Here is a 238896-nt window from a genome sequence, read left to right as displayed (position 1 = left end):
GACTAAACTCTCCCCTCAGAGTAGTACTGAAAACTGACCCTGAAGTCCATAAGACTTTTTCTGTCTCTCTGAGGTGCCCTGCCTGATGTCTTTTAACTGCAGCTACAACCGAGATAAATGTCTCACTGAGCCTGGTAACATAATCATGAACAGAAGAAAATGGTTCCTCAGACTCCAGGTTCAGCATGATGTCAATAGAAAGCACAATCTCCCGCCCAAACAAAAACTTTGTAAGGGGTAAACTCAGTGCTAGCATGAACACTACTCCGTATGCCAGCATCACATAAGGCAGCAAAGTGTCCCAGTTTAAACTGATTATCCTCTACAAATAATGAAAGCATGGACAACAGCGTGCGGTTTAAAAGCGCTCTATGAGACCATCAGACTGAGCATGGTAAGGGATGTACGCGTCTTGTGAATTTTCAAAAAAAAGCCTGCACAACTCCCTAAATAAGGTGGATTCAAAATTACGACCTTGATCTGAATGAATGCTGCGGGGAACTCCAAAACGGCACACCCACATCCTCTTTAGCACTTTAGCAATGCTGCTAGCTTCCTGGTTAGGAGGGGAAAGGCTTCAGTCCATTTTGAGAAATAGTCTCCTACCACCAGATATACTTATTCTTAACCGGGGGTTTCTGGGAGGGGGCCCAATATATCCAATGCCACCCCGTTCAAAGGGTCCCCTGGATGTAACAGAAGGTTGCAAAGGGGCACAGGGGGGTTTACCATGGGTCTTACGGGAGGAGCAATCTACACAGTCTTTCACCCACTGCTTTACATCTCCAAACCACCCTGGCCAGTAAAAACGGTCTTTAACTTTCCCCTGTAACTTCTGCACTCCTAAATGACCTCCTGTAGTGTCCACCGTGTAGCTGTGTCAAAACCTTTTGATACGAGGGAGTAAGGGAGAACTACCTGTACCTGAGACGCAGCGTCAGAATGTGCTGGGGGAACCCTCACTAACCTAGAGCCCCTCACATGTAGCTGATCCCAAACAGGGGGCGTACTTCTGTAAGTTGGGGTCATCTGGTACATGACGGTGCTCTCCCTGTTTTTTACAGTCAATTATTTGTCGCAAATCACTGTCATCCATTTGTGCTTGGGCTAGCTCATCTATTTTCAATGCTTTCACACCAGGGGGAACATGGGATTTCCTGCACAGCACACACTCTTGAAATACCCTTTAACACTGTGTTATCTAGGGTCTCGGGACCCAGCCCCTCCCCATTACTTAAGGCTGGCAACCTCGAAAGAGCATCAGCATTTTTATGAAGCTTTCCTGGCCGATGCACAATTTTGTATTGAAAATTAGCAAGCTGTTCAACCCAGCGAGCCAACTGCCCTTCGAGCCCCTGAAATTGTGGAGCCACCGTAAGGAGTTGTGGTCGGTGCGCAGAACAAATTCCTTACCTAGCAGATAATGTTGAAATGTTTAGTAAATGCGACCATGCTCAAAAGTTCCTTCTTTGTGGTAGCATATTTACGCTCCTGTTTGGTAAGTGCCCTGCTGGCATATGCAAACCACTCGTTCGTAACCCCCATCTTCCTGCGACAGGACCGCCCCAATCCCCCACGTCACTGGCGTCAGTATCTAAAATGAATGCTTTGCTGGGGTCTGGATATGACAACACAGGGGCAGTAATAAGACTGGCTTTAAGTTGTTCAAATGATGCCCGCTGACAATCTTCAGTCCACTGAAAACGCTTCCCCTTTTTCCCCCGAGCTGGTGTAAAGGCCGGGCAATATCTGCAAAACCCTTCACAAAACGCCTGTAATAGGAGGCGAACCCTACAAAACTCTGAACTTCAGTTTGGTTCCTTGGGACAGGCCACTCCCTTACTGCAGCAACCTTGGCAGGATCTGCCATCACCCCCCTCAGCAGAAATGACGTGTCCCAAGGAGTGAACCTGAGTGGAGAACAGATTGCATTTAGAAGGTTTAATTTTCAGATTAGCCTGCTTAAGTTTCACCAGCACCTCATCCAAACGAGCTAGATGTTCCTGAAATGTGCGCCCAAACACAAATAATGTCGTCCAAATACACCAAACACGTTGTCACTGTCCACTGTAGTCTGCTAGGATTAAATCCATAAGCCTTTGAAATGTGCTAGGTGCATTACAGAGGCCGAAACTCAAAACATTAAACTCAAACAACCCCTGCCGTGTTATGAAGGGCGGTTTTGTGTGACGATCCTTGGGGTCAACCTCTACCTGCCAGTATCCACTAGCTAATCGAGGGTGGAAAACCAGCAGGCATGGCTTAAACTGTCTAGGCATCATCTATTCTTGGGAGGGGATATGCATCCTTACAAGTGACATCATAAGCTTCCCTATAGTCGACACAAAATCGGAGCCCACCCCCCTTCTTCCGCACCAGGACTACAGGTGCTGCCCAAGGGCTGCATGAAGGTCTAATGATGCCACTGTCAAGCATTTGTTTTCAGGTTATCACTACCTCCTGTTGCAAATGGAGAGGGACTCTTCGTGGGGGTAGTTTAAGGGGCCTAGCATCACCTGTATCAATTTCATGCATAGTCAAATGAGTCCTGCCCAGGGTCAGTCTCACCCTGGCTAAAAACAGGAAGATGCCTGTGCAACAACTGTTTTGCTGCCTGAATTTGTTCAGGTGAGAGACCCTTACTTTTCCACCCCAAACTGACTCATGAGGCTATCCACTGTCCATGGCTGCACAATGTCTTCCCCCTCCCCCATACACTCTCCCACACCATCTATTTCTATGTCAGTGAAAAGCGTACCCACTTTCCATGCCCTTTTTATTAATGTCAAAAGCGTCATTAGTCACATTAATAACCCGGATCGGTAATGTCCCCCGTTCTCTATTTTACAGACCACCCGGGCTACAAGTAAATCACAGTGTTTTCGACAGAGCTGAAGAGGGCTCCAACATCCCCTGTGCGTAGTCCCCCCAAGCACTTCGAACCATACCTGAAATTATAACTTCACTCCGTGGTGGTACAACTGTATCTGAATGGACAACAACAGTCTGGGGTTCTGATGTTGGATTGGGATCTACAAGGGAAAATGTTTTTCCCATTATCCGGCAAGTCTTATTACCAAGATCAACCACCAGCACCATACCTGGACAAGAAATCAAAACCTAGCAGAAATCTCTTCTGATGGTATGTCTGACACCAAAAATTCGGCAACCAAGGCTAAAGACTCGAATTGACACACTGCCTGCCAACTCCCAAGGATCTGCATTGCCCCCCCATTTGCTGCTCTTGCATCCCCAGCATACTCCTGTAAATCAGACCCTCCCTTCGTGAAAGACAGCCATGTTTGTTTTAGGTATAATAGAGCTGTGGCTCCAGTGTCAACCAACACATGCAACTTGACCACCTATCTTGGCTGCAAGGTAGCCAGAGCCGGTCTTAGCCTTCTCGGGGGCCCAGGGTGGACATTGACGAAAGGGGGCGGGCATTGGGCCCTCTGTGCACAGCGCCCCTCTAGTTTCCCTGTAGGTATGGGCAGTTGCGTCGTATGTGCCGGTTACAGCCACACTCCCAAACATCCTCCCCCCCGCTGCATAACCTCCTGTTTAGCGACTGTACTGCTGTGCATTAGCTGGCTGGGAGAAAAGAGCTGACGCAGCCAGCGGGGTAGAAGCGGGTGTGTTGGATTTATTTTGAGCACTGTACAGCAGCCTGCAGGGTTTTAACCTCCTGTCTCAACCCTTCCACCACCCCAAGCAAAGTTTCTACCTGTTCATTGTCTTAGTTTTTCTGTTCTGAGACCCCCCGGACTTTAGCATCTTGGGCTAAGTGGCTATTTTCCAGCCCCCTAATGAGCTCAAGTTCTGGAAGCCAAATTAATTGCAGCCTCTAAAGTTGCAGGTTTAGCACTGCGAAGGCTAATGCGCAGATCGCCACTGCCCACAATGACTGATAAAATGGTCTTTTGCCAATAAATCCTGTGTGTTAGGGTCTGCAGATGGGTAAGCCCTAGCAACCAATCGGCGCAGGGCAATACCAAAATCACGGACACTTTCATTGTGGAGCCTCTTTCGTGAGGAAAAGTTAACTCGGTTCCCAATCGTCACTATCATCACTGGGTATCTAGACACCTCCCCATAGCATTTTTCAGTGAAGTGTAATTAGTTTTATCTGCTGCTGGATAGCCCACTGTAAACCTCACGGGCTCGACCTGATTAGCAAAAGACCCATGAATTTTAATCTCCAATGGTTCATCCCAGTTAATTTACATCAGCAGCCATTTCAAATTGCTCAGACCCAATCTTCCCAATCCCGCCCATGCTAGTAAACGTCTCAGGCATAAAAGATTGGGCGAGACATTGCCCTATTAGTAGTTTGATAGGTGTGGGGGCATTTTGATTCATGACTAGTTTCAGGGTGAGCTGCGTCGTTTCTCAGGTTCTGACATTTTTTATATCCCACCGCTGCCACCAGTGTAATATAAGTGGGTTTTACCTTTGGCAACAAATGCCAGGAATGTCAGAACCCTCGAACAAACAGACAGTGGAGAGAGTGGCGTACAAAAGGACAATCTTTATTAACAGCAATTCATAAAAAGGAGTGGAGAGTTACGGCAAGGTAAGGATGACAGTCGGGGGGCAACACTAGGCTCCCTTTAAGTTGAATGTCAGCACACAAATTGAAGAACCACTACACACAGAGCTAGTCTGCTTTAAAGGCACACCTGGGAACACGGCACCTAAGTTTGAAGAATCACTACACACGGCTAAACTTTTAGCATAAGGCACAAGGCATGCTACACCCTCTTAAGGCACTGCAATAACACAAAACACCAAGGAGAACCATAAGATGTCCCACCCACGCTTGCCACTCCCCCCCAAGCACTACTCCCCCCCCACACACTATTAAAATCATACAATAATAATTACGCACAATATAAAATGGACATGTGTGGTGTAAAGTGTAATGTTACTTAACTCGCCCTCTAGGCGAGACCCTCCCCCGGGGTCTGAGTTTGTGTCGCCGTCCAACTCCCCGGGGCAACGGCTTCGCTGGACGGCGAAGACAGGACTGGATTCAGCGTTGCAAGCACAGCGGGCAGCAGAGTCAGTGCTGCAGCAGAAGCAGCGAGCAGCAGCAAGCACAGCGGGCAGCAGAGTCAGTGCTGCAGCAGAAGCAGCAAGCAGCAGCAAGCAGCAGCAAGCACAGCGGGCAGCAGAGTCAGTGCTGCAGCAGAAGCAGCAAGCAGCAGAGTCAGTGTTACACAGGGAGCTGTGGCAGCCCAGCACTCTCTAAGGTGGACCCTAAGTCTGGCTACAGGAGGCACTCAGCCTCCCCTCCTAGTCTATGGGGCTAACTCCCCTGGCTACCTGTCTTCATCGCCGGCAGCTCTAAATCACTGCGAACGACACCCTCCCCCAGACCCTCCTGACAGAGTGCGTGCTGCCGTGACTGTTGCTCCAAACCCCACCTGCTGCATCTGTGAGTCTCTTCACTGCTCCTCTCTGTCCCCCCTCCGCCACACCTGCATGAGATCAGTAATTAAGGAGCCCTTGCTCCGCCTCCCACCAAGTCTCACCACAGTACCAATAGCTGAAAAAGAGTCATCATTATGAGTAACCCGAAAATGTTTCATCATAACGTACTCACAATTACCGGTTTTACTTTTGACAGCATGTTTATGTTCGGCCAAACAAGGCTGCATGAGTCAAATGGAAAAAGCCATGGGTGCAGATCCCGGGGGGACATGTCCCCCCCAATTTGTGAAAAACATGAATTGTCCCCCCCAATAAAAAATACCCCAAATTATTCAAAGTTGAATAAATGTATTTTCAGACTTCACATTCTTTACATTGCAGGTTCACATCTAAAAAGAAATGATTGAAATGGTGGAACATAATGTTTGACAATATTTCTGACTCCACATCCCATCTCTGGTCTCCTCCACTACAATGCAAATGAATGGATAGTTTCTTACACAGGCGCTGATGACATTAGCAGGCTTTAAAAAACGAACCCCTCAATCTTAGGGTTTCATATTTTGATATATCCATATAAATTAATCATGCATAAAGTAGTCCTATACACTGGGAGAAAAGGAAGATGGTGAGAATAATTGGGGATGGAAAGGTCTGAGGGAGGCGACATGAGTAGACATTAGCTACATACCTGAGACCCTTAGAATTATGATTTACAGTTAAGTAAGCAGTGATTCGTGCTGTCGGCTGTTTGGGACAAATAAACAAGACAGGTAAGCACAATAAATGATTCCCTGTGTAGTACTTTTTGAATGATATGGCAAGCCTCTGTAGAGTTGTGATTTATGGTGGCATGGTATGAGTTGCATACGGGTACAAAAAAACAAAAAAAACAAAAAAAAACATCACTTTTGTGCCCCCCCAATTCTGACATCGGATCTACACCCCTGGAAAAAGCATTTTAGAAATCAAAGTTATATAAAGAAAGCCTGACTCGCTGATAAACATGTGTATCTTTTGTGATTTTTGATTGTGGAAAAAATAGCATTTTCTCATTTAGTGGGGGGTTTGGTGTTGTAGTGTGATTGTCTGTCCACTAGAGGACCCAGAGCTAAAGCCATGAGCCAGCCAGTCCAACCTGCTGAGGTGTCCTCCAGCAGGACACCCAGTGTTTCCCAGTTGCAGGAGTTAAGTGTTGTCTTAACTCCCTGTGAAAGTGACAGCAGAGATGTATTTCTCCATTGCACCAGACATGGTGCAATGTAAAGGGGTTTTCTCAGCTGTCTTGCAGGGTTGTGGACTGACTGACCAGAATTTAAAAAAAAATAAAAATAAAAAACACCTACAGAGAGTGTGGGAACACCATGGAGGAGTTATTGCCTCATTACTAGAGGGTGGCATAAGTATTTGATCAGGGAAAATGTTGTCAGATTTCTAGAAATATTCTTTACCAAAGTTTGAAACATCAAGCACAATATCGAATGCAGTATTTTAAATATCACGTCCTTCTTTGTTAGGGACCGACAGAACATGACGTACAGTCCGTTTCAAATAAATATGTAATGCAGGGGTGGTTTTCCTTGTTGCTGTTCCAATAAACACTCCTGTGGAGTTTCTCTCTTATTTACACACATGACCAGTGGAAGTATTGTATGTACAAATATGGACGTGAGTATGAATAAATTCTTTGTGTTGTCACAGTGGGACGTTTCTCAGGCTCAGATAAAACACAGCGTCCAAGAACAAGTGGACATTCAGAAATTAACAACCTGTGTTTCCTGTCATTTCCAATGCATATTTGCAATTTGTCTCAGTTTGCACTTAGAGTCCAAAACGCCCTTTGTGATCATCCGCTGAAGGTCATTAACTTGAGCACATATGAGCCAATCTTTAAACAGTGTATATACCAGTACATAAAGGCTATAGCCGGGGTGTGTAAATTATAAACAGATATTGTTCCTTCATACAAAGAAGTGGTCGGTTTACGTGTCTCCGTGCTGGCGCTCCTTATGTAAACAGTGTGTTACACAATGAAACATAATACACTACATCCCTTGGGTTTGTTTCATGGGGTTCAGGGTTCCCCGGCCTTTGATTTTTCCACCTCTTGGGGAGAAATGTTCTGAACCTCACATCCACCTCTGTTACATAAATATACTGTAGTGATACGTCTTGACTCCCGTGGTCTTAGAAGAAATCGCTGCTGTTATACTCCCATCTTGCATTCTTGGAAAAAAACACAAAAATCAGACATCAATCCGCAGTGCGAGAAAGACAAGCCGTATCCCTCTCTCTATGAATGGCCTTACGTAATTCTTTTGGATAAATAAACTGTAAATTAATAAAGAGCTGTGGCATGATCGGGTTCTGCTCATTGCTTGGTCAGATTTTAGCTGCAGGTGTGGATCGAGGTGTTGTGTAAGGCTGGAGTTCAGGGCAACATTTTGGAGTTTGATTCCACTCAATGTGATTTAAATGATTATGGAAACAATGGACCTCAAATATCAGTCAGGATTCCCAGCAGACAGGAGAGTTTGTTTTTTTAAGGATCCTTAAACCCAAAGGCAGAGTAGAGTTTAGTTTCATGTTCATTCTTTGTTCTGTGAACGCTGTTATCTGTTCTTTGTAGTCAACATACCGTCAAACACCACACCTCAAAACCCTGCTGAGCGGTAGAAAAAGAAACAGTGTCCAGTATGTTAGCGATTGTCTTCGAGTCCTAGAGCTGGACATCCATTTCTTTCTGAAGGTATTGTCCAAATCCTAAAAGGCTCTTTTAACATCTGAATAAAAATATTTCTCAAGTTGCAACTAAATCCCCTGTCCTGCTGCTGGAAATCTGCTTGTTCTATTTTCTACAACACATCAAGCAGAAACTATTTTAGACGGAAGTTCAAAATATCAGAAGAAGTTAAGACAAACAGAAGATTTGTACATTTTGCTATGGCCAGTGAAAATGTACAGTATTGTTTCAGTTTATCTCTTGTACACACTGAGCACAATGGCGGAGAGATTTTCAGGTGCGCCTGTGGGTTTGTGAAATGCATGATCCATATCATCAGCAGGTATGGGGTGAAACCTGGTTTTACCTGGTTGCTTCCTTATAACTTAGCCAGGGAAGGGACAGACAGCTGAACTAATGAGTTACATTATGTAAAGATGCAGTGGGAAGTTTTTATCAAATCACAATCCCTTTCCTTTAAATATGTTTATTATTGTTTTAGGATGTCTTTTAGGACTCATTAGTTTATTCAGCCATAGTAATTGTCACAAAATGTAGCTGTAGCTTATAACTGTAACATAAAACATATGGTATTAACTGGTTTACTTATACTCTATGCTCTATTCCAAGCTGTTTCCAGTCATACAGTCTACAGCACCATGTGAAATGTTTAGAAGTTAATATGTAGTAAAGTATGTCTTTATTATCATTTATCTATATTTATCTTTATCTTTATTTATCAACAGTGCTTTGACAGGTGACACCTGATGTACATTTAAAGCCATTATAAGCAATGTGCACCTTCTTAAAGGGATATTTGGCACATTCACCTATTGCCATAATCCTTAAAGTCTTAGCAGTAGGTTCATTATAATTGTCAGTGCAAGCTGTTTTTAGATCGGCGGGGCAGAGCTGCACAGTATTTCCACGTTTCCCTCATCAAACTAAATACACAATCCAACAACTCCAAAACACTCTGGTGGTCAAGTTGTGACCCGCACATTCACCATGCTATGAAATAATGACGTATAATAATGTAACAAATACTCAGAACTTGTGCTTTTGAAGTCAGCAGTTGTGTCTGGGATGTAGTTTCGGTTACGCATTTGCCTCAAAACAACTCAGTTTCATAACGTTCCATTATTATTTCATAGCGTGGTGAATGTGCAGGTCACAACTTGTCCACCAGAGCGTTTTGGAGTTGTTGGATTGTGTATTTGATGAGTTTGATGAGCGAAAAACGAAAAATACCACCCGCCTGTGCAGAGCTCATGTCTCTGCCCCGCCGATCTATAAAGAGCTTGCACCGACAATCAAAGACTATAGGGATTATGGCAATAGGCAGAATTTGGCAAAATGTTGAAATATCCCTTTAAGAGAGATCTAATGAATATTCAAAACGATTTCTTATTCTATTGTTCTATGTACTATACTATAAAGGAGCATGTACAGTCAAATGTTTCACTCCGGTGGAGACCAGACAGTCATGAGTCCAGATGAAAGCTAAGATAATGTTGCTCCAGCATTCTTAGATGTGTAGATTGGCCACTTTTTGTCACACAACGTCAGTGACAGTGTTGCATTCCCTACAGTTTAAGGAATAACCATAACTGGCAACCCTGAAATCAGAAACACACACCTCCCACAGGATCAGCTGTGTTTATAGGCTATTAATAATTATTGACATGGTGTTCAGTAGATTAATGCCCAAACCCAAACAACAATATGACAGAAAGAAAGAAAGAAAGAAAGAAAGAAAGAAAGAAAGAAAGAACCAGCTTTCTGTTGAACTGCGCGATTGACATCAGTTATGATTCCCTGCAGTATTTTCTTTGCATCAGGTGTTGGATCACCCTCTGTCAGCCTCGTGCGTCACCACACTGTGTAGTGCCATTTATGCGCAGCTGGTCGGTGCCAAAGACAAGAGCAGCTTGACTCCGACTACATCTGCTTCTCCCAACACCTACTACTACGACCGAGTGCTGAAACGTGTGGCTGCGAGCATGAGGAGGAGGAGGAGGAGGAGGAGGAGGGGGGGGGGGGGGGCTGTGGGTGCGAAGGAGGCGGGTCTAGTGCGACCCCCACAGTTGAGCTCTGGAGGCTTTTACAATGCCCTACCATTTCTCAAAGCGCGTGTTATAGCTGCTGGACTGAAGAGCGACGGTCCGAACGCGCGTGTAGATAGACAGAGGCAGAGTGGATCAGTGAGGAGAGAAAGAGACACAGAGACATCAAGCATCACATTGCTGCCACTCAGCAGAGGAATTAACGCTGAAGCTTCGTGGGCAGAGGCTTTGGTAAGACTGAACAAACCTCATCTATTTCTCTTCACCAGGAAAAAAAGAAAAACCTGCTTTTGTTGCAGACACGACGCAGCTGTGATTGACTTGACGTTTATAGCTTATTGAAGTGGTTTATGTGAAAGACTGAGGCTCGGGAAGAATAATTGAAAACAATGGAACTAGTAGTAGGCTATGATTGCTTTTTTCCCCTCCACCAACCACACAAGGAGCCCAGAGGGGACAGAATGAAAACACACAGCCGACAGTGGATATAGAAGATCCCATGGCACACTATAGTCAGGGATATTATGGCTTTGTTTCCTATGAGTGGGTGATCGATACAGACAGAGCAGCGCTGTGTGGTCTCCCTGCAGTGAGCGCTAAGTCCAGATGTCACGACCATGTGGCTGGAGGAGAAGGAGTCGGTGACAGATCGTTGTTCATCTGCCGTGTGCTGTGCGTGGGCTATGACTCGTTGCGCGTTTTCGGTCTTTCTCATTACTACACGTGTGAGTGTGAGAGTTTCGAGTGAAAGTCGTCCTGCAACAGGTCCAACATAAATCTGGCTACTAGACCTTTGTGATCAGAGTGTAGCACTACCTGATTTTTTTTTTTTTTTTGGTCTCAGTTTGGTCCAAGTGTCGATTAATTGATGTGTAGCCTGTGTGCCATTTCCCAAAAAACAAAAACAAACAATCCTTGGTTGTGATTGTGAGAGTTGATTTCCAATCTATAGACTGCACCTCACCTCACTGTGTCCATGCCACATGACACCGACTAAAGACAGCTTCCTGCCTCCGGTGGGGTTTCCCAGTCAGAGTGGTCTTTTCTCTGAACAGCACAGTTATAACACATTAACTCTGTGTTAAGACAGTTTGTTGTGGCAGTTGTGGCCTTTTAAAGCACTCTGCCTCTGTTATTGTATTCTAAATATACCCATGTGGAGGAAGAGAGCCCTGTGTGGGAATCTGCTGCCTGTTATCACCCGGCACTGACTGAGCCTGGTTCATGTGCTGCAGCCTTATTGTTGTGAGTCTGACAACTGGGGCTTGAACTGACTTTAGTGTTTTGTGGTTTTACAGTTTTCTTTGGCAGAGAGTGTAAGGTTTGTATTGTAGGTTCCTGAATTGTGTTGCTTCTTTTGACTTAGATGGCAGTAAATTGAACATATTTGGATTCTGAACCACTGGTCAGACAGAATAAGAGATTTGGAGATTTATATTTCATGCACTAAATGACAAGCGAACCAACTGAGAGGATAATCACTTGTTAAAATCATTAGTTGTAACCTTTATTTACTTCAAAATCTATGTTAGATTGTTCATTTACTGTATATCCTGCAGTAACCCCAGGTTTCCACTGTTATAATCATAAGTGTTCTTCAAATTTTGTGTCTGACATCTAACTGATGTTTTCCGGGAATAGGGTTCATCATACAGAAGAGTTTTTGGAACCATCGTGGTGGTTTTTCAGTTTGTGTTAAAGGTTGAAACAGTTTCCGAGCATGTTGCAGGTTACTGGTCTCAATCTCAAATGTGATCACTGCTGCGCCTCAACCGCTCAGATGACGTTGAACTTCTCTCCGAGGGTTCAAGTTGGCGTGGGTGAGGCAGCACGTTTTTGACTTTGGCCTCTATCTAAACACCAACACCCTACATGGATTTTCATGCTGGGGTTCAGCGGAGACTGAGCAGATAAGAACTGACCGCGGTCATGTGCTGGGAGTTTGAGCCGGACAGGTGCGGCGTGTGTGAGGGAGCTGGGGGGTAGGGGTGGGGGGGCTGTGTGTGTGTTTTATCTATGTGGGAAGCAGCCAGCTGTGTTCCTCTGTCACTCTGTAGAGACCTGTGAATTTCTGCATTTGAGTCAGCCCATAGTGTTAAGTATCAGCCACTCCAGAGGTTATTATTATCGTCGTCATTGGGCTCATAATCTGTAAGGGGGGGGGGGTGAACCTGACCCCATCATGTGCTGCTGTCTATTTATATTGAAGTCACTGGAAAGACATTGTCCTTTGTTGACATGTATGGAGGTATAAACTCTGAGTGAACCGAGTGAAAATATTCTTCCTGCGGTCCTTTCATCTTAAAGATTTTTTTCTTTTTTTCTTCTTTCTTTTTTTTTGGGGGGGGGGGGTGAGGAAAATTGTCCTGACAATTTATGCTTTGTTCCCTCTGGTGCAATCACTGCCAAAACATATGATGTTAAGCTGATGTATTCCGCTTTAAAGAATTCCACACAGAGCCACTTGTCATTGTGTTTGAACACTCATAAAACATGAATCATCATAAACTTGGCTGAATTAGACCCAAGGGGGGGGGGGGGGGGGCAAAACAGTGGCTGGCCGGAGAGGAGAGGAGGGAATGTTGTTGTACTTCCTTATCATGACCATTGCCCCCACTCGCTTGTACACACAGGAATCTGTAAAACAACAAAAACATCACCGGCCCATGATCTCAAGCCCAGTTCTACACACTGAGTCATCACTTTCTGTGTGTTTGGCATCCTCATATACCTGTATTGATTAAATGTTGTTCCAGCAAATGTTTACCACCACACCTGACACCATGGTGCAGCCGGTGGGGGCGGGGGGTTGGGGGCTGTGGGGAGGTTTGTTGTTGCTCTGCAAATCATCTTTGAAATGAGAGTGGAGCTTAATATTCTCAGTGAAACTCCTGTGTAAACAAAGATTGCGCTGGCTGCTTGTAAAAACAGCATGCAAAATGATGTCTTGGCTCTTTGTGCGCTCCACAAGTGCGGCTTCGCTTTACGATCCCTTTAACGACGCAGTCGGTCAACGGTCCAGCGGCCGGTGTGTGTGTGTGTGTGTGAGGAGGCAGAGGAGATGGTCTGTGTGTAAAGCCAAACACCCTGCAGCAGTCTCAGTGGGTTGAAATGATGGTTTATTAATCATTCTGTTAACTTTTATTATACTGGATATCACCTGTTTGTGATGTGTCCTCTTCTATTGAATAAAACATCTAGTCAAGGCTGCCTAGAAGCTGCTTCAGTGGAGATTTTTAATATTGCTTTTAAATCTGGTGTAACCTGTTGAAAGCTGCTGTATACAACACCAGAATGAGCTCAGATATGAGACACCAACACACAGACTTTATATTTTTATTCACTGGATATTAGAATTGGTGGATACTTTTGGCTTTATTTGTTTCTGATGTATGTTTGTATTTAACATTCAGAGGACACTTCACAACAAAAGCATCCAGTAAAATAAGTGTAAGTGTAAGATCAGGAACCTTTTACTGTCCAAGGTTATAGATCAACAAATTTTGCAAATGGATTTTCTCATCCTGTTCCTAATTGTTACTTGTGCATTGTCTAAGACTATTTGAGACTGCAGCAGATGTTGTATGTGCAGACACACAGTAGCACCATATACACAAATTTGCCAAGATTTCAAACTGCTTTGCGGTCATTCTGTAGATTAAACATGAAACTTCTTCCTTTGTTGAAAAAAGCTTGTTTTGCCTGTGGCTCAGGAGCTGCCTTGTGATGTAGTTAAATCATTAGTGTGTGTGTGCGCTTGGTCACGGGTGGAGATGCAGAGGGTGAAAGGCTAATGCATGAATGTCACAGATAATGTCTTGTTGTGGGTATTTGAACATGGATGATAGCAGATTATGATGATGGCTGAGGGCCAGAGGAATATGTCTGATTTGCCATATCAATTCATTTAAAGGGTCAGTTTGTTATAGGTATAGTTCTGATATATTTTTTAAGCTGTTGTCATAGTGAATGTTTTGATTATTGAGTGAAAAAGTCCATATTAGAATATTTATACTGCAGGCAGTAGATGGTATATTTTATATATTTTCTTTACTGTACTTGAAAACATAATAATTAATCTAGCTCAATAGCATGGAAAGAGAAGTAGTTTATTGTGAATTAAAGGTTTATTCTTTACCTTTCTCTCACGATAACGGGTTGGTCATCAGTTGCATCATGTAGATTCAATTTATAGCAATTAAAAAACGTTCAGTTTTAGCCGTTAAAAGTTACTTTAGGGTTTAAAAGGAGATAGAAATCCTAAGAGATTTATCATAATAAAAGCCCACATTGCCACAAAGTGGTGCTTTCAGGTGGTGGCCGATACGGCAGGACATGAGCATGTGTTCCTCTGTCCCCAGCAGAGCACGTGTCTGTGGATGAGCTGGTGCTGCCAGGCGCTCTTGGCTGAACCTCGTGCCTGTTCCTGATGCACCACCACATGGGCATCTCCTCATCTACATGTGCTCACCCATCCACTGTCCCCCACTTGTCCCCAGCCTCTGTCTGTTTCATGCCCAGCTGGCCGAACAAGACATGGGAAATAATTGCAGCATTTACAGTTCTTTTTTTGCTTTAGAAATATTTGCTGTCTTAATGGAAAAAGAAAGCTCAAGCAGCTAGTGGTAATTCACCCGCCCATCTGTTCGAACATTTCAAATGTCACACAAGTCCAGTCACTCAGAATGGGACTTTACTTTTCACTCTCATGGCTCTTTGTGGCCTGATTTGTTACGTAACAGGACTCACTGGGGCCTCCAGTAGACGTCTCAGTGTAAGGTGACCCACCCGCCCCGTGGGGCTCGGGGCAAAATCATATAAAGAGTTCATTTGCAAAAGCAGATAAACACCATTTTGAAAAAAAATGAGCTGATGCTATGCTTTGCATAGTGTTGTTTTCAATAAAGCTTTTTTTTTTTTTCGAGATTTGTTTTGTTATGCCTCATCTCCTTGGTCAAAGCCACTCAACTTTGGTTTGACTGATATCACCTGATGTAAATAACAGAGGTATCTGCTTTTGAAAATGAACTCTTCATATGCTCATAGGACTTTTTCTCATATTGACAGAGATAAGTGTTAATTAACACAGTAAGTAGGTATTAATAGGTTTAGAGAATGAATAATTTGAGGGTTTGCACATGCTCGTTTTTCATTGGCTTGGATACAGAGGCCGACCAGGACATGACCCAGGTCAGTCAGAAAGAGCGATATCAAGTTTTATCTCATCCATAACCTTTGCATCTCTTGACACAAACAATAAATTCATGTGCTTTCCTTTGCACCGGAGTTTGCACGACTGCTACAACATGGAGCTGCAACAATGTCAACTTTGTGCAGCACGCTCATCACCAGTCTCTGAAATATTGGTTTTTTCCTTTTTTTCATTTGGATTAATTTATACAAATTATCTAATCATATAAATAATAAAATACAGTGACACTAAATACAGTGACACTAAAGCTTGTTTGAAGAAATTTATTTTTTCAATGAAAGAAGGAGACTGTAGCAGTAAAATTAAACTACATCTGTCAAGTCCCTAACAAGCTGCCCCGTGTCACCTTGACAGACACGTTAATGGGCGCACATATGGTTAAAGTGTTTGGTCTGCCATCCACCCAGCACCAGATAACGTTACGCAGCAGAAATACAAGCAGAAGTAGCCATGCCTGATCTCAGATCTGTTCTGTCCTTGGTCAGTACACATCATGCTGTACAAACGCATGTGCAGTGTCTCAGATCCGTTTTCAATGGTGCTGACTGATAGCAGGTGTTGTTGGTGAGATCAGTGTGGTCACGGTGTGGTTGGTCTGGGTTTACCGGTGGTTGTTGTACCTTGATACTTTTACACAGAACTGGGGCGGGTTGAAACGGCCACACAGCCTTTATTGGTACTTCCTGGAAGCCAAACACCTGGCTGGAACATCAAAATAAAATAAAACAGCTGAAAGTTTCCCTGAAAGAACATTTATTATGTGGTTGTTATATTTAGGAAACCAGGGACATCCTGGGAAAAAGGTAGAATTTTAACCCAAGTAAATGAACATTCATTATAAATTGTAGGGGTCTCTACTGCCCACACATTTTGAATTGTATTATTGCTGTGCTCTGAATATAAGATTTATTAGCACAGTGGCTCTCAAGGTAAAGTACATAATGGATGGCTATTTTGCTCATGGGTTTCAAAAAACTCTCAAAAAATTGTCTTAAATGGGCACTGAATGGGAGTCTAGTTTGTGTCACTTAGATTAAAATGTAAGAACATTAAATTGGAGTCAATTAGCAGGAAGTCCACCAGCGGAACACTGTCACGACCAAGGAGTGGTTTGGTTTCTTTGTGTAGAATCATATTCAATAGAGCTGCATTTTTCTTTTTTCTCAATATCACTGTCCCAAGCCAAGACCATATTTGTGTGATCTGTGACTTCTGTAATGGCTTTATATCACAATATCTACCTTACTGCCTCCTACTGACTTTGCTTTGACAAAAAAGTTGGTAAAAGTACAGTACCTGCTTTTATCTGAATTATCCTGAAAATGTTCCAGGATCTTTTGATAGCCAACACCAAGCATGGGCTCAAACTCATCAAATATCACCTGCTCTCTTCATTGCTAATGTCATTAATGAAATCTAGTTTTCAAATGTCATGAGACACACAGTATGTTTGCAAACACGTATCGCATTGACGTACTGTTAATGATGTATAACATGACGCTAACTTACTGGGGTGTATTGTGAGGATACAACAGCAGGGTGAACATATGGGTGGAAAAATATGGCCATTGTCAGTAATGGGCCTCCTGCTGTATTTACTGTAAATGCAGTGGCTCCCATTATGTTGCTGCTGAAGCCCTGATCCTCTGTTTTCTGGTTGCTCGTGAACAAAAACAGCGAGCCGACCCTGCATGGGCTGTGGTGACACAATATTCTATTCTATAACTTCTGCAAAAGTGTGTCACTCTCCCTGTTTCTGATGTATAAAAGTGAAGTCTCGACCCGACCTCTCTATTCAAGTTGTGTGTTGCAACAGGAAGCACTGACATCAGGGTTTTTCCAGATAGTGACGTTAGGGACGTGGTTACCCCGAGGTAAATAGAACAGCTCTGTAGATGAAGCAATGTGAGGTTAAAGGGATAGTTTACCCAAAATTCAAATTTCACTCATTATCTACTCACCCTCATGTCGACTAAGAGCTGTGAGAATTTTCAGAGTCCTCCGTCCCTTCTCTGAGTTACGGGGGGGTCCGTGCAGCAGTATTTGTCCATACAATGGTTGTCAACATTCTTCGTCCAAAAAGACACACCAAAAACCATCCAAATACCTTCATAGTGCTCGTCTGTAATGTCCCTCTGGTATTGAAGCCCCGACATGAGAAATTGTTCCACCGGTCAGTGCGACACAGGAAGAGCAGTGAACCGAGACACTGGGAGCTTCCGCTACAAACAAGCTTAAAATATAGACTTATTTAATTTTTTTCGGAACAATTTCTCATGTCGGGGCTTCAATACAAGAGGGACATTACAGACGAGCAGTATGGAGGTATTTGGATGTTTTTTGGTGTGTCTTTTTGGACGAAGAAAGTTGGTATCCATTGACAACCATTATATGGACAAATACTGCTGCGCGGACCCCCCCCGTAACTCAGAGAAGGCACGGAGGACTCTGAAAATTCTCACAGCTCTTAGTCGACATGAGGGTGAGTAATGAGTGAAATTGAAATGAGTAGGTTTAGACAAGATGCAGATTTCAACAATAATTTAAACATTCAATCCTTTTTAAGCTGATTACTGTGTGGAGTATCGTGCTGCGTGACTTGATGCTACTCCTGTCAGGTTCCCTTTGTAGCCGCAGCGGCTCGTGTCAATGACCCTCTTCAGCGGTACAGTATGAATAGCAGTATCAGTGATAGTTGGACACTGTGAACACTATTGAGCTGCTCACTGGTCACAGCGGAAGCTTCAAACAACACACTATTGTCTCTTTAATAGTGAAGAGGATTCATCGGGGTCATGGTGACAACTTTTGAGGTTTTACTCAGTAACAATAGTTGTTGGTTAACAAACCTAGCTGTACCGCTACAGAAATGCTTTAAACTCTGCAATTATGGGATGACAGTAATAACTGTTTAGCATACTGCTTCCTCAGTAATTTAGGCAACTCTTGTTGTTAGTGATTTGATTATTTTGTTTATCACACTGAGCTGATTCATTGTGTGGGATCTAGGACTTAGTACACAAAATTTAAAAAAACTCAAAAAGACCTTGATCTTTGACCTGGTGCTTTGAACTTATTTGTCTTTGCTCAACGCTGAAGTTCTGGAAAAGCATGAGAGAAACTTTGTCATGGTTTCCTGCCTCTTTTTAAAAAAATCTCAACCTGCCAGGTCTGGGGTATTGGAAGTTACCGTGTCAACAGCAGAAGTTAGTCATCGCTGTACATTTGTCACATGGACAAATATTGAATAAAAGAAGTTGTGACGTCTGTCGCTGATTGCAGGATTTCAGAAAGCTGACATGTCCGTAGATAAATGCTAAACTCTGTAGGACACTATCAAGTCCTTTTACAATACAGTTAGAAAAAGATTATCTAAATATGGTCCTACAAAATTGTGCAATTGGAGAGTGATAGATACATTCACAATGTGGGCTGAGGTTTGGAGTCACACTCATAGAAAACTAAAATGATTAAATCCTTGCCACAATTAATGTGAAACTAGCTTTATCTGATCATAATGTTACCTATGGAGGTGGGCTGTGCTGAAATGACAGCTGGATAGCAACACAGAGAGAGCACTTTTAAATTTGACAGCTGACGACTGAACAACTGAACTTTCACTAAGCTTCATTAAATATTTAATGGTTGGAAATGGAAAACATCGTTAGCTGTTATTTGCCCAGAGTTTCCGACTCAGAGTGAGTGGGTGTTATTTAATCAGATTTGATCGATGGCCTTACTCTACATATTATCGCCAGGCGCTGATGAGTTCATGGAAAATCTTTTTTATCGGCTTTTTCCAACCCAGTGGCAGCCACTTCAGACCAGTGACTAGAGGAAAGAAAAAAAAAAAGCAGAAATCTTTCATGTGAAAAAACAAAAGTGTTGTTCTTGGGCAGAAAACTTCAATAGGACGCCATCTTTAATAGGAAGTCATGTTTTCAGGGCCTTTCAAAGTGTGCTACACAATGAAACAAACTAAAAGTTAAACAAACGTGTGTCTTTTCTGTCTCTGCTCTATAGATATTCAAGACACTGCGTGACTTTAAAGGATCACCTTCATTGAGCACATTTACAAAACAAAAAACAAAAAGAACGTTGGATCATGGAGCCTTCTCAGTCAGAGATGAACATCCTATCCAACGGGAAAAGTCACGACCTCGGGGACGACATGGGTGTCCCAATGAAGACGTTGATGGAGGACGATCAGTGAGTATCCTCCCATTGTTCCACGTGCAGATAAATGGCTGCTCTGTGGTGCTTATTTACCTGTAATGGCATTTAACACAGCATGTGTTAAAGTCCCTTTGACTTGAATTGGAATATTCATAATTCTAAAAAAGTGAGATTTTGAATTATACACTATTTACCATTCCGATAAATTTTAACCAGGAGGTGGATGTGGTGAGCAACATACAGTATGACTTACTTCTTGCATAATCTTGCTTTTTTTAAATGCATGTTTACCTTGTTTTTGTGTTTGCATCAACGGACGGATCCTTATACAGAAATGGCACTCAAACAGTCAGGTATGTGCATGCTCATTTGTATGAGGGGATTTTCCCTATGCACATGTGTTTTCATGCATATTGTGATGCAAAAAAATGAAAAATATGATGTGATATTTTGACTAACTGCACCACATCTGTGTGAAGTGTTTGGAGGTAGATAGAGAGACAGTCATGTAACAGGCACAAATTCCTCCTCTAGATTTGATGATCCTGATGGAGGACTGGAGAATGAGGAATTCTTGCCCAGTTCAGATGGAAAGAAACCTTTGCGCTTCACAGATGTGAGTGTAAAAGCCTAAATTGACGCAATTGAGACCAAGAAAGCTTTACGAATTATAATTTTTTTGTTTGTTTGTTTTGTAAAACATGTTTAAGATTTTGTATTCTCTTTTTCGTTTTTTCCAAACAGTTTGAAGGAAAGACCTCCTTTGGCATGTCTGTCTTCAACCTGGGTAATGCTATTATGGGCAGTGGAATCCTGGGCTTGGCCTATGCCATGGCCAACACTGGCATCCTCCTCTTCTTGTAAGTAAATAAATAAATAAATATGTTTTGCTTCTCAAACAGAGATGTAAATGGTTGGGCCACTAATTCCCTGACATTTCCATGGACCTACAGTGGTGCACTCCATCACTGTAGCAGAGTGTGCCCAAAGCAAGTGCCAAGTCTTGAGTATCAAGTGTGAGGGACGTGCAGGTTTACATTGAGTGATTTGTCATCTGGAAACACGTCATGTACCACGATCTGATCACGTCTACACGTGACGTTTTGCTCAGCACCCCCCCCTTCTGTTCCACAAGGAGACCCCAGAAAGGCCAGAGCCCAGAATAACTGATCCTCCACACCCTGTCTAGAGGCATCTGGATTGCTCATTTAGTTCCTATGACCCGGTGGTCTCTGCTGCAAGGAAGCCAGTAGCAGGACTGGAATAGGTTGTGGCTTCAACTGTGTAAAAAGGAAGTCAGATCTTTGCAAGAGCTTGTGGAGAAAAGCTCCTCTTATGAAATATCTGTAAGGAATGAGGTCGTGTTGTGACCTCTGTAACTGAATCATGGCTGTTTAGTGTAGGTAGTGAGAGAAGTTTCAGTTACATCTTAAGGCTTTCAAAGCAAACTGTAGGTTAACACATGATGGCACATGTTGTGAATAGGCAGCATTTATACTGTATACAGGGCCGTTGCTAGGAATTCTGGGCCCCCTGAAAGAATACTAAAGTGGGCCCCTGCCCCCTGACTTTTCCCATTCTTTCTTAGACTACGTATGTATTGTCATTTTTTATTTACTTTGTTTGTATGCAGTTAATGCAGTATTACTGAGTATTAATCAGGGTCATATGCAGAATAGGGGTGCACCAAATGGCATTTTTTGGCCAAAGCCGAATACCGAATAAAATCAAAACGCTTGGCCGAATAACCGAATACCGAAAGTGGTTATAAAGTTTTTAAATAAAATATTTTTTTAAACTTAATTTTCAAGGAAAGTAAATGTTTATTGACTATTCTGACAGTTTTTGAATATTCCAGTTGCCGTTGCTCATCAAAAAAGCACAAGTTATATAAAGTTTTTCATTTAGGCCTATATCGGCCCATTGTGAGTGCTGAAAGATCTATGCAAGTACATTCCAAAAAAAACCAAGTGTCTTTTAAAACAGTGGTTCCTAACCTTTCTTGGTCAGATTTTTTTTAATTCATCAATTAGGCTACTAGACATTTCAGGCGGCCTCATTTGAATTTCAGGTGACCCCATGTGGGGTCCCGACCCCAAGGTTGGGAAACACTGTTTTAAAAGCTGTCGGCCACGGACGGAGTGGGCGAAATACTGGGACGAGGAACTTTCGTTTTAACTGCTGCAGCTGTCTCTCCCTTCCGTAGCCTACTCAGCATGCTGTTCAGGGTGTTTGGTTTTTAAATGATTCATTAAAAGGCGCGTTCCTACAGGAACGGTCCCCTCACTCAGTCCTCTCAGCAATAGTATGTCTCTGCAGACCCGGAGACCGCAGATTCAGACCCGCACGTTTGGACCCGCACGTTCAGACCCCTTGTAGAGACCCCTACTGGTTGACTGTAAAACTGCAACTCCACAGTCTGGACCGTTCAGACCATAGATAGTTTATATATCTATGGTTCAGACCCCTTCTTATGGATTTTCAACAGGGCAAAGTCGAAATAAAACACCAAGAATCTAATTGTTTGTGAAGTTTGGATTACTTTTAAACTTTTTAAAAATATTTTGGACTAAATAAATAAATAAAACACGAAGATCTAATTGTTTGTGAAGCTTGGATTACTTTTAAACTTTTAAAAAATATTTTGGACTAAATAAATAAAATCCAAATAAAACACCAAGATCTAATTGTTTGTGAAGCTTGGATTACTTTTAAACTTTTTAAAAAAAAATCTTTTGGACTAAATAAATTATTAACCTCCAATGAAATTACATGCTTTTAAATGTTCTATTGCATGGGGTTATAATGACAAAACAGTCTTAAAATAGCCTACAATTAATTGAATGGAATGAAATGGTTTCAAATGTTTTATTGCACAGACTTTCACAAATAGTCTTTATATCATGGCAGTGCTCCTTCTTTCCTCATCTGCCTTTTCAGCCTCCTGCAGAACTCGTCCACTTCACTGAAAACAGACAAAATGATAAATACTGGAATAGAAGAACCATCAATTTACTTTACTTTACTTTATTGTTTTATTGTACGTGGACAGTCCCAATTAATCAACTGCATTAAATACAGTAAAAAGGGCAGCTTTAGCCAGCATGGCTAATATCCTGCTGTAGTCCCCGGCCAGATGACAATGGGCATCCTAAAAAAACAACAACAACAATATATTACAACACAATGATTAAAAAGAATCAATAGGGAAAGGATAGAGCAGGTAGGCATCAGTACAATCATGCAAAGACAGCACATAGAAACATACAAGAGCAGCACATGCAATATACCAGTAATCACACACAATAGGCTACATCAGCACATACTGTATACACATTTACATTGTTGACTGATGCCTGCAGTGCGTATACTTTCACAAGAAACCTTACCATGAGAAAAAAAAATCCCACAGTCGTTCCCACATGTCTGGCAAGGCAAGCCCTAAAATGAATAAAAAATAAGTGGACATTACAGGCAATAGTCAATTTTTTTCCCACACAAATCATGTATTTATACTTACTGGAATTTCATGTCCTGTCCTCTCTGTCCAGGATCAATTTGCTGAGCAATTTGTCTCTAGAGAAAAAAATACAAACGTCAATAAAAACAATGTTGTAGCATAAAGTTGCACTTACACTATGTGAGTCTACAGTGGCAGTACCAACGACCTACACATAGGCTGTTTTATTTTTGTTTAATTTAAAGCAGAAGTAAGTGATATATTTGTGTTAATATAAGTCTTAAATAGTTATATCTTCCGACAGCAATCACTTACATAGAGTGTTTGGACCGAAACACGGGTCTGTCAGTCACTCTGCTCTGCTCTGAGCCGAGGAGAAAACATTTATCGTATCCTACAGTTTTTATCCAATGAGGAGAGAGAACGGCATGCAGGGCTGTGTGTGCAGCCAAGGGACGCCGTGAATGTGGCGACGTAGGGACGAGGACTGTTATGGTGCGTTCAAGGAAACTCGTATTTTTCCGACCGTGAAGTCGTACCAGTTCGATCTGGTACGAGTTCACGGGTCAGAAGTTACGAGTGGCCGTTATAGTGACTTTCACAGGTAAAACAGGTCGGAAAAACACGAGTGGGTTGCCTGGAACGCTACAAAGTCGTAAGTTGTGACTTGAAGCTGTAATTTACGATTTCAAAAGCCTGCCTGGAACGCAGCATTAGCGAAAACGACCGGACCACTTACTTCTGCTTTAATGCACACGGTATTAACAGTTTCAGTTTCATTAAAAACAATATGCCAAGAGAGCTTCTAGCTGAAAAATGCTAAGCTTGGTTAGCTTTGACGTGCATAAGGCTAATTGTAAACGTATTAAAAGTCAAACGTTCGTTAAAAACTTTTATGACATGAAACAAACTAAGTGATTAACGTTCGATACCCTTTTCCGTGGTCTGCGCGTCCATGTTCCGAGCAGGTAACATTAGCATAACACAAACCAGGGGGCAATGTAGCAGAAAACCAAGGGGTCTGAATGTGCGGGTCCAAACGTGCGGGTCTGAATGTGCGGTCTCCGGGTCTGCAGACACATTACTCCCTCTCAGTAGCCGACCGTGTCTCCGCTGACAGGACGCACCGGGCTCTTGGAGCGACGTGCAACGGTGCGCACCGTTGCTGTGCAGCTTTCCCCCAACTGCTCTTGTTTTTGTTGTTTTTCCAGCAGTAGTAGTACTTACTAATACATTTTTTTATATATTTGGCCTTGCTTTTCGCTCATTCCACCGAAGGCCGAATGTTGCTTTTTTTTGCAATATTTGGCCGAATATATTCGGTTACCGAATATTCAGTGCATCCCCAATGCAGAATAATTAATTCATACAAAGATTAGACTACTGGGTTTTTTGTGGCCCCTACTGGGCGCTGGGCCCCTAGAATTATCATCACCTTTCTCCCCTATACAACGGCCCTGACTGTATATCAGAGTTTACCAATGGGCGTCACCTCCCGCTGTATGCCAGATTATGTAATCCTCCTACATGTTTAGATGGGCTACATGAAATGAAATGTACCCTTTTATTATAATTCTTCAGCATATACATCATACATTAAATATTCTTACTGAAACATACAAAGACAATGGATTATTTGGAGAGACGACCAGTTTAATTTTATTTCAATATGAAGATTTGAGATTTCAATTCTAACAGTTTCAGCAATTTACATATTTAGCGTCTATTTTTTGTATTCACAATGAACCTATTGTCATACCTCACTGTAAACTGGTCTATGCACGAAACGGAACCTTTTGCAAAAACCTTCCATAAAACACAATCTGCTTTTTAAAAATCTGTGTAATCCCTGATGTGTATGGAATGAAAGCCATGTGACTCTTGTATAAGGAACAGGATGTTTGAATTTAAAAAGCTTAATTCTTAGAAAGAAAACAAAAGAGCTTACTATGCACAGGAGCTTAATTATTTGGGTGGGTGAAAAACCTTGTGGGGTGAATATTGCTATTGGAGCACCTAATCAGAGGAGCATTGATAAAAGCTTTCAGGGAGAGACTGAATAATTATGTTGACTCTTTCATCAGAGCAGATCTGTTAAGAACACGTCCACTACAGTAATTACTCACATGTTCTTTCTTTCTATCTGGATTTGCTCTTGTCCCTCGTTGCCTCAGCGACATCGTCATTCGCCGGCTGCGATGCAAATAGACATTCTGAGTCCTCGTCAGCATATTTCCAGCGGCACACAGAAATAGAGCAGTTATGAAAAGCCAGGCGCCTTGCTCAATATTTGACCAGGGTGTGAGGAGGATACTTCTTCATTTAGACAAGGCATCAAATGTGGCTTTTCTGACAGACACAAATAAACACTAGTTTGTGAGTTGAGGGGGTTTGGGACAGTTCACACAGCCTTTGTAACAGTGGGATATCAGGGCTTGATCTCTCATACCTTAGAGTCCCACTTTGTGGCTACAAGTAATGGTGGGAAAAAAGTCTGAGAAGGTGATGGATCTGAGATCAGCCTCTGACTCTTCAGGAATGCTGGCCTGAGAGCCCCTGCCCAGGGCTCAGTTCCTCTGTAGGAGGACCACCATAACTATGGGGTTATGGGAAATAGCATTTTCATCATTGTGGAAGACTACTGACCTTCCTGAAAGGAGCACAATCCCATTCTTTTACCTAGAAAGACTTGCTGTTTTCAAGAACACAATGTCTCCTCCTCATTATTTGTTTCAGCTGCTGATATTATAAAAGGTACTTTATTGGTCACATATACAGCTAGTACAGTGAAATTCTTTCTCTGCATTTAACCCATCCCTGAGGAGCAGTGGGCAGCCACGGTGCAGCGCCCGGGGACCAACTCCAGATTATGAGTCAGTGCCTTTGGTCAGGGACACTGACTGGAGGATTAACCTAGCCGACATGTTTTTAGTGGTGGGGGAAACCGGAGCACCCGGAGGAAACCCACGCAGACACGGGGAGAACATGCAAACTCCACACAGAAAGGACCTGGGCGGCCTGGGATTCGAACCCAGGACCTTCTTGCTGTGAGGCAACAGTGCTAACCACTGTGCCACCGTGCCGCTTATGTTACATGTGATACAATTAACATTTTGCAGCAATGACAGTATATGTTTTTTTTTTACGGCAGGTTTCTTCTGACTGCAGTAGCAGCCCTGTCGTGTTACTCCATCCACCTGCTGCTCAAATCCTCTGGCATTGTGGGTAAGCATTGTGCCATGTGCATGTTGTAGTGAAATTGTGCAACTACTGTACGGTACATGTTCTAAGGTTTTGTTACCAAAATGCCAGTGAATCAATGAACCAATGAATGATGCTGATCCATAGTCATTCCAAAAAAGGGCAAGGTTAACAGTCATATAGTTCACTGTTTAAGCAAATTAATTGAGTAATGAAATGATTATTAAAGGGACAATGAGGAGTTTGTATTTGGTTATAAAAAAGTCTCATATTAATGTGGACCCACACTTGTTAATGGGCCCATTTCGTTTTGTCTTTATCATTACTTTGTTATTATTATTAGTGGTGGAAATGCTGGGCGAGCCGACCAGCGTTTCCTACTTTCGGTTTCACGGACGCTGCCCGGCGGGTCATGTGAATAACGGCACAGAATCTCCGTTTATGGTGGGAACTACGACGGTATCTGATCGTCTTCAAACCTCTGACTTTCATTCTTGATGAATGAAAACATACTTGGCATGATTTCCGTCTTGCGCCGGTCCAAGAATTTCACCGTTTTCACTGTGAAAACTCCTTGTTGTCCCTTTAACATTTCAGTTCCATATAGTTTCTTAAATTGTATTCAGACTGTTTAATCAAGTTAGTTAATCCTATAATCTGGTGTGTTGTAAGTTTTACAGTGTCTAGACTAATATTAAAAATGTGATAATGACGGGTTCTTGGCCCACCAAACACACATTGGTCTGTTTTGACAGTGTTTCATTGGGAAAGGTATTGTTTTCTAATCTCTTTACAGGTATTCGTGCTTATGAGCAGCTGGGGTACAGAGCCTTTGGCACTCCTGGAAAAATGGCTGCTGGAATAGCAATTACCCTGCAGAATATTGGAGGTGAGGAGACACTGTGTGGTTAATATGTGACCTGTCTGTAAACTGCCTATAGCAGAAAACATGAATTACACACCATTAAATGGATTAAAGTTTATAACCCCTTGTTACCCAGACCATCACACATCGATATTGATTCATACCACTAGCATTACGTTGGCTTGTTATTGTTGGCTTGTTCTGTGAAATCCGGGTTTGTATAAAGGGCAAAGACCAGTAGAAACAGCTGTGTTCTCTGAGACTCACTGAGCAGCATCTGCTGTTGAGTTTTCTCTGAACAAAGATTTGTTGATCAGACTGTCATCTGCTAATTCAGTGGCACGACAGGTTAGATTCGCGGAGTTCAATGAAACGCTTTTCATTTTAATTTGCTTTTTTTCAGTCTGAAAGTCAGTCTGGGTACAAATGATACCAGGTGCTTCACATTTCCCAGAAGTATGCCATTAAATAGCCTGACAGTGCCGTCAGTGGAGTTTCACATCAGACAGAAAAACAAGTCCTCAAACTGGATAAACTTAAACTTAAGTTGATACCACTTGATATTTTTGCTTGAAATATGACTTTGCTGCTTTTGCAAGTGTATCAAATCAGTTAAACTCTGACGGAGGATATGTGTCTTCTCTGTGTAGTTCAAATGATTTATTTTTTGTCAAATAATAAGCATGGTAAACAAAAATGCCCTTATTCCCAGAACAAAATATCCCAGAGGGCACGACCTCGGTGTCCTCAGTCGTATCCTCTGCCACGTCACTTACACACACACGGCGTGATGCATGTTGTTGTGACACGGTGGTGTTTCCGACATTTGTTTGCCTGCGTGTCAGTCACCCTGGCCCTGGTCGTTCACGCCCCCCCGTCTGTCTCGTCTCGTTGCAGCCATGTCCAGCTACCTGTACATTGTTAAATCTGAGTTACCACTGGTCATCCAGGCTTTCCTGAAGGCAGATCCCAACTCTGAGTGAGTATTATCAATATTATTATTATGGTTGCTCTTCTTTTTTTTAAGTATATTTTTTGGGCATTTTTGCCTTTATTGGATAGTAGTATAGAGTGCCGAAGCGGAAGCAGGAAGTAACGGTCGCTATGGGACCTCAACTCGGAAAAAGTCTCCATGTAAATGAACGGGAGTCAAAGTTTTATTTCGTGATCCGACAATTGTGCCATGAGAAAAAAATATGTCCTCTACCTGTTTAAAACATCACGTTTCATGCACAGAAATCAGCAGTTTATTGTAAACCTATTGTAGAATAAAATTCTGAAGAATCCGTAACCAGAAAGACTACAGGTTGCGTAGGTGACGTCACACACCAAATGCCGCCCTTTCCCGTGTCAGTTGGTGACGTATTTTTTGTGGGACACCAGATCTGTAGTCCTAGAGCGGTCGTCACACAAAATACATTCTTCCGTTGCTGTTTTACGATAAACTGCTGATTTCTCGGCATGAAACGTGATGTTTTAAACAGGTAGAGGTCACAATTCAATCGGATCAAGAAATAAAACTTTGACTCTTGAGGACCCATGGGGCCGTTACTTCCTGCTTCCGCTTCGGCTCTCTATAGTAGCGAGACAGGAAATGGGGCGGGAGAGAGGGGGGAATGACATGCAGTAAAGGGCCGCCCCATGTGGCATCTGAACCGGTGGCGCCTGCTCTGCCAACTGTGCCACATGTGCCCCATTATTATGGGTTGCTCTTCCTGATACCATCATCCCTGCCCTACTCGTTCAAGGCACATGGCTCCTGTCTGCCGTTGGCCCAGAGCTCAGAGGTCACGGGGGCCTGGCGGACTCTGTGGGCAGTGAATATGTCAGTTTGCACCATTCATTGATTCAGTCGGCGTGGGGGTGTGATGAGAATGGCAACCTGTAATTGGCTGAACACTGGAGGTTTGTGGAGGGAGGGGGGTTATAGTTGGGCATCTGTCAGTTATGCATACACACAAGGTAAACCCTCAGCGCTGTCAGGCACCGCATACGTCGCAGTCATGCCACTCTGGCAGACACTCTGCATAAGGCCATGGAGGACTCGAGTGGATTCCAGCTGCCCGATGATTTCTATAAACAAACCTTGTGCTCTGGAGGCATCGCAGCGACTGCAGCCACTTCCCCTTTTCAAAACATCTCGCAGGCCTGAAAGATAAACTTTGCAGAACAGACGGAACCAGACTAACTAAAGACTTAGACTTTCTAAAGAAACCTCACACACAATAAGCTAAGATACAAGGTTGTGGCCTGACCTGTCCCCTAATTGTGTAACTGCTGTTGTTATCCTGACAGGACATGTCATCACTCTATCATTGATCGGTTTTGAATCGGGATAAACTGATACCCTTCTATCTGTCTGTCTGTGTATTCCTGTCAGGGTCAGAGGCTTAGCTACAATCAAAATGGTATTATGACTCCTGCTCTTTCTTTCTGTCTTTCACTCACTCTCTCTCACACACACACACACACACACACACACACACACACACTAATGACAGCAGCAGGTGGTGTAACATTGGTTGCCAAATTCCGAGGGCTGTGCATAAGGACAGGTCAGCTTAGGGCCGACTCTCAACAACCGATAAACACACACACACACACATTCTGTTGGTTTCCACTTGACGCACCCCCTGCTGTTCAGACTGTGGCGTCAGGAGGGCACAGTGGAATGAGGGGCAGCGGGTGGCGGGGCTGTGGCTTTATTTATGACCCGTGGCTCTCTAAATATAGACAGCAAGGATGAGCAGCAGACAGACAGACAAGTATCTTTCACTTAAGATCGCCTGAGAGATGATAAAAATATATTTCCAAACTCAAATTTCCAAACATCAGGCTTTGACACTGCTGTGACTTGTGATATCTGATGACATATGTTATATAACAATACCGATATTCAACATTTTTCATAAAAAATAAGAAGGATGTATTGACTTTTGCTTTGTTTTGGTTGTTAAAGTCATGTCAAGCTTTATTTATATAGCACCTTTAGCCAAGGCGTTTTACAATTAAAAACAAATACAATTACAGTTAAATACATCAGATAAAAGCACAATAAAATAAACGTAAAATATAAGAAGCAATAAGAACTGTCATGATAAAACAATCAGTCAGTTAGGAGTGTTAAAAGACAGGGAAAAGAGGTGGGGTTTGAGCAGGGATTTCAAATTTTCTAAATTTGGAGCTGTTCTAATGCAGAATGGCAAGAGAGCTGAGATCAAGAGAGGTGCAAATGTTTCTCAGACATCATTGATTTTGTAAAAGTTTACCCCAAAAAGAAATGAAAGATCTTCAATATTCATCATAATAAGACCAGTGTTTTGCAAAGTCATCCTCAACTATTCTTAAACACAATCTCACAGAAGAATGTTCATATGCAAGACTTGCAATGTTCTTATGCGATCTTGGTAAACTGAAACGGGACTTGGATCTGAATCAACCTGTTCTGGGATGTGACTTTCCCTAAAGGGTTTTAGATCCACAGAAGGCACAAGGGAAAGGTGATCATCAGATGTGACCTACTGACAAGAAGTCCAACGAGGACGTGACCTGTGACTCGTGTGACTTTTACTTCCCGTGCTTTCAAGGAAGAGACGCTGCCAGTCTGGTAGATCACTGGCTGTTACAGGCCCGTTGGCAGTGCTACATCCCACATCTCCACGTTTTAGACATTGTAGGATATATTTTATTATATATTTCTGTCTTATTCTTAGCCATTTCTTCTCTTTGTATTTTATTTCCTATGCACATTTCCTTTTGGAGCAACCTGGCATAAGAATTTCCTTCAGGATGAGTAAAGCTCTATCTAATCTAAAGTAAAAACGTCAGTTTGAATAGCTTGTAATGATTATCATGCAGTTGACAGACATTGTTGATACTGGCATGGTATCAGGTTTATAAACGGCAGTGGCATGGCCCCCTCTTTACTCTATCGGTGTATTATTTGAATATCTTAGTAATTAATGCACAATAACAAGGTAGGTGTATACATGGCACTAGACCCAGTTTAATATAAACAACAGTTTTATACAGTAGGGGTCCCTGCTCCATCTCTCCATCAGTTCCTTGGTCTGATTTAGAATTATAGGACTAACAGCTTGAAAAAAGAAGCTGTAGGCCACAAAGACCTTTCTATCAGAGGATTTAGGAGATAGTGGTCTTTAAAGGGATAGTTCACCCAAAATTCAAATTTCACTCATTATCTACTCACCCTCATGTCGACTAAGAGCTGTGAGAATTTTCAGAGTCCTCCATTACTTCTCTGAGTTACGGGGGGGTCCGCGAAGCAGTATTTTGTTCCGCCGGTCAGTGCAAATCTCGCGTGATTTGCACTGACACAGGAAGAGCAGTGAACCGAGACACTGGGAGCTTCCGTTACAAACAAGCTTGAAATATAGACTTATTTAATTTTTTTCGGAACAATTTCTCATGTCGGGGCTTCAATACAAGATGGACATTACAGACGAGCAGTATGGAGGTATTTGGTGATGTTTTTTGGTGTGTCTTTTTGGACAAAGAAAGTTGGTATCCATTGACAACCATTATATGGACAAATACTGCTGCGCGGACCCCCCCGTAACTCAGAGAAGGAACGGAGGACTCTGAAAATTCTCACAGCTCTTAGTCCACATGAGGGTGAGTAGATAATGAGTGAAATTTGAATTTTGGGTGAACTATCCCTTTAAAGGTTTATGTGATGTGTAAGATTTAGGGTCGATATGTTCTCCTGAGCGAGACATGTGAGGGAAAACTAAACGTAGAGCGGATTGATGGATGACTTGGACAAGTCTTCTATTTACATGACAATAAAAAAAAACGGATTACTGTTTACTATAAACACTGATGGTCCTGTCTCACAGGAGTAGGTCACTGTGACAGATCAACACAGAACACAATGACACCAAGCTGCCGACATGTCCCCATGTGCTGTCGGCTATTTAGGTTATACGAGGGTGTTTTACAGCGGGCATTCACAGGATGTCTGTGGCATGGGAGGAAATGTTTGGTGCCCACATATAGCGCATGATAATGCAGTGGCAAGGTCTCCTATTGGATTGTAGGAGAAGCTAAGGCTTAGGGCTAACATTGGATGTGTAGTTCCATCCACATATGTTTCTCAGCCTTGATCCGAAAGCCTTTTTTTTTTTTTTACAAGGGAACTGTTTTCAGATGTTAATAGAGCTGAGAAACAAAACCTGAAGGACAGAGATAGCAGGGTTGTGAGGCTGACAAAGGCAACACACACTGACTTCTTCGGTGCTTTGTGTTGTGTTGGTTTCCACTGTGTCCTCCTCCTCCTGTCACATACACCATCCGTTATGTAAGGCTCTATTCCAGTGCTACTGTGGAGAGCAACGCAAGCACACATGCGTTTTTTCCACAATCTTGAGACCAGAGATGTTCCCAGCAGCGACTTTTCACAACCTGCTGACATTCAAACAGGTGCTCTCAGGTTATTTTCGGATGACTTAGAAAAAAGTAGTGCCGCCAGTTCTTTACCAAACGAATAAACCGAGTTCTCACCATCCAGATCCTCAGTCTATTTTTGTCTGTGTGTCTCTCTGTGTGTGCTGTGTCTCTGTGCCAGTGTTTGAAATATTGAGCTCACCAAAGTAAACTGGACTTTTTTTTTTCTCCAAACAGTCTGTGGTACTTGAATGGAAACTACCTGGTCATCATGGTGTCTGCCAGCGTCATCCTGCCCCTGGCTTTAATGAAGCAGCTCGGTGAGTATAGCAGTACTCTCAGGTATTCCTTCCCGTGCTCGTCTCCCTGATGTTTTCTTTTGAAACATCCACATCTAACACAACAGATGCTGGTGTAGCAGATGTGAATGAGACATTTAATGTGTATTTTCCCTCTCCATGGTCTCAAGCTGTGAGCAGCAGTGGAAAACCTTTTCAGCCATGAGAAGCTTTATTAAATTCTTTATTCTGTTATCATATTCCTTTTTAGCCCCTATCCCCCTCTCCCTTTTGCAAGAGTGCCATTGTAAATGAGAATTTGTTCGTAATGACTTACCTGGTTAAATTAAAGCAGAAGTAAGCTGAATATTTATGTTAATATAAGTCTTAGATAGTTCTATCTTCCGACAGCAATCACTTATATAGAGTGTTTGGTCTGAAACACGGGTCTGTCAGTCACTCTGCTCTGCTGTAAGCCGAGGAGAAAACTTTCCTTGTATCCTACAACCTTTATCCAATGAGGAGAGAGAACGGCATAAGGGGGCGGTCCTCTCTGTGTGTGCAGCCAAGGGATGCGCGTGAATGTGGTGACGTAGGGACGAGGGCGGGGACTGCTGCACTGCAAAAACTCAAAATCTTTCCAAGAATATTTGTCTTATTTCCTGTCAAAATGTCTAATTTCTAGTCAAAACTAATCTCTTTCTATTTCAAATGAGACTCATCACCTAAAAAATAACTTGTTTTTAGATCATTTTCACCTGTTTTAAACTAATTTTTACTTAAAATAAGTAGAAAAATGTGTGCTTGTAATAAGAAAGAAAAACTTGCCCCACTCTCAGATTTTTCTACTTATTTCAAGTGAAAATATGCTTGAAAGAAGTTAAAAATTGTCTAAAAACAAGCTACTTTTAATGATGAGTCTTATTTTAAGTATAATGAGATTTGTTTTGACTAGAAATAAGACAAATATTCTTGGTAAGATTTTGAGTTTTTGCAGTGTAACTCCATCGGCTGACAAGAAGTTAGCCAAAACGACCGGATCGCTTACTTCTGCTTTAAATGAAATAGATACATTTATTGTCATCATATAAACACAGTGCATCAACATGATGGAATTCAAGGTGCATCTCCAGGTCAGTGTGATAAAAACACTCAGCTACAAAAGTAAATTCACTCAGGGTCACTTCATCAAAAGTGTAATTCCAAGTTGATAATGGTGATGACTTACTAAATAAAAGTGGCTTTTAGGTCATGACCAAACTGGGAGTAGGCCTGGAATCAAAAAAGATCCCTGTGCCCTGTTTTCTGCTGGGCCGACTTCAGACTTGTGACTCTCAGAAGTCTGAAATCCAGATTTATTGGCTCACATCAGGAGCTGAGAGGCTGAACATGACCAGCAGGATCCTCAGCTCCAGTCTGTCTGGGAACCTTTGTTTCATTGACGTCTTTCAAAAGTCTCCCATCATGTCTATATAAAGGCTTAAAATGGCTATAGGCCCTTTTTACTATTATCATTGAAATTGCTAGATATTTAATAATAATTAAAATATCATAAATGTCATAATTCAGATGTATTCATAAATCATGCTCCATCTACTGGAAACTGGCTTCCATAAGTTTCTCTGGGAGTCTCTGGCACAGCTCCTGTTTCCCAAACGTCAAGTGACCATTAATCAATGATGTCCCTGCACTTCACTGCTTCTGTGGAACATTTTCTGTTTTTGCTCAAGCTTTGTTGTGCAGCTTGTATCTTGGCTCTACCGTCCAGACCCTTTAAGCTTTAGTTAGCTCTCTCTCTCTCTGTGTTTTGGCTCTTGGTCTTTACGTTTCAGAACGGCACGCTTATCTGTCTTACGCATGTACTTGTTTTGTTTTTTTCCCGGTGAAACATTTTTCTCTCTTTAATTAAGATGTGTTTTCCTCTGACCTCAGACCATCTTACATAAATAATGACGTTCTGACTGGGACTTTTACCTCAAAGTCAAGTCATTAGTGTGTTTTCATCCCACCGCTGGCTGTGGAAACAGCAGGAGCCCCAATTAGACTCTCTTTTTTTTGTTCTGAAATGATCACACTCTCTGAGCCACTCACAGCAACATGTAATAAACCTGCCCTTTCTGATCTCGTTGTGTTGTCAGGTCAAAATGGCAAATTTTAGGGATGTTTCATCATAAGACAAATCCTCCTCCTCCGCTCTGTGTGTGACTAATGAGGCCTGTAAAGTCCTGAAGAACACATAAAGAGCTCCGTTCATTTAAAGAAGCCGTCTCCTTCACTGTCTTGTTCTCCTTCTTTTCAGGTTACCTGGGTTACACTAGTGGATTTTCTCTCAGCTGCATGGTGTTCTTTCTCAGCGCAGTAAGTTGGCCCCCGCTCACATAGCGGCACATCATCGCTGTGACTCTTCACAAGGAGCCTCATTTGTTCTGGCATGTCATCTTGGCACATACGTTACTTGCTTTCCCACCCTCGCCCCTTTTCCCACACTCGTCTCTATTTTCAGTGGTATGTGGCTATGTTTGATAAGGCAAATTTAAGAGCTACTTACAGACATCAAAGGATGAGAGTAAAACGCTAAGCACTTTAGAGGCTGAGTCAGACTAATCTGATCCTTTCTTTGATTAATACCCCTGCTTTTCTTCCCTCCTTCTGCGTCTCTCTGCAGGTTACCTATAAGAAGTTTCAGATCCCGTGCCCGTTCGAGGAGTTCTCGGCCAACAGCACCGCCGCCCACCTCGGCGTCAACGTCTCCAGCCACGGCCACGAGTACAACAACGGTCTGGTCCACGCAGCCGAGGACGACTCTCACTGCTACCCGCGCATGATCACCATCAACTCACAGGTATTGATAGGAGGCCGCCGTAAAGATTCAGTCGCTTTGAGCGCCGAGTTCTGCAGGTGTTCCCACATTTGGTGTTGAGAGGCGGCGGTTAGAAGTCATGAGTTGACGTGTTTCATCTTCACAGACGGCGTACACCATCCCCATCTTGGCTTTCGCCTTCGTGTGCCACCCTGAGGTTCTGCCCATTTACACCGAGCTCCGCAAGTAAGACAGCCACCCCCACTGTGGCCTGCGGTATTTCATAGCGCGTCTGTGCAGAATGTGGCGCTCACATAACCATAAAACTGTCTCTGATTTCAGTCCAACACAGAAGAAGATGCAGAAGGTGTCCAACCTCTCCATCCTTGTCATGTACACCATGTACTTTCTGGCGGCCCTCTTCGGCTACCTGACGTTTTACGGTGAGAACAGCTGTCTGTGCCGCTTCTTAGTTATACTGTACACCAGTAAAAAGTTTAGACACAGTGGGTTTTCTTTATTTTTTACCACTTTCTACATTGTAGATTGTAAACTGAAGACATCAAAACTGTGAAGGGACACATATGGAGTATTGTAGTAAACAAAAAGTGTTAATAAGTTGTATATTTTAGATTTTTTGAAGTATCCACCTTTTGCTTTGATGCCAGCTTTAACAACTGTTGACCTTCTGTCATCAGCTTCATCTGGAACGGGTTTAAACAGTCTTAAATGAGTTCCAGAGGAGCTGAGAACTTGTTGACTGCTTTGCCTTCAGCATCTCAGTTAGGTTTAGGTCAGGTGACAGATAACACTTTGGTTTCAATTAACACTTTTGTGTTTACAATGTAACTCTATACAGTATGTGTTCCTTCATAGTTTCAATGTCTCCAGTAGCTATTCTATCTACTATGTAAAAAGTGATTAAAAAATAGGGTTGGGGGGGGCAAGCCATTGAATGAGTTCAAGTTCAAGTTCAAGTTTAACTTTATTATCCTCAAAGAGGAAATTCATGTGGTCATTGCACGGCCCATGTCAGATAGATAAAAAAGAAATAGTTAAAATAAATACAAACATACATACAGGCGTTTAAAACAAAACAAAACAAAACAAAACAAAACATTGAATGAGATGATGTGTCCAAACTTTTGACTTGTATTGTAGATGAATGCAGCTGTGTAAACCCAAATCAGTTACGGTTACACTTTACTTGAAGGTATCGTCATAACAGGGACATGACACAGTCATGAACGTGTCATAAACATTATTATGTCAATGTCATAACAGTGTCATTCTGGTTTGGTAGGGTTAGGGTTAACTGATTGATACCTGCAAAGGGTGAAGAACCTTCTATGTGTGTTTGTTTGTATATTTATTTAGTATATTTTTTTTCCCCTTAGTTGTAATTTATCGTATTTTGTTATGTATATGTTTATGTCGGTATATGTGTGTATGTATGTGTACGCACATGCATAGATGTGCGTTATATGTATATTGTTATACTGTTTTCTTCTTTTTTGTTTTACTTTTTATCTTTGTTTTCTTTTTGTTTTTTTGTCTTCCCTTTTATAACCCTGTAGAGTGTGGAGGGAATGTCTGTCATTGTTTGTTAATTGTTTGTTTATTGGAAAATTTAAAAAAAACTCTCAGGGACCTAAATAAACACCGGAACAGTCCGTAAGTACACATGATAAAACAAAAACAAAGGGTGAAGAACCATATGTAGACTTTACTGACTTTAATTTACAAAAGAGATAGAGAAAAAAAAACTCTAATACTCTCTAATAATGCCCTGTAAAGGGTTAAAAAGGGAAACGTCAACATGGTTGATGAGAAATCTTTGACTGAGCCTGGAACAGAGTTGACTTATCTACTTTTCCATATGCGGTGTTGAAGCTCCCTCCTGTGGTAATGATGCATAATGACGTTGTGTGACATTCACATTGTATTAATCAAAACGATGTTCTCTTCATGTTCCTGCAGACAAAGTGGAGCCTGAGCTGCTGCACACTTACAGCAGGATTGATCCTTATGACACTCTGATCCTGTGTGTGCGAGTGGCCGTCCTCACCGCTGTCACACTGACCGTCCCCATCGTGCTGTTCCCTGTAAGTCTGTAGTCCATCTGTCCGCTGCAGTCAATCTTACACTTACTGTACATTCTTTTTTACTCATTAAATGCTGTGTTGTTTGTGCGTCCACAGGTGCGCAGAGCCATCCAGCAGATGCTGTTCCCCACCAAGGCTTTCAGCTGGTTGAATCACATCGCCATTGCTCTCATTCTGCTCACCATCATCAACATGCTGGTGATATTTGCTCCAAACATTCTGGGCATCTTCGGCATCATTGGTCAGTTGCTACATATCTAACATCTGCATTAACTGCTGTTTGGAGTTGGTGTTCAAGCATCAAACTTCAGACCTTTACTCAACCAGAGCGAGCAGCAACATTGACTGTTGTCTCTAACACGTCTTTTCCTCTACTGAAGTTACAGGAGCAGGTTGACTAACTAGCCTTGGCCTGTTTTCCCAGTTTCTGAAAGCAATTAGTTAACAATGGCTGGAAGTCTTGTCAGAGAAAACTGAACTTGACATTTCTAGCAGCACAAATCTGAAAAGTACTGGTCTAGTCCCATTCAAGGGCTGTAACATTTAAAACTGTAGGAAGCACAGACCTCTTATGTCATTAGCTACTCCTGTTTAGGGTTGTTGTTTTTTTTTTCCAAATGGGACAGAACATATTAATGAAGATTCAGGATGTAAATATGTGAGATTGTAGCCACGTGGCTAATATCCATCTATTGTCCCATTGGCAGGCAGGTGTTAGATAAAACAATGAGAAAACAAACAAATTCAAAGGAAGAAGAAGAAAATTACAACAGACCATCAGAAATAAAATAAAAAAAACCTAATATAGACTATGAGTTAATGTGAAAATACATATTTTTACTATTAAAACTAATATATTATGTGAAAACTAGATTAAAACTAGATGAGAATAGAAAAATCCCTGACATTCTTAGAAAGAGGAAGTCTCATCTTATCCATATGCCTGGGTGTGTTTGAGCATAGGTTACATTCTACATACAGTGTGATGGTTGGTTACTTATTCTGTCTCTGTTGGCAGACTGAACCTCCTGTTTGGCATGGCAGCGTCGGCATGTTTCAGGCCCTCACAAGCAAAACTGAAAAACATGACTAGTGCGTGTTTGCTCAGGGATAAACTGACGGCCTGTGTCAATATTATTGTCGTGTTCTGTCGTCAGATCGGAGGCAACGATTCATAGGTCAGAGGTGAAAGTTGAAAAGATTTAAGTTAAAGCGCCACCAAGGACATCTTCAAAGCAGCGGCTCCTGCTTTGGCAAACATGTGGATGCATTTAGGTACACATGGTACATGCGGAGCGGACATCATGTTACGGAAGCATGCAAACACAGCTCACACTGTCAGGTGATGCAACGGACCAGGTTGGAACAACCCAGAGCTGGAAAGCAGAAGCAAACAAAAAGATAAAAATAATCTTGGCAGTGCTTGTTACTATTTCTCTTAATTATTATTATTATTATTATTATTATTATTATTAAATCTCAGTCTATGGTAGTATAGTAGTTAGTATCAGTTAGATTGGAACTATATGTACATTCTTCTGTCACTACCCAGCAAATGTTCATTAACAGTTTAGTAGAGAGGTTAAGCGACTTTTGACTTCAAGTCATGATGCAAAGGTCCTCTTTGGCATGGAAGTACTTTAGGGTCATACAAATAAATCTATCCTAAGACACAAGTGAGATCACACTTTGTATCCGGAATAAACACGTTTTTTTAAAATTGGCTGCCGACCATACTTGAGAGGCCCATATCTTTGCTTCTGTTGTAGCTATAATAACAAATTTGGTGTCAAACTGTACATTTTCAGAGTCAAGGAATCCAATAAAATAGGTTCCAAGACTAAAAAAACAATGATGTTCTCCTTACCATGACAATTCGAGCCAAGATATACTTCTTTTTTTTAAATTAAGAAAACACATGCCAAAAACACATTCCATTTAGAATGTCCAATAGTTGTTTAGTCTTTAAAAAAAAAGGGAGCTCAGTGTCAGACTTCATTCCTATACCTACTAAGTGCTATTTCCAATGTTAACTCCAGTCTCCGTTACATATACTGTATCTTCTAGCCCATCCTCTCACTTGATGATAATAATTCATTGCGGCCTTCAGTCCTCCCTGTGGCTCAGTATTCCTCCTGGCAAGAGAACACTGGAAAGAGAAAAAAATGTACATTCTCCGAGAAAACCCCCAAATAAAGCATTTATTCCCTAATGACCCCTCCCTCTAATGTAAACATAGTTTAGATTAATTATTCTCCATAATTGATTGAATCGGATTTATCATCATGGAAACCAGGACGGACTAATATATATTTTCAGTGTTTGCATGTAGTCATAAAATATTGATTTGAAACATTCTGTATTTATACTTTTAATGAATGTCATAGATTTTGTGCAGCTCAGTTAAACACACTATATGATGCACAAGGATCCAAAGTCTGGTGGAGAATATGCTGAAAGCAGATCTGAACCTCATGAAAGAAAACTGTTTTAATCACTGCGTGCTTTGTTTCTCATTAGTCCTCTCTCTATTTCCCTTCCAGGTGCCACGTCGGCTCCGTGTCTCATTTTCATCTTCCCCGCTGTTTTCTACATCCGCATCGTCCCCAAAGAGGAAGAACCCATGAGCTCTGTTCCTAAGATTGTGGTGAGCTATTAGAAACATCATAGATTGTGCTGATTGGGTGATCAACAGATCCTTTTGTCGCTATGAGTTCTTGATAATGAAGCATCTGTTCCACTGGTGTGTTGTCCACTTTTTCTCAGGCTGTCTGTTTTGCTGTCATGGGCGTCTCCTTCATGGTGATGAGCCTGAGCTTCATATTCTCTGACTGGATATCGGGGACCAGCCGTGCCGCCGGAGGCCACTAGAGGCCGCTCCAGCTAGTGTGGGGGTTAGGAAACGGGGAAAAAGAACTGGTTAGTGTTAAGGGAGCACTTCCACCTCAGTGGACACACAACTGTTCAGCACACAGCCTGGGGTTTGTAACGGTGATATCCATTAATACACAGTATCTTACGTGGGTTGGAATCACACCTCGTCTAATCCACGTCAAATTCACTTTTTGACTGTAACTTAACACATATCAGAACTAAACCCTTTCACAACACTTATAATTTAACGTAACATATTGCCATGATAATGTAATTTATATAAACGGAACAGGGTCTTTTATTTATCACCATATGTTTGTGTGTCTACATCCATGATAGTGAAATGGTCCTTTCCTGTTGCTTCCTCTTTATTTACACACAAAACAGCTGCAGCTGGTACTGTAAAGAAGCTTGGTCTGATTGTCTTACAGCCTGGGGACAGGAAGACATGAAGATTGCTAAATCACACAGAAGCTATTTTCACAAAAAAAATGTTAATTAATTGCCAGGAGACGCACAAAACAGGACTCATCCTGAACCAGCAGCACTTGCAACATTGTGTAACATAAGACAGAAAGTGCTTCAAAGCCTTAAAGTGCGGGTGAAATTTTGTTTTCAGTTGTTATGTAGTGTTAGTATCATGCAGTCTGAGCTTTCGTTCCATATGCACAAATCAGCATTTTCATCACAAACCCTGGTGCCTTTCTGCATTTGGAACAGCACACAAACATACAGTATAAACAGGAGTGTATATTTATTTAGCTACTGTAACTTACTATAACTGTGTTTTTAATTTTAAATGGACTCTATTTAACTACTGTATATGATGACTTTAATCATCCAAAAAAACACTATGTATGATTTCTAGCTTTTTGTTTCGCTTTCAGTATGTAGTTAATGAAGTGTTACAGACAGACTATACTTTGGATGTTTGATGAAAAGCTCAATTTAAGGATCTGATACCTCCCTTTTTGTAAAACGTGAAGCACATACATGCCAAACTGTGACCTTGAATATAAACAAGCAGAAATCCTGACAGTCCACCTTTGAGTCTATCTCCATAACCTCTTCTATTCTTGATTATTTCCCACCTTTTAAATTCCCCATCAATTCAGAATGAATTCAATTCATTTGTACCATAATGATGTAGTAATAACACAGGCTCTGTTCACAATGTCCCAACTCATGCAGTTTTCCTCACTTATGTGAGGAAAATATGATAAAATTGTTCTTTATGCGTCCCACAGGAATTCCCAGTGTTATAAAATTAAACACTTACAATCAATTACATTACATTACTTACAAACGATAAATAGTTAATAATACTATGATAAGTATTCTGCAATGTACAGATCACAAAACAAACCCCAAATAATCATGGTTAGATATGACGAACTCACAAAGGTGAGATAGAAAACATGATTTTTTTTTTTTTTTTTAGTAATTTGTAATTTGGGTGAGCCCACTCTTTAAATCAGATTTTGAGGGTATGATCAACACCCAGCCAAGCGGCATGAACCCGTATAGATACACCCACTGGTGGGTCTGACAGAATTGTCCTCGTTGGAGGATGTTTTAATGTGTTGTGGTTGGTGCTGTCCTGCTGGAGGGGTCTGATCTACTCTTACTCTTGTATTTAGACTTGAGGTTAATGTTGTGCATGTTGTTCTGTCCTGTCCGTCCTGTAGTTGGTATAGTGAACTGCACACACTGTCATACATGGATGTTATTGTAATACTGTACAATTTGCATCTTGTAGTGATGTGTATTGAAGCTATAGTTCTTATAGTGTTATATTACTATTATGAAGCCCTTCTTAAACATTGAGATGTTTCACATATTGCTGCTTCGATGTTTAGTCAGTGATGTCACATTCAATTATGAGATTAATTTTATGGATGTGGGTGATTTCTTCACATGTTTGTCGTCCCATAATAGCACTGACAAACTGAGGTTTTTTTTACAGAGTACAGGTACATTTCTTCTAATAGAAAAATATATATATATATATATATATATATATATATCACAAGTTAAGTTAAGACTAAAAAGAATGCAAAGTATTGAATTTACAACTCAGAGAAATGTTATGACAAATACATTGTAACCAAAGAAGGTTTTATATTATATCACAACTCTCAGGCTTCAGAGAAGTCCAGTGTAAATCCTCACTTCTCTCAATTTATTTATGTTTTCCTCTATTGTGTGTTTCATTGAGTAGTTGAGGAGTTTTCCACGTATTCACAGTGACTGTTGTGGTGCAGATGAAGGGTTAGTATTGCCATGTTTAGTGAACAGAGTTTGTATTCATTTTGCCTAAATAACTACCTACCCACTGCTTTGAGATGAATTTAACTTTTAAACAGGTACCACAGTTTAAATACCAGATACATTATATTCAATATACATTTTCATGTACCTAAACAAATAAATGTGATATTTTATTATAGCTGTTATTCAAGATGTGAGTCTATGAAATGTCACAACTATAAGTAAGTAACAAGGTATATGAATTTTGGTTAATAAGATGTGGCTTTATATAAATAATGTATATAAATGTAAACCTTTTATATTTGTGATGCATATTTACAGTAGCTTATAAAGTGTAAATAGCTGGGACAGTTTTAGTTTGGCAATAAAATAATTGTAGATGTTTTTACATCGTCTGTGTGGTCGTCATTTCTTCTTCACTGAAACGAATCCTGATTTAAGCAGCACATACACGCCTGTGAATATTCTCATTCATCCAGGTCATAGTTTTCAATTTCCTTGAGGCAGCACATACAAGTGTTAAATGAAATAAATGGACTATTTTTGGTGGTTGCTGTTTAGATTTGTGACTTTAATACACATGTACACATTTGACTATTGCATTATAGTAACCCCCTGAAAGATACACACACACAAACATAGGTGGTCAGTGTCCTTCTCATCTCTGGCATGGCTAAGCTGTGTTTACCAAAACAGTCAGGGTCAGTGTGATCCCTGCCTGCTGACCTTGTTGTGTCAACACTGCAGTAGTTTACTGTTACACAGCTTAACAAATTGTCTTAGATTTGTTTGCTGTCAAAACTCCAAATGAGACATAGGCTTGTTTATTTCTGACACTCCGATAGGAATTTCTTGTTACTACATAACTCCATTAACCACAAATAAACAGAAGCATCAACATTAACAGTAAAATGACACATTGCAGCTGAATTAGAAATCATTTTCTGGCCTATAGTGAAGTGTGCACTAGAGTCTTAATATATGAAGCTTTTATCAGCATCTTATCAGCAACTCTGTTGTACAAATGGAAACAAATACTAAAACATATGACCTCAGTGTCGGACCACAGAGTGCTGCTGCTGTGACTGAAGTTTAAAAACAGTGGATGAAATCATGTTTTCATAGTTTAACAATGGAAGAAACCGTTTTAAAAGGCAAATAACAAAAATCAATTTCCTCCTTCATGAAATCAACAATTTGTGCTCTCAGAGCATCACATTGGCTATTTTCATGGTGATTTCATTGGTAACTGCTTTAACTCATTTCTCATTGTTTCCTCAATATTTATCATGTACTTCCCTCTGTTTAGGGTGTATTTGCATATTCAAAATGATTGTTTGGTGTAAAACTTTACTTTTATATAAATGAAGGATATTGTAATTTACTGTATCACGCATCACGTCCTCATGTCTTCAAATAGAATGCAGAGGGAACAGAGGCGGCGCTGTCCACCAACTCTTAAATCGGCCTCATTAACAGCAGTGCCAATGGTATTTTTTATAAACATGGCACAAAGCAAAGACTGAGATGTATGGCCATTTTAACAGGCCACTCTGTAGCTGTTGGCTGCTCCTGTGCAGCTCGTCCAGACGCCGACGACAGCTCCGTCCACCCCGATGCTGCTGTGTTTACGGTCTGAGAGCTGCAGAGGAATGAGGCTGGCATAGCGCCCACTGCAGTCCTACACACACACACACACGCACGCACGCACGCACGCACGCGCGCGCGCGCACACACACACACACACACACACACACACACACACACACACACACACACACACACGGCTGGCTTTCCTCTCTCTTAATTGGTGCCCAGCCGCGCACGAGCCACGGCGGAGGGCTCACCTGTTTTAATTGAACTATCGCGACAAGTTGTCCAAGTGACGTCGACAGGACTGATCGGCTGCTTCCAATGTGTCAGGGACAACTGAGGAGTTGATAATTGAACACAGGTCGGAGGTGGTAAAAACAACACACTCACACACACTGCAGCTCCACCAGGCCGACGGACAGAGCCAGTAGCAGCGGCAGCGGCGGTGTGGTGCAGCGGAGCAGCGGTGCAGCGGAGCAGCCAGCACAGGCATCCGAGCCCCGGTGCGTGCACGGAGGACTGAGAGGCTGAGGGGCTGTGGACGCTTTCGACATGGACCACCGGTAACAGCCTGAGAGTCGGTGAATAAAATTAAATTAAAAAAAAAAATCATCAACAACACATGATTCCGATGCAGCTGCTTCATCTGTGAGCTTCATCTTTTTTCGGACGGGGAGCGCAGGGATATTGACTTTAGACTGGGTGAGAACTCCACACTGTGCTTTCCCTCATTTGAAGCAAGAATCTGCTCTGTCGTTTTCATTCCTGGCATCAGAGACGATCTTTTCTTTTTTTAAATTATATATATACACTATATACATATTTCTATTTTTTATTTTTTTGCACAAGTGGTCGGTGCGCCCCCGCGTTTGGAGCCATGGGTTGTACGGTGAGCGCCGAGGATAAGGCTGCAGCTGAGAGGTCAAAGATGATCGACAAAAACCTCCGAGAAGACGGAGAGAAGGCGGCCAGAGAAGTCAAACTGCTCTTATTAGGTAGGTGCCAGCGGGAGACACGCTCCTCTACACACTTGAAGCATGACTATTAAAAGTGTTTGTCTCTGGAGAGATGTCTGCACCGTTATGGAGTGAAACCCCCTAAGAAACCACCTGATTGATGATTAGGAGCTGGTCTGATCAGTGTCACAGCAATGTGAGGCAAATATGGAAAGCACTAAAGTTTGAAATCGCATGACAAACTACCAGTTGGGAAACCACACTTCATGTGATGATGACAGGGCCCTGTGGGAATCATATAATCTGGAGGACAGAAAAAGACAATTTCACTGCTTATGCATGGTATCCAGAAGTGAAAGTGTCTGTAATGCTGTCAGTAATTACCCAGCACAAGTGTCTTCTACTCAGAGCTGAGTCAGATATCATCATGTCAACATGTCTGTGTTGGCTTCCTGCCCAGAAAGCTTTAATCCACTATATCAAAAGCTGAGGACCAGGACTAAACATTAACAGGGTTTCACTTCGGCACTACCGCTCATAAACCCACATCAGTGTGTCTTCCTACAGCACAACAATTCCTGTTTGTCTGCTGACAACAGTGGAAAAAATGGGCAGGTTTTTTTATTGAATAGACTCTGATGCAGGAAAGAACACTGTCTTCCTTCTTCTTTTGCCTTTCACTCTCACACACTCACACACTTGCACGCACACACACACACACACACACACACACACACACACACACACACACACACACACACACACACACTCTAACAACAAACACAGCCTCCCACTCACTACACCAATGTCTCACTTCCCCTCTCATGCACTTGCGCTGTTTTTATTTGCCGTCGTCGTCTTCCTCTTGATTTGTCGTCCTCCTCCTCATCATTTCAACGTGCACTGAGCTCTCAGTGTGTGTGTGTCTTGCGGGATGTAGTGCAGTGTGTGATGGAGATGGGTGTCTGGGTGGGGTTGGATGGGTGTCATCTCACTGAGAGGAGCTATTAATAGAGGACAGGATCAGGCTAAGTGCTGGGGAGCTTGCTGGTTTTTAAGTTTCGATAACCTGAAGTCAGGCCTTCTTAATCATCAGCCTTGAAAGGATTCTGAGTGTTATGTCCTTAATTTCATCCTTCAACGAAACAGCTATTTTATTGGGAGGGAGAGGAGAAAATCTTCAAAAGAGCTGGAGGGGGAATCAAGCAGTGTTTGCGATATAAAAGCTCCTGATGTCACGTTCAGCTCTAATGCTACATGACCCATTAAATACAAACTTGTCTTTTATGTGACTATTTTATGCAGCAAAAAGAAAAACCCATCTGTCTGGTAAATTCTGAATCATTTTAATGGCTGATCACGTCCTCCTCTTCTGCTCTTTATCACACAACAACCCCACGCTTTTTATTTTATTTTATTCTACATAGGGCGTGTATCTATGAAACTTTGTGTGTCAGGTCAACACAGTACAGCTGCTGTTGCGGAGGAACAATGAGAGACAATGACAGTTGACTGACATCACTGTGAGCCAGCAGAGCACAAGTGACAGCAGCTCATTCAGCCCCGGAAAAAAAACATCATTAAAGGAGATATAGGAAAGAGAAACAGGAAGTGGAGACACGGTGTTGGAGGAGTGTTTGTGAGAACATCTGAACAGGTCACAGTTGGAAAGGCAGAGGTGTGAATTAAAAAAAGGGAAGGATGGCTGGATTCACTTGAGCTGCTGTAGATTTGAGACTTCTGGTAAAGTGCACTCTGGCTCACTGTTCATTTTGGCAAATTGGCCCATTGCCATAATCCCTATAGTCTGGGCAGTAGGCAATAGGTTTGTTACCTTTAACTGTGGGTGCAAGCTGTTTTTAGAACGGCGGAGCAGAGCCGCGAGCTGCTCAGAGCTACGCTACGGAGGCTAATGGGATTTCTGGTTTTCCCTCATCAAACTCATCAAATACACAATTAAACAACTCCAAAACGCTCTCATGGACAAGTTGTGAACCTGCACATTCACCAGGCTATGAGATAATAACAGAATGTTATGAGACAGAGTCGTTTTCGAGTTCAATTCATGCAACGCTGTTGATGCGCGTTCACGTTGGGGGCAGTTTTTCACCCAGCAGTCTCTGCATTTACCTCAAAAACAACTCTGCCTCCTAACGTTCCGTTATTATCTCACAGCATGGTGAATGTGCAGGTCACAACTTGTCCACGAGAGCGTTTTGGAGTTGTTGGATTGTGTATTTGATGAGTTTGATGAGGGAAACCAAGAAAGAAGAAATGTTGAACTATCCCTTTTAATGTGATCATGTAAACTGATGCTTTTCTGATTGAACAGAGGTTATCACTAATCTCTTCACAGTTGTTGTCCAGAACAATGAGATCTCTAAGAAATAGACATAGTTCAGTATAGTGTTGTCACGATACCAACATTTTGGTACCGGTATCAGTACCAACATGTTTTTCGATACTTTTCGGTACTTTTCCAAATAAAAAGAGAACACAACAAATGTCATTATTGGCTTTATTTTAATAGAAAATCTTAGAACTATAACATATGCATCAGTAAATAATCAGTAAATCAGTAAACAGTTACTGCTGCTGCAGGATTAAATGTCCATCTATATTAATCTGAACTCTTCCTAAATTAAAACATTAGTGGTCTGTTTAAAAATGAATATCAACTTGTTTTCTTTGCATTATTTGAGGTCTGAAAACACTGCACCTTTTTTGTTATTTTGACCAGTTATTATTTTTGGGAGAAATTGTTATCAGTAGTTTATAGAATGAAACACAAACGTTCATGTTACTCAAACACACACACTTATTGTTTCCCATACATTGATTCTGCCCCCCCCCCTCCGCGTCGCGCTCCTTCGCTGTGCTCACTCACTCACAGAAAGAGAGAGAGACAGAGAGAGAGAGAGAGAGACTATGCATGCCAGTGGTGATCCGCGGTACAAACGAAACGTAGCAGTGTTTGCATTAATTAACGAGTCTGTGGCAGCAGTCTCTCTCGCGCGCGGCGCACACACACACATAAACACAGGCACGTGGACAGGTGGCGCTGTAACGGTAATAAAAACAACGCCTTGCTTCGTTTGTGACTGGCTCACTCGCTCGCCGCGGCTCAAATTACAATGCGGCGACCTCACGCGGCGACGTCACCGCTGCCGGCGGCGCAAAATGAAAGTACCGGTCCCATCTAAGCGCAGTATGGTACCGTTTTAAATGCGTCAGTACCCCGGTACCACTCTAGTACCGGTATACCGAACAACCCTAGTTCAGTATAGTATTCATTTCTTTACATTGTAATTGTCATGTGACATTTTATTTTTATTAGAGAGTTGATTTGGAGCAATAATATTGATTTTTGAAGGGACATAACTGTTTTTTGTTTTGTTGTGATTACAATTGTGATGTTGGTTATATTATTTTGTTAAGTCATGATAGAGGCAGAGCTATAATGTAAAATTCATCTTAGCCTTTCTTCACCTCGGGTGTGAATATATAAACTATTAAAAATGAGATCGGTTATCCGTAGCAACATTGGTGAGAATGAGAAGCAGGAAGTTATCGGTTATTGGTATCAGTGGGAAAAAAAGGGTCATCATGCATCTCTATTTTTTATAAAGATCAATGTATTGATTATTTGGATTGTAAAAAATGTCCCAATACCCCAATCCCCAAGGGCCCAAGGTGACTGGTTTCAGCTTACCACCATAGAAGAAAACTACCACCAAAGAAAATTAGAAAATTTGCACATGACATGTAATTAACTCTTTGACTGCCAGCCATTCTCACAGCAGCTTCCTCCAGCTTGCCAGGCATTTTCCAGCTTTTTGACTGATTTCCGTAGACCCACCATATATTATGTACTGTTACTACATACACATTCAACCCATCAAAGGAAAGATGAGGGTCTCTAGTTTCCAGCAAAAAAAACTGTTTGTTTCTATCTTGTTCCAGTCTTGTGAAATTGGCGGTTGAATATAGGTTAGTTTAGCCCAAAATGCCATTTTGGCACCAAAATCTTGAGAAAAAGAGGTTTTTGTGTCGGCTGTCATTTTCAGGTGAACCAGTACAATTGGCTCCTTTATATTTTGCTTTAGTGATGCCTCAATATCTGTACAGTTGTTCTCTTGTAAACAACAACTAAATCAACACTGACAAATGACTTTTGATGACAATAGACAAAATATTTAGCTACTGACACACACTACTGCAGCCTTTTTCCTTCTTTTCTTTGAGTTACAACTTTTTATTTTCTTTTTTTTTAGTGTGTGTGCGTACGTGACGTGTGTGTGTGTGTGTGCGCGCGCGCGCGCGCGCGCGCGGATCAGTTCGACAGGTTTTTGTAGCCGAAACACGGCACTTTAGATCAGATCCAGCTTCCTCTGGTCAGCAGGCAGCGGTCTCACTCACTCTCTGTCTCTCACACACATCTACACACACACACACACAGCCGACAGCTCTGGCTGACGTCACGTGCCCCCTGAACTCAGCCACAGACAGTCTCTGTAGCTCACAACAGACAGACACCATAGCTCTCCTCGTCACGTTCGCCGGCGCCGTCCGTTCCTCATCCACACTAGATCGGGGATTTTCAAGCTGCTATCTGAGTGATTTCTCGCAAAATCTGGCGACTTTCCAAACGCTCTTGATGACTAACGACGAGCGATCAACGGGGTTGTTGTTACTAACGTTTGTGCTTTGTATCACGGAGCTGCACGGAGCTTCAACGAGCTGCCGAGCCGCCATGAGCCCCGCCGCCGCCCCCGAAGCTCTCACCGGCGGCCACAGTGGCGGCCAGAGTGTCACGGAGCGGCGGCGCTGCAGTCAGACACCCGCTCCGCTCCGTGAGGGGGGAAAAACACGCTATAGTTTTTATATCTCTCAATCCAAATGTGTTTTTCTGCAGTTTATTTTGATGATACAAGTCTGATCTTCACAGAGGAGTAGGGCAAGACATTCAGCATGGCGTTGCCATTAAAAAAACGCTAAGACGAGTTATCTCGTCTTTGGCAGACTACGCTTGGATTCGCTAAGACGAGATAACTCGTCTTTGGCAGTCAAAGAGTTAAAAATGATGAATTATTATCAATCATCAAAATCGTTGCTTGTTGTTGGGGTTAGGGTTAGGGGTTAACCCTGACTGTATCAAGTTACCACTGTGGTGAGTGAGGTTTGATTTACTAGTCGATCTTCTGAGTTTGGTCTCATATAATCCATAACAACATCAGCTTTGATATTATATGAATACCATGGCCATTTGAACATACGTAACTGTGCACCAATATTGAAAATGTCTTTATTAAATTTCAAAACAAGAACCAGGATGATCAGGATATATTGTTATATCCAACAAGACCGATGCGTTGCGAACTGATGAAGCGGCGAAACGTCTTCCTCGACAAATGCAAAGTCAAGTTGCCTTCGATTCAATTTGTTGCCCACAGATCCAACAAAATGACTAATAATCAAGGATGCTCTGATCATCAATATCAATGGTCAGTGAGTGAGATCAGCTGATACTGATTGTGTTGTTATGTTGTGGTGGACTGTTACATGTCACACAAGGTGGGAGGTGGGCAGCACCTAGTGTTTCTTTTAGCGTGTTAACCCACAGATAATCAATTTTAAGTTGATCGGTTACTAGAAGCATTAATGATGATCTATTCAGTTTAGATGAAAGTCAGTGAATTGTGATCAACTAGAGCATCCTCATATAAACAATATAGCTGTTTATTTGTTTGTTTATTTGTTAGGATCCCCATTAGCTGCGCTCTAGAACGCCGCTAGTCTTCCTGGGGTCCACAGTTAAAACCAATACATTTAAACATAAATCTGCAATCACAACATAAAGACAAGTCAACAAAATCTTACATTAATTCTGTACCATCAGATTATCATCCACATCAAAGAACCTGTGTAAGACAACTCCGATGTACAGCAGTTATAAAATAAAATAAAATAAAAAGAATAAAATAAGAGGGTAAAACAAATGAAGATGACAACAAGAGATTCTATTACGCTACATAAGACCCTTTATGTGTATGTGTGTGTGCATGTGTATGTGTGCGTATGTTATTTTACAGATATGAAATTCCAAGATATTTTTTTATTTGCTTTTTGAATGTTAGTTTGTGTGTGAGTTTAGTTATTGGCAGTGGTAAGGAGTTCCATGATTTCATTGATCTGTATTCTATTGTGTGCTTCAGAAAGTTGGTGTTTGGTTTAGGAAGCGTGAAGCGGCCTTGTGTTGCCTGTCTGGTGGCGTATGTATATGAATCATGATTGTGTTTTAACTGATTGTATTGATATAAAGGTGTTTTAAACTGTAATGTTTTCCATATTGAGAGAAGTAATGCAGCATTGACTCTGTCCTCTACTTTTAACCATTGTAGACAGGAATGCATGTTGTTGATACTGTTACTGTATGGGCATTGCAGAGCAAGGCGTGCTGCCTTGTTCTGCACCAGCTGTAACTTATTCAAATCTTTTTGTGTAGCTTTTGCCCATACTATCTGACAATAGTCCAGATGTGAGAGTACAATGTTATTTAAAACAATCTTTGCCGTATTTGCTGTGAGGTATTTCCTACATCGCCTTACCACTGCCAGTGACTTACCCATTTTATGTACAACAGTGTCAATGTGTTTTGACCAAGAGAGCTTGTTATCAAGGAAGATGCCCAGGAGCTTAGTTTCCTCAACTTGCTGTATAGATGTTTTATTCATAGTAAGGTTTAGTTCTGGCTGTCTCCTGAGAGAGTGATTTGATCCAAATATAATGCATTTTGTTTTAGCTGTATTAAGTATCAATTTGTTTTGACAAATCCATTTCTCAACTGTATCCAGCTCTCTATTCAAGATGACATTTAGATCATTGGCTGTTATTGCTGATGCATACACTGTAGTGTCGTCAGCAAACATTGTTAATTTTGCATCTTTCAGTACTAGAGGTAAATCATTTGTATAGATGGAGTACATAAGCGGACCCAGGCAGCTTCCTTGAGAAATTCCACATTCTAAGGACATGCTATCAGAATAATCTCCGTTAAAGAAGACTTTCTGTGATCTATGCTTCAAATAACTTTCCATCCAAGCAACTGCAGATTTTGTAAATCCATAGGTCTCCAACTTTTCAAGGAGGAGCCTGTGGTCAATTACATCAAATGCTGCTGTAAAATCTAACAGGACCGCACCACATATCAGAATTGGAGCAATGTTTATGTTTTGTTTCCATGCTTCACTTCAGTTATTGATTATCAGTACAATCATATGTGATTGAATCTGTGTTAGCAGCACTGCGACTGAATCCCCTCTGGTGACGGCCGAGCATCTGGTCCTAATGTTCTAACAAACAAAAACCATGGCGACCAATGAGTCAGGAGTCACACTGATAGATTTCAGAGAACCGAGAGCTCGCATGGTGTTATGCTTTCATAGTTGGCCTCAGTCCTTTACAAAATGACCAGAAGAATGGTATGACATCATTCTGACCATGGGTGGCTCCATACGTGACTGTTTGTTGGCCAGGTGCTGCAGAGTCGCCTCACTCCGGGAAATCACTGCCTGACAGCAACGGTTCTTCTGACACAAGAGGACATGATGATGCAGATGACATAATGAGAAGACACAGAGTCGTTTTGGCAAAGAGAAGATGAGTCACTTGATGGTAGCCAGTGAAGCATGAAAGGGCTGCATTGGAAAAAAAAAATAATAATAATAGCTTTGCAGCATTTTGAAAATGTTTTTATTTTCTTCACTACAAGTTCTCAAGCCTGTTCTCTCTCTTTGTCTTGCAGAATGTAGAAGTTGTACCTTTGCCAGCAGCACAGTGCATAGTAAACCAGATTACTCCTTACTGTAGCTGATTTTGCATTTGATGGTACATTTTCGTAAGAAACCAATAACATGGGAGGGAATGAAGCTGGTGAGCATTTTCCTATGTCCTTTAAGCGGCTGTGCTGTCATATTTCAGCACAAGACACAGAGAAAACTTGACAGGTCTGTAGGAAATGCTTCTCTTGCTGCTCTCAGTGTTGTAAGGAAACACTGATTTCACCATGTTGCACCATACTGGAGAGCACTCTGTACAAGTGAGTGACTGGATGGCACGTCTTTATCACTGCTGGAGCCTCATACAAAAAAAAACAAAAACAACCATGTTGCATAAATCTGTGATGCAACATCCCAGGAAGTGAGGACCATCAGTGCTGGACATGTCTGTACTGATGAGTCATTTCCAGATGTTTACTTCCGATAATTAGATTTTGTGAAGTGGAACTTGTAAATGTTTTTTTTTTTTTTAAGGAGCTTTGCTTTGTACCTTGAGAAGTGAAACCCAGGACAGAGAGACGGTGATGCTGTCTGTGCTTGCGGAGGCTGGACAGGAAGGAGACTATTAGTCCAGTCATTTTATGAGAAAAGGTTGAACAAATTGCAACAGAAGCAAACTCATCTGATTTTGTATCCTCAGCATGTCCTGAGTGAGGGAAAAAAAGCCCCAAAGAATCCCATTAGGGGAAAGTTTCGAAAAACACCCAAACATATCACATTTATACACATATAAAACATTTTTTTCACATGAATAGGGTAACATTTTTAACCTTTAGATATCTCCATGAAAATTACTGAATTGATTACTTACATTAAGACAAACAAAAAATGTATTACAAGTTTTTTGAAATTCTTTGTTAACATGAGCAAATTTGCATACATTTGCATAGATGTGCATAAATTCCACCATTTTGACGGCACATGTAGTTGCTGTGGTGGTACTGGCATGAAAATTGGAAAGAGTTGACTCCATCAGTCAACCGACAAGTTGACCACTTTAAATTTCAAGATGACTGCAATTTTTCAAGACAGCCACATCCTTAGCAGGTATGACATGAGTCAACAGTGCATAATCCAATTACGTATGGCTAATTTGCATACATACAGCACCTGATCTAAACATTGGGTAGAGCAGTTAACTTGTCGGTTGAACGATGGAGTCAACTCATTCCAATTTTCATGCAAATTTGCTCATGTTAACAAAGAATTTCAAAAAACTTGTAATTCCATTTTTCTCAACCCAGTAATTTTCATGGAGATATCTAAAGGTTAAAAATTTTACCCTATTCACGTGAAAAATATTTTTTATATGCGTAAATGGGATATGTTTGGGTGTTTTTCGAAACCTTCCCCTAACGGGATTCTTCGGGGCTTTTTTTCCCTCACTCAGAACATGCTGAGGATACAAAATCAGTTGAGTTTGCTTCTGTTGCAATTTGTTTAACGTTGACCCCTTTTTTGGCCTAAAATTACTGGACTATATGCTTACAGAGGTTTCATTGGGTCAATCAGATGGACGCCGACAAAACAAAAGCAGTGGAGACACGCCATTACCTGTGGAAATTACACCCAGCTTATTGGAACGTTTAAAGAAGTTGTAATTGTGGTGGCGATCGATAACAACCTACTGAGGCGCATCCCGTTATAACCGCCGAGTCTATAGCAACTGTTGTGCGGGCCCCCCGGGAGGTATGGAGCCTCGGAGGAGGAAGACAGCTTGTCTAGCTGGATTATTTTCAGATCCTGACTGTGAAGCAGTGGTAACACTGCTCTGCAGCCAAAAGTAGAGTGCACTCATGGATTGAGATGCAGACAGAAGTTTAAGCCATCAGAGAAATGAAATTTGTCAGCGCATGTGGAAATGCTGCAGTCGGATACAGGATTGTCACAGAGGCAATATCTGATCTGACGACAAATCTGCTTCTTAAGATGAGGTGTCAAAGATGATGATTCATATTTCTAATAATTATTCCAGCACATTTAGAGCCGTACTGTAGATATGATCTGTTATTACAGTTAGTCAGGTGGGAGTTTTACATTTAAAAGGCCACTGCTCTATCTAAGGGAGGGTTTCAGCTTCCCTTTTGCCCCAAAATGTCAAGTTATACTGTACATCTATCTATATATATCTATATATCCAACTTATTTCTTTTGTGCTCCTCTTAAAATCAGCCTCCACTGCAGCTTATCTCTAATTCCTGCCCTGGGCAGAAGATAATAATAGTGCTTCACAGACATGACTCACTTCTCATGACAGAGAGAGGGGCTCAGGGTGAGGCTGTCTATCCAGAGATGACAACTTCACAACTACCCACTAACTGAAAGAATATACTTATGTACTGTTAGTCACGTCTCTGGTGAACGCCGCTAAGTCCTCGGTAAATCCATTTGTATCTGCGTGCTGAATCAGCAAGAAATGGCTCCTCGCTGGCTGCAGTCATCCAGGACGCCCTGTTTCTGATGGAGATTCTTTGCACCTATGGGTGGTGCAGTAAGAGCAGAGAGGTAGCAATGAGCTTCTCCCCATGAAGAAAGTAAAATGGCTGAGCCCCTGCTCAGAGACCATCAGGAGCGATTTAAGGATTCCTCCTAATGAGGCGGCTTGGCTCAGTGTCACAGTGGACTAATGAGCAGGGGGCGGCACATCTTTCAGGCCGTGTGTGTGTGTGTCTGATTCTGGACATGGGTGAGATAATCCTTGTCTATACGAGACAGTGTGTAAACAAGTCTGCTTTGGTTGAGGTGAGACCTGAATGTTTCCTGAGGCAGGATGGTGGATGGAGATCTGCAAGAATTCTGACTTTTTTTTACTATCTGGACCTTATTTCTAGCATAAAATACGATCATTTACTCACCCAGGTAACTTTGGTTCATTACAAGTCGTTCCACGAAATTAGATCCAGCCGAGAGCCGCGTATATCCGTTTAATCTATCGGGCAGCAGAATGCAGCCCCTAAATAACACATTACCTGCCGCGAAACTCGTTCATTTCACCAATATTTAGTTATGATAGGCTAGTGCTATTCCCCTCTGAGTCCGGGGTTAGCTGTTATCAACATCCGTGCTCTGTAGGTTGACCTACTAACCTCTGACCTGGATGATGTCATCTCTGAGCGCCACGCGGCCCGGCGTGTTGCTACCGCTAATGCTACGGTTCGTTTCTGCGTGTTTCCAACTTGTCAGAACAAAATGAGCAGCTGGATGAAGTTCAGCTTCCACAGGCTTCCTCTCCGCAGCCCAGACTCACTAAAGCTCTGGCTAGTTGAGATAAAAATGGACCCGAATGCCAAAGCGGAATGATTATTATCAGAATGAGCCGGGCAGCGGTCGGAGATGACATCATCCAGGTCAGAGGTCAGTAGGTCAACCTACAGACCACGGATGTTGATAACAGGTCAGTCCCAAGGGGGCAGTTGTCGGTCTGAGAAGTGAAGCTCACTTCCGCGTTCAAAAAACTGCAATCCCCTCGGATTCCTCTGGGGGCTGGTGTCAGAAGGGAGCATTCCCCATAGACCCCCATGTTAAAATCGCCGACTTTACATCCTCAGTAAACATGTTAAAAGCCTGGTGTCAGAACGTTTTTTGTCTCAATCGATAGTTTCTACCCCCGCACACACTCTGAGGGGGGTGAATTTTTTTTTAACTCTATAGTTTTACTGTTATTAGGTTAAAATTCTGGCCAATCAGGGCGCGGAAACGTTGAGTGACAGGTCCGAGCAGCTCCGTGGACAGGCTGCTTCGAGGCCAGTGGGCGGGTTCTCGGCCGGTAAATCCAACATGGCGCTGTTCAGGCCGCCATATTTGAGTCACAAAAACGACTCCCCAAAACCAATGGGTGACGTCACGGACGCTACGTCCATTCTTTTTACAGTCTATGGTCAGTCCTCATAACAATATGACCCCCCCACCCCGAAAAAAATAAAATAAAAATCAGTATTCTGAGAAAAAAGTCGGAATTCACAGTGGCCCTTACATCTCTAACAAAGTATGTAATTTAGCATACAGAATACCTGCTGTATAACCTTTACCTTTTCGTTGTCCAATGTAATGAGAAACTATTTCTACTGATAATACACTCTAAATCTGTCTGCCCATTCATCATCCCACAGTTTATTATCCTCAAAGCACTGCATATGGAAGCAGGTGAATTAAGATAGTGTCCCCAGTCCTTTTGTGTGATTTTTGAATCTATTTATATAAAGTTCAGCATTTTCCATCCCTGCAAAAGGAGGAAATGTGCCTTTCGACTGACTCGACTCTGTGATACCTGCAGTTCGTTATCCTGCAGCTTCTGCATTCCCTGAAGTTACAGTTGAAGTTCTAGCAGCAGAGGCATGTTTAATTAAATGCTATGTTTGCCACAGCGAGAGGGAATATGCAAAATAACGCTCCGCTCCCTGGGTCTATTCTCGGCCCTCGTCTTATGTTGGGTGCAGATGATACTTCCCAATCTTTCATTTTCCAATCACATTTCCGTTATGAGCCCCATTCATAATTAAAGCAGCTTCTCTAATCGCTCTCCCCCCTCTTCTTTTCACATGGACTCAGCCTCTTTCATACAGTAGGTGAAGAGTGCACAAGGAACTCAGATAAGACCGAGGTTTGTTACCTGAGTCAACAGTGGCCCGTCACATTAGTCACTCTTGTCTGGGAAGCCAGCTGACGTTGGAGGTGCCGAGTGTTGACCTCATAATTGGTTTTTCAAAAAGAACAATGTCAGTTGGATGCAGGGTGGAGAGCATTAGTGTGATGGAGGAGGACAGACAGTGGTAATAGGGAGAATAAACAGAGCGAGGGAGAGAGGCATTAACCTCACTGCCTGATTAAATTGAGATATTTATGATTCTCTTAATAATTTAGACTAAGAAATGACCTTCTGACAATGCTGATAAAGAAATTAACAATATCAAATAACTATGACTGTTAAACCTAAGCTGTATTCACACAGATAGCTGAGGCTAAAAGCACAATAATCTCATACCTAGATAAAGCTTATTTATGATGTTAATGTTACTTCTCTACTCAATTAATTTGCTGATAGTACAAGTTGTCTGATCATCACTTCATAAAGTCAAAATATGTGGGAAAAAAAAAAAAAAAAACAAGTTTAAAGGGATAGTAGCATTTTTTTTAAAGTGGGGTTGTATGATCTACAAATAGCCCCTAAGTACTTTAATTGCAGTAGAAGACTCTCTGCACTCCTCCCGTTAGCAACGCCAGCCCATAGCCCTGCCCAGAGATTTACAACATACAGTGTTGTGAACAGACCCAAAGAAACGGCCTATTTTCGCGGCCTAAAAAAGGTTTTACCTGAAAAAAAATACACAGTTCCATTGTTCGCTATAATATTTTTTTTTCCAGGCCTTCAAAGTGCAGGAAAAACACGGGTTTTATTTGGACCAACCAACTCACGTATTCCTCCGCCCATGGTTAGCGCCCGCCGATCAGCAGTTGGTTAGGTCCAAATAAAAACAGCGTTTTTCCTGCACTTTGAGGGGCTGGAAAAAATTATATTATAGCGAACAATGGAACTGTGTTTTTTTTTTTTTTTTCAGGTAAAACCTCTTTTAGGCCACGAAAATAGGCTGTTTCTTTAGGTCTGTTCACAACACTGTATGTTGTAAATCTCTGGGCAGGGCTATGGGCTGGCGTTGCTAACAGGAGGAGTGCAGAGAGTCTTCAACTGCAATTAAAGTACTTAGGGGCTATTTGTAGATCATACAACCCCACTTAAAAAAAATGCTACTATCCCTTAAGTGGTACAGCAGCAAATCCTCCTTGAACATCCTTGAACTACAGGATGTTTGGCACCTTTGCTTGATAATAGATTATTGCATTATCTGAAATTTTCCTTGATGTTTCAAATGACTGATCATTTAAAGCAGATATCAGTGGAATGTTTTTGTTAATATAAGTCCTAAATAGTCCTATTTTCCGTCAGCAATCACTTACATGAAGTATTTCAGCCTAAACACGAGTCTCTCCGTCACTCTGCTCTGCTGTAACCCGAGGAGAAAATTTTCCTTGTGGGATACAAGTGTTATCCAATGAGGGGAGAGAACGGCATGAAGGGCTGTGTGTGCAGCCAAGGGATGCGCGTGAATGTGGTGACGTAGCACGAGGACCAATTGATGCCTGACAAGGGCGGGGGCTGCTAACTCATGGTGCGTTCACGGAAACTCGTACTTTGTGTTTTTCCTTCCTGTGAAGTCATACCAGTTCGATCTGCTACGAGTTCACGGGTCGGAAGTAACGAGTGGCCGTTATAGGGAACTTTCACAGACAACAGGACGGTAAAAACACGAGCTACGGGTTACCTGGAACGCTACCAAATCGTAGTTGTGACTTGAAGCTGTAACTTACGGTTTCAAAAGCCTGCCTTGAACGCAGCATTAGCCGAAACGGCCCTGCCACTGATATCTGCTTTAAGCTGCAGGTCCTGGACTGTAAACAAAATGGTGAACCAGGAGTTTCCCAGTTGGGGAAAAAAAAGTATCAGAATACTTTAAAGGGCAGAGGCCACGTGAAATGTCAGTGGGATCGGATTTGATTTATGAACCTCTCCACCAACATTCCTGTATTCATCATTTGTTCACTGGTACAGTGAAACCTCCTGGAGGCGAGAACAAATGCTCTCTCTCTCGCTCCCTCTCTCTCTCCTCTTCAATGTGTGCTGTGCTCACACTTTTCTACCAAACACAATGGCCCAGAGGGAAACAGGTGACTGTGCTGGTATATTTCACTTACATATAATCACCTATTTGTCACACACTATTAATTCCCATATTCTTCCGAAGTACTGCTGATTAAAAGAACTGCAGGCATTGGAGGTTTAGCTTCAGATTCAGCCCTCAGACCTGTTCACCGCCTGATAAAAGCCTGTGCCATTTGAAATCTTTCGAATGTAGAAGCAGGAGTGGATACTTTTAAAAATAAAAGTTGCCATAGCAGCCATTAGAAGTTGCTGCATGAACACACCTCAGCCACAGCAAGTGGAAATCAAAGCTCTGGATCTCTGCAGTGGTGAGTGAGATGTTCAGTGTTGCACTGAGCATCCCAAATGAATGATTTATTTGTAGCTGTTTCTGGCTAAAAGTGTGCTGTGGGTCAGACCAGACCATCCAGATAAAGTATTTAGCCTGAGGACGTCTGCATGCTGAAGTTTTCACATGAAAACTCTTCCATGGATTTCCCGACACACAAATCTATTGTGTGCAAATTCAAATTAATACAATATTGTAGCATCTTGCACATCAACCACTTGCACCCTAGGCTATTTTTGAGAATTTCTGCCTGATATGACATGCCCAAAGTAGATAGAGTAGTTGCTCAACAACTGTAGGGTTTATCAATCAATGTCTATAGAAAGGTAACAGATTTTCTTTAAAGACCGGTTTTATTTGATAGGGAAGAATGTCCTCATGTGTTTTGAAGTATAAGATGCAGTATAAAGTTACAGGACCACTTTTCTAGCTCCCTTTTGTTGTTGTGGCCACTCATGCCGGAGGTGCTAATAAATAATACACAAAATGTTTTTTATTCTTGAAATCAGACAAAACCTTTGGTGGAATATTCAGTCACAGATGTTTAGACACAGTCCAGCCCCCTCTAGCAGAATTATTATCAGTTTGAGAAGAGAGGGAAACTCTATGAAACATGGAACTGAATCAAGCTTTTAGATCAACAACTAATTGTGAAAATAATGTAAATCTAATGTCATACAATATTTTTAGTTGCTCAGAACTAGGGAATGATAGGAGTGTTACCACTTATCCTACAAAGACCTCTGTAGACTCTCAAAATAGTGCAATAAATAACCAGGGACGGGCGTGCAAAGGTCTTCCCAGTGCTCTACCTTCCTGTCAACATTTTTGGGGCAGTAATTAGTTCACATTACCGACATCACCTGTGGCTCCTGCTGCTGCTGCATTAAAGGTCACTCATCGATCTAGCTGGGAGTTCATTCCTGGCATGGCCATCAGCTCCTCCCCTACACACCCACACCCATACATTCATAAAATATAGAGCAGGGATCACTTTGGTATTACCACATTGACTGAATAACACAATCTAAGTTTCTGTAGTGTTATTCAGCAGTTTTATCCAAACTTTTGAAGTTGTTAGGGAAGCTAATGAAAACAAGGAGCTGTCAAAAACAGCCCAGGGTGCACTTTTAAATCCAGGTTAAAAACATTTCTCTTTTCATGTGCTTATGTACTCTTTTAAATAATTTTTTATCATAATCAAAAAAGAATAATATATACACACACACACACACACACACACACACACACACACACACACACACACACACACACACACACACACACACACACACAATATTCTTTTTTTTCTTCTTTGTTCTGTGTTTTAATTTTTTTAATGCTGTTCTTTTTAAATGTTTTGTCTTTATGTGAAGCACATTGAGTTGCCTCTTTGTATGAAATGCACTGTATAAATTAAGATGCCTTGCCTTGCCTTTTGAGTCTGAGTTTTAATGGTTGGAGTCAATGAAAAAGGCAAAGTATAGCGTTTCTGTTTAGAGCACCTATTGTTCAGAGAAGCAAACTGAAAAGTGAAGACAGAAGTCTCAGTAGATTCTGTGATACAGCCTCTACATTAGTTTCCAGGATGGCAACACTATAATGAGACACAAGCCAATAGATGATGTGATTTGCGCCTACGTAGAGGCAGGAGTTACATTGCCAGGAGGAGCACTGTGTTGGCGAGATGGTGTCATCTGCAGAAACACAGGCACAGCACCTGCATTGCAGAGCCACTGTGTCTGTGTGTTTTTTTTTTTTTGTGGTTAAAGGCACAAAAAGTTAGCTAAATGTGTATTAAGGCAGTGCAGAATCCTTCCTTTTGCCATGTGTGAGCCCTTATCTTGTTTTCTATGAGATTTAAAAATGTGTGCATTTGTATCCAAAAGAGCAGAGCCAGAGAAAGTGTCATTATGGATCTACTCAGTGTGTGAAATCATTTGGTGAATGATATAATAGTTAGCTCAGTTCTTGCAGTTGACAAAAACGAACCAACCTTGCCTCCAGTGCTCTCTCTCTGGTTGCTATGGTTATATCCGTACTGAATGATGCTTTTAATATATGTTTTTTAATCCTGTTCCACTCTGCAGGAGCAGCAGCCACAAAAATGCTTTCACTTGTTTTGTTTTTTACCCTACTACCTGAATGTAAAACCAGTCCACACTTACTGCTTTTTGAAACAGACTTGTTCAGTTAACAGGAGGAACAGATATGCAGGGTTTCCCCCAGTGTATTATAAGCCTGGCGGCCCGCCAGGCTTTACTTGCCCCCCCGCCAGGCTAAGCATCGTTTATTAAATTTTAATACGTTTTTTATACTCAATAAACAAGTGATCAGGTGTCTTTTTCATCACCTGACAGCATTACAACTTCGTCGCACATAACGGGACACGTCACGGACATCATGCTCATCAGACAACAGACAGCATCAGACCGCTGCTTCACCAGCTGACCGAGAGGACCGCACCGAGTCCATGTTAACGTGAGCCGAGCAGCGGCTCCAAGAGGCTCAATCAGCTGCTGTAGCAGCTGTTAGCTGTTAGCTGTTAGCTGTTAGCACGTCGTCCCCTGCAGCGTCAGAGCTCCAGACTCCTGTGAGCCGCGGGGCGGGGCTTTCACCTGATGTGAAAATGATCCATTGTTTAATTTTTCAGCTCGTACAGTTCGCGATCACACACGTTTGTTCTAGTAGATCCGTGAGTGTCACGTTTCCATGACGACTGACCGGAAAAAGAGCGTGGTACGTCATGTGCACGTGACTCCAGATGTAAAAAATCTTGGAGCAAAATAAATAAAACAAAACAAAACATGGATGATGGATCTATAATACATCCATGGAAATAAGGCTAGACTTTAACAATGACACCAGGCAGTTGTTTTTTAGTTTTTAATGCAAACAGTTGATGTTATTTATTTAAATATCTTTTTATAATTATAAGGCTTACTTTTTTTTTGGTTGATTGAACAGCATTTCAAGAGTGCCTTTCTGTAAGACTCTGCTATAGCTGGTGTTTAAATATGTTACATAAAGTCTTATAATAACAGATGTTTATGATAATATTTTCAAATTTCTAGTCAACTTTTAACATTGATCTTAAGGCCTTATGGAATCACACCCGCTAAATGCTACTGCTCCATTAATGAATCTGTTACCTACAGGGCCCTGCCATCAGTCAATGGTCAGGGTCAGGTCCCTGTCACAAAAAAACACGCTTGGGCACCGGTGGCCCGCCGATGGGCCGCCGGTGCCACCCTACCACCGGGCTTAACAAGTTTTCTGGGGGAAACCCTGGATATGATATATTCTGGTCATGAGGGTTTTGGTAAATTGACTTTTTTATTATCCTATGAGAAAAGTTTAATTATCATTCTGTCAGAAATAAATTCTAAAAATACTTCTCCTGCAGAACATTCATGCATTCAGCTGGTGAATATTCAGCTGTTTTACAGAGTTTTCCAAAGTATTAAAAGTCCAATCTTACCACTGAGAGAACCTCCAGCTCCTCTCCTTTCAAGCGTATGATGATGAATATCAGGAGGCACCTCCTGATGGTGACCTCAATATTTCTTGCCACCACGGGGCATCAGCCATTTCTTTTGAGCCTATCACAGATTCAAGTCTTTTCAGAGATTTCAGAAGTTGTTTTAAAGGGGACATATTATGGAATTATCACTTTTCGAAGGCTCTTTAACATATATTTGGTGTTTGTCTTGCCTTCCGGCCCCAAAAATGTGAGAATTGACAAATCTGTAATTTTCAGGCTCCCTAGGTTGAAATCCACATGGTTTTACAAGCTGTTCCCTCAGTTGACCTCCAGTGATGTAACTAGGATTTGAATTTGCATACTACCACCCCTACCTGGGACCAGTAGAAGGGGCGGGGCAAACTGTGGTTCATTTGTGGACAGGGGGCAGAATATGTCTCCTTTAACTATTATTTCTATGCTATGTCATTTAGCTGGGCATGTGCTCTCAGCTCAAACAGCAACTTCAGTAATATTTACATGAGTGATTTTTGTGTTTAATTGATAGCATATCGGTTACATGACCAAGAGTCATAAATCATCATTATGCGTCATTAATGTATTCTACCTTAGATGATGTGCATGGACCATAGACACATCATTTTGCTTTAACAGGCAGGTTTCTGTTGCAGCTGGGCAGATTCTGATTTCCCCTCTGTTATTTTTTAGAGTCACTTTAAAGTCTACAGTAGCAGCCAGGGAGAAGCCTGGAGAGTTTCCATAAACTAATTTGACAAAGTTTTACTCCCACAGAGAGGAAGCTGAAATGTGAAGCAATAAAATGGAACCTTATTAAATTCATATCCACAGACTTTGGAGTTTTTTGCTACCAATCTCGTTGGTCAGGTCTTAACAGTAGTTACATTTTGCTAATGGCAAATCATTAGATTAATGTAACTATTTGGTGTTATTATTTTCTGTCACAGACTTTATGATTCTTGTCTGCTTCTCAGTTTACTGTGCAGGAGAATAATAATATGTAATGCAAAACTTAATATATTCATATAAAATGCAACACAATAAGACCTACAAAGTCAGTATGGGAAATGGTATCAGAATGTCTCTACATTAAAGTAAGATGGACAGTCTGCCTGTAAGTGCCACTTGTGGCCACTTTTCAGTCAAATTTGCATAGTTTTTATTGAACGTCCTTACAGTATCAATCATCTTGACATATATATATGCCAGATATGGAAATTCTGCAGCCAACAATGGGAAATCTGAAGGTTTTAGGAATTAATGAAAATAAAATAAAAAAAGGAAACAGAAGCCACTAAAATATGACAGAAATTCTTCAGTAACATTAACTCAGATGGCAAAAGCAAATTAGCTAATCGTGATTAAAAGAGATGACAAGATACAGTTTCTCAAAGGCAGAGTGATCTCATTACCCTGTGAGTTTTCCTCTGTGAAATATAACTTAAAGGGACAACAAGGAGTTTCTATTTGGTTATAAAAAAGTCTCACGTTAATGTGGATGAATCTCCGCTACCCACACTTGTTAATGGCTCCATTTTCGATAAATATATAGTTTTGTCTCTATCGTTATTTTGTTATTTTAATTAATGGTGGAAATGCTGGGTGAGCGGACCAGTGTTTCTTTACTTTCGGTTTCGCGGACGCTCATGAGAATAACGCCGCCGTATTGCCGTTTATGGTCGGGACTACGACGGTAACTGAACCTCTTTGAACCTCTGACTTTAATTATTGATGAATGAAAACATGAGTCTGTCTTGCGCCGGTCGAAGAATTCTACAGTGCGCGCGGAGGCTCATAAATGTAGTGTGAAAACACTTCGCTTTTCCAAAACTCCTCGTTGTCCCTTTTTAAATGTATAACCTACACTGGAAAATGATAGGGGGTACAATTTTAAACATAGTTAAACATATTTTATAGTTTTACTTCTGTCAGATTAATTATGATATAAAAAAGTGTCCATTCACATTAGCATTGTCAGCATTTGCAGCTCAGAACAGGAGGGAGAGCAACAGTCTGTTTGAACTGCATTTAGTTTTACAGTCAACTATTCTAACTATGCTGGATCTGCCCTACCCCCCTCTCCGTGTCCTCTCTCTGGATAGCATAAAAATAAAGTGGCCATGCACATTTTCTAATTGCTCTACTTTGTTTGAAAGTTCATGTGGGACCTACTTTGGTTGGATCCACTCTGAATGAAGGTACCATTAATTTGACAGTAAGAGTTCTTTTCCAAAACGCTATAAATCCATTTTAATAGTTTTCCAGAAAATGACATTTTTTACCTAGACCCACCCATTTTGTTAATATTCAATTTATCCTGTTAAAATGATTGTTGGCTCAGTCTGGACATGTTGAACAATCATTATTAAATCAAACAACAATATTGTTGATTAAAAACTCAAAGTTTATTTTATTTTTTCTCAAAACGCTATAAATCCACATTTAAAAAAACAAAAATTGATGGTTTCTGTCTTGAAAAACCAACCAACATGACATGAGAACATCACTGAGGTGCTGCGTGTGTGTCTCTCTCTCTCTCTCTCTGTGTGTGTGTGTGTGTGTGTGTGTGTGTGTGCGCGCGCGCACGTCGGGGGGAGGGAGGGGGGCGGTAATGATGTCTGTCTCTTTACATGTTAAACAAAGAGAACAATGGACTATGGAAGTTTTAATAGTCAAAATACAGACGCAATCATGATGTGAGCACATGTTGCTGTAAACAAAACTACGTCTTTGCTGTAAAAAAAAAAAAAAAAAAAAAAAAATCGATCGTTGGTACGGAGGACACGCGGCGTTACAGGCGGGGGCGGGGCTCGTACGGTATGCGGGGGCTGTGGGGGTATACTTAACGGCACAGTGTCCACCACATAAACAGATACAGTAATTAACACAGAACCCAGAAACTACTGAATGAATGACTGAAAACAAACCTGGGTTCAGGGCACCGCCATGTTGGACTGCATGGAGCTGCTCATAGAACTCTGAGGAGAGGGAGGAGATGTCGCGTTTTGGCTAAAAATAGACTTGGCGCTTATCGCGGTTTGGAAGAGAACTGCATCTTGCGGTGCCTTTTAAACAGGGAAATGTAGCGATTTGACGTGATACGTTGATGGAGCAGTGTAATAGGCTCAGTACACAGCAAAATGGCGTGACAAACTCATTTTTTTTAAATTTGGCGTTTATCGCGTTTTGGAAAAGAGCTCTTCAGTTACTCATGATGGCCAAATGCAAGAGTCAGGCTGCAAAAGATCTGACTGTCATTAACAAGAAGTTACACCTAGATAATGGAATGCACATTAGCTTGACGTTGATGTAGAAATAGAATTTTTTTGGCAAAGAACAAGGAAATTCACTGATTTTTTTCATTATCCTATTTCATCGCCTCTCTGTCCCCTGTTTAGGGACACTGATTTCTGTTCACTGAGCTTGAGAAGATACTATGCAGCATGGTTGTATTAGTGCCATGGGGCTAGCGCTGCCAGGCACTGACCTCTGCAACTAGCTTTTATAGTTTTTGATCAATCACTGATAATTTTTGGAGAAATGTTGAGATTATAATGGGTGTGCAGTAGGGGTGTGACGATACACTCATCTCACGAGACGAGACGAGACACGAGATTGGGTTCACGAGATCGAGACGAGACGAGATTTTAAGAAAACTACAATGACAAAATATATGACTGGACCAACAGACTTTTATTTAACTAAGTTGCAAATGTTTTATTGTAACTATTTACATGCGTGATGTAAGCATGAGCTTTAAATACATTTCTTCTTCCACAAATTGAAACTAAAACTAAAATTTATAAAAGTTAAAATAAATGAAATAAAATTTTATATTTATTTCTTTTTTTCAAGTGCAAACAATATTATGTGCAGTGTTTCCTCTAGGATTTTTTAAAGTAGTGGCTTGAATACTCGGACCCCCCCGCCCGCCCCCCTTCCTCCCTCCCACGTCGGACGGTCTAGCGCATATGTTTATTACCATCACAACTCGACCTGTCCGTGTGTGTGTGTGTGAGTGAGTGAGTGAGAGAGAGAGAGAGTCGCGGCCGCCACAGAGTCGTTAATTAGCGCTGGATGCGCTGGTTGATAAGTTTCGTTTTTACTGAGGAGGAATGAAGAACTCAGCTGTGACTGAAAAGCACCTAAACCAAGTCGACTAGAGTTATAACTGTGTAGTGGAAAGGGGTGCATGGTAACTGGTAGTGGAAACCCTGCTTTACATTTTTTAACAAAAAAAAAAAAACAATCTCGCGAGACAGATTTTTAAAGCGACGAGAAATATCGTTGAGTTTAATCTCGTCACACCCCTAGTAGTGTTTCCTAATTCACTATATATATATATATATATATATATATATATATATATATTAGGGCTGTCAGAGTTAACGCGTTAATCGCGATTAGATTAATTTAAAAAATTAACGCGATTAAATTTTTTAATCGCGGTTAATCGCGGCCCATTTTGTCCTCTGTCTGCTGGACTGGAGGACTGGAGTGTGGGACCTCCAGTCCAGTAGGTGGCGGTAAGGCACCTTCAAGTTGGTTGCTACACAAATATACACAGTCTAACATATATACACAGCTCTATCCATTGATTTTTTGACGGCTTTGTTGTCAACAAATGCACATGGCCAGGCAGAGGCGTAGCAAAGTAAAGGGCAATTTCCACTGGATGCAATTCGTTTCAATTCTGTGTGAGTTTCATGCATCATGTGTTATGATTAGGTACTAGGCCTGCTAGGTCTGGTCTAAAAGTTGTTTGTCTAGAGATTATAACACTTTGCAGGGTTGAAAGTCCAAAGCGCCATATATAATATTTTTAATAGAGATTAATCGCGAGTTAACTATGGAAAAAATGCGATTAATCGCGATTAAAAAAATTAATCGTTTGACAGCCCTAATATATATATATATATATATATATATATTTTTTTTTTTTAACAGCTTTTCACCAAAGCACTCTCCCTCGCGCGCTGGCGCACACACACAAACACGGGTGCATGGACAGGTGGCGCTAAAACGGTTATAAACACTAAATGCGCTAAATTGCACTATGTTCAAATTACACCACGATCGTGATGACCAACAGGTTGACAGCTCCTCAGTGTCAGTGTTCAGAGAAAAATGATCATGTGTCTGTCTGATTAGCTTTTTCATGATTTTAATATTGTGTGTGTGTGTGTGTGTGTGTGTGTGTGTGTGTGTGTGTATGTATGTATGTGTATATATATATATATATATATATACATATATATATTAGGGGTGTGACGAGATCTCTTGATATTTCTCGTCGCGTTAAAAATCTGTCTCGCGAGATTTTTTATTTTATTTTTTATTTTTTAATGTTCAAAAATGTGAAGCGGGGTTTGCACTACCAGTTACCATTACTTTGCACCCCTTTCCACTACACAGTTATAACTCTAGTCGACTTGGTTTAGGTGCTTTTCAGTCACAGCTGAGTTCTTCATTCCTCCTCAGTAAAAACGAAACTTATCAACCAGCGCATCCAGCGCTAATTAACGACTCTGTGGCGGCCGCGACTCTCTCTCTTTCTGGCGTGCACACACACACACTCACTTACACACACACACACACACACACGGGCACATGGACAGGTCGCGCTGTGACGGTAATAAACATATGCGCTAGACCGTCCGACGTGGGAGGGAGGGAGGGAGGGGGGCGGGGGGATCCGAGTATCCAAGTAGTGAAATGGCACTGGGGGGGGGGGGTTGTTGCCACTACTTAAAAAAATCCTAGAGGAAACACTGCACATAATATTGTTTGCACTTGAAAAAAAGAAATAAATATTTAATTTAATTTAATTTATATTAACTTTTATGAATTTTAGTTGGTTTCAATTTGTGGAAGAAGAAATGTATTTAAAACTCATGCTTACATCATGCATGGAAATAGTTACAATAAAACATTTCAAAATGCAAGTGCAACTCGGTTAAATAAAAGTGAGATGAGTGTATCGTCACACCCCTAATACACACATTTTGACTATAGCCATTTGAATATAGGGTAACACTTAGGGGTGTAACGGTATATGTATTCGTCCCGTGCCGTCACGGTACGGGGGTCACGGTTCGGTGCACACAGTCACATGACGAATACGACTGAATGAATATTTAAAAAAAAAAAAAAAAAAGTCGAGTCCTCACTCCAATCTAGGTGGCGGTAATGAGCCCCAAAGCTGCTACAACCATCATAACAGACGAAGAAGAGAAGTGATGAGAGTGTGAAGTGAGGAGCTGCCTGCCTCATTTATGCAGATTTATGTCACCGTGGCTTCTCAGTGAAACACAACAGCGGCGGCTCGCGACCATAGAAAGCAGCTCGCAACTGGTCCACCGGACAAAGTCCGTCGGCGATGTTTCACGGATGCGCCCCCCCCCCACACTTTATAATAAGCACACACTATTAAGAATTAGTTTAGCATTAAATACTGAATTCATCATTTATAACGCATGAATACTCATTAGTATGTCAACACAACACAGTTATAAATGTTAAACTACATACTAATGAGTATTCACGTTACCGAATATAGACGCATGAACAGATGAGATTATCACGTCAACTTGTCTCAGCTCTGACTTGTCATTGACTCTCGTTTTGCTGAGAGTGGAGTGAGACTTGGGACTAATCAGTGATATACATCCTTCACTGCTCCTCACTAAACAACTCACAAATCCAGTTAAGAGTTTATTGATCTCCAGCTCTCTCTGCAATTCACATGAGATTTAAGGGGGCCCTATTCCTCAGATTAATGAACAAGCTAGGTGTTTAAGTCAAAGCTGCCAGTACAGCATGCACACTGTCTGAATGTTGGTTTCTCGAAATAGATCAAGTTGTGTTTATTAGCATGTCAGTGCCCTTAAGCGGTCATGTTAAGGTGTGTTTCTCCATTTTTCATGGCATGAGAAACATGAAAATTCAGTTTCACAATAAGGTGACGACATGATATGCTGAGCAGTGGATCTTGTAAAACATGCTAAACAACTTTGCTCAGTGGGAAATCGATGAGCGTGATGGAATGATGGCGTCAATTTCTGTTTTATATCGTCTCTAAAGGAATCGTCCCTTTGTTGCAAAGAATAAGATGAACCGATCAATACCACTGTTACGGCTCCAGTTGGAGACAGTAACTCAACAAACAAATGATGAGAGAGAGACAGAACTTGAGGACAAAAATAATAAGGGTTTATTCACATAAATGAGGAGCAAATAAATTAACAGGATTTTACAGGTGGATGAGGGAAGGAGGGCCATGTGGGTTGTGCCAAAGAAATGAAATAAAATAGAACAAAACTGGGCCTAACTACTGCTTGCTAGGTGAAGAAAAGAAAAGAAAAGAACACAAGGCCTGACTAACTGAGCTAACAAATGGCTGCAGCAAAACTATACACAGGTGGCACCAACCCCTAACCTAATGTCTCAAACATAAACAACCTACGTGAGTGGTGATGTATAGGGTACCCCAGTCTTACCTTGGCCCACCTCCCTTCCACAAACCCTTAACAAAAAAGAAAACAAGAGCCTGCTGATCACCAGCTACCAGCTCTGGAGGCAAGCATGGAGCAAGCAGAGTGAGAGAGCTGTGTTCCCCACAGCAGGCCTTTTAAGCACAGTCCTGGCACAGGATTGGTCCACCAATTAGTGCGGGCGGAGCTGAAGTAGGGCGGAGCAGCAAGGTAGGGAGTCCCAGTGGCAGGCTCTTCCACCTGGATAGGTGAATAAAAAAGAGAGAGGGAGAGCACCACCAAGCCCTGCTCCTACTGAAGGAGAGGAATGTAACACCCCCACCCATACAAGGCCAAACATGATCAAGGTTTGGACCCTATAGCGACTCACACAGCTACAGAGCACGGGACAAGGTATCAGCAAGAACATTCTCAGATCCCTTTTTATGGATAATCTCTAAATTGTAGTTCTGAACTATCAGGGACCAACGCATTAACCGCTGGTTGTGGTTATACATCCGGCGGAGGAACACAAGAGGGTTATGGTCGGTATAGACCTGAATAGGCTGACCACCTGAAGTGAGATAAACCTCAAAATGCTGTAGAGCATATAACAGGGCCAAAGCCTCTTTTTCAATGGTGGAATAGTTTAGCTGATGTGTGTTGAACTTTCGCGAAAAGTAACTTACAGGATGGTCGATGCCATGGACATCCTCCTGCAGGAGTACTGCTCCAGTTCCAACGGCACTCGCATCAACCTCGAGCTTAAAGGGCACAGAAAAGTTTGGAGCAGACAAGACAGGGTTACAACAAAGCATACCTTTAAGGTTCTCGAATGACTTTTGGCACTCAGCAGACCAGACGAAAGGCTTTGAGGGACTAGTCATGGCAGTCAGCGGCGCCGCTACTGAGGAGAAGTTTCGGCAGAACCGGCGGTAGAACCCGGCCATCCCAAGGAATCGACGGAGCTCTCGTCTTGTCGTTGGCACAGGGATAGCAGCAATGGCAGCAATCTTCGCATCTGCAGGGCACACCTGCCCCCGCCCAACCTGCTGGCCGAGATAGAGAATGGTACCCTTGCCAAACTCACATTTGGCCAGGTTGAGAGTTAGTGAAGCCGCAGACAGACGTTGGAAAACCTCCCTCAAGGTAGCGATATGACTAGTCCAATCATCAGTGAAAACAACAATATCATCCAAGTAGGCCTTGCAGTTGGAAACATCACCCAATACTTTATTCACAAGCCGTTGAAAAGTAGCCGGGGCATTACACAGGCCAAAAGGCATAACTGTATATTGGTGGAAACTGTCAGGAGTGACAAAAGCTGAAATTTCAGAGGCACGGGGGGTCAAAGGAACCTGCCAGTATCCTTTGAGCATGTCAAGCTTGCTAACATAAGTAGCTGGGCCGATCTCATCGATACAATCATCGAGGAGAGGCAGTGGATGTGCATCAGGGACAGTTACAGAGTTCACCTTTCTGAAGTCAGTGCAGAATCTTGGAGTTCCGTCCGACTTTATATCCAGTAGGCAAGGAGAACTCCATGGACTGGAACTCGGCACAGCGAATCCATTTTTCATGAGGTAGTCCACCTCTTTCTGCATGACCTCCCTCTTGGCAGGACTAACCCGATAGGCATGCTGCTTGATTGGTGTAGGGTTAGTCAGAACAATATCATGAGCAATGACAGAGGTTTGAGAGGGGACATCGTTAAATAGACAGGGAAAGTCCCTGATGAGGTTTTCAATATCCTCACGTTGATCATCAGGAAGATGGGACAAGCACTGGGGTAAGTTGCACAACATCTCACTATTGATCAATCTTGCCCCTTGGGGCGTGGCAGTACGCATCACCAACCCATCATCATCAGCTGAGTTCACCCCCGAAAAAAGGGCCACAGGAGATGTAACCTCCTGGACGTCAGGAGCCTTGCCCACGTCATCTCCTTCTCCCCTGGGGTGGTACCGCTTCATCATGTTCACATGACACACCCTGGTCCGTCGTCTGCGGTCAGGAGTTTGAATAAGGTAGTTCGTCTCGCTGAGTTTCTTTTCTACGACATAGGGACCAGAAAACTTAGCAGACAGAGAAGATCCAGACACAGGGTTAAGAATCAAAACTTTTTCACCTGGCTGGAACGTATGAGTGACAGCTTTCCGGTCATGGCGGAGCTTCATCTTCACCTGAGACGAGGTCAATGCATCCTTGGCCATAGTGCAGGCACGCTGGAGACGAGCCCGGAGCTTAGCGACATATTCAGGAATACCTTGAGCTGTCTTTCCTGGGGAAATTAGGTGTTCTTTAAGAAGTTTCAGGGGGCCCCGAACCTCATGTCCAAACACTAGTTCAGCTGGACTGAACCCTAAGGACTCCTGCACCACTTCTCGAGAGGCAAACAGGACAAAGGGCACCCCATCATCCCAGTCCCTTTGGGAGTTGAAACAGTGTTTCCTCAGCATGGCCTTCAGGGTTTGGTGAAACCTCTCTAGCGCCCCCTGGCTCTCAGGATGGTACGGGCTAGAGGTTATGTGCCTAATGCCAAGGGCTGTTAGTACCTGGTTGAACACTCGGGACTGGAAATTGGTACCCTGATCAGTTTGTACTACTTTAGGGAGGCCGAACACTGTAAAAAATTTCACCAGGGCCTTACTAACAACTGGAGCTGTAATTTTCCGTAGTGGGATGGCTTCAGGAAACCTAGTGGAAGCACACATCATAGTTAATAGAAACTGGTTACCAGCTTTCGTTTTGGGCAATGGGCCCACACAATCAACAATCACTCTCTCAAATGGCTCCCCCATCACTGGGATGGGGCAGAGAGGTGCCGGGGGAACCACCTGGTTCGGCTTGCCAGTGACTTGACACACATGACAAGAGCGACAATACTGAATGACATCAGACTTGAGACCAGGCCAGAAGAAATGTCTGAGGACTCTATCATATGTTTTTGTAACCCCCATGTGTCCTGACCACTGATGGTCATGTGCTAAAGCCAGTACCTGAGGGCGGTAGGGAGTAGGGACGACAACTTGGTAAGTGGCCCCCCAGTCTCCGTCCTTGGAGGTGCCGCTCGTCCAGCACCGCATGAGTAGACCGTCGTCAAGGTAGTAGGCCATTTTGTCTCTCCTCGCTTCGTCCTGGCTTACAACAGAAGAAAGACAGGTTGAGAGTGTCACATCACCTTGTTGGGCTGCGACGAACTCCTTTCGGGTGGCAGGTAACTTCACCGCTTCTGGAGCTGAGGGGGGGAGCATGGTGTTAACCGGGTGCACCTCAGGCCCACTTTCAGGTTGGGTATCAACTTCAGGAGACTGGTCTGTAACCAAAAAAGTATCGGACAAGTCAAGACCATACTTCCTCGACTGGGCCCGGGTGACTACACAAGCCGGAAAGAGCTCTGGCTGCTCCGCTGGGTCAGCAGGAAGGCTTAAATCAGGACGGTCAACAACCTCAGGGACTGGCATAACTGCTCCCTTGGCCAGGTCGTTACCTAGAATGAAGTCAACACCTTTAATAGGCAGGGCAGGAAGAACAGCAACTTTGAACAAACCACTGATCAGAGCAGACTCAATATAAACCTTATGCAATGGAGCCGATATGAAACTCATCCCAACCCCCTGTATCACCGCACTGGACTGGCAGGAGGAGTCGGGAGACAATGGTAATATACCAGCACACAGAATTGATTGAGAACCCCCTGTATCTCTCAGTACTGTTATGGGGCGTTTGTCTTGTGGATGACCACTTAATGACACAGAGCCCTTGAAAATGAAAGGGTTGAAACAAGGATCCACTCCCTCCAGTTGTGACCTGCCAGTTTTTGTATCTGTTGTCTCGGCTGCAGGAAGTAACACACTTTTGACTAAACCCATACCTTTTGGTGGCACTGAGCTAGTTTGGCGCTGCCTACGCTTCAGGGAGAAGCAGTCTGCAATCACATGCCCCTTTTTATGGCAGTAGGTGCACTCACGAGACTCTCGTGGTGGGGACGGCGGTCTCCTGGCCCGGTCATAGAATGGATGGCCGGGATCAGGCCTCCCAGAACGCGGAGGAAAAGGCCTTTCTGAACGGGAGGAAGTCACAAACACATTCTTATGGGTCAGAACAAATTCATCGGCTAATTTTGCAGCCTTAGACAATGTAGTCACTTTCTGCTCATTCAGAAACATCACCATTTTCTCTGGCAGTGAGTCTTTAAAATCCTCTAATAACATTAACTGACGAAGTGACTCAAAGCTGTCTTTGACATCATTAGCAATGCACCATTTGTCAAAGAGGACCCCCTTCTCACGTGCAAATTCAACAAAAGTTTGGCCTCCAGTCTTTTTGTGATTTCGAAACTTTTGTCGATAGGCCTCAGGCACGAGCTCATATGCACGCAGGATGGCCTCTTTAAGTACCTGATACTGCAAACTGTCCTCCAACGTAAGGGAAGACACGACCTCCTGGGCCTTCCCCACCAGCTTACAGTGTAGGAGGATCGGCCACATGTCGCGAGGCCAATTGAGAGCCATAGCGATACGCTCAAAGGCACAAAAGTAGGAGTCAACCTCGGACTCCCGAAATGTAGGCACTAGGGAAATATTCTTGCTCACATCAAACCCCTGCTTGTGACTAACGGGAGGATGAGGCTGGGCTGACACTTCAGACTCTCTGGCTAATGAGAGGCCAGAGGAGATTTTCAGAGCTTCGACTTCAAGCTCCCTCAGCCTCACCTCCTTGTCAGCCTCAATTTCCATTTTACGCACCTGTAATCTGAGGTCAAAGTCAGCCTGTCGAACTGACTCCTTCTCTTGAGCCTCCAACTGTAACCGGGTCAAGCGGACTCTTAACTTGGCATCCGCACTGGACCCACTAGACCCAGGTGAGAACGGGTCGAAGCGTGGCAGCGTGGCAGGAGGGCCTTGGCTCCTAGGCTGGGCCCCCAGAGGCGTAGCTGGAGCGGCCCCTTCCCCTGTACCCTCCTGGAAAGAGGAAACCCCTGCTGCTGTAGAAGGGACATTGTTAGCCGCAGGCCCAGCCATGGACTGGCTGGGAACACTCATGACCTTTAAATCCATTAGGCCTTCCAAAAGTTTATTTTTAATCACCTCCTTACTACCGCTCTTGCGGACACAAATCTTGAAATGAGCAGCAATAACCAACAAGTCTTCTCTACGACACTCATTAACTTTGTCAAAGGAGGGACTCTTAACAAAGTCCTGCAAGTTGAAGCTCATTTCTCAAGCTCATTGAAAATTTACAACGTCAGAAAAAAGTGACCTCACCATTGTTTGTCGTTTCAGGAAAGATCCCGGACGAGCCCCCACTTGTTACGGCTCCAGTTGGAGACAGTAACTCAACAAACAAATGATGAGAGAGAGACAGAACTTGAGGACAAAAATAACAAGGGTTTATTCACATAAATGAGGAGCAAATAAATTAACAGGATTTTACAGGTGGATGAGGGAAGGAGGGCCATGTGGGTTGTGCCAAAGAAATGAAATAAAATAGAACAAAACTGGGCCTAACTACTGCTTGCTAGGTGAAGAAAAGAAAAGAACACAAGGCCTGACTAACTGAGCTAACAAATGGCTGCAGCAAAACTATACACAGGTGGCACCAACCCCTAACCTAATGTCTCAAACATAAACAACCTACGTGAGTGGTGATGTATAGGGTACCCCAGTCTTACCTTGGCCCACCTCCCTTCCACAAACCCTTAACAAAAAAGAAAACAAGAGCCTGCTGATCACCAGCTACCAGCTCTGGAGGCAAGCATGGAGCAAGCAGAGTGAGAGAGCTGTGTTCCCCACAGCAGGCCTTTTAAGCACAGTCCTGGCACAGGATTGGTCCACCAATTAGTGCGGGCGGAGCTGAAGTAGGGCGGAGCAGCAAGGTAGGGAGTCCCAGTGGCAGGCTCTTCAACCTGGATAGGTGAATAAAAAAGAGAGAGGGAGAGCACCACCAAGCCCTGCTCCTACTGAAGGAGAGGAATGTAACAACCACTCTTGAATAAGAAGCTACCACCAGCAGCTAGTTATTAGTTATCTTGGTGCAATGACTGGAAATTGAAAGAAGAAAAACTTAGCAAGCAAAGCTTTGTATTACAAAACAAGAAATAACTTGTGATTTAATGAGCTTTTCCTACCTTACAGACTCACATTAGCTCCATTTTCATTTCCCCCACGGCTCCATAGCTAGCTGGCTGCTGGTAGAAACGATATTGAAGTAGTATCGATCTTACCAAAGTGAATAAGCTTATTTCCCAAAAACAGTTGACTCCCTTCAGAGAAGAATCCATTAGTTGGTTAATCCTTAATTGATAAGTATTATAAGCACTAAATAATGAAAAACTGAAAATTGTTTCATCATCAAACATTTACTGGTATAGCCTACTGCTCATTGTGTGTTAATTTCCGGCCATCATAACTTCAGTGTTGCCAACGCCAAAGATGCTGCCCAAGAATACTAATACAATACTGTGGCTTGCAACCATTAATGGCAAAACACCATATTGAATAGTAATGGAGATACCGGTAGTCAAAACAGCCTTGTTGATAGTAAGGGTTTGGTATATTCCATTGTTCCTTGCTTTCACTGGACACAATTTACTTAGACCTGTCTTCAACTGTCGGTCTTCATAGCTATAACATTACTATTATTATTTATTACTATCAGGGTTTCCCCCAGAAAACTTGTTAAGCCCGGTGGTAGGGTGGCACCGGCGGCCCATCGACGGGCGACCGGTGCCCAAGCGTGTGGGCCTGACCCTGACCATTGACTGATGGCAGGGCCCTGTAGGTAACAGATTCATTAATGGAGCAGTAGCATTTATAAGGTGTGATTCCATAAGGCCTTATGATCAATGTTAAAAGTTGACTGGAAATTTTAAAATATTATCATAAACATCTGTTATTATAAGACATTTATGTAGGCTAACATATTAAACACCAGCTATAGCAGAGTCTTACAGAAAGGCACTCTTGAAATGCTGTTCAATAACCACAAAAAATAAATAAATAATAATAATTATAATTATAAAATAATATTTAAATAAATAGCATCAACTGTTTGCATTAAAAACTAACTCTGGTGTCTCCTTTAGCGTTATTTCTCAGATTTTATTGTTTTTATTCTCCGAGATTTTTTACATCTGGAGCATAGACTGTTAAAGATTTGGAGTCACGTAATGACGTACCACGCTCTTTTTCCAGTCAGTCGTCATGGAAACGTGACACTCGCGGATTTACTGTTTGGACCAGAGAAAACAAACGTGTGTGATCACAAACTTTACGAGCTGAAAAATGAAACAATGGATCATTTTCACACCAGGTCAAAGCCCCGCGGCTCACGGGAGTCCGGAGCTCTGACGCTGCAGGGGATATCTATGGCAGGGGACGACGTGCTAACAGCTAACAGCTAACAGCTACCAGCTAACAGCTGCAGCAGCTGGCTGACTGACTCTTGGAGCCGCGGCTCGGCTCACGTTAATGTGGACTCGGTGCGTTCCTCTCGGTCAGCTGGTGAAGCAGCGGGCTGATCATAGATGCGGTCTGAGGAGCATGATGTCCGTGATGTGTCCCGTTATGCGCGACGAAGTTGTGACGTTCTCAGGTGATGAAAAAGACACCTGATCACGTGTTTATGGAGTATAAAAACTGATTTTAAAAAATTAATAAACGATGCTTAGCCTGGCGGGGGGGGGCAAGTAAGGCCTGGCGGCCCGCCAGGCTTATAATACACTGGGGGAAACCCTGGACTATTACTAATAATTATTACTATTATATGACAAAACAAGCAGTGGATAAATACTGCTGGTGCCCTTTTATATCACTGTTCAACCAAAACACAACAAACTGACTTTAAAATATGGCACAAAAAATCTGTTACTTAATGAGTTTTTGCTTTGAGAGTGTTGTAGTTTTCTACAGTTGACCCTCACAAATGTGTGACTGAGTTGATGTTTTTTTGGTGTGGCTGTGATGCTGTAACCATGGCAACAAATCCAGTGCATGCAGGCCTCCCCTGGTTTCATTGGCTCCTCTGCCAGGTCCAACCCGAATGCTAACATTTAGACATGTTTTTTTTTCAATTGGAAGCAGCACAGTGTCTCACTTCTCTCCCAGAATATGCCACCCATCAGGTCAGCTGAAAGGAAACAGCATGCACCCCATGGCCATGTGGAAGTTAAATTGTTTGAAGTGTAACAGATGCAGTGTCATCCCAGACAAACACACAGCATATGCAAAGGTGAGTTCAATAAATTGTCCTGCATATACTTTAAAAGTTTGATGTACTCTCCTCCTTTTCTGTACTTCATCTTTAAATTTGACTTCCTGGTTCTTTGAAAGATAATTTAGCCGTTAAACCAAAATTGTAAAATTATCCCCATAAGATGTTGTCAAGAGTTGAGAACTCCGATTAAGACACCCAGATAATGCGATTGGAATTCGATTTTCTCCGTCATGTATCCACCTTAGTCGGAGTATAACTGGACAATGCATGTGCGCATGCTCCACAACAGTAGAGACGGCACAAAGTGGAGCAGAGAAGCCGCCTGAACCCGGCAAAGTAAAGAAAAAAAACCCAACATCAGCGCAGATTCAATGCATTTCACACAGCGCAACCAGCAAGAGTGTTTTATTTTTTTTTTTAAAAAGAGAGAGAGAGAGAGGAAAAAGGAAGCCCGTATCCTATTCTCAGGGCGCATCCAGCCCAGACTGGCGCGTCTGGTCGGGAACTGCAGTTGAGAATTTATTATTAAGCTTATAAGTTGTTTATATTCAGTTTTTTTACCAGGTGACAGAAAAGTCAACAGGACAGGGGGCGTATTAACCCGCTGAAGCAACGGCTGACGCCGCATGAGGGGGCGGACCCATCAGTTATTCGGTTTTTTCAGTTGCATGTATATTGAGACAAGGACAGAAGTCCGACTTGACGCAAAAATCGAATTTTGAGCATAGCTCGATTAAGCTCTGCATGTAAACGTAGTGAGTGTCTCATCTGTTTGCTGACCATAAAGTAAAAGCTTACCAGCCAGTAAGCATCATCATGAGGAGTGGGAGAGTAGTAGAGTGATTGGCAGGGAAACACCAGCTGTGATGGGTTGGAATATATGAAACTGTATGTCATAGTGTCACACGTATGCGCCATCATAGGAGATGGGATATTTTTCAGAGAGAATTTACTTGTGATGCAGAACAAGAGAGATGAGAAAGAAAGAAAGAGAACATTTTACTTTGAATATGAGCAGAGGGAAACTGTCTGGCTGTTAGTGTAATGTGTTGGCTCAGTCCAGACTTGTTTTGATGATACTTTCTGTCATTGAACAAATGGAATCTTTGTTTTAGCTCTGTTTGATGTGTGTCCATGTTGGCTTGATAGCAAATTGCTGGCACATCTGCTCAGTATTACGTATGTTAAAATTTGAATATTATCCTGTGATTAAATAGTAATATTGCCATATACACCCACAGTGCTAGATAATAGTCTTTCACTGAGCACTTCCTGGACTGGAAGTATATCGCACTGACTTTTAGCTTAGCCAGTCCATCTGTGGTCCAAGTATCTAAATAGTGGTATAACATCTAGCTAAGTAAGGGATAATGTATAGTTCGAAGGTTGTTATGGAGAAATAAACCCCTTCAGGTTGTATGGTTTCATACAACCTGCCGACCAACTGTACATTATCCCGCTTATTACACCGCCGTTTACAAGTGAAATAATTAATTTGAAACATAAAGTTGATCAAAATACGACTTTCATCGATTTAAAATTGCATCATTTAGTGAATCTGCAAGACTGGTCACATCCGCTGTTTTGCCGAGCCTCCTCCCAGTTGTGCATTTGAAGCCTTTGATAATCAATCAGTGGATCGATGGATTACCATACGATGTGTTTATTTTGTGTAGTTTTTTCTGTTGTAAACAAGAGATAAACTGCCTTTATGGTTTACGGGGTGCGTTTGTGTCGCTGAATCGCGGTGCCACCAAGACGAGAGGAGCTGTGACACCAGGTCAGAGGCTCTGATCAGCAGGTTTCCAGCCACGATGTGGAAGGAGCCTCCACTCTCCCTCATTTAGTTTACCTAACATCACTATTAGTCCGAAGCTGTTTAATGACGGTAAAAATGAAAATATCTTGCATAGTTTCTCTTTTCTGCGCTCCTCTGATCTGAGCGGCATCCCTAGCAACGGTCTGTTATACTTGACGACGGTCATTATACAGAAATAACGGACCGCAGAACGCAGCGATAGACCAATCAGAGAGCAGCATTCAGCATTAGAGCCGTGTAATAAATGCCAATATTAAATGCCATATAAGTTCATTAAATAAACAGATAAGAAGTTATGTATGCTGCCATTCCATTCCAACTGGGAAAACTCCACCTGCTGATGAACACTGTTTTTAGAAAAACTCAACGCTGTTAAATGATCTAAAATAAAATAATATTGTTTTTGCCTGAAAACCATTGGACAGCAGGTGCATGAAGGAGTTGCTCCAATCGTTTTGCTATGCTACACAACATCGCTCTCTGCAATCATCCTTTAACTCCTGAACAAGGAAGGGGTGTTAGGTTAAAGAGCTTCTACATTTCAAGTTGTCATTGCTAATCAATACACATTCACTTGATTGTTGTAATTAATATGGACTCCAGCAGGGCTGAGGACATATCGATCTGGTTATATAAGACCCAGCTGATTGGCATCTACCAATGTGCAATCAGCTCTCCTGACAGATTCTTTGTGCACTTAACATATATTAACATATATATTTATAGACCTAGGAAGGGGAAATAGGTGATCATCTTTCAACATACTAATTCTGTTGAATAGTCCATGCCATCAAAATGGCAAACAAACAGTAAAATGTAACAGCCAATAGGTCTTGAGACATCTTAAAATTTCAAGGTCAAGTTCCAATTATACCAGGTCTTAAATTTATTTTTAGATGATGCTTATATAGACCTATTTGAAATGTAGACCCACAGTTGTTGAAATAGGGCTTTAAATTCTCTTTATCGAGGTCTTAAAGTGCAGCGACCCTGAATTACTGCTACATTTTCAGCACTGCATCCTCTAATGGTTATAAGTCTCTCTGTCTGCACTATTAAAACAAATGTAATGAAGCGTAGTAGTAGTGATGTAGTAAAAGTCCATAAAAACATAGTTCACTTAGAATGTGTGGGTGTCAAATATGTTATAATTATAAATCAGTCTGTACAATGAGAATTTGGTATATCCATTTGCTAAATTAGCTCCTTATCCATGAATTTCTCATTCTTTTCCTTTAAAGCAATACTTACCTTTCTGGAACTTTTGCACATTTCTTTGTCTAAGTTAAAATGCTATTAATAATCTGATGATACATTAAAATGTAAGAGAAACCCAACAGGGTTAAAAACTCATCATTTTTTCATTCTCATATAATTCTGAGAAAAGTCTGACCAATAATATTATTCGGTCCGATTAATAAGATTTGACGAGCGACCGAACCTACTTAACTCTTTCACTGCCAAAGACGAGTTATCTCGTCTTAGCGAATCCAAGCGTAGTCTGCCAAAGACGAGATAACTCGTCTTAGCGTTTTTTTAATGGCAACGCCATGCTGAATGTCTTGCCCTACTCCTCTGTGAAGATCAGACTTGTATCATCAAAATAAAGTGCAGAAAAACACATTTGGATTGACATAAAAAAAATATAGCGTGGTTTTCCCCCCTCACGGAGCGGAGCGGGTGTCTGACTGCAGCGCCGCCGCTCCGTGACACTCTGGCCGCCGGTGAGAGCTTAGGGGGCGGCGGCGGGGCTCATGGCGGCTCGGCAGCTCGTCGAAGCTCCGTGATACAAAGCACACACGTTAGTAACAACAACCCCGTTGATCGCTCGTCGTTAGTCGTCAAGAGCGTTTGGAAAGTCGCCAGATTTTGCGAGAAATCACTCGGATAGCAGCTTGAGAATCCCGCGATCTAGTGTGGATGAGGAGCGCCGGCGAACGTGACGAGGAGAGCTAAAGATGGTGGGAGTGTCTGTTGTGAGCGTAGACTGTCTGTGGCTGAGTTCAGGGGGCACGTCAGCCAGAGCTGTAGGCTGTGTGTGTGTAGATGTGTGTGTGAGACAGAGAGTAGGTGCGTTTCCATTACCCCTTGAAATGCGCAAAACCTAAATATCGAAATTAAAAACTGGTAATGGAAACACCTACATTTCGAAAAAACTCTCAAATATCGCAAAAAAGTTTTTGCGCTCTCATGAGGTGGTTTTTGAGACGTATCGATACAAACGTGTATCGCAAAAGTGTAATGGAAACACTTTTTTCGCTTTTCTACACGTCACCGGCGTCACCGGAGTTGTGTGTGTCCACGCTGTGTAGGTTTATGTAACTTGAGGGGACAAATGAACCACATGTTTATTGTCATGCATTGCTGACCTGGGCATCGTTTCTCATTAAATTAGAAAAACCTTTCCTATCATTCTCCTTTTCCGTGCATGGTTGAAGGAGATTGGCTCGCATCCACGTTCCCACTCCCTCCTGCGCCGACATGTCACCTTAAGTCACATAAACCAGTACGGGTGTGTGGACACACACACAACCATCAGCGCCTCATCACCGCTGGTGTTTAAAAAGCCGTTCTTTCTGCAGTAAAGCGCACATCCGCCGTGTTGGTAAACAAATAGTCCCTCTACATCAACGGAGGCGACCGTGCTTGAGCAGCTTGGGTTGGAGGTGGTGTGAGTGCGGGCCAGCGGGGGACAGAGGAGGGGGCATTAGAGCTTCAGCACGGTACAACTGGCCCGTGTGAGTGCGTCCTTATTTGTGGCCGCTGCAGCGCCACACGGGCTTTGCCTTTCAGTAATCAAGCGCTGTTTTTGTCTTTGTTAAAAACAATAACAGCAACAGCTGTAGGCAGCTGAGATCGCTGTGCCGTCACCATAGAAACGCAAGACGCATCACGGCTCATTCGCAAAATACCTTTCAATGGAAACACCCGCAAATAGCAATTGCACTTTTTCGAAGTTTCAGAAATATCGCTTTTATTTTGCGAAAATCTGTAATGGAAACGCAGCTAGTGAGTGAGACCGCTGCCTGCTGACCAGAGGAAGCTGGATCTGATCTAAAGCGCCGTGTTTCGGCTACAAAAACCTGTCGAACTGATCCGAACATACACACACAGACACACGCACACACACACACGCACGCACACATACATGCACACGCACACGTCACGCACCCACACACACTAAAAAAAAGGAAAGAAAAAGTTGTAACTCAAAAAAAAGAAAGAAAAAAGGCTGCAGTAGTGTGTGTCAGTAGCTAAATGTTTTGTCTGTTGTCATCAAAAGTCATTTTTCAGTGTTGATTTTGTTGTTGTTTACAAGAGAACAACTGTAGATGTTGAGGCGTCACTAAAGCAAAATATAAAGGAGCAAATTGTACTGTTACACCTGAAAATGACAGCCGGCACAAAAACCTCTTTTTCTCAAGATTTTGGTGCCAAAATGGCATTTTCGGCTAAACTAACCTATATTCAACCGCCAATTTCACAAGACTGGAACAAGATAGAAACAAACAGTTTTTTTTGCTGGAAAGTAGAGACCCTCATCTTTCCTTTGATGGGTTGAATGTGTATGTAGTAAAAGTACATAAGATATGGTGGGTCTACGAAAAAACAGTCAGAAAGCTGGAAAATGCCTGGCAAGCTGGAGGAAGCTGCTGTGAGAATGGCTGGCAGTCAAAGAGTTAATATGTGATCACTTTGTGCACTCCTCTCCTCCTCTCCCCCCTGCCGACCAGGAAGAACGCTTATTGACAGAGCAGTAGCAGGACATGAGCAGAGGAGACTAGAGTCACAACACACACTAGAAAGAAGGTTTTTGGAAATAAATAGTTTTTTAAAAGACCAATAACTGCAGCCGCAGCTGGTCGCGGAGTTTCATGTCTGATATTGTAACGTTGATAGTGAGCAGCCCTGAGTGATACGTAAACACAGGAAGTCACATGTGTCTATAAAGCATCCAGTGCTAACGGCTAGGCTACTGTTAGCTCTGTGCTAACGGCTAGGCTACTGTTAGCTCTGTGAGTTCTCAGCGGTCCGGACCCGGTTGAACTCCAGACCGGCGCGGCTCGACTCGCCTCGGTCTGGATTTATTTTGGCCCTGAACCAGCGCATCAGGTGGCGCTGGTCTGGCCGCCAGCCCGGCTCGTTGAGAACTGTAATCTGTAACAATCACTTCCCCTGCGTCTCCAGTAGCAGTAGGCTAACAACAGTTTATTATAAAACTCATCAGTCATCATCACTGACTCCGTTTATACGGTTTAAAACTCCGGTGTTGTGTTTGTTTGTGTTGTTCCCATTTCACTCGCGTTCCTGTTCTGTTTACCGTTGCCATGCCAACGCATGCAGCAGGGAGGGAGGGGGCTCGTGGAGGTGCAGCAGGAGGGAGAGGTGGGTGGGACTTGTGAGGGAGGTGGAGCTGTTGATTTTCAAATGTTTGTGCTGTGCTGAGTGAAATGCCAGATCGGTAAGTATTGCTTTAAAGCAGATATCATCGGCACGGCCGTTTCGGCTAATGCTGTGTTCAAGGCAGGCTTTTGAAACCGTAAGTTACAGCTTCAAGTCACAACTACGACTTGGTAGCGTTCCAGGTAACCCGTAGCTCGTGTTTTTACCGTCCTGTTGTCTGTGAAAGTTCCCTATAACGGCCACTCGTAACTTCCGACCCGTGAACTCGTACCAGATCGAACTGGTATGACTTCACAGGAAGGAAAAACACAAAGTACGAGTTTCCTTGAACGCACCATGAGTTAGCAGCCCCCGCCCTTGTCAGGCATCAATTGGTCCTCGTGCTACGTCACCACATTCACGCGCATCCCTTGGCTGCACACACAGCCCTTCATGCCGTTCTCTCCCCTCATTGGATAACACTTGTATCCCACAAGGAAAATTTTCTCCTCGGGTTACAGCAGAGCAGAGTGACGGAGAGACTCGTGTTTAGGCTGAAATACTTCATGTAAGTGATTGCTGACGGAAAATAGGACTATTTAGGACTTATATTAACAAAAACATTCCACTGATATCTGCTTTAATTCAATGAAAAAAATGTATGTAGGCAAAAAATGACATGTCATTTGAATAGTTTCTGAGGGAATATGAGTCTTAGATTTTCTCCTTGCCAATGTGTTTGAGCCAAGGATTAACATCATGACGAGACCAGAAAGCAAGTCAAGTAGAAACCCGTCCAACTGTCTGAATATGACATTATCAATGTGGCAAGCTCACTATAATCAGGGAATTTCAAAATTGACCATTGGTCAAACCTCTGCAAATTAAATGAGTCATCACTTGCAAAACAAAAAATGTCAAATGTTAATGAGTGAGTTATGAAAAATAAATTAAAAGAACCCCTGCAGTTGTCGTAAAGGGAATTTTTGGGGGGAGGGATGTTGACCTTTGGTTAAAACTCAAACACTAGGTCTATAACATTGTTAATATTGATACTATTTATTTTTTAACCAGTGGCAGCTTTAACCAGTGCAGCCAAATGCAAATTTGAGTCTGAGTTCAGGTTTTCTTGTGCAGCACTGAACAGTAAAACATGAAATAATTCATATTCCAAAGTTAGCTGAGGAAAAAAAAGAGCAATTTATGGTATATTACCAAATGTGAGAAGCAGGGCAGTGCCATACAGATAAATCTAATTAAAACATGACATCACTGAGAAGAATTACCCACAAATGTGCTAATGTTGGCAGATAGAGTTATTTGTTGGAAATGGCAAAGTATTACATCAGACTCCTTATCTCTTGGTGTCATACATTTTGAGATCTATCACTTGACATTTTCGGAAAGTGACTTCATGATGTCAAGAGTGGATGGATCATTGGCTTTTTAGGAGGAGACGCAGTCGGGAGTCAGTGGTGGAGCAATGAAATTATGCATTTCAACTGTGTGTTACACCGCCATGGGGGAGCATTTAGAAAGAAATGGATTAGACCGACAATGGCGCCTTGTGGCATGGCACGTGTGATGTTTGCTGAGGAGGAGGAGGAGGAGGAGGAGGAGGAGGAGCATTTGTCAGAGGAGGCTAATAAGGTTGCATTGATAGGTATGAACCAGTGAACAGCAGCGGCAACTGCCCACTATTTATTGGCATTCATTTCAAACGTGGTGATCAATGGACCTGAAGGCAGCACTGAGGTCTAAAAGGATTAAAAGAAGAAGCGCCTCTGTTATTAGCAGATGGTAATGAAGTGTGTCTGCTGTATTCCTCTCATGAGTTCAGTGCTCTTCCTCAGGCAGCAGGGATTGATCATGTAGCATCCACTCAGTATCTGTATGTTGTGTAACAGCCACTCTTATGACTTGTGCTCGGAGCATAGTCTCAGTCTTTGATTTGTGTGCAGCAGCATGAGCTTCTAGTTGTCTTTCAGTTGTTCCTCCTTGATCCTTTCTTTCCCCAGACTGTTTTTGACACGAGTCTTGACAAGCTGCGCCTGTTTATTTTTCACCTGCTTTGCTTTCATTGATACAAGCTGCAGCTGCAGAGGTGGATCACGTGACTGCACCACACATAGAAACCAGAAAATACAGCCTCACAGCCGTGTTCCTCTGCCAAAACACATCTTGTGTTCTCGAGACACACTCCGTTCTCGAGGCCAGAATTGTGTTTTGTGATGTCACCGGGACTTTCGCCCCTTGTCCACCAAAATCTGATTACTGCATCCTTGAGTCCAAGGGAATGTTTGTGCCAAATTTGAAGGGATTGCCTCGAGGCCAAAATCATGTTTTGTGAGGTCACTCTGACCTTGACCATTGACCTTTGACTAGCAAAATTAAATCAGTTTGTCTGTGTGTCAAGATGAAGATTTGTTCTAAATTTGAAGAAATTCCCTAGAAGCATAGATAGATCCCAAACCCATCACATCACACATCACAAACCCAAAATGATTTGTGAGTTCACTCTCAGCTCATCCAATTGAATGTTTGTGCCAAATGAAGAAGTTCTGTCAAGACGCCACTGAGACATTCCGTCCATGAGGACGAGACGGGCAGACGGACGGGAGACATGAAAACAATCCGCCTCTGGCTCCGGCTGTCACAGGAGTGGAGACATGAAAAGGTGTTTCCTTCCAGTCTGAGGAACCGCTGTCACTTTCTTTGTGTCTTCGCTGTCTGACACACAATGCTCTACTCTGTCATTTTATATAAACTGGCATTTTATCATGTTCAAATGCAGAATTGTGGTCTTTACAATAAACATCCAGGTCACATGAATGTGTCGATGCTGCTTGTGTACTGTTCACACATAAAAAGGGATTAAACACTGTTAACACTGGCTGTACAGTCTGAGTGCAGCGAGCATCCGACTCTGCAGAGCAGTGAAGCTCCGCTGCTCGCTACCAGGCTGATGACCTACTTTTCCACTCCAGGCGATAACATACTGTAATGTATCTAGCCATGCAAAATTCCTCAGTTGCTCTCCCCTCTGCATGTGGAATGGGTTGGGGTGGTGGCAGTGGTGATGGTGGGGGGTGGGGGTGGGTGGTGGGGGGGGGCTGCCTGCCTGCCTGCCTGCCTGCCTGCCTGCCTGCCTGCCTGCCTGACTGACTGACTGACTGACTGACTGACTGACTGACTGACTGACTGACTGGCAGAAACACCTGTGCTGCTACTGATGCTGGTTTGTAGGCGTGCACCCACCAGAGCCTGCATGTAGAGATACAGTAAGATAATCTGGGTCTTTGTTCTTTACCCCCCCCCCCCCCCCCCGGCACAGTGCAGGAGCGGCTGCATGAAATAATTCAAATGCTGCTGCTGTCCCCAGGTCAGCAGCATTAGGTGACTTCTAAAGATGATTATGTTACACGATCAACTGTAAGGATGTAAATAAAATATCCGTCCAATGAACTTTAAAGAGGAACTATGCAAGATTTTTACCCTAATTAAACAGCTTCAGAGTGATTGTGATGGTTAAATGACTTGTAACAAGGAGAATGGAGGCTCTCTGCCGTCCACCTAGCAGCTCTGCAGGTTTTCAAACCCAGTGCTTCAAGTGGGCCGGTACGCACCGACACTTCTAGATCTTAAAGCAGAAGTAAGCAGAATGTTTGTGTTAATATAAGTCTTAAATAGTTCTATCTTCCGACAGCAATCACTTACATAGAGTGTTTGGTCTGAAACACGGGTCTGTCAGTCACTCTGCTCTGCTGTAAGCCGAGGAGAAAACTTTCCTTGTATCCTACAACCTTTATCCAATGAGGAGAGAGAACGGCATAAAGGGGCGGTCCTCTCTGTGTGTGCAGCCAAGGGATGCGCGTGAATGTGGTGACGTAGGGACGAGGGCGGGGACTGCTAACTCCATCTGCTGACAGGAAGTTAGCCAAAACCACCGGATTGCTTACTTCTGCTTTAACCCTTGGCGTATCGGGACTTTTTACGGCATACCAGAACTTCTCATGAGATCATAGTACCCTGTCCTGTTCTTTTTCTCTCTCAGTGATTTGTGATGGTTACACTCCTATGGCTATATACTACATTACCCAGTGTGCACTAGTACGCCTGTCCTTTTACTCGCGAGACGTTCACTCGCAGGTCTTGAACGTCAAATCCAACTGAAAGTTACGTTTGATTCAGTACCAGTTGGAGTGGCCTTGTTCAACAACCTCCTCCAGTGTAGTTGGACACATTTACATACAATGTTTATCATGTGTGTGTAATGTCATAACTGATCTCACAGTGAGAGCTGAGGGCAGTTTCGACATTGTCCACTTGTCTGTAGCTAGCTGTAGTAATTCAGATGACAAATATTCTACAATTATTAGTGAAAGGCCAAAAAATGGAGCCCTCCTCTTCGTTTGACAAACCTCAGCCTTTGTCAACACCACACAGCCCCCACCACCCATGAAAATCTAAGAAATGTCCGGTGCAACGGCCGGTAGCTGATCCAGCTTTACTTCAGCTGCTGCCGCCACAAGTGGGCAATAAATTGCATGATGGATGCAAACAGGCAATAGCACATCCTTTATGTGTCATAACACTGTTTAGATTAAGGAGAGATATTGCCTCCACTCAGAATTCCTCAGTCTACTTGATGTCTATTTGTAACTTTAACTAGTCAAACACTTCTTGCTGTGGCATGCCGCCGCTGCTTCTGCTATGGGTCAAAACAAAGAGAGATAAAGGCTTGATTTCAGGCCGGATGGAAAAATAGGAGGCTGTTAAGAATAGCCTGTTGATAGAGTGCAATGTACTAGAACCAAGTGCAACAGCAACAACAAAAAAGAACAGCTGCATTTCTTCATGCAGGCCTTGAACTGAGTCTCGCATGTATACATATAATCAATGTCCAATTTCATATACAATCAGAAAGTATGTTTAGGAACTGAGGCTGGACAACAGTATGCGTTATAGTTTCAAACTGTTAAAGGGACAACGAGGAGTTTTGGAAAGCAGAGTGTTTTCACACTACATTTCCGATGAGCCTCAACGGGCACGATGAAATTCTTTGACCGGTGCAAGACGGACGAAAGCGCGCTATGTGGAGATGAATGAATGGAACGATATTGCGCTGGTCGAGCCTAAAGACGAAAAATCTATTCGTGGCGTACGTAATTTATTTGTGGCGGGCCGCCACGAATGAATGAACGTATTGGGAAAAAATAAATAATAATAACAAAATAACTATAAAGACAAAACGATATATTTATCAAAAATGGAGCCATTAACAAGTGTGGGTAATGTTGATTCACCCACATTAATCTGAGACTTTTTTTTATAACCAAAAGCAAACTCGTTGTCCCTTTAACTCAGTTATAGACCAGCGCCACTTCACTTTGTTACTGGCTGACACTACAACAATGAAGCAAAAACAGGTGAGATAAAGAGTTGGGCAGTAACTCCCTGCAGGTTCATCACCACGAGCAGCACTTTTCAAATTACACAGATCCATTTGATCCATTGTTCATATAAAAATGACTGGTAATGAGGAAAGTGCAGAACCCACTGCTCAAGTACAGTATGCCAATAAGATATAGAGCAAGGGATACTTGGTTATTTATGGGTAATGTCGGCATGTGACCGACCAAGGGAGCAGCAGTACCAGTACCGACCAGTCTCACCAGTGTATTATTCACAAGTGTTTGGTGACAAGAAGCTTTGCTGATCGTGTATTTTTAATGAGAATTAGTCTGCGGCTGATCAGACTGGACATCAGTCAGAAAAAGCTTTGTCACTGAGTGATAAGGTTGATACTGGGTTGGCCAGCCGAGTGTCTATAGTTTCTCAATTGATCCAAATCGAGCAAGTGTCATGAGCTGTTAACTTTCTCTCAAAAGTCTTCATCTTCAACTTTTATATTGGGTGACAACAACGATATGGTAATAAATTCATTTTAGCAGCTCAGAGCAACATGGAAATGTTTGCATCAAATGCCCAGTGTCATATATTGTAATAAGAACTAACTAGATAAATATCTATATCTATCTATATATCTATCTAGAAAAACCCTTAGATGTTGATTTTAGTCTTTATACTTAATTGGTTTAATAATTCTGCTCAGCATTAAAGGGATAGTTCAACATTTTGGCAGTTTGGCCCATTGCCATAATCCCTATCATAGCAGTAGGTTTGTTACCTTTAATTGTCAGTGCAAGCTATTTTTAGAACGGCGGAGCAGAGACGCAAGCTGCTCAGAGCTACACTACGGAAGCTAATTGGATTTCTTGGTTTCCCTCATCAAACTCATCAAATACACAATCCAACAACTCCAAAATGTTCTGGTGGACAAGTTGTGACCGACACATTTACCACGCATATGAGGTAATAACAGAACGTTACGAGACAGAGTTGTTTTCGAGGTAAATTCATGCAAAACGGCTGATGCGCGTTCCTGTCAGGGGCAGTTTTTCAGCAAGCAGTCTCTACATTTGCCTCGAAAACAACTCCGTCTCGTAATGTTCCGCGGCAGCTCGCGGTTCTAAAAATAGTTTACACCGACAATTAAAGGTAACGAACCTAGGGATTATGGCAATGGGCCAATTTTCCAAAATGTTGAACTATCCCTTTAATGTTCAATACTGGAGTTGATAAATAAAATAGATAAATGCCATTGAAACCCATCCATACACTCACACAGCAGCTCAGGAGGAAAAAAACTGGTAATTACAAAACATATTTGCTCAAAATAGCGTCACGTCTGCTGGTGTCAGTCTTCTCCCCCTGTACATTGCGACATTGGCTTTAAATAGCCACGGCATCATTGTTCTGTATTCTGCTCAGTGTCATCAGCGCCCAGAGGAGTTTAACCTTTAAATGGCTGTAAAAGCTGGTCGGATGCGAGCAGCCGTGACACAGATGGGTGGAGACGGGAGTCGTGTCACAGCCAGGCCAGTGAGTCATTCTCCCATGGCAGTGGCGTCGACAATAGATGGCCCATGACGCTACCATATGTTTAGACATGTTAGCCTACATGTCTCTACAGTAGAGATGCTGTAGCAGTGGGCCGTGTGACATAGAAATGTGAAACGCAGTGTTTGTGTCGAAGCCTCCTGAGGATGCGGTTATGTTGTGTTGAGATAGCAGAATGGATTTTTGATGTTGCTTGTTTCTAGAAGTGTGTGTGTGTGTGTGTGTGTGTTTGTCATTTCACAAATCCTCTACTGAGTTGTTTCTCCACTTCAGCAGCAGTGAATTTCTGCAGATTTTTTTTTTTTTTTACCAGTGTTAGTGGTAAAGCTCCTGGGATGTCAGCCAGTTCACCACTTTGATCCAGACTGCACCACTATTGGATAGAAAGCCATACAATTTTATACAAAGCATTCATGGAATCCAGAGGATAAATCTGACTTAACCTGTCCTTTCCTGCAGTGGCACCATGATGCTGGCAGTTTAAATAAATATATGATTTGGGACAGATATCCACGGTGGCCAGATGAATTCTAATGCTCTGTATGACCTGCTGACTTTGTATCCGGTACCACAGGACGGTCAAAGTTTTCTTCAGTGAAACTGCTCTGATAGATCGCCACTGAATTTTAATGATTCCAGATGAGTCCTCAGAAAATAGATCTCATCAGCTTTCACCTTGCACCACTAAGAGGGAGTCATTGTGGTTCTGAATTAGATATTTCAATGACTATTGGATGCATTTCCCCCCCCCAAAAAAAAGCTGATGCACATTTGATTCCTCCCAAACAGGAAGTGTAACTCTGGCTGGTGGTGATCCCCTGACTTTTCATCTCATGCTACACTTCTGTTTGTCCACCACTTTTGGTTTATGGTGAAATGTTTGCGTGTCTAATGAAATTCCTATCAGGCTGAGCAAACACTGGCATGCTACCACTAAGATGGTGAACATGGCAAACATTACACCTGTTTAACATGTAAGCAGTGTTGGCGTGAGCTTGTTTGCGTGCTGCCTTCAGCGTGGCCGTAGTCTTATTTCTATCCTCTATCCATCCTTTGCAAAGCAGAGTTGAGTTCCAAAGAGAATACAGAGAGTGTTTTGCCTGCAGCCAGAGCAGAACCTCTCTTTCTCCTCCTGTAAGTCCAGTGAGCCAGGACCAGCTTCATTTTTCAGAGACAGCTGCCTTTTTTTTAATTAGCCTTTCCTGGATGGTTTCCCCTTGGCTTTGGGACATAAGTGGACAGTCTTGTCTACTGAATTGCAAAATGAAAAATGTCAAACACAGTGTCCTGGAGCCCTGAAAGAAGTGTTCCATTTTGTCCACACATAGCCTACTCTTTAACCTGGGTCTCACACTGCTTTTGTATTTTGAATATGGGCATGGAAATCTGTATCACTTTACTAGGGAAGCACTTGACTGATTAATAATTAGTTTCTTTTCCCCCCCTTTCCTTTCTTTCTTTCTTTTTTCTTTTTTCTAAATAATCAAAACAGTTAATAATTGATACTTCCATCTTTCATGGGTCAAAAATAATTTGTTAGATGTAAAAGTTACTAGAGCACAAAAGTGATATCTTTATATTTAACCAAAAGGCAACCCAATCCCAGTAAACTGAGCATAATAATAATTTGATTTTGTTCAAATCAAGTAGCCTAATGGGTTAACAAAGAAGCTGCACTGCACTGTGTTACTTGTGGTATATGTTAGCTAATGCTAATGCTAGACCAGGATGGTTGATATGGTAAACTTTATACCTTTCTAACATTTTGTCATTATGGCCATGGTTAGCATGCTAACACTATCACCTTGTTCTAAGAGCTAAGTTCAGACTGCTACCACATCTATAGGCTCGGTCTTGATTCACTAGTTTCCATCACACCACCAAAGGGGATTTTGAGTAATTTTGCTGCTGATCCTGCACTCTCACTTATCACTGCTGCTGTCTTTTCTGTTTCCATACATGTGGGTACATGAAAGAACATGCTAAACTTAAAGACTACATGCTTTATCACACTCCCCAATTTGATTAGACAGTGATGAAAATATTAATTCATAAACTTGTGTGCTCAACCAACAAATGTGAACTAATAATGCAATACAAGAGAGACAAATATCTCTTAAAAGAGTTCATGGCCAACTACTGTAGATAAGGACATCATCATTAATTACCTCACTTCTTCCTATTCATAACCAGTCATTGTTTTTTTCTAATTGACAGAGAGCTTATAATAGGTTTCCCTTTCATTTCTGTTTTGCAAATTTTTTATTACGGGATAAATTTCAGGATCTAAAGTCAAAAATAAGTAACCTAACATTGTAAATTAACAACCTATAAAGGCGATACACTAATTCTGGTTTTAGTGCCATAATTAGTGAAGGTTCTTGGGAAGTAATTATATTAAGTGGGTCATTTAGTGGGGAGGTTGGTCTGTGCTGAAGTGGGAGTTTTAGTGCTCTTTGTAAGACACTCTGCTGGCTTGTGACTAACTCGTTTTTGCTGTTGCATGTAGTTTAGCAAAACCACTAAGCTGCTGCCAGTAAAGTGATGCAGAAAGCACCAAACAAGTGATTGCCTGCTGATGCTCACTGAATGCTCTCCAGCTCACACTTGAACGGTACTCACTCCAACACTACACATTAAAGGACAATTCCGGGCGAATTCAACTCTGGGGTGTATTTTCATATCATTTTAGGTCTAAAAGAATGAATCTGAAGATTTTCAGTTTAATCGCTCCTGTTTTCCGGTAGTTGCATCTAGGGCTGGGCGATATAACGATCTCGATACGGGATCGCGATAAATCTTTGAACGATTTCGATAATAAGCTATGGCCCTATTCCTCGATATCACATGAAAGTAAATATGCGCGACAGCAGCCGGCCACACTTCCGTCTGATACTCCGCCTCCTGTCCTGAGCATGCAGAGCTTGTTTGAGCTGCTGCAGCTAAAGGGAGGAAGGATAAGATGGATAGATAGATAGATATACTTTATTGATCCCAAGCTGTGATAAAGTGAAAGTTGTAAAAGAGGGAGGAAATGAGTGGAGGTGGAGCCGATGGCAACTGAAGCGATTGTGAACGTGTGGAGCATCAGTTCGTCTGTCCCGGCTAAAGAAGCCTGTCAGTGTGGAGTCAGAGCAACCTGATGATAGCCTACCACGGTCAGAAAGTGGAGGAAACACGGAGCTGCTTGTGACGTTTATTCTGCGGTAACATGTCTGTTTGCTCATGTACAGTGTGAAGAACATGCGCTAGGCTCAGGCCCCCACATACTCCGGCGTATTTGACTCCGCGGATGTCCGCGCGCACTCGAGGCAGACGAGGACCCAAAGCGGGCGTCCGCCGGTCCCTTCCGTGCAAAGCTCAATTTTTATGACCGCGCGGACTCAATCTGTTTCAAATGTGATACTGTATGCTTGCCTATGAAACCGCAAAAGTCCGCGGACAGTGCGCGCGGAGTCAAATCCACTCACAGTATGCGCCGACAGCCTCTCTCCCTCCCTCTCTCTCTGTCAGCGCCGCGCGCACACACACACACACGGAGCGTCGCGTCGGAGCGGTGAAGTGAAACAACAACCTGCAGATCACCTGAGTTGACGTGAACTGCGCTCGTGGTTACCGAGTCAGATCAATAAATAGGCTTTATGCACAGCTCCACTACTTCCTGAGCTCAAACAGGCTCATTTCCTTCCTGTCTTACATTATTGGACAAACTGATGAATCCAGGTGTGTCTGACAGTTGTTGTGACTACTGAGGTCAGAGTCAGACACACCTGGATTCATCAGAGTGGGCTCGGCATAAAGCCTGGTGTCAGAGCAGCTAAATAGCTAAATATTTGTCTACAACCTGTTCAAATAACTAGAAAGACTAAAGCCTCATGATTGACACATTTTAGAGCTGATGTATGGTAGAAAAAAGACAACAGAAAACAACAGCAACAACAATGTAAATCAAATCAAACTGTGGATTATTGAACTGTTCCACCCTTAATGAACATTAAAGTGAACTCATGTCATCCTCCCAAACTGAACACATTCTCTGGTTTCTTCAGGATTCAGTCAGGATGCTGCTTGAACTGGCAGCGGCAGCAAAAAATACATATCGAGACGATATCGAGAATCGATCAATATGGAAAAACATATCGTGATAACGTTTTTTGCCATATCGCCCAGCCCTAGTTGCATCTGTCCCCGCGTCCCCACGGCAGCAATGAATGGGAGTGGATGTAAGTTCCGCTGTTTAGGCTGTTTCCAGCCCTCAAAGCCGCAATTTTTTTCCACAGACAGCGTCAGATGGCTACTCAAACATGCACCGAGAAGTTTATTTACTTCAAGCAAGCCGGCATGTTTGTAAAACTAGATCTAATTCAAAGTCTCCCGGAGTCTCGCGCGAGACCCAGTTGCCGTGCGCGGTGTGTTCACATGCAGTGGGAAAAGCTACCGTTTGTGTCATAAACACAGGAATATCAACTCTTTACTTGCTTCAAGTAAAAAAAACTTCTCGGCGCATGTTTGAGTAGCCACCTGACGCTGTCTGTGGAAAAAAATGTACACTTCAAGCAAGTAAAGAGTTGATATTCCTGTGTTTATGACACAAATGGTAGCTCCGACTGCGCCTGAATACACCAGCACTGCAACTTCGGGCTCGCGCGAGACTCCGGGAGACTTTGAATTAGATCTAGTTTTACAAACATGCCGGCTTGCTTGAAGTAAATAAACTTCTCGGTGCATGTTTGAGTAGCCATCTGACGCTGTCTGTGGAAAAAAATTGCGGCTTTGAGGGCTGGAAACAGCCTAAACAGCGGAACTTACATCCACTCCCATTCATTGCTGCCGTGGGGACGCGGGGACAGATGCAACTACCGGAAAACAGGAGCGATTAAACTGAAAATCTTCAGATTCATTCTTTTAGACCTAAAATGATATGAAAATACACCCCAGAGTTGAATTCGCCCGGAATTGTCCTTTAAGCCTCCATCCCTGACGTCGCTCTCAATTTTTGCTTGTAGTTGCTGAATATTGTATTTATCTATTTATTTATTTATTTGGAGAGGACAGTGCACATTAATAAACATGTCTGTAAAAGTGCCAGTGTTAGCCAGAGGCTAATTTTCAACTGTAGTCTTCCGGCGAGATGTTAAAAGCCATTAAGATATACAATAAGGACACAAGGAACATAATACATAAAAACAGGGACACAGGAAACACAAAAATCAGCGCAAGAATAGAACGTATCCAGAAACCAGCAGACAATGACACTAAATAAGAGACAATTAACAAGACACTACTAAAAACAAAAATAACAGACAGTAATACACACAAAAAGAAAAACAAAAAACAGGATGTATAGTGCAATTAAATAAATCTGGGTGAGATGAACTGTCAGGGATGGATAAATGAGATGGAGGTGCAGCAATGCAAAGACCAGAGCAGGGTTTCTTGATGGAGTTGTGCTAAGATGGATTGAGAATCACAACGAAACCAAACAATGAAACCAAAGACAATACACTGTAATAAAGTGCTACAGTGCTCATGTAAATTGGGTGAGAAAAAACTGTCAGGGATCGATCGATGAGATGGGGGTGCAGCAATGTAAGAACCAGAGCAGTGTTTCTTGTTGGAATTGTGCTGAGATGGATTGAGAATCACAACGAAACCAAAAACATACAATGTAATAAAGTCTGCAATTGAGGCCCATTTTCCCCTGAGACCTGCGCCTTCCATTGGCAATGCAAAAAATAGTTCAATCAGCATTCACATCTGGGTGAAATGACTCTGCAGTAGAAGTGAGTATTTATCAGCTCCACTGGTGTGAAAGCATCACCTGACTCTGACACATCCCCAGTCTCTCTGCATTATCATCCTCCTCCTCCTCCTCCTCCTCCTCCTCCTTTGTCGATGCTGTCCACCTCTACTCCCAGTGCCTCCATGTTCTCTTATTCAACTGCCCAATAATTACAGGGCTTTCTCTTCTCCAGCCTCCCCTCAATATTTCTACACCACACAGGGTTAACGTGGTAGGCCACTGTGTTAGCTCCTCCGAAGGGAATCTGTGCCCTGTGAGCTACGCCAGAGCAATCTTGCCATCTCCCTGATGTATGGAGTATTCTCAGCAAGTTTGTAATGTGACTTATCTTGGCCTCAAGCTCATAATTAAAGCACATGAATCAAATACAGAGTAGAGGAAGCCAGGTGTCACTGATACATTATGGATTTTTACTATTTCTGTTTTTAAATTTTTTTCGTCTACATCCATTTTGGAGGAATAGCTCCTTCTCTGACCGTTGCCATTGTCTCTTGGCCTGGGGAGGATGTAGACAACCATGAGAGCCACAGCAGCCACGTCTTTTTACCTGAAGACAAGTATGTTCACTGGGCAGGTCTTATACCCAAAGATCTAACACTCAATACTAAACAGTGTGTTGAAGTCACTATATTACACTCATAAACATAGTGGGAATGCCAGTTACACTGATTCAGATGGCCAACAAAGTCACTGCAGGGAATTGAGTGAATAATATTTGTATTCATGTCTCAAAGTTGTTGTTTGTTTGTTTGTTTGTTTTTTTAATTCATTTGAAAATTAATTTAAAGTTATCATCCATTTTCTTTTATATACTTATATATATATATACTTTATTGTGAGATACAAGACAAACAACATAGTGGACATACATCAGTGTAATTCAGGTGTAGTATGGATGGTGATTGTAATAGTGCATTAATAAAGAAAGAAATTAAAGAATAATGATAGTAACATTGGTCATAATAATAACAGTATAAATGGTATTAAGGATAACAGTTGTGATAGCATTAGCTAGACGGCAAACATAACATAACTCGATAATAACAGTAATAATTCTCAAAATGAGAAAGAAAAATTGGAACAATAAGAACAAAGGATGAAAGAAGGAAGAGGGAGCGGAGGATGGGTGTTTAAATGGAATTTTGAAGAGAAAGAAAACAAATGAGTAAATGAAGCTGTGAGAACGGGGGAAAAATATCATCCATTTTTGTCAACCAACAGTCCAAAGCAAATATTAAAAGTAGCAACAAAAAGCATTTTTCATATTTAAAAAGATGAAAACATATCACATGTCACATTTTTGTTTGATTTAACCAATCAAGTAATTATCAAAATTGTGGTTGTGAATTTCCTAACGTAATAACCAACCGCCAACCAATTGATTGCCCCCGTGTCCAGCTCAGGTGTAAATGAGGGTGGCTCTAGTTGACAGGTGGGGAGATTATGTGTGGATCTTTGTGCTTTTGCCAGGATCTGGGTGTCACATCGGAGCATGAATGGAGACTTTGTGCCATCATCAGTGGTCGACTGAGACTGCAGCCGGGCTGTCATGGATTTGAGTGGGCCTGTAAGAGCACTGGATGTGTAAAGAGAAACTATTCTGTTTTCTATAGCCGGGGCCACTTGTGATCACCATGCTACAAATCATGTTGTTATCTTTGTTGTGTGTTCTGGTGTTCTCTGAAAAACCAACTGGGGAACAGCTATGAATAGTTGGGGTTGAAGAAGCTGAAAAAGGGAGGTGGTGGTGGGGGGGGGGGCATCGTCTTCTTGTTGCCAGAAAGTGATTCTGCTTCTCTTGTAACGGCACTAAATAGAAAGAGCTTGTCTGCTCTGCCAGCACACAACACAGAGGGGTCTTTGTAATTCTGATCAGTCCTCATTACTGCTCCAACTCTGTAGAATCACAGGCCTTCGTGTTCGATGGATACATCTGCTCAGTTGGAAGATACTGCAGATCAACCTCTAATTAGATGCTACTAACTGCAGAATTAAATGTTTGTTTGTCCTCAGCTGAGTGGACACCCCCTGATATACCACTATAGGAAATATCTGAGCTCCACATGAGTCAAGTATGCGTCTACTTGTTTTCTCACCACGTGATGCTCTGTCGGTGTCCTGCTCTACTGAATAATCATGTGCAGCAGGACAGTCTTTGTCCCCTGATGATGGATTGTTTAGATTGTCAGCAACATCTGCACCTGAATTAACAATGTGACAATTTGATGGTGTCCCATCGGGACAAATGAATTGTTCTGCTGGTTTGTTCGTATGAGTAATTTGATTGGCGACGCTCTTTGTCGATTTCACGCCTGTGTTTCTCTCAGCACAGGTGGGCATCATTTCCTTTTTGTCCCTCGACGTGCTATTCACAGCTGTGTGTGGACTGGAGTATGGTCGTGGACTGTGTTGTGATCATGATACAGGTTCCTATGACATCATTGGATCAAGAGGTGAGAGGCCACCAAGCTACTCATCCTGCCAGGCCAGTCACAGCTGTCAAAGTGTTGACCGTGGTCAAAGTCAGAGATACAGACACTGTCTAGCCTGACTCCGCCCACTTACACGCTTCCACTCAATTTTCAGCCAAGAGACGCTGTAGGTGGAAGGTAGAGAGACTCCATTCTCCCTGGAACAAGTCATAAGCTGTTTAATTAGGGTAGAAATTCTCGCCTTGTTCCTGTTTAAAGGGCAACTTCGGATATTTTCAGCCTGGGCCCTGTTTTCATATGTTTTTCTGTATATGTGAGTGATGGATAATACTTTTATTGAGGTCGCTGCAGTATTGAGCCGGGCAGGCAGCCTGCAGCCCAGCTACGGGGCAAGTGGCTCCCGTCAAAGTTCGCCCTATAAACGGGCATTTTTTTCACACTGACAGGCTCAGATAGTTACAATGAGTGTCTGACAACATACTAGAAAGGAGAAATGAACGGATGTCTCTACCTTTAGCACGTCTCTTCTTCTTCTGACTGGCAGTAGTCATCCTGGTCAAAGTGGTCACAGCAGACCCTGTGGTCGGCACGGCAACGGCGCAGTGCATCGACAAGAATGTCAGCATCCATTTGTAGCACAGCTAACTGTTAGCCCTAACTTGTGAAAGCTCTGTGAAAGCTGCGCGAAGAGCAGCCCAACATTTTACAATTTGTAAATTCTCCGGTCGTCTCTCTTCACCTCAGTCAGGTAGCCTAATAGTATTCCCCACCGGTGTTTTGCCGCGAGTTATCGCGAGATTTCAGAACGAGATTTCTGGCGTGGTGAGATTTGGACACAGATCACAGCAAACAGCAACCTCCAGCTAAAGGTAGAGACATATACGTTCATTTCTCCTTTCTAGTATGTTGTGGGACACTCATTGTAACTATCTGAGCCTGTCAGTTTGAAAAAAATGCCCGTTTATAGGGCGAACTTTAACGGGAGCCACTTGCCCGGTTAAAGAGCGTTAGCTGGGCTGCAGGCTGCCTGCCCGGCTCAATACTGCAGCCACCTCAATAATTGTATTATCCATCACTCACATATACAGAAAAACATATGAAAACAGGGCCCAGGTTGAAAAAAACCGAAGTTGCCCAGGTTATCATTGACGAGGTTATGCGCTAAGTTTGAAGTTGTAGTTCAGTTCAGCCGTGGAGATGGATGTTTGCGAAGCCATTTGTTCTGTTGTGGCAACTCTGCTGTCCTTGATGGACATCCAGCACACATTGTGTTCCAGCCAGTTCCAGCCGGTTCCAGCGCATGATGTCACAACCAAACGTTTGTTTGGGTAAAGGCAGATCTAACAGTTTTAAAATTTAAAGGGGACATATTATGGAAATATCCCTAGGTTGAAATCCATGTGGTTTCATGAACTGTTCCCTCGGTTGTATTCCAGTGATGTAACTAGGATTGGAATTTGCATAATCCCACCCCTACCTGGGATTTAAAGGGACAGGCACTGAAACCAGCCGTTCTGAACAGGGCTGTTTTGAGAGGATGAAAAGAGCTGTGATCCTTGGGGTATTTTTGATCAAAGCATCACAGACATGTCTTTAAGACACCTGGAAACTATTTTTAATTTGTGGAAAGGGGTCATAATATGTCTCCTTTAACAGAGTATCCACCTACCAGGAGTGAATATCTCTCGATGGAGAGTGGTCAGTCTCTTTGCACAAATGAAATGAAGTCCAAGCAACTGGTTGGGACCAGGCTTTATCACCACAAAGTGGGCAGAGAGCATGCTGAAGTTGAAGTACTTCAGGAACAGGTGTATGGGGAGGCAAGGACTCAGAACCACCCACTTCCAGCCCTCAGGAGAAGAAGAACCTGGGCAGATCAGATCAGATCAGAGCACCCGGTGAAGGACGGACAAAAGTTACAGGTACATTATACCATGGAACTAGGGGTGGGCGATATGACGATATTAAATCGTGAAGGATTAGAGCGTGTAGACGATCTGCCAAAGTGCAGAGATCGTAGGATCGTCTGGGGCACCTTTTATGTTGCAAGAGTGCATTTTATTAGAGTATGTTTACTTGCACATGTTGGCAAAACTGCAACTATTTAAATGGGCTCTATGCACAGCTCCACTACTTCCTGAATTTCTGAAAGGCAGCTCCCAAACTGATTAATCCAGGTGTGTCTGATCATTGTGACTACTCAGACACACCTGGATTAATCAGTTTGTCTAATAATGCAAGACAGGAAATAAAGGAGCTGCCTTAAGTTCAGGAAGTAGTGGAGCTGTGCATAGAGCCCATAAAAATTTGTTTAGAAAGGCTCTTTGACGTAAATTGTCTGTTTTTCAATTTTAGATTTAAGATCGTGATAGAATCGAGATCGTTATTTTATTTTTCAAAAACCGTGATATGATATTTTTGCCATATCGCCCACCCCTACATGGAACTTGTAAGGGTTCAAAGGGATGACTGAACAGGAGTGACACTTCCAGTAAACCTGCACATCTGGGGGATGAGGGCGGACCCACTCTGGAGGTTTGTGTAGAGAGATGCACACACTGATATGGTGCGAGACTGCACTTAGCCAGGTGAGATACAAACATCATGACAAGGTCCTCAGAGCAGCGGCTGACATGTTGGAGCAAGAGAAAGAGGAGAAAGTGTCAGACGCACATGAGACCAGCACCTTCCATATAGGTCATCAACAAGGGGGAGCAGTCCAGGAAGAGCCTCCACTGTCAGTGTGATGAAGGTGGACCTGTTGTCATCTAGATGTAATGATCCATGAGATCCAATGAGATTTTTTCTGTAGCAGTCTTTAGATTTTGGATTTTCTGCTGCTGTAAAATTTAAAGGTTTTCCCTTGAAGCAGCACAACAACACTGTCCGTCCCTCTCTTCTGTAACACCCTGAGCATGGAGAATGAGGATGCTGTCTTCTTTCTCTCTTCTGTTCACAAGTGTTCACCTCCCTTCAGGCTGAAATATTAATGGATGATTTTTATTCTGGAGTGAGGAAGGTGACCTTCACGCATGTGTGTGTCCACAGAGAGACTGAGATTCCACTTTCCATCACCTGCCTATTTTTAACAGGATATTTTTATACATGCCTATAAATCTGATGTATATTATTTTCTTCGTGTTTATCTCCCCAAAGTCAGACTTTGAAGTTTGGAAGTGAACTGTAGGCTAAGAGAAGAGACTTAACCCGGCCTGTCTTAAAACATTGTTTTCAGTGAGCGAGGCTGGCGAATGAAGCCTTAAGTAAGATTAAAAAGTTTCTGCCTCAGGATTCAGGTGTGAGTTATGAACAAAAAATGGATCAAAGGGAAAGAAAAGCTCAGAGTGAAACAGAAGATTTTGGAACAAGAAAAAAGAGCCCCATAATTGTATTAAATATAAAAATACATCTTGTTTTCTGTGCACACTGGACTGTTTTTGTTCTAGTATATTTTTGTGCTTGAGACGCACCACCTGGACCTGGAGATGTGTCCAGCTCCCTCTCTCCGCCTTTGTTCCCAAGACGTGAGTGACAGCTCTTACGAAGGCGAGCGTAGCCCCAGACCTTGCTTTTACACCCCTCCCTCTGCCCCGGGTTCCTGCCTCTCTCTCAGAAAAAGTGCTGGATGCCTGTGAATATGATGAATGTTGACAGCGCGAGGAGGAAGGAGGGAGCACCGCTGCTCCCACTTGCTCCATCAGCTTCAGCAAGGCTAATGTTTTCTGGCAGGGCTTGGTCAGGTGGCGTGATGGGACAGTTCATGGTGGCATGGTCCTGACAGCACAGTGGACGTGCCCAAGGCTTTTTTTTTTTTTCATTTAAACAAGCCTTTAGTGTTGAAGCAGAGCTCACTGTAGATTTCTTTTGGGGGGGAGGGGCTTGGCTGTCGGAGCATTAATGCTCTTCATTTTTAATCCTAATGGATCTTTAATTCTTCACTTTTAATCTACAGAGTTTGGACTTTTCTGGCCCTTTAGGTCTTAAGTGTTTCCTGTGTCATATCTTTCTGGAGGTTTCAGCTCATACACTATAGATAGACCTACTCTATTATTTCCCAGACTGTATAAAATTCAGATTCTTCCATTCTGTTGATTGCAGTTGATACTCAGACACATTAAATGTAGGAATCTCCCTGTACACAAAGTAATGTTTACATTCCTTATGGTCAGACAAATGTGTTGCATGCATTTCCTTCCATATAAGACACTTACAAAATTGATGCTTAAAACTTCCCTTGAGTCAGGAATAGCATAACAAACAGGTAGTTTCCTGCATCCTCATGCACACGCTATATACAAACTATACAGGGGATTTGCTCATGATAACATTCCCTCATGAAGACATTGCTCTATTGTGCAACTAGTGGTCAAAAACACCACCAAATTGCACAATTAATGGCTTCTTTTTGGTTTCAGTTATTCACATATTATTGTGCCGTGGTATTTAGTAAATGGTTTCTGTCTGCCAGTTGACTCTTACACTCTATTTTACTGTAGTTGTTGGTACATCCGATGGAGTTGGTTTCACTGATTACAGCAACATTGCCATGAGATAATGAGTGTGATGAAATGATGATTGTGAATAGTTACGTGATTGTTTTCCTACCTTTGCAGAAGGTACTGACGTGAGTGGAAACTAATGGCTGTCAAGACAGTGTTAAATCCAACTATATCTGTCGTATGCTGCACTTATTAGTTTATATGCAGTAAAGAAAAATATTCAAAACCACATTTAAATGATCTTTTATCATTATGCTTTTACCATAAGTTGGAAAAAGCATAAAGCATTAAATAATCAGTAGCCATGAATATAACGTTGACCATCTGTCATCTTCCCTGCACGCTTCTTCTACTACATTACAAAATAAACATGACTACAGGAAGTCCTCGTGCATATCTGTACATCAATCCCTAAAAATGGAAACATAAATAAACCAGACAACCCAGAGGACGAAATGTGATGTCGGCCTCAGGTCATCACTGGGTCTCTCGTGCTTTTAAAGCTGAATCTAATGTTAATCTTTATTCCACCCAACAGCAACATGTTTGTGAAGTTTCTTTTGTAACCTGTGATCTTTTAATGTCCCAACAGGTGCTGGGGAGTCTGGGAAAAGCACCATTGTAAAGCAAATGAAGTAAGTTACAGAAGCAAATCCTTTCTTCTTATCTTTTAATATTTAATATTTAAACCTATAAATAGATTTTCCATTTCTCTGAGGTCATGGTGGTAGGCTGTGTGTTGGTTGAGCATTTGAAGAAGATAAACCTGCTGAATTTAACCAAATCTGGTTATATAGAGGAAAATATAAAGTGCAACATGTTACATATGTCTCTCCTTTTTTATGTTTTTCCCTCTCTCCCTCTAGCTGTAGGTGATGAAAGCTTGTTATGAACCATCTTACTTGTCATGTTTCAGGAGCCAAATGTCCTAACTACAAGCAATTAGTGACACTGAGCTTAAAGGGATAGTTCAACATTTTGGCAAATTGGCCCATTGCCATAATCCCTATAGTCATAGCAGTAGGTTCGTTACCTTTATTTGTCGGTGCAAGCTATTTTTAGAATAGCAGAGCAGAGCCGTGAGCTGCTTAGAGCTACGCTACGGAGGCTAATGGGATTTCTTGGTTTTCTTTATCAAACTCATCAAATACACAATCCAACAACTCCAAAACCCCCTGGTGGACAAGTTGTGACCTGCACATTCACCACGCTATGAGATAATAACGGAACTTTACAAGACAGAGTTACTTTCAAGGTAAATTCATGCAAAACCGCTGATGCGTCTTCCCATCGGGGGCAGTTTTTCGGCAAGCAGTCTCTGCATTTGCCTCTAAAACAACTCTGTCTTGTCGTAACGTTCCGTTACGACATCCACGAGAGCGTTTTGGAGTTGTCGGATTGTGTATTTGATTAGTGTGATGAGGGAAACCAAGAAATCCCATGAGCCTCTGTAGCGTAGCTCTGAGCAGCTCGCGGCTCTGCTTCACTGTTCTAAAAACAGTTTACACCGACAATTAAAGGTAACAAACCTACTGCTATGACTATAGTGACTATGGCAATGGGCCAATTTGCCAAAATGTTAAAGTACAAATTAAAACTGAGTAATGCCGCCCACTTGTGAAGGTCATCTTCCTTCCAGAGCCTTTCTAAACCCAAACTAAGCTCTTGCAACTGCTACATGTCTAAATAAGGATATTGCCAATGGGACGGGAGCACCTTTGTGAAGATCATGTCTGGTACTAAATCCTAAATGATATATCACACTCTCCTAAGTCACATTGCAAGTTTTTAAGCAGTACTTTCCCAAGGGCCGCTGTGTTAGGAGCACTCGCCCCCTCCACCAGAGGCTCGGTCCATGATACTTTACGACCTTGGTTGTTATGACAGTGGCCATTGGGGACTGGGGTATCTTGACTCTCTCTCTCTGTGGCTTCACAGCTCCCCTTCACAATGAGCTATTCTTTAGGGCCTGTTTGTAAGTGAGACACTGCCGCAGCTACATCTGATTATTCCCTGCTACCACACTTTGCTGATATTTTCCTCGGCTCAGGCACCGACCGCGAGGCAGATTAAATCAGAAGTTTAAGCTCAGTCGTTTACAATAGTAACCATGTCATTCTTAGATAAGATACATTTGAGTTTCCTCTATGTGGTTTCTAGGGGACGTCATGGCCTCCCCTGTTTGTTCTAGTCTTTTACTGCTCCTAGCTGCAAGAATAGCATGAAGGGTTTCTGAATACAGGACGATGTTGTAATGCCTGTGTATCAGTCTGAACACACACACACACACACACACACACACACACACACACACACACACACACACACACAGGACCCTAAATGGCTTAATTATTCACATTCCTCTGGGCTAGCCAGGCATTGAATCCATTTTTTATGAGCTTGGAGCAGGAACAGTCTGGCTTTTTGAAGGCAGGTTATTAACACGTACAGGCATACAGATAAATCAGCCAGCAAGACTGAAACACTCACAACACTGGCCTGTTATGTAACATTACACATCCAAGCATCCTGTGTGAACACAACATTACAGCAGAGAAAGTTAGGAAGACGTGACTGCTTTCAAAACACCTCAAAATATAGCTGCCATGTATCTGTGAAGCCGCTCCTGTTTGCATCAACACAATTATTTTAAAAGCTGTAGGCGGTTTTACTGTAACAATTGAAGTGAACTCATCTCTGTTTGACTCTCTGTGCACTTTCCTAATGAAGTCTTGATGATTGCATCTCATGACAGGATGCACTCTTGTACATGCACAGACTCTTAGTTTCCTCACTCTCAGGTCCAGAGTGATAATGTTGTGAGAGGTAAACTCAGGATACTGCATCAAATGGATGCTGCAGCATTGAGGCAGCTCCAGTGTGTGTGTGTGTGTGTGTGTGTGTGTGTGTGTGTGTGTGCGTGTGTGCGTGTGTGTGTATTAACCCTACTGCATCATCCTACACAGCATGCTGGTATGATAGATGTGATGCAGAGTGCATAGAATGTGCTTCTCAGGCATTGCACACAAACAGAAAAAGCAGCCTTTTCAAATGTGTATGTGTTGTAGCCAGTGGAACATTTTTGCTCCCGAGTGGCAAAAAAAAAAAATCTCCTTACTGCAGATTTAATGTATACACCTTAATAAATGCTGCATGTTGTTGATATCCACAGAATCATCCATGAGGATGGCTACTCTGAAGACGAGTGTAAGCAGTACCGTGCAGTGGTTTACAGTAATACCATCCAGTCTATTATGGCCATTGTGAAAGCTATGGCCAGTCTCAAGATAGACTACAGCACCCCTTCCAGAGTGGTAAGATGCACACTACACTTAAAAAAATACAATGTTCTATGTAATGTGTCTGTATATCATTACATCACTATGCATTATTTTCACCCCATAGTCTAATATCGGATGGAAGAAGCCTGGTTTGACGGCAAACAAGAAAGACTTATCCCATGCTTAAAACTAGACTGAATAGAGCCTCAGCTTATGCACCAGATACTAACTAACTAAACATACTGTCATAGAGTTTAGAGCATAGACTGTAGAGTTTATTTATTTAGCACACATTTAAATTAAATGGTGCAAGGAGGGAACAAACCCGGTTGGCTTGTACATAAGTTCCACCCCTGTAACAAATTACAGCAAGACAAATTTCAATGGCTAACATAAACATAGGAGAAAAAAAAGAGATAAAGTGCGTACACAATCCATGTTATATGAGCAAAATGAACAGAAATGAGAAAAAACAACTAATAACTAATACTAATGCAAATATGCAGAGATTCACATAAGAGCAGGAAAGCCACAATCAGTGTGTGAGAATGCAGACTTCAGCGGGCTGTATCCATCATGGACAGATCAGGATCTCCCTCAGGCCACAACAGAACAGAGGCTGTTTCATCAACAGCCTCTTAAAGCAAAGTACAACTTCACTGTCCCTGAAGGGAAATGTGTCTCGGGGACAGTGATAACGATCTGGCTGCTCACACGTCTCCGCTGCAGTCCTCTACTCAGGAAAGTGTGATGTCAGTGCAGGTAAAAACCCAAGTTCATCCTTTTCATCTGCATTGAAGTAATAGTTGTAGATGCATCTACTGCTCATTACCTCTCATCACAGAAATTATTGCAGGGCCGTGTTGGGTCAATAACATTGATGAGTCGTGCCGGTGTTTTTAAAACAAATGAGGAATCGTTGCGTGATTTATTTATTTTGCGTGATACATTAACCTATTCACAGCAGCCCTTTGTGTTGGCGGTGAAACTGCAGCAGCTCTCTGAAACACTAATCTGATCCATTTCTGTAGCATGCAGGGGAAACAGCGCTCGTCTTTTACAGACTTCACCTCCTCCATCTTTTACCTGCTCTCTCCTCAGAGCTGTAATAGACTGAGAGGAGGCTGAGAGTGTGTCTAGCAGCAGCAGATAGGCCAATGAGGGCTGTGTTTTTCTTTTTTCAGGAACTGAATTTATTCAAAATTATTGGCAGGACATATTTTAACAGCACACCTCGTTTGCCAGACTATGCAGCCTCAGCAGTGACAAATGAATTCCTTGTTCTGAAGGTTAACATCGAAAGTGAAGTCACAGGCGGCCCCGAATTGTCTGGTTTGTGTTTTTTAAGCAGCTATGGTGTATCATTAGAATGAATATATGTCCCTCCTTTTTGTCTGGAGTAATATTACACTCTGTTCACATTGTTTTGAACAGTTAATGACACTCCAGGGTGAACTTTGATTGGCTTTTGGGACAATATTGACATTTATTATTGGTGAAATGCTTCATCAATTATTCACAACAATTTGCTTAATCCATAATAAAGATAATCATTAACAGCTCTATCTGGCCCAATTAACGTACAGTCAGAGTATTCATTGATACAGAAACAGACCCACCCTGCACACACACACACACACACACACACACACACACACACACACACACACACACAGAGAGACAGACATGAATAAAGACATGCACCACCATCAACAACAATAAGAGCCAGCTTCAGGCCCAGACGCAGCCTGCTGCTCCCTGTGAGCACTCATCAGCCGATGAAGGAGCTGCCACCGAGGTCCAACAGTGTCTGAACTTAATTCCTGTGAAGGAACGTGTGTCAGTGAGATTTTACACTGCAGTTGGCCTGTGTGCTCTGTGAGTGAAGCTGTAATAGAAGGATGGAGGACTCTGCTGCGGTCATTAGAGTGGGGTGGATAGATGTTTCTGTTTTTTTGTTTTTTCTCCTCCCCCCCTCACTGACAAATCTGTCAAATGGCTGTGTGTACGTGACAATACTCTCACACACTCCCACACATGGCAATTAGCGCAGCAGCCTGCCCATTCTTGCACACAGCAGCCCCTGTGGAAATGCATTCGTGTACACACACACACACACACACACACACACACACACACACACACACACACACACACACACACATGTACAGATTGTGCTTGTGTGCACACATGCACAAACATGCATGAAACCAAAGCACGCAGAGTTACACATTATCCAGGATATTGGTTGTTTGCTTTGGTTAAAGGAGCAGAATGATTTCCAACAAACTCCTCACGTTCCCCCAGATTCTCTGGTAGTTGAACAGCTGTATTTAAAGAAAAAAACAGCTGTTTCATTGGTGGTGTGTAAGCTCACCAGCCAGAATAAAACACACAAAATCCGAGTAAACTGGACTGTGAGTGGCAATGGACAAGGCAAATAAATATCAATCAGCTGTTAAAAATATGAAAATGTGGCTGCACTACAAGAGGAGGATAGCTGTAGCAGTTGCATGGCAGGGAAGCTAAATGGATTTCTCCTCAAATGTGACCAACACTCTTATTGCAAGTGATTTTTTATTATTTTTTTATTTTATTTTAACGTTGACTACACAGCCCCTCCTGCAGCCAGATACTGCACAACCACTGCTACGCTGATATATACAGTCAAGTCCAGGGATTAATTACTACTTTTTGTGTTTTTATCATATCTCTCGCCGTGACTAAAGCTCACAGAGAGGATGATTGGTTTCATGCCAACAGGAAAATGGAGTATAGAGAGAGAGAGATGAGCAACATGGCAAACGGCAGGAAATTTAAAACCACAGCCTGTTACAGCAACATAGCACCTTGAGTCACACCAACATATCTCACCTATCGCACTCGGCCCAGACTGGTTTGGCATGGGCTTATTGGAGAATTGGGGGATATCATCATCACGTTATATTGCTACTATCACAACCTTTGCTTCCTTGGCAGTAGTTCACAGACACAGCAATTACTTTGCCTTATGTGTCTAAAACGACCAGGGGATTCTTGCTGTATCATTTCTCACAGCCCAACAGATGATGCACAGGTTGCGCTGATGTACATGACAAATACTGTATATGTTTTTGTTTCACACTCCCACTGTGTAGAGTTTTGCAGTTAAAGGGATAGTTCACCCAAAATTCAAATTTCACTCATTATCTACTCACCCTCATGTCGACTAAGAGCTGTGAGAATTTTCAGAGTCCTCCGTGCCTTCTCTGAGTTACGGGGGGGGTCCGCGCAGCAGTATTTGTCCATATAATGGTTGTCAATGGATACCAACTTTCTTCGTCCAAAAAGACACACCAAAAAACATCCAAATACCTCCATACTGTTCGTCTGTAATGTCCCTCTTGTATTGAAGCCCCGACATGAGAAATTGTTCTGAAAAAAATTTAATAAGTCTATATTTTAAGCTTGTCTGTAGCGGAAGCTCCCAGTGTCTCAGTTCACTGCTCTTCTGGGGGAACAATTTCTCATGTCAGGGCTTCAATACAAGAGGGACATTACAGACGAGCAGTATGGAGGTATTTGGATGTTTTGGTGTGTCTCTTTGGACAAAGAAAGTTGGTATCCATTCACAACCATTATATGGACAAATACTGCTGCCCCCCCCCCATAACTCAGAGAAGGGACGGAGGACTAACATTTTGCATATGGATGTGTTGTCACCGATGCCCTCATTGCAACAACCTGTGTGTCCTTACCGCCCCGTGCAGGACGACGCCCAGCAGCTCTTCGCTCTGTCTGCGGCCGCCGAGGAGCAGGGCGTCCTCCCCGACGACCTGTCCAACGTGATCCGGCGATTGTGGGGTGACAGCGGCATACAGAGCTGCTTCGCCAGGTCGCGAGAATACCAACTCAATGACTCTGCAGCATAGTGAGTGTGAATATGTGTGTGTGTGTGCGTTTTCTTGTGTGATCCTGCGTAGGAATCTAATAAGCGCCGACTATCAGCTTAACAAGGTAATACCTTCCAGCAAATGGGCGAGCTAGATGAAATCTGTGATTTTCAATATCCTGCTCACTTTTGTAATAGCTACTCTGACTTTATCAGCATTGTTCCTACATATCCTCCACTGCTTGTACATCAATCAATAGGCAATCTTCTCTGTAACACACTCCTGTGTTTACCCACTGTAACAGTAGCCAAGTGAGAAACTTCATACCCACCAGATAGATGAGCTCTTTGTCTGCTCGTGCATACCTGCTTGTAATTCATATTTGAAAAACAATTTTGCATAAGAAGCTGCAAGTGAGGCACTGTGCTTTATTATGATTTAAATAAGAATATTAAAAGAACATAAAACAGCTGGAGAGCGACAGTCAAGAGGTATTCTGGTGTTCGTTTGCTTTTTTTTTTTTTCATTGGCTGCGCTGATGACTTTTATGTTGGTGTCACATTGACGGCTGTTTATGTGACTGCTATTAGGGATGCTGTCAGTGTCATGATGGATCTAATGGCATAGAGCTGTCAGTCTCTCCTAAATGAGACTCAGAAAAAGTGTGTGTACTTGAAGTAAACTTCATCCAAATAAGCTTTGTGACACGAGACGATAGTAGAACCCCAAGGTGATCCTTTGGTTTTCAACCCGCAGAAATGTTGTTTTGGATGATCCTAATGACTCTGTCCTCACATTTGGAAATGTTTTGTAAAGGCTGCTTTGATAAGAGGGGAAACAATAGTTTATTTTATCATTTATGGTTTTATTCATCAAAATAAATTATTATTATTCGACATTCATTCATGTCACATCCACTGAAATGCCTGGACATATCTCTTTCTGTCTGTGAAGTGTAGGTTGGCTGGACCACTAAAGCTCCCATCTGGCCTTGGGTGGTTATGCAATGCTTGTGTAAGTGGGGCAAGCTGTGTCAAGCATGGTGAAGATGCTTCCACCCTCCCCTACTGACCAACAGTCTGTCAGAGAATAAGGGACAAAGAAAAAAGGGGCAAAAAGTGGGAAAAGAGAGTTATGAATGAAGAAACGGTGAAAAAGATGAATGCATTTTACGCATTTATCCCATTTTACCCTTTGTGTGTTCTGTCCAAGACCCGGCTTAATGTTCTCTGGCATTTTCTCACAGTTCAAATAACAAAGTCTGCTTCTTTATAAGAGGAAAATCATCTGTACAAATTGATCTCACAGACCTATTGATTGTATTTATAGAAAATAGAAGCAACAGCAAATACTCATCTTTTTCACTATTAGCACGCATCAAATTGACTTAAAACAGAAGTAAGTGATATATTTGTGTTAATATAAGTCTTAAATAGTTATATCTTCCGACAGCAATCACTTACATGTGTTTGGACCGAAACACGGGTCTGTCAGTCACTCTGCTCTGCTCTGAGCTGAGGAGAAAACATTTATCGTATCCTACAGTTTTTATCCAATGAGGAGAGAGAACGGCATGCAGGGCTGTGTGTGCAGCCAAGGGACGCCGTGAATGTGGTGACGTAGGGACGAGGACTGTTATGGTGCGTTCAAGGCAACTCGTAACTCGTGTTTTTCCGACCTGTGAAGTCATAGGACCAGTTCGATCTGGTACGAGTTCACGGGTCGGAAGTTACGAGTGGCCGTTATAGTGACTTTCACAGGTAAAACAGGTCGGAAAAACACGAGTGGGTTGCCTGGAACGCTACAAAGTCGTAAGTTGTGACTTGAAGCTATAAATTACGGTTTCAAAAGCCTACCTGGAACGCAGCATTAGCCAAAACGACCGGATCGCTTACTTCTGCTTTAAGTAGAGCAAAACAGTGAAGAATATGCACGTTGCCATAGAAATCCTCCCACTAAAGATAGGACGTAGTACTAGTGGGTCTGGTGGTAATCCCTTAGGGGTCTCATAGACATTTCAGTCAGCCATTTCACATGATAATTTATTATGACTACAGAGTTGATACTTGGCATCCACACTCTGACCTCATCTCACTCCCCACAAACATACAGCGAGCTCAGCAGAGGCTGGTGTTGTGCTCTAGCACAACTTATAAGAAAATGTATTAAGAATATTAGATGCAGGGGTGCAAACTCATCAGGGGTAAAAAAGGTGACAAGATACCGACCCCCTAGGGGGGTCCGGGGGTATGCTCCCCCGGGGAAATTTAAAAAAAAAAACAACTTTAAAGGTGAATTTACAGTCAATTTTAGCATGAGACTAGGGTCCAGATTTACTCAGGTTTGCACAGCTTTTGCTCCTGTTAAACCTGCACAATCTGTCTCTCTGTTTTGAAACATGTGAAGGGGGTCTTCAGCCTATGCAGGTTTAGCATGAGTAAAAGCTGTGCAAAACTTAGAGAATCTGTCCTTTGATGTCCATCAGATGAACCTTGCAAACCTTGCCTTCAAACTTAATAAAATGTTATACAGACTGATTGGTTCATTTTAAAACATTTATTTATTGATGTAAATGTGTTTTCTGTAGGCTACGTAGGCTATGCTCCGAGGCAGCGCTGCTCTTTCTGTCCAATAACACACATGAAGCTCCGTTGTGAGGCATCTAAGATGCCTCACAACGGAAGCACCATTTATGTTGGGGTTATACCAACTATAAGTAAAGTTATTATTAAGAGGGTTATTGTTATTATTATTATTATTATCAAATTAGTAAAATATCAATACCAAAATATTAATAATTACTATAAAAATTATGAATTGGATTTAATTTTATTAAATCCACCTCGGGGCACCAGACAGCCAATGTACCAAAGTCAGTCTCATAAGGGCGTGCTAACTATTAATATAGAACCTTGTTTAATGATTAAGTTAATAATTATAAACAAAATAACATTATCAATAGCTGCAAAGTTGAAGGATTTAGAAGTTCTACTGCGTAGAGGTTGGCATATTCACTATTGTACAACATTAACAGACGAGTAAAGTTTCAAGAAAGTTTATTGGACACATCTAGAAAATGGAATTACAAAACATGAAACTAAGGCAAGCTACATCCACTATGTACACATGTGTGTGTGTGTGTGTGTGTGTGTTGGTGAGAGTGTATGAATATGTGTGGGTGACCATGTGTCTGTGAGGTGTGAAGTGTGATCTCAGACAATGGAAAAGATGGAGGATGGTTGCTTTGTCCTGAGACTAAGGGAGTTACAACCAAATGGCCTCCAAGATGGCCTCTAAGGCCAACTACATGTGATGTGGGGGAGGTGAACAAAGGTGTGTCCTTTGTTCAACGCTCAAGTTGCATGTTAAACATAAATAAATATGAGACTAGAGCTGACAACAACAAAGCAACAACAACAAAGCTCAAGTATTTTAACTGATTTCAATCAATACATACATTGGCATGGTTGAAGTACTCTATTCTTAGTCAAGGTGCAAGGTAATCCTAACTAGGCCCAGTTACATTACCAAGTCACATGAAGGTGAGAAGATCCGGTGCTGGTGGGGATTCCTGCGGTTGCAGGGTTGCCGGTCCTGTTGCGGTTTGTCAAGTCCCGTGATTGTGTCTTTGTCCAGTGAACTACAGCCGTCCTGGCTGTGTAGTTTGAGTTCCGTTGAGGAGAGTCCTTCTCCTTGCAGGGTTGGTTGGTTGCTCTGCTTGGCGTTGTGGCTCCGTTCCTTGTTGACTCAACTAGCAGACCTTGTGTCGTGCTAGTTGGTTCTTGTTCTTTAATCCGTTGGTAGGCACTCGCGTCGCTGCCACGGGTTGCTCCAGTGTAGGCGTCTGCCTTGTGCAGGCCCCACAGAGGTTTGAGAGCGGTAGCAGTAGCTCCAGGTGAGGAGCTGAGAGGAGCGGCAGCTCCTTCTGAGAATCACCAAGAATAGAGAGCGAAGAGAGAGAGAAGAGAAGGGCACCTTCTCCTTTTATATGGCCTGTGACCTCACAGGTCCTGGGGCCATACCTGACCAATGGGGGGTCAGTAGTGGAGGTTTCACACCTAGGTGCGAAGAGGTGAAGGATTTCAATGGTTTTCTTTTGTCTGGGAGACAAAGAAGCCATGCGGTCTTGTCCTCCATTTTGACTGGGCTGAGTCCCAACACTGGAGTGATGATGAAAAATGAATCCCCAAGAAACTCCATTTGAGCCTTACACCGGTGTGTTGCCTGCATGCGAGGCAGGAGATGTAATATGAAGAGAACAGAAAGGGACAAAGTGAAACTCAGCAAGCCCACCTGAAAGCAGCAAGCTGAAAATAATTAACCTCAGGAAATTCAAGACATCTCAAACGGGCAAATCATTCCTTAACAAATGTTTCGTTTTTTTTTTAAGGTAGCAGATGAGCAGATTTTGTAGATAGTAGCAGTGAGTGCAGATGACTACCTACAGTATCTTGTTGTATGCATGGCTGCCTCAGTTTTCAGTAATGGCATTAGTACAGACAAATGATAATGTGAATGGGCTGCATAGATAACAGCCATGTTTCCATCACCAGAGCCAATATACAATATCACTCTCTACTAGAGACCTGATCAACAATGAGCTATTGAAACCCTCACAACAACGAAATCATCATGTAACCATGGTGACGGTGCAATAAACGTCGCCTAAGGTGATTAGAGAAGATAACTCGTCATTTTTATAGCAAGAATGTATCAATGACATGATGTGAAAACAGCGTGACCATTAATTGTACCCACTGTGCACTGTTTACTCAGCACCAAATGACAGAGAGACACAGTTAGCAACTAGCTGGTGCAGCATTTAAAGGGATAGTTAAACATTTTGGCAAATTGGCCCATTGCCATAACCCCTATAGTCATAGCAGTAGGTTTGTTACCTTTATTTGTCGGTGCAAGCTATTTTTAGAACAGCGGAGCAGAACCGCAAGCTGCTCAGAGCTACGCTACAGAGGCTCATGGGATTTCTTGGTTTCCCTCATCAAACCTATCAAATACACAATCCAACAACGCCAAAACGCTCTCATGGACAAGTTGTGACCTGCACATTCACCACGCTGTGAGATAATAACGGAACGTTGCGAGACGGAGTTGTTCTAGAGGGAAATTCCTGCAAAACCGCTGATGCACATTCCCATCGGGGGAAGTTTGCATTTGCCTTGAAAACAACTCCATCTCGTAACGTTCCATTATTATCTCATAGCGTGGTGAATGTGCAGATGACAACTTGTCCATGAGAGCGTTTTGGAGTTGTTGGATTGTGTATTTAATGAGTTTGTTGAGGGAAACCAAGAAATCGCATTATCCTCCGTAGCATAGCTCTGAGCAGCTAGGGGTTCTGCCCCGCCGTTCTAAAAACAGCTTGCACCGACAAAAAAAGGTAACAAACCTACTCTGGCAATGGGCCAATTTGCCAAAATGTTGAACTATACCTTTAACAATCATATGTTCCTTCAGGAGTCGGTGGTGGAGGCCAAACAGAGCTAAAAATGGGAAACTGTTTGACTTGCGTTCACTAAGTGGCCATGGATACCAGGTGTTAGAAGGTCATAAGATGTCAGTGTTGCATCCATAACCTTTTTTCACTGCCAAATGATGTCTCTCATTACAGGCTTGTTCCTTGGTGACCCCTGGAAGGTCTTGAGGAACTCGGGACATAGCTTAGGAACCATTAATCAGCCTGTGTTCATGGCTGCTGCTGCTGCTGCTGTGTTCATGTATATGTTCATGTCCATCGAACTGATTTCTCTCAACCCCAGTTGCAAGCCGTGGTTTTGAAAGGCGAAAGTCTGACATAATAGATTCTGACCTGCATAATGCATTTGGTTATAACTTGACTAATTACCAAATCCTGCAGAGTGCAATTCCTTTTAAGGCTTGAAAACCAATGAAATGCTTTGTGTGAAGTTTTGCAGTCTCTCGTTTAATGCAGCAGATTAATGACTCAAGGTTCATTCCAGTTCAAAGCAGTTCAGTAAAATGCAGAGTGATTTAGATGGTAATGCACCGCAAGTGCAGCAGTGACCTGTGTGTCCATGTGCTGTGTTGGCCTCTTTGTTTTCACTCACTGTTTTGCAAGTTGAAAATCACACTGATCACTTTCTTTCACTCTGTCTCTGTATCTGCCTCTGTCTCTGTCTCAGTTACCTGAACGACCTGGAGAGGATAGCTAAAACAGATTATATCCCCACCCAGCAGGATGTGCTGCGAACTCGGGTCAAGACCACCGGCATCGTGGAGACTCACTTCACTTTCAAGGAACTGCACTTCAAGTAAGGTCAAAGCGCCCTTGTGTGTCCATAACAAGCCATTCAGCTGTTTGCAACCAATGAGAGTGTCCGGAGAGATTATTTGACATTTAGTAACCTGAGAGGTTACATGACTCCTTTAGTGTTCATGTAGCAACCAAAAACGTAATAACGGCCAATAACGTAATAACAGCCAATAACGTAATAATTTTGGTCATTTCAAATGTAATAAAGCCAATAATGTAATAACGTGCCAATAATGTAATAAAACTTTGGAGCCAATAACGTAATAACTTTTTGCCAATAATGTAATAAGTTATTACATTATTGGCTGTAATAACTGGTGTCGATAATGTAATAATGACTTCAGTTCTTGGAAATAAAAGGTTTTTTTGCAGTTTTTATGCAGTTTGCTAATCAAAAATACGTATAGTGGATGACATAGTCGTCATATTTATTCATCCAAGATATGTACTATCTTTCACCTCTCTCTCTCTCTCTCTCTCTCACTTCTACCATGCTTAATGATATGTTTGCAAACAGAAGAAGTAAGCATTGTAGGCTATCAACAACCTCCAAAACATAACCAAACTTGTGTATTGAATGGTGTCTGCCAGCCAGTTTATGTTTCATGTCATGTATAACTTCCTGCCTCAGACAAACCATGTGAAATGTGATAATCCCAGCATGGCTCGGAGGAGCAATGGAGTTGATTTGGTTTTAACATGCTCTTTCTATTTGAATTTTTTTTCTCAACACGTTGAGCTTAAAGGACAATTCCAGGCGAATTCAACTCAGGGGTGTATTTTCATATCATTTTAGGTCTAAAAGAATGAATCTGAAGATTTTCAGTTTAATCGCTCCTGTTTTGCGGTAGTTGCGTCTGTCCGCACATCGCCACGGCAGCAATGAATGGGAGTGGATGTAAGTTCCGCTGTTTAGGCTGTTTCCAGCCCTCAAAGCCGCAATTTTTTTCCACAGACAGCGTCAGATGGCTACTCAAACATGCACCGAGAAGTTTATTTACTTCAAGCAAGCCGACACGTTTGTAAAACTAGATCTAATTCAAAGTCTCCCGGAGTCTCGCGCGAGACCCAGTTGCCGTGCTCGGTGTGTTCAGGTGCAGTGGGAAAAGCTACCGTTTGCGTCATAAACACAGGAATATCAACTCTTTACTTGCGTCAAGTAAAAAAAACTTCTCGGCGCATCTTTGAGTAGCCATCTGACACTGTCTGTGGAAAAAAATGTACACTTCAAGCAAGTAAAGAGTTGATATTCCTGTGTTTATGACACAAGCGGTAGCTCCTACTGCGCCTGAATACACCAGCACTGCAACTTCGGGCTCGCGCGAGACTCCGGGAGACTTTCAATTAGATCAACTTTTACAAACATGTCGGCTTGCTTGAAGTAAATAAACTTCTCGGTGCATGTTTGAGTAGCCATCTGATGCTGTCTGTGGAAAAAAAATGCGGCTTTGAGGGCTGGAAACAGCCTAAACAGCGGAACTTACATCCACTCCCATTCATTGCTGCCGTGGCGATGCGCGGACAGACGCAACTACCGCAAAACAGGAGCGATTAAACTGAAAATCTTCAGATTCATTCTTTTAGACCTAAAATGATATGAAAATACACCCCTGAGTTGAATTCGCCTGGAATTGTCCTTTAAAGGTCCTGTGTTGGATAAAGTGACATTTTGATGGGTTTTTTTGTTTTTTACAGTGATAGTAAAGCAACATAGGTTCTATATTTATACTGTGAAAGTATAAAGGTAGTTTTTTCATTCACAAATGTAAAAAAAAACAAAAAAAACTACCTTTATACTGTATGGAGCAATACAAACATCTACCTTTAGACTTTCACAGTATTAATATAGAACCTAAAGCTGCTTTATCATCACTGTAGAAAAAACAAAAAACATTGAAATGTCACTTTATCCAAATGGGACCTTTAAGCTCAACGTTTTGATGTAGTTTTTAATTTTCAAACATGAAAATCAAAGTTAGACGTATGAAACCTGCAGAGATTTCATTTTAGATCTCCAACAGCTGGTTTCAGTAGTGAGCTATTTGTTGATTGGTGCTGTGAAAGAAAACATTTCTTTGAGAAAGAGATTTCTGAATGTGTACAATTGTGCTGCCACTTCATTTGGAACTTCATTTGGGTGTTCTGGAGATAACGCTAACCATCAAGTTGGACATATGATGGCTAAATATGTTAATAAAAAAAAAATCAATGGTAAAATCAAATCAACGCCATTGCTCCTCCGAGCCATGCTGGGATTATCACATTGAACATTACCTATTCCCAATGGTTTGTCTGAGGCAGGAAGTTATACATGACTGAAACATAAACTGGCTGGCAGACACCATTCAATACACAAGTTTGGTTATGTTTTGGAGGTTGTTGATAGCCTACAATGCTTACTTCTTCTGTTTGCAAACATATCATTAAGCATGGTAGAAGTGTGAGAGAGAGAGAGAGAGAGAGAGAGAGAGAGAGAGAGAGAGGGGAATGTGCATCCACTATACCTATTTTTGATTTGCAAACTGCACAAAACTGCCTTTTATTTCCAAGAACTGCAGTCATATTTATGTATCATTACATTATCGGCACCAGTTATTACATTGTCAAAGGTTTTTTTAATACTAGGCCAATAACGTAATAACCAGCCAATAATGTAATAACTTATTACATTATTGGCAAAATGTTATTACGTTATTGGCTCAAAAGTTTTATTACATTATTGGCACGTTATTACATTATTGGCTTTATTACATTTGAAATGGCCAAAATTATTACGTTATTGGCTGTTATTACGTTATTGGCCGTTATTACGTTTTTGGTAACTGTCCACACAACAGCACATGAACAGAAAGAGTAGAGTAAAATGTAACTGTCCTTGCTATTAAAGTAGCAGTGTGGATATCGTTATATCAGCACAGTTGTTTTCATTGGATTAGGTCCCATCAGTGGAGGCAGTGTCCAGCCTCCTCTGCACCTGCTTTGAACACTAAACAATAGCATATAGCTATATACATAGTGCACACCGCGGTTGCTAGACTTAGTTGTGGTCCCTACATTAAAAGCATGAGGGGCGACTGAACCTGCTGCCATAAAAAGTACATCTCTATTACACAGACACCAAATTATACTAGTAATTAAAAGGCTAATTATCACAATTGCACCGAGAGCTGAATAAATAAATCAGACCCACCCACTCCTCACTTGTTCAATAAAACTAGAGCTTTCTTTAATGTTAATGTTTCAGTGTGTCCTCAGTGGCACAGCACTGTAGATCTTACATAAAATATGCTCTGACCCAGTCTGAGCACTCATGTGTGGGACAGTAATGGATGTATAGATATAACTCTCGACAGAGGTGAACATGTGATATCAGGACCTACATGGAATATGTAAAAAAAAATCTATTATGTAAAAGTGCAGTAAGGAAAGATATGAAGGTATGTTTATGGAGCAGTGTATGAAATACTCAACCCTTGTGTTTTATAAGGGTTGAGCCAAAGAGATCAGACTAATAATAATAATAATATATATAAAAAAAGGCAGCAACAGCCACATGGCTCTGGTGTGACCTGTTTCCTGATAAACTCTCTGATATTTACCTTCTGTCACTGCCTCAATATTTGGCCTGAATAATACATGCAGGCAATCAATAAGAAGAAAGTCACATTTTTATAATTCGGCCCGGTTTGCCATAATAAGTATGAAAAGAAAATACGTATAGATACAGAGAAATGTCATCTTTTGACAGTGGTTTTCATTTCGATGCGTCAGAGCGGTGCTTGGTGGGCGTCGGCCGACCTAAACAGACTGTGCTCTCTCCAAAAAAAAAATTAAATAAAATAAGCCTGGTGTATCTGTGGTCTGAACATGGCAGCTGTCCTGGATGTTGTAGACTATTATCACTTCTGCGGGGTTTTTGCTCACACCTCTCTAACAGCTTCGATCACAGCACTTCAGCTTAGCCGGGGCCTTTGCTCTGGATGTATTCTGCCTGGTGTGGCCCGCTATGACCTTGCGATCTTTTATCAGCTTTCTTTTTTTTTTTGTGAACAATTATTTTATTTTACATTCATTGATACAAAGCACAATAAACATTTTAAATAAACATAAAAATTGACAATATAATAAATAATCCCATCCCATCCCAGCCACCCACCCCTCCCCTCCCTCCCTCACCCCCTCCCTACACTCCCTTCCCACCCTCCCCCCTTCCTGTGGCGACCTCATTGGGCAAGGTTAAGACGTTCAACATTAGTCTTAAAGCACATGGTACACAGTATAATACAAACAGCATACACCTGGCAACTATGCAACCCAATCATCCCAGCCTCACCAACACAGCCATACATACAGTCAAAAAAAAAAAAAAAAAAAAAAATTCCAGCTTGGAAGTTAGGAGTTCTATAATGTTACAGCTTCCTAAAAACAACCATCAAATCAAAAGTACAGAGTGACATCACATAGGCATAGTTTACAGCTGCTAACAGAGAGATACAGAGAGAAACAAGGCAAAAGAAAAAGAACAAAACAACAACAAATAACACAACCACAACAACAACAACAAAAAAACAAAAATAGAAATAGATGGTAGCACCTACAGAGCCAACTCTTTCAGTTTTTTGATAGACTGTAACCATGAATCAAGAACTCTCGAGCCGGCACCATGAATTCTTGCCACTGACAATTCCATATGTAAAATTTCCATCCACATGTTAGACCAATGACTCAATGATGTATCATGCGGTGGCTTCCAACGAAGTGCAAGTATCTTTTTCGCTGCAGTTATGGCTTTTTCTCTTATTAAAAGATTCAGTGAGGAATCATCACTTATTAGGAGTACCCTGGGAAGGCATGGAATTGTCTCCCCCATAATCTTGGATAAGTGCATACAGACTTTTTCCCAAAATGTTTTAACAGGTCTACATTGCCAGTACATATGATAGAATGAGCCTGTAGAGTCCTGTGAACAGAGGGTACAGAGTGGGGAGTCAATTTTCTTCATTGCATGTTGTTTTTTGGGTGTCAGGTAACTACGGTGTAAAAGAAAATTAAAATGAATAAGCTGATGGTTTGGGTTTCTTGAAGACATGTTGATGTTAGAAAAAAATGAGCTTCCAGGGCAAATCATTTAGAGATAGATCTTTCTGCCAGCTACTTTGCAGCACAAGTGGTCGGTATGTTGACATCAAAAAACATTTATATAAAGATGAAACCAGACCAATGTTTTTTTTTTAGCTATAATGGAATGTATGGGTAGTGTTTCCAATTTGCTATTCCAGGGTACCCCGTATGCTTTCATTGAGGATCTTTTATCAGCTTTCTGATGGACGCCCCTCCGCCCCTCCGCCCCCTCGCCACCAATTTTTTTGGTTCTGTGAGTGGCCTCATGAAAACTTAATGCACGTCCAGGGATGATGTGTCACCTTTAACTTTCTCCTTCCCTCTGCACTGTCGTTCCTCCCGAAGCGTCCTCTTCGACACCCTGTTCACCTTACTGTCTTTCATTGTGACCTCCTTCCACCCCTACTTGTGCACACACACACACACACACACACTGATACACACACTGTGACTCCTGTCCCTCATCTCCCTTTGCAGAATGTTTGATGTAGGGGGCCAACGCTCGGAGAGAAAGAAGTGGATTCACTGTTTTGAAGGAGTCACGGCCATCATCTTCTGTGTTGCACTGAGCGCTTACGACCTGGTGCTGGCTGAGGATGAGGAGATGGTGAGGAGAAATCCATCCCCTGATGCCTTTGCCTTCATTAGCATGGATGAATTTGATAAGCTGCGTAAATCTGCTCCTCTGCTCATTTGCAGTATGAGGTTTGTTTAGATTGTACGGCATTAGAAGGCAGTTTAACATCACTCATCGCTTCTTATTATGGCTTAATGGTGCTGAGCTCCAGGTGGTAAAATTGACTCATTGGAGTTTAATGATACATCTACAGCTGAACCAATGGAGAGCAATTATATATAAATAGTCCTTATAGCTAATTCTTCAAGTGATTTGAACCGTGGGACCTCAATTTCTTGAATTTCTTATCAATTTAACAAGAGTGCTCAAGAGAGACGGGAGCAAACCACGCTCTAAGGAACACACTGGTTACTCCTCACATTTAAAATGCTACACAACATTGTCCCCTGGTGGCAGCTCTGTTGTGTTGTTGTGCTGCAGGCCGTTTGTCATGACCACTCTTGACTCCTCTCTAGAATCGAATGCATGAGAGCATGAAGCTGTTCGACTCCATCTGCAACAACAAGTGGTTCACCGAGACCTCCATCATCCTCTTCCTCAACAAGAAGGATCTCTTTGAGGAGAAGATCACACGCAGTCCCCTATCCATCTGCTTCCCCGAGTACACAGGTATGGAGGGAGAGTCGGCGTTGTACTGGCTCAAATCACAATTTAAGAAAATGTAACACATTTTCTAACACCACCTGCTCATCTCACCAGGAGCCAACAAGTTTGACGAAGCAGCCAGTTACATTCAGACCAAGTTCGAGGACCTGAACAAGAAGAAGGACACCAAGGAGATCTACACCCACTTCACCTGTGCCACCGACACCAAGAACGTGCAGTTTGTCTTTGACGCCGTCACTGACGTCATCATTAAGAACAACCTGAAAGACTGCGGTCTTTTCTAAAGGTAGGACAGAGGAAAGATGGCCGAGTATAATAGAATCTCATAGAACCTATGACTTGTATTTTCTTTAAGTGATGTATTGATTTTACCCAATGATTGTACAGTTGTTCATTCATAAATAATATATGTAATAGTCCACAATGCACACTTCAATCTGGAGATGAAACAATGAATCTATTAGTTCACGGACTAAAAATTAATTGGTACCAATTTTTCACATTTCTTTTTCAAATTTCAAATTGTTGGTGAAAGGCAAACCAAGTTATGTTGAGCTGTGGAAAATGCTAATGGACATTTTAATTGTATTCTGACATTTTAAATAAGTAGGCTAATTGATTTATCAAGAAATTGATTCATCAATAATGTAATTAGAAACTCTAGCTGCTTTATTTTGGGTGGTTGGCAAATTTTAATTACTGCATCAATTTCTGGTAGGTTTATACATAGATGGTGAACAGGCAGAAATAATGCACTGTGGTCATGGTTACTTATCTTTTTGGTGCAACCTGACGGGACACATTAACTCTCAGGTTTTGTGAACGCTAAAGTCAGATCTTCAGGTCAGATTCAGTTGTACGATGCACTTTCTAATTGTCCTTGTCTGTCAATTACATAAATGACATTTTGAATAAATTCCACTGTTTCATGGTGGGTCAGCATGTCAGACTTAACTGTCAGATTATGAATGGGACTACTTTTTGAGCTCCAAGCGTGTCCCTGGCTCTAACTGTTTGTCATCTTTCTCTTCATGTAGGACGATGCCTGACGCACACAGACTGCATGAGAGACTGCAACAGCCATGTGATGATTACTGCTTTTCATAATGAAAACCATAACAGACTTGATTCCTAGGGGGGAAACCTCAAAGAACTTAAACAATCACTGATTTGCAACCATCACGTTCTCTGTCTAATGTGTTGTTATTATTATTTTATTTTTTTTATACATATATTTCCTACTGCGCTTAATCAGGGGTTCTCGTATTCATCCTGAGTTCCAATTAAACACTGGGCACATAGATATTTCACCTAGAACCCCCTCACTGGAAATCAACCACTAACAGTTCAGGCACTCACCTGAGAAATGGCTGTTTTTTTAATTAGAAGTAGAACATAAATGATATTAGCTGACTGGTTGAAGTGGAAAATGACTGTTGGAGGTAAAACTTATAATAATAACATTATCTTATCATGCCACATGGCAAATAAAAATACAGTAAAAATTAAAGTACTGTTCTTCCTCTATAAGCCTTTAAGGACCAGATAGGAAACCATTTCAAATTGTAAAGGCTAGTTGCTTTGTATTCAGATTTGTGTTTGAGGTTTTTTTTTTTAGGTATTTGTTTCCCTTTCCTTTTGTTTTTGAGGTTTAATAAGAGGATACAGTACAAAAACAAGTTTTTATAAAACTCAAATTAACTTATGTTAACTAATGTTGGCATTTTATGAACCTTTTGACTGCACAGAGCTTATTTTTTAGAAGAAAACAAACTAGCATGGAGAATGGAGATGGATTAAGGGAAAATGTTTTTTGTACAATGTTTACACAGAATCAATATTCAAAGTTGTATTATAGTGCATTGTTCTGCATGACTGTCCATAGATTAGCCTGTACCCCCCCACAAACTGAATAACATTCCTTAAGTAACTTCTTAAAAGAAACAAAAGAGAAATGGTTGTGTCACTTTTAAGATATCTGCAAGATTTTTAAGTGGTCATGTCTGTTCCTAACATGGATTGTTCTGTACTATTTGTTTCATTCCAAGTCTTTCTCCATATGTTTGTGCCTTGATATCTGTTTACACTTGTTCTTTAGAGACATGCTATCTTCATAGTGTGAATTAGGGCTATTTCTACTCCACTTCAGTTCACATAACCAATGATTTAAGATGCACCACGCCACTGAGACAAATGGATGATGGTCGTTCATTAATAATGTTCAATGTAAATAAAAGTTTGGTCACATTACCTTTTATTCTGTGGTGTGATGTGTCACGAGAAAATGTGCAAACACTATATAAATCTGTTCCTAAACTGTACTGAGGACCAACAAAAAAATACAATTGATAGAATAGAAATAGAAATGTATGATGAGTCAATCCTCCAGTCTGTGTGTTCAGTGTCCTTAGGCAAGATACGAGCCCCAGTCTGTTCCATGTACAAGGTGTGATGCATGAATGTGTGGCAGCGTTGAGTCTGAGTGGCCTTGAACACAAGAAAAGCACAATCCATGAGTGCAGTGCATGAGAATGCACAAGTGTGGTGTGTTCACTCAAAACCCACACATATCCTGATATTCTCTCTGAGATCTATAGGAAATAGATGTATACTTGGCCATTTCCACTATAACCCTTTTTACTTTCACACTCCTGTATATTTATTTGATATACAGGTACATCTCAATAGGCCTGAATGAGAATATGATGGAGGTCATGACAGTGGAGCTTCTGAACCAGACAGAGACCATTTAAAGGCTCAGGAAACCTTTGTAGGTGTTTAGAGTTAATCAGATGATCAAGGTTTGACATCATTAGGTTACAATAGTCAACTTTTTATTCAAATTAGGCTATTGATTTACAGAATTTGGGAGTTTTCATTTAATGTAAGCCATAATCATTACATTTAAAATAAATAAAGACATTGAATATTTTAGTCTATGTGTCATGAATGTATATTATATGTTTGCATATGTATATTGTATTATTATTATTACTATTTTTATTGTTCTTTTGAGGTACTGTGCCTAACAACATCTGGCAGGGGGACTGCCAATGTAAATCAGCCCAGGCTGCAATTGGGTGCAGCCACATCCCTTCCTCTTTAGAAGGGAATGCTTAATACTGTACACAGTCCTCCAGAAAATAAATTAATTGAATTAAATTTAATTGCAATGAGTTTCACTATTTGAATTGAACTACTGAAATATATTCACTTTTCCATGATATTCTATTTGATTGAGATGCACCTGTATTTACCAGCACTGATTAGACTGAGACTAAAAAGATGATAAGATTAAAAATAAATTCCAACAAAACTGATGACAATCATCTGGTGTTTTATTGCATGACTACCAAATAAGGTAAAATTATCATTATATTATTAGTATTTCATTAAAAGGATGATAACCATGGGACTAAACCAGCTCCATCCCTATATCCTTCATTGTATCAACATGCTGAAATGCTGTTGATACAGACATAAGACTTTTTATTGATCCCACTTGCAACAGTAGCATAGAAGTACTGGACATGTAAAGTAATAGTAACTTTACTATGTACAAAAATATAAATAAATAAATATATAAAACAAAATATGTACACAATATTATTTAAGAAAAAACTATATATAGTTACATGTTGTTTGGTCAGAGATATTGCACAGTGTAGGTGGACAAGAGTACAATTAAGTGTACAGCATGTATGAACTGAGCAAGGTACAAATACACAAGGATAAATTATACAGGAGAGAAAAACTTTATCAATAAAACCGGGTGAGGATTTTGACTTTGGCCTGTAGGCTAATGGATTTTTTTTTATTTTTTTTGACATCTTAGAATTGGGGATTTAGCTCTAGTAAAGGCCATGGGCACTTCTCTCCCCATTGAATTACAATACAAAGTGTAATCAACATCCAAAGAGGTGAGGTGAGGAGGTGTAGTCATGCAGGCTTTGCTCATCTCCAAATGAAATGAATCTTTGCTTGATCCCTGAAGCATGTTTTGCATTTGTATGTCATAGGGGTGAACGGTGAATGGGCCGTTTGCAGCTTTGAAAAAGAGGCTGTGAAAAGGTTTATATTCAGAGACAATGAAGAATGGTAATAAGGGAGGTCCTGTTTACAAAGATCCACAAGATGGCGTCATGCAGGCCCGGGTCTCAGTAGACCTGCACATGTGTGCAGTGCAACAGATTCACAGTATTTGTCCAAGGCAAGACAACTTATTGTGTATCGTTTCAGATGCTGCATAAAAACGCACAAGACATTGCACCGAAGAGCTGGTCTTCACAATCAAGTAAAATAAACTTCATAAAAATCAAATTTGTTTTTATTTTATAGTTTTTGAAAAAAAGTCAGCACGGGTTGAAAAGACTTTCAAAAGCCCTTGTGACCATTTATTTATAGTCCCATTGAAATAAAATGGAATTATCCACCTCCAGATGTTGAGCGTGAACAGACAACACAACACAGTACAGTACGAGCCACTGTAATGACTCGGGGGAGGAGTATGTGTGTGTGTGTGTGTGTGTGTGTGTGTGTGTGTGTGTGTGTTGGGGGGGGGGGGGTGCTGTAGTTTGAGGCTACTTGCTATTGGCTGATATTCTGCCGCTCTGCGCTGATTTGCTGCAGAGAAAAGCTGAGCATCGTCAAAGTCCCGCTGTCAGCCCCTCATCTGGCTCAGAGCGCAGCAGACTCACACACACACACACACACACACACACACACACACACACACACACACACAGAGGCATAAGCTGGAGCTGCTCAACGTGTTGGGACTAATGTGTTAAAACCGATGCAAAGGTGAGTGTTACAACTAACCACATCTGTGTAAATATTAAATAATGAAGCTTACTAGAGAAGCACTGACCACTCACCTATGCCACGTGTTCTTCTGTTGCAGAAATAACTGACAAGATCCTGAACTTCACTTGAGACGTTTCCTCAAAAGCAATGGTGAGTTTTTTTTCCTTTTCTCACGTGCTTACAGGTTGTCAGTTTTTGCACAAACTATAGAGTTCATCTTGCTCTTAAACTTTTTTTTCCCCACCTAATGACTGTTTGAATAGTTGGTTTGTAAAGAAAGTGTGTCTCAGCCACAAAGTCACACTTAATTCAGACCAAACTGTCCTTGGCAAATGTACACAACTGAGTGAGTCACTTCTCCCTGTTGTGCGAAAGCGGCCAAGGGGAACAAGGTATTTTAAAAGTGGCAGACTGACCACAGAGCCCCACTGAGGATGTCTCTGTATGTCTGATAAGCCCCCTCCCCTCTCTTCCACAACCCCAAATGGTTCAGCACCCACAGCTGTGATAACACCATGGCATTGTGGTGTCCTTACAACTCCAACTCACAGGGGAGACTCAACTAATTGAATGTTACAGTAAATGGAAAAGAAAACAGAAAACTCTTCATCCTCTTGTGCTTGAACTGATTTCACTCTCCCTAAAAAGCTTGATGATGATGTGACTCATAATTAAAACACGATCGCTGTGTCACTCAGGAAAGTTGCTGTGATTTCCTGCTTTATAAAGCCGACCAGTCAACATCCTGTGAGTTAGGGGTGTCCAGAGAGGATATCGGAGCCTCTGCACTCCTCCATGATTCATACTTTGTTCAGACTTCCCCTCCTGCTTTAGGCCGGGTGCTTTCCCCAGTTTTAAAATGTGCATCCTGTCCTCAGAGTCCGCGGCTGTTTCATTTTCATACTGCATGGGGTGGTCTCTACATAAAGCTGCTCTGAGGTTTTGTCAGGAATTCTTCACTTGTTGCATGGTGTGATCTCAGCCTTGAAAAATCTTATTGGCCCAGTTGTGGAAATAACACAGGGAACCGTTGAAGCCTTGGCTCCAGAGACTGTAGTCTGCTGTAAAAGTTGACCACAGCTTTTCTTAGTTTAGTTTGTTTAAGTGTTCATTTTGAATGCCCACTAAATTTTTGTGTCTTCCTCCCTGTGTAGCTGTGTTTAGGCGATTCTACAGACTGCCTCCGGGACCAGATGCAGTACATGATGAGATCCCTGCAGGACCTGAAGGAGATGGGGAGGCCCAGGCCGCTCAGCGAACCGTGTGTCCGCTCCTTCGCCGCCACACGCCTGTGCAGACAGAGGGCACAGCAGGAGAGACTCACCCGGCTGCGAGCTTCCGACGCCAGCGACGCCAGCACGTACGACTCGGCCTGCTGCCTGGCCAGCCCCCTGGAGGAGGACGAAGAGCAGCAGGAGCATGAACGACTGGCCCGAGGCTCCCCGGCCAGCAACAAGAGCGTGGACTTTGACTCGGGTTACTCTGAGGCTTCGTGGCACGATGAAGGCGTGGTGCTGAGGAGGACCAGGAACGTCAGGGTCTCCTCCTCGGCCTGCCTCCGCACAAACAGAGGACCCTCTCGCCGCATCCGTCCCAAATCCACCTCGGACGCTTGCCTAGAGCGCTGGACGTCGTTTGAGGCCAGCGACCCCGAGGACTGGACCACGTCGCTGCTGAGCCGCAGCAGGAACAGACAGCCTCTGGTTCTGGGGGACAACAGCTTTGCTGACCTTATAAAGAACTGGATGGACCTACCGGAGTGTCCCGAGCCGACACAACTGAAGCCCAGCGGCGGCCGGCGTCTCGCCAAAGACATTTTGGTCAACATGCGCAAGAGACTGAGTGGGATGTCTAAAAGTGTGGAGGTGAGGCCGAGGCCGGCGGACTCGTCCCGGGTCAGCAGGGACGCAGGAGCTCCCAAACGGCTGTCTTGCCCTGTGGGACTCCAGGCTCTCAAGCCTTTTTTTCACCAGTCCCACACAGGACTGCACCAACCGGACTCAGACTTCTACCAGTTCACAGCTCTGATGAAGACTGGCAGCCGACAGCCCATCATATGCAATGACATCATTGGATACATTTGATTTGAGAAAGGACTGACCCCTAAAGAGACATTAAGATGGTTCTATTTTCGTAACAGGATCTTGTCCATAGTGTTGATACGCCTGGAATAAACATTTTTTTGTGTATTTAATGAAAATGTGTTCTATTCCTTCCTTGCTTTGAGAAAACCAAATGACTTTAGTCAGTTGCCATTTTATTTCTAATTCTTTATTTCCAATAACCATCTTTAGGGTTAGGCCTTTTGTCTGAGCTCAGTTTGTCAGAGTTAAAATAAAATACCATGGGAGTTTTCAGAAACAAAAATTCAGCAGCTATCCACATTAAACCAGTTCAAAAACCACAGTATAACTCGATGGAAAGTGGGTGTTTGGGTGTGGCCAGCACAGCAGAGTATGTTTGTGTAAAAGATAGTAAGAGCAGAAGTGTTTTACTGAAGGACAATGATAGAACACGGTTCCTCATATATTTGGTTTATTGTTCACAGCACTTAATCACAGCCAGTGTCCACAACTACAAGGTTTAAAAGCACAGCTGTAAGCAGTTTCAGGAATAAATGCAAGATAATTAATCATGACATGATTCAAATATAGTCAACAGAGACAATAGAACAGCTTAACAACAAGGTTTTAAATGTGTGGGTGTGAGGTAAAGCAACTTGCAGTAAAGGGTTGGATATGCAGCCATCCAGACAGACACATTTCCTTACAGATGAAGAACACTGTTCTGACCAGCTGAGGGATGGAGGGAAAGAGGGGTGCACATGTGCATTTGGAACAGGATTTATACAGGACAGCTGAATCCAGATGGCAGCAGCACCCTGAGTCGTCAAAGCACTTGGACCTACTGTGCCAGCTGACTGGCCTGACTGCACCCCTTCAACACCAAGCTCAGCCTGACCCCAATTAGTCCTGGAAACCAGTCCAGCGATGCCCCACCAGTGCCAGGCCGGCTAATCCATACGCTCTGGCAAAGATCTTAATAACCTCTTAGCTTGACCCCTCGAAAGACACAATTATCATGTTAACGAAAACTAATAGTCAGCAACCGGTCCTTTCTGCAATAAATCTCTAGTTCTAGTAATAAGGACATCAGAGGTTGCCATGGTTTGTCTTGGGATGTAAAGCAGTGACAAAAAAAGACCAAAAAGACACGACTCTTTCAGCATTTGTCCTATTAAATGATGAAACTGTGATAATGGAATTGTTCATGTTGCATAGTTGAACAGTGATTAGTTAAAAGTCGTATCAATATAAAGTGAAAGGAAGAGAAAGTCATACTGGAAGAGATCAGCTAAAGCACCAACATTCAGCTTGTTTTTAAAGTAAAGAATGTCACAGGAGTGTAGAAGTTCGCTTTTTCACATTGATGCAGATCCACTGCATCCAAGTTTCCACTGAGTTACAGGCTTTTCACTGGAACTCTGTGGAAACTTCCTGTCGATGGCGTCACACGAGCAGGTACCTGATGGGTGGGACCGACTCACAGTCTTCATCCTCTTCAAATGAGGCGATCAGCTCCAGCATCTTCTTGTGTGGAGGGATGTCTGCTTTGGTCACCTTTCTCACCAGGTCAGACACTCTACAAAGAAAATACATCTAGTATGAAGATAGTGTGAATAAGCTTATCGGTTAAACAAACATTTGAGCTCAGTTTTCAATAGATCCAAATCATGTCATTTCAATGATTCCAATAAACCTTCTCGGTAACATTTTACAATAAGGGTCCCTTAATTAACGTTAGTTAGTACATTATTAAGCATTAAAGCAGAAGTAAGTGATATATTTGTGTTAATATAAGTCTTAAATAGTTATATCTTCCGACAGCAATCACTTACATAGAGTGTTTGGACTACAAAGTCGTAAGTTGTGACTTGAAGCTGTAATTTACGATTTCAAAAGCCTGACTGGAACGCAGCATTAGCGAAAACGACCGGACCACTTACTTCTGCTTTAATATATAAACTAATGTGTTAATTAATGCTGAGTAATGCATACATAATAACTAATTACATTATTCAACTTTTACATTTATTAACTAACTTTGAGTAGTAAACATTAATTAACTGCTTACTAATAGGCTACATTAATTAATGTGTTTCCTAATCCTAAGTAATACATAATAATGATTGTTAATATATCTGTAAACAGTTAATTAATGCTTAATAATGTACTAACTAACGTTAATTAAGGGGCCCTTATTGTACAGTGTTACCACCTTCTCTTGTTATTAACAAATCCCAAGATTAAAACCAACAGCGAAAGTATTATTTCCATGGTCAAAGCCTGATATACACACAGCTGGCAGTTTATTACCAACACCTAGATAAAACCAGACTGCCACAACACATCAGTCCTTCAGTAAAAGACTGTTGTAGTATACTGTCTGGTTTTACTTCTTATCTTTGCTATGTGTTCTTCAAGTTTTTGAACCAACATAAAAAACCAAATGTGTTAAAAATCCACAGCTTTAAGTCCTGAACAAATCCACAGTTCTCTCTTCTTAGAAAACTAACTATTAAAACTACATATCTGTGACCTTGATTCAAGATTCAGGCCCTGCAGCCACAAACAGGCAGACTAATCAAAAATCAAAACAAAAAGGGATGGGAATTTTGGACAATAATAAAAAACAGAGTTGGCCCAACACAGGAAGCTCTGCACAGGACGAGTGCACAGGAAGTCAGGAGTGGAGCGATGGTTTGTCATGTGCAGCCTGCTGTCCACAGCACTCTGCCTTTAGCTTCATCTACACACAACACCAGCACCGGCTCCCAGGGGATTTCAACACAGACAACAGAGAGGGACACGCACGCACACAGCAAGGTGCAGGCACAGAGTGATTAGAATCAAATATTTCACTTTAACCAATAATTGACTTGCTATAAACTATTCCCTGTCAAACCTGATTTATTGTCCTCGCGTAATTGAAGAGGAGATATATGATTTACCTCAAACAGCCCATGGCTTATAAAACATGCCTTTAATGTGCTGCAGTGTTGAACAGGCCCAAACAGCATCCCAGGAAAAAAAAAAAGCTCTCACTAATTTAACTCTTTAACTCTTCCTCAACAAACAGATGGAAACCTGAGCAGGAGCAGTCTCAATCATCAGTGCTCAGTGATGCATGTGAGTGTCAACAGGCTCTCTCCTCACAGGCTGAGAGGAAACACCTCATCCTGCCATTAGCCTCTAAACAAACAATGGGAGGTTGCTTATTGTGATTGTTTACATGTGCTATATGAGGTATTGTACTGTATAAGCTACATTGTACTGCATCTTTGTCATTGACAGACATACTGTACCTCTGCTGAAGCCGCTCCTCTTGCCCAATGTATAAGACAGCCGGTCCGTAGAAGAGGCCGCAGATGGTCAAGTTGTATTGTTCCTGCACAAACAATACATAATTTAGTTAAATCTGCAATAAAGTATCCTTTTTTAATGAGTCATCATCAAATAAATAAATAGGCCTACAAAGAATGTGGTTTCTATAAAGAATGTGGTCTACAGAGCTCAAAGGTCTGATGATGACCTGTGGAGGAAGCTCTGCTGTGTCTCCACAAACAAACCGGCCAGTCAAAGGTTAAACAAAACCTGGAGCAAATAAGAACACTTGCCAATTTATTTTCCCTTTGCCTCCTCAGAACAAACTCCAGCAGAATCAATAAACCAAACTGTCTGTTCAGGGCGAGAAGGTGTGTGCATGAAAGAAATGGACTGAGAGTCATGTGCTGCTGCAAGCACAGACATCTTACCGATACTGTCCTACAGGGCTGGTAAGGTGTGGATTTGTGAGCTCTTGTCTTTTGGGTGATGACCTAGATTAACTAGATTCCTAGCCGCAATACAGAAGTTAGAAACTGATGTTTACCTATAAAATGGAACTGCAACTTGTGTATCGTCACAATCTATTTAACCAGTACTTCTGTGTGTATTTTTAAGGAGGAAGATAAAGTTTTCTCTAGTTTATTAATTTGAGACCTATTTTACTGATCATAAGAGAAGAAGTTAGTGCCTTAAAGGAAAGGTTAGACATTTTTGTAAAAAACAAAACAAAAACAAACAAACTCCTGAAGTCCTGAAGGTGTGAATGGTGGGTGTAAAACGCTCAGTCATTCCAAACAATGGTCATTGTGTGCATTAAATAAAATATACACTCATTAGCACCGGGTGTGAAGAGAGTGTGTTTTTCCTGTCTGTGTGGATAGTTGTACCTTGATATGCTGGAATAGATCTGCCAAGGTCATTTCCTGCTGATCGCGGCGTCTGCTCTCAACACGGAAGTCGTCCCACATGGAGTATTTCTGTCCTGCAACCTGCCGATGGACACGGCACATACAGCAACACACACACACAGAGAGACACACAGACAAAGTTGACAGATGGAGTACCACTTGCCGTGAGGGATGTGCAGAAGATGTCTGTGTCCATAACAAAAGTCCGAGACACATTAAGACACAGACCGACTGCATTTTTCATCACTGTGCTGTAAAGCAGCTGAGAACAATCAGCAGCAGTGTAGTAGACCCCGACTAGCTACTATGAGGTCAAGAAGGTGCTTCCTCCTATGTGATGGAGTGGCTCCTACTTTTTTTCAAGTTTCCACCTACAGGACTTCTCACAGTTTTATAACCATCCTGCACTAGTAAAATAAAAAATTTCAGTCTCCATGTCAGTGTCTTATGTAATTTGGGGTAGATAATTTTAGAGCAACTTGAGAAAAAGCCTTATAAACCTGCATCTGCCTGAATATGTGTTGCTCCAGGCAGTGAAATAACAACATAGGAATTTTTCCAGACACCTTGCCAGACTGCACTTCAAGTAGCTGAAGTTTGAGCTGCAAGGGGCCGTTTCCTCTCTGCGTTTCCTGCAGATCTGTGAGTCCTGAGCGTTAAAGAAACACACCTGAAATCTGGCTGTGTAAACAGGCTTAAACTGTCGAGTCAAAACAGGGGATGATAGTCTATCTCTATCATAGCAGCTCTAGCACCCTGATACATATGGAGTATTTTCTTTTCAGTGTGATCTCATCACATGATGATGTAGCTGGATTTATATTTGGACTATAATAAAATAAGCTTTCTGGACACACCGCTTTGTAGTAAGTTAAACAAAACATTAGTAATAGATTGCGATGAAAAATCATTAGGTTTTGATTTTAAATGTGTCTATGAAACAAGATGAAATGTTAACATACTGGCACTTAGCATGTTTACTTTTGACATTCTGAGATTTGTTAGTGCTAAATACAAAACACAGCTGAGGCTGATGGGAATCTCATGAGTTTTTGCACACATCTGGTCATAAACCAAAGTATTGAACATACTGAAACTCTAACATGATGATGAATCTGGAGGAAAAGTAAAAGGATCACCAAAGACACGAGCATCTGTTCAAAGTTTTATGGTAATCCAGTTCAATAGCTTTCTCTAAAAACAGAGACTGGGACATATCGTTGGCATCAGTGCAGACAAGATGCATCAATCTTTATACAAAATTTAATGGCAACACATTGAATAGTGTTGCAGTTTTTGACCATCTGACAATGCCAACGTTGCTTGCTCAGCCAGTATGTGAACACATCTACTATGACTGTGTCCTTTGCTATTTAAGAACCGCACACATTAAGACAAATAGTCATGTTTTCCAGTCTGCGTGTGCAGTGCATGTGATGATCGAGTCTCGTGAGGCTGAATAAATCTCCGCTGTCATCCTCACACTCTGCTTGTCATGCCACTCACATCTCATGGGATGGATGACCCCAGAGCAACTCCTCTACACCACTATCCCTATAGGATCGACCTCTGGCCCCAAAACAGTGACAGAATAGCAGCAGAACCTCAGACAGATCAATTGAAACCCTACAAACACAAACACTGTTGTTTCTGCCGCCACTGACACCATGTCCACATGACACCATGTCCACATGACACCATGTGTTTACCATTAACATCAGCATCCACACATCTGAGACTTTAAGAAAAAAACAAACATCATCTGACCTGAAACGGGTCAGGATTCCTCACGTGCTTAAAGAAAACGTGTCAACATTATGTTACAGGCAAATCCATCATCTGCTCCACACATGGCCGTCTGAATTACAAATGAAGTTTAAACTTCCCCCTAAAACATGACACAGCTGGTTCCGAAGAACGAGGGAACACGTTGACATTTAGAATCTGCTTCTTATCACAGACTGCATCAACGGAATACAATACAATACAATACAATACATGTACCAGGTTCAGTCAGTCATATTTGAAAACACCACCATGTGTTAAGACCTGAAGAAAAAAAGGATCACCTGACCTGCTATCGGTCAGGATTCCTCACATGAGGGAAAGAAATGTCAAAACTTGTCACTTTGGTTGGACGGACGGACCTGCTCATGCAGCCGCTGTCTGGTAAGAGGAGTCGTGAAGAGCAAAACTTGGCCCGAGATGTGAATACCAAAACTCCAGCTAAACCTGGCTCCAATTATCTCTGCTCCGGCAGCCAAGGGGAACTTTTTCGACTAGCCCTCGCGACTCCCACCACTCATGGGTTTTGGGGGTTATATGGAGACACACTCGAGGCATACCTCTCCCAAAGTCTGACTGGGTGTCTTGGTCTTTTGTCCCAGTTTTTCTGGACAAAGCACGTTTTGTCTTCTACGATGCACGTTTCATCCCTGGTCACGTTAGCTTCTTTAATATTGATGCAGTGTGAACTATCGGTGCAAATGTAAATTTTCCATGCAACTTCAGCACACAATGAACAGCGCACAAAACACTTTCCGCTTTTAAATGATCTTGCAAATGCAGTGTCATTGTAGGACTGTGAAGCGGGCCTTGTTTTTCATGGCGCAGTGCCAGGGATTCTCATAAACACTTAATGTGTGTTGCAGTAGATGCTGATTTTACACAATGCAAAGCGAGCATACAAGCTATTTTTACTCCCTCTCCTCCCTTCCCCTCGCTCTCATATCTGTTGCACAACTGCGGCAGGAACATGAAGCCCCGTCAGGACGTATGTAGGGTGACGTGAGCCCTTCAACGCTACAGCAGGGGAGAGAAGAAAAAAAAACATAAATGAGAATGCTGGAACCGAACTGGCTGCTGGAAACAATTACAAATGGTTTCCCACAAGCACAACTACAACTTGGGGGTCTTTGTCATGGAACTTCCACAAAAAAACAAAAAATGCCCCCAACAAAACAGTTATCTCTGGGGAAAGAGAAGAAATGAAATGGAAAGCAGAGAGTTTCTGTTTTTTTTCCCCTCTGAGTGAAACAGTGAACAAAATCAGTACGGAAAATGACAAATGTTGATTCAACGTGCAGTTCTCACTATATACTTTTATTAAAGGGATAGTATCATTTTTTTAAAGTGGGGTTGTATGATCTACAAATAGCCCATAAGTACTTTAATTGCAGTAGAAGACTCTCTGCACTCCTCCCGTTAGCAACGCCAGCCCATAGCCCTGCCCAGAGATTTACAGGGTTAGCGCCCGCCGATCAGCAGTTGGTTAGCTCCAAATAAAAACTGCATTTTTCCTGCACTTTGAGGGGTTGGAAAAAATTATATTATCGCGAACAATGGAACTGTGTATTTTTTTTCAGGTAAAACCTCTTTTAGGCCACGAAAATAGGCCGTTTCTTTGGGTCCTTTCACAACAACGTATGTTGTAAATCTCTGGGCAGGGCTATGGGCTGGCGTTGCTAACGGGAGGAGTGTAGAGAGTCTTCTACTGCAATTAAAGTACTTAGGGGCTATTTGTAGATCATACAACCCCACTTTTTAAAAAAATGATACTATCCCTTTAATGTTTTTGACAAATACTTGACTTCAACAAAATATCTTAATAGACTCAATTATTGCTGGGTAATGAAAACTTACAATGATCACAAATGACCAATCTGTGCCCAGTGTTGCTGAGCAGGGCCGTTGTATAGGGGAGAAAGGTGATGATAATTCTAGGGGCCCAGTGCCCAGTAGGGCCCACAAAAACCCCAGTAGCCTAATCTTTGTATGACTGAATTATTCTGCATAAGACCCTGACTAATACTCATAGTAAATTAGCATCAAAACAAAGTTAATAAAATGTGATAATACGTACGTAGTCTAAGAAAAAGAAGTGGAAAAGTCAGGGGGCAGGGGCCCACTTTAGTATTCTTTCAGGGGGCCCAGAATTCCTAGCAACGGCTGTGTTGCTGACCAACATCTGCACAAGAGCTGTGACTTTTTACTGGTCTCAGTCTGAACACAAAAATATGTTTCTAACGTGGCAAAGAAAACAGAAATAGATTTTAGAGGTTAAAACTGCAACGACAAAGGAGTCACATAACTTCCTCTAAATGCTGAAGTTGTGGCCTCCAGTGTGCCGTGTTGTCTTCTACCACTGTCCCCTGTCTCTGGGTGTCTGTGGATCCTGAGGTCTGTTTGGACATAAAGCAGAGCTGGCAGTCAGGATTCAGCGCTCAAGTTTTCGACTTCAGAGGATCGGTTCGAGACAAACGGCCACTTCACGAGCCCGAGCGAAGCAAAGCCACAGCGGTGCACTTATATAAGTTTATACTCTGTCTGCTCTCCTTTGGAGGACAGCCAAATCTCTCATCTGCTCCATATATTGTAGCCGGTATTATAAATGGAGCTTTAAACTTCCCCCTAAAACATGACACAGCTGCTCTTTCCAAAACAATAAAGGAACACAATGACATTTCAACTCAGTGTATACTGTCCTGAGTGGGGACCCTGGTTGTATCAGTTTCAGTTATAATTTGGAAACACCATTATTTCATTGTAACAGCTGCACAAATCATTTTAATGATCACTAATGTAATGGTCCAAGTCTTAAATCAAAAGTTTGTCTCTTCTCATCTTCTCGTCCTGAGGGGAAAAGTCAAACTGTTCCTCTCTCCTTACAATAATCCATGTCTGTGTCTCCTGAAAAGGAGCCCAAGTCCTTCTACATGTTCTGTCTGTCTCTGGCCTCAGTCTTATTAAATACAGTGCAGGTTATGAATTCTCCCTGCCTCTGTTCCCAGTTCAGATTATGAAGTTATCGTCTTGCACGAACACCCGAAAATATCAGGCTGCTTCCTCTTGTTGACAGGAAGCCTGACAAGCTTCTCTGCTCTTCCTGAAAAATCTGAATATAGACAATAAAAGCTGACAGAAATGAAAACAATTATAACCACACTTTTACTTCTTCTAACTTTAAACTGTTGCTTTATCACATATTTTCTCTCTGACAAAACTGTGAATGTGAAAATTGTTTCAATAACACAATGACCTATTTTATTTAATATTTATTTTCATCAGTTATGAAAACTGTACAATATTTTACATTTTACCATACAGACAGGGAAATATACTTAAAACACACATACAACATCTTTGATATTTAACTCCATCAAGACCAAGGACCTTTAAAGGTCCAGTCTGTAAAATCGGGGTAAAACCTTGATATCTAGCGTTCAGATTCTCGCTCGCTCGCACTCACCCCTCCCGTTGGCAAAGTGACGGTGCCCTGCAAGGACAAAAAAACTTGTTTACCACGACTGGGACGACTGGGAGTAATTCAGGAGCATGAAGTGATGAAGTGAAGATCTAAACCATTTTACAATATGTCTGCAGTTTCCTACTCCTTCTGCTTTCCTTCTGGATTTTCCGTTCGGGCTGCAAACATGGCGGCGCAAGATGGCGACACTCTCTAAAGCAAGACCCTTGCTACAAGTATATATAAAAGAAGAATTATAAGGCTACAAAAACCAAACTAATTTTATTTTAAAGTGATTATACAGTTATATATTCATATAGTATATTCCAATTTTGCTAATAAACCTTGCCAATTATTACACACTGGACCTTTAAGATAAATGACCTTTTAGCAGATGTAGATGTAGATGTGAGCCGTTCACCTGGCCCCACAATTCAACTTTACAGAATTACCTGATGAAAAAGGTCAAACAAAGCTGACTTCATCATCAGCAGGTATTATTTCCAGTAAGTCAGAGCTCAGTCTGCAATGTCTCTGAAAAGGTAATACGAATACGGCCTCAGTCTGGAGCCACGATCATTCAAAAGCCATTACAGAATACAAATGAGTATGATTTTAAAGTTCTTTTGTTCTTCTTCTTATTTGCTTTAAATCTACTCTAATCTTACAAATTTTGTCTTCACATTTAATCTTGTTTACATTTTAAAATGAGCCATGTCTCAAATACTTTCATTTTTCAAAATTACTATAAACAGATTTGCAAGGTTACGACGAGTAAGACGAGTTATTCTTATTCTATTCTCTCTGTGTCCCAGAAAACCCCACTGCGCCAGTTAACAACACAGAGCCTGACAAACAATAAAGTCTCCTCTGACTGATGGAACCCAAAAATAGACGCCTTTGGCTGCAGATATACGTGAGGGCATGGGAATGCAGCGCAGTCGGAGGAAGTTCAGCCAAGTCAACTTGATAAGGAGGTAAAATGAATCCCAGTCTGATTGTGACCCCCCCCCCCCCCCCCCCCCTTCAGCACGACACAATCCCGCTGGTCATATTTTATATTTTGCGCCGGTCACTGCGTTCGGAGTGTAAGCAACTAAGCATAAAGTTTTTCAGTCTTGCCCTTTAAGACAATGGAGCATTTCTGGAAACAGGAAGCTGGGATCAGTAGGCAAAACCTCGATAAGTCCTCCTCCCTGCAGTCTGCCGCAAGAAATACCACTGCTGAGGCACGCTCCTGCCTCAGCTTCATTATCTGGCCAGAATCCCAACAGTGGAAACATTTTTACAGCCCACTGTGGCTAGAGGCCTGTTTCTTCAAAGGCAACTCTGTTCCTTTGGTGTGCTTCAAAGTGAGCTTTAGGTGAGGCAGATGGAGGATCTGTGTGGTCTTTTTGGATCATATTTTCATCTTAATCCCTTTTAGCTTCCCTTAGCCTTCCTTTTGTAGACAATCTGGTAACTTCTCAGTAAGGCCCTGTGTCGCAGTCAAGTCCTCAACTGAGCCTCCAAAGTCAAGTAGTACTTCACAGGCTCCATGGCAGTGATGCTGCAGACCGCTAGACACAGTGTGAGGCGAGGTTCTACTTCTACATTCAGTGTAATCAAAGGTTTGAATTACCTTGCATGATATTGTAATGATTAAGATGACACTTTATCCTCATTAAAATGTAAAAAAACATTCATTGCTAAATGTTGTAGGAAACCAATTTTTAAATGTATTTATTCCATTGGCTGCACTGGAGGCATAAATGGTCAGTCAATATGCCTTGGCTTGTTTTACGTCAGAAATGAGCCAAAGGTGTTAGGCAGTAACGTCACAACATCAATGGATGGATGATCACGGCTGTAAACGGTCAGCAAGGTCACAGAATGCCCCTGGAAATAACAGCACATGTAATGTGACTGTGTGTGTGCGTAACTTTAACAGTGTAGTGATGTAATGAGCAGTGTCATTTGCAATAACCTTCCGCAACTGATAAATTACATCACCACATACTACTCTTTCTTCCTATTATCACAAAATTGTGTCATATTATTATTATAATTTTCTTTAATTAATTATGTTTTTTCACAGATGATACAAGAGATTGTTAATCATCTTGTTTAGAATAGAATAGAATAGAATAGAACTTTATTAATCCCCCAAGGGGGAAATTCACTTTGTCACAGCAGCAATAGACACAAGACAAGGTGACCTATCACTAATAAATAAAATAAGTAGATAAAAAGTAAATAAAGGCTTATAAGAAATTGGACGCCTTTGTTTTATAGTCTTAGTCTTAATTGCTTTGTGGAATCAGAAAATGTATTATGCCCTGATGCAATTGGATTTAGAGTCTTTTACAGTCTGTATATCAACAGCATCCTTTTCAGATGGGCATAAAAGTCTCTGCTGACCAAAGTGAGCTAGACATGCTTTATCTAATCTAATCTAGACAAAACCACCTAAAATCATTGTGATGTCACATGCGAACGCTGCCTCCAAATAGATTAAACAACATTAAATATTCTGCTGATGCGGGAGCGGGCGAACTACGTTGCCAGGAACATGTTGTTTGTGTTTTGCTGTCTGGCGTTTATACAAAGGGACGACAGTACTGTCATGTAAAAAGCATCCTTTGTCTGATGGAGAGTGTCATCTGCTACCTGATCACCGCTGATCAACACTGCAGCGAAGAAGCAGATGGCCTGGACCTCCAACCGCTCACTCCAGCCCTCTGCAATTATCTGCCAAACACCCCAGAGAATTGACAGAATACCAGTCTTACACACACACCTATAGATACATTAAGAAACTGGACAACCTGCTCTAAAGATTATTCAAATGTAAGACTGTGAACCATATGCTTTGAAGGATGACCTGCTGAGGGGGGGGGCAGACACGTCTCAGCAGAGTGCCCAGTTTGACACACGCACTGAAAGCAGCCCGTTGCTTCTGAAAGGCTTCCATTGACGTGTAAAACTGCAAACAGAGTCTCAATGTGATTGTCTTTCAAATGAGAAGATAACAGCCCCTCCATCTGACTGAAAATGACCTGGGGCAGGAGGTCTGAGTCAATAAAAACACTCCTCTTTACAAATGGGCCACTGACACGTTGGAGCCTGCAGAGACAACTCAAACAGCACAAAGCTGATAAATGCTGCGGTTATAAAGCCTCAACTTTCATCAAAATCCAGTATCTGATGCCCTAAATGCATGTCCCAGAAAAGTGCAATCCCATTTTTTCTCTTCTGATAAAACAGATGTCCTGTCAGCTTAAGTATTTTCTAAGTGCCCTTCCATGGTTGACTCTTTTATCTCCTGTGCAAAGTGGTAAACAGCATTGATTTCTTGTATACTGCCTGCGCACAAATGACCTCTCTGGTTACTTAAGCACATATTGGTATATAAAGTGGAATGGGGGGTCAATTATCTCTGCAAATACGTCAAGTTATTGGTCTGCTTCTGTATTTGTAGGTCAATATGCTGTCCAGTTCTTGTCAGCAGTTAATAGGCTGTTAGTCTATCGGAAGCTGGACACAAACAAGGAAGGCTGGGTAACATGACACTTACATGTTACCCACTCACTAAATGTGGCAGAATAAATACAGCAGAGAAAATGTTCCATCATTTCAGGTTTATTATTGTCTTAAATTATGTTTTAACTAATTCCAGAAAGGAATGACTTTAAAGGGATGGTTAAACATTTTGGCAAATTGGCCCATTTCCATAATCCCTATAGTCTTAGCAGTAGGTTCGTTACCTTTATTTGTCGGTGCAAGCTATTTTTAGAACGGCTGAGCCGAGTGGCGAGCTGCTCAGAGCTACGCTACGTAGGCTAACGGAACATTACGAGACAGAGTTATTTTCTAGGTCAATTCATGCAAAACAGTTGATGCGCGTTGCCGTCAGGGACAGTTTTTCAGCAAGCAGTCTCTGTATTCACCTCGAAAACAACTCCGTCTCGTAACATTCCATTATTATCTCATAGCGTGGTGAATGTGCAGGTCACAACTTGTCCACCAGAGCGTTGTGGAGTTGTTGGATTGTGTATTTGATGAGTTTGATGAGGGAAACCAAGAAATCGCATGAACCTCCGTAGCGTAGCTCTGAGCATCTCGCAGCTCTTCTCCGCCGTTCTAAAAATAGCTTGCACTGACAAATAAAGGTAACAAACCTACTGCTATGACTATTAGGGTTATGGCAATGGGCCAATTTTCCAAAATGTTGAACTATCCCTTTAATAAATTAAAAACGGAAGAACAACATCATCTAAGAGTCATTTTCTTTTACTGAACAAACTGAGTTGTCAAAACAACTAATGGAAAGTACATCTATTATACATGTTGTGGCTATGGAAGCCAAGTGCACATGAATGTCACCAACTAGCCCTGCTCCAGGCATTTTAAAGGGAAATAAAATAAAAAGTATATTAAATGTTTTATTAAGGCATAAGATTAGCACAAAATCCTTGACAATAACCCTTCTATTACGTATTTGCCACAGTCTTGCAGCCAGTCTGTGCATTTCCATTCCATTATGAGCACATTAGAATTCTATTTCTATTTCCATTGCAGAACATGGACATGTGTATATGGTTGGTCAGTACCTCATGTACTCTGCAGAAAACACAGTATGCACACAGGCAGTGCCTCACATAGCAAAGGACACAATTAAGCACCAACTGTGACATTCCTATTACATACAGTAAACTGAGCTGGGGGGTTGGGGGTGGTGGTGTGGGCGTATGAGGTATAACGTTCGTGTTGGTAGAGAAATGAAGAAAAAAGGGAAGCAGGATGTGACAGAATGCCTTTAGAATTCAGAGTTAATGGGTAAATTTGTAAACTCATGACATCAGGAACGGCCTAGAAAGGTAAATTTAATGTCACTAATGAGAAGCCTGCAGCTCGTCTCCTGCTGTTTTAATGAGAGAACAGTGAAGCTGGGGGGACAGAGACCTCTAATAACTTCCACATGGTTCAACAGGCCTGAAGAAAAGAAGTTACTCGATTGCAACCACAGGTAGCGAGCCGAGCTTACATCTGCCCATTACATTAGAGCACTCATGCATACTGTTTACTCCGACCCTTAATGCTCCTGCTGTTTATTTTTATTTTTGGAAAAGTTAAAGAGAGATACCATCCTACAAACCTAGAAGCCCGTTCTCTGCCCGTCTACGAAAGAACAGGACAGGATCCAATGCCTTGCTCAAGGACCCTTCAGGGAATGATTACAGTCTCCATGTTGTGTGTTCACACTGAGCCAGAGTGAATTAGCTGAAGGGCAGTTTATTGTGTCTCTCTCACACTCTGGCCTCTGGCTTTTTATGAGATGAGGAGATATGATTGAAGATGATTTGAAAGAGCTGCTAACTAACCAAACGCCTCTGGCTTTTTGACTTCAGCTTAATGAGGAGCATGTGTTCTGAGTTTATGAGCCACAGCGTACATGCTCCAAAATTAAAGCTGTGGATAGATCGCTCATCTGATCTTACCTGTAACCCGTCTCGTAAACAGCCACCGCACACACTGGATGACAGCACAAACTGTGAAGAACTAAAGAATAGCGGCAGCGGAACAATGTGACGGAAAACGACAGATGACTTGACAACACAAGACCAAACACACAATGCCACCTATAACAACAACAACAACAACAACAAAAAGTGAAAACAAGAGAAGGCGCAGGCCGCCTATGTTCATCACAGATTACTCATTATCCTGTGAGCACTATTCATGTCTGGGTCTTGAGTTACAAACTGCACAATGCAGCTCCATGCAGCAGCTCCCAGAGGAGGCCTTGGATCATGTTCACCCTGTTTCTTTACCGCCACAGTCCAAGGAAACAACATAGATTTAACCACATGCAGGGTAAATCTCCTCCCTTTGTTGTTCTCTTGCCCAGCCTCTGTTATTTGTGTGACAGATGTGTGATCTTTAATCACATAAGTGCTCAAATCACAAATTCAATAGCTGCAGGTTTTACTGTCCACCTGTAAATGGATACATAACGCTGAATGAAGGACTTGTCTGCAAAAGTGCCAACACTTTGTCTTCTTCCTAACTTATCACTGCACATGAAGGCAACACCATGTCGGGTCTGATGAAGCAGAAGAACCCCCCCCCTCCTGGTGCTCTGCAGACCATACAGCAAGATCACCCAGCGCTCCCTTTGGAAATCTGGTTTCAATACATTGCTTCCTGTGAAGGCAGGAAATAGCCGTCATTTCTGCAGGCAATTAACAAAGAACCAGTGTGAGCGTCGACTTTGGAGCGGCTTCCTTGAGATCAGGAGCCTTCCCTCCGACGCTGCTAATTCAATTAGAGGCTGAAAGGGCAAGTTGGGAAAGAGGGGCACCGGGGGAGCGTGAAAGGGCAAGAAGTTAAGACCAGCGTGTGGAGGATGTGTGTCCAGACATGGAAGAGGGAGTGCCTCCATGGCACACAACAGGCAGGGCAAAGTAAAGGCAGCATGCAGTGGGAGCATTGAGCAAACTGCAGGAGAGAGAGAGAGAGGGAGGTGGGGGGGTAGATGGAGCTATTTAATACCCAGCTGACACATCCTCCTCTGTCCTGGCCTTGCTGATGTTTCTCTGTGTTCCAGCTCAGTTACAGCTGCAGGAGCACAACACACATTCATTTCTGCTGCTCTTGAATGTCCTTTAATGTCTTGTGGGGGTTTGTTTTCTGCAATAACATGCCTCTCTCTGCTCCGTCTGCTATCTGAGGTGAACTTAGGCCTACTTTACTGTTCAGCCACTTCCAACTTCCTACTGCACTGTACAACAACAAAACTACTCTTCAATTTTAACACTTTTTAAAACTGCAATAGGCCTACTGCAAACAAAAACTCTCTGTCTGTCTAATATTACACAGCTACAGCCCAGCCTGGGAGTTTTCAAAATGAAACAGGGTCAGCTAAGGGGCCGTTTACACGAAGACGCTTGCGAGTAAAGACGATAAAATATTTTATCAGAAGTGCCTTTCGTTTTTTGTAAAGTATATTTTTCGGCTTTTTTGCCTTTATTTGATAGTGATGACAGTAGAGATAGACAGGAAATGGGGAGGCAGAGAGAGGGGGAATGACACGCAGGAAAGGTCTGCCCGATGCGGGATTCGAACCGGGGACGCCTGCGGCGAGGACTGTAGCCTCTACATGGGGCGGCCGCTCTACCCACTGCGCCACGCACCGCCCCGAAGTGCCTTTCGTTTATATGGTGACGGCGTTTTGGGGGCTTGAAGACGCAAAAATCTCAAACCACCCCTGAAAGTGGAAAAGTTGAATACGCTCCAGCGCAGCGTCTCCGCCTAAACAGGCCAAGACGCAAAACTGGCTCAGATCTGCTGTTCTGCTCACGTCAAGTCGGCGTGTTGACGTCAAGTTGGCGTGTTGACGTCACGATACAAACAAACATGCGCGTACGCATGTTGGCGTTTGTGACAGCACCACCTAGTGGTCTGGCGTGCATTAGCAATGGATTTGTACACACTTTTGCGTCTCCGTATGCACACAGATTTCCTCCCGAGAACGCTCGTGTAGACGCGAAATAAAAACTGAAGACGCGACGCCACTTTTGCGTCTTCTGTTCACACCGTCTTCGTGTAAACCTAGACTAAGTTTCCCTATATTTATCCAGTGTTTGGAAGACTCCTAGCTACTGTAGAAGGGACGCAAAATTGTAGCAAAAGGCATTTATTTTCTAAACAAAAACATAGTAGTCTGAACTCTCTGAAAGAGTATAACTAATCAAATAATGAATCTTTAAATGATTCTCAATGTTTCTACCACTTTTGTAGAAAATAACTTATTATTAACAACCAGGTTAATAAGAACAATGAATGTAAACCAAAGACACTGTAACCCAGAACACGGAGCCGAAAGATGCTACTGCTTCATTTAATGCTTTAGAGCTGAGGAACTTCAGCAATTTTTAATAATTATAACTCACCTTTTTCATTTTGCCTAAGTGGTATCATAAAAATGTTTGTCATGCTGGATGTGCTGCAGTCATACCATATTATATCAGCTGGAAAGTTTCAACACTTAGAACATCAATATTCTTTTAGTATAAGATGACAGTATTGACAGATATGGTGGCAACAGCATTGAAGGATATATTAGCTTCTACAACAGCCTCTCTACTGATATGTAATGGTATCTGTGCAGATTTTGTGCAAGCCATATTCAGGGATTTTTATTTCTGGGAGATTGCAAAACATGCTCCTCCTTTAATGGTGTCTGCCTTGGCCTCCTCAACTGAAGAACATAAACACAGCAAGGAACATGATACGTAGAAGTCACAGTGTTGAGCAGACAAGGACAACCTCCAGTTTGTTTACATATTTCTGCCTTCATACAGAGGAGAGAAGCAGCAGAGCGACACAAGAGGAACTTCCTATCTGGGGAACCAGCTTAGCTAAAGCAACAATCTCTGGTTGAGTGTAGTGGGAAAATGAGCCACCATTTATTTTAGTTATACGGTAGAGTGGGAAAATGGTGGTGTATGGACAGGTTTACAACTCTTCTTCCATAAGGCTTCACTCACAACAACCATCTCACTCACTCACATATTTTTTGGCCCAGCGAGCGTTGCATGACGTGGAGCGGCAAACATCTGGTTGATGCTGTGATGTGGTAAACTTTGGCCGAACACTGGGTGGGCCACCGGTGCTGCCACTGAGCTCCGAGTGTTGTTACTTGATATTAATGAACTGAGACTGATCTCGTGTAGGGAGAGGCCTAAGTCATTGCAAAAGTAAGCTGAGCATGTCTGATCAGTGATATTTAACAGCTGCACGTCTGCACGTCTGCAGTTGCCTCAAAAGCTGCGTGATGAAGCCTTCATGCTGACGGGCGTGCGCCTTCTTCTATCTGCTTTCATTGCTGCAGGCTCATTTCTGCCATTACGTCCTTCATTTGCTTTTATTAACACATCAGCAGAGCACAGAAAGAGTGGCATGACAGGGAGGACTGCCATGGCCTAGATACATGTATGAAGGGTTATAGCCTAATATCATTCCATCCATTTGTTTTTGTGTTTCTGTGATTTGTGTTCTTGTCTTGTCGTTGTTATGTATTTTCCCTTAGCCGCTGCTTGTGACATTTTAAATTTCCCCCTGGGGAGTTATCTATCTATCTATCTATCTATCTATCTATCTATCTATCTATCTATCTATCTATCTATCTATCTATCTATCTATCTATCTATCTATCTATCTATCTATCTATCTATCTATCTATCTATCAAGAACTACAAAACTGACACAGGAGATCTTTGGAGTACTGGATACAACTCTAAAATATCCTTTTTTTTTTTTTTTTTTTTAATAAAGAGACAAGACAGAACATAAACCAAACACACGCCGGGTACATAGACAGGACAAAATCACACACAAAATAAAATGGGGGGGGGGTACATGATACTCCAAAACAATGTCCGGGGAAACACAAAAACTCAACGAAAATACGATACTGGAAGGACCAAATCTAATTCAAATATCTCCTAATAACATCCCATTGTCTCCCAAGACCCCTATCAAAATCTTTCAGGAAACCGGCTGCTCTTTCCATGTTGAGGAGATCTAAGTATTCCTCCAGCCATACTTCCTTAGAAAAGCAGGCCAGCTTTCGCTCCTTCCAATTACAAAGGATCAACCTTTTGACTGTGAGGCAGCCCAGCGCACATAGACGATTGATAATGGGGCAGGTTATATTGTCAGGCTTACAGCCCAAAATGCATACCATGGGAGACAGGGTGAAGGTGACATCAAGGATCTCTGTCATAATTGCATACATCTCCGACCATAGGGTTTGGACCGCTGGACATTCCCATAAAAGATGTAATAATGAGCCACGAAGGCCACAATTATGCCAGCACAAATCATCAACATTTTCCGACATCTTTGCTAATCTGACAGGAGTCATATAGGCTCTGCATAAGATTTTATACTGAATCATCTTGTATCTTACACATTTAGACAAATGTATGCCGGAATTCCAAATAAAGGACCACTGTGCAATTGACAGAGATAATTTAAGGTCACCCTCCCATGCCACTTGAGTGGGGATATACAACTTATAACAATCAGATGACAGAAATTTGTAAATACAGGAGACAGTACGTCTCGATCGAGTAGCTCTCGCGAAAACTTCATCCTGTTCTTGGCAAGAGGCAGGCTCTGTCCCCTCAATGTGCTTTTTTTTCAAAATAGAAGATAACTGAGCATATGTCAAAAAGAACGTATCTGATAGGACAAATCTTTCCTTCATCAATTCATAAGGTATAATCTTACCGTCATAAATCTGACCAATTGTATTAATGCCACTTGTCATCAATTGTTTACTACTGAGCGTGCCTCTTCCAGACATAAGAGCAGGATTATTCCAAATAGGACACAAGGGGAAACATAGTCCATTATTAATATTAGACCTTTTGTGTAAAATTCTAACAATGGAGCATGAGAAATTGATAATACAATTATCCAAAGCAATAGGAGGTTTGGGGTGGTACCATAAGGAAGCTAAGGATCTATCTTTATATTGAGCTATTAAAGATTCTTCGAGCTGTTCCCAGCTGCCTGCCTGATAAAGATCCTTATATGCCCATGAAAGTGGATACCTTGCATTAAATGAGATATAGTAATTAAATAAATCTGGAACACCTAGTCCACCTTTAGATCTGGGGATGCATAGCTTTTGATATGAGATTCTGGGTTTATTGTCACACCATAAAAACTTAATGAAAAGGTGACGTATTTCTTTAAACCAAGAATCAGGGAATTTAAGAGGGATATAAGAGATTATATATGTAAGTCTAGGCAAAACATTCATTTTCAAAAGTTCAGCCCTGCCCCATAAAGAAAGTGGTAAGCTGGACCATCTCTCAAGGTCATCTTTTACTGTACGCAGGACAGATGGGCCATTCAAACTAAATATCTCTGTAACTGGGGCTTTAATAGTAATTCCTAAATATTTCATTCCTTTTAACTGCCACAAAAACGGTACATCCCCAAGATCAGACTTGAATGTGTTAGAATTAAAGGGATAGTTCACCCTAGAATGATATTTCGCTCATTATCTACTCACCCTCATGTTGACTAAGGGCTGGAAGAATTTTCAGAGTCCACCGTCCCTTCTCTGAGTTACAGGGGGTCTTGGCGTAGCAGTGCATTTCAATGCAACGGTTGCAAAGGGACACCAGAGCTCTTCGTAAAAAAACACACACAAAAAAACATCCAAATACCTCCATGCTGCTCGTATGTAATGTCCGTCTTGTGATGAAGCCCCAAATTGCGTAATTGTCCCGAAAAAAATTAAATAAGTCTATATTTTAAGCTTGTTTGTAGCGGAAGCTTCTCGAAGCTCCTCTTCCTGGTCCGTCCAAATCTCGCGTGATTTGCGCCGGCGTCAGTGCGGTTACTGCGAATCACGCGAGATTTGGACGGACCAGGAAGAGGAGCTTCGAGAAGCTTCCGCTACAAACAAGCTTAAAATATAGACTTATTTAATTTTTTTCGGGACAATTACGCAATTTGGGGCTTCAGCACAAGACGGACATTACATACGAGCATCATGGAGGTATTTGGATGTTTTTTTGTGTGTGTTTTTTTACGAAGAGCTCTGGTGTCCCTTTGCAACCGTTATATGGACATGCACTGCTACGCCGAGACCCCCTGTAACTCAGAGAAGGGACGGTGGACTCTGAGAATTCTTCCAGCCCTTAGTCAACATGAGGGTGAGTAGATAATGAGCGAAATATCATTCTAGGGTGAACTATCCCTTTAAGAGGTATCACCTCACTTTTTTTCCAATTTATTCTGTACCCTGAAAAACCACCAAAAGTATTAACCAAGTTTAAAACAGCAGGTAAGGAAGACCTTGGTCTGCACAATGTCAGTAAAATATCATCAGCGTACAAGCCCAGTTTATAATCATAATCAAATAAATTAACACCATGTATGTCTGAACAAGCGCGAATGGCACAGGCCAGGGGTTCCAGGGAAATGACAAAAAGAAGAGGGCTGACCGGACATCCCTGCCTCACTCCACGTTGCAGGGGGAAAAAAATCAGAAATAAGGCCATTAATTTTGACAGCTGAGATTGGATTACAATAAAGGGCCTTAACCCAAGTGATAAACCTCGGACCAAAACCAAACTTTTCAAAAGAATAAAAAAGGTAAGGCCATTCAATTCTGTCAAAGGCCTTCTCTGCATCAAGTGATGCAGCTATTGCAGGCTCATTAAGAGAATCAGCGCCCAGCAATACATGAAAAAGCCTGCGCATATTGTTAGCAGCTAGGCGGCCCGGAATAAAACCAGCTTGGTCTACATGTATTATAGAAGGGACTACACCTTCTAAACGAAGGGCAAGTGTCTTTGCCAATATCTTGTAGTCACTATTAAGAAGACTTAATGGCCTATAATTTCCTGCTAAAGTGGGGTCTTTTCCAGCTTTTGGCAATAGGGATATGACAGCTTTACACATGGAGAGAGGCATGGTCTCACGTTCAATGATTTCTTCATAAAGTAAAAGTAATATGGGGGACAACTGATTTTTGAAACATTTATAAAATTCTGCACCAAAACCATCCTCCCCTGGAGATTTCCCACAAGCCATCTTCCCAATCGCAAACTCAATCTCTGACCTTGTCAAGGAGGTGTCTAACTTAAGTTTATCCTCCCTCTCCACAGAAGGGAGCTCAAAGTGCTCAAAAAAGGCATCCATCTTTTTTTTATTGGCCCCACCCTCTGTTCCATATAATTTAGAATAATACTGTTTAAAAATTTGGGAGATTGACTTAACCTCACACTGTAGTCTACCTTGTTCATCCCTAACTGCTGGAATAAACTGCCTATTCTCTATCTGTTTTATTCTGTTTGCCAACATCCTCCCTGCCTTGTCACCTGACTCAAAATACAATCTTCGTGTTCTAAATAAAGCATAGGCTGTTTCCTCATGTAAAATCCTCTGTAGGTCTGCCCTAGCAGCAGTGAGAGATTTTCTAAGATCTAAATTTGAAGGGTCAGCCATATGCTGTTCCTCCAGTTTCCTTAGTTTAACATTTAAATGTAACTTTTTCTCAATTTTTTTACATTTCTCAGCAGTTGCATAACTGATGATCCATCCTCTGCATGTAGCCTTAAAGGCTTCCCATACAGTGGACACAGTTGATACTGAATTCAAATTTATCTCAAAAAATTCAGAGATTTTGTTTCTAATATATGAAACAAAATCTGTACTCTTAAGAAGAGAAGTATTTAATCGCCACTGCTTGGATCTATAAAGATTAGATGGTGGAACAAAAGAAACAGAAACAGCTGCATGATCACTCACAAGAATACTATGAATTTGAGAATTAATTATATTTTGAGTAAGGTTGGAGGACATGAGGATGCTGTCTATTCTAGAATAGGAGCTATGTGGGTTAGAGAAAAAGGTATATTCTTGATTATCTGAATTTACCATGTGCCAAATATCACTGATTGATAGCTGCGTCTGAAACTCATGCATTGCAGCTGAATTTCGTCTATCAGATGGAAGAGGACCATTCGACCTATCTAACAATGCATTTGGCACACAATTGAAATCTCCTGCAATGATAAGCGGTCCTTCCATATAGCAGGAAATCACTGGATAAAGGGCCGATAAAAAATTAGCCTGAAATATATTGGGTGCATAAATATTCACCAGTGTAAGTTTTTGATTCTGGAAAAGACCAGTGATTATTATATACCTACCCTCAAGGTCAGTATGGATCTTACTCAACTTAAATGCTATATTTTTGGAGATTAAAATGCTCACCCCCCGACTAGCCTGACTGCCAGGGGAGGAGAAAACTTGTCCCACCCACTGCTGTTTTAAGTTTTTCGACTGTTCTGCATTTAGGTGAGTCTCCTGTAACATAGCAATATCACAATTAAGGGACCTTAGATAAGTAAGGATCTTATGTCTTTTAATTTTATTCTGAATACCGTTAACATTCAAAGTCACCACTTTAATCGTATTTAAACTTTTATCCATCGTTGAGAAAATACATTCCAACCCCTTTAATACTCAACTTGTGCTCTAACCATGTACCGACAAAGAAAGGGGAGGGGTTAACATACAAATATACACATAAAAAGCTAACAAACATACAACAATAACAACAGAAATGGCAGCACGCCTGTCTGGCAATAAGGCCAGATACACAACATAAACGTCCCATATCCGTGAAAGTGTGGCGTAGGCACAGCTGGAGTCGCTCTGCCCTACCCAAGATAAATTAAACTAAATTCGAGCCCATTATTAAGGAAAAAATAAAAATAAAACTAATAAAAAGAGAGAAAGAAAAAGAAAAGAAACACTCATTCATTCAGAGGTGGGGGGTTCCCACAACTCAAAAATATCAATAAGCATCATCCAAGAATATTTGTCTTTTGATTGAAATATTGTTACATGCTGCAGATCATGGTCAGATGTTACCAGCATTTATTAAAAATCTGATTATAGTGGCCTTAGTACTTTTTTTTAGATAAAGATTAGATAAATATATATAGGTTGGTGTATATTATGGGATGAGTGTGGGAATGTACAAAACATTGTGTGAAATTTTATGTTTTATGGACTACAGATGGAAATTAGCGTTTGCTAAATCTGGTGCACATTGTAATATATAACTATTACTGTAAATTATCAATAAAATCTATCTATCAATCAAACAATCATAAATAAATAACAAAAATAAACTGTCAATGCTCAGTGGTGGACAAATAATGTAATGAATACACTTTTTTCTTCTAAATTATCATGTGTATGTATTTGGTACATATATGGAGGGTTGGCATAATAACACTGCCCTGGCTTGGCCTGGAATATGAGCTGCTATTGAACTGCTCAGATGCTATTTGACGGTTAACTCTGCTTTATCATATCATCGTTTTGTTACGTGTTTCAGATTGAAAATGTGGGTCACGCTCTAAATAGAGGAGAGGGAATGTATTTAAGACAAGATAATCAATCACTGCAGTGAGCAGATCTTTTCTCTAGAAGGTATCAACAGACAAGCTTAAACTTATCATGACTGAGATGAGATGTTTTCTTTGGCAGAGAGCAGAGAATCTCCCACTCAAATGGCTGAAGGTTTGGCAGCCGACCACCTCTCTGTCTTTCTCCCTCTGTGAGCGAGCGAACCCGCACGTGTGTGCGCCTCGCTTTCTAAGATTTGTCCCCGACTCTCAAAAACACTGACAGAGCCTCTGTTGGTGTCCTATCTCTGCTCTGTCTCCTCTGCTGAATAGCTCAGAGCTTAAAAGCTGATGCTGCAGCACCATAAGCCTCACTAAAAAAGCCTGGGTCTGGAAAATCTAATGTGTGCCCATCCCTCTGACTAAATGATTCAACACTGGAATATAAACCTCTCCGGCTGGGATGATGTCATAAACTGTGAGTCCAATCACTCACTGACCAATGTTGTGTTTAGGCCAGCAACCTTAAAGAGATAGTTCACCCAAAATTGAAATTTCACTCATTATCTACACCTAAACCTCATGTGGACTAAGAGCTGGGAGAAGTTTCAGAGTTTCGTCAAATTTGGACGAACCAGGGTCTGTCCTCTTCCCAGTTCGTCCAAATTTGACGAATTTGGACGAATTTGGAGCTTCGAGAAGCTTCGAGAAGCTTTCGCTACAAAACAAGCTCGAAATATAGGGCTCTACTTTCGTGAACCAGGTGCAGGCGGAGGGGATCAGGCCTGCGCCTCGCCTTCGCTTCGCCAACGGGGAGTGACCAGGAGCAGATTGCGATTTTCCTTCGAGACGCAGCGGAGCGCATCCCGCCTACTTCCCTCCCACCGGCGCAAATGGCATAGAGGGAGGAGAGAAGGCGTGGAGTGGGTTTGACACAGCCGAGTCAGATCTTCACCAATCAAATGAGCTCCTCTCCTCGCCTTTAAATCCGCCGCGCGCGCAAGGCGGACGTTTGATTTCACCGTGGAAGAGAAGATTTGAATCAGCACCTACAGATTACAGCATAGACATTCAGCACATCTATATCGACTGTCCCGTCACACTAATGACAGATCAAAGGCTGCACAGATGAAAGATGAGGATGGATTACTGCTGTGTTGACACTACACGATTATCTGCTATATTTATGTATTTACTTATTGATTTATTGAGCCCCATCGTCACGCGACCATAACAAATAAAACTGAAAACAAATAAACTATCATCTCTCACAGCAAACCACAATCAGCCTGGCCTCATAGTGAGCAGATATTCACATCTCCATCTCAGGTAAATTCTAAAGAAAAAAGAAAAAGAGAGACGCTCCGCGATGCTTCCGTTACGCACAGCTGTTTATGTTGTGATCTGTGCACACGTGTTTAAATATAGGTTACTAAATATGAGTGTCTTTATTAATGGAAAAGGGGTGTGTGTGTTTTGTTTTTTGTTTTTTTTTACTGGGCAACAGCTCTCAATCTGTCAGAGCAAGTGAGACGGGAGGAAACTGATGTTCTGGTCCGGTCCAAGCTCGCAGTGTCCGGTCGCGCGAACAGACCTCACGGGCTGATGATGCAAAAGTAGTCTGGGAGGGAGGAGGTTACTGATGTTATCCAGGTCTATCTATCTATCTAACCTATATTTAAACACATGTGCACAGATCACAACATACAACAGAACAACACAACAGCTGTGCGTAACGGAGGCATTTCAGTTTTATTTGTTATGGTCGCGTGACGATGCGGCGCTGGCCCCTAATAAATCAATAAGTAAATAAATAAATAAATAGCTGATAATCTGCAACGGCACAGTGTGTAGTGTCAACACCTGCTCTTGGGACATCCACGGCTGTCTCAGTCCCTCCCTGGTTTCATCTGTGTTAATTCAGTCAGGCTGAGTTTTCATTACGCAAGCCTTTGGTCTGCCATCAGTGTGACGGGACAATCTATATAGATATAGGTGTATGTGCTGATTCAGATACAATAAATAGGGGTTATTGTGATGATTATTATTATTATTATTATTGTTAATTGCATTTAAATGTGCCTGGAAGTGTGGAAATCTGCCTGTTGTCAGGACCACATAATGTGGTCCAGACATAAGACTTGTCTTTTTTTGTTAAAGCAGAAGTAAGTGATATATTTGTGTTAATATAAGTCTTAAATAGTTATATCTTCCGACAGCAATCACTTACATAGAGTGTTTGGACTGAAACACGGGTCTGTCAGTCCCTCTGCTCTGCTGTAAGCCGAGGAGAAAACATTTATCGTATCCTACAGTTTTTATCCAATGAGGAGAGAGAACGGCATGCAGGGCTGTGTGTGCAGCCAAGGGACGCCGTGAATGTGGCGACGTAGGGACGAGGACTGTTATGGTGCGTTCAAGGAAACTCGTATTTTTCCGACCGTGAAGTGGTACCAGTTCGATCTGGTACGAGTTCACCGGTCGGAAGTTACGAGTGGCCGTTATAGTGACTTTCACCGGTAAAACAGGTCGGAAAAACACGAGTGGGTTGCCTGGAACGCTACAAAGTCGTAAGTTGTGACTTGAAGCTGTAATTTACGATTTCAAAAGCCTGCCTGGAACGCAGCATTAGCGAAAACGACCGGACCACTTACTTCTGCTTTAAGTTTTTAGTTGAGTTTTCTGTCTGTCTCATTTCCTGTTTTATTTTGAAGTCTGTGTCCTACCCCTGTCTTCCTGTCAAGTTTCCCACTTGTGTGATTGCCTGCCCCGCCCCAATGTGTTTCACCTGTGTCTCGTTGTCTCCCTAGTGTGTGGCTCTTAAGCCGTGCTTCCCATTCCTCCTGTGCCAGATCGTCTCGTCGTGTGGTTGAGAGCTTTCCAGCATTATTCCCCCTGAGTATTCCTCGTGTGACCAGTTTTGTGTATTTTTGACCTTCGAGCTAGCCCGCCGGATTTGTACCGTTGCCTGTTTGATTGACTTCCTGGTTTTGACCCTTTTTTTGGAATAAACGACCCTGATTCTGCCTGAACCCTCTGCCTCTGTCTTGTGTTGCCTTTGAGTTCCTGACAGAACGATCTGGCCATAATGGACGCAGCAGAGGCAGAGGCCTTCCGCGCCGCTTTAAAGGCGCAGGGGGCAAAGCTCCACCAACAAGACCAAACGTTGGCGCAGCTCCGTCACGAAATGTTGGAAGCCACCTCCCGAGCAGAGGGGCACTGTTCCACCGTCTCAGCCCAGCTTGATCATCTCATCGGTCAGCTCCAGGTCCCCAAGGGTTCGTCGGAGACCAGTCCACCAGCTCCACCTGCTCCACCTGTCGCCGCCTCACCGCCATCGGACTCTCCTGAGCCCCGGCCCATCAGACTCTCCAGTCCAGAGAGATTCTCTGGGGATTCAGGTGACTGTCGGCCATTTTTAACTCAGTGTGAGTTACATTTTGAGTTTCAAGCCCAGGCTTTTCCATCTGATAGAGCAAAAATAGCCTATATAATCTCTTACCTGTCCGGGAGAGCCAAAGCCTGGGCAACATCTGAGTGGAGCAGACGCACTGCTGTGTGTGACTCTCTCTCTCAGTTCTTGGACACCTTTGGACAGATTTTTCACTCGGCTACTCCGGGCAGAGAGGCTGCTAAGGCCCTGGTCAGCCTCAAACAAGGGAAGAGGTCGGTCATGGACTATGCTATAGAGTTCAGAACGCTAGCCGCTGACAGTGGCTGGAATCAGCCAGCATTGGTGGATGCTTTCTACCAGGGGTTGTCGGAGCAATTAAAGGACCACCTCGCCCCACTAGATATGCCATCAGAACTTGATGCTCTGGTTTCTTTGGCTTCCCGCATCAACCAGCGTCTTATGGAGCGTCAACGGGGACGTTCCACACCTCCATCCTCCATGAGAGCACCCCTGGGCTTCAGATTGGCTCCTCCTTCGTCTCCACGCGCTGCATCCTCTGAGTCGGGACCCCCAGAGAACTCCCCTGAGCCCATGCAAATTGGTCACACCCGCCTCACTCCCGCAGAGAGACAGAGACGTTTCATGGAGGGCCGGTGTATCTACTGCGGCCAAATTGGACACCTCATCGCCAACTGCCCTGTAAGAGGTACCCAATCCACGCAGCCATCCAAGTTCATGGTGAGTTCCACCCAGTGCAGCACATTTCCTCCGAGACAGTCACCCTGGGTCTCGTTAGTCACACCTCTAACCACTATGCAACTCAGGGTTCTAGTAGATTCTGGGGCAGACACGAGCCTCATGGATATTGAGTTGGCACATAAATTGGGACTGAGAGCTAAACCGTTACCCGAACCTCTATCTGCCACTGCTTTGGATGGCAAGCTGTTATTACGCATCAATCCACCCCCGTAACTCTCAAGTTTCCAGACGGCCACTCAGAAGATCTACACTTTCACCTATACCACTCCACGACACATCCACTGATTTTGGGCTATCCCTGGCTAACAAAACACAATCCCCATATAGACTGGGCCATGGGATCTATCCAGGGGTGGGGGAAAGATTGTTTTAAGAACTGTTTTCCTGTCTCATCTGACCTCACAGTTCCAAGAACTCCAACACCCTCAGAACAAGGTTCTGATCCTGATCTGGTAGGGGTCCCCAAGTGTTACCATGATTTAAAGGATGTGTTCAATAAGTGTCGGGCCACCTCTCTTCCTCCACACAGGGATTATGACTGTGCCATCGACCTGATGCCGGGGGCCCCCATCCCGAAAGGCCGCCTATACTCCCTGTCCGCCTCTGAACGCCTGACAATGGAGGAATACATCAAATCCTCATTACAAGCAGGCATTATTCGTCCCTCCTCATCTCCTGCTGGAGCTGGATTCTTCTTCGTGGAAAAAAAAGACAAATCCCTCAGACCCTGCATCGACTACACTCGCCTGAACAATATCACCGTCAAAAACAGGTACCCTTTGCCACTTATATCATCAGCCTTTGACCTGTTGCAGGGAGCTAAGATCTTCACAAAGCTTGATCTCAGAAATGCTTACCACTTGGTCAGAATCAGAGCAGGTGACGAGTGGAAGACAGCATTTAACACCCCGATAGGACATTATGAGTACCTGGTCATGCCATTTGGGTTAACGAATGCTCCTGCTGTCTTCCAAGCCCTGGTTAATGACGTTCTCAGGGACCTGTTAAATAGAAAGGTTTTTGTTTATATCGATGATATACTCATTTTCTCCTCGAGCCTTGAGGACCACGTAAAGACAGTCAGAGAGGTCCTGACCCGGCTGTTGAACAACCAATTATTTGTGAAAGCTGAAAAATGTGAATTCCACCAGTCTCAGACAAGTTTCCTGGGTTACATTATTTCCGAGGGAAGGATGGAAATGGACCCTGCCAAGGTCCAATCTGTGCTCAACTGGCCCGCTCCCACCTCCCGCAAGGAGTTACAGCGATTCCTCGGATTCGCTAACTTCTATCGGAAGTTTATTGAGGGGTTTAGCTCAGTGGCTGCCCCCCTCCATGCACTCACCTCTGCCAAGACTCTTTTTCAGTGGTCTCCCCTCGCAGATGCTGCCTTCCAACGCCTAAAGAACTGCTTTGCCTCAGCTCCCGTCCTGTCCCTGCCCAGTCCTGATGAGCAATTCATTGTGGAGGTTGACGCTTCGGACACTGGAATTGGGGCCGTCCTATCCCAGAGGTCCGGTAAGGATAAAAAGATTCATCCCTGTGCCTTTTTGTCCAGAAAGTTATCCCCTGCAGAAAGGAATTACTCCGTTGGGGACCGGGAGCTGTTGGCCGTGAAGGTGGCGTTGGAGGAATGGAGACACTGGCTGGAGGGGGCGGCTCACCCCGTGATGATTTGGACTGACCACAAGAACCTTGAGTACATTAAGGGCGCCAAGAGACTCAACTCCCGTCAAGCTAGGTGGGCCCCCTTCTTCTCTCGTTTTGACTACATCCTGTCCTATAGACCTGGATCAAAGAATAAGAAGCCTGATACTCTTTCAAGACTGCATTCACCAGAGGAAAGTGAGGATAAAGACTTCCCTGTTGTGCCTCCGGAGCGAATCCTAGGAGGGTTCACCTGGAGCATCGAGGCTAAGGTAGCAGAAGCTACCAGATCACAGGCAAGATTAGCGGGAAACCCACCTAACCGTTTATTTGTTCCCCCAGAACTCCGAAGTGAAGTCCTCCAATGGGGGCATTCGTCAAATGTCTCTTGTCACCCAGGAATCCGTCGGACCCTCTTCCGAGTCTCAGAGAGATTTTGGTGGCCAGAGGTGAGGACAGACGTGACCAGCTTCGTCTCAGCCTGCCCTGTCTGTGCCCAGCAGAAGTCCTCCCACACCCCTCCTGCCGGCCTCCTTCAGCCCCTTCCTGTGCCACAGCGCCCCTGGTCAGACATATCCGTGGACTTCCCAACTGGGCTCCCCACTTCACAAGGTAACACCACCATTCTCACAGTCGTAGACCGTTTTTCTAAGATGGTTAAGTTCCTAGCCCTTCCCAAGTTACCCTCCGCTAAGGAGACGGCTGAACTTCTCCTGTCCACTGTGTTCAAAGACTTTGGGTTTCCAAAAAGCATTCTGTCTGACCGGGGGCCGCAATTTGTGGCCCAGTTCTGGCGAGCCTTCTGCCAACTCATAGGTGCCCTACCCAACCTCACATCTGGCTACCATCCTCAAAGTAATGGACAGACCGAGAGGCTGAATCAGGACCTTGAAACAGGACTCAGATGCTTAACATCACAAAATCCCTCTGCTTGGTCGAAATCCCTCATGTGGATCGAATATGCCCATAATACCCTGCCTTCAGCATCCACCAGTCTAACCCCCTTTCAGGTGGTGTTTGGTTTTCAGCCTCCTCTCTTCCAGGCTCTCGAGAAGGACGTTGCTGTTCCTTCTGCAGCTGCCATGGTCCGGAGATGCAGGGGAATGTGGGTCCGGGCCAGGAGGGCTCTCCTCAAGTCCTCACAGTCATACAAGATGTCTGCTGACCGCCGCCGCCGACCAGCCCCGGAATACGCCCCGGGACAGCGAGTTTGGCTCTCCTCCCGAGATCTCCCACTCAAAGGTTTTTCCCGTAAATTGGCCCCCAGGTTCATTGGTCCATTCCCCATCTCAAAAGTTATTAATAGTTCCGCTGTGAGACTCAGACTTCCCAGGTCGTCCCGGATCCATCCTACCTTCCACGTCAGCCGCATCAAGCCAGTCAAGGAAAGTCCACTTGTCCCTGCCTCCAGACCCCCTCCGCCCCCCCGGATCGTTGAGGGGGGCCCCGTCTACTCGGTGAGGAAGTTGCTGGCGGTGAGGCGGTGGGGGCGTGGTCTGCAGTATTTGGTGGATTGGGAAGGATACGGCCCGGAGGAGCGGTCCTGGGTCCCCTCCCGCCACATAGTGGACCCGCGGCTCATCCGTGACTTCCACAGGGGTCACTCTGGTGGTCCTGGGCCGCCAGGCGTCGGCCCTAGGGGAGGGGGTACTGTCAGGACCACATAATGTGGTCCAGACATAAGACTGTCTTTTTTTGTTAAGTTTTTAGTTGAGTTTTCTGTCTGTCTCATTTCCTGTTTTATTTTGAAGTCTGTGTCCTACCCCTGTCTTCCTGTCAAGTTTCCCACTTGTGTGATTGCCTGCCCCGCCCCAATGTGTTTCACCTGTGTCTCGTTGTCTCCCTAGTGTGTGGCTCTTAAGCCGTGCTTCCCATTCCTCCTGTGCCAGATCGTCTCGTCGTGTGGTTGAGAGCTTTCCAGCATTATTCCCCCTGAGTATTCCTCGTGTGACCAGTTTTGTGTATTTTTGACCTTCGAGCTAGCCCGCCGGATTTGTACCGTTGCCTGTTTGATTGACTTCCTGGTTTTGACCCTTTTTTTGGAATAAACGACCCTGATTCTGCCTGAACCCTCTGCCTCTGTCTTGTGTTGCCTTTGAGTTCCTGACACCTGTGAGGTCTTGGTGACGTGTCTGCACTGCGCGCTGGGCAGTCAAATTGCCACTGCGCTGACTGCGCTTCGCCTTGCGCTGACATTAGACCAGGTTGGAGCTGGCGAGCTTTCGGCGCACTCTCCGCGCGGTCTATCTGTAACAAATTGTCACTGCGCCACGGCGAATCTGTCGACACCTCCCCCTGCTGCGCGACCACTCCCATCTCAGCGCACAGCAGTCTGCCAATTTACCGAATCCGCTGCGCACCTTGTTGCACTGGACGATAATACCACTTCGCCAGCTGCGTCAGGGCTCGCTTCGCTGCGCCACCCTGAGTTGCGCCAAGAAATTAGGGCCCATAGACTTATTTAATTTTTTTTCAGGACAATTTCGCATCTCGGGGCTTCAATACAAGACGGACATTACATACGAGCAGCATGGAGGTATTTGGATGTTCTTTGGTGTGTCTTTTTGTTACGAAGACAGTTGGTATCGATTTGCAGCCATTATATGGACATGCACTGCTACGCCGAGACCCCCTGTAACTCAGAGAAGCCACGGAGGACTCTGAAACTTCTCCCAGCCCTTAGTCGACATGAGGGTGAGTAGATAATGCATGCAATTTCAATTTTGGGTGAACTATCCCTTTAAGAAGACTTTTTTTTTTTTTTTAAATGATAAAAGTACATGCAAAACATGCCCAAGTCTGCCAACAACAACTGTGGGAACACCGGGGTCTTTGTACATAAGAGAAAGGGCATGTGTGGAACTTCAGGACTGCACTGAAAGTCACAGCTGCCTCTGTCTCTGTCATCGCAGCAGCCTTTTATGCAGCTGCAGCATTTTTGCCTGTAACTAAAGCTGAAACCAGACCCACACTGTCTCAGAGCCCCCACCCCCACCCCCCCCACCCCGTCACTGCACCCTCACGTCCCGCAGGACAGGTTTACCCCACACGCCGCCCCCCGCTGACCCCTGTCTGTCAGAGGTTCAACGCCCTGAGTGAGAGAGCCGGGCAGGGCAGCTCCAGTGTCTGATTCCCCACGGAGGTGAGACATCTCCAGGTCTGTAGGAGGCCTGCAGAACAGTTTGACTGGACATCCGCTCAGATTTGATCTGTGACCCCAGGAGTTGTGTCTGTGTTTTAAAGCTATAGCGCACCAGACATTGCCTCCATCAGCTCTTGTTCACATTTCTATGTTTTCCACATTCTGTGTTATAAACTGTTTTCTTGTCTGTGTACAACATCTAATGCACGTCTGTCCGTCCTGGGTGAGGGATTCCTCCTCTGTTGCTCACCATGAGGTTTCTCCAATTTTTCCCTGTTAAAAGGGTTTTACATGGAGTTTTTCCTCAGTGGATATGAGGGTCTAAGGGCAGAGGATGTTGTTATGATGCCATGTAAAGCCCTTTGAGACAAACTGTTTGTAAAAATTGGCTATACAAATAAACTTGCCTTGCAAAATGAACCTTGTATGACCTTATAAAGTCATGAATATCAAACATTATAGTCCATCTGATCCTCTGTCTTCAGAGAATGGGCTCCTTTTTTCCTTTTGAACAACAGTCACTTCATTTGTGCAAACACAGAATCAGACATGGATCTGTTTGTGCCGCACTACCTACACTGAAATACCCAGAGGATCATAGTGAGCTGGCTGAAGACGGGGCTTATATGCAAGAGACTGGCAGTCAGCAGCGGTCTCTTACACTGAGAGCACTGATTCATGACTTAATGCTCTGCAGCAAGTGAGGAAAGACATAAATCTACAAAGGACTCACCAGATTTATCCCCAAAGCAGACGGGCTTAAATTATAAATGCATATACAGTAGGAGTCTGTCAGGCTGTATAAAGTGCCTTATACTCCGGTCCTGTAGGTGACTGACTGCTCCATAGATCCCTAAACCCCCTCAATCGCTATAGAATAACAAAAAGCGGCTGTGGGAGTACAGAGCCGTTACTCACCTCGAAGCCCGGGGGCCGAGACGGCTGGGACAGGACAAAGTACTGGACGGCCAGGTTGATGTAAGCTGTGCGGTAAGAGCTGATGTCCTGGTGACCCAGCACCAGTTTATACAGCTCCACACACATCAGGCCGGCCACTGCAGCTGTTGTGGTAGCTATGGCAGGGATGATCCTCCCAGCAATGCGCTTACTCTGAGAAGGAGATAAAGAGAAGTTTACTTTAAAAATGTAGAGAAGGAAATGAAGAGCTGAACAAGGATATTATTCATTCATTATATTATCATTTATTTAGACCATTCAATAAAAATCATACTGTGATGACCAGTGAGGAGTAACTAGATCATTTACTCAAGTACTTTTCAGGTACCTGCACTTTACTCCACTGCTTTAATTCTATGGTGTGCAACATCTTATTGCTATTTTATAGGCAGATATTGTGATTCAGCGTCAGTTGAACATTTTGCGTTTCATTTTCAGTTGAAATGACATGCATGCATGATTTGCTGGTCTAAGCATCTCTGCAGCAAAGCAACACTTGCAAATAATGCTCATTTTACCTTTATCAAAAAATTAGGGCTGGGACTCGATTAAAATAATTAATCAAATTAATTAGAGGCTTTGTAATTAATTAATCGCAATTAATCGCATTTTAATCGCATATAAATATTTGACCTGAGAACAGTGAGAAGCATTTTTTTTTTCACATGGATTTTAGTATACCATTGAATGACTGAATACATAAGCTTAAGCATTCAAGGTGGTACTTAACCAAGACCAATAGACTAGGGATGCAAATTATCGATGAATTCATTAATCGATATTTGATACATACAGATTAAATGGTCTTTCCTTCCAATACACTATGATGATTACTGTAGTATTTAACTAGGCTATCACAGTAGCATAAACTGATTTGTTGAACTCAGCCTGATGTAAACATTAATAAAACTCAGTAACCAATCACACAGGCAGCTCCATGTTGTCCCTGTGTGATGTTCAGGTACAGGTCAGGACAGTCTGAAGACAGAGCTCTGAGGGTGAAGTCCTATCATAATGAGATGAGATGCACCTGTGACAGTGACAGGTCATAGATATAGCGCTGCAGCTGAGCACATTTAGCGTGCGCCCGTGTCTGTGTATCTATGTGCAGGCAGAGATCAGAGATGGTGTTTTGAATAACCATGCTAGCGTTTCACCAGCTCTCATCTCAGCCAGTCAGCCTCTCAAACTGCCGCCTCTCTCGCGTGCGGGCGCACCGCACGTAGACACACGTGAGAAAAAAAATAAATAAAAATAATAATAAGTGCGATTAAAATGCGTTAATTTTTTTAACGCGTTATTTTTTGTGTAATTAATTAATCGTAATTGATGCGTTAAAGTCCCGGCCCTACAAAAAATTGCAGCTCCAGCTATTTGGATATTGCACTTGGCTATGTTAGGATTTTGATTATATTGTGCAGCTTTGCTCTAAAGTTGTGGCTAGTTCAAGTTTTTTTTAACAGAGCACACACAAGCTTTTAAAGTACAAGGAAACTACTCAACAGTGTATGATGTAGTAAACAACTTAAGACTGACAGTAATCATAGTGCTGCATAGTGTGTTCTTTTACCTTTTGATAAGTGAGGTACGTTTGGCTGCTTTTGTGCCTGTACTTCAGTAAAGATCTGAATGCAGGGTATTTTTTAAAGTAATGTTCTTGAAGTTTGTGAATTATCTGCATTTGATGCTGCAAAAATGCAGATTTCTAATAAACAGTGACCAGGGTTAAACAGAGGTAATGTTATTGAACACGTGGTCTCTGTGCGGTTACACAGAGGTAACCCTCTTTTGTCTCCTCTCCCTCAGCTCAGGTACCCATCCCCCCACCCTCCATCCTTCTTGGCCTTGTGTGTGTCTGCAGCTGCAGCAGCAGCAGCAGCAGCAGCAGCAGCAGCAGCAGCAGCAGCAGCAGCAGCAGCAGCAGCAGTGGCTGCTACAAGGCCTGGCTCAGGTGTCACCTCCCAGGCGACAGGTTAAGTGCTGTGATTAGTTCTGCTCCCGGAACAATAGGTGAGTGGGCTGCTGCTGTGGCTTTAGGGCAGGTGTGCGCAGCGCCAACTAAAAATAATGGCCCCAAGAAAGGGGAGGGGGGTGGGGGGCGGTGGCCTGTGGTATTTTTTTCTGATCTATACCACCTCTTACCTCAGCTTTCATCGCTTTGATTTTCCTGTAAATTTAGTTTAAACCTTCAGAGATTGATTACATAGATGATGCATTTAGTGAAAATGTTGACCTGGAGGTGATCGGCTGGAGGAATGTCGTAGTTCTCTGCCCTCAGGTTGGAAGCAGCCACAATGTAGTCCATGTGGAAGTTACTGTCGTCATCCTGTGCCAGGGGAGATGTCAAGAGAAAAAAAACACTAAATAAACAGAAATATATATATATATATATATATATATATATATATATATATATATATATATATATATTTCTCTCTCTATATATATATATATATGTGTGTGTGTGTGTGTGTGTGTGTGTGTGTGTGTGTGTGTGTGTGTGTGTGTGTGTGTGTGTGTGTGTGTATTATATTAATATATTCTTCTTATCTCTGATTATTATTAATAATTGTTTTACTTTTTTTCTTCTCCTATGTTATTATGAATGTTTTCCTTTTTGTTGTTGTTGTTGTATTTCACTATAAAATACACAAATTTGGGGGTGGTGTTTAGCTCAGTTGGTAGAGCAGCCGCCCCATGTGTTGAGGCTGCAATCCTCATTGCAGGTGGCCCCGGTCCGAATCCCGCATCGAGCGGCCCGCATGTCATCCCCCCTCCCTGCCTCCCCATTTCCTGTCTCTCTCTCTCTCGACTGTGCTATCCAATTAAAGGCGAAAAAGCCCCCCAAAAATATACTTTAAAATACACACATTTTGTGGGATTGCTCTAATTCCTAAAAAGAGATATGTGTGATGGAATGTGAAGCAATAATTTGTGCAGTCCTGCAATAAAGTATAAAATAAGGGGAGATGTCAAGTACCACAGATGCATATAACAACAACAACAAGAACAAGAACAATCCATAAAGTTCTCTGTAGACAAGAGGCAAATACACATATAATAATAATAGGTTTGAAACTCTACAGTCAGAGTTACCATAACTGAACAAACTGCTACGAGGCTTGTGCATGCCAAGTGGAGCTTTGAAGGCTTTGTTGTTGTTGTCCCTTTCATCCCCCCCAATGCGTGACCCTGTCATCCCATCGAATGCAGTGGAAATCAGATTTCTGTTTGATCGACGTGGACAGTGAGGTCATACTGCTGCTACCGCGGCCGCTACAAAGGCAAGCCGGGCCACTGTCACTCAGGGACGGCTTCAGGGGCTGTGAGGAAGCTCCGAGCGGGCAACCTGATGCCTCTGAAACCCTCCTACACACATTCCATCCATCCACAGCATGACCTGGGCACGTAGGGATAAAAATGAGGAGGAGGAGGAGGACTGCAGTAGTATGGGGGGGGATCTCATTCTTATTCAAGATGACATTCGATATAGTCCCGACTGACCTCATACACCTTCATTACAGCTTCACCTGAGTCACTGAATGCCTCACCAGAGTCTGATCCTTTCTTTCCACAGCCTCTCAAAGTCAAAGTGCTCACTCCTGCACTCACAGCTACTGTGTCCTTTCTATAGGATACATGTTTGTTGCACGTGGAGAATCTCAGTTTTGTAGTAAAGGCTTTCTCCTGTGAACTATTGTTCACCATAGCCGTGTTTCCACTGCAGGAACTTCGGGGTAATTTTACGGGGCCAGCCCCGTTGGTGCGTGTTTCCACTGCAGGAACCTCCCCCACAGGGCCATTTACAGGAACTTTTACAGGGGCCAACGGAGTACCTACTCCAGGGTAGGTACTCCGTTCGGCCCTGAAAAGCTCCTGGGTGGGGCTCGAGGTTAACCCGGCGCTGATTGGCTAAAGCTAGAGCAGGCTCTGACGCCACCAGAAAGCACCAAAACAACCGGCATTTTTAAAAGGGGGAGCAGAAGGGGAGCATTAGCCTAGCAGACACCGCTGTAAACAACAAGAAAACAGCAGGAAGATGTACACAAATGGAGCGACGGTGAGGTGCAGACATGATTGCAGTCTACGGCACCGAGGAGATTCAGAGGGGGTTTGAGTCATCGCGGCGAAATGAAAATATCAGCGCACCTCAACACAATGGGGATCCATCACGCCACAAAACAATGCCGTGAAAAGTTAAAAAAAAAAAAAAAAACTCAAGCAGGATTACAATCAACCGCCATGTGCACAAACACACACACCAGAAACGCGGCTACCGCCTCAGCTCCTTCCATCCTTCTTCGTTGTTGTTATGATTTTTGTGCATGTGCTTGTGACCTGCCTGGGTGACATCACGGTCGAAACTGTCGCACAGCGATTAAGCGGCGATCGAAACTCATGACGTCGCTGCGGGGTCCGACTCTGCAGTGGAAACACGGCCACTGAGAGGGCCGAGTGAGAGGACGGTTCCTGTAGAAGTTCCTACCCCCTCCCTTTACCAGGAACTCCTGCAGTGGAAACACGGCTCATGATTTGAGCAGCTACCTTCTAGCCACTGCCTCTTGTAACCACTTCCATAAAGAGGCCTTGAGGAGGCTTCATTGCTCCCATACTCCTTGTAAATGGAAAAAAAAAATCTTGAGGGTGGTGAGAAGTGAGAGGTGAGAAATTCAATCACTTAAAAATTCCCAAGGTTTCTCTAGGAACTCACCAGAGGATCAATAGGTCAAGAGGAACAATTTCCCCCTTGGACAAAATTCTGTATAATTTAAAACCTGCGTTTGGATGGTCTTATACCATGTTGACTTATGATGAAAAATGAGAGAAACAAACAATTTGGTGTCAATGTTATTGCACAGACTGACACCATTGACCTTATGTTTAAAAAATGTCCTGAACAGAAGAAATTTGACATAATTGGACCTAAAGTGTAACAACTGTACTGTAACCTGTGATGTTGTGGTTCATGGTCATGGACTTTCATACATCGTATAAGTCTTGAGAATTTACCAGGGGACCATAATTTAGAATTAGTTGAAGAAATGTGTGTCGACTTTCAGTGCCAGATACCTCAGCTTTACCGTGTGGACCCGGCAGACACAGACACAGGCACAGACACGTGAATTGCCAACCAAGCGCTAAACCTGATTTAAAGTCCAGGCAGAAGGTGATGACTTGTTGAGAGGTGGTGTGAAAGAGTGTGAGGACAGACTGCGACGGCGGCTAAACGCACAATGGACGTGTTACAGAGAGGAAACCTGCCTCCAGGGTTCAGAGTGTGCCACTTCAAAGGCTTGCGTTGACACAGGGTAAAGGGATAGTTCAACATTTTGGCAAATTGGCCCATTGCCATAATCACTATAGTCACAGCAGTAGGTTTGTTACCTTTATTTGTCGGTGAAAGCTGTTTTGAGAACAGCGGAGCAGAGCCGCGAGCTGCTCAGAGCTACACTACGGAGGCTAATGGGATTTCTTGGTTTCCCTCATCAAACTCATCAAATACACAATTCACCAACTCCAAAACGCTCTAGTGGACAAGTTGTGACCTGCACATTCACCATGCTATGAGATAATAACAGAACATTATGAGACAGAGTTGTTTTAGAGGGAAATTCATGCAAAACCACTGATGTGTGTTGCCTTCAGGGACAGTTTTTCAGCAAACAGTCTCTGTACGTCGAAAACAACTCCGTCTCGTAGCGTTCCGTTATTATGTTTGTATGTTGATAAGTTTGATGAGGGAAACCAAGAAATCCCATTAGCCTCCGTAGCGTAGCTCTGAGCAGCTCGTCGCTTGGCTCGGCCGTTCTAAAAATAGCTTGCACCGACAAATGAAGCTAAGCAAAAGGTCAGACAGGAAGACTATCTCTTTAAGCACGCCTCAAAGCCCTTTCCCTGTTTTCCGGCTATCCTCTTGCTCCACCCTTATTCTCATAATTCAACCAATTACAGTCTTCCATCCTCTTTCTCTTCTACCAATCAGTCATTGGCATCAAAGCGTCAAAGTTCTCTCTCTCTTTCCTGTCATCCAGCTGTCATTTCAGCAAAACTCTCAGCCCACCTCCACCCCTGCACCACCTCCATCACGATACAGACTGTCTTAATGTGGATCTTCAACCGAGAAGTTCCCTCATCAGACGACTTCAAGCTTCCCTCCCACCACCAGTCTCTAGGCCCGGGGGGGATATAACTTCTTCAGATGCAAGCTTCTCATCCCCAGATCAGTTTACTCAGCTGGTCTACACCCCGTGGTCTAAGCGCCAAAGATTATTTTGTGCACAATAAATGTAATTTCATCTTCATCTTCAAACTTGGCTCTCTTGTCGTAAATAGTCTGTCCTGATTGAAAAAAAGGTTACAAACTGCTATAGGGATTATGGCAATGGGCCAATTTGCCAAAATGTTGAACTATCCCTTTAAGAGCACCGCATTTCACCAAGAGTGTTCTAATGCTAGACTCTGTTCCGTCCCAGTGGCCCTGCGAACCGTTCCTCTTACTATTTTTGCAAACAGGATGCACAGTCGTCAAATATACATCTCAGCTCCAAGGCGTTCTAACAGTGAGCACAGACAAGTAGGTTCTGTTTGGTGGGTGTGTTGGGGAACGGCTCAGATTCGGGTCACTGAGAATCCAAAGATCAGAGGAAAAAAAAAAAAAGACATATTCTAAAAGCACCTATAGATTGGAGTGTGGTTCCCCGCTAAGTCTGAGCCGCCACTCTGTCTGTGGCCTCTGCAGTGAGTCCCTGCCCTCCTGCCTTACCTTCTCAAAGTCGATGGGGTTCATCCGCATGGCTGAGCTTTTCAGAGACGGTGAGGCCAACTTCCCTTTCAGCTCCTCGAGTCGAGCTTTTTCTGGTGCGGAGACACACAGATGATAAATAAAAGATGGTGAGGTAATAACAGACAATAAAAAGCCAACTGAAATAACTCACCTGCGTCATCGCTGTCCTTCTCTCTGTCCTCCTTCATCTCTTCATCAGTGACGTGGACCTTCACAGAGGAGCTGGGAGTGAAAGCTGGAACATCAACTGTCTCTAAGATTGTTCTGATGGAAGCGCTGTCCCTCGTCCCTTTGATGTTGTAGATCTGTCCATACAGATTAGCAGCTGCCACCACATAGCCCATGTGGGTAGCCTGGAAGACAGGACCAAAATACAAACTCTGAACAGAGAACACACATAGCACAATGAATCAAACACTTTCAAATGTTAAATACTGGATTGTTCCAAAGGGAATTTTTTTTTCATCCCTATTAGAATGGCGCTCTGGATCTTATTCAGCTAGTTCCAGTAGTTTCGGAGCTTGGTAAATCAGCCTTTTCTTTTGATGCTCCAAATTCATGGAATATTCTTCCACATGCTTTGGGGCTGGAGAATATTCCCTCTCTTGCTGATTTTAAATGTTTGCCCTGCGATTGTTTTTCAATGTAATTGTATTTATGCTCTGTTGTTGTTGTTGTTGTACTCTGCTGTTTTTTATGCTCTGTTGCTGCTGTAAACTCGTCGTCCCTGTAAATGAGGGAGACCTCAGTGACCGAGTTAAAATAAAGGTTTAAATAAAAAATAAATAAATAATGCACATACATAAAAAAGATAATGTTAAAGGTAAAATACAAACAAGACCGAACATACGCATTAAAAAGTTTGATTTGAATTTCTCTCTGCAGGGTGAAACCATAGAGGGGAAATTAAAAAACAAAGGGAGGGGGCAGAGAGATATTAAGGTAGTTAGTGCATTAAGGGCAAATTACTTCCCTGACACAATAGGAAGCTGATACAAAGGCTATTTCAATCATTTCCACACCTTAGTCTCATTGTTACTGTTGTTGTAGCAAAAGCATTTTACTTCTCCACAATAAAGCACTCTGTATTCAATTCACTGATTAGCACAGAGACCTGCTGAGATTCACAATACATAGGCTCACATTTCCCAAGCTGTGTCCACACACCTACTGTACCAATACCTGAAAACAATCAGTATTTTAGTCTACACTTTCTAAATTAGAGTTCTTTGGTATTTGGTAACCGTCTGTGAAAAGTGATGATGAAGATAAACAGACACAGGGAAGCAGTGTTTTTCTTCTGGCTGCACTGTTCCAACCTTCTGTATTATCAGTTTAATATCAGCTTATTGCCTCTTTTATTACCTAATGTGCAGCCATTGTTAGAGAGATTATTATCTGCCTTTCATTGTCCATATGCAGGTGAAGCTGCTTTCATGGCTCAGATAAGAATCTAGTATATGGTCAGAGTGAGGAAGAACTATCAGACCAGATAAAGAAGGAATGTGAGAGATCGTCATGGCATACTGTGGCCTTTCTAAGTTACTCCGTTTAAGGCTGAGGAAAACTGGACCAGACACTACTCACATTGTCGGGGTCAAAGGTGAGTGGGTGAGGGCATCTCTTCGATCCAGACCAAAAGGGAAGCCCAGTGGGGGTCACCTAAAGAGAAGCAGGAGAAAATCCCTTTTATCACAATGATGTGCAGCTGTATAAATCTCAGTCAAACACACTTCTACCCTGATACAGCTCAACACAGCTCAGCATGAACAGTTTCCCTGATATTAAAGTATCAGTATTATATTCCAATGTATTTGACAGGAGTGTCACAAGATCATCTCACATCATATCCAATGCATGGCTGCCACAGTGCCAATAAGGTTTCATTGTTTTTGTTCTCTGGTACAGCAGGAGGCCTGCAGAATTTTCCATTGCAGACTCAGAGCCAGGCTAATATTGTTATCAGCTGTGTGTGTTGACTACACAATTTGTATGTCTGATAAAGGAACAAAGGGTCTGAGAGCTTTGATGTTGCCAAATGGTCCATATGTTGGGAAAGAGAGAGTCTCCTAGTGGTGATGCCCGTCTTCACTCTAGGGGAGTTTTCTACAGCAGCCAAAAGGCGTCAACAAAGATTTCACAGTCGGCCCTCGGGCCACAGAATGCAGCAGAGACAATGGTTCGTCCTTACAAAGGTTGATCAGTTTTTACTCTTGTAAATAGTTCTACAGATAGAAGGTGTCATATACTGTAGTGTAAAGCCTTTCAAGGCAAATTTATCATTTTGGTCAACATAAAGAAAACAGATTTGAATTCTAAAGAACTTTTTCATAATCAATCAATAATTTAGTCTATAAAACATTGAAACAAATGAAATAAGATAATCAGCCAAAATGTGGTTTCATAAACAATTTGCATCAAATTGAAACAAAAAGGAAAATGATCACCAACACCATGATAAAATGAGCAGGTCCAGCAGACACACTGTTACAATATCATTACTTTGTGGTATTAAAAATATGACACCTCCTGAAATCAAATTTTAGCTACATCTATATCTTATTCTGATTCAGATGCCCACATAACATCTCCAGCCGTTGGTCTGCGTGTCAAACACCATGTAAACACACATGCAGAAGTAAAGTAGCCGTTATGTCAAATGTGTGGTCACCTGTCAGGTCTGTGACAGTTAACCAACTGTTGCTGCCTTATCATAGTTCCTCAGAAACTCTGTGGTCGACTGTGACGTTACAACACAACGAAACCAGGACTTTCTGATCACGTAACAAGGACAAAGAATTTATCTTTCACTTTTTCTGTGGTGTGAGGATGGAAATGTTATCACACTTCCCAGGTTAGCTTGAATGGTAATGGTTGTATTGTCATAAAGTTGTGTTTGTCTCAATAATTGTACAGAGAATTTAATTCCCTTCTATAAACATTTATACGACCGGAGGAAAACCAGAGGGGTTTCTCCAGCCCTGTGGGGACAGCCGGTCTCTGGATTGGGACTGGGGTTAATGGGGGTCTGTTTGGGTTGATATTGAGCCGTGGTCTCCCTGCCAGATGTGACAGCAACATATGACATCACTCTGTCTGCATGCTTCAACAGATTACAACCCCTCAGAGCTGCTCACAGATATTTATCAGCAAGGTCTTTAAGTGGCTCAGATTTCAGGCAAAGTTACCAGTGGCCTCTGAGCCCGAGGAAATGAGCTGCAGAAAGGAAACTTTTTGCAGTCCTTTTGTGCTAATGCCTCATTACAGTGTTAAACTCATTTGAATGAAAATATCTCACATGCACAAGAGTGCCCCTCTGTGTCTGTAAATGTTAATTACAGCCTTTCAATAATTGATTTAAAGGACAATTCCGGGCAAATTCAACTCAGGGGTGTATTTTCCTATCATTTTAGGTCTAAAAGAAGGAATCTGAAGATTTTCAGTTTAATTGCTCCTGTTTTGCACTAGTTGTGTCTGTCCCCGCATCGCCACGGCAGCAATGAATGGGAGCGGATGCAAGTTCCGCTGCTTAGGCTGTTTACATCCCTCAAAGCCACCATTTTTTTCCACAGACAATGTCAGATGGCGACTCAAACATGCACCGAGAAGTTTATTTACTTCAAGCAAGCCGACATGTTTGTAAAACTAGATCTAATTCAAAGTCTCCCGGAGTTTCGCGCGAGACCCAAGTTGCCGTACTCGGTGTATTCAGGAGCAGTGGGAGCTACCGTTTGTGTCATAAACACTGGAATATTAACTCTTGACTTGCTTCAAGTGTACATTTTTTCCCACAGACAGCGTCAGATGGCTACTCAAACATGCGCAGAGAAGTTTCTTTTACTTGAAGCAAGTCAAGAGTTGATATTCCTGTGTTTATGACACAAACGGTAGCTCCCACTGCACCTGAGTACACCGCACGGCAACTGGGTCTCGCGCGAAACTCCGGGAGACTTTGAATTAGATCTAGTTTTACAAACATGTCGGCTTGCTTGAAGTAAATAAACTTCTCGGTGCATGTTTGAGTCGCCATCTGACGCTGTCTGTGGAAAAAAATTGCGGCTTTGAGGGATGTAAACAACCTAAGCAGCGGAACTTGCATCCGCTCCCATTCATTCATCACAGTGCAAAACAGGAACAGTTAAACTGAAAATCTTCAGATTCCTTCTTTTAGACCTAAAATGTTAGGAAAATACACCCCTGAGTTGAATTTGCCCGGAATTGTCCTTTAAGGGACAGTGTGAGTGATTTCACCTGTTCAGGAGGAAAACAGTGCAGAAGCTGCCGGACATCGTTGTTAAACAGAGTCTCCCATTTACAGCGTGCCCATCTCACACAGTCCTCCCAGCTGGTTGGACGGTGTCCTCCGCTCTGCATGTCCCGCAGGCTGCCCCACACCCCCCCGAGAATCTCTAAAGCCTCGACGTCTCCATGGCCAAGAGTCTTCTCCACAAAGCCTGCATCCCTACAGGAAACAGAGAAGATTCCTTTTGATTTAATGACAGACATACAGTATAGTACACAGGAGGTAATAAACACTAGCTGTGGGGAAAAAAAGACCACACAGGTTTTATCTATACACTTCACGCTCTGATATGAATGTTTGAGGTGGTCTAACTTGTGATTTGCAGCACTATTGAGCTACTAGTTCAAAACATTGGGAAAGTCCTGAGAGGAAAACATTTATTCTGTCAAGCAGGGACAAGAATGACTAAAGTGGTCTTTCAGAATAAGGGCGTAGCCATGACTCAGACGGAATTTCTCTGATATTTGGCCGTGGACTCATAGGAGGGGTAGTGAGGTATTTTGTAAGTTTGTATTGTGCTGGTCCGTGCAACTCCATAAGCGCATGCCTGGGCAGTTTTTTGCGCTACAATCGCGTGCCAGCTCACGGCCCACGCCATTATGCTGTGTAAAAAGAGGGATCTGCATGTTGTCACACACCTCAACAGGTCTAAACAGGAAAATTAAGAGTCATAGTTCTGCACGGAGCTGCACGAGTGGAAGAAAAACACAACAACAACGCTCCACGACCTCATTAAGCATGACTTCAGATTTACTGGCCTGTGACACATAGCTGACCCGCCTCATGAAAATGTCCAGAAAGTTTTTCGATGACTGCACAACAGTCTGGCTACAGAACACTACAGTAAAGACAAATACATCTCTCTCTCAGTTCCCCTATGTCTAAACTCTAACGGCTGTGTGGAACTGACAAGCACAATTACTGCTCAAGTCACAACTTTATGTTTCTGTGTAAAGACACAACACAGTGTACTAGCGCTTTACAAATACAGGGATTAAATCTGATCTCCCCACAACAACCAGAGAGACGTCCCAAAACAAGGCTGGATTAGAACGGCTCCGAGGCTCAAAACTCAGACACAGTTTAGGACTAGAGGCGCTGGTGTTGTCACATCATCATCAGGTTAAAGTTTTCCAGTGCTTCATAGAGTAACAAACACACAAATTAAATATGAATATCACCAGTACAGTCTTTGACTTGATATAGTACTTTTCCTGCATTAATGTAATCTGTTTTTTCTAGCAGATGTTTCTAAAGTCATCTAATTAGCTGAGAGGCTTAATCTATTATTTGGAGAAACTAGTGGGCCAGAGCTGCTGTGAAAGAAGCATTACAGAGCACAGCCTCTGGCAGAACACACTGTTTATATTATTTTTACTTGAGAGTTACTGCTAAAAGCCAACCACATGTTTTCCTCTTAATAAAACAAAATAATGAGCTTCGACTACTTCATTAGCTCTGTAGGTTCGCTGGAAAGCTTTATAAGAGAGTGGAAAAAACACTGTAAACCTGTGGTTATTAAGTGACAGCTGATTGTCAACAGATTGGTGTTTGTATTCTTTCCACATTTCTTTCAGTCAACATTTGTTGTGGAAAAAGAGAAATCACATGAGGATAGAAAGATATCTTACCCCAGGAAGAGATTGGCATTTTCAGGTGTTTGTTTAAATAGTCCTTCAAACTGGTCTCTGGCCCACTGGAGGAATTCAAATGCCAAGTTAGTAACATGTATACTCCTCTAAATAAAATAATCAGTAAAAGATGATTTTTTCTAATTCTGTATAAGAATACACTCTGACCAGAAAAATAGAAAGCTCTGTATACCATAATAACACAAAAGAGCAATTCAGAAATACAGTATATAATATTTATGTGTTTGTTATTGTTGTAGACAGTGTCGGGAGTGTGGACTGGTGGTGGCAATGCTGTGAATGCTTTATAAGAGAGAGTTCGGTTCAGCCACTTTGATCCTGACTAAAATGTCCTCAGCTATAAGATTTATATGATATTTTGTACAGTCATGGATGAATCCTATGACTTTGGAGATTAGTATATTTTATTTTTTGCCTTTCAATGACGTTTTTCATATATTTATAGTGAAATATCTTGACAACTTTGGTGTAAGCATTCATGTCCATCCTCAGGATCAGTTGAAGTGACTTTTGAGATCCCTTAAAGGAATAGTTCAACATTTTGGCAAATTGGCCCATTGCCATAATCCCAATAGTCATAGCAGTAGGTTCGTTACCTTTAATTGTCGGTGTAAGCTATTTTTAGAACGGCAGAGCGGAGCAGCAGGCTGCTCAGGGCTATGCTATGGAGGCTAAGGGAATTTCTTGGTTTCCCTCATCAAACTCATCAAATACACAATCCAAACTCTCCAAAACTCTCTAGTGGACAAGTTGTGACCTGCACAATCACCACGCTATGAGATAATAACGGAACGTTACGAGACGGAGCTGTTAGAGGTAAATTCATGCAAAACCGCTGATGCGCGTTGCGTTCAGGGGCAGTTTTTCAGCAAGCAGTCTCTGTATTTACCCTGTATTTACCTCGAAAATGGCTCTGTTTCATAACGTTCCATTATTATCTCATAGCGTGGTGATTGTGCAGGTCACAACTTGTCCACGAAAGCGTTTTGGAGTTTTGGGATTTTTGGGATTTTGCATTTGATGAGGGAAACCAAGAAATTCCTTTAGCCTCCATAGCGTAGCTCTGAGCAGCCTGCTGCTCCGCTCTGCCGTTCTAAAAATAGCTTACAGCGACAAATAAAGGTAACGAACCTACTGCTATGACTATAGCGATTATGGCAATGGGCCAATTTGCCAAAATGTTGAACTATCCCTTTAAATTTAATTTAGCAACATCGGCTGTTCAGAATTCAGACTTGTTCAATACTTGTTTTATGACAGAATACCTGCAAAACTAAGGCCAATCCCACAACCCTCAACCTGAATTAGCATTAATAGCAAATTATCTAATGTTAGTTTATCAAAACACTAAATTTACATGGTGAACACCTGAATGGTGAACCTGCTAAACATTATATTACCATTGTCATAGTGAGTAAGGACTTTGCTCCTGATAGCAGCCTCAGAACTGCCGGCACGGCTGCAGATAAAACTACTATGATAGACTGCATTCTACATGAAAATATTTATATATATTATTTTGACAGTCATATACGTATGTAAATGAGGTGGATAAATGACTATAAACACTTTTCAGTGTTAGCCAGACCAATGCAACTTCTCCATAAAGTACTATAAAAATCTGGCTGCCAATGAAAACAATGTAGTGGTCTTGATAACACATTCTCATGTTTCAGGACATTCAGCGTGGAATTTGAATCCATCTGTGGATACAGTTCATTATGTCCAGGGCAAACAAAAAGTTTAACCAGACTTTAGTCTATGTCTACATCCAACCTGTAGGGTGTGCTCGATGCGGTGAGGGAAGTTCTTGAGTGTGCAGAGTGGGATGGCGTTAGCAGAACTTGATTTGGCGGGTCCATAAGACTCTGTGAGGTGAGGCACCACCACCAAAGTGTGACCTTTACTCCCCAGGGTTCCTCCCTCCAGCAGCGGCCTCTGGTGCTGAACGCAGCGTCCATCCAGATAGACCCCTGGGTTGGAAAAAGAAGCATTAACATCAAATATGTACTGTAAATACAATGATAACTGTTGTAAGAGAAATATATATATACAGCTCTGGAAAAAGTTAAGAGATCACTCCCAAAATGATCAGTTTTCTGGTTTTACTATTTACATGTGTTTGAGTAAAATAAAATAAATAAAAAATGTTTTATTCTATCAACTACTGACAACATTTCTCCCAAAATTTAAATAAAAATTGTCATTTAGAGCTTTTATTGGCTGAAAATGACTAAACTAGTCTAAATAACAAAAAATATCAAGTCATTTTCAGACCTTGAATAATAATAATGCAAAGAAAACATGTTCATATTAATTCCTAAACAACACAGTAAGAATATTTTAACTCAGGAAGAGTTTATAAATCAGTTTTTGTGGGATAATGTCAATGTTTAATCCCAGCAGTGGTTTTTATAATCTTCCTATAAAACCAGATGTGGTTCAGGTGATGACCTCATCAGTGTCTCATTAAGTAGAATGAGTTGTGTTTGTGTTGGTATTTAAAAAAGAAAAGAAAAGAATGACTGTCATACATGTAGAGATGCTTTTAAGAAACATTTGTGAAAGTGGTCTCTTTTTTTTCCAGAGCTGTATAGTATATATATGAAAATATGAAGTGAATAGAAAAAAGGTTTAAGTAAGTATTCTCACTGGCTTCCACGTTATCAAGAGCTGCAGCCACTCCATCAAGAGCACTGAAGAAGTCATATCCATACACTCCTTCACTGTCAGGGTCCAGACGATTCTGGTGAGCGATGATTTTCATCTGTGGGTTCATCTCTCTCACTGCTTTGGCTGCAATTTCTGATTTTGGTTTCTGTTCATGCACAAATGTGAAAATCGTCCCAATTACAACAGCGGTTTTATTTTATGAAATCAATATCGAGATTTGTAATTGGATCTTTCTATGAAAATGTTTCATGAGGACACATTTGGCTGTTCATGTTCTTGCAGTATATCTACTGTCCTATCAACACACTGTCTTCTCAGTGTGTATTCCTCTCTAATACAACTGAAGAATCAGCACATTTCTATTCAGAGCAGTTGAGGACATTTGTCAACATACCCACTAATTGCACTAAACTGTGTTATGTAAGTTGTTTGGACGTCAGTAGACATGTCAGAGATCAGCAGCCCGATATAGTCCAGAACAGCCAAAGATTACAAAACCATGGTGTGTGTAGTCTGACAGAAGCTGTCTCAGACCCGTCCCAGTAGACCCGTGACCCCTCCACTTAACCAGGCCAGACAAGAGCCAGTAGGCCTATGGCGAGTGTATTGTGCCAAATCAAGGATTACCAGGAGAAGGAGAAGGAGCAACCTCCCCTCCCGTCGCCGGATTTTTGAATGGGAGTGGATGGGACAGCAGATGAGAGACCGGCGGCGACGTCACGGCAAGTGCACTGAAGGAACGTGTGACGGCGGCGACGTGACGGCGGCGTATGTTAGAATTACCAACAAATTTACGCCTGCTCTGGACGTCTGAACTAAGTACGTCGTCACCACAAACGTGTGAAACGACGTGTGAAACTAACGTCGCCACCATTGACGTGTGAAACACACGTCGTCGCTACTACGCCGTCGTCAGACTGCAGTGAAGTTAGTTTTAAGTTGGATATTTGACAGACATTCGCTCCTTCTCAATACATTAAAAATTCATAGAAAATATAAGATGTGTTCAAATACAATAAAAAAAGGTGTGTGTCATAGAGGAGGCTTAGCTCTACCATCCTGTGTTGATTTTGAGTCAACAGGTCACATGACCTAGGAGTTATTGTGCTATAATGCTCATATTTACTGTATAAAATACATACAAAATTCATATAAAATATTATTTGTGTTTAAATGCTATTAAAACAGGTGAGTGTCATAGAGGAGACTTGGATCTTCTGTCCTGTGTTGATTTTGAGTCAACAGGTCACATGACCTAGGAGTTATTGAGCTCTAACGCCCATATTTACTGTATAAAATATATAAAAAATTCAAAATTCAAAATCAACACAGAATGGCAGAGGTGAGCCTCCTCTATGACACACACCTGTTTTTATTGCATTTAAACACATTTACTATTTTAAATGAATTTTTAATATATTTTATACAGTAAATATGAGCATTAGAGCTCAATAACTCCCAGGTCATGTGACCTGTTGGCTCAAAATCAACACAGGATGATAGAGCTAAGCCTCCTCTATGACACACACCTGTTTTTATTGCATTTAAACAAATGTAATATTTTATATGGATTTTTGATTTATTTTATACTGTAAATATGAGCATTAGAGCTCAATAACTCCAGGTCATGTGACCTGTTGACTCAAAATCAACACAGGATGGTAGAGCTAAGCCTCCTCTATGACACAGACCTGTTTTTATTGCATTTGAACACATCTTATATTTTATATGGATTTTTAATGTATTGAGAAGCGAGTGAGTGAGCGAATGTCTGTCAAATATCCAACTTCAAACTAACTTCACTGCAGTCGTCGTCAGTAGGAATTATAGGACAATATTATAGGGCCTGGACTTGATTTAATCTAATTAATTAGAGGCTTTGTAATTAGGCTAATTAATCGAAATTAAGCATATTTGACCTGAGAACAGTGAGAATAGAAATGGTTTTTCGTGCCAGTAGCCTACACTATTATGATGATTAGCCTAGGCTACTGTATTTAATAGCCTACTTAAATCACAGCATAAAGTGATTTGTCCCTGTGTGATGTCGAGGGACAGGTCAGGACAGTCTGAAGACAGAAAGCTCTGAGTTTGAAGTCCTGGACAAGTCTGTGTCTTGACCACATGTCAGCTGATCAGCTGCAGCAGTGCAACTCTGCTCTTCTCAGCTCCACCGTGACCAGCGCTTTTTTTTCTTCTTTTTTTTTTAATGATGCTCCGCAGCGACCGGCTAAAGACTGGAGGATAGGCTATTGTAACCCCCCCCCCCCATCTGGTCAGACAGAGCTTCTTTAGATCAAGTATCATTTGAACCACGAGCCTTCTCATCCCCCTACAGTAGCCTAGCGCACAGCGTCTCCCAGACCATCATATGTAGCCTACTGTAAATTGTCAAAAAGAAGGAGAAAAAAAAAAAAGGCGAAAAGGGAGATGCCGGTTGCACTGGGTCAGGTCTGTCTCCAGGTTTCAGCAAATAAAAGCCGGTCTCAATTAGAAGCCGGGTCTGTTTTCTACAAGTTCTAGTGAATGAACAAAACCTCTGAAAGTGCTTAATTCCTGCTACAGTTCTTAAAGACCTGATGGTCCGATCTGATCCGCTATTGCGGCCAGACTCACGTGCATTAATTCTCGTCCATTCTCGAATTAATTATGATTAGATATTATTTCCCATCTTTGCTGAGCTGATTTGTTTTAAATGAAATAGCTAAAAGCGTCCCATAGATGCCTGTCTATTAACATAGCCTACTGTGTGACTGTAGATATAAACTACAGGTCCACAGGTAACTAGCTCATAACCTGGTCCCGACCAGGTTATGTTCAGAGTTTAATCATAAAATCGGATATAAGGGCGCCGCTGTTTCACCATTTAACTCATTTACAGCTGTGTCACCTTTACTTTGAAAGTCCAGTGGATCTGGATCAGAACGGAGCGTTTGTACGGAGGGAGAGATCACACTGATCCACTGCTGTTGACTTTCTCTCTGAGCGTCTCCGCCGAGAGTTGTCTCCGCCTACAGATGTTCTCCTCACCCGTTGACCTGAGCGTCAGGAGGTCATTAGCTATAGCCTATATTTTACTTTTATATACAGTCACCACTGATAGAAGTTGTTCGCTTGCAGCAGGACGGATAATCAGATGGATAATCGGTAAAGTTAATAATTTCACTTAACGTGGCCGTGAATAAATTAATTCCGATGTGTCGCCTGTTATATTTCAGTGTTGCCCAAACTCAAATCTTGAATAAGTTTCCGCTGTTTTCACATTTAAAAAGGTCTTTGTTTATGAGATTTGCTTGTACCTAGCTGCAGCAGCACCTAAAAAAAACCTCACTGTAACCTATCCAGCCTCGCTTCCAATAAAACACACACTCGTGTTATAATTGCGATCAGTGAAATATTTAACAATATAAAACACAATTTAAAATGACAGTTGATGTTGCTCCTAGTTTAAATGGATAAAGCTTCATTATTTAAAAGTAGCGCAAGAGCTGTCAGAAAAATTAAAAGCAGCCTCCTCTCGTCGTATTTGCAGCAACACTGTTGCTTCAGGCTGCGATCGTGCTTTTTTTTTTATATCGCTCATACTCTCTCCATTAAAACAATTGCACTCCTCTGGGCTGAAATCATAGAACTTAAACATCATAACAAGAACATTATTGATTACAAGCTCTGTCACCAAGAAATGTATTTTTTTTATTGTTAATTCTATTGTTCTCTCTTTAGTTAACTCTTATGCTGTCATGTGTAAATCTAGCTATTGTACTGACACGTGAGCTGGAATGTCTGAATTGTCTGTTGTTCAATAAAGTTGGAAGAAAAAAAAGTAGGCTACGTCGATCCCCTCATCGTCACTTTCCCCAATTTACAGTAATTGAGTGAATTCCAGTCATTCAATATTGGATTCACTTTTTGTTTTTCTTAGGCCTAAACTGTGTTTTATATGCACTGACGGTGCTTTGTGCAGCTTAGGCAGTAGTAGCTACTTTTTACAAACTGCAGGTGTGTGTGTGTGTGGTGGGGAGGAGGGATGGGAGGAGGGATGGGGGGTGGGGGTGGGGGCGGCGGCGTAGGTGAGGTGACGTACTTATCAACACGTAGGTGAGGCGACGTACTTATCAACACGTAGGTGAGGCGACGTACTTATCAACACGTAGGTGAGGCGACGTACTTATCAACACGTAGGTGAGGCGACGTAGTTCAGACGTCAATTCCACACGACAGTCTCCTTTGGCTGGGTAACCGTGGCACTATCCACTCGCCATAGTAGGCCATGATGGCATGTAAGAGCCACTGCAGGGAGCTGTGCTGTGCTGTGCTGTGCTGTGATGTGATGTGCTGTGATGTGCTGTGATGTGCTGTTTTCTCACCCCAATATCCTGAGACCTGAAGAGGAACTGGCGGTTCAAGTTGGACCTTTCTATGAAGTCCATGTCCGTCACGGTGATTTGACCTTCATCTCCTGCGCCGAGGCCAATGAGGGCAAAGTTCTTAAGAAGTTCACATCCTATAGCACCGGCTCCAACCTTGAAATAAAATAGAAATCAGACAACTAATCCAGATTGTGCTAGTTCATTTTGCTAAATTTCAACACTTAAAGCAGAAGTAAGCAATCCAGTGGTTTTGGCTAACTTTTTGTCAGCCGATGGAGTTAGCAGTCCCCGCCCTCGTCATGGATCTATTGGTCCTCGTCCCTATGTCACCACATTCACGCGCATCCCTTGGCTGCACACACAGCCCTTCATGCCGTTCTCTCTACTCATTGGATAAAGGTTGTAGGATACAAGGAAAGTTTTCTCCTCGGCTTACAGCAGAGCAGAGTGACTGACAGACCCGTGTTTCAGACCAAACACTCTATGTAAGTGATTGCTGTCGGAAGATATAACTATTTAAGACTTATATTAACACAAACATTCCGCTTACTTCTGCTTTAATAAAATATTATAATATAATAATATAATAATATGTTTTGAAAATTCTGTTTATACACCATTCCAGTGAAAAACTATCTAGTCCAGTCAGTTGTTTTGCTGCATGATAATAAACCACTTTGTGTTTTTACAGCGGGGGAAAAAAAACAAATGATTGCACTTTTTCTGTCAAACACACACACATAGCTAGTAAACAGCAGTAAAAAATAACACTGCTAAAGGAAACAGAGAAAGGCTTGGCGCTGCTGAACGGCCCCTGTGCACCAAGAGGTCAACACAGGCAGGAAATGCCACCTGAATCACAGCCGTTTCCTGCATGTGCCATCATTAACACCAGACAACATCAAAGAAAAACACAGATGGAGCTCCCTGCTTCCCAGTGCAGAGAGCGCCCCCTGCTGGACGCACGTCAACCCACACAACACCTCACCAGAAAATACTTCTGCCTCTCAAGCTTCTCCTGGAAGGCCGACCCAAACACAGCGATCTGTCCGTCGTACCTTGTGCCTTTCTGTCAGAGAAGAAAGAGCAAAAGCAAGAATAGTTCAGTTAAACATAAATCTGATTCGTTTTAGTTCAAATTATAGAATATTTTTGTCTTACTGCTGAAAAAGAGCTCTCTTCCAGTCCCTCCCCTTCAGACAGGCACTCCAGTGCATCAAAATAGAACCACTGCCGCAGAGGCATAAATTTCCGACTACATGCCTGAATATTACAGAGGGCACAGAGCAGAGTACAGTCAGATATCCACTCCACATCCACGCAATAAATGCTAATTTATGTATCTAGCAGCACATACTGTTATAATAAAAGTGTGAACATTCATCATCAAAAACCAAAGGATGAAAGTAATGACCTTACCTTTATAACTTCCTGGGCAGCCAGGCCTCCGATGAACGCGTTGACAGGAGCCAAGTCGCCCCGGGCTGTGTAGGACAGGTGTCGCACAGCAGCTTCATCCAGTTGTTCCAGCTGAGCAACTTCATTCAGCTCGTTCACCATGGAAACCAGGGTATCTGCATCTGACTATACAGGAGTAATCCCCAAAAAGAGAGACAGCCTGATTAACTATTGATTCACTTTTACCTTCTCATACAGGTTCTTGTGTAAAATTAATTGACTTATTGGTTTATTCTGTAACTTTTACTGACCTGAGACCTGCTATGAGGGAGTCGTTGTTCTTTCTTCACAAAGCTATGGAGAGCTTGGAAAGCCAAGTGCAGGGTTTTATGCCGCACTATTTTTCCAAAGTCATTCAGTTTTAGGAGAGTAAGATCCAGCAGAGCCTCACTCAGTGGTTTCTGGAATTGATTTTTTTTTTAATTAACAGGGTATTTATTGATTGTCAAAAGCAGAAATTGAGAAAAAAAAGTCGGATACTTACAAAACTGTTCTTACAGGACTGTTTAACCTCAGTCACCATTCCACCACGTTCATACATGGAAAAGGCCGAAGTGTCGCAAATGCTGAAGGAGTGAGGGCCTGTCGATAGAGGTAACTATTAAATTCTACCAGGATGATCATAGTGGAAAATGCTGAGGGCTGAGTTTAGTTGGCTCATGACTATGCAGTCTAAAGAGCAGAGGACAGACATGTTACAGACTAGTCAGGTCTAGGTCGTTTTAAGTGCTCACAACTTGCACTTAAGTAAAGTAGGGGGAGGGAGGGCAACCTGTTATGTCCTATTTCTGTTAATTCATTTAATTCTTTATTTATTCTGATTGGTCCCATTATTTCATTTATTTGTTCTTTGTGGTCTATAATCAATGTGTGTGTTTTACAAATGCCCAATAAAAAGTCAATCAATCCAGCTACATCTGGAGACCTCAGGCAGTTCAGGATTGTCATGATAAAATCAGGCTGGTTCTCAGAAGTGTAAGGTGTGTGTGGGTGTGTGTGTGTGTGTGTGTGTGTGTGTGTGTGTGTGTGTGTGTGTGTGTGTGTGTGTGTGTGTGTGTGTGTGTGTGTGTGTGTGTGTGTGTATGCCTGTGGTCCTAGTACTCAGTCAAGCTGCAGCTGCGCTCACCACACTGGTAAGTCTCATCACCTCATTAACTCCAGTGGATGCATACACCTCTCACAGTCACATCATCTTATTAACACAGCTGAACCACAAGTCTTTACTATTTGTCAATGAAAAACCAGACCAAAGTGTTTAGGAAAAGCAGAAAGAAGATAAACAGAGGATCTATAACCCCTCTACTCCTATAATACTCAAAATAGTAATCATAGTAAATTAACACCAACTTAACCCAATGTGTTAATTTCAATAATTCTTTCTTTGAATGCATTAATGTGATATCTGGTATGCCCCAAGGTTCTGTCCTTTGCCATCTTGTTTTTAGTATTTTCTTGCTCCCTCTTGGAAGGATAATCTAAGAATGTGGCATAAACTGTATCACTGCTATGCTGCTGATGACATCCTGCTGTACATGCTGCTGCAGCCAAATGACTTTTTGCATGTGTGCAAAATCAAACTCTGGATGAGTCAAAACTTTCTTATGTTAAACACTGCTATGATTGACATAATTGTGATCAAGCCTTCCAATTATAAGCACTTGTTTAAAAATGTTTGTTTGAAGATTGATGAGTGCACAATCACGGAGAGCACCTGCATAAAAAATTTAGGAGTCACTTTTGATTCTACTTCATCTTTTCAGCCTCACTTCAGGAAAATTGCCAAATCATAATTTTTCCATCTGGAACAGCACGCTGCCTCTAGAATTCTGACAAAAACTAGTATAATCATGTACAGTAACTACGACTCAGCACATCTCCACTGGTTGCCTGTCCAGACCAGAGCTTATTGTAAGATCCTTCTTTTAACTTACTGTATAAGGCATTAAATGGTCTTGCCCCATCCTACCTATCTGAATTACTCACACCCTATATTCTGCCTTGTCATCTAACCTCTCTGAAGTCACACCTTCTGGTCATTCCCTCGTTCAATAAAAAAATCATTTGGTTGCAGGGCCTTCTCCTACCGCGCTCCTTACCTATGGAATAGCCTCCTGTTAAAGAATCCACCTCCACTGCCATATTTAAAACACACCTTTTTACCAAGTGTTAAGGTGCATTTTGTCTGTTAAGTCTTTTTGTGTGTTCTTTTGCTTATTTGGCCTGTCTACTTTTTCGCTTGATTGTTTTTATTGGTACAGATTTTGTAAAGTGTATTGAGACCATGTAGCTACCACGGTGATTTTACACTCTAAATAGACTGAACTGAACGGAATTGGACTAACCTCGGACGGTGATCTCGACAGGGCCGTGGCTGTTCAGCTCTGTCATGCCTTGAACTTCAGAGAAACACACTTTGGTGCCATCTGAAAATCCATGCTTCTGGTCATCTGTACAGAGCACCACTCCAGGGTTGTCCTAAAATAAAGACAATAGCATTGAACAGAACTAGGGATGTCACAATTACTTGTTTTCATAATTAAATGTGGTATTAAATGCCACAATTAATTTATCATAAAGATTCCTAAATACTGTCACTTTCCAAAAAAGATAATGTCAGAACCATATCGACAGATGTTCACCAAAGTGAAGGTAAATGCACAGATACCAGTCCATTTGAGGAGGCAGCACGGGTGCTTTCTACAGCACTCACACACATACAAACATGGCTTACAAGTTCGTGTCTTATTTTGAATGCAAAAAAAACTGTTTGTCTATTTCTGTCGAAGCAATCTGCTTCTTCCATGCCTTCTCGCTCAGGTGTTTTTTTGGGTGCTGACGAGTTGGAAGTTGTTAATGAATTTAAATATTTAGGTGTGATTATAGACTCTAAACTTTCTTTTAAAAATCATGTTAAAATGTTATAAAAAAAAATTAAATATCACCTTTGCAACTTTAAGCAAATCAGAGGATCGTTGTCAGAAGCAGCCGCTTTGATGTTTCTGCACTCTATGATTTTTTCTCATTTAAGCTACTGTATTACCAGCTGGTCCATGACCGGCTCTACTATCGTGAAATCAATTGAGCTTCTGTATAAAAAAGCACTCAAAATCTTAGACAAAAAAACGTTTTCTTACCATCATTGTAACATTCTAGTGAAATATAATTTGCTGAGTTTTCCTAATTTTTGTAAATTCTCCTCTGTATGCTTAATATATAAAGTACTTCATGGCCTGGCGCCATCTCCACTTAAAGAGTTTATTGCATTTAAACAAACGAGGACCACCAGATCAATTACTAATAGGGACTGTGTGGTTCCATACAGGAAAACCTCTTTCAGTCAAAATGCCCTGTCTACGAAAGGAACTGCAATCTGGAACACATTACCCTTACCCATAAAGGAATGCCCTACCTTGACTACTTTTAAGAGCCACCTGAAGGTATGGCTTAGAGCCAACCAAACATGTAATCACCTTTAATGTTCTAACTGCATGCTTCTAATGTACTGATCTGTCTGTCTCTAATGTACTGACCTGTTTTAACATATATTAGTACTAGTAATGTGTTGTAATATTGTATGTGTCTATGCTATTTTCTACTTAAAATGTATTCTAACCTTTTGTATTGTATTGTAACACCAACCTGCCTAGAGGACTCCAGATGGAAATTAGCCCACGGGCTACAATCTGGCACATTTGCACGTACTACGGTACATGTTTTATTAATGTGCATTGTCCTGACTTCTAAATAAATAAATTACAAATTACAAATTTGCCTAATGTAACACTGAACTGGTAGGAATTTAAATGTTAGCATGTCATTTGTAATTAAAAACAAACAAACAATTAAAATAAACTTAAACATTTGTTGTGGTTGACAATTTATGACTTGCATATTTCAAACATTACCCCCGGGGGATTAATAATTGGGCCTATGTTAATAGATACTTCAAATACTTTGTGTAAACAATTAGTAATGTAATTATATTTTGAATTTATTTGATTTTACACATTCATAGTGTTGTGAAAAGTATTTCTCTGACAATAATCGAACCAAGAAAATCTATAATCGTGACATCCCTAAACAAAACAGATCTTAATAGGCCACTCACATGAAACAGATGGAAGGCCTTACCTTAGTGACACCTTGTATCATTGCTGACACTGGCATCTCTCCATCCTGGTCCAAAACCTCAAACTCCTCCCCAAAGTCACAGAACAACTGACTGTAGAAAAACCACAAGGTTTTCACTTTCTGTTTGTCTGCATTTTTAAGTACATCAAATCAGTTTTTGACAGTTTGACATGCCTGCTTACCCACAGAGTCCTCTGGTGTCTGCTACAATGAACTTTATTCCGCGCGAATGGCAGAGCTCACTGAAACGCCTCTGATCATCCAGCGAGGAGTCAGTGACGACCACCACCTGCAAAGTGACAGGATTCCTCCACTCAGAGAGGTCTTTGCTCTGTTTGGATGTTTGAGCTTTATGTGCACAGAGTTTGACACTAGAAGGGTGTTTTCACATCCATCTCTGTTGCTTAAGCTTTACAGTATGTTTTCAACATAAAGGACATAAAGGAAGTACCTGATGTTCCAGCAGCAGATTCTCATCCAGCGGTCCGGTGTGTGCTGACACACGCACATGTGGGTTCAGGGCGGACAGCTGCTGTAGCGAGCATGTGGCTCGGTTCTGACCAAGGTGGGATTCCTTGAGGAAAAACTGGTGGGGAAATCCAGTCAAAAGTGAACCTGCATGCTTTCAACTGTGTCAGACCCAGTTCAGTTGACCAGACATGGTAGAAATGTAACACCTCTTGACACCTGTGTCAGAATGTGTTTCCAAGGCCAAGAATTTAAATATTGATATTCAATATTGTAAATGTTCAAATAATAAACTTAAAGCTGTTTGATAGAATCGGTTTATTAGGGGTGAGGGGTGAGTGTTGAAGTGTATTAACCCTGTGAGCTGTTTACCCCCTGAACTATTTGTCATTTTTGTGTTGGATGTATTTCTGGGTTCCCATTTCCTGACTAATAATGTTTGTTTTGGTGTAATGTTAATTTTTTCCTGTACTTTAGAGGTTAAAAAGTTCAGAGGATATGTATGGAGCATCTGGACAGAGGCTCCTCTCTGTCTGGAGAAGGTGTGGTTCTGGAGATCAGACTGCATATATAGAGGTGATTTGGGCTGAGACAGGAGAGGATCTCATATTGGCACCAGAGACTTTCTCAGATTCTGTATTTTTGTGACATTGTTCTTTCTTGTAATAAAGTCTTTTTGAATGCAAGCAAGGGCGTGTCAGCAGTGACCACTTCTTTCAATCAATACATCCATATAAAACAGTGTAGTTGATAGTGAAAGTAAATCTGACTTCCTGCTGATTTCCAGGAAACACCCATGTAGTTACATTATCTGCTTTTTGGACATGCAAAACCATAGTTATTACATGTTTACTATATCATGCAACATGTTTAATTTAGATTATTTTATTATATTATGTAGCAGGTGAAATGAGATTTAAATAGTTTAACAATATGGTTTGAAGTATGTGCCACTGTGTTATTATTATTAATGTCTATAAATGATCCCGAATCTGACAGCTATACACTGGAAAATGTAAATTTACAGTAAATTACTGGCTAATAATTGCATTACTTTCACAGTAATTTACTGGAAATATGTCACAATATTTTACTGTATTTGTACATTGTTATTGTAAAAGTTAACTCATTAACCAGTAATTTACTGTAACTTTACAATTTAAATTATACGGTTAATTATTGTACATTTGACTTTTTCACGGTGTAGCCTATGACACAGACAAGCGACAGAAGGACGCCTCAGAGAGAGACAGTACCTGTGAGGACAGGTCGGTCCACTCAGCCTGACCCTCGTCCTGAACCGTGACGCGCTTGACTCCGGACAGAATCACATTTTTAGCTATTTCCACTCCAAGACCACGCATGCCCGCGATGAGGACGCTGGCTGCGCCCATCCGCTGCATGGCCTCATGACCCAGGACATACCTGTGTGCAGGTGAGAGACAGTCACGGTGACTCAGTGGGACAGGACAGTTGAACTTGACATCAAAACATGGTGTAACTACTCACAGCTGTCTGGAGTAGAAGCCTTCATCGATCTCACAGGACTCTGACATGTTGCAGCAGCTGCAGGTAACAACAGGGTCCAAGCTGAAGTGAGTTGGTTTTGGCCGAGGGGCTCACATGGACCGACACCAGAGAGGTGAACAGAAAGTGAACAGGACAAACTAAGAAGAAAGTGCGAGCCCAGTGAGCCGGTGTGGCAGTGACGAGGCTGGAATGACTTGTTTTAATGGATGTATTTCACTTTCGTTTCTGGTCTCTCTGAGCAAGGTCTTTAAATCACTTTATTTCTCGGCCACTAGAGGGCGACACGGGACTATTTCTCAACAGCTCCTGTATAGAGGTTGGAAAGTAGACCTATAGGCCTATACTGTAGCTGAGAGATTTGAGAGTGTACGTGATTTTAAATGTAATCAGCGGAAACACTTAAAGCAGAAGTAAGTGGTCCGGTCGTTTTCGCTAATGCTGCGTTCCAGGCAGGCTTTTGAAATCGTAAATTACAGCTTCAAGTCACAACTTACGACTTTGTAGCGTTCCAGGCAACCCACTCGTGTTTTTCCGACCTGTTTTACCGGTGAAAGTCACTATAACGGCCACTCGTAACTTCCGACCGGTGAACTTGTACCAGATCGAACTGGTACGACTTCACGGTCGGAAAAATACGAGTTTCCTTGAACGCACCATAACAGTCGTCGTCCCTACGTCGCCACATTCACGGCGTCCCTTGGCTGCACACACAGCCCTGCATGCCGTTCTCTCTCCTCATTGGATAAAAACTGTAGGATACGATAAATGTTTTCTCCTCGACTCAGAGCAGAGCAGAGTGACTGACAGACCCGTGTTTCAGACCAAACACTCTATGTAAGTGATTGCTGTCGGAAGATATAACTATTTAAGACTTATATTAACACAAATATATCACTTACTTCTGCTTTAAGGATTGGCCTTCTAGAATAAATCAGAACTTTCCAGTCAAATGTAACCTGACTGTCGTGTTTGACCTGACAGTGTGTAATGATGTAAACACTTTGTTTTACTATGGAAGCGCATTGCATTCACTGGATTAAAAAAATTAATTAGACACCTCATCTCGTAATTAAATTTTGTCCAAAACAGCTGTTAGCTGTAGTATGACCATGAGGGAGACCGTTGATGTGTGTAATTTTGAAGAATCTATAAGACATGTAGGAAAACAGTAAAATGTGCCTTTATTGCATTTTCACAAATAGAATAAAGGTTTCACAAATCAGAGACTGTGTTTTTATGAATCTTCATGGTCTGTAGATTAATCTAGTCCAGATTTGAAAAGTAGGTAGACCTGGTCTAATGAGGTAGATCTATATGCTGAAAAAACATTGAAATGTGCCTTTATTGCATTTTCACGGATAGAATAAAGGTTTCACAATTCAGAAACTGTGTTATAATGAATGTTTAGCCTCTGTATTAAAATCTAGGCCAGATTTGAGAAGTCTAGGTAAAGTGTTTTTTTTGTTTTTTTTATCTGGACTCTGGTCTAATGGTCAGATGAAAACAGAACAAAACAGCAAATGTTTTTAAAGGTTTCACAATCAGAGACTGTGTTTTTATGAGTCTTCAGGGTCTGTAGATTAATCTAGTCCAGATTTGACAAAAAATTCAAAAGGGTCAAACTGAGTCCTCTCACTGTAATGACAGACAGAACATGTGGACTTTGATAATTTGAGATTTTTTATTGGAAAGTGTTTACATCATTGAAAAAAGATTGAATGGTACATTAGATATTTTCTAAATGGACTTGCTTTATGTAGTGTCTTTGTAGTTTATAGAAAAACTCAGAGTGCTTTACACTACAGTCACATTCACACAACCTTATATCTACATCTTGTACATTTCTATTTAACCACTCACACACATTCAGACACCTATGTCAGTGGCAAAGTTGGGGCTCAGTATCTTACCTACAGATACTTTGACATGTGGATCGAACCACGGCCTTTTTGGTTAGTGGACAACCTGCTCTACATTCTGAGACACACTGTACCACTGTAAAAAAATAAAAATAAAAAATAACAACATGGTTTCATTAACCTATTAATGAATAGAACCATAAAATACAACCAACACAAGATGTTGGATGAAATAAAGAATCATGAGGGAAAAAGCATCCCACTTATGTGCAAATGAACCTGCTGTAGTTTTTTTTGGAAGTAAAGCATTACTGAGACTCTTTCAGCTGGAGAAAGTGACACATGTCAAAGTGTTGATTTGTTCCATCCCATGTGAGGTCACTCATCAGTGACCTCACATGGGATGGGATGGAGTGTTTGTCAGTCAGGTTTCTGGATTCAGACGCTCAGAGAGTTCAGAGCTGTTTTCAGGAGCTGTAAGATCAGAAACACACTGTTTGTGTCAAACTGAGGACAGTCCATTTAACCAGTGCTGATCTTTTAAAGAAACAGTAAATGAACAAAATCAACACAATAATCCAAAAGTCAAAATTAGTGCATCATTTTAAACAGAGTAAATACGTTTCACTTACGGGATGGAGGGTCTTTGGCTAAAACCAACAGAAAAGACAAATCCCTTGTAAATGACAGGATGTGGTTGATCAGCTCATCACCACTGAATATGATCCTCTCCTCTACTCACTCAGACTTAGTGAATTTATTTTGCTCTTGACTGTTTATTTCATGTGTTGTGTCTCTCTGACAGTCATTAAATCAGATCATCGTCTTCATTTCTCTCTCACCTTTCTTCAGTTTATAAACCATGAATCCAGTGACAGCGATGAGAACGAGAGCAACAGGAACCAGTGCAGAGATGATGGGGACGGTGGTGTTACTGGGCTTCTCTGGTGAATATAAAACATACAGATCATACAGAACAGAAGATTGTAGGATATGTCTCAGTGATAAGGTGAACAGTTACAGCTCAAAGTATTTTTTACTGCCTGAGACTGTTTTCTTGTTGTATGTTTGTTGTCTTTATGTGAAGGTCACATCTAATTCCTCTAAGGGAAGTAATAAAGTAGGCTACTCCCAATTCCATGTAGAGTCTAGACATTTATGAGAAAGATACCAGAGTGAAGTGATATCTCTCCTTACTATTCTCAGAACATTGGGCCTCATTCACCAATTGCTTTTAAGTATTTTCTTTCATTCTTTCTTAATTGTTCTCAAGAAATGTCTTAAGAAAACTTTACGTCAGATTCATGAATGTGTGCTTAGACCACAAAATTGCTTGTATCTTGGTTGACGAGAGAAAGTACATATGGGACAAAAAATAAGGTGCTTCAATATGGGTACCAATCGACTCCAAATGGCCTGAAATGTGCTCCTAAACATGTTCTGGGGGACGCTTTTGCCAAAAGCACTTAGTCAAATTTTCACTTTTCACCGATCGCATAGACTCTGACTGGGATAGGCATTTGGTTTGTAGCTGCGCAGCGGGAGTCCTGCAGACATAGAAGCGTGATCCATCTGCCCTATTTGGACCACGCTGAACACGCTGATGTGTGTCTCATCTCTGTACGACCTTGCCTTCCCGAGATACTCCTCAAAGGGCCAGCTCAGCATGTTGCTGAAAATGTCAAAGTGCCAACTCCACTTGTACATATGGGACAAAAAATAAGGTGCTTCAATATGGGTACCAATCGACTCCAAATGGCCTGAAATGTGCTCCTAAACATGTTCTGGGGGACGCTTTTGCCAAAAGCACTTAGTCAAATTTTCACTTTTCACTAATCGCATAGACTGTGACTGGGATAGGCATTTGGTTTGTAGCTGCACAGCGGAAGTCCTGCAGACATAGAAGCGTGATCCATCTGCCCTATTTGGACCACGCTGAACACGCTGATGTGTGTCTCATCTCTCTACGACCTTGCCTTCCCGAGATACTCCTCAAAGGGCCAGCTCAGCATGTTGCTGAAAATGTCAAAGTGCCAACTCCACTTGTACATATGGGACAAAAAATAAGGTGCTTCAATATGGGTACCAATCGACTCCAAATGGCCTGAAATGTGCTCCTAAACATGTTCTGGGGGACGCTTTTGCCAAAAGCACTTAGTCAAATTTTCACTTTTCACCAATCGCATAGACTCTGACTGGGATAGGCATTTGGTTTGTAGCTGCGCAGCGGGAGTCCTGCAGACCTAGAAGCGTGATCCATCTGCCCTATTTGGACCACGCTGAACACGCTGATGTTTGTCTCATCTCTCTACGACCTTGCCTTCCCGAGATACTCCTCAAAGGGCCAGCTCAGCATGTTGCTGAAAATGTCAAAGTGCCAACTCCACTTGTACATATGGGACAAAAAATAAGGTGCTTCAATATGGGTACCAATCGACTCCAAATGGCCTGAAATGTGCTCCTAAACATGTTCTGGGGGACGCTTTTGCCAAAAGCACTTAGTCAAATTTTCACTTTTCACCGATCGCATAGACTCTGACTGGGATAGGCATTTGGTTTGTAGCTGCGCAGCGGGAGTCCTGCAGACATAGAAGCGTGATCCATCTGCCCTATTTGGACCACGCTGAACACGCTGATGTGTGTCTCATCTCTCTACGACCTTGCCTTCCCGAGATACTCCTCAAAGGGCCAGCTCAGCATGTTGCTGAAAATGTCAAAGTGCCAACTCCACTTGTACATATGGGACAAAAAATAAGGTGCTTCAATATGGGTACCGATAGACTCCAAATGGCCTGAAATGTGCTCCTAAACATGTTCTGGGGGACGCTTTTGCCAAAAGCACTTAGTCAAATTTTCACTTTTCACTGATCACATAGACTCTGACTGGGATAGGCATTTGGTTTGTAGCTGCGCAGCGCTCCCGCTGCGCAGCTTCTATGCAGACATAGAAGCGTGATCCATCTGCCCTATTTGGACCACGCTGAACACGCTGATGTGTGTCTCATCTCTCTACGACCTTGCCTTCCCGAGATACTCCTCAAAGGGCCAGCTCAGCATGTTGCTGAAAATGTCAAAGTGCCAACTCCACTTGTACATATGGGACAAAAAATAAGGTGCTTCAATATGGGTACCAATCGACTCCAAATGGCCTGAAATGTGCTCCTAAACATGTTCTGGGGGACGCTTTTGCCAAAAGCACTTAGTCAAATTTTCACTTTTCACCGATCGCATAGACTCTGACTGGGATAGGCATTTGGTTTGTAGCTGCGCAGCGCTCCCGCTGCGCAGCTTCTATGCAGACATAGAAGCGTGATCCATCTGCCCTATTTGGACCACGCTGAACACGCTGATGTGTGTCTCATCTCTCTACGACCTTGCCTTCCCGAGATACTCCTCAAAGGGCCAGCTCAGCATGTTGCTGAAAATGTCAAAGTGCCAACTCCACTTGTACATATGGGACAAAAAATAAGGTGCTTCAATATGGGTACCAATCGACTCCAAATGGCCTGAAATGTGCTCCTAAACATGTTCTGGGGGACGCTTTTGCGAAAAGCACTTAGTCAAATTTTCACTTTTCACCGATTGCATAGACTCTGACTGGGATAGGCATTTGGTTTGTAGCTGCGCAGCGGGAGTCCTGCAGACATAGAAGCGTGATCCATCTGCCCTATTTGGACCACGCTGAACACGCTGATTTGTGTCTCATCTCTGTACGACCTTGCCTTCCCGAGATACTCCTCAAAGGGCCAGCTCAGCATGTTGCTGAAAATGTCAAAGTGCCAACTCCACTTGTACATATGGGACAAAAAATAAGGTGCTTCAATATGGGTACCAATCGACTCCAAATGGCCTGAAATGTGCTCCTAAACATGTTCTGGGGGACGCTTTTGCCAAAAGCACTTAGTCAAATTTTCACTTTTCACTAATCGCATAGACTCTGACTGGGATAGGCATTTGGTTTGTAGCTGCACAGCGGGAGTCCTGCAGACATAGAAGCGTGATCCATCTGCCCTATATGGACCACGCTGAACACGCTGATGTGTGTCTCATCTCTGTACGACCTTGTCTTCCCGAGATACTCCTCAAAGGGCCAGCTCAGCATGTTGCTGAAAATGTCAAAGTGCCACTTGTACATATGGGACAAAAAATAAGGTGCTTCAATATGGGTACCAATCGACTCCAAATGGCCTGAAATGTGCTCCTAAACATGTTCTGGGGGACGCTTTTGCCAAAAGCACTTAGTCAAATTTTCACTTTTCACTAATCGCATAGACTGTGACTGGGATAGGCATTTGGTTTGTAGCTGCGCAGCGGGAGTCCTGCAGACATAGAAGCGTGATCCATCTGCCCTATTTGGACCACGCTGAACACGCTGATGTGTGTCTCATCTCTCTACGACCTTGCCTTCCCGAGATACTCCTCAAAGGGCCAGCTCAGCATGTTGCTGAAAATGTCAAAGTGCCAACTCCATTTGTACATATGGGACAAAAAATAAGGTGCTTCAATATGGGTACCAATCGACTCCAAATGGCCTGAAATGTGCTCCTAAACATGTTCTGGGGGACGCTTTTGCCAAAAGCACTTAGTCAAATTTTCACTTTTCACCGATCGCATAGACTCTGACTGGGATAGGCATTTGGTTTGTAGCCCGCTGCGCAACTTCTATGCAGACATAGAAGCGTGATCCATCTGCCCTATTTGGACCACGCTGAACACGCTGATGTGTGTCTCATCTCTCTACGACCTTGCCTTCCCGAGATACTCCTCAAAGGGCCAGCTCAGCATGTTGCTGAAAATGTCAAAGTGCCAACTCCACTTGTACATATGGGACAAAAAATAAGGTGCTTCAATATGGGTACCAATCGACTCCAAATGGCCTGAAATGTGCTCCTAAACATGTTCTGGGGGACGCTTTTGCGAAAAGCACTTAGTCAAATTTTCACTTTTCACCGATTGCATAGACTCTGACTGGGATAGGCATTTGGTTTGTAGCTGCGCAGCGGGAGTCCTGCAGACATAGAAGCGTGATCCATCTGCCCTATTTGGACCACGCTGAACACGCTGATGTGTGTCTCATCTCTCTACGACCTTGCCTTCCCGAGATACTCCTCAAAGGGCCAGCTCAGCATGTTGCTGAAAATGTCAAAGTGCCAACTCCACTTGTACATATGGGACAAAAAATAAGGTGCTTCAATATGGGTACCAATCGACTCCAAATGGCCTGAAATGTGCTCCTAAACATGTTCTGGGGGACGCTTTTGCCAAAAGCACTTAGTCAAATTTTCACTTTTCACTAATCGCATAGACTGTGACTGGGATAGGCATTTGGTTTGTAGCTGCGCAGCGGGAGTCCTGCAGACATAGAAGCGTGATCCATCTGCCCTATATGGACCACGCTGAACACGCTGATGTGTGTCTCATCTCTGTACGACCTTGTCTTCCCGAGATACTCCTCAAAGGGCCAGCTCAGCATGTTGCTGAAAATGTCAAAGTGCCACTTGTACATATGGGACAAAAAATAAGGTGCTTCAATATGGGTACCAATCGACTCCAAATGGCCTGAAATGTGCTCCTAAACATGTTCTGGGGGACGCTTTTGCCAAAAGCACTTAGTCAAATTTTCACTTTTCACTAATCGCATAGACTGTGACTGGGATAGGCATTTGGTTTGTAGCTGCGCAGCGGGAGTCCTGCAGACATAGAAGCGTGATCCATCTGCCCTATTTGGACCACGCTGAACACGCTGATGTGTGTCTCATCTCTCTACGACCTTGCCTTCCCGAGATACTCCTCAAAGGGCCAGCTCAGCATGTTGCTGAAAATGTCAAAGTGCCAACTCCACTTGTACATATGGGACAAAAAATAAGGTGCTTCAATATGGGTACCAATCGACTCCAAATGGCCTGAAATGTGCTCCTAAACATGTTCTGGGGGACGCTTTTGCCAAAAGCACTTAGTCAAATTTTCACTTTTCACCAATCGCATAGACTCTGACTGGGATAGGCATTTGGTTTGTAGCTGCGCAGCGGGAGTCCTGCAGACCTAGAAGCGTGATCCATCTGCCCTATTTGGACCACGCTGAACACGCTGATGTGTGTCTCATCTCTCTACGACCTTTCCTTCCCGAGATACTCCTCAAAGGGCCAGCTCAGCATATTGCTGAAAATGTCAAAGTGCCAACTCCACTTGTACATATGGGACAAAAAATAAGGTGCTTCAATATGGGTACCAATCGACTCCAAATGGCCTGAAATGTGCTCCTAAACATGTTCTGGGGGACGCTTTTGCCAAAAGCACTTAGTCAAATTTTCACTTTTCACCGATCGCATAGACTCTGACTGGGATAGGCATTTGGTTTGTAGCTGCGCAGCGGGAGTCCTGCAGACATAGAAGCGTGATCCATCTGCCCTATTTGGACCACGCTGAACACGCTGATGTGTGTCTCATCTCTCTACGACCTTGCCTTCCCGAGATACTCCTCAAAGGGCCAGCTCAGCATGTTGCTGAAAATGTCAAAGTGCCAACTCCACTTGTACATATGGGACAAAAAATAAGGTGCTTCAATATGGGTACCGATAGACTCCAAATGGCCTGAAATGTGCTCCTAAACATGTTCTGGGGGACGCTTTTGCCAAAAGCACTTAGTCAAATTTTCACTTTTCACTGATCACATATACTCTGACTGGGATAGGCATTTGTTCTGTAGCTGCACAGCGGGAGTCCTGCAGACATAGAAGCGTGATCCATCTGCCCTATTTGGACCACGCTGAACACGCTGATGTGTGTCTCATCTCTCTACGACCTTGCCTTCCCAAGATACTCCTCAAAGGGCCAGCTCAGCATGTTGCTGAAAATGTCAAAGTGCCAACTCCACTTGTACATATGGGACAAAAAATAAGGTGCTTCAATATGGGTACCAATCGACTCCAAATGGCCTGAAATGTGCTCCTAAACATGTTCTGGGGGACGCTTTTGCCAAAAGCACTTAGTCAAATTTTCACTTTTCACCAATCGCATAGACTGTGACTGGGATAGGCATTTGGTTTGTAGCTGCGCAGCGGGAGTCCTGCAGACATAGAAGCGTGATCCATCTGCCCTATTTGGACCACGCTGAACACGCTGATGTGTGTCTCATCTCTCTACGACCTTGCCTTCCCGAGATACTCCTCAAAGGGCCAGCTCAGCATGTTGCTGAAAATGTCAAAGTGCCAACTCCACTTGTACATATGGGACAAAAAATAAGGTGCTTCAATATGGGTACCAATCGACTCCAAATGGCCTGAAATGTGCTCCTAAACATGTTCTGGGGGACGCTTTTGCCAAAAGCACTTAGTCAAATTTTCACTTTTCACCAATCGCATAGACTCTGACTGGGATAGGCATTTGGTTTGTAGCTGCACAGCGGGAGTCCTGCAGACCTAGAAGCGTGATCCATCTGCCCTATTTGGACCACGCTGAACACGCTGATGTGTGTCTCATCTCTCTACGACCTTGCCTTCCCGAGATACTCCTCAAAGGGCCAGCTCAGCATGTTGCTGAAAAAGTCAAAGTGCCAACTCCACTTGTACATATGGGACAAAAAATAAGGTGCTTCAATATGGGTACCAATCGACTCCAAATGGCCTGAAATGTGCTCCTAAACATGTTCTGGGGGACGCTTTTGCCAAAAGCACTTAGTCAAATTTTCACTTTTCACCAATCGCATAGACTGTGACTGGGATAGGCATTTGGTTTGTAGCTGCGCAGCGGGAGTCCTGCAGACATAGAAGCGTGATCCATCTGCCCTATTTGGACCACGCTGAACACGCTGATGTGTGTCTCATCTCTCTACGACCTTGCCTTCCCGAGATACTCCTCAAAGGGCCAGCTCAGCATGTTGCTGAAAATGTCAAAGTGCCAACTCCACTTGTACATATGGGACAAAAAATAAGGTGCTTCAATATGGGTACCAATCGACTCCAAATGGCCTGAAATGTGCTCCTAAACATGTTCTGGGGGATGCTTTTCCCAAAAGCACTTAGTCAAATTTTCACTTTTCACTAATCGCATAGACTCTGACTGGGATAGGCATTTGGTTTGTAGCTGCGCAGCGAGATACTCCTCAAAGGGCCAGCTCAGCATGTTGCTGAAAAAGTCAAAGTGCCAACTCCAATTGTACATATGGGACAAAAAATAAGGTGCTTCAATATGGGTACCAATCGACTCCAAATGGCCTGAAATGTGCTCCTAAACATGTTCTGGGGGACGCTTTTGCCAAAAGCACTTAGTCAAATTTTCACTTTTCACCGATTGCATAGACTCTGACTGGGATAGGCATTTGGTTTGTAGCTGCGCAGCGGGAGTCCTGCAGACATAGAAGCGTGATCCATCTGCCCTATTTGGACCACGCTGAACACGCTGATGTGTGTCTCATCTCTGTACGACCTTGCCTTCCCGAGATACTCCTCAAATGGCCAGCTCAGCATGTTGCTGAAAATGTCAAAGTGCCAACTCCACTTGTACATATGGGACAAATAATAAGGTGCTTCAATATGGGTACCAATCGACTCCAAATGTCCTGAAATGTGCTCCTAAACATGTTCTGGGGGACGCTTTTGCCAAAAGCACTTAGTCAAATTTTCACTTTTCACTAATCGCATAGACTCTGACTGGGATAGGCATTTGGTTTGTAGCTGCACAGCGGGAGTCCTGCAAACATAGAAGCGTGATCCATCTGCCCTATTTGGACCACGCTGAACACGCTGATGTGTGTCTCATCTCTGTACGACCTTGCCTTCCCGAGATACTCCTCAAAGGGCCAGCTCAGCATGTTGCTGAAAATGTCAAAGTGCCAACTCCACTTGTACATATGGGACAAAAAATAAGGTGCTTCAATATGGGTACCAATCGACTCCAAATGGCCTGAAATGTGCTCCTAAACATGTTCTGGGGGACGCTTTTGCCAAAAGCACTTAGTCAAATTTTCACTTTTCACCGATCGCATAGACTCTGACTGGGATAGGCATTTGGTTTGTAGCTGCGCAGCGGGAGCGCTGCGCAACTTCTATTCAGACATAGAAGCGTGATCCTTCTGCCCTATTTGGACCACGCTGAACACCCTGATGTGTGTCTCATCTCTCTACGACCTTGCCTTCCCGAGATACTCCTCAAAGGGCCAGCTCAGCATGTTGCTGAAAATGTCAAAGTGCCAACTCCACTTGTACATATGGGACAAAAAATAAGGTGCTTCAATATGGGTACCAATCGACTCCAAATGGCCTGAAATGTGCTCCTAAACATGTTCTGGGGGACGCTTTTGCCAAAAGCACTTAGTCAAATTTTCACTTTTCACTAATCGCATAGACTGTGACTGGGATAGGCATTTGGTTTGTAGCTGCACAGCGGGAGTCCTGCAGACATAGAAACGTGATCCATCTGCCCTATTTGGACCACGCTGAACACGCTGATGTGTGTCTCATCTCTGTACGACCTTGCCTTCCCGAGATACTCCTCAAAGGGCCAGCTCAGCATGTTGCTGAAAAGGTCAAAGTGCCAACTCCACTTGTACATATGGGACAAAAAATAAGGTGCTTCAATATGGGTACCAATCGACTCCAAATGGCCTGAAATGTGCTCCTAAACATGTTCTGGGGGACGCTTTTGCCAAAAGCACTTAGTCAAATTTTCACTTTTCACCGATCGCATAGACTCTGACTGGGATAGGCATTTGGTTTGTAGCTGCGCAGCTTCTATGCAGACATAGCAGCGTGATCCATCTGCCCTATTTGGACCACGCTGAACACGCTGATGTGTGTCTCATCTCTCTACGACCTTGCCTTCCCGAGATACTCCTCAAAGGGCCAGCTCAGCATGTTGCTGAAAATGTCAAAGTGCCAACTCCCCTTGTACATATGGGACAAAAAATAAGGTGCTTCAATATGGGTACCAATCGACTCCAAATGGCCTGAAATGTGCTCCTAAACATGTTCTGGGGGACGCTTTTGCCAAAAGCACTTAGTCAAATTTTCACTTTTCACCAATCGCATAGACTCTGACTGGGATAGGCATTTGGTTTGTAGCTGCACAGCGGGAGTCCTGCAGACCTAGAAGCGTGATCCATCTGCCCTATTTGGACCACGCTGAACACGCTGATGTGTGTCTCATCTCTCTACGACCTTGCCTTCCCGAGATACTCCTCAAAGGGCCAGCTCAGTTTCCTCAGTCGATGTGAGGGTCTAAGGACAGAGGATGTTGTTACGATGCCATGTAAAGCCCTTTGAGACAAACTGTTTGTAAAAACGGGCTATACAAATAAAATTGCCTTGCCTTGCCTTGCCTCAGCATGTTGCTGAAAATGTCAAAGTGCCAACTCCACTTGTACATATGGGACAAAAAATAAGGTGCTTCAATATGGGTACCAATCGACTCCAAATGGCCTGAAATGTGCTCCTAAACATGTTCTGGGGGACGCTTTTGCCAAAAGCACTTACTCAAATTTTCACTTTTCACCAATCGCATAGACTGTGACTGGGATAGGCATTTGGTTTGTAGCTGCGCAGCGGGAGTCCTGCAGACATAGAAGCGTGATCCATCTGCCCTATTTGGACCACGCTGAACACGCTGATGTGTGTCTCATCTCTCTACGACCTTGCCTTCCCGAGATACTCCTCAAAGGGCCAGCTCAGCATGTTGCTGAAAATGTCAAAGTGCCAACTCCACTTGTACATATGGGACAAAAAATAAGGTGCTTCAATATGGGTACCAATCGACTCCAAATGGCCTGAAATGTGCTCCTAAACATGTTCTGGGGGACGCTTTTGCCAAAAGCACTTAGTCAAATTTTCACTTTTCACCAATCGCATAGACTCTGACTGGGATAGGCATTTGGTTTGTAGCTGCACAGCGGGAGTCCTGCAGACCTAGAAGCGTGATCCATCTGCCCTATTTGGACCACGCTGAACACGCTGATGTGTGTCTCATCTCTCTACGACCTTGCCTTCCCGAGATACTCCTCAAAGGGCCAGCTCAGCATGTTGCTGAAAAAGTCAAAGTGCCAACTCCACTTGTACATATGGGACAAAAAATAAGGTGCTTCAATATGGGTACCAATCGACTCCAAATGGCCTGAAATGTGCTCCTAAACATGTTCTGGGGGACGCTTTTGCCAAAAGCACTTAATCAAATTTTCACTTTTCACCAATCGCATAGACTGTGACTGGGATAGGCATTTGGTTTGTAGCTGCGCAGCGGGAGTCCTGCAGACATAGAAGCGTGATCCATCTGCCCTATTTGGACCACGCTGAACACGCTGATGTGTGTCTCATCTCTCTACGACCTTGCCTTCCCGAGATACTCCTCAAAGGGCCAGCTCAGCATGTTGCTGAAAATGTCAAAGTGCCAACTCCACTTGTACATATGGGACAAAAAATAAGGTGCTTCAATATGGGTACCAATCGACTCCAAATGGCCTGAAATGTGCTCCTAAACATGTTCTGGGGGATGCTTTTGCCAAAAGCACTTAGTCAAATTTTCACTTTTCACTAATCGCATAGACTCTGACTGGGATAGGCATTTGGTTTGTAGCTGCGCAGCGGGAGCGCTGCGCAGCTTCTATGCAGACATAGAAGCGTGATCCATCTGCCCTATTTGGACCACGCTGAACACGCTGATGTGTGTCTCATCTCTCTACGACCTTGCCTTCCCGAGATACTCCTCAAAGGGCCAGCTCAGCATGTTGCTGAAAAAGTCAAAGTGCCAACTCCAATTGTACATATGGGACAAAAAATAAGGTGCTTCAATATGGGTACCAATCGACTCCAAATGGCCTGAAATGTGCTCCTAAACATGTTCTGGGGGACGCTTTTGCCAAAAGCACTTAGTCAAATTTTCACTTTTCACCGATTGCATAGACTCTGACTGGGATAGGCATTTGGTTTGTAGCTGCGCAGCGGGAGTCCTGCAGACATAGAAGCGTGATCCATCTGCCCTATTTGGACCACGCTGAACACGCTGATGTTTGTCTCATCTCTGTACGACCTTGCCTTCCCGAGATACTCCTCAAATGGCCAGCTCAGCATGTTGCTGAAAATGTCAAAGTGCCAACTCCACTTGTACATATGGGACAAATAATAAGGTGCTTCAATATGGGTACCAATCGACTCCAAATGTCCTGAAATGTGCTCCTAAACATGTTCTGGGGGACGCTTTTGCCAAAAGCACTTAGTCAAATTTTCACTTTTCACTAATCGCATAGACTCTGACTGGGATAGGCATTTGGTTTGTAGCTGCACAGCGGGAGTCCTGCAAACATAGAAGCGTGATCCATCTGCCCTATTTGGACCACGCTGAACACGCTGATGTGTGTCTCATCTCTGTACGACCTTGCCTTCCCGAGATACTCCTCAAAGGGCCAGCTCAGCATGTTGCTGAAAATGTCAAAGTGCCAACTCCACTTGTACATATGGGACAAAAAATAAGGTGCTTCAATATGGGTACCAATCGACTCCAAATGGCCTGAAATGTGCTCCTAAACATGTTCTGGGGGACGCTTTTGCCAAAAGCACTTAGTCAAATTTTCACTTTTCACCGATCGCATAGACTCTGACTGGGATAGGCATTTGGTTTGTAGCTGCGCAGCGGGAGCGCTGCGCAACTTCTATTCAGACATAGAAGCGTGATCCTTCTGCCCTATTTGGACCACGCTGAACACCCTGATGTGTGTCTCATCTCTCTACGACCTTGCCTTCCCGAGATACTCCTCAAAGGGCCAGCTCAGCATGTTGCTGAAAATGTCAAAGTGCCAACTCCACTTGTACATATGGGACAAAAAATAAGGTGCTTCAATATGGGTACCAATCGACTCCAAATGGCCTGAAATGTGCTCCTAAACATGTTCTGGGGGACGCTTTTGCCAAAAGCACTTAGTCAAATTTTCACTTTTCACTAATCGCATAGACTGTGACTGGGATAGGCATTTGGTTTGTAGCTGCACAGCGGGAGTCCTGCAGACATAGAAACGTGATCCATCTGCCCTATTTGGACCACGCTGAACACGCTGATGTGTGTCTCATCTCTGTACGACCTTGCCTTCCCGAGATACTCCTCAAAGGGCCAGCTCAGCATGTTGCTGAAAAGGTCAAAGTGCCAACTCCACTTGTACATATGGGACAAAAAATAAGGTGCTTCAATATGGGTACCAATCGACTCCAAATGGCCTGAAATGTGCTCCTAAACATGTTCTGGGGGACGCTTTTGCCAAAAGCACTTAGTCAAATTTTCACTTTTCACCGATCGCATAGACTCTGACTGGGATAGGCATTTGGTTTGTAGCTGCGCAGCTTCTATGCAGACATAGCAGCGTGATCCATCTGCCCTATTTGGACCACGCTGAACACGCTGATGTGTGTCTCATCTCTCTACGACCTTGCCTTCCCGAGATACTCCTCAAAGGGCCAGCTCATCATGTTGCTGAAAATGTCAAAGTGCCAACTCCCCTTGTACATATGGGACAAAAAATAATGTGCTTCAATATGGGTACCAATCAACTCCAAATGGCCTGAAATGTGCTCCTAAACATGTTCTGGGGGACGCTTTTGCCAAAAGCACTTAGTCAAATTTTCACTTTTCACCAATCGCATAGACTCTGACTGGGATAGGCATTTGGTTTGTAGCTGCGCAGCGGGAGTCCTGCAGACCTAGAAGCGTGATCCATCTGCCCTATTTGGACCACGCTGAACACGCTGATGTGTGTCTCATCTCTCTACGACCTTGCCTTCCCGAGATACTCCTCAAAGGGCCAGCTCAGCATGTTGCTGAAAATGTCAAAGTGCCAACTCCCCTTGTACATATGGGACAAAAAATAAGGTGCTTCAATATGGGTACCAATCGACTCCAAATGGCCTGAAATGTGCTCCTAAACATGTTCTGGGGGACGCTTTTGCCAAAAGCACTTAGTCAAATTTTCACTTTTCACCGATCGCAGACAAAAAATAAGGTGCTTCAATATGGGTACCAATCGACTCCAACTGTACTGTACAGAGTGTGGACTCTTATTGGAAATCAGTTGAAAATTCACCAAACAGCTTATTTTTCTTCAAATTGTGATGTTTTCAAGCTCCCATGGGCGTCCCACGCTGCGTTTGCCAAACTGGGCGTTTCTCGTCCAGATCCGCCCAAATCGACCGACGCTGACACAGACTGTACAGAGTGTGGACTATTTGCTGGAAATCAATTCAAAATTCACCAAACACCTTATTTTACTTCAAGTTGTGATGTCTCCAAGCAGAGTGTGGACTTTTGCTGGAAATCAGTTGAAAATTCACCAAACAGCTTATTTTACTTCAAATTGTAATGTCTCCAAGCTCCCCACGCTGCGTTTGCCAAAATTAGGCCTCCCACGGCCCAGGGGCCTCATTTATCAAAGAGGGTGTAAAACTGCTACTAAATATTTGCGTACGGCGAAAAGATGAAAATGGCGTACACCCTAAATATTTACACCTTTTTCAGATCAATCAAACTGTGCGTACGCACAACTCTCCGCAATACATGACACAGGACTCAAGAATGGTGCACACGTGAACACACCTCTTACTCCGCCCCCGGAACGCCTATATACAACTTTATATGGTCTGCACGTGCATATTTAATTAGCCATGTGCTCTCTGTGGCGCAGCAACTTTTGTGACAACAAAGTGACAACGGAGACAACGGGCGGAGGACGGGGGAAAGAAGCGGAACTTCTCCGCTTCTCCGAAAGCAGATACACGGGCAATAACTCAGTCAGAAAAATGATCTTGCATTTTAATAAGCTACAATAAAAACAAAAACCTCCCAAATCTCAACAAAAGGGAGCAGAAAGAAGAAGAATCTTATGTAATCTGCCCGTTTATCCCAGAAAATCTTTTTTTTTTTTTTTTTTTACCTAGATGTTAAAACAATGTAGGAAGCAGGACGATAGTTACCATTACTTTGCACGCCTTTCCACTACACAGTTACAGCTCCACTGGACTCGGTTTAGGTCATTTTCCATTAGGCTACAGCTGAGTCCTTCACAGTTCCTCCTCAGAGCCGCGTTGTCTCGCTCTTTATTCTCTCGTCAGCTCCAAACACACGTGCACCTCGTTAACTCAGGTGACAGAATAATAACAGTCTCAGTAGCTGCAGATCAGTGTGGCTGCTGCCGATGTGTTTTTAAACTTGGATGGTTTGATCCTTGTCAGACGTCACATATAGCCTAATCAAAAGAGCAAAATCCACAATCCGCTCTGTTTATCAATTAACATAAAGCCTAGTGTTATTATAGAGCGGGTTGGATTGCCAGCATCAACGGTCCACCACTACCACAATTACTTCAAAAAATCCTACTGTGCTCTTCTAAATGTACTCCGCTCCTCTCTCCCTCTCACACTGCAGTTCTCTGACTCAGCAACGGTGTCGCCAATTCCTCCTGTTCCTCAAAAAAGGCGTACGCCAAGGTCAAAATGGGTGTAAATGTCCGCACTTTTCCCCGTCAGGTTTTGGCTTGATAGATCCCAAATTTGGCGGAGAAAAGTGCGTACGCACAAAACGAGGGGAAAATGGCGTAAAAAAAGGTGTATCCACAATGATAAATGAGGCCCCAGATCTGTCCAAAACGACCAACGCTGACACAGGCTGTACAGAGTGTGGACTTTTGCTGGAAATCAGTTGAAAATTCACCAAACAGCTTATTTTACTTCAAATTGTGATGTCTCCAAGCAGAGTGTGGACTTTTGCTGGAAATCAGTTGAAAATTCACCAAACAGCTTATTTTACTTCAAATTGTAATGTCTCCAAGCTCCCCACGCTGCGTTTGCCAAATTAGGCCTCCCACGGCCCAGATCTGTCCAAAACGACCAACGCTGACACAGGATGTACAGTGTGGACTTTTGCTGGAAATCAGTTGAAAATTCACCAAACAGCTTATTTTACTTCAAATTGTCACGTCTCCAAGCAGAGTGTGGACATTTGCTGGAAATCAGTTGAAAATTCACCAAACAGCTTATTTCAATTCAAATTGTGATGTCTCCAAGCAGAGTCTGGACTTTTGCTGGAAATCAGTTGAAAATTCACCAAACAGCTTATTTTACTTCAAATTGTCATGTCTCCAAGCTCCCCACGCTGCTTTTGCCAAATTAGGCCTCCCATGGCCAGATCTGTCCAAAATGACCAACGCTGACACAGGCTGTACAGAGTGTGGACTTTTGCTGGAGATCAGTTGAAAATTCACCAAACAGCTTATTTTACTTCAAATTGTGATGTCTCCAAGCTCCCCACGCTGCGTTTGCCAAATTATGCCTCCCATGGCCAGATCTGTCCAAAACGACCAACGCTGACACAGGATGTACAGAGTGTGGACTTTTGCTGGAAATCAGTTGAAAATTCTCCAAACAGCTTATTTTACTTAAAATTGTCACGTCTCCAAGCAGAGTGTGGACATTTGCTGGAAATCAGTTGAAAATTCACCAAACAGCTTATTTCAATTCAAATTGTGATGTCTCCAAGCAGAGTCTGGACTTTTGCTGGAAATCAGTTGAAAATTCACCAAACAGCTTATTTTACTTCACATTGTGATGTCTCCAAGCTCCCCACGCTGCTTTTGCCAAATTAGGCCTCCCATGGCCAGATCTGTCCAAAATGACCAACGCTGACACAGGCTGTACAGAGTGTGGACTTTTGCTGGAGATCAGTTGAAAATTCACCAAACAGCTTATTTTACTTCAAATTGTGATGTCTCCAAGCTCCCCACGCTGCGTTTGCCAAATTATGCCTCCCATGGCCAGATCTGTCCAAAACGACCAACGCTGACACAGGATGTACAGAGTGTGGACTTTTGCTGGAAATCAGTTGAAAATTCACCAAACAGCTTATTTCACTTCAAATTGTGATGTCTCCAAGCAGAGTGTGGACTTTTGCTGTAAATTTGTTGAAAATTCACCAAACAGCTTATTTTACTTCAAATTGTGACGTCTCCAAGCAGAGTGTGGACTTTTGCTGTAAATCAGTTGAAAATTCACCAAACAGCTTATTTTACTTCAAATTGTCATGTCTCCAAGCAGAGTGTGGACTTTTGCTGGAAATCAGTTGAAAATTCACCAAACATCTTATTTTACTTCAAATTGTGATGTCTCCAAGCTCCCCACGCTCCGTTTGCCAAATTGGGCCTCCCACGGCCAGATCTGTCCAAAACGACCAACGCTGACACAGGCTGTACAGAGTGTGGACTTTTGCTGGAAATCAGTTGAAAATTCACCAAACAGCTTATTTTACTTCAAATTGTCATGTCTCCAAGCAGAGTGTGGACTTTTGCTGGAAATCAGTTGAAAATTCACCAAACAGCTTATTTTACTTCAAACTGTGATGTCTCCAAGCTCCCCACGCTCCGTTTGCCAAATTGGGCCTCCCACGGCCCGATCTGTCCAAAACGACCAACGCTGACACAGGCTGTACAGTGTGTGGACTTTTGCTGGAAATCAGTTGAAAATTCACCAAACAGCTTATTTTACTTCAAATTGTGATGTCTCCAAGCTCCCCACGCTGCGTTTGCCAAATTAGGCCTCCCATGGCCAGATCTGTCCAAAATGACCAACGCTGACACAGGCTGTACAGAGTGTGGTCTTTTGCTGGAAATCAGTTGAAAATTCACCAAACAGCTTATTTTACTTCAAATTGTCATGTCTCCAAGCTCCCCACGCTGCGTTTGCCAAATTAGGCCTCCCATGGCCAGATCTGTTCAAAACGACCAACGCTGACACAGGCTGTACAGAGTGTGGACTTTTGCTGGAAATCAGTTGAAAATTCACCAAACAGCTTATTTTACTTCAAATTGTGATGTCTCCAAACTCCCCACGCTCCGTTTTCCAAATTGGGCCTCCCACGGCCAGATCTGTTCAAAACGACCAACGCTGACACAGGCTGTACAGAGTGTGGACTTTTGCTGGAAATCAGTTGAAAATTCACCAAACAGCTTATTTTACTTCAAATTGTCACGTCTCCAAGCAGAGTGTGGACTTTTGCTGGAAATCAGTTGAAAATTCACCAAACAGCTTATTTCACTTCAAATTGTGATGTCTCCAAGCAGAGTCTGGACTTTTGCTGGAAATCAGTTGAAAATTCACCAAACAGCTTATTTTACTTCAAATTGTGATGTCTCCAAGCTCCCCACGCTGCTTTTGCCAAATTAGGCCTCCCATGGCCAGATCTGTCCAAAATGACCAACGCTGACACAGGCTGTACAGAGTGTGGACTTTTGCTGGAGATCAGTTGAAAATTCACCAAACAGCTTATTTTACTTCAAATTGTGATGTCTCCAAGCTCCCCACGCTGCGTTTGCCAAATTATGCCTCCCATGGCCAGATCTGTCCAAAACGACCAACGCTGACACAGGATGTACAGAGTGTGGACTTTTGCTGAAAATCAGTTGAAAATTCACCAAACAGCTTATTTCACTTCAAATTGTGATGTCTCCAAGCAGAGTGTGGACTTTTGCTGTAAATTAGTTGAAAATTCACCAAACAGCTTATTTTACTTCAAATTGTGACGTCTCCAAGCAGAGTGTGGACTTTTGCTGTAAATCAGTTGAAAATTCACCAAACAGCTTATTTTACTTCAAATTGTGACGTCTCCAAGCAGACTGTGGACTTTTGCTGGAAATCAGTTGAAAATTCACTAAACAGCTTATTTTACTTCAAATTGTATTGTCTCCAAGCCCCCCACGCTGCGTTTGCCAAATTAGGCCTCCCACGGCCAGATCTGTCCAAAACAACCAACGCTGACACAGTCTGTACCGAGTGCGGACTTTTGCTGGAAATCAGTTGAAAATTCACCAAACAGCTTATTTTACTTCAAATTGTCATGTCTCCAAGCAGAGTGTGGACTTTTGCTGGAAATCAGTTGAAAATTCACCAAACAGCTTATTTTACTTCAAATTGTGATGTCTCCAAGCTCCCCACGCTCCGTTTGCCAAATTGGGTCTCCCACGGCCAGATCTGTCCAAAATGACCAACGCTGACACAGGCTGTACAGAGTGTGGACTTTTGCTGGAAATCAGTTGAAAATTCACCAAACAGCTTATTTTACTTCAAATTGTGATGTCTCCAAGCTCCCCACGCTGCGTTTGCCAAATTAGGCTTCCCACGGCCAGATCTGTCCAAAACGAACAACGCTGACACAGGCTGTACAGAGTGTGGACTTTTGCTGGAAATCAGTTGAAAATTCAACAAACAGCTTATTTTACTTCAAATTGTCACGTCTCCAAGCAGTGTGGACATTTGCTGGAATTCAGTTGAAAATTCACCAAACAGCTTATTTTACTTCAAATTGTCATGTCTCCAAGCAGAGTGTGGACTTTTGCTGGAAATCAGTTGAAAATTCACCAAACAGCTTATTTTACTTCAAATTGTCATGTCTCCAAGCTCCCCACGCTGCGTTTGCCAAATTATGCCTCCCATGGCCAGATCTGTCCAAAACGACCAACGCTGACACAGGCTGTACAGAGTGTGGACTTTTGCTGGAAATCAGTTGAAAATTCACCAAACAGCTTATTTTACTTCAAATTGTCATGTCGCCAAGCTCCCCACGCTGCGTTTGCCAAATTAGGCCTCCCATGGCCAGATCTGTTCAAAACGACCAACGCTGACACAGGCTGTACAGAGTGTGGACTTTTGCTGGAAATCGTTTGAAAATTCACCAAACAGCTTATTTTACTTCAAATTGTGATGTCTCCAAACTCCCCACGCTCCGTTTGCCAAATTGGGCCTCCCACGGCCAGATCTGTTCAAAACGACCAACGCTGACACAGGCTGTACAGATTGTGGACTTTTGCTGGAAATCAGTAGAAAATTCACCAAACAGCTTATTTTACTTCAAATTGTCACGTCTCCAAGCAGAGTGTGGACTTTTGCTGGAAATCAGTTGAAAATTCACCAAACAGCTTATTTCACTTCAAATTGTCATGTCTCCAAGCAGAGTCTGGACTTTTGCTGGAAATCAGTTGAAAATTCACCAAACAGCTTATTTTACTTCAAATTGTGATGTCTCCAAGCTCCCCACGCTCCGTTTGCCAAATTGGGCCTCCCACGGCCAGATCTGTCCAAAACGACCAAAGCTGACACAGGCTGTACAGAGTGTGGACTTTTGCTGGAAATCAGTTGAAAATTCACCAAACAGCTTATTTCACTTCAAATTGTGATGTCTCCAAGCAGAGTGTGGACTTTTGCTGGAAATCAGTTGAAAATTCACCAAACAGCTTATTTTACTTCAAATTGTATTGTCTCCAAGCCCCTGACGCTGCGTTTGCCAAATTAGGGCTCCTACGGCCAGATCCGTCCAAAACGACCAACGCTGACACAGACTGTACCGAGTGCGGACTTTTGCTGGAAATCAGTTGAAAATTCACCAAACAGCTTATTTTACTTTAAATTGTCATGTCTCCAAGCAGAGTCTGGACTTTTGCTGGAAATCAGTTGAAAATTCACCAAACATCTTATTTTACTTCAAATTGTGATGTCTCCAAGCTCCCCACGCTCCGTTTGCCAAATTGGGCCTCCCACGGCCAGATCTGTCCAAAACGACCAACGCTGACACAGGCTGTACAGAGTGTGGACTTTTGCTGGAAATCAGTTGAAAATTCACCAAACAGCTTATTTTACTTCAAATTGTGATGTCTCCAAGCAGAGTGTGGACTTTGGCTGGAAATCAGTTGAAAATTCACCAAACCGCTTATTTTACTTCAAATTGTCATGTCTCCAAGCTCCCCACGCTGCGTTTGCCAAATTAGGCCTCCCATGGCCAGATCTGTACAAAACGACCAACGCTGACACAGGCTGTACAGATTGTGGACTTTTGCTTGAAATCAGTTGAAAATTCACCAAACAGCTTATTTTACTTAAAATTGTCACGTCTCCAAGCAGAGTGTGGACATTTGCTGGAAATCAATTGAAAATTCACCAAACAGCTTATTTCAATTCAAATTGTGATGTCTCCAAGCAGAGTCTGGACTTTTGCTGGAAATCAGTTGAAAATTCACCAAACAGCTTATTTTACTTCAAGTTGTGATGTCTCCAAGCTCCCCGCGCTGCTTTTGCCAAATTAGGCCTCCCATGGCCAGATCTGTCCAAAATGACCAACGCTGACACAGGCTGTACAGAGTGTGGACTTTTGCTGGAAATCAGTTGAAAATTCACCAAACAGCTTATTTTACTTCAAATTGTGATGTCTCCAAGCAGAGTGTGGACTTTGGCTGGAAATCAGTTGAAAATTCACCAAACCGCTTATTTTACTTCAAATTGTCATGTCTCCAAGCTCCCCACGCTGCGTTTGCCAAATTAGGCCTCCCATGGCCAGATCTGTACAAAACGACCAACGCTGACACAGGCTGTACAGATTGTGGACTTTTGCTTGAAATCAGTTGAAAATTCACCAAACAGCTTATTTTACTTAAAATTGTCACGTCTCCAAGCAGAGTGTGGACATTTGCTGGAAATCAATTGAAAATTCACCAAACAGCTTATTTCAATTCAAATTGTGATGTCTCCAAGCAGAGTCTGGACTTTTGCTGGAAATCAGTTGAAAATTCACCAAACAGCTTATTTTACTTCAAGTTGTGATGTCTCCAAGCTCCCCGCGCTGCTTTTGCCAAATTAGGCCTCCCATGGCCAGATCTGTCCAAAATGACCAACGCTGACACAGGCTGTACAGAGTGTGGACTTTTGCTGGAGATCAGTTGAAAATTCACCAAACAGCTTATTTTACTTCAAATTGTGATGTCTCCAAGCTCCCCACGCTGCGTTTGCCAAATTATGCCTCCCATGGCCAGATCTGTCCAAAACGACCAACGCTAACACAGGATGTACAGAGTGTGGACTTTTGCTGAAAATCAGTTGAAAATTCACCAAACAGCTTATTTCACTTCAAATTGTGATGTCTCCAAGCAGAGTGTGGACTTTTGCTGTAAATTAGTTGAAAATTCACCAAACAGCTTATTTTACTTCAAATTGTGACGTCTCCAAGCAGAGTGTGGACTTTTGCTGGAAATCAGTTGAAAATTCACCAAACAGCTTATTTTACTTCAAATTGTGACGTCTCCAAGCAGAGTGTGGACTTTTGCTGGAAATCAGTTGAAAATTCACTAAACAGCTTATTTTACTTTAAATTGTATTGTCTCCAAGCCCCTCACGCTGCGTTTGCCAAATTAGGGCTCCTACGGCCAGATCCGTCCAAAACGACCAACGCTGACACAGACTGTACCGAGTGCGGACTTTTGCTGGAAATCAGTTGAAAATTCACCAAACAGCTTATTTTACTTTAAATTGTCATGTCTCCAAGCAGAGTCTGGACTTTTGCTGGAAATCAGTTGAAAATTCACCAAACATCTTATTTTACTTCAAATTGTGATGTCTCCAAGCTCCCCACGCTCCGTTTGCCAAATTGGGCCTCCCACGGCCAGATCTGTCCAAAACGACCAACGCTGACACAGGCTGTACAGAGTGTGGACTTTTGCTGGAAATCAGTTGAAAATTCACCAAACAGCTTATTTTACTTCAAATTGTGATGTCTCCAAGCAGAGTGTGGACTTTGGCTGGAAATCAGTTGAAAATTCACCAAACAGCTTATTTTACTTCAAATTGTCATGTCTCCAAGCTCCCCACGCTCCGTTTGCCAAATTAGGCCTCCCATGGCCAGATCTGTCCAAAACGACCAACGCTGACACAGGCTGTACAGAGTGTGGTCTTTTGCTGGAAATCAGTTGAAAATTCACCAAACCGCTTATTTTACTTCAAATTGTCATGTCTCCAAGCTCCCCACGCTGCGTTTGCCAAATTAGGCCTCCCATGGCCAGATCTGTACAAAACGACCAACGCTGACACAGGCTGTACAGATTGTGGACTTTTGCTTGAAATCAGTTGAAAATTCACCAAACAGCTTATTTTACTTAAAATTGTCACGTCTCCAAGCAGAGTGTGGACATTTGCTGGAAATCAATTGAAAATTCACCAAACAGCTTATTTCAATTCAAATTGTGATGTCTCCAAGCAGAGTCTGGACTTTTGCTGGAAATCAGTTGAAAATTCACCAAACAGCTTATTTTACTTCAAGTTGTGATGTCTCCAAGCTCCCCGCGCTGCTTTTGCCAAATTAGGCCTCCCATGGCCAGATCTGTCCAAAATGACCAACGCTGACACAGGCTGTACAGAGTGTGGACTTTTGCTGGAGATCAGTTGAAAATTCACCAAACAGCTTATTTTACTTCAAATTGTGATGTCTCCAAGCTCCCCACGCTGCGTTTGCCAAATTATGCCTCCCATGGCCAGATCTGTCCAAAACGACCAACGCTGACACAGGATGTACAGAGTGTGGACTTTTGCTGAAAATCAGTTGAAAATTCACCAAACAGCTTATTTTACTTCAAATTGTGATGTCTCCAAGCAGAGTGTGGACTTTTGCTGTAAATTAGTTGAAAATTCACCAAACAGCTTATTTTACTTCAAATTGTGACGTCTCCAAGCAGAGTGTGGACTTTTGCTGGAAATCAGTTGAAAATTCACCAAACAGCTTATTTTACTTCAAATTGTCATGTCGCCAAGCTCCCCACGCTGCGTTTGCCAAATTAGGCCTCCCATGGCCAGATCTGTACAAAACGACCAACGCTGACACAGGCTGTACAGATTGTGGACTTTTGCTTGAAATCATTTGAAAATTCACCAAACAGCTTATTTTACTTCAAATTGTGATGTCTCCAAGCTCCCCACGCTCCGTTTGCCAAACTTGGGCCTCCCACGGCCAGATCTGTACAAAACGACCAACGCTGACAAAGGCTGTACAGATTGTGGACTTTTGCTGGAAATCAGTTGAAAATTCACCAAACAGCTTATTTTACTTCAAATTGTCACGTCTCCAAGCAGAGTGTGGACATTTGCTGGAAATCAGTTGAAAATTCACCAAACAGCTTATTTCAATTAAAATTGTCATGTCTCCAAGCAGAGTCTGGACTTTTGCTGGAAATCAGTTGAAAATTCACCAAACAGCTTATTTTACTTCAAATTGTGATGTCTCCAAGCTCCCCACGCTCCGTTTGCCAAATTGGGCCTCCCACGGCCAGATCTGTCCAAAACGACCAACGCTGACACAGGATGTACAGAGTGTGGACTTTTGCTGAAAATCAGTTGAAAATTCACCAAACAGCTTATTTTACTTCAAATTGTGATGTCTCCAAGCAGAGTGTGGACTTTTGCTGTAAATTAGTTGAAAATTCACCAAACAGCTTATTTTACTTCAAATTGTGACGTCTCCAAGCAGAGTGTGGACTTTTGCTGGAAATCAGTTGAAAATTCACCAAACAGCTTATTTTACTTCAAATTGTCATGTCGCCAAGCTCCCCACGCTGCGTTTGCCAAATTAGGCCTCCCATGGCCAGATCTGTACAAAACGACCAACGCTGACACAGGCTGTACAGATTGTGGACTTTTGCTTGAAATCATTTGAAAATTCACCAAACAGCTTATTTTACTTCAAATTGTGATGTCTCCAAGCTCCCCACGCTCCGTTTGCCAAATTTGGGCCTCCCACGGCCAGATCTGTACAAAACGACCAACGCTGACACAGGCTGTACAGAGTGTGGACTTTTGCTTGAAATCAGTTGAAAATTCACCAAACAGCTTATTTTACTTAAAATTGTCACGTCTCCAAGCAGAGTGTGGACATTTGCTGGAAATCAATTGAAAATTCACCAAACAGCTTATTTCAATTCAAATTGTGATGTCTCCAAGCAGAGTCTGGACATTTGCTGGAAATCAGTTGAAAATTCACCAAACAGCTTATTTTACTTCAAGTTGTGATGTCTCCAAGCTCCCCGCGCTGCTTTTGCCAAATTAGGCCTCCCATGGCCAGATCTGTCCAAAACGACCAACGCTGACACAGGCTGTACAGAGTGTGGACTTTTGCTGGAAATCAGTTGAAAATTCACCAAACAGCTTATTTTACTTCAAATTGTGATGTCTCCAAGCTCCCCACGCTGCGTTTGCCAAATTATGCCTCCCATGGCCAGATCTGTCCAAAACGACCAACGCTGACACAGGATGTACAGAGTGTGGACTTTTGCTGAAAATCAGTTGAAAATTCACCAAACAGCTTATTTCACTTCAAATTGTGACGTCTCCAAGCAGAGTGTGGACTTTTGCTGTAAATCAGTTGAAAATTCACCAAACAGCTTATTTTACTTCAAATTGTCACGTCTCCAAGCAGACTGTGGACTTTTGCTGGAAATCAGTTGAAAATTCACCAAACAGCTTATTTTACTTCAAATTGTCACGTCTCCAAGCAGACTGTGGACTTTTGCTGGAAATCAATTGAAAATTCACCAAACAGCTTATTTTACTTCAAATTGTCATGTCTCCAAGCAGAGTCTGGACTTTTGCTGGAAATCAGTTGAAAATTCACCAAACAGCTTATTTTACTTCAAATTGTGATGTCTCCAAGCTCCCCACGCTCCGTTTGCCAAATTGGGCCTCCCACGGCCAGATCTGTCCAAAACGACCAACGCTGACACAGGCTGTACAGAGTGTGGACTTTTGCTGGAAATCAGTTGAAAATTCACCAAACAGCTTATTTTACTTCAAATTGTGATGTCTCCAAGCTCCCCACGCTGCGTTTGCCAAATTCGGCCTCCCATGGCCAGATCTGTCCAAAACGACCAACGCTGACACAGGCTGTACAGAGTGTGGACTTTGGCTGGAAATCAGTTGAAAATTCACCAAACAGCTTATTTTACTTCAAATTGTGATGTCTCCAAGCAGAGTGTGGACTTTTGCTGGAAATCAGTTGAAAATTCACCAAACAGCTAATTTTACTTAAAATTGTGACGTGTCCAAGCAAAATCTGGACTTTTGCTGGAAATCAGTTGAAAATTCACCAAACATCTTATTTTACTTCAAATTATGTCGTCTCCAAGCAGAGTGTGGACTTTTGCTGGAAATGTTACTTTGAGCCTGCATGAACGGGGCCAAAGTAACTTTTGATGTATACTGTAAGGAAGTACATGTGTTGTCTCAACTGTTGAATATTAACTTAGAGCCTGCATGAACGGGGCCTAAGTATTCTCTGAAGTAGAATGAGCATTTACTGAGCTGACCTGCAACCACTTTTGATTACGCTGCTTAATGTTATACTTGACACGGGTCTGTCTGTGTATTACTATAAAACCATGTCTTTATCACTTAGAGCCTGCATAAACGGGGCCTAAGTCGATATTGATCTGTCAAATTAGTAGTCACAGGCCTGTCTGTGTCAGTATACCAGAGATTTTTTTTCATTTCTTAGAGCCTGCATGAACGGGGCCCTAAGACGATATTAAGTCTTTAAATAAGTAGTCACAAGCCTGTCTGTGTCAGTATACCAGAGTTTTCTTTATTTCTTAGAGCCTGCATGAACGGGGCAAAAGATGATATTGAGCTTTGGAATACTGTAACACATTTAAAATGAAAACCTCCCTTGTCAATGTTTTTGTAGATAGTTTCTGGAGTTGTGATTAAGTTCAACATAGTTTGAAATTAAAGTTCAAAATGTTACTTAAAAAATAACTTTAAAAAAATCTCATAAGAACCCAAAAAAAGCACCTTATCATAAAAATAAAAAAATATATATATAAAAATTAAGTTCATACAGTGGTTTGTTATTTCATGATTTTCGATAGTTGATAATCTGTTACATTTATTTTGAGAGAAAATTTAATTTAACAAAAAAATTATTGAATAAATATATATTCCTAATTTATATATATGGAGCTAAGCGAAAGTTCAGACAGGAAGACTATCTCTTAAACACAGCCTCTCCCGAGCTCACCCTCTATCTTCTCGCCCCGCCCTCTTCACCTAATTCATCCAATCACAGGCTGTCATCTCCTCTCTCTCCTACCGATCAGTCTCTAGCGTCAAATTTAGAAGTGTTCCCTTTCTCTGCTGTTATCCAGCAAAACTCTCAGCCCACCTCCACCCCTTCTCCACCTCCATCTGATGCCGACCATCTTCATCGGGATCTTCGACCAGGAGTCTACCACCACCAGTGTCTAGGCCCGGGGGGGATCATCATCTTCAGATGCAAGCTATCACCCATAGATCAGTACTCCACGATGATCTACTCCCCGGCGTCTAAGCGCCAAAGCCTATTTGTATGCACAATAAATGCAATTTCACTTTTCAGTCTGACTCTCTTTTCCTTATTAGTCTGTCCTGATTGAAATAATATAAATTAAGTATTTTTTTGGTTTGATTTTCTGTTATCATTGTGGCTGGTGGAGTTCATATTGTGATGTTTGTGGGACTAATGTAGTAGAAGTAATGTGGTGTGAGCTTCTTATTTGGCTTTGTTTCTTCGTTTCTTCTTCATCTTGCAACATTATGGTTACTTCACTGTCTGTATAATCCTAGTGACTCCAACCCTCTCTGTGTGTTTCTCCCTCTTCCCTATAGGGGCATTTTCCAAGCGCAGACTGCTGCTGCAGGGCACACACCGTAGGCTCATCTGCTCATCACTCCTCTGCTCCATTACACCAGCTGAACACTTACTCATCAGTTCGCCACGCTTTACAATGCACAGCTCCACTACTTCCAAAACATAAGCCAACTCCTTCATTTCTGGTCTTACATTATTGGACAAAATGATTATTCCAGGTGTATCTAACCATTGTGACTACTGAGGTCAGACACCTAATTAATTCAGGATTAATCAGTTTGTCAAATAATGTAATAATGTTGTTGTTGTTTTTTTACATAGGGGAGGTATTTTTATAAGCCTTTTTTGGCTTCTACCTCTCCTGCACAATGTTTAATTTTACTATTTTCATTGTTTATGCAGGTTATATAATGTGCAAATAAAAAAAACTAAACTAAACTAATGTAAGACACGAAATAAAGGAGCTGGCTTAAGTTCAGAAATGTGCATAAAGCCCATTCCATTATTTTTACCTCCTACATGTTTCTTGCTTTCATTGTTTCGTGCCTCTTGTTTTCAGTCTGTCTCCCTTTGCTCCCATATCCCTGCCCTGTCAGTAGGAAGATGCTCAGGATCAGCTCGAACGTTCTCTTCCAGCCGGCTCTGGACCTCACCGTGATAACCATGGCATCGCCTGCCCTCCAGTGTGTTTGAGCGCCCTCTGTCTCCCTCCACTGCTCTCCAACCCCAATCCTCACCTATTCTTTCAATAAAATCTGTATTGAGCATGAACTCAGTATCTGCCGCCTTGGTCTTCCTGACAGCTGTTGTAAGAGATGCTCAGAAAATTTTGTTTTTTGGACTTTCTTAAAAGTAGAGATATTACATAAATCTTACATCTATTAAGAAATAACCAAAACCAGTAAATCATGTGTAGAGTTATCTCATTCAAATAGATACTAATTGTAGATATAATAATATAATACATACTTATTTAGTGTTCAACCAACAGTAAAGCTAGGACATTTTAAATATGAATAGAAGACAAAGGGAGTTGCTTTTGGAAAATAATTTATTTGACATGTAAAAAAAATAAGTAATTAAGTTGGTTAGAAAAATAAATTTCACAGACAAAACAAAGATTCTTTAATATGTAAGACTTTTTGAAAAAAAAATTAAACTTATAATTAAGTAAAGTGAAAATATGCAAAAACAAATAAATAATACAAAATAGTGCATGTAATCTTAAAAAATAAGACTAGATTCCTAAATAATATTACAGTTTTTCTCGATTTCTCGATTCTGTTCTTCCTCGCAGGGAGTGGGAAAGGAAGGGAAGGAGGCCTTTCCACCGCAGTCCACCCCAGCCGAACCAGCAGACGCAGACACCGGGCACGCTGAGGTCAGTCCCCATGGTTTCTGCAGCTCTGTGGGCAGCACGTCGGACATAGCTGTCCCCAATTATCCAAACTGTACCTGTGTGAGGAGAAAGACAATGAAATAAGAAAAAGTTATCTCATTAAAGTTGGCTCATGTTTATGGCAATATGTTACATCTATTAAAAGCAGAAAGTACATAGCAACAACTTAATAGAAGAAATTACTTAATAATACATTTATCTATCCTTTGAAGCAAGACGATCTAATAACTGAACTGTGTGAAGTGTAAAGTAGGAGACAGCTTACATCGTTTGGCTTCAAGGGAGCCGACGTCTGGGCCAGGGGCTGTGACGGGGCAGCCGGGAGCTTGGGTGGGGTATGGCGTGCCAGGGGTTTGGGCTGGGCGTCCATCTGTGGTTGGGCAGTGGGCCTGGGTGGCCTGGTCAAGGTGGCTGGGAGGGCCCATTTTCTTTGTTGAATGCATTCTAAAAAAGACAGACAAACTTCTTGTAACCAATTGTGTTTTGAAATGCCTTACTAAGTAAGTAGCCTAATAATACCACACTGTGAAAGCACTCCACTAAAATGCTCAGCATTGAAAATCTCTCTTTAGTTACCTATACAAATATAATTCATTATTGATGTTTTTCTTGTTATTATTATTATGTGACATCCCTCTTATCTCAGTAAGGGATAATGTATAGTTCGGAGGTTGTTATGGAGAAATAAACCCCGACAGGTTGTATGGAACAACCTGAAGGGGTTTATTTCTCCATAACAACCGACCAACTGTACATTATCCCGCTTATTACACGGTTTACAAGTGAAATAATTAATTTGAAACATAATGTTGACCAAAATATGACTTTCATCGATTTAAAATTGCATTTAGCGAATCTGCAAGACCGGTCACTTCCGCTGTTTTGCCGAGCCTCCTCCCGTTCGTGCATTTGAAGCCTTTGATAATCAATCAGTGGATCGATGGATTACCATACACGTGTTAAAATGTGTGTATTGTGTGTAGTCGTATCTGTCATAAGCAAGAGATTAACTTTACTGTTTACGGGGTGCGTTTGTGTCGCGGAGCCGCGGTGCCAGCTGCACCGAGACGAGAGGAGAGCTGTGACACCGAGTCAGAGGCTCTGATCGCAGGTTTAGTTTCCGGCCACGATGTGGAAGGAGCCTCCACTCTACTTGTAATAGGTTACAAATCATTTATCTCTAACATCACTATTAGTCCGACGCTGTTTAATGACGGTAAAAATGAAACACAAGGTAAATATCCTGCATAGTTTCTCTTTTCTGTACTGCGCTGATCAGAGCGGCATCCCTAGCAACGGTCTGTTATACATGACGACGGTCCGTTATACAAAAATAACAGACCGCAGAACGCAGCGCTGGACCAATCAGAGAGCAGGATTCAATAGAGCCGTGTAATAAGTAAGGAATAATGTATAGTTCGGAGGTTGTTATGGAGAATTATACAACAAGTAGTTCCAACCAAGCAATCTGATTGGTCAATAGATAGATATCACGTGACGTCACACAGCGTTCGCAGCCGGTCACAGCGCCATCTTGGGTACCGACTTCCAAAGGCAGTCTATGGGCTGTGACATCAAATCTCACAAAAATAGTGGATAAAGCGTTTTTTATTACATGGCTCTATTGAATATCGTATTCCGATAATTTATTGATATTTCTGATATTTATTTACATCTTGATTTTGCATTTAACAGTCTGTTATTCCTGTTTAACAGATCGTTGCTAAGTAAAATACACCGTTGCTAGGGACGCCGCTCTGATCAGCGCAGCACAGAAAAGGGAAATCAGAGCGATAGATAAAACAGAGTGGCGACAGCTTTTGATTAGCGGCTAATTCAACAGCAGTGATGGATAATTGTACCGGAGAGGCTCAACATGAGCTTCATCTGAGGAATAAACGGCAGCTTTTACCTGACGGGAGACCAGAGAGAGAGAGAGAGAGAGAGAGAGAGACGAGGAGAGAGAGAGGTCCACTGGGTGAGCGAGATTCACTTTTAACGGGAGAGAGAGCGGCGCACCGCGCTGTCAAAGCTCGTCTCAGCAGAAAGGTGCTGGAGGTGTGTGCTTTCAAGGCAAGGCCATCAAAATGAGAAATATCCATATCCAAACTACATCAGACAGCAGTCTTCTGGTCAGAGAGGATGTGGCTGCACTGAGCTGAATAGAGGTTAACTCAGTGTTCGGTACCCAGCATGGCGGCGGCCAGGTGGAACGCATCGTGACGTCACCCTACTGATAAGTATCAATAAGACATTTAGAACGTGCTCAAATCAGCATTAGAGCACGGCTGACTCATCACTGAAAATATTACTTCGCCATGTCATGTTGTTTACACATCTCCATGGCAACATGGATTTTTCCCCCTTTTATTTTAAAAAACGTTTATTACTCGTGAAAATAACAAACTACATTGACCTCCTTCCTGTAGGTTGTTCCTGACAGCTGCCAAAGTCATATTTATAGAACAATTATGTTATTTTATTTTTTGTTAATATATTGTAAACTTCCCCGTTACAGCCGAGAGGATTGTCTCCCTCCCATGTGTGTAACGTTACAAAGTCGGAGAGACACGAGTTGTGATCGCGGTGAATATGTTTTTTAAAAATATGGCCTGGAGCTGAATATTTCATTGGATAAAATGGAGGTGATTACCTGTATGTTTCTCTCTCTCCCTCTCTCTCGCTTGCGCCTTTTGGGCTTTTAAATAATCTGGAGTAATCGTTTGGCTTTCTCTATCAGCTGTGTCGGCGACACGGCGCTATAACTTCATTTACATGCAGAGTTTGCGGTTGTAGAAGCTACATCTGTGAAAGGAAAAAAACGGCATCTTTGTTATAACTTGGGCGAGTTTGTGCAGTGTTGATTTAGTTCGGGAAAGTCCGAGACCGCGTTAAAACATGAACGTCAGCTCAGAGTTCACTCATCTGGGACTAGAAAATCATTTCTGTTGCTAGGTCGTTACAAGGTTCGGACTATTTGCTGTAGAGGTGAACTAGGTTCCATTACACATAGGAGTCTACTGACGTGACTGATTGTGTTTCAGTTATTAGTCAGACCCCATGTATTTCCATGGAAACGGGAAGCACACTCGCGAAAAAATTTAAATTTTGAGAGCAAAACGTCCATCAACATGAATATTTATTTAATTATACGCTTTATTTTGTTGGTAATTGTTGTATAATCGCAATATTACCCTCGAGGGTGTGCTTAAACGTAATTTGAGCACGACGGTGATGCGGTCAGGACCGAGGCGCTTGCGCCGAGGTCCGCAAGCACACCCTCTCGGGTAATATTGCTTAAATAAACCCCTTCATGTAGTATAAAGCTGCAGTACCGGAGTAACCGTAGCTGTAGGACCGCAGGTCTAGGACCGCAGCTGTAGGACCCGTTCGATTTACGTCACAGCGCCCCGACACCCCCAACGTTCGGAAGTTGCTGCATTACTATGGAAACGGTCACCGCTTGACCATTATATTATTCCGCTTTGAATTTTATATTACAAGTTCGCATTTTGAGTTTGAGTGGTTAGGCAACGAAGAAAGGAGTTGGTTAAGTTTAGTAAAAAGATCAGGTAGAGTGTAGACAAGCCAGATCAGTTTAAGTGAGAAGTGTAATTGTGTTTAGGCAATGAATAAAGGAGCTGATTAAACAACAGAAAAATAATTCCAGCAGTCGATTTCCAGACCGTTGCTAGGTAAAACAGGCCATTGCTAGGGACGCGCTCTGATCAGAGGACAGCAGAGGAGGAGAACTATGGATATTTACCTTATGTTTCATATTTACCGTCATTTAACAGCATAATAAATGACTTGTAGATTGTTACAGGGACAGTGGAGGCTATCTGCCATCTTCCACACTGCTGCTGAAAACCAAACCTGCGCTCAGAGCCTCCCTGTCACTGCTCTTGTCGGTCACGGTGAAAAAAAAAAAAAAAGGAGCTCGGTGGAAGACCGCGACAGTAAACGTGTTTATGACAGATAAGACTACACAAATATACCCATCCTAACATGTATATGATAATATATATAATATTATTTTTGAAAATGTTTTAATAAATATTCTACATTATTCAAGCTTTAATTTTAGTAAAAAAAGACCAGTAGAGTGTAGAATAGAGAGAGTCCAATGTCCAGAAAGTAGTTAGGAGCACGTTTGAGGTGATTTGTAGTCGATAAATCTGACGGCAGTAACTTCAGACGAGATTAAAAATTATCAGCAGGTAACGGCAGTCTCCACTTGGTAGGAAGCGCTGTGACGTAAATCGAACGGGTCCTACAGCTGCGGTCCTAGAGCTGCGGTCGGTCCTACAGCTACTAGTCCAGTCATTTTATGAGAAAAGGTTAAACAAATTGCAACAGAAGCAAACTCAACTGATTTTGTATCCTCAGCATGTCCTGAGTGAGGGAAAAAAAGCCCCGAAGAATCCCATTAGGGGAAAGTTTCGAAAAACACCCAAACATATCCCATTTATACGCATATAAACATTTATTTTCACGTGAATAGGGTAAAATTTTTAACCTTTAGATATCTCCATGAAAATTACTGAGTTGATTACTTACATTAAGACAAACAAAAAATGTATTACAAGTTTTTTGAAATTCTTTGTTAACATGAGCAAATGTGCATACATTTGCATAAATCTGCATAAATTGTACCGTTTTGACGGCACATGTATATATGAAGTTGCTGTGGTGGTACCGGCATGAAAATTGGAGTGAGTTGACTCCATCGGTCAACCGACAAGTTGACCACTTTAAATTTCAAGATGACTGTAAAATCCCCTTATTCGCACAAACTGAAATACGCTGCTATGGCCGGGTTTTGGTTGATTTTTCAAGACAGCCACATCCTTAGTAGAGCAGGTATGACATGAGCCAACAGTGCATAATCCAATTACATATGGCTAATTTGCATACATACAGCACTTGATCTAAACATTGGGTAGAGCAGGTGAAAATGTCTTGTTCAATCTTGTTAACATACAGTTAAAAAACTTAAGGAATGGAACCAATTTAGGCCCATGAGCATTAATAGAGACATTTTACCTGCTCTACTAAGGATGTGGATGTCTTGAAAAATTGCAGTCATCTTGAAATTTAAAGTGGTCAACTTGTTGGTTGACCGATGGAGTCAACTCATTCCAATTTTCATGCCGGTACCACCACAGCAACTTCATATATACATGTGCCGTCAAAACGGTGCGATTTATGCAAATTTATGCAGATTTATGCAAATTTGCTCATGTTAACAAATAATTTCAAAAAACTTGTAATACATTTTTTGTTTGTCTTAATGTAAGTAATCAACTCAGTAATTTTCATGGAGATATCTAAAGGTTAAAAATGTTACCCTATTCACGTGAAAAAAACTTTTTATATTCGTATAAATGGGATATGTTTGGGTGTTTTTCGAAACTTTCCCCTAATGGGATTCTTCGGGGCTTTTTTTCCCTCATTCAGGACATGTTGAGGATACAAAATCAGTTGAGTTTGCTTCTGTTGCAATTTGTTTAACGTTGACCCCTTTTTTGGCCTAAAATTACTGGACTATACGGTTACTCCGGTACTGCAGCTTCACCCTACTCAAACCGTTCCAACAGTTCCATACAACCTGTCGGGGTTTATTTCTCCATAACAACCTCCGAACTATACATTATCCCTTACTTAAGGTGCACTAAAAGTTCAAATAAACTATGCACAGCCTTTACATCTCATCCAAAACCATTTTGAAATTGGTTGTTTATCTAAGGAAGTAAGTTATGAATATTTTACCAGAACTTAGCCTATATGTTCACTTAATCTTTTTTTTTTTTTTTAAACTACCTGTTATTTTAAGATTACAGAGGTAAAAAGAAAAAAAAGTTCAGATATTTCCCTCTGAAATATAGGCTAACGTTAGTGTACTGAAGTAGGTTAAAATTACAACAGCATAAAATGAAAATTACGTTAATCTTGTTGAGTGCAATTACCTCAATATGCAGCGCTTGAAGACAATATTATTTTTATTACTGTTCACCACTGCTTTTAATATCAAGGGTTAGGGTTAACTTATAACCATAGACTGTAAAGCTTATAACCATAGGTTATAACATATGTTCAAGTTTCTTAAAATTACACTACAAGTCATTTACGTTAATGAAGTTACTTTGACGTTATGGTTGGTGACGTTGGAGTTTTGCGGACTTGTATACTTTTATTAAATAAAAATATATACCTATAATCTCATATTTGATCGTTATTTCAAGTGGTGCTGTGGCGTTAAGGGAATTACCTTCGTTCAGCAGCAGGGTGAGAGTCGGACTCGGGCTTCGGATTCATCAGCGGTGCTCTGTAGCTGGGTGGGTGGGTGCTGAAGCTGCCGCTTAGCTTGTTAGCCTAGCTGTTTAGCCTTAGGCTAGCTCAGTTTGGGCAGTTGCTTCGATATAGATTCCTGGGTTTACGGGGTGTCCTTGAATGCACCATGAAGCCCCTCACACGCTTTACCGTACGAGACGATGTAGACAGGCACTCGATTTTAAAGTGAAGAGAGCGCGACCGAGCTTTTCCGAAGTGCAGCTGGCGTGACCAAGAACTGATGTAAAAATGTATAATTTCGAAAAGAGTGTTGCAGCTGGAACTACTAGAGGGGAGTAGCTAACGTTAGCTAGCGAGCAGCTAGTTGGTATTACATGAGAAAAAAACGATCTGTTATTATTAGCATCTGTCTGTAAATGCAATTGTAGTGTGTGTACCTAAAAATAATTAAGCTTGGGCTTCTTCTAGAGGTGAAAGTAGCTAAAGTTAATGTTAGGCTATATAATGTCGAACCATCTTGTTTATTTTCTTTTTCATGCATGATAGCAGCTAGTTAGCAGACAGGAATCCTGCACAGCCTCGGCGAGATCAAAGGCTGTCGCCACGTGTTATGTGACAGCTGTGGCGGCACATCAAAAGCTCGCTCTGGCTCGTATAAACCGGTATAAGCCCAACCGCGCTAATCTGCTCTCCCCCTTTTCATCCATCAGAGGTAAGAATTTGTCTTTTCAACTTGCTAGCTTGAGAGTATTAGCTATAACACATCAGTTGTACACAATAGTGAGATTAAGTTTGAAGTTACTCTGTCGTGTTTTGGCTAAGATCACCTGAAACACATTAAAATATGTACAGTTGGTCTTGATAGTATCTTAGCTTAGCTTCAACGGCGGGAAAATGTACAACAATAGGGAACGTAGGTTCATTTATGCTTTGTGTTTTTTCTATTGATTCAAATAGTCGTTGTATTTGCTTGAGGTGATGGAAACACACATGATTCAAATTTCTTTTAATGCGCATTTCCCAGTAATTCGAATATCTTTGGATGGAAACATGGCTACAGTAATGTGTATATGAGACTTTGTGAAAATTAGATTTTTTTTTTCTCTCAAGTGGTTTACAATTTGATAATAATAATAGTAATACAACTTTTCATTCCAGACGAGCCAGCCTGGTGAACCGCACAGCCCAGGATGGCTCAGCAGCAGGTTTGTTTTTTTCAAATACTTTAGGATGTCTTAATTGGTTCTTAATGTATACTTTGTGTATGTGATAAGACATATTGTCAGTGGATTTTTCTTTTTGTTTCACAGGCGGAGAGCTTCTTTCCACTGAACCCAGTCTGGTTCAGCAGCGCAGCATTACATGCTATGGAGGAAGTTTCTCCTTCTGATCTGTCTTGCCCAGTGGACTACCAGCCCTCTCCAAAGCACAAGAGGGTAATTTGAGTGATTTACATTTATCTATTATTTTAGGGTTTGTTATAACTGTCACCTGATTCCCAACAGTCAATAATGCTAATACTTTTCAAAATAAGCATTGATACTAATAATAATGGTAGTTGAACAAACTCAAGCTATTCTCAAACATATTTGTAATTGTAATTCAGTGGGTGACTTGTATAGAGAGTAGGGCTGCCACAAACGATTATTTTGATAGTCGACTAGTCACCGACTATTTTTTTTCGATTAGTCGACTAATCGGATCATACGTAAATTGAATGCAAAACATACAGATTATCGCACCAGCATGCAGCTGCTCTTATATACCATCATTAGCTTTCAGCTTGAAGTGTTTAAGGTATATGCTAACTAAAAATAAAGACAATTAAGATGATAGTTCATTAAACATTTAATGAAATATGCAGCTTTAACTGTAGCATAAAGTGCAAACAGCTGAGTAAAATAAGGATAAGGCACTGGCCTAAACAAACACCAAAATAAATACTTAAAGGTTTTTTAGGTTTTTCTTTCCTTCATTTGTCTCTGGCATTAAACATAGCTACATTTAAATAAAATGAGGTAGACACCTGAAACTAAGGAATTATTCACAATAATAAAGTTTTGGTAGGCTTATCATTCAAATATAACTTGCTCAGTGTAAATAATAGTCGTTCTGTTAAAAAAAATCGAATAGTTTATAAGACAATCGTCTTGTCTGAAAAAAATTAAATGTTCCCTTTTTACTGTCACAGAGGGAGAAACATGGAAAGACTCCACCAGAAAGTTCTGTGTGAAACTCTGTCAAATGAAAACAAGTGAAACTGAGGTGCAGCTCAAACTCTGCAAGGTGTGAACTGTGATGAGAAGGTACCGGAAAATATTGACATAGTTTTACGCCGGGAGAGAAGACTTGCTCGTTAAGATGAGCGCTCATTACGTGACCAGGACCGCTGTGACCAGACGCGGTAATGTTCTAGTATTCTCCAACACCGAGTCTCAAAGTCTGCGATTTTATTTTTAAATGACGAACGGCTGTTTTTCAGTCCGTGATTTAAAACGGTGGAGCGGCGGTACCACTCCTAGTAGCCCTTCTCATTTAAAATGACAGACGAGAGAGAGAGAGAGGAGAGAGAGAGAGAGAGAGAGGGTGAGGAGCGGTGGTGGCGGCGGCGGCGGCGGCGGGGGGGGCGGGGGGGCTACACCGGTGCCGCTTGATGAGGGACAAGACCGGTAGAGAGAGAAAAGAGAGAGAACACCTATGTGTACTGAGTGAGTGAGTGCATGTGTGTGTGTGGTGGGCGGCTGCGGCGTCAGGTGCGTGTGTGGAAGGTGCGGCAGCAGTTTTGAGAGAAAAACAAAATTAAAAAAAAAACAAACAACGACGCATCGACTATTAAATTAGTTGTCGACGATTTTAATAGTCGACGTAGTCGTGACTAGTCGACTAATCGTGGCAGCCCTAATAGAGAGATAGATCGATAGATCGATAGATCGATAGATAGATAGATAGATAGATAGATGATAGATAGATAGATAGATAGATAGATAGATAGATACTTTATTAATCCCGAAGGAAATTCATCTGTCAGCTGCTCCAAACATTCTGAAAGAAAGTACTTAGCTAATGTAGACAGATGTAGCAATAATATAAAAGAATAAAATAAAATATAAAATATACCTATATACAAACTATCACCTATATACAGGGCTTGACGCTTAGCATTTTCCCAGGTAGCACGTGTGCTAGTAAGTTGAAAAATCTAGTAGCACACAAATAATTTTAAATAATAACATGATATGAGGTCAATGAGGAGGCATTTATAAGCAAAACAGTTCAATTCATAGCTTTTTAACAGGGATGCCAACGGGTCAGGACCAAAAAAGATCTTAGAGCGGTGACACTCACCATTAACATAATACATGTGCATTTAAATACATTATAATATCATGGAAAAGTCAATTTCCAGTAGTTAAAATCAAACAGCCCCAACCAAGTATTGATTGCATATAGGTGGACAACATTTCTATATTAAAAATGCTTTAAAGAAAAGAGAAAAAACAGGTCCTTTGTAGTATTTACATTTTTGGGAATACGGAATTTCAGGTCTTCATATAAGCTACAGTATATAATGTGTTAGTTAGTTTCACTTTTTGAATTGAATTAGTGACATAGGCCTTAATAAATTCTTCCATGATATTCTAATGCACCTGTACATTGGAAATGAGTGATAGCCTACAGTATATACTGCATACATCTTGACAGCTTCGGTTTGGTTCCGCGTGCAGTCTCTTTTTTTCAGCTGATGCTGCATTCAAGTGCACAACCGGCCACAACCTCCTCCAAACGTTCGCAACACATCATAAAACATTTATTGAACGGTAAAATTCGGTAGTCGCACACGTGCTACTAATTGCATTTCACAATTAGCACTGATCTGTTTTTTACTCGCATTTGCGACGAGGGGCTCGCACTGTCGAGCCCTGCCTATATATATGCATACATATATATGTACACATATACACACACACTCTCATATAAAAGAAATACAGTTCATAAAATGTCAGTTAGTGCAGATGTTGTGCCCGTTGTCCATGATCGCCATCAGTTTTTCCATGGTTCTTCTCTCTGCCACTGCCATCACCGACTCCTGTTCCAGGCCCACCACAGAGCTGGCCCGTCCGATGAGCCTGTCCAGTCTCCCACTGTCCCTCTTTTAGTCTCTCTTTTTATAGCTGTAGCGGTCGCCAGTCGCCAGTGGCGACTAACTTTGATGCTTTGGCGAGTAAAGGAAGCCGGCTGACTGGCCACTCTGGCGAGTGAAAAAAATCCAACTACTTCGTTGTTGTTACTGTTCCTCCCGACCCGGCTGTGACGCTTGGGTTGTGAGCCGGTGTCGTGCAGATCTTAAAGCTCACAACATGCCGTATAGCAATGATTTGTGACCGATTACAACGCTCGCGGCGCACGTGTGTATTCCTCTTTCTTCAGTGTGGTGTTTGGCTGCACTTTCAATAAGAAAAGTTCCATATGAGCGCGATCAGCCGAGACAGAGCACAATGGATGTGGCATTGATCAGATATCGCAGCGCACATGTTTATTTAACGGCAAAAAAAAACATCGCTCCAATTTTTTTTTTTTTGCCGTTAAATACACATGTACGTGCGCTGCGATATCTGATCAATGCCACATCCATTGTGCTCTGTCTCAGCTGATCCGCTCATATGGAACTTCTCTTATTGAAAGTGCAGCCAAACACCACACTGAAGAGAGAGGAACAGCAGCTCCTCTGACAGCTCCTCTGTGGAGCTGCAGGAGAGCTGCGACGTCTGTTTTTTGTCTTTTTTTATTTTTATTGCAGCGCCGTTATTACAGGTTATGCACATCTATGTCCGTGTAGGTTACATTTATTGTCTGATCTTCCTTCATGGTGCACAGTGTTAGTCCTCCTGTGAAACTTTTAGCTACTAAATAATATGACTGAAGGCAGTGGAAGTCTGCACATGTCGACACGCCCCCATGAGTTGACGACATAAGGAGCTAATAAATAAATATAAATAACTGATAGTATTATTCGGTCAAGTTCTTGTTATAGGTTAATGGTTAAACGCACTGCAAATTTTTTCGCTGTGAATTCACAATAAATAATTGGATAAGTTTTGCATTACTTTCACAGTAAGGATTACAGCAATATACTGTGAAACGGACTCACAGCAATTTACTGTAATTTCACACCTGTGATATTACAATGCATTGTTGTAAAAGCACAACTGTATACTGTAACTTCACAGCTTCAATGACAAAGCAATTACTGTGATATTACAGTACATTACTGGGGAATTACAACCTTTTGCTGTATATCATTACAACAAGGCCCTGTACTTTTACAGTGTGTACTGTGAAAGTTGATAGTAATTTACTGTGAATCTACAATGTATACTGTGGAAGTCATATAATGCAGTAATGCAGACAAAGTTTCCATTTACTGTGAATTTACAATCATTGTACAATTAAATATACCCCTGCCCCCCAACACACAACTCTGAGGTAAAGTCAATGTTAGCCCAATGGCATATTTATTTACAAATAAAGGTTATTCAACATACAGTAAATGCCAGGATATTCAAGAATTCAAGAAATTCAACTTCCTAGTCTTAAACTTTCTAAAGCCATCTTAAAATGCAGAGACATTGTGCAGAAACATGCAATTTATCACCTAGCTGTGTCACAATAACAGTAAGAGGACCAAACAGTCAATAAAATTGTCCATGCACAACAGCGTTGTACAAAAATCTTGTAGTGCAAAGTTGTCTTAAAAAAGTACAAACAAAAGAACTACTCTGCTGCTGCAAAAAGACTGATGCCCACTCACAGTCAATTAGTTTCCTCAAAAGGGTGCTCACATGGGGGGTCATTGTTGTCCACTTCTTGGTCTTTGAGCCTCTTCCTTGATGCCCAAGAAGCACCTGTTAACAAGCAAAGATAGTTTCAGTTTTAAACAGACGCATGTTTTGCAGGCAGCACCAAAACAAAATAAACAGCTGTGATTGGACCGGTCGGTATTTGTATAGTCAGTGTAACGTGTATACCCAGACTGATCTGCCGAGTGAAATTGAATACGAGTTTGCAAGATCAGGATGGTCTCACCAGGCTAGCCTCAGGTACCGGTACCTCCTTTGTTAGCATTTTAGATCTCAAGACAATCATCAAGTTGGAAGCCTATACTATAATGTGAATTACAAGATCAAATGTGATCTTTATACAATACCTTTGAATGAACTCCAGCGTCGACGATCCAGCGGCAGGATACTCAAGGTTGAAGATGTAATAGCTGCTGAAGAGAGCAGCTACTCCATGTAAAAACAAAGGGTGTGGGCCCATCACGACATGTCCCACGATGGATTTAAGCCATCCAGAGGGCTTCGTCATGTCACCTGAAATGAACAGATACAACATCACGTGTTATGAGCACTTTGAGATCTGTTTCAGATATAAAGTGCTATACAAATGTAATTATTATTATTTATTGTGGCCATGTAAATACCTAGAATCAAAACAAAATACTGTAACAAAGTAACATTACCTTGAATGCTCAAGCAGGCAGTGCTGGGGAGTTCTGCAGTATTGACGTCCACAGCAGTGGCACATGGCTGTAACATGGTAACACAATAGCATAGATTTAACATTAATGGATAAATATTGTTCATTGGTCAGAGGTAAATCATACAAGGTAATAAATGGCGTTTAATGTAATCACTCATTTAGCATAAATATTTGAATAAAAAATCGTACACATCAACATCTTTGAAGTACGACATTAGGAGCAGCAGGATGCAGACAGACTTGTCAGAGTCTGGATCATAGCAGGCCAGAACATCGCGGATGTGGGGGACATCGACGTACGTCAGGAGGGCAAAGTGCGAGAATAGGCATTTCTGAGAGAGGAGAAACGGCCACCAGACATACAAATGTATTGTTAGTAGCCAAGTAACACACACACACACACACACACACACACACACACACACACACACACACACACACACACACACACACACACACACAGTGTTCAGATCTGGACAAATGACTGTCACAATGACTGTCACCCAAATTTGCAATAAACAAAGTTTACCAAAAAGACAGTAGATGTAGAGCAAATCCCTCTTCATATTCTCCAATGTTGCCTCGGTCTTCCCCTCTGGTAAATCTTCTGGGCCCCACCTCACACACCTAGGGGTGGGCATCACAGGGTAACAATAGGGTCATCAGTTGCAGACAGTTGTTCAAAACAACCTGAGCTTTAAGAATATGCATACTGTGGTGGTGTCATATGAATGTAGAAAAACTGATATGACTAGAAATATAGAGGGGAAAATAAAAAAACAGAAAATTAATTTCACACATCAGAAAATTATTATGAAGTTGTGTTTAAAAAAAAACTTGCCTAGTATGTCTGGCATGAAAACAGTCTGTGTTTGCAGTGAGGCAGAGAGCCACAGTAACATTACAACCCTGACATTCACATGAGGTTCACAGACAATCTTATGTGTTTTCTGCAGTAAACACAGGTTATCCCTCATCTCAGGCCCATTAAGAGGTCTAAACTTTTTTTTTTTTTTTTTTTTTTTTTAAAGTATATTTTTTGGGCTTTTATGCCTTTATAGATAGTACAGTTGAGACTGACAGGAAATGGGGAGGCAGAGAGAGGGGGGATGACATGCAGCAAATGGCGCCCGACGCGGGACTCGAACCGGGGCCGACCGCAGCGAGGACTGTGCCTCTATACATGGGGCGCCCGCTCTAACCACTACGCCACGCGACGCCCCAAGAGGTCTAAACTTACATAAATGTCTAAAGTAAATAGCAAACACTAGCTAGCCTTAGCTAGCTACTGCTTATTTTACTAGCAGTAGTGAAACGAGCTATCACTGCTGTGAGAGAACGTTTGATAATTTCGGGCACTTGCTAACAAAATATGAACTGTGCCATGAGATAAACGTTCATTTAAAATAACATTGTTATGCATGCAGCTCACCTTCATTCAGCCCAGAAGAGAAAAGGGAAATGGTGTCTTCAGTTTCAGTGCCGAGTTCGGTTATGTCATGTGACCAAGGAATATTTGAAAATACAATATTTCACTGTAATAATACTGTTGAATGCTGTGAAATCCTTGCATTTTTTACTGTGTTGCTGTGATATTACAGACCTTGTTGCGATATAA

At 42.4% G+C, this 238896-nt stretch overlaps 4 protein-coding genes and 2 long non-coding RNA genes across 8 annotated transcripts; 3 read left to right on the top strand and 3 right to left on the bottom strand.

Moving 5' to 3' along the window:
• The first annotated feature begins 10217 nt into the window (after window positions 1–10217).
• Window positions 10218–40887, top strand: slc38a3b (solute carrier family 38 member 3b). 2 transcript variants are annotated; one of them, XM_085777181.1, is made up of 17 exons: window positions 10218–10452; window positions 19457–19642; window positions 19942–19962; window positions 20144–20225; window positions 20354–20469; window positions 26221–26294; window positions 27067–27159; window positions 28033–28114; window positions 32779–32861; window positions 35119–35177; window positions 35485–35661; window positions 35786–35865; window positions 35962–36062; window positions 37600–37724; window positions 37821–37965; window positions 40268–40371; window positions 40491–40887. In XM_085777181.1, the coding sequence occupies exons 2-17, from the start codon at window positions 19539–19541 to the stop codon at window positions 40593–40595; spliced, it is 1551 nt and encodes a 516-aa protein (XP_085633307.1). In that variant the 5' UTR covers window positions 10218–10452; window positions 19457–19538; the 3' UTR covers window positions 40596–40887. The 2 variants fall into 2 exon arrangements, with proteins under 2 accessions (XP_085633307.1, XP_085633308.1); XM_085777182.1 differs by lacking the exon at window positions 19942–19962.
• A 4031-nt stretch (window positions 40888–44918) lies between these two features.
• Window positions 44919–127446, top strand: gnai2b (guanine nucleotide binding protein (G protein), alpha inhibiting activity polypeptide 2b). Its single transcript, XM_085777179.1, has 10 exons — window positions 44919–45164; window positions 45312–45457; window positions 105982–106024; window positions 108562–108703; window positions 112420–112580; window positions 118704–118832; window positions 124433–124562; window positions 125048–125201; window positions 125292–125484; window positions 126236–127446. Exons 2-9 carry the CDS (start codon window positions 45340–45342, stop codon window positions 125480–125482), a joined length of 1068 nt encoding a protein of 355 aa, XP_085633305.1. The 5' UTR covers window positions 44919–45164; window positions 45312–45339; the 3' UTR covers window positions 125483–125484; window positions 126236–127446.
• A 2480-nt stretch (window positions 127447–129926) lies between these two features.
• inka1b (inka box actin regulator 1b) lies at window positions 129927–132669 on the top strand. 2 transcript variants are annotated; one of them, XM_085777175.1, is made up of 3 exons: window positions 129927–130001; window positions 130102–130154; window positions 131159–132669. In XM_085777175.1, exons 2-3 carry the CDS (start codon window positions 130152–130154, stop codon window positions 132086–132088), a joined length of 933 nt encoding a protein of 310 aa, XP_085633301.1. In that variant the 5' UTR covers window positions 129927–130001; window positions 130102–130151; the 3' UTR covers window positions 132089–132669. The 2 variants fall into 2 exon arrangements, with proteins under 2 accessions (XP_085633301.1, XP_085633303.1); XM_085777177.1 differs by having other exon boundaries at window positions 129989–130007; window positions 131159–132663.
• Window positions 132670–133155: 486 nt separating this feature from the next.
• Window positions 133156–193902, bottom strand: uba7 (ubiquitin-like modifier activating enzyme 7). Its single transcript, XM_085777174.1, has 24 exons — window positions 193725–193902; window positions 193472–193640; window positions 192199–192333; window positions 191930–192036; window positions 191748–191838; window positions 189959–190091; window positions 188101–188198; window positions 187868–188017; window positions 187578–187742; window positions 187320–187421; window positions 187147–187227; window positions 186156–186311; window positions 181768–181933; window positions 180892–181088; window positions 179095–179159; window positions 177412–177622; window positions 174748–174822; window positions 173312–173513; window positions 173140–173231; window positions 168610–168702; window positions 166338–166529; window positions 136279–136380; window positions 135370–135452; window positions 133156–133646 (listed from the first exon to the last, which is right to left on the bottom strand). Exons 1-24 carry the CDS (start codon window positions 193769–193771, stop codon window positions 133514–133516), a joined length of 3045 nt encoding a protein of 1014 aa, XP_085633300.1. The 5' UTR covers window positions 193772–193902; the 3' UTR covers window positions 133156–133513.
• A 2109-nt stretch (window positions 193903–196011) lies between these two features.
• LOC146987800 (uncharacterized) lies at window positions 196012–196545 on the bottom strand. Its single transcript, XR_015035940.1, has 3 exons — window positions 196447–196545; window positions 196237–196254; window positions 196012–196078 (listed from the first exon to the last, which is right to left on the bottom strand). It is a non-coding gene; the product is annotated as an uncharacterized LOC146987800 (long non-coding RNA).
• A 39794-nt stretch (window positions 196546–236339) lies between these two features.
• On the bottom strand, window positions 236340–237353 carry LOC146987799 (uncharacterized). Its single transcript, XR_015035939.1, has 3 exons — window positions 237259–237353; window positions 236944–237109; window positions 236340–236641 (listed from the first exon to the last, which is right to left on the bottom strand). It is a non-coding gene; the product is annotated as an uncharacterized LOC146987799 (long non-coding RNA).
• Between the last annotated feature and the right edge of the window lie 1543 nt (window positions 237354–238896).

Source organism: Trachurus japonicus, chromosome 5 (genome assembly GCF_045865225.1).
Source record: "Trachurus japonicus isolate A0001 chromosome 5, Traja_1.0".
Lineage (NCBI taxonomy): Eukaryota > Metazoa > Chordata > Actinopteri > Carangiformes > Carangidae > Trachurus > Trachurus japonicus.
Note: the sequence above shows the minus strand (reverse complement) of the source record. Positions and strands in the feature narration are given on the sequence as shown.

Coding starts and splice junctions, on each gene's coding strand:
- gnai2b (XM_085777179.1), top strand. CDS start 45,340: ATGGGTTGTACGGTGAGCGCCGAGGATAAGGCTGCAGCTGAGAGGTCA. Junction 112,581..118,703: donor CTCAATGACTCTGCAGCATA/GTGAGTGTGAAT, acceptor TCTCTGTCTCAG/TTACCTGAACGACCTGGAGA. Junction 125,202..125,291: donor CTGCTTCCCCGAGTACACAG/GTATGGAGGGAG, acceptor TCATCTCACCAG/GAGCCAACAAGTTTGACGAA.
- uba7 (XM_085777174.1), bottom strand. CDS start 193,771: ATGTCAGAGTCCTGTGAGATCGATGAAGGCTTCTACTCCAGACAGCT. Junction 181,934..186,155: donor TCAGGTCTCAGGATATTGGG/GTGAGAAAACAG, acceptor GTGCATGAACAG/AAACCAAAATCAGAAATTGC. Junction 179,160..180,891: donor GCATCGAGCACACCCTACAG/GTTGGATGTAGA, acceptor GAATTCCTCCAG/TGGGCCAGAGACCAGTTTGA.
- slc38a3b (XM_085777181.1), top strand. CDS start 19,539: ATGGAGCCTTCTCAGTCAGAGATGAACATCCTATCCAACGGGAAAAGT. Junction 20,470..26,220: donor ACTGGCATCCTCCTCTTCTT/GTAAGTAAATAA, acceptor TTTTTACGGCAG/GTTTCTTCTGACTGCAGTAG. Junction 28,115..32,778: donor AAGGCAGATCCCAACTCTGA/GTGAGTATTATC, acceptor TTCTCCAAACAG/TCTGTGGTACTTGAATGGAA.